Source organism: Scatophagus argus, chromosome 12 (genome assembly GCF_020382885.2).
Source record: "Scatophagus argus isolate fScaArg1 chromosome 12, fScaArg1.pri, whole genome shotgun sequence".
Lineage (NCBI taxonomy): Eukaryota > Metazoa > Chordata > Actinopteri > Scatophagidae > Scatophagus > Scatophagus argus.
In genome coordinates this window covers 8365991-8647116 of record NC_058504.1, presented here as the reverse complement: position 1 = coordinate 8647116, position 281126 = coordinate 8365991, and the positions used below count along the sequence as shown (strand labels likewise).

Genomic DNA, 281126 nt, shown 5'->3' with positions numbered 1-281126 from the left:
GGAGTGTGTCTGCGTAGCACAAGCCTCTGCTACAGTATGCGCTGTCGCGGGAAGGTGTCGGAAGAGGCTCTGCATGTAGGCAGTGGGTGTGAAGCCTTTCATCTTGAGACAAACGCTTTTCCAGTTCAGTGGGCTTTCTCTCTCTCTCTGGCATCTGTGTGTGTACATGTGTGTTTGAAAAAGAAAAGAGACATACACAGAGAGTGAGACAGAGGAAGCATGTGTGAGTGCACTTGCAGGTATTATTGAACACAGAACCGAATCTGACTGATATACAGTAGGGTGTGGAAGTGTGTATGAGTCTTGATTGTATTTGCGGATGTATTTGCATATTAGCAAGAACTTGTGCAACAGGCAATCCACCTCAACAACCTAATGCTACTTACAATACTCATTCAGTACACTAAAAGAGCTACTGTAGCTTTCTCTATGTAATATTAGCATCCTTTAGCAGCACACCTCAATTACCCATCCTTGAAAAGCACTCTGGCTCAAGAGTGGGCTCCAGCTTTAGACATGTGGTATCCATAATTCATCCCAAGGCTGATCACTCTTCCTCTCCGTGTAAGTCTTCAGACTGGTATATAAACAGTGCTTATTCTCAAAACATTCTTGTGTCTGTCATGGACTCTTAGAGGATATCAAAGCCTCATTTCTCTCAGCCAAGGAAACACCCTGCCAGTCTTCACCTCGGGACGCGCAGGATAAAAACAATAGCAGCTGGCTCAGACATGCAGATTCACCTAGCTACATACGCACACACACACGCACACACACAAGGTGAGCTCTGGGTTGAACAGGTGAGCCAGATGTGTGTTTGTGTGTGTGAGTGTGGCACGAGGCCCGCATCAGAGCCATTATCTGGCAGAGAAATCGTCTGCTTGGGAAGGGGGGCGATTTTATGAGAGCTGTCAGCAGTGCTATTATTCCGTATTAAACTTTGATGTATTGTTGGAGCTGGCTGCTCTGTGGCACAATCATGCTTACACACTGTACTGTAGCTCACCTTGCTCAGATGCTCAGCCAAGTGTTACGGGTCAAAGTACAGCCAAAAAGAGGAGGGCTTCAGTACATGCAGCTACTCATTAGGCACCTAGAGGCATAAAACCCTCCCATTATTGTGTTAACAACATCTCTAGATCTAAACCAACCGTAACCAGGAAGCTTTAAATCATAATCCAGGGTTTTCTGATGTAAAGAAGGTGTTTGTGCCTGTGGACATGATTATGGCAGTCATGGAGAGAACAAAAGCTGCTAAACTTTTCCAGATGTCCAGGCATAACAAACTAACAGTGAGCAAACATTTGTGTCAAAGGGGGAGTAGTGGAAAGGTTATTATGGGATTATAGAGAATCGCAATGCCTTTCCTTTTTTTTCTCTCATTTTTGATGCACAGGAGCTTGTGAGCCCCACCTGGGCTTATGTCACACTTATACTACAAGTCGCAAATGCGCACACGCTCGCATGCACACACACACACAAACACATACAAGGGATCAAATAAAGTCCATTTCACAAAGAACCTGAATTTCCTCTTCACGCAGAATTAAAAGGAGATGGAGCCAACAGCCTGCAGCATCAGTATAGCTTATCTGCTGCAGACAACACACACACACACACACACACACATGTCTGTGAGCTAAATAGTAGCATTAAAATCCAGACAGTGCATGTCCACATACCAAAATTTTTTAAATTTTAAATTTTAAATTTCAACACAATTTCTGCCTGGGTCATATCAAATGGCCTCTTACTTAAAGGTAACGCTGGTGACTGCTTGATTTTTTCTGAGCTCTGTTTTTGACACGATGGATTATGTTATCCTGTTGGATTGCTTTGAAAGTGGGTTGACAATAGGGATAATGTCTCTCATGGTTTTAATCCTATTTATCAAACAGGACTGTTTCAGTAGCCGTCATTAATGCCTCCTCTTCAGTGGCCCCTCTGACCCGTGATGTTCCCCAAGGCTCCATTCTTGGCCCTTTGTTGTTCAGTATATGTCATGAACAAACACAAAATCAATTTAAGTCCCATTATTAAAACACCTTGTTTCTGACAGGCAGTTGGATGTTCTTTCCCCAGCTGGTTGAAAATAAATCAGAACTAATTCTTGTTGGTTTCTCGGCATCCATCCCTATTTTATGGAAACATCTTTGATGGTTGCCTTTTCTCTTGAAAAACAAGTTACAAATGTAATTGTAGCATCTCAAGGATCAAGTCATTTCTCCCTCTACTGACACGCAGGACATCCATGTGTTTATTTCCTCTCGGTCACATTATTGCATTTCATTGTGGGTTGAACCAAAAAGCACATTCAAGCCTTGAGCTAGTGCAAAATTCAGCTGCTCTGCTTTGAAATACTAGTGGTTATTTTTTCTATTAAAAATCTTTTGATCAAAATATGATACAAAATTAACTGCTTTAGAAAATTTTACCCGCATTCCCCAAACCTACAAGGCTCATAACATTCAGTGTGAATGACACCCACAATAGCTCTGGAGTGGACGGGAGTTGAGGAAGAGATTTAGTGGAAAATCATAACTCATTTGGTAGGGATATCAGGGTAACCTTTGGGCTAATACTCCCTGGGAGCTCAGCTGTTGAAGACTTTGGCATATGTGACTGCTGGTCTGCTGTAATGTAATTCAGAACTCTTTGAATGAATAAATCTACTCACTTAGATCCTCCCTTGAGAGCAAACGCAGTGAAGGGGAAAAAGCAAAAGGGGAGTAAAAGTCAGGCCAAGGGACAGAAAAATAAAAGGGCGGACAGGGAGAGGGGCTATCAGGGAGCTGAGAGGTTGAGTAAGCTTCCCGTGGTGAAGGAAGTCACTGCTGCATCTGAAAACTGAAAGCTGGAGATCTAGTCCATCTTAACAAATTTCATATGGAATAATGACACTTCTTGCCTGTGAAAAAGAACTCTGTGCGGCTAAATGTGGTAAGCTAGTTATGAATAAAAGTTTGACTCCCCTCTGACTCTATATATCCTGCTTAGGTCTGTTGCAGTTCAGATCCCCCTTTGAGTTTTGAGGGCACAACTTGGAGGTAGGGGATATGGAGGGGGGGAGGGGTAGGGGGCATGTTAACCAGACCTCATGTGATTACCAGACTCAATCCTCATGCCTGGGGCACTCCTTACAACTTAATTAGAGCCAGATATTTTTTAAAAAACCACTGTGTTTTCCACCAGTGTCCAATATTAAAGTGATTTATGACTCTCTTTTTGAACATTAAGTGTTACATTTATAGTGGTAGTCCAGGCAGATCAGATTCCTGATCAAGATATGACTGGACATTTTTATTAACGGGCTGCCAGACCACAGAATAAATATTGCGGTCTTTAGGAATGCAGGTGCTTTAATTACTTTCATGCTCAATTTGTAGAAACCCAGAATGGAAAAATATGACTTCTGTATATTGCTTTAGAGATGTCATTTGTTTTAGAAATTCATTCTTCAGCAGCTAAAACAGTGAATTACTTTGGAGAATCAAATAAATATGGTTTAGGGTATTGACGCCATTAACATCAAACCTCTGTGGGCACCATCAAGGATCAGTGGGATTTCATATAATGTATGGCCAAAAGCACCGCGCAGCTGGCTGTTGTTAGGCTGTTCTAAGTCAGACAAAGGATTTCATTGCTGTGAAGATGGCAGTGTGGATTGGGGATATAGATGTTATAGAGGGACTTTGGGAGAGATTTGGGGTTCATTTAGTGATGCCCCCACTGGGATCTGCCTAAACTCTAAGCTTTAGGCAAAAGGATGTGCATGTCACTTTGTTCTCAGAGAATGAACAGATGTTGTGGTGCACCTCATGTGGTTTCAAACTGTCACGCACCTTATGATCTTTCTCTAAATGAAATGCTTGAAAGTGGTAATTGTAAGATCTCTTCCATCTTCCACAGACGTGGGGCCCTTCTGTGACAACACAGAAATCATTCATTTATGAAATCATGCATTATTCATTGTTATGGCTCTGTCTTTGATCACAAATGTTATTTTCCCTGTGAGACTATTTCTCACATTCAGGTCTTAAATGTTTGTCAATGAAATGATCTACCACTGACTAAAAGCATGGAAAGCATGGATCTCTCTATAGACCGTTTCCCAGATCAGGACATGGGCCCCTCGCTGTGTCCCTCTGTCTCACAAACTGTTCAGGAGAGGCCGTCCTGCTGTCAGGTCCACTGAACATGAACAGATGTTTGTAAAAGTAGAAGGGAAAACAACTTAAGGATTTGATAAACACGAATCCACGTCAGGCAAACAATTCTTCCTAACGACTGAAGAAAACCTCATAACTGCAGAGGGCCAATAAACACTAAACTTTAGCTCACCGAAACGTAAAAGCTGTCAGCAAAAATCCTCATGAATTTTATTTCTTCACGAAATATGTGGGACAGAATTTGCAGAATTTGTTTCTGCGCACAATATGCTCCAAATGTCAAAAGTATGACTGGAAATTTAAAACAAATCACAATTTTATTTTTAATAAAACCTGAACCTTAGCTGAAATCAATTCTTACATCATCATCATCTTCATCATTATTATTAGTGTTATGCAATGTCATTACAAACTTAAAAAACTAAACTAACTAAAAATTAGTTAATGAGGTTTGTGGAGTTGATGTCTTTTCTGCATAACCACGGTACACAGCTACACATTTTCTACATTTTTGCTGTATCTCAAATAGACACTGCAGGTGTTGCCACCCTTGTCTTGAAGCAGCGGCGCCATTGTTTTGTAATTTTTTGTGTGGTTGAGATGTAACACATTCTGACGCAATGTTGCTGCTATTTTCCTTTAATAGTACTGTATGCGCGATGGAGAGAAGTGATGGTCCCCTCAGGCTTTAAAAGCTGCAGTGAAACCTGCGCAGTGACGTTCTCTCCCCCCTTTTCTGTCTCTCCCTTTCTCCCACATCTCAAATGGGAGAAGAGATGCAGGTTCACAATATGTGGGGGGGGGAATGACACAGGAGAGGGAGGGGCTGTGTTTCACATCTGATTAGCGTGCCCATGGAAACTGATGGTTGGAGGATCTCTTTGCCCTTGACGTGCAATCTCTGGAGATTAGGGCAACGGTTGGTAGCCTTACCTACTTACTGTACCCGCCATGCGCAAAGATTTTGCCTGCTGCTGTTAAAAGAAACAGCAACACCAGCATCTCTCTTGGCTCTGCTCTCGGCCATTTTGACACTCCTCAAGGAAAGTTATGAAAAGAAATCTCTGCTTCATGGGTGTAGGAGGCATTGACACTGAGGTGGGATAATCTGTCAGGAGTTTGGGAGTCCATCATAGGTGGATTTTTAATTTCTTGTTTCATGGTGCCTTTTAACAGGTGGTTCCATGCTTTTATATGGCTACACTAGTGTGAGGAAAAATCAGATTTACATCCTGTGATTTCACAATCAGTGGGTGAAGTGGAGAGCACAACTGTAGTTAAACCATACGCATCTTCCAGCATACTACATTCTTCTTCCAGTAATTGGAAAGTGGGGTTGATGTTTTTTGTATTTAGTTAATGTAATCAGCTCACTCAACTATCATGTGGCACTGCAGTAACAGTTAGAATTTTCTCGTCATTAATCCCCTTAATCCCTTTTTTCGTGCTTACTTCACCTGTTCCTCCTTTTCCTCCCTTCCTTTCTCTCCTTCTCTTTGGCTCTCATTTGCCATCTGGGTCACACACACACACAAGGTATTGTGAATTTGTTGCTTGTACTAACATTTAGCCAAAGGTGCCTCTTTTCTACACGCAATATGCTCGGAATGCCAAAAGTATGACGGGAAATTTAAAACAAATCACAATTTTATTTTTAATAAAACCTGCTTCTTGTGTGTGTGACAGGCAGCCAGGTAACCTTAACTCAGTTACTCGGCATCCAGGCAACAGTCACTAGCCAGCTTCAGCAGTGTGCTATTGTGTGTGTCTGTGCTAATCTGCCTTAGCTCAAGGTAGGAGTGAAACGATGGTATTGAATTTCTTTATTCGGGTTTGATAATGAAACACGGACAGTGCTGCGAAAAGCCCGCCGAGTGAAGAGACCGATGCGTTTTTGATATGGTAAAAATGGGGATGTCTGACCTAATAATCTTCAAAAGTACATGGGATGTGTCCTTACTCTTCTTGGAGTTATTTTATGTTTGCGTCTCTCACCGCTCATGTTCAGAGGGCTCCAACCTGCAGTAACCCTGTAGCCACAAATTCACCCGTTCAGCCGGAGTGAGATTGTGAATAAACCAACAGGCAGTCAAGTGGTGAAGGGAGTCAGTGACTTCATTAGCCGTCTCAATGCTGCTGCTGGCCCTTTGAACTCACAGCGCTCTGATCATAGCAGAGTATGCAGTCTCACACCTCATCATTTCATACACTCTCTAATTCAGGAACATATATAGCACCACTCCTCACGGGCGGTTTACTGACTCAAAGGGACATCTGCGGCAAGCCAGAAACTAACAGGCTGCGCAGTTTGTTTTTAATTTGTCCCGAACCTTCAGTGAGAGCGGGGGTTGCTTTCAGAGCAGGGCGGACAAGGGGTTAAGTTTAAAAGCTGCTGTAATGGGAGCAACTTTTCATGCACTTTGGTTTCCTCACTGGAGTTTGTATAGACAAAGCCAGCCTTCAACTCAGCCACAAGCCTAGCATTATCGCAGTGCAACAATGCTGCATATCAAACAGTTCCCGACAGAAATAAAAGAAAGTGCTCACGACCAAAACAACCCCCCACCCCACCACACACACACACACACACACACACACACACACACACCACCACCACCACCCCACAGAGGAAGAACACTCAGAAGCCAAGTGCAGTGGCCCACAGTGGAGGTTAAAAACATAGCAGACGCAGGGCTGATCATGGATTCAGTCTGTGTGCAGTGAAATTTGTAAATTGAGAACCTGTTCAGTTTCAGCTGACAATGTCATTCTTTTTGCTCTAAACTGAGCGCCTTTCACGGTGGCTGCCATGGTAACATGGTCTGAAAGTCGGCAAGCAATTGGTACCAGTTTCTGCCAAGGCCCAGACTTACTGGTAGGCATGCGATAAGCAGTCCGACACTAAATGTTCGATTGTGAAAACTGAACAACAAGGGACTGCCTCCTTGGTTAGGCTCTATTCCATATGTGCAAGATGAATGTGTGGGGAGCCTATGCTAGGTTAAAAAATTGTTTGGCTTGTATCTGACACAATTAACACATCTCATCCTTGGCTAAATAATCCTTATCCCCTAAAGTGCTTATACAGCGGGAAGCATCTCTACCCATGGCATGTCTCTGTCTGGCTGTGCAGGTTAGTATGTCTGTGATAATGGCATGCTATACAGGGATTCATTAGCTAAAGCTACTTTTAGTGAATGAAGGAGGGAGGCACACGATGGAGACAGCAGGCCTGCTCCTCCAATGTCATGGTAATATCCATGGCTACACACACCAGGGTATTTAGTCTTCTTGTCTCACAAATATTGTTCTGTTACACACACACACGCACACACACAATGTGCTACAACTATTATCTATATAGACACAAGTAGTACTGTTATTTTTATATTAATGTGCATGTTTAGCACACACTGTAATGGTAGTCTTTGCTTTTGCTTTGTTTTACGGTAGAAAACCAATCTACCATTACATTGCAATATACATTATTTAGGAATGCTTTAGCATTAACAGAGTTCATGGTATGTGAATATGTCATCTAATTGTGAAAAGAGGGCAAGCTTTAACTAGGTCTTAGTACAATCATAGTGCAGTGCAGTGCATTGTGCAGCACTGAAGGTGTGTCCAACACCTTTGGCTAGTGAAGCAGTGCAAAATCTGGTCACAAAGTGAGGCATAAGTCGTTTTAAGTGTAACATGAATTAAACATATCAGAGTGTCATCTCCCTTTCCCTTTAAAAACCAGGTGCGCCTGCACCTGGCAAATTAGTTAGCTGGTGGACCCTCTACCGCCTCCCAGTCCTTTATCCCATCATCAGCTCCAATTAACTGCATTTGAGCAAATGCACCAATATTTAACTGAGGAGGAGGAGAGCTGCTGTGCTCCCCCGCGTATGTCAGAGTGATATGAATGGGTGTGCTTGGACATAAAATTAACATGCTGATTAACGGTGGATGGGATGCAGGTGGGTGAAATAAAACGTAAGAAATACACGGTGCGCATTTTGTGCTTCAGCTAAACTTCTTGAATATTTAAATGTCTTAAGGTAATAAATATTACGCATTCTTCTAAACATCCAAAAGGTCACACACACAGTTTTGACCTGTTTGACCTATTTCAGTCTGAATCAAAGATGTGAACTGACCAACATTGTTGACCAACATTAGCACACTGCCAACAAATCTAAGAAGCACAGTCACCTATGAAAGAAACATCTTTGATCATTTATGATGTTTCTGATGCCAAAAAAGTACAATCACACTGAGGGGACACAGGGTTAACCCATCTCCTCTCATTTCAGTACTGACCAGTTTCCATTCTCCCACACAATTTTACACATCAAGATACATCAGTACAAACTGCAGTGGACAAGATTTATGGCACAGAGGTGCCAGATAAATGATGTGGGGACAGTAAAGAAACAGAGGAGAGATGAAATGGGTTTGTGATGCTGAGCCAACGGAGAAAATGGATCAGTGAGATTGCACGCAATTGATTCATGATCAGCGTGACTGTGAGTGATGAGCAAGACAAGTAAACAAACAAATAAGATTCAAGAGGACAGCAAATCAATTTGCACTGACACAGAGGAAAATTAAACACAGCGAGAAATTCATTTTGGGTGACATGCTTGACGCGCATGTTTACATTTGAGCAGCAACAGTTTTTAAACCTTGAACACAAACCTGTGCTTACTTGTTGGTATAGTTAGACTCACAGCTGATATAGTTTAATCTCTTATGTATTAGTGGCAGAGGAACCATTATGCTGTGGCTGCATTTACAAGCACAGACATTTGTTATGTGGTCATTTTGGCAGGCAATACACACAAATCAGCTTTACAACTATTAGTAAGTAGCTCTGGCCCATTTGCCATGCTGTCTGTGTTCATGCATTGACACACAACGCTGTGATATACAGTTTGCTCTTGCCAGCCACGAGGGCAGCTGATGAACTTGGCACTAAACCAGAGGACAGCCATTTCTCTTTTCTGACAGGATGGACAAGTGCTTGAAGATATATATCACTCTGGGCTCCACTCATGGACTGCTGCAGACTCAACAGGGATAAGCTGTCAGTATTCCACTTTCTGCTGGCCCTTAAGACAGACAACCAGCCATTTAAGAAAGAAAACATAACAGACACCACCTTAGGAAGTGTTGGTGAAACTAGGGCAGCAAATTGGGGAGCAGCCAACCAACTATTCATCATTAGTCTGAAGACTTGCCAGTTTGTGACACTATCAACTATTCTCTGCTTGACCACTTCTGGCTGTCCTGCTCTTGTCCTTTTCATGGAGAAGAGCAGGGGTGGCATCAATTTCAGTGGCAGTAATAACCAGGCATTCCTGAAATTCCCTCTTTATTAAACTTTAATTAGGGAATTACCAAGTGGGGGAAGAAGTGTTGAGATTTGGTGGAACGAGGGCAATACCAGGACTCCAAGGTCATCAGTAGTCGAGATAAGATGCTTAGTGTTGTGAGACACATGTTACTCTGCTATTTTACCAGCTGAACCCAAACATGGGAATCTCTCATGAGAAAAGATCAAATGGGATACTAAAAAGACTGGATCCAATTCCAGAGCAATAAGATAGCGGTGATGTCTTTGTTTATGGAGATGAAATATGCATTATCCAATGATAAACCTGCCATGGAAACAATCAGAAGGTCTTATCTAGATGCAACAGATGCTGCCACAGTGAATCTATATGAGTTCCACTACAGATGGTTTGCTGTAAGTCCTATCTGTTGCAGAAAGATGCTTCCCTACAGGCTGCAAGAGTTAATCTATACTGCCAGTGTTATCACCAGGACCCAGCTTATTTTTAGCAGCTTTCATTACACTTTTCTTTCCTGTAGCCAGATTGGATGAGTTGAGATTTGTCAGGAGAATCACAAGATGTTCTTCCTTTAAACCCCAGTGCCGAGCACCGGCTGACAGCTTTCTATGGCAGGAGACATCTAAATTGTCTCATTATGGACCTGGGTTATGACAGCCTGGGCCACCCGGAAAGAAACAGCAGATGGGTTGTGTGAGTCGAGGTACAATTACTTTACCATCTTGGATTACAGTGTGTGTATGTGTATGTGTATGTGTGTGTGTTTGTGTGTGTGTGCATAGTGACTGAGTGCATGCATGTGTTTGCAGCGCCTGTTAAACTAGCTATTCACTGAAACATCAGCTGCAGCTTGTCGTTGTGCAGTACACTTACACTCAGGTATCACTGTGAGACACCGAAGTGCTTGTCAAATGGCCGAGTGAGAATTCACTGTCAGTGAAACCCCTTCCACACACACCTTTCCAATATAGGAATTGAACGGGAGATCACAGCAGTTTCACAAGATTGGCTTTACGTTGGATATGAAGTGAGAAAATAGGCAATATCGTAACTTCTCCCCCATCTCTTTTTTGATTTTTCACCCAATTACCTTGTCACTTTCTCATGTGTACAATTGAGTGCAACTTTAAAAATGTCTTCAAGAAGATTTTTCTCCATTTAAACAATCATTGTATGTCGCTCCTCTTTATGATATGGGGCTTTTTACCCCATCAACTTTAGATATTGTCAGACGAACAAACTGCTTTGTTTCAAGCACACTTATGCTGTAAATAGCAAAGACTGCAGCCTTGTGCTACTCTGCGCTTTGCATCTAAAATGGTTTTTCATGAGCAAGAGGAAACTGGCCCACCACAGAATCTACTCAAACACCAGAGTGTATTAACCTTCACCCCCTGACAGAAACAAGCTGAATGCCCTCAGAATGTGTCAATGTCCCTCATTCACTGCGTATGTGAAAAAATAACAAAAGGATAAAGTGCAGATTAGTGCTCTTAGGGGCAAAGATGGGCATTAAATGTGGAAATATGCAACACAGACTTCCCTGCTGCAAATGAATTAGCCCACTGTTCACGCACAAATATAGTTATGTGCTTGTGGAAGAAGATTAGCGTGGAAATGGAACTTGAAACGTCTGGCATTTCAGGGATATACATCAAAAACATTCACCATCCTGGTGCAGTTCCCTATTATTTAAACCTGAAGGGCAGAAACCTTTCTATTTTCTCTCTTTTTTTATGGAAAATTGTTCTTTTAAAATGTCTTCAATATGCCACAGCTGAAGGTCAACCATTAAGAAAGGCTGCGGAGAGACTTTGGCTTCCTGCTAATGGCGTTTTGAACTCTGCTCTTGAAGAAAGAGTTTTTAATGTTTCAATCTGAACGACATCTTTGGGGGCACAGCTGTGATTTGTTCATATAACAGCCTGTGGGATCACCACTCTGCTACAACTAAATACACAAACTGATGAAAAGAATCTTAAGGAACCAGGTAGCCTGCCATCATCTTGGTTTTTGTAAGCAGCTCAGCCGCTGTCCTCAGTATACTTGCTGCTTTTCCAAACCTCTACAGTCAACTTATCTAAAGCTGTGTCCTCACACAAGCCCCTATAAACTGAAGGAAGGTCATTCTCTTGGGAATTCTAAAAATGGTACCAGTGTCTTTGAGGAGAGGAGACAGGAATGTCATGGCTCCAAGTGAGTGATATCAGTCAACTGCATGATGGGAAATATCCAACTGGGATAAGGAGTTAGATAGGCTCTAAAGAAGTCTTAGAAAAGTGAAAGGGATCATAAAACATAATATTAATTTTAAAAAAAAAACCTTGAAAGGTGCCCTGTTACAGGAGCTACTCAACTCATGAAATCAGTTGCCTACAGCCTACATTATAAACCAGAGAAGAAGAAGAAGAAGAAGGAGCAGTGTTATTTAGCTGGTGGTGGGTTGGGGGTGCATTATGCTATTGTGGTGCATTATGTGAAATGCTGGATCCAGTGTTTGTAGAGTTTGACCCAAACTATGAACTAAAAATCTGATGTCAATTTTGTTTTTTTAAATCTGTATTTTCCCAGTTCTTCAAACCTTATTGAAGGAAACTATTAAGTCCCCTTTAATCACATCTGAACAGCTGAATTGAACTAACATACCACATGCATTTACTGGTTCATTAAAATGCATCAATAATACATATAATGACTTGTCACCGAACTATTTAACCACTTTGATATAGTGAAATAAAAAGTTCTGCTCTGCTCTTACTCAAATTTTATAGGACTAAATAACTGACTGTAGTGTAAAAGATCACCCACATCAAATATCCCATTACATGTAAAGATATTACTTGGGAACATTCCTAAAAACTCTCTGAGAGGAGATCTGTCAGTTTGCAATCGGTTGAAAGGTCACAGATACTCTTGAGGTGGACCAAACCATTTGGAAAAGAGGGGTTTAAAGGGATCAGGCCACACTTATTGAGAGGAGACTGAGAACATCTGGGATCACTCTTGAACACAAATGTACTTACACACACCCAAAACATTCACACACATCCTCTGCAAGACACACACACTACTATTAAGCTCATCTCTAATCTTGGATGAAACACTGCAACAGGAAGGGCCTCCACAAGTTCTGGTGCTGTGCAAAGTTTGTAATCTTGAGGGAGAGTGACAGAGACATGAAACATGGGGCTTTGGGTCTCTCACTTCAGTCAGGGTTGTATGTATATCTACTGTGCTTTGGTTCCACCAGACTGACTGAACTATAATGGTGGGTGGGCTTTTACAGGCCCACACACACACACACACACACACACACATTTATGTATACATGTCTCGTGTTTCTTCATCTATTACCACTGTGATCCCCCTTTGGATCTTGCTACACATTTTCCATAGGCACTGATGGACTTAGCTGATGATCAAAATGTGATACTCTGAGTGAGAAGAGGCTGTGATGTACCGTTCACTGGAGAGGCCATTTTCTGGGGATCTAATTGGTCTCACCTGTATGTGTGTCTGCCAGGTCCCATGGCCTCCACGGAGCATGGCAGAGAGCTGGAAGAGGCAGCGAGAAAAGTGGTCCAGCAAAACCCTGCAAGGGGCGGTCAGACCCACAGACCAGCCGGCTGGAAGAGGAGACGCCCACGGCCACGTCTTTCCCACAAGGGACCCATGCCGTTCTAGAGCAAGGTGAGTTTCTGGCAGTCAGGGGTGAAAAGACATCAGAGATCATCAGACCTTTAATAAACAGTCAGTGTTACACAGTGAAAGGCTTCTAGCCTCCATGATTCCTTGTGAAAAAGTATGTGTCTGTCTCTGCTGCGTTTGCCAATCAGACCAACTTTCTGTCCAACTTTCTGTCAAGTTAGAGTTTTGTGATTCTCAGGAGAATATGAACAAAAGCACTTTCCAACATATTAAATCATAACTGCTGACGAGTGAGGAAACACAATTCCATAGTGGAATTTCTAAGAGGAATAGTCCTGAGATACTTTGTTGGCAGAATCAGTTAGGACGTTTTCATTGACGAATGGGAAACTCAAACTCTCACAAGAACACTTAAAAATGTCCACTACAGCCAGACTCAACTTTAACACAAGACAGTTGTTAGCACTGAAAAAAGTGCATGTTTTAATAGAGTATTCAATCTTAGCTGACCAACTTACATGTTTTTGTGTAAAGGTTGTTTTTAAAGTTACGTCATTTATTTCCTCATATGGTGGACAGTTATATTTAGAAACCCAACCTTTGAGTCAGTTCAGCTAGCATACATCTTTTCTCTCCATCTCATAAAGTCAGTTTAAACCATTTTCCAAAGACAACACATTGTAGAGTTAGGTTTCCTAGTGGCACCAATCTTCTCGTGAAGGAATGTTTTACTTGATGTCAAGTAAAACAAGGCTTCGTATAAAAGCTCTTTCATCAAAACCAGAGATAATATTTTACTTATCACCTTTTCACAGTTTGGTTTTCTACTCTGAACCAAAACAAACTCTCTGCATTTCAATAAAAACAGATAAACCTTCAATGAGACAGTAAATCATACTACAACTATTTAAACATGATGATCACATCTACAGTTTATACAGATTAAATTCTCTTTGCGCTTGCTAATGTTAGCAATGGAAGACAACAGCAGTACAATAATGACCCAGGAAGAGCCATTCACATGTCTCTTCCAGATGCTTAGGAGACAGGGAAACTCAACTAGACACAATCTAACCGCAGGAGGTGCTGACCATACAGCACTGACCTGCAGAGGGCCTCCATAAATTAAAGCCATAGTGAGAGGAGCCTGAGAGTGTCAAGGCATGGTTAATCAGTTTTAAGGAGAAGGGATCAAAGCTATAGACGTTTGGAAGCTCTTTCCTCTAAAGCAGCCTGAAAGGATTTACAATCTATCACAAATTATTGATCATTTTTGTTTTTGTATCTTTTGAAAGGGTTAGACTTGAACCCACCCCTGCTTTTAATACGGGACTCTAGAGGCTCAACACAAAGGTGAAAACAATGAGTGGAAAACCAAGCCAGGGCCATCTGTACTTGGGGGGCAACACGGGCCCTGCAACTTTCCTTGGTCTGCCAATAAAATGTGAGAATCCTCTCTGTGAGTTGAGTGGTCAGAGTTTGTGCTCAGAACTGGAATGCTGTCTACACAATACGGGGAACTTCAGGAAGTTGTGAGGCTCTAAAAAAGTGAATGGTTCAGTGAGTCACAGTGCTGTCACTGCAAACACCGTTTAAACCACAACATGCTTAAGATTTCCTTTTTTTGTTCACTTCCTGCTCCATCTCCTCTCATTCTTGCTTAGTTCACAGTTAATCTCATTCAAGGGTTTACATATCATGCCACCTTACCCTAACCTGACCACAGTGTCAATCAGGCTGCCCATTAGCATGATGCTGATGCTACCAACCTTCATGGAGTAAATGATCCAAGGATTTAACAGTCTGAAAGTCTTTTGTCCTCAGCATGTAAGCTGACTGGAGGAGATCTGTTTTCACAAGACCTGATGTCTAACCCCAATCCACTTTTCAGCCTTCAAGCAGGCCTGAAAGGCTCTGTTATTCCTCATGTGTCCTGCTTTCTTCTTCAGTTTGAGCTGATGATGGGAAAAACACCTCTGGAAACAGCTGGAGATGCATTTTGTTTGATCAAAGCCAGAGTTCAATAGAGACATCCAGCTGAGGACCCTTAAGAGTACTAGATAGACAGAACGTATTTGGATATGTCATAACTGGCCAAAACTTAATGCACTGGTAGAGTGGAGATTAAGAATAAAGACTGACTTGATAGTGTCCACCAAATCTATGCTATTTAGCGACGTCTCCCCATTTCAGTGTCAAAAGCAGCTCATCTTTTATTCCCTGAGACACCTGCGGCAGAGTTTGACTTTTCATCATTACACATTCCAGATGTGAACAACTCTGAGAAGAAAGAAAGGTCATCTTCTATGAGCATCTGAGTAGACTCAAATCCAGACGTGCTATTACAACTCTTGGATCTAAGCCATACCAGTGACAGTCTAAAAGACTACAGGATATTACAGATTTAAAGCCGTAGGCAATTTATGAAAACCCCTTGAGACTCTGAGTGTGAGTAAGCCCAGTGAATGAGTCTTCCAAAGGGTTTTTCATCAAAGCAATGTAGAACTGGTCTGCAACTCCTCCCATACACTCACTTTGTGATTTAGTACGGCTTCAAGATACGCTGACATCATCCCATGACCCCACACAAAGGATGACAACAAACAACAATACAACTCAATGGAGATGTACAGTACTCATTACATGACTGCAGAAATATGTCTTCATGAAACAAACACAGGCTCTTATCATTGAATGAACCTTGTTGTCATGCAACAAAGCGTACTGTACTACTCATCTGAAATCTTGGGAAATCAACACAAAACAGTAGAAGATAAAAGCTGAGGGAAGATAAAAGATTTCCTCTTTGTTAAGAAGTACAGCAGTGCCCTGAGCATAGTATAATGTTGGACTTGTGTTCCACTCTGAGATACGAAATAGTTTTTCTTAGTCTTTGATGCACTTTTCTATCAAAGACCATGAAATCTGATTAGAACATGTCCGCTATAACCTTTTCTTCATTGTTTTCCAGTTGTTCTACAACAACTATAGGTTATCACACAGAAAAAGCTCTAGCAGACAGTCCCTGGGTGGCATCCTTATTGGAGAGAAAACTGAAATGTCTGCAGGACTCATGAAATGATTCTTGGGGGGCAAAACACACGTTGATGGCTCTTTTTCTGTTATTTTCCTGTTTTGCAGGCACTGCTTTGTGCGCCCTCCCCCAGGTTCTGATTTCAATGCTCTTCCTTTGCCTTGGGGGGCCTTGCAACGAAGGGCCTATGCTTGCCCAGCCTGAAGAGTGATGTCCATAGCACCTGCTGGTTCTTCAAGCAACTCTGTCCACAAAAAAATCAGGACAAGCAGCTCACCCTCAGCTCTAAGAGGAATTGGGAGGGGGGGGAGGCAGGGAAGGGGGGTGGGGGGTTATGGAGCCCAAGCTATCAGACTCTGTTTCTCTGTCTCTCTCTTTCTCTTTCTCTCACTCCCTCACTACTTACCTATCTCTGTCTTTTCCCAAGTGTTTTTTTGTTTTGTTTTGTTTTTCACTTTTCCTATCATTTGCTTAATAGAGCCCAAACATAGCGATCTCCCTGAGTGTCTCACACACTTTGCATGACATGTGGTGGAGAGGGAGCCCGGTCAAAACAATCTGAGTCTTAAAGCATCTGTCACTTTTCCACAGTGTGGTATTCCCATCTCTCAGATCCAAGGTCACTGTAGCCGCTGATTTCATTGCTGTGTAGCTAACTAACGGCTTCGCTAGCAGAAAAGGATGCTGATTTTGCAGAAGGACAGTGTCGGTTTTAATAGTTGACAACAGCAAATATTAAGATACTCGCGATGCTCTGGATGTCTGCTGCAAAAAAAGAATTAAAGGCTTCATGTTTAAAACGAAAGAGCAAGAGCGTCACATTTGAATGACATTTCAACTATCGCTTGATTATCAATTTTAATGGTGCTTTGTACCTCCTAATGACAGTACGTCTACATGCAAAGTAAAGCTGGACTGAAAAGAGAGCATAATATTGTCAAAACAATCTATTGACATGACAGAATAATTCCTTCATTTAGGAGATTCTTTAATCCAAAGCTATTTTGGTGTTTCTGAACTCATTAACACCTTGGGGGGGAGGGGGGTTTACTGACTTGCTCAAGGTTACTGTAACATGTCCCACCTTGGATGAGTCCTTTGACCCCAAATCCCAATCCCAATCCTGTCCCCAATCCCCAGCCTTTTCACCCCACTGCTGCCCTGCGCAGCTGCTCTACACGACTGTTAACTGGCAGGGGCAGTCTGCTCCACCGACAGGCTGCCTTGCCTTTTAATGAAGTGCCAAATAATAACCTTCTCCACAATGCTGCCAGGAATGAAGGAATGAAAGGTTAGGGAGAAACACATTACCTCTTGTTTGAAGTCTTGATACACTGACACATTATGCATTTTAAACTTCTGCAAACAGAAATCACACGTGAGACAATGTAAGGGAGGAGGACAGTTAAATTAGACCAAAAAAAAAAAAAGAAAACTGAAAGAGATAGGTAAAGTTTCAAAGTAAATATCAGCACAGTATAATATGTCACCATGATCAGCCTACCACTAGTGCTCTGGCTGTGTTAATATTAAGCATAAGGCTGGTTTGACCCTTCAGCCGATATCTTTCACTAAAGAAATGCTATGCCTTTCCATCATACTGGAATATATTACTGTTTCTGTTTATTTCTGTGTTTAAGTAGTTTTATTTCTTTTTTCTCAGGGTGCTGTGATAGAGGCTTGTACTAGAGCAGTCTATTTTGTGCATTTATTTAACAAAACACAAACATTCAGTACATTTTAAGCTTATATGAGCATATTTTCGTATACTGTATCTTTACTCTCCCTATATGTATTCACCCATATAGTCATGTATCCAGATTCAGTTCCTTCTCGTCACCATCCTTTCCCTCCATTATGTTTGGTACAGTTGCCTTTCTAGTCTGCCCTTCCACAGCACAGGTGGTCGTGGCTTTGATCATTATGCTCATTAAATCCTGGAGTTAATCTTTCTCAGATGGATCTCCCCAAGGCTGACCGGGGCCACTTAGTCTGAGCTCATTGTTAAATTGGCTTTGACTGAAACCACACCCTTCCCCCCTTTCCAGTCCTCAAACCCCTGCTGATTCAGTATGTAACCATGTAACATATTAGGACTGTAACCTATAGAGCAGCCACCTTGTTGTGTATTAGGTGTGTGGAGGACCTTCCTAGTTGTTTTGGGTTGTTTTTTTTCTTTTTTTTCTTTTTTTGGGGGTGATTTTAGGTAAACATCTTATTTCAATCCACTGCGATTCAATCAGCACTACTATTTCAAGTCAGTTATGCCCACATAAGAAACTGGCAGGTTAACCTAGATTCCAACACCTTTTCCCTCTCGCCATGTCTCATGCAAATATCATAATGAAATATAGAGGCTTCTTAGTCCCAGCATGAGAAGCTTCTATTAAGAGAGCATCTAAAATCACAGTGGTAATCCACCCAACCAAGATCACCTTGATTAAAAATGTATTAAATCCTAGGGCACTGTGAAGAGTAATAATTTCAGTTCCACCATTATTTTTTCATACCCTCTCAGACAGAGATGTAGATTAATGCTCCTTGGGAGTGAGACAGCTTTGCTCAGGATGTCTCATGCATTACTTGGGGAAGAAAGTAGGAAGATTTGAGCTGGGGATGGAAGTTCAGAGCCACAGGAGTTGGGATACTGGAAGTAGACTGGGTCATGACAAAGGGTTCAAATCAATATTTCCCCATCTCAGAAGTTATTGTTACGGAGCCGAGCAACGTCTGTATCCGCACTGTTCTTCATGAATGTATCCTCACCATCTGCACCAGCCATGCTGCCCTTCCAGAGACCAGAGCAAACCAATGTTTATGTTACTTTTTAATCTTGGTCTGGTTATCAGTTGAATCCAAAAATCAAAAGCCAAATATCCCACTGATCCAAAGCCTCCACTGTCAACAAGTCCCAACAAATAGACGTGGCTTTGCTCCAAGACTTCTCTGCATGGGTTCGCAAGGCTGCACTTTTGCAATTTCATTATGCTGCTGGAAAAATACACCCTGAAAACAAGAGTCTCTTGGTATGGAATGGTTTTCCAGTGTATTGTGACAATTTTTTTTGTCTGATTCTTGTCTAGCTGGTTGTCCAAAGCTTACTTTTTGAATACAGTGTGAAAAGCTGTATCTTTTGTGGATGTAACAAAATAGAAAAGTAGTCTGCAGCACAATATGTCGTGGACACGTGAAAGCTTTCAGGCGTTCTTTTCTTGTAGATGATAGCCCACAGTCCTCCCCTGCACATCAGGTTAATGGGCCTTGTGGTGTGGAAGGACAAGCACGTCCAGGCTCAAACTGAAATCGTAAACCAATACATTATGCTCGGGGAGCAAAACCATTTTCCTTAATGGTCTTTTCCAGCAAGGCTTACACAAGAGAAACGATTCCTATTCTCTCAATGTTTCCTCTCCAGTTCTTCTTCTCTGTGACCATCACAAGGCCTGAGTAATGTTCCTATGCACTTGTTAGCATGTTTTTTCCTGGTAGAAAACTGTTTGTTCTGAAAACTTTCCCCTTTTGTGTTTAGTTCTTTTTGTCCAATTGCATTTTGCTGGGAGTGTGCAAGGAGTGGGGATGAGCAGAGAGACAGATTTGTGTTACTGGTGGAGGGGAGAATCAGCTAGAAGTAGGTTTAAAAATATGAGCAAGGGCACCAAAACGACAAAACAAACGACACAACACCCCCCTCCCCGTCACCAAACACACACACAAAAGATGACAGAAAAACACATGGTTTTTATGTTGTTGTATTTTTTTATCCTAATGTCATTCTATACTCAGTTCTCTACCAGATAAAATTCCTTTCAAATTACACTGAAACAAACATTTCATTTGTTGTGGAAATGGAAAAAAGAGTTGGCACGCAACACATTCCATGATTTTGCCTTGTGAGTCTCTAAGCCCATCAAACTGTATCATGTTGGCCTTCAGAGTGGGTGTCTGCAAGATCAAGTGGCTGATATTCAATCCAATGCATTCACACATTTCCACTGGCTGGGCAATCCAAAGGATAACTAGATTTTATCTCCCATGGGAAATGACTAAGATCTGTCATTATCTTAGAGCCTCAAAATGAGACTTCCTACACCCAGAATAGCACAGGCCCCTCCCATCTTGATTGCGACACATTCTCCATCTATGTAACCACTGTGTCCAAGAACAGCTACATTCGGAACAATCTGAGGAGAGATGCAGTCTGTAGGTTTACACGCCATTGCAACAGTGTTACTAGGTCTCAAGCAGATACCATATAAAAGACAATGTATTACTCCTGAAAACTTATATTCTGTTTATGGTGTGTGCTCATATTACTCACCAGGCCAAATGTACAGTCCCTGTCTCTGTTTTGATGTTGAACTGGGCAAAAATAAATGACATAAATAAATAAAACAAGTGTATCAGAAATGGTTGAAATACTGTGTACATATTTGAACTTTTGGTTTCTAATTTATAAAAGATAAGCTTTAGCTCTTGGAGTACTTATTTTATTTTTCCTTTCATGCGTAGCTTTGTGTTTTTATTTTCTATTTCTGTAAAGTGTGTAAATATATCTTTATGATAATAAGTAATATTAAAAATCTTATTTTAAGAAAATACTGTGTCATGTCTTTTTTACTTTTTTTTTTTGTTGGTAAAAAGTTTTGAGATGTTTCACTAAAAAACAAAGGAAATCAACCTGCTTGTGGTGATTCAGCAAAAGTCAGGATGAAGAAGACTTCATCCTGGGTGGAACATGAAGTTCATTAACAAAATTCCACGGCCATCTATTTGATAGTTTAAATATTTCAGTTTAAACCCAAGTGGTGGACCACCATTAAATTCTCCTTTGAGCCAGCACAGTTGTTTGTGTGTTTTACCTTTGTGTAGCAGAACCTGGCCTGAAAAGCTACAAAAGATGGACAAAAACTGCAATATGTTTAGCTGTCTGCTATGGCCATTAACCTTTACCTTCAGTTGGATCTTGCGTAGAAATTCATTCGCTGCAGTATGCACATGCCTTTGGAAATGTAAATCAACCCCTCATCCATTAAGAAACATTTCACCAGTGACAGGTTGCCTTTCCAGAGCTTATAGTGCATACTAAGCATGCTGCACATTAATGCATCACAGCTGCTGAGCATGCATAGAGACTTTGGATATGTCTAGTTGCACTGAGATTCAGTGTGCAGACATACCATATTTACATACTATGGAGGCTCCTCCAACACTTATGGCTGGGAAATCAGAAAAAAATTTACAAACGTAGCGTGTTATCATTTACATTTCCGATTTTTTGAGATGCTTCTTGTTGGAATAAACTATATGGAATACGACTACATTTCTGTGTTTATCTTCACAGCTACTGTACATATGATGTACGGAAACATTTATGGAAGTCACACTAGAAATTATACTACTGACAACACCACACATGCTACTCTCTCCCTGTAATGTTTATCTAAACAGAGACCCTCCATGTGTTGAAATGTACTGAGCCTTGCATGGGAGCCACTCTTCCTTCCAAACCCCCACTGGGACCACTCAGGGAAGTGTCTGGTTAACGCACGGAGCTGACATGTCATGATAGACAAGAGCTGAACCCCTGAGCCCTAGCAGCCCCCAAAGGACGCCCAAGGTTATATCATCAAGCCTGGGTCAGCTGTATAATTGGGATTGGGGTCACTGGGAGGATATGGAGCATGACAATGAGGCTATAGAGTTACAGTTTGTGGCCGGGCAACAAGGGCTGCCGGTGGGGCATTACTGCGAAGCCAGACGTCCCTTTAAAGAGTTCAAGGTCCATCTGCAAGAGCGGCTCCAGTCCTGCTCACTGTCACTGCTGGAATGTGTGTCGCTGCCTGCCAGCCACCAGTACACTACTGGGAGAGCAGGGGTGAGTGAAGGAGACGCTGGATATGGTGGGTTTATTGTGAGAAAAAAAGTTTAAGATGATGACTGAGGTAATGTGGGTAATGAGTGTCAGACACAAACTTACTGACAACATCCATCAGCTGCAGTGTATGTATATACGTGTATATACCACATGAACAGACCATAGGAGTAACATCTGGATTACTCTTGGCACAGAGTCCCAGAATCAACTTCTGCCACATCATAAAAACCTTAACTGCAGTTGGCTCTCCCACAATACCACCAACAAAGTCCACAGAACCGCTGACAAATCCACAATGATGGATATTACCCAGCTCACCGCTGTCGCTCAACCACCTGGACTCCATGGGCTCAGATTATACAGAATGTGCACACTGTGATTGCTAATGAAGCACACATGTAACAAGCAGGTGTTGCAATAGTTATGATTACACTTTTATTATTTTTATCAACATTATTCTATAGTAGTTATGTTGCAACAAGTAGGTGATTCAAGGGGTGTGTGTATGCTGTCTGGGATTATAATAATGTTCTTTCCAAACATTTTATACAGTCAGTATTTTGCTTGGGGCTGCATTTCACATTTTATTTTATGGTGTTATACATCACTTAATCTTATTTTTTTTAATAGTTTTATAGTTGGTAACAACGTGGTCTGTGGATTCAGAAAATCTTAAAGAGTAAAGAGTGTTTTTTCCAAAAACCCCAAATATTCAATTTACAATCTAACTGGTGAGTTGTGTGGACACTTTCACTTCAGTTCATTAATTATCAGAATATCTGCAGATTTATTTTCTGCCAACAGATTAATTAACTGAAAAAATAGCCTCTTAATTTTATGAGGCCAACAGAATGTCAAAACCAGACCAATTGACTGTGGCTTACAAAAAGTGATAACATCACTGTGATGGTTAAAAGTACTTCTTCATTCATATTTCATTTTTTTTCAGTATATGTCTCTATTGAGCATTTATTTTATTTATTAGAAACGAAGCAACACTGACACGAGGGATATGATAATGAGAGAAATGAGCAACAACACGTAACAAACATCTTCAGTCGGACACAAAGTTGGGATGTTGCAACCAGAGCAGAGTGATAATTAGCGGCAACATACCATACAAAATGGTAGCGCAAACAGAGCCTGGAGCCAGGTAAGAGGCGGGAACAGCAGTCTGTAATGCACCTCAGCTGTGTTAACACCAGCAGCTCTGCGGCAGCGATGGATCACTTGACTGGTCATAAAAACAAAACCAACACAAACACTGGGCGAGGGGCTGGTAGAGAAATGCAAAACCTGAGATGGAGCTGACATGTGGAAAAAAAAAAGTAGATGCATGAGAAAGAGAAAAAAGCAACAGGAAAACATAGCAATTGTGTCTAGTGAGTTTGCACCTCCCTGTGACCTCAGCTCCTCTGTCACTGAGCCAAGACTTCCTTGAGGATTATTCTATACACTGTGAAGCTTAGCCACATTAGCTTTAGTTCAGGGGCCAGGAACAAAGTGAGTGCACCAGCCCGTAGGATAATATAATCAGGGTCATAACTTTCCCATCATTTGAGAGTTACACATTAATGAAGGATGGACTTTGAATATGAACTGTTAACTTCCTTAAGCCCTTCCTCAAGTACCCTCTTTTGCAGCCAAGTGGACACTTCCTTTCCTTTAACATGGAGAAATGTTGGCATCCGTTTCCCTGCCATCTTTTTTAATTATGATTACACGAGCATGAAGGTGTGTTGTCTGTGTGAAGGCATAGCTAAGTGAAATCTTAACAGTCATGTGGTGGTAAGCAGGGAACCTTCTGGGAATTTATGTGACATTGTAAAGCTTTGCATTGTGTTGTGTTGTCATGTTACAAAGAGCTAAAAGTTTTATTGAGTAGTTACCCTACAGGAATGTTTTCTATTGTTTGGATGTTTGTAACACAAAAGCATCCCAATGCCTTCCTTTAAGTATTTTTAACAACACAGGATGTTAACAGCTTCAAACAAAAATCTAAAGTATCCAGTGCCCTTGACGTTTTCTTTGATATCCCTATCTGTAACCTCACTACAGACATTTATACATACATAGTGTGCTCAGAGCCAGGAAGTGAGTACGTAGACCATACAAATGTCACCCAAAACGACATGTTCATCAACTGTGCACGGCGCAGATTATCTGATAACACATCCTGAAGAGATCCTTGATGAGATCCATTCAAGGTCACGTCACTAAATCCCACCTCTCTTGTCCCCCCAACCAAAAGCACTTAAAGAAACAATTTGCTGCTGATCTGGGGAACTGTGCGGTGTTATTATCTTGTTAAAGCCAGTTAAGAGGCCGTGTCTCTGAGGGCTGAGCCGACTCTGTCAGGAAGGCGTCACTTTGCTCTGAGGGCCGCCATGCGACCACAAAGGTGTTAACGGTCCAAACCTCTTTGCCACATGGACACTCAATGAGACAAACACACGCATGAACAAGGGCTGCAGCATCACTGCCCTCAAGGTACTGGATTTTCCTGCTCTGTCACGAGGCCCAAAGGAGTGTAGCTGGCTGAGAGATACTTTTTTCTAAGCCTGCTGACAAGATTTAGAAAAAAATATTCAGGTACCAATATCTATGTAAATAACACTATTATTAAATCAAGGTATATATAATTATTTAGAGGCCAAAATTTGACTTTGCAGTTGTAAAGACATGACAGGCAGTGAATGATGTCCATAAAGCATCTCCTGCACCAGTTTTGCCTAAGTTCAAATGTAGCTTATTTTAAACATATGGGAGTTATGATGTAACTTAATAATAAAGCACCATACAAATTACTTTTATTACATCGATCAGTTGTTTTGATTACAGTATACTTATGGCTCAGTGTAGTTCAATCAAAAGAACAAAGTGGTGAGTTCAATATCAAAATGAGTCAACTTAAGTCAAGTTTATTTGTATAACCTAAAATCTCAAATCATAATGCTTCGGTTAGCTTTACAGTCTGTATAACGTAAGTAAGTATTTCCAACATGGCAGTTAGTGTTAGTGTTTATGTTCAGCTGGTGCAACATGTCTCAGGTCTTCTCCCATAACAAATCTCAAGTTAATCAAGATAAAGGTCTTTTGAACAGTTCCGGAAGCTTCATACTTAACGGGTAAGTGATATTGACTAAATGAATGATGTTTAGCAGCAGAATAGGAGTGACGTTAATTCACTCTCATTTGCCTGGAATTGTTGAAAACAACTTGAACAACAATGATTCAGAAAACAGCGGTCATGTTTTTACCGGATTTCTGTTCCACTTGAAATAGCAAAGAGAAAAACATAACTGATTACAGCGGGAGCTGGTACTGAACAATTCAAAGGGAAGACAGTGATGTCGTGACACACACTGACCCATAATTGCCAACAGCAGAGTGCTGAGGGGCAGTGATTGGCTGGCTCAGCCCTGTGGCCTTAGAGGATGAGAGCCATCATGCAATTGCACAGGATCAGCAAATCACTGTCAGATGCCCACTGGCTAAACCACTCCACAACAAAGCTATTTTCCCATCAGAATCAGAGTTTATGGAAAACAATAAAAGCAAACTGGTTATTAAAAAAAGGAGAAAGAGTTCTGAAAGTGTCAAAGTTAAAAAAACTTTTGAGAATGAGATTTCATTTTTGTTTATCTTTGCAGAATACCACATTCTTCACTGATGACAGTCTTGTATTGAAAAGTAGCTTAAAGCATGAAAAGTAATTTGACTAAAGAAATGTTGGCTCATGAGTTTTATTCATTCAGCAACGCACAAAATGGCTGCTTTTGTACATGTCTAATAAATACATTAGTGTGGTTATAGAGACATCAGTCAGGGAGGAAGAATTTGGGCAATGTCCAGGCATTTCAAATCTGCCAACACAGATTAGGTGAACTCTATTTAAACCATAATAGCAGATTTCCTTAAATCACTGCCAAAACTCCACAGTTTAACAAGCTTTTGAAAATGTTGTAGAGAAACTGTTCCTATTAGCCCGTCAGGCAGTTTCTGATGTCTTAATGCAGGTCAGCTCTCAGACCTGCAGCTGCACAGAGAAAGACAGACCAGGAGAAGGCAGGAGGGGCAGGGGAGTTGTGGAATAAACCCAGAATCAGCAGCTCTCCCTCTGCCTCCTTTCTTATCTGCTCACACAGCCAGTTGAGAAGCATACAGACACAGCACTCTCAGACGCAGCCAAGCTTTCCTGGCATCTCTCCCCCCCACTACAGAGAGATGAGTTTGTCCGCCCATCTACACCTCTGTGTGAAGCCCAAAACACATCAAGGAGCAGCAGCAGCAGCAGCAGCAGCAGCAGTAACAGCAGCCATGAGCACATTTAATCGGCCAGCTGTATGAGTGGTCAGAGCTACTAATTACTTCAGAAAGCAGTGGTTTTTCAACAGTTGCTCAAGCAATATAAGAGCACACATCAGAACTGTGAGTGCAAGCATGAGCCATATGCAAATATCAGAGAACTGTCCTTGCCCTTACATACCAGAGCAAATCTTCACTTTGCCATTTCTCCTTCAGGATGTTAATTGATTAAAAATTCAACATATGGTAATACAAAGCTTGTGAGTGATATTCTGCTTGCAGGCAATAACTGCAGCCAAGTACCCACAGTAAATCAACTTGATGTCTGATCACCTAATTATCTCCACTGAATTGTTTAGCAAACACTGAAGACTTTTCTCTCCATTCTGTGCAAATCTCTGTGGGAATTGTATGTGTATGTGTGTACTTGGGTATTTTATATCTGTGCCTGTATAGGTGACACCTCCGACTAACATTGCGTGTAAGACTAGTGAAAACACACATCAGCATAAAACACACTGACCGTGGCTGCCACAGGAGACCCAGTGGAGATGAGTCAGGAGGGCTGCAGGGTGGAAAGAATCATCAAGGGCCAGCAGGTTAATGCTGAAGAGAGCACACAATGCTTTTATAGGTGATGCATTTATAATTTTTGATGGTAGTTGAGTGTACTTCTGGTGGGTTCTGGCTGCTTAATGAAGGTATTGTCAATTGGTTTTTATACTGTATCAGAGTATGATGGAAATTTTTCCCCACAAAAAAAGAACAGTTTAAATTCAATTCTTCTGACAACGGACATCTACAAGCAGAGATACCGTGGTTTCACAGTGAGACTTCACCTTGAGTGAGTCTTGTGATTCTGGTTGGACAAAAAAGGATTTTACTTGATAACAAAAGGGTCTTTCTCTATAGAAATCCTTTTTGTAATGGTGTCAGACACTTAGAGTCACAGTCTCAGCCTGTGAGTGGTGAAAAGAGCAGTTTCAGGGGATGTAATTTTGATGATCAGAGTTGCACCAAAGGATTACAATGCAGAGGTGTATGTCTAAATAGATAGCTTACAATTAAAGGAACTGTGCTGTAAAGTTATAAATCACTGCAGCCAAGCAATGGCAATTAATTACTATAACTGGGAAGGTTTACTTCAAATAAAAGAGGACACTAACTTGCTAACGCTAATGGCACCTTCCATTAGTGGTACATGTGTCAACATATCAGAAATATGAACATAGATTTTTTTTATACACACAAAAGACAAACGACTCACATTTTAAGCCCAAATCTGGATGGTATATTCAAATTCCCTGATTTGCAGTATTTATTCTGCAGGATGCTTAAGTATTCATCACTGCATTTGAGGAAATAATTTACAGAGAACATTTTTACACCGTAAATCATATCGAACAAAGGAAGGATAAAACGTGAAATAAAACTGTTCAACTTAGCAAACCTAATTTGTAAGTTGTAACGGTGTTTATAAGAGGTTATGTGAGTGGCTGTATAGAAAGATCTCAGCAAAGCAAATCTGTGATTGAACAGATCCATGGTCAGTTTTTTGTTTGTGTTGTTGATGTAGTATATGATGTCACTCTGCTTTCAAATTGGTTTCATGAGACTTCACTATTGGAAAAACTGAAACTGTGAAATGTTAAATTAATCATACATTGAAGGATATATTATTCTACCAATACAATACCCAGATATGGTCATCAAACATAACATCCAGACCAACTGATGTGTATGTGCCTGCTTTAAACAAATTTGGATAAGAACATGTCAGTTCTGCATATAGATCCTCTTGCCTACTAAGTAATATTGAAAATTACCAACCAAACCACAGATGGACTTAAACTTTATATTCACAGTTGACAATGACATGGTTTTATCTAATTTAGGCTTGCTCTCCAATAAATGATTGGCTGTAAAGAGCAGTGACCTCCAGCCAGTACATGTTTCTCCCTTTCCTGGAGAATAACTGTCTGCAACAGGTAAACATTACAGACCTCACAGAGCAACCCTCAGCCAACCAATCACATGTCAGAAAAACATACACAAGGGAAGGCACATTGATACCCAGAGTACACATGGGCTGATAAGGATGACACTGGATTAGTGATGACTTGACATGAGTCAGATCTCAAAAGGTCAGACGTGTGGGTGTCAACTTCAGTGCTCTCCTTGCATATGACATCCCCACCTCGTCATATCATAATGATGTAATGTAACAGTAATTGTACAATATGATTTGAATTTAAACACAGAAGATTTATATTCAGTGAGTAGTGGGGATGTGGTGAAAAGGAGTTTACAAAATTTTGTCCAGTGAAGGTCTGGACTGGCCTTGTAGCTCATCACAGTTGGCCCACAAGAGGCTGTTCCTTCAACAGATACTCCACTCATGTAAACATGACCTGTGTTAGATTAACAACAGCCTGAAAAAATTTAAACGTAATCTCATTCCGGGGGGAACCACTATATAAAACCAGAGCATGCACTTTGAAAATCCCCAACTATGTGTGTGCCAAACAGACAGCTTAGTAAGATGGAGAGAGAAATTCAGTGGCACATTCTTAACTTAAAGATAAATCATTGTCTGTGTGGATCAGCGGGCTGGAAGTGAACACCATGTGTTCCTGTCATCACGGGTTCAAACCCCGCTCATGACCTCTGCTAGACATCATCTGTTTCCTTCCAGAATTTCCTGTCATGTTCCACTGAGTATCTATTGAAGCAGAGGTTTCCTGAGTGCATAATGCTGATGTTAAAGGCTCTCAGATTATTCCTTCTGCTGTTGGCATACCTTAAAAAGAACAGGTCTGCCATCATTCATTTTTGTTCTTCAGGTAAAACCACAAGTACAGCAATTCATTACAGAAAAATGCTTAAGATTTTGTTATTGTCCAAAAAAATAAAAAATGACATTCATTCAGCTGTGAAGAAGTTGAATGATTTCATATTGGCGTATGCATGACAATGCATTTCCCTCACTGTCAGTCGCCTGAAGAAATTGGACTCTCCTCCAGGAAATAATCCCTCGGTGACATGTCATCTTACAAACGTCTGTCACATTTATTCCTTCTCATGTAGGGAATTATCATTCTACGACAGAGCAGTAAATATAAGGCAACACTGCCAAAGGATGGTAAATTATTATGTCACTGTAACACACAGTAGTCATGTGGACTAGTGTGTGAGTACTGTAGTTTGGTTTAAGAAACAAAAAGGCTTTGCTTATGGTGTTTTACTGTTAAAATAGAAAGAAGGAAAAGAAATTAAATAAATTGCCTGTGAATAATTTCTGCAGGCCTACAGATATGTGACTTCACACAAACATTTATTAAGAAGTTTTCTTCGTTATCCTGACAGAATAAGACTGCAGCTATGCTTGCAGCTTTGTGGAGTTGTATGCACAGCAGTGCTTTTAGCTAAATGTTAGCAATATCATGCTAACAATGACAGTCCTATTATGCGGGTTTAGCGGGTCCAAAGGTAAGTGTGTTCACCGCCTTACTTGGGTGTGTTATCATATTAACATTTGCTAATCAGCTTGAAACTCAAAGTGAAGCTGTAGCTGATGAAAACTGGTCATAGGATGTTGTCATTGGTTTTGCAGGTGTTCAGTTCATAAACCAGAAGTTAAGAAGAGACAGAATTTTGGACCTGATGAAAGGCCCAGATAAAACTGAGGGAAACATGAGGGTCTAAGTTAAATTTTGTTACAGTCAATAGTTATTTTCAATTTGGATGAAAGAAGTAGACACAACTAACAACAAACAGACATTGTCATCTATACATGCTAAAGCCAAAGCTAAAATGGATAAAAACATTTATATATTAATTAGTAACATATAAATGCAAATTCTTTAAGATGTTGTTGTGGTGCTCAGCAGGCCACAGGTCTGCTAGGACAGAGATCTGAACCCAGACCAAAATTCCAAGGACAGTCTCTCTTAGCTGTGGTTAATAGTTCTGTCAAACTATTTTAGATACACTTTTAAAACTGCAGTGAAAACTGCTCCAAACCGCACAGGACTCATCACATTGTTTGTCTGCTGTGTCTGATTTAGTGGAAGAAACTTTGTGGTCAGAGCTTTCTAGAAACTCACACTACAGTGAACTCAGCCACTGGCAGCTTTCCACAGACCTTTCACCGTATGCCAGCAACACAATTCAAAAGGCAACAAAAAGGACACCCGAACAAACCTCTGGCTCTCTGAAACAGTCAGCATCTTGTGAACAACAGTGCAGCTCTGTGCCTGGATATCTGACATTATCATTGCATAGTATCCCATTAGGTATGCTTCATTTACTGTCCAGACAAAATATGAAAGCACAAGCCAACCACAAATGAGGCTTAAAGTTTGAGATCTCTGCTCCTGGCTGTGGTTTTAACCAACCAGCGCTTGCTTTTCGGCCTAGTAATGGTCACTTAAAACTTTTCTGAATGTTTCGTATGCCAGCTGAACTTCAGAATTACATTTGGGGTTAGAAAAATACTTAAGGTATTTTTGAGACTGTTGTGTCTTTAATGATTTGACTCACTGGCATGAAAATATCTATTAACAGTTCAATTTTACTTTTACGTCAATTCTCCCCAGCATAAAAACTAACTACTTTAATTGTGTTTGAAAGGTCATTGCTCTTGACAAGAATTTACAGCACATTTCATATGAACAATGTTACCTTCAACAGTAATATTGTGCAACAAACGACGAACTTGTGCACTAGCGATATACTTTCTGAACAAGACCCTCAATTGCACCACTTGCATAGTTAATGGTGTTTGGCCATAAATCATATTGTCAAAAATTATTTTGAAACCATTTATGAAATGAGGCCACTGCCTGCATTTACCTCACTGAGAAAACTGTTCCTCTTACAATGAATGTTTATGGACTCTGTCAGCATCAACCCAACTGCTCTTCTGCACAATGCAAGTCATGAGGTGGGAATGTAAAACATGTTAAAGAGTGCGGATGGCTCTTGGATACCATGTATCAACAGATGCCTGAAATGTGTTTTGACACAACTGCCAGGTGAGGGAATGACAGAATTCTGAATGTTATGTGAAGCTGTAAATGAAAAATGTCTGTAAGGTCTTAATATACAGGAGACTGGAAGAAAACATGACAACAAATAGATGATGCATTTGATTTTAAGATACCCATTTCTAGTAAGTCACCCTTAATAAAGGATTTGTAAGTAGTAAGTAATTATTTCATTATTTCATTATATATAACCCTAACCCTATATAGGCTTTTTAGTGAAAAAGTTATAAAACACCCCTGAGCCTGTTGAACCATTGGCTGCTCATTCAGTAACAATGAGTTTGTTTCCCACTCCTCAACAACCCAACAGTAAAAGTTAGTTATGTGCCGTTATACACATCAATAAACCATCAATAAAGTAATTCTGTATGATCTAAGCAAATCAAACATCATATAACCAACCATATGCACAAACTGGGTCTCGTCAAATATATAATAAATAGCAGTCTTGTATATTCCCTCAAGATCTTTCTCTTTTATGGGGAGACAGATGTTTATGCAGTTACCATGGCAAGGGGTGTCCTTTAGTGAGGGAGCAGTTGAGGTGTTGCACGATCCACAGCACCCTTTCAGAGAGTCATTAGACAGCCTCAGCGGTGTCAGCCACATAAATACCATCCGCTCGATAGAGTAGGCATGTTCATTCGGGAACGCGGACACATACTGCAAAATAAAGACAGAATTTATTTTCTATAAATTACCATTTCACCCCAAAAATGAGGGAGTTATTGATAGCTTCTGCACATGATGAAAAGAAAATATTCCCACACATTAGAACTCCATCCCACTGAACTTCATTATTTTAAGTTCTGTTTATTATTGCTTACATGTCAAGGTTTCCTCCCCTCAAAGTATTGCATATCCTAAGACATACACCAAAATGTATTTTCTCATAGAAATAAGCCCAAACAGATAAACACGGACTGAAAGAAGGAAACTGGTTTGAATTTCCTTTCTTTCCAAAGTTAGCAGTGCCTGGAATACATCCATTAAAATTCACAAGGACGTTGTGTGGCCATATTTAAGGAGGCCGTGGATCTAATTATCAATTAACTGGGTTATTACTCTCTCCTAACTCAGTCATGAGCACATGTGTGCTGCTATGTATGCAGGATACTTTGCTTACTGCTAATAAAAGATTTTTTTTTTTAATTCTACCTTTCACAAGTAATTTCCTATAAAAGTGGCAATGTATCCAGGTTTATTGTTCATTTCATGGCACAACAACACATTTTAAGATCCTCACATGGGAATAATTAAAAACATATACATGTACTCTATAACGTTAGTATCATGCTCAGGGCTATTGTCAAAAGTACAAGAAAATATTCACCTTTGACATGTTGTGCATAGAGCTGGCCAAAACACTCAGGGATTTTACAGCTCTGAAATCTTTGAGGTGCAGATCTAGTGTTCTGTTTGGCCCCTTCTCTAAACATTTATCTTCATCTTCAGGATGCCTGCTGGCTCTGGCCATGCCGCCAGCTTCTCACTGCTTGTTTGATGATTAAATACATTTTTGGCCATGTTGTAAACTTCCTGTGCGGTTGCACCGTCAGGTCTGTGTTCCACACTGCTTCTCCCCAAAGGCCTTGCATGAACACCATTATTATCCCTGCAAATTAGCCCAGTTAACCTACCCCTGCTCAAGCTCACTCTTTGTTAACCCCTCATTTTTCACCGTGTCTGGACCAGGGACCAAAGGATTGTAAAGCTGGTTCCCTCTCCCCACCGTCCCCATCTACCCCTGTCCCAGCAGATCCTAACCCCTGTGAATATTAAACAGCACAGACTGCAGGAATGCCTCAGCTAAATTGGCAGCAGATGTTGTTGAAGGGATTTGGTTGTGAGGTGTTTTGTCTGCAAACCAAGCTGTAAAACATCGCAGGCCTGACATGTCTTCTGGTGAGTCTCTGCGGGGAAATGGCACAGGGGCAATATAGCCTTGTAGTAGCTCTATTGAGGCTCATCGGTAGTTGAACACTCAACCATCCATTTAATGGATACTTATGAAGAACGGTTTCAGGAGACAAGCTGAACAAAGAGCCTACTTCAGAGTTGAAATACAACAAAGTTTAGGAGTATTTGAGCTATTCCAACAATTGTAAACCATGTAGGAGAAAACTCCAAGATTTAATCTTAAACTTACTCTCAGTTTTATCCATATGTCCTTTACTTGACACTGAAAGCTTTTTTTGTCAAACAAGACACAGATTCCAGTTCAAGATGTGGAAATCATGTCAACGTTTAAGCAGATTGCATTTTAATGTATGTTAAAATATAATTTTAAAAACCTACATGTGACCCAAGAATGGAAAATGTTGCTTACCTGCCGGTCATGTCAGTTTGAGAGGAAGCAGGCCTTAGATGTCTGGGTGTCTGGGAAAAAGATGAATGACTGGTGTGCAAAGAAAATGATTTCATAGTTTGTTCCAAATTTTAAACCAGCCATTGCTCCAGGCTATGATTGTCGACATAAACTGTGACACATGTGATTTCTTACTCCCAGACCAAATTATGAAAGTTTGGACTACCGGTGCTCTGGCCCCAGTGCCTCAGAGGCACAGGAAGAGCAGTTGGTTAAGGGCTGAAATAAGTCAATGAATGGCAACAGAAATAAGTTCTTACACTGATTTGCATTTTAATTTTCACATTTTCAAGGTAAGTAACTCTTATTAGACCTGCAGTGTGGAAATTCTCAAATGCAATACATAACTTTATTATTGATTTTAATCAATATTTTTTATAAATAATGGATCAAGTGACATTTCACGCAGTGATAGGCTAAACCTACAGATCGCTGTTAACCGACTGTGCACTTCCCCTCAGCTCTGTAGCACATTTTACACACTTTCATTGTTTTGTTTTTATGATGAGAAGCAGAAAAAAACACTTGGTGCTACCTGTGCAGCATCAAATGGCAGACAGACAAAGTGGGTACCTTGCTAACAATTAGCTTCTAAAGAGCCAAATATTTTCCTCAGCAGTTGACGGACATCAGTGCAGTGCTAAATGACAAATGCATACTGACCGACTCCAAATGAATGATAACGTTACATGGACTTGCATTTATATCTCTTTTTCTGGTTTTCCTACCACTCAAAGGCATGCCACGTTTACCCAGTCACATACTGAAGGCAAAGGCTGCCTTGCAAGGTGCCAACCTGCTCATCAGGAGCAGGATACAGGGCTTTCTATTCAAAGCACCCCATGATATTTCTGTGCCCAGCCATTCACACATACACTCACACACCCATGGAACATCACACGTACACTCACACACCCATGGAACAGCCATCGGGAGCAATTTGGGGGTTAGTATCTTGCCCAAGGACACTTTGACTTGCAGCCTGGAGCAGAAGATTAGAAATTTTGTCTTTGTGATCTGTAAATTCTATGAGGTGTGTTCTGTTCACGTGACATCTATTGCACATCCGTCCACTCAGGGAGAGGGAGTCTTCCTCTGCCATCCTGAGGTTTCTTCTATTTCTTTTTCTGTAAAAAGGTTGTTTTAAACTTTTTAATTACTAAAATCGAGGATCTAAAGACAGATGGTGTATAAATTGTACAGATTGTAAAGTTCAGTGAGGCATTGTGACTTGGGGTTCCACAAATAAAACTGAACTGGACTTGACCTCTACCTCCTCAACCAGAGCCACCCCTAATTGATACTCAGCATGTCAATGGGCAACTGTTTGCTAGCGTGTTCACCAAGAAAACAATAAAAGTTGCTTTTAGACAGTGAGAGGTTGCTGCCACCACTGTCGCTGCAGTGTTTTGAATCATCGGCAGTAGTTGTCATGACAGCGGCTACACCACTTACATCCAATTCTACTAAATGTCCATACGCACCACAAGCTATCTCACTATGTCACTAAATAGACTGCCAGGTAGCTTAAATAGAACTTAATAGTTAATGATTTCACTACCATAAACATTTACTGTCTCAAACTGGTTAATCAGGCTTTGAAGCCGATGTTGCTCCAAGGCCATCTCTCTTCATCCATAGCCTACACTGCTAGTGAAAAGGCATGTAGTTCAGACAACTCATAACAGTAAAATTAGTTCCTAAATGTCTTCTCTGTTTTCCCATTGAGCGACGGCAGCCAAGCTGAAAAGGTTGAACTGTCATCAACAGACAGTAGTGGAACATAGCAATGCTGTTCACAAGAGCAGTAGCTGCCACCATCTCCTTACCATCATGTTAACATTGAAAATAACGGAAACAACAGCAGCAGCTGCTTGCTGACTGAAAACACAGCGTTGTCAGTGTTGCGTCTACAGACAACAATGAATTTAATGAAATTTTAATCATAAATAAGTTGCCTTTTTTGGTCAGCTTTTCCTTATTATGTTACATGATGACCCTTCTGGTGGTCTACACATGTATGTACTGTATGAGTCCTTCACTCTCTCATACTCTATTAGAAAGATCACTGAATAAAATATAGTTGAATAAAATCCATTATAATGTATACATGCACTTACTGTATATCAAAGAAGGCCATCGATCAAAATGGAAATTCCAGAAAAATAATCACTTTAAGTGCTACACAAGGTGGGAGGATACCTTGCAGCAACTATGTGATATGATTTTTTTTTTCTTACTGATAAGAAACCATTACAACCAAGACACAAGTTCCTGTATGTCAGATAAGTGCAGGGAGCAGCCCATTTGCTGACAAGGTGAAGCTTAACATGAGAACTAAATTCAAGGGTGGCCAAGATCCATGCAGGCCATCTGCCAAGAATCCAATACAGCAAATGGTCAGATCAGTGTAAGCCCTAAGCTGACAATAAAGTCACTATGCTTAAAAAGATGCTAACATCCTTTAATGGGTATGAAAGCCACTGCAGAATACAAATCCTGGCTGTTTTCTCTCGTTTTCCCTGTGGCCCAGACTTTTATCCGCTTCCATCCAGCACGCCTTGTGAAGTTGATTAATTGAACAGTTTCGGACAAAAGGGAAACTTTTATCAACTCTGGCCATGACTAACCCAGTGTGCAGAGTTTGGGGGAAATTAAAAAAAGCTGTTTGGCTTTTCTCCTCATCACATGACAAGGCACTGATGTGTTTGCCAAGAAATAAGGTATCAGAATTTCACACAGCAGGCAGATCAAGATGAAGAGTCTGGTGTTGGGGGTGTTTGCCACCTGCTTTGGGACAGGCATGAGGGGGAGTGTGGGGTAAATGTGAGGTCATTGCTGTCAGCAGTCTCTCAGTTATAGAGGCCATGTGGGGCTGTGGATATTGGGAGGGCAGAAACTACAGCAATGACATGATGAGGGACCCGGGGGTTATACTGTCACACTACCACCATCTTCATTCAGCATCGCATGGCCTATAAACTCTGTGTGAAGAGCTGTGTGTGTGTGCGATGAACTTGTGCGTAAATATTGCTTTAAGGAGTTTTCCCTCAGGATTCTGACACTGTACCATGTGATGCTCCCACAGTTGAAGCCTGTCCACGACCCCTATAAAAAGAAAGGGATGCCCACTTCCTGCTACCCTCAGGCGTGCCAGTCCTGCCTCAAGGGAGAGAGGCCCCATAATTTATTATTTGTTCCATTCTCGTTAAGGGAATACTTTCTCAATAGCTCTTTCTCCTTTGTATATTTTTACTGTTCTTATTTTCTTCCTTGATTCAACCAGGTCCCCTCTTATTTATTTGCTTTCTAAACATCAGCTTGGTTCATTACGTCCAAACTGCCATGAAGAGAATGTAAAAAATTACTTTTGTCTTCACTGAGGACAGTGTTTATTTGTCTGGGTGAACCTGAAGGGAAAAGAGTATTCTGGCAATACCTATGTGTAGGTGACAGCTGAGCTGAGTCATTCAAGCTGACCTCAATTGCCATTACCTCAGGCCTTAATCAGATTCCTCTGCTGCAGATTGGAGATATGTGGACTGACACAGCATGCTCAAATGTCATAATTTATCAGCCTGGCCCTGCCACTCTTAATGTAAAGACATTCCTGCACCATGTGAAGTTAATGGGATGTTATGTCCACCGCATATGTTTTGTGAAATGGTTCCTTTCAGCACGAGCAAACCATCATGAAACATTCAATCTCACAGCAAACGTTACCCAGAGGAAAAACACTCTCATTTATTCCCAGCTGTGACCTCTTTGTTTGTTGGTATTGGTCAGTTTTTGCTGCTTTCTCAACCCCCATCACCAGCAACCATCAAGGCAAAAAGAAAAAGCTAGGGATGAAAAGGCCAAGCCACCGGCTGATCACTGATCCATGACTCAGCTTTGAAAATCTGCGCCTTCAAATCAAATTGTCCAGCCTCAAGGAGCAGGGGTGCCACAGTCTTGCCCCGGGCCACTCAGTGTCACCAAGCAGCTTTGAGGGGTTAACACGAATTCTTCTCAGTTGTCAAGGACGTGTGATTGGGGCAAAGGAAAACAGCAGAGTACAGAGGTCACTCTGTCAAGAGACTTTGAAATACTTAATTAGGTTATGAAGGAAGCTGCAGTTGCAGTTATTACCAAATTTCCAAATTCACACACAAGCCATTAAAGTCTTTGCTTTTTTCATGTTGCTTACTTGGTTTGCTCTTGATTGCTTTGTGGATTTGCTCAATAAGATGAAACCCCGTTTCATTATGTATTTAGCTTGTGTAATAGATAATTGAACTAACTTGCTGACTAACTTTGTTAGCATTATGAGCACTAATTTTCCTTTAGATGTTGCTTGGTTTCTAGTGTTTTTTTGGCAAAATGGCTCCATGTCAGTCATTCCATCACTTTGGCCCAGACAGAAATATCTCAACGACCATCACATTGATTTGGCACAGACATTCGTGGTAACCAGAGGAAAAATCCTGACTACTTTGGTGATTTCCTGACTTTTCCTTTTCTGCCATCATAAGGCTGTCTCAACAATTATAGCTAATGTTAGCATGCTAACACACTGAACTAAAATGGTGAACGTCAGCATGTTTGCATTGCAGCTTACTGTACTTCTAGTGTGTTATTCTTGTATATTTATTCCATTTGATAACAATTCTGCAGAGTAAGAGGGTGTTAATCATATTTTATTTTATTGTTTGGGGCTTGTTACAATATACATAATACAATAGAAATATTTTTTCTCTTCCTGCACCTCTTCCCAAATATTATTATGATTTTTGAGTGGAGATATTTGATTGCTTGGTCATGAGACATGGCTGTGGTTCTGTCACTTTTCCTGCACAGAAGCACATCCAGTTTTCTGAAAGTCTAGACTTTAATTATTCTGGTCCAGCCTATGCATTCATGCATTTCCTTTGATTTCCATACAGCCAACCACTTTTCCCCAAGAGGCACTTCAGAGAGGCAAAGACAGAGCAGTCCCAAGAGATCAGGAACCCTGGATGGTTCGTTGGTGTCTTATTTAAGAGATATAAAATGGAGCACAGGAAGAAAGCAACATCCTCCAGCTCTCTTCTGAGGTCTTGATTGAGCTCTGTAGTTCTAAGAAAACAGACACAATGGCTTCCTTCTGAGTCAGCCATGTTTCACGTCGAGACAATTAAACAAGTCACCATGGCCACCCAGCCCCGGCCCTTTCTCCAGACACTGAACTCAATTATTACAGAGGCTAACTCTTCATCACCGCAAGTTCACAGAGTGTGGCTAATCTTATCTGATCCGTTATTAGCTGCATTTTTCATCTTTATGGCAGAGCTAACAAGCCTTTGAGATCATTAATAGCTGGGAATGTTCAAATCTCATGTTAAGCATGAAGATGAATGAAAGAAGGATCACAGAACATAAATCACTCTGCTCTCTGCGTAGTTTTATAGTGCGGAAAAAGTCTTAAGCCCACGGATTTCAAGCTTTTCTCATGAAACACAGATTTTCACAAAAGAAATCACACAGTATGAGGTGATCTCTCAAGCAACTAGTTTTATTCAATTTAAATCTAAAGCACATTCTTCCGCTTGGGAAGAAGCAGGAGTCGAAAATGATTTATCACAGACAGCTTGAAAGTAGAGTAGGAAATAAGGAAAAGATTACAGAGGAATGTATTACCAAATGTTTGTTACTTAAACAACAGCAAATTGGGACGTTGCTTTTAAAAGAAGAAATAATGAACCCCACAGACTGTTCTGGTGGAAAGACCCAGCTGCTCGTTTTGTAAGAGCTGCTGAAAACTTCATGAGCCATTTGAAAAGCAAACAGTGTCGTCAGTGTCATATGCAAAACCAACGTGAATGCGCAACTGTAAAAGCACAGGGGAGGGGAGATGCTTCTGGTGACCAAAGGGAGAGCTGTCAATATGTCTGCTAACAGTGAGGGGGTCAGGGGTTAAGAGCTGGTAATCAGACAAAGTTTCAGTGATGGACGAGGTGCTATGACTCCAAGGAACCGCGCGGTTTGTGTGTGTGTGTATGTGTGTGTATGTGTGTGTGTGTGTGTGTGTGTGTGTGTGTGTGTGTGTACGCATGTCTGGGTTTCTATGTGTTTATGCAGAACCTGTTCAACAAAAAGACGACAAAACATTTATGAATCAAACCAGTGTGCTGGTAAAGATAAAACCCACTTAAGGAAATATCCCTGCCAGACACTGAATGGATATACACTCACCGCGCAGCCCCCATCCTCCCACCAGTTTTAGACAGCTCCATCTTTCTTGGAGTCCTGGGGTCACCTGCATGCGACCTGTTATCATTGGCCTGGTTTAGGCCTCCAGACGGCAATAATCTGTCATGATAAGTTTACATCTGCTTAAATGGTTACGTTGGTGTCTTAGGTTTCATCCTACAGCAGATTGTGGGGGGTGAGGGGTGTTTTTCATGTTTCTCTTTTGTCTATTTTCTAATTCATGTTTGAAGGAGCATCCGGCCACACTCTGACTCTCCAGCCTCAACTCACAGGTTGTACAGCCTCTCCTCCTCTGCCTTCACCAGACTCCTGAACCAGAGAAATACATAAAGCCACAAAGTGTAAGAAATCAAGGTGAAGTACTCAGAGGTATCATTGCTGGTCAGATGTAGCTGCAGACAGAACATTGCATTTTATTAAGGTTCAGACTTCATTCTTGATCTTGGAAACAGTACATGACCAAAGAATTTCATCTTAAGGTCCAACACTGCAACTAATTGTTATTTTCATTCTAGTTTTGCTTGGGGTGACACTGTTTTCTCAAGTTTCCAGGCTCAAGAATGAACACTGCTGTTCATCCAAAACATTAGTTAGTTCACATTATCATACATATGTTCATCATGACATATTAGTACATTTTGGATTTGGTGTTTTTTTGTTTGTTTGTTTTTCGGTTAATACAACAGTGACTTCTCATGAATGTCCCTCTATTTTATCTGCACCTCTTCCATAACATGAGGAACTCCTCAAGGAAATATCTGTGTTTAGTGCTGGCCAGGTGGTGTAAAATGGGTTTTGTAAAGCTATATCACTAAAAACAGCTGTACGCTGCATCTGGAAACGGTAGTGTTGACAGCGGTGAGAAGAATCAAAACAAACCAACAAAGCTACAGACAATCGAAAAATGAGCAGAATAAAGCTGAGGAGATCTGAGGGGAGTACAGAGATCAACAGCAAAATGTACACCAGGATCTTGTCCTTAGTTATCCTTAGCTGAGCTACTTCTTGTTGTGTCGTGTGAGTAGACCATAGTGTACAGCAGAATGAATTACAGTGTAATATGCTTCACATTAGCAGTGAGCAGAAGCAGTGATACTCTGCCTAAACTGCTCTGAGATGCTTTCACAGGCGATAAGCCACCTGGTAATGGCAGCCTGGGGTCATCGGGGTCTGTTATGCAGACAGTTTGCCACGACACGGAGAGAATAAACAACCACCATTTTCATTTCTTATTCATGGTTTTAATCACGGATGACAAAACATTCAGTAGATAAAAAAAAGAGGGGAAAAAAATGCTGGCATCGGCTGTGTGCCTTTCCTGTGCCTTAAATGTCTTTGGGACAGTCTGCTGGGTAACGAGAGGGGATTAAAACTGTGGCAAATTTGGAAATGGCTGTATGGGGAGGGCTGACATTAACAGGCTGGCGTGAAGAAGAGCTGGCAGCGGCCCAGCACGCAGCACAGACAGTGTGAGGTCCTCTTTGCCCATTCTAATGAGGTATTGTGAATGCCTGAGCTCAGGTCTGCAGCAGGGCCCCCTGGGAGTCAGGTGCAGTCAGATCAGCAATGGAAGGACCAGGAGGAAGTCCGTGGCAGCAGGATGAGGTGGGCTGAAGTGCGTCACTCTACATACCAGGATGGCAGATGGTTAAACAACCTCAGTGGAAGGAGGGAATGACATGAAACATCTTCAAGGTCACATGCAGGAAGCTGCATCATATTCAGTAGCTGTTTCCTGCTCACCCAGTTGGCCTGTGATGTCAGCCCTTTGTTTGCAGGAATATCTTGTTATGGAAAACGCGGATGTCCAGGTGACACTCTATGAGACGCTCGGACAATATTAGACTTCACGTGATGTTGCGGAAATACTTCTTATATTATTCAAAGTGATGCTTACGCAGAAACTTGTTGATTTTGAGGAAAAATGGTGACAACGGGCACGTCGTCTGCACACATCCACATGCCTTTTCTCATGTGCTTTGTGATTTTCTGATACAGTATGTAGATAATGTCAGAAGTAAACAGTGCATCAAGTTAATTTAAAATCCAATGAAATCATCCCTGGATCATTAGTTGCTTTGTCCTGAACGGTTCGTTCTCCTTGACAAGTTTAAATAATGTGTGGCACTTTAGCGAGCACCACAGGGGATGTCGGTTTCCATTTGACCCCCCCCCACTACCGCAGAGATGGGAATCCACGAGACATGTCAGGGAGGCTGCAGATTTTAATTGCAATCAGAAACTTCAGCAGTTGACTTTATAACTTGAACACCTTTAACAGGAAAAGACAAACTAATCAGTGAAACCACCTGGTGCTATGTTTTTGTTGGAACGAGCAGACATGGCTGTCCATACTTGCGCTGTAGTGCTGGTTAGAACACAAAGACCCGAGGTCTCCTTTTCTTCTCTGGTCTAATAGTGCCGTGCTGTATGTGACACATAGTGTATTTTAAAATTTAAGGATCTCATTCAAAAATAACAACCTGCAGCTCTATTTAAGAGCGGAGTGAAGGTTGTGAAGCAATGGATGGCTGCTGTGAGTGCTGCATTTATGGCAGCTCATCATTACAAAATGGGTCAGCACTTGTATATAATGGTCTGTTATAGCATATTAGATCTGAGGGTTAAACTGTAATTATGGCTATAAAGTCAGTCCCAGAAGGAAAGTTCATTATATCTTCCCAGTCCTTAAAACACATTATATGAAAGACATTGTGGGATACAGAGCTTCTTCAGATTTGTCTGTGATTCCTGGGTTATGTACTAATTCAATCTAAATTTTAAGTTTATTTGAAAATTGTCATCTTTGCTGCATTACTTGTTTCAGTTGTAACTGTTAATGTTCATATTTTCTTTTCACATTATTTGTGAGTATTAATAAATCCCTGACTAATTAGCAACAACATAACTGGAAGCTAAGTGGTGTATATAAATAATTGAATTCCTATTTGTTGTTGCCCATTTGTTAGTCAGGCTACAGAAAAAAAAATACACCACTTGATCATATTCATTACACTAAAGCGTCCTGACCTGTAGGCAGCTATTTCCATGTCTCTGGCCATCTTCTCACTGAGCAGCCCCTTGTAGTCTTCACACTGCTCCTTCATCTGCTCTTTAAAGTTGGCCTCCTGGTGTCGCATTTCATCTATAGTACACTGAAAAAGATATATACATACACAAGGTGGTGGGATATAGGTAGTGAGCTTTACAGCCTATGACTACAATAGTCAGCTCAACCCCCCCTCAGACCTCCAACTCAGCGATCTCGTCCATGTGTGCAGCCTTCTTCATCTCAACGTCGTCCTCCAGCTCCTTGTTCCACTTCTCGAGCTCAGCGAGCTCCTTTTGTAGCTGTGAAATCTACAGAAATACAGATGACATACAGCAGTGGTTATTCATTCAATGTAAACTCAAACATTTCTACTTAACTGCCTTGTCAGTAATAATGCAGTGATGAAAGACTATATGGACATATAAGGACTATATAAGGACATGACTGTACAGGGTACAGTCATTTCCGGTTCAAGCAGTAACCTTGGAGTTGGTAGTCCTTAAGGTTATTGGTTCTTGAAAAACTATCATCTGACATGCAATAGCAAATGCTGGCAAGATAACATGCCAACATGGACAGTTATGTAAATGTAAACATTATACCTGCTAAACATCAACATATTACTTATGTCCCCCTTTGTTCACCAGTTCAGTGTTCTGTCAACGCAAACAAACCCTGTCCGCAACCCGAGGGAACATTAAATCCTGAGAACATACAAATGACTCCATTCTTATGAGCATGTTTGCATGCTGATGTTTAGCTCAAAGCTCCACAGCCTCACAGAGACACTAACACAGCGCTAGACATTTAGCCTTGTTTGGTAACAGCTCTGTAAATTTGCTGAAAACAGGGATGATGAGGGCAGAATATGTGGGCCGTAAAACCGAAACAGTAAGCTAATAAGGGATGATTCTTCTCTGTAGGTTGGTCTCCACAGCCCCTTTCACATTACACACAGCCACAGCTCTAACTAACCAAGTATGTCAATCAGCTTGCCCTGCGCAGATAAACTAACCCCCCACCCCATGTCTGAGTGTGTGGTGTCCTGCCGTGAGTAATTACGGCAATCACATAAGTTCAACAATTAGCTGTCACAGCCAGATGGGGATCCACGCCGCCGTGCTCGTCTTTCAGTGAGATCATGTGAGTGGAGGAAGACCCTGGTTACAACTCACAGGCCGATGATGACTCCCCAGCCTGGTCAAGTTAACACTCCTCTGTTCTCCCTGGCATGAAAAGTGAAGCCTGGCTGGCCTGCGTATGCAAGTAGTGGCGTACAACCCCATCAGCGCCTGCTCTATTATATACATGTCTGTGTCAGGGCTGATTTCACTGCAATCTGTTTGTTTGGCCACGTTGTGTCTCGGTGAGAAACCAGACCCGAGGCATCCATCACAGGTGAGAGAGGAAACAGAGCACATCAAGCCAGGCTGTCCATCCGTCAGGCTGAATTGAGCAGAACTTAGGGGTGTGTGTTGCATATTAGAGAAAGGTAGATGATGTTGGGAGACTTCTGGTGTGTGGTTACAGACGCTCACTGTTTATTTAAAGAGCTGGAGATAGAGCTACAGCCACGGTAATGAGAACCAAACCACCATGCTTGTTACAGATGTGGTTAGACATCAGCTGTGGTCTGACCACTGACGGATGCGAAAGAGACTGAACTAAGAGGAGGTAGTTTTTGTTTCCTGTTTACCTGTGTCATAATTTGCTGGTTTGTCTCTTTATTGATGCTTCACTCTGCTGTCTATTTCATTCAAAATCCCCTTTGCTTTTTCTGGCATTTATCTGCCGGCTGCTGTGATGTGAAACTTCTGATGAAGGTTTACTTTATTTACAGCGGAAGTCTCCAGTCAGTGTGTGTTTGTGTGTGTGAAGTTTTAAGACGTTTATGACACTGGAGGCACTCTGAAAGACTGTACTTAATAACTAAGGACAGGGAGGGCAATAAATCCTGTCTGAGCTGAAGCCGAGCCCTTCACAACTCCTGCTGAAAGTGTCCGCAGAGTAAACACTCTGGTCAGCAGGATCACCCACACTGTTGCTTTGCTGTCACTCAGCTGCTCTCTACTCCCATCGCCTGCTGTGGGAAACCATTCATTTTCACCATTATGGCTGATTTAAGAGCTGATGGCTGATGCACAGCCACTTGCAGGTTGTAAGACTCCTCTTTTTCTTTGTAAGTAAAGAGGTGGGAAATGTATTATGGGAAGATCTGAATCAGTAGGTAGTAAAGGAAGGATTTAAATGGCGTGTAACTGTTATAATTAAAGGGTGAGTTCTCCCCCTCAAAATAATTATTTTCTTACTTACCAGTACAGAAAAGTCACCAGGCAGACAGTTTTGGTTTAATGTGTGAGATTTACAGCTGAAGAGGTAGTAGGAGAGTAGTGCTCATAGCATTGAAAGATTACATATTAATAATTCAACATTTCTTTCAAAGAACAAGGTCCCCATTACTCTGGATAACCCTCAGAACACACAGTGACTGAGACAATTTCTGAAAGCAATGGTGCAACATTTTGGGAAATGTGCTTATTCACTGTCTTGCCAAGAGCCTGATAAGAAGATCAATACCACTCTCAAGTCCGTACAGAAAACACAAAGCTAACAGCAGCAGATGGCCAACTTTGCTTAGCATAAAGACAAACAGCTAACCTGGTAACCTCACAGTGACGACTAAACGTCAAAAAGTGACTGCACCCAACCAAGAAACAATCCAGCACATAATCCCTGGTAAACCACAAGCTGATATTTTTAGTTTTAGCTTTAACCAGCTGCTCATAAAGTTGTCAAACTATTCCTTTAAAGTCGAGACCTTAAAGGTCACAGTGCTGATCATACCTATTTAACAATATGCCAAAAAAAATTCCACTTTTTTGTATTCTTATATACATATATAAAAACTATATAAAAACTCAGACAGCTCCAGAATATTCAACAAGGTTATCGATTGTGTATTCTGCATGTGTGTGTGTGTGTGTGTGTGTGTGTGTGTGTGTGGTGGAAAACTAGCTTCTCCTTTAGAGATTAATGAAGTTCACCCTGTTCCATCCTGTCCTTTCCTGTCCTATCCCAAGTACACAGACCATACAATACAGTCTTTCTCCCCAACAGATACTGCTATTGCGTCGGTGTACACTGCAACCCTCTTTTTAATATTCAGATCAAAGTCCTTCCAGTGTCCCAATGTCCCACTCGCTTTTCCGATTTCACTCGTAAACACGCCTCAAAACGCAAGGTACATACTCTCGAAATGCTGTTTTATCTGGACTCTAAGGCAGAAACATGTTCTCAATATTTTGTGTAATTTGGGTGAACTGACTGCTAAAAAACTCATGAAGAAAAAATAAAAAAAGAGTCCACTCACAAGCATCTTCATCTCATTGACATCCTTTATCTTCGGCAAGTCTTTGACTGTTGACCCTAGAGCTCCTCCCACTTCCAGTTGTTTATCATCAGCGCTGCGAACCACCACAGAAGAGGCTGCACCACACTCGTACTGCAAAGACAGAAGATGAAAAAATGAGTGCAGTTCTGGAAGTTTGCCGATATAAAAATAATCTGACTTAAGTTTGAATCTGAAAAGTCCATGGAGGATAGTGCTTTCTTTTGGGCAGTTAAGTGCACTTTGACAGAGGAACAAAGAAAAATCAGAGCCTCTCACATCGCCTGATGGTTAAACCTCTTTGTGTACACCACATTCATGATTAGATGGAACAAATGCAGCCGAAACAAGCAACATGAGGGTCCACAGGTGTGTGGGAGTCAGCCAGCAATCACCATTACTGTTCAAACCCAATAGCAATCATTTCAGCATTGAGACAATTGCGTCTCATAATCGAGGCCAGGCACAGACAGGACGGTGTCCAGCTGGCAACAAAGGAGAACGAATGAGAGGCAGACAGTTAGTGAATAAAGCCGGATTTTTGGGGAATAAGAAACACACCTACGCATCCAAACAGACACATAAATATACCAGATACCCTTCATCCTTGCTTCCAAATAAAGGACATTCTCCCTCTCTCTCACTTACTTACACACACACACACACACACACAGACACACACAGACACACACAGACCAGTGTCCACTCCAGTACTGCTGCTGAAGGGCCTGGGAAGGCGGCCAGCAGTCTGATTACAGCCCTGACCTCTGAACTGGGCAGACATCCTCACCCCAGAGGGGGTCAGACCCACCAGGACTACAGTTTGACCCCAAAGCAGCACCTCTTTGCCTGGACTACACACACACACACACACACACACACACACACACATGCACGCAGGCATGCAGGCACACACACATACAGGTAGACAAAGGCATTCTGTTCAGGTCCAGAGCTGTACCTCTGATTCTCAAGTTCTTCCCTGGTGTTGTGTTAAGAGGGAAAGAAAACAAGTGGAAGTATCGTCGTGTGATTTGTGAAAGTTGAGATTTACATCTGGACCTGACCGGGTTGTTTCAGAGGGACAGAGAAGGTGACGTGGTGGAAACAGGGGGGTTCAAGTGGTCAGCAGTTGGATGATGATGGTTATGGCTGGGTTTTTGAACATCCATGTTTGAATTAGCACTAAGGCTCTTTGCTTAAATAAAACTACCAATAAAATTACAGATTCTTTAAGAACAAAATGCCCTTAAAATATCAAATATAGAAGTATTAGACTCTTACTACTAATGCATCAATATGTAAGCAGCATTTTAGTTGTAGCTGGTTGAAGTGGAGCTAATGTTGCTGTTTTTTTAAGTGGTGGCTAACCAAGGGGTCGGGTTCCTTCCAAAGAGTCACAAGATAAATCTGAGGAGTTGTGATGTGATTAATGGGAGAGGGAAATAGAAAGAAAAAAACAAAAAAAAAACATTCTGCTACAAAAGTTTAGATTCTTTTCTATAAGCTTTGCTTTTTGTGCAGCACTGGATATTTTGAACAGTTATGCAACAATGTGAAAGGTTAAGATAGTTTCTGGCTTTGATGCAACTAACAACTCACGAAGCACATTTTCAACCACCAGTTTTTCAGTTTGCAAGCAAAAATACCTTAGTGGAAATGCTGAAATGGAAAATTTGTTATATCAATAAAAACAAATTGGGACAAAGTGAAACAGACTCAACAAATACAAGACATATGTGGCATAAACGTCCACCGAAGAGATGAAAAATTGTGGTAGACAGAAACATCAGATTAGTGATGTTATTTTATTTTATATTTGCGGGGCGATGAGGAGACTGGAATCTGAAATGAATACATGAATGTCAAACTTTCATTTTGTTTGTCAAGTCAATGAGGTTTGACTGCAGCTCTTTTAATGACGTGATCTCCTTGCACTCTCTTCTTCTGTGGTGATTCAATAGCATCTGACTGGAATATCAGCAATAACTGCTGTTTGTCTTGATATGCTTGTCTCCTAATCCAGTAGTTTTGTCTGGGACCACAGCAAAGACATGATTCATTTATTCTCACTATAATTCCATGCCGGTTTGCTGAAAAATTGGTTGAAATTTGCTCTACATTTGGATGAAAACCTGACTATACATCTGACATCTGAAAGGTGATGGGTGGGGGTGGGGGTGGGGGGGGCATAAGAACCAAGGTTGCTAACTGGTTTAATCTTTAAAAATGTATTGTATAATCCTTTCATTATTATCAAGTAAAGTACAGTACTTGAGTAAATGCGCTTAGTACTTAGTGTGTATGAGATTTGTCTGAGTCCATTCATGTGCATGTATGTGCAGCTCTAAAGAGGATTGTGATGTACACAGGCAAGCTACTGTAAAGCATTTGGCACAGAAAGGCTTTCACTTCATGACATGTTTACATGTTTTATGCTACACTGTGTTGTACCTGGAGGCTCTCAGCCAGCTGGCAGTAGTACTCCTTTACATCCAAGGCCGGAGTGATGTCAGGGCTGCCAAATTTAATAGCTGCCACCGCTCCTGTAGTCCCTTCGGCTGGCTCCAGCAGACTCTCCAGTGCCTGCTCATACAAGCCACATGCACAGGTGAAGTATATTTAGGTATGTTACTCAGAGGTGAAATGTAACACATCCAACACGTCTCCTTTGAGGAAACTGCACCATGCCTGAACATTTTTATTTTATTGCTGTTTTATACTTCTATTCCAGTACATTTCAGAGGGAAATACTGTACTTTTCACCTCACTATGTTTATTTGACAGCCAGAGACAATTAGTAATTTGGATTTTACAGACAACACGTGATCAGTACATAAACTGATGCCCTATTATTGATCAAGTTACAAAACACTATTTAAAGGAGTTAAAATGAGCTCCACCTCAACCAGCTACAACATTAAAATAATGATTATAACAAATCAATAATACATGATAACTTAGGAGGAGGAGCCATTATTCATATTAAGTACTTCTACGTTTGATACTTTTAACTACATTTTGCTGTTAATATTTTATAATACTTTGAATATAGGACTTTTATTGAGTATTTGTGCAGAGTGATATGGCCAACAAGGTGGGGCTAATTTTATTTTTATTTAATTTTTTATATATATATATATACACTGCAAATACAAACACACATGCATTTGCATTCGCACATATGTCAGTGACCTCAACATGTGTGTCTTCAGATTCCAATATGTAGCCTCTTTAGTAAAAACCCTGCATCCATTACAGGGAAAATGAACTGTTACAGAGTCACAGTGGCAGTTTAACATTTTTCTCCTTTTCTCTACACCCAAAAAACAACTTGGCTGCCAATCTGTCAGGGGGATATGGGGTATCTGGAAGTGCTGATCATAACAACAGTTAATAAAACGCAGGGAACTTCTGTTTTCATTTGGTATTCAGCCGCATTTCCCGGACTGTGAGTTATCGAGCGTGTCCCAGAGGGAGTGTGTTAAATGCCGGGCAGCCCGGCTTTGCAGAGAAAAACACAGTGTGATGGAGCTGGTTTTGCTTCATCTGTCTCCGTCTCTGCCTGCAGCCTCTAGATCTGATACTGGGGCCTGTCTGTCAGCTCCTGGTAAGTTGGAGAATATTGTAGAAGGTGGAGAGAGCAGGGTGTGTGTGGGTGCAATATAGGCAATGATGTCTTTTGGAAACATGCCTAATTTAAAACATTTTGGAAATAGGCTTTGTTATTTTGTCAGGAGTTATATAATACAACTGATGCCACTCTCATATCTACTTGTTAACTGTGAATGTGTTCACACCAGAAATGGGGAGAATTTTTACCTTGTGTCATTCGCATAAATTTGACTGCTTTGATGTATCCGCTTGAAACAGCCATCATACAGCCCGCGTAGATGTTAGCTGTATGCTAGCTAGCAACAGACACACAGATCACGTCCATGGTACGTCTGTGTGTAACGTTCAGCCTCTGACTGATCTCAGAACTCATCAGAAACTCCAGTTTTTATTTCCCTCAAGTCTTGTGGCCTTTTCTTCTTGTCTCTATGAGTTCATGAAGCAGATTCACAGTGTCTGTTTTTTGGTCAAGTTGAAACATTTTAATTCGCACAAATGGATCTTCACATTAGCGTTCATCTTTCCATGGATGCTGCTTCGTGTTCTATCTGAACATAAAGCGAGGCAAGCCAGCAGATGGCTATCTCAGCTTAGCACACTGAAAACTGGGAAACAGCTAGCCTGGCTTTCTCCAAAGATAACAAAATTCACCTACCAGCACTTCTACACTTCTGTGATTAACGTGTCATATCTCATTTGTTTAATCTAAGCAAAAATCAAAGTATAAAAACAACAAACTGTGGTTCCCCGATGGGTTATGTGCTGGGCTGTTTCTTGTTCAGGAGTAGTGACTTCTCTGAGTCTGCCAAAAAACAGTCTAACAAATGGCTTCCTGTAAAACTCCACAGTGTAATTTTTACAGTTTAGTTTTTACACATATTGAACAAACAAGATCTAAAGTAATTAGTTTGATATGGAGGTGGTAGAAACATTTTTTTACCTGCAGACCAATTCAGGCTAGCTGTTTGTGTCTTTGGACTGAGTTTCTGTCTGCAGCGTCATATTTAACAGACAGACATGAGAATGGTGCTGGTCCCCTATCAGAGCAAAGCAAATAAGTGTACTTCCCAAAATACTGAACTATTCCTTTAAAGAGTCTGGGATAAGGTCTCAAATGAGCACAGAATATTAAAGGAGGGCCTACATTTCGCAGAATTCACTACATTACATATTTGGAGGTGTTTTAATCCTCTCTACATGTTTCTGTTGACAGGCTCTTCAGCAAGGTGACTGGGGTCATCACAGCTGTGTTTTTCACTACAGGTCTGGGCATTTCTCCAACACTCCTGTCTGACCCAAGTGCTACATTTGGAGTCATTTTCAGGGCTATAAACTCTTCCTGTCTGATCACACTACAGTTATATATCCTCTTCCCCCGCCCCTCACCGTTTTGTGCTGGGCCTCCATGTTGGCCAGCTGCTCCTCATAGATAGCCACTTGTTCCCTCAACGCCAAACACCATGCTGTCACAGCATCCACTTCCTGCAAAGGAAACCAAGTTAACAAGAGAATAAGGCTGAAAGTAAAGAAGTTCAATTCAATATCTGAAGGTGTCTGAGGGGAACATTGCAGTCTGGGAATTAAATCACACTGCTGGCTGAAGGAAAACCATTTCGTTTCCTTTGTTTCTACCCTGGACAACCATCAGCACCAGCACATCCACCTGTTTCATTGAACCGCACACACCGCACTGCAGATGAAGAGGGTGGTGCTGAGCAGTTGTGTCAGAAAGAGGCTAACTAGACAGAAAAGCCCTGTCCGCTAATCCATTTGCCGGCAGGGGTTCTCAGCTCATCTACTCTTTTTAAAGAACTAGATTAATTGCTGTTGGGTGCAATTACTATGGGTGCCTGCATTTACATTTGGACACATGCAGAGAGGGTTTGGTAGTTAAGTTGTCAAGCCTCGACTGGTAGTGAAGTTGTGAAGCTCACTTCTGCACACTGGGAGGGTGTGCAGAAGTGAGCAAAAGTAGTCTGGTCCTGCTGTGTTCAAATATCAGCCAGCATCTGGAGAGAAGCTTGTTGTAAATTAAATTCTGCACTGATTTTAAAGCAGTAATAATTAATTTTGGGGTTTTTTGACCACTTAAGGGCAGCAGGGCAAGCTGTAAAAGATGGACAAATCAACAACTTGGAAAGTTAGTCTGGCAAACACAATGGAATAGCTATCGACATTTAGTGTCAAGGAGAGTAGCATTAGCATGTATTTGGAGTTTTGTTGTTGTCCTCCTGACAAATATAAGTAGAGTGGTTTTCTTTTAGCCTTGATTTGGTTTCAACCAACTCCTAATAAAACATCTTTCACATTGTGCAAGGTCATCTGAATAACATTTGTTACGGCACAAGTTGTAAACACAACATTGACATATCATCATCTTTTAAGATTATATGGTTAACTTGTTAGCTATTCACACATTGAGCAGATGAGAATTAATAAGGAATAATAACTAGTTAGCTAGTAAGCAGTGTGGGTTTTATAGCTTAGTTTTCACTGAAAATAGCAACTGACGAGAGTGAGACTAAGCCAACATAATGAAGCTGTCAGATGGAAAACAAAAACAGCCGGCAAACCCTTTCACATGACAGCCATCCATTTTCAAAATAAAAATAATGAATGGTGCAGCTTTAAAGCTCCTGAAAACAGGGTTTCATATCTTCAGTATTTTTTTAAAGCCTTAAATATTTATGACCAACAACGCAAGCACCCAAATGAAAGAAAACAAAAAGATGGTTCAATGTGAGACCAAACTTTAATTATCCCCACAACTACTAGCATATATGAAACAGATTCACCACTTACTCTCTTCATTTATCCATTACTTTCTATTTGTATTGTAATTCAGATGAATATGAACTCATTTCACAGCCCCAGTGATGTAAAACATTAGTGCAACAAAAGATCCCATACAAAAATAACTCAGAGAGTAAAGAGAGGAAATTTACAGGCCTTGAAACTGAAGCAGAATTGACAGGAGCGCAGAAACACAATAGCCAGTGGTGTACTTTAAAACAAACCAAACTGGTCTTTTTGCATCACTGTCAGTCCATTATGTTGAAAGAACTGCAGCGAGTTGTGGGTTGAGCTGTGTAGTATTCACTCCTCTCCTCCGCATCTCTGCTCTTCCTCTATCTCCCTGACGATTTCCCACCAAATCTTGTCGCCCTGCAGCTGCTTCTAATTCAGAACCAGACAAACTGAGCCAACAGGAACATTACAGCACCGTATTACAGCCTGCAATACATCTGTAAGGGAGAAAATAAAGCCTCCTGTGCATCTGGCCAGGCGTGGAGAAGATGAGACTCTGGCATGTGGGATTTGGGGAGGGGGTACAGGAAAAGTTGGTGGCTCAAGTTTTGCAGTGGGCCACCAGCCCAAATTGTGTGACTGCTGGTGATCAACACCCACTGGGTAGGGCTACAGAGGAGCAGCTGTGGCAAGTTTCAGCTGATTCACGAGGAGACTGAGGGGCAAGGGGGTGAGGAGACGCGTGGCAACACTGCCATCTAGTGCTGAAGGTACATTATCACAATAAAGGTCTGAAGATTCTAAACTTCTGTACTTATAAAAATTCTAATTCATATTACAACTTCATAATGTTAAGCAGCTTTGAATTTCTGTAGCCAGGTTATTTTAAAATTTCCTTTTAAAACTGACAACAGAGCTGTCATTCACAGAGACTCTACATGGATTTTATTTTCACTTTAAGCAAACCCAAACATATGTAACCCAAGTTTATCTTACTGGGTTGTGATTTATATTCAGTATAGCATAATCAAGCTGATGTAAATTAGTTTTATTTGCAGTGAAACTCAGCACTGGTTTCCACTAAAAGTGAGCTGCTATTGTATTTACAACCATTACCTCAGCGACATCTTGTTGCTCCTCCTGGAGGGTGATCCTCTGCTGTGCAGCCTTCTCATACTCTTTCATGAGACGTTCAAGCTCTTTCTGCAGTTCCTCTGTGTCACAGAGAATCTCATTCTGCAGGGAGATGCAGGGAAGACAGAGATGGATTTTGACAAGGTTATAGATACGGGCTGGCTGTCGTAGCACAAAGTGAAGTAAAATTGATGAGATGGGATGAGGAGTGCAATGGACCGTCTGTGAGAAAACCCAATTTAGGAATGTCGCACAAAGAGAAGCATGCAGCAGACACACCCTGCTGCAGCAGCACCCTACCTTCTCCCTCCGCAGTCTTTCCACAACTGCATCCAGACTACAGTCAGGCTCAGCCACAGAAGAGGTGACACGAGAGGAGGCTCGTCGACTGTTCAGTTTCTCCTCTAGTTCAACAATCTGACATTCAAGAGACTCGTTTTCCTCCTCAAAACAACGGGCCTGAAGGGCACAGAGTCAGATGAAATGCGTATAAAGTCAGAACAAGTACATACTGAGCATAAATACATTCACGTCTTCATTTACCACGAACAAAGGCATGACGCAGCAGAGGGAACACAAAGTGCTGATGTGTAACCGTGAGCAGTAACACTGTTTGTCCTCACCACTTCAATGAGCCTGATCAAGCGGTCATTGAGGGCAGCGATGATGGTGCGGTCCTGGACAAACTGGTTCAGACCATCCTGGTTGATGGTCTTGGTAGCTGCAAAGTCTAACTTGTCACAGTCACACTCGTTGATGGCCGCACCCCTAAGAGGAGGACACAAAGTACCAAAGACTGGACCGAAGAGGTAGACATACAGTTCACAATTAGAAAAGAAACAGAGTTCAACTCCTGCATAGTATCATTCTTTAACTGGTTCAGTTAATTTTAGCCCATCATGGTTAAGGTTCATAGCACAAATGCATTTGTCATCACCATTTGGGATAAAGCCCAAAGAATCAACATCCATATCCATGAACCTGCAGACACGTGTGTTTGTTTCCAATAAGGAAAAAAGTCTTATAATCTACATATATCAAGTAGACTGACACTTAGCTTATCAATACAATTTTAATATCTTAAAACCGGTAAGCGTACCCCAGAGACCCACACTGACCTGATGGAGGACCCGTACTGCCCTGCACACTGCACATTCAACCCGCCACTTCTCCAGTCATCCTCCTCAAACAGCTTGCGGTAAGAGGAAACCCGGAGCATGGCCATGGCATTGGATGGTTCCAAACTAGATTACAACCCAACAGGAAAATGGCAAGGAGAATCCAAGGTGGGGGGTTTTATATTCACAGAGAACGAGAATGTAGCACTGACGTGAAGGATCTCTCACCGGTCACTGAGTAGACTAAGTATAGCGAGAGCATCAACCAGTAATGATTTCACATGTATCTGAAGAGTGAGCCCCAAAAAACAAGTGTACAATTGCTGTTTATCTAAATGATACGCCATCAACAAGACCAAGGGAAAGCAAACAACTTTATACATAGTTTTAATTCTGTTGAATAAATTAAAAGCACCAAAATCTGAAAAGTCGAAAACAGGTGCGTTTCTTCTTGTACCTTTGAATGTACCCTAATTTCATTAACAGATTACAATAATAGCACAACTTCAGCCTGGCAGGAATTTCATTTCAAGTGCCATGATTGTCATTGTTGCCACATTACATCACGTGCTAACACTGCCGCCACACATGAAATCTTCTGAATTTTCTGGCAACACCACATTACAAGAGATACTGAGCAAAAGAAATTACTGCCATAAAAGTGAATATTTTTTTTTTAACTGAGAAAGCTAATCCTGACATCTCTTGGATCAAACTGTTAAAGAGGAAACACTGTTCATTTTACGCAGCACAGAAGTTCCTCATTTCGATAACCATGACATGTTTTGCAACAGCGACTGCAGAGAAAAATCCGCTGTGGCACAAAAGAAAAAGGTCCACCATTTAAAGACAGGCCATATCCTGCCGAGTAATGAGCCATAAAATCTTGCTAAACATGCACTCAGAAAATGCTGCATCATTTGAAACAAGAGTACGATTCAACTGCATTTACGGCTGCGGCTTGGCATCACCTCAAAGGCCTAAAATAAATAATGAACCTTAAGATGTGGCAGAAGTGAGGAAGAAGACATGACATGACACAAACACAGACATGAACAGTACCACCTTCATGACAAACTGCAGACATCATCACAGATTTGCAACACCATACTGACAGTCAAAACAATCACTATTTACAAGATTTAAGATAATAAGATACACGGAAGGAGACTCTTCACTCAATTCTGGCGGACAAGGAAGTTAGTGTGTTAACAGACTTATTTTGCAACGTAAGAGGAACTGGCAAAACGAGATGTAAGGCTCACGGCTTAAAAAAAAAAGAGAAAGAAAGAAAAAAAAACCACAGCAAACATTCATGTTTTCAATAATAGGATGATAAAAACAAGTGATTAATATTTCCAGTGAAATACTTTACAACCAATAAAGAACTGAAAACAAACTGTAGGGAGTAGGGTTCAATTGTAGTACAATATATAAATAACAATAAAGTACAAGGTGTATGTGTGCTCAAAAATATCTCAATACTGTCCCCTCAGTTAAAAGGCTGCAAAATGGATGATTGTCATGATTTATCTTAAGCTTAAACATTCCGTATACATAGATTTATACACTTATCTTATTTCAATCTACTTAATGCTTTGAACAATACTAGTATTCAGTCTACATTTCCTTTTCATTAGTGTAACTGAGTCTTTTGCTTAGCATCTATAGTTACATAGTGTTTTCCAATTCATACCGTTTAACATTCATGGGTTATTTTGGCATGAGCTCCTATGTTAAGAACAGTCAGCTGAGGATTAGGACAACTCTAGTCTCGAGGCCCAGGGCCTTGACGCCATCTGAAAGTGCATAGGCATCAGTTCAAATCTCTCCCAAGTGCTTCCAAATGGCCTTCCTTTAGCATGATAGTTTGTGAACAGTAGGGTGCAAAACAGCTGCACTGGTCTCCAATAGATGATAGAATACCAAAAGGATCATGTCACACAGTGTCCTACAGGTCCAGGACCATTGCCAACAGTAAACCAGGTCGGGAATCAATTCCAAAATCGTGTAACGTCATGAGGGACAATCATCTTCAGTTACTCCTCGTCTCCTGCCATGAGGAAACCCAGAATGAAGTCGATAGCTTTTTGCCGGTCCTGCGGTGTCTGCCTGCCCACCAGTTTGGGAGGCGGTCGAATAAGGAGGCTAGCAAAGAGTGTTGCTGAAATACAAGAACAGGACAAAGAGGTAAAGAAAAGAAAGTGGCAAACTAACATAAGACTTGCTTGTTTTATTTTGCTTGATAGAAAAATGCCTGAGTGAAATATTTTGTGTTAAAGTTTATGTGAAATAATATTAATAATACAAAGACTGTGCAGAGGTATGCTATTCTGTCTACAGTGCATCATTGATATTGTGAAATCGTTTTGTGGGCATGCATGGAAGATGTCAGAAATTTCTAAATAACCGATGCTGAGAACAAATCAAGTGGTTGAATACAAAGGTCTTAAATACAAGCTGACTGAGTCCAATACACTAGTTGCATCCTTAATGATAATGTATCGCAAACATTAAGCATGTTTTCATTTCATACCTATGAGGCTGGCTGTTAGGTTGTTGTTGTGTGAGTGCTTTAGAAGTTCCTTCAGAAAGGCCATCAAGTAGCGAAAAACATTGCGGTGAGCCCGGGGCAACTGGGAGATCAACTGTCAATTGTCAGAAGAAGATAAAGATTTGTCAGAAACATTACTGTATGTAGTAAGCACGACAAATATTTAAGAATTTCCCTGACATATCAGAAAACAGTGGCTAGCTGGTATATACAGAGTGAACAGATAACTACATGGTACTGTAAGTGTGGTCACTGTACCTGTTTGCAGAGACGGCTGTCATGCGCACACTCTAGGCAGTGCTGATAAAGCTCATAACACACCACTGGCTCTGGCAAGGCCTCCAAGAAGATCAACAGAACCTCAGCTACAGAATGGTTACAACCAGCTACATGGCCAGTTAGGGAAGAACAAGCAAACACAAAGCCCAGTGTGGACCTGGTGAGTGTATTATTGATGTGGATATATCTTAGTCAACAGGAGTGATCACGGTAGATGCAGAATGTTCATTTTCAGACCTTGTGTCTGGCCGTATAATTATAATGATGATACTTATAGATCCCTGTAATCGAGACACAACAGCATCCACATGTTAACTGAGTTAGTATTTGTCTTAAGGCTGCTTATGTGTCTGAGGCATTGGCTTCATCAACAAGGATACAGAGGGAATCTGGGATGCTGGTGTCCAGACACTCGATGATGTTCTGCAGCTCATCCTGTAGACCTGGTGTCTGGAACAAGTCCTCCTGGGAGACATTCAGAGACAAATATGGAACATTTGGTTACCACAAGTACCTCTGAGTCCAATTAGCTTCACTACAGTTAGTTTGTCAGATACCGTGTCATGAGCAAATAAGTGTGCTGCCCACACTGACTTGCAAGACACCAAAAGAAACACCACTGCAGTGATGATTCAATTGCCAGACATGAACGTAACTTCTTACAGCACATTCGAAACAAAGAATTTGGCTACTGTCCCATACCAAGTCATTCTTCCAGAAGTATTTCCTTGTACATGAGGAGCAATTAGCACTGACAAATCATGAATAAAAGTAAATATATGTTTCAGCACATTATTCCAGGAGTGTTCAAGCAAAATGTACAACTTAGCAGCAATGTCAAATAAAATCAATAATTTGATATCAAAATAAGATATTAACTGGGATTTTGGGTTATTATATTATCTTGTTATTGTTTAAGTTCATTGCTTTGGTCTTTAAGACTGGATGACATCAAAGCGAGACAGTAATTTGAGACAGTGCTTGTTTGGTTACCATATGTACATCACATGACACATGCAATTATTATTATTATTATTATTATTATTTTAAATGTATTTGTCTAATAATACTCTTTTCAAGCACTAATAACATCCTACAATATTACCTGACAAGAACACTCATCAAGTTCACCAAACAGTTACAAATGCCAATGTAACTTTACATGAGGAAAAAAAAAGTGAACTGCATCCTGAATTTTCCCTTTTTGCTCAGTCTTATCACTTCTCAGTGACAAACATCCTTTGTTGTAGGCTTCTCACCTGATCACAGGATTTAGTGAAGAGGTGGTTGACAAGAATCCACACTTCCTTGGGGATCTTAAGAGGTTTGTCTTCAGTACTTGCACCATCCATCATCAGGAAGTTAACCTTTGACTTTTCCTGACAGGAGACAACACAGTATGTTGTATAGTGACACACTGTAGCAGACGTCGAAATTATTTCCTCAAATAATATACCAATATTTGCCTGTTTATTCATTACAGAAAAAAACTGCCTATTTTTTCTGACATTATTCTCATACTATGTTATTCATAGAGTACAAGAACGACTGCACGAGACACATCTGATCAATTAGTGATGCAGCAGGAGTAGACACTTTCTGTTTCTGCAAATGGAAACTTGAGACTCAAAAGAGACATCCAAAAATAACCACAGCTGCTGAGGCTGCAAATAAATGCAGGGGAAAAACTGGGGGGGGGGGGGGGGGGGGCTTTAACGGGGGGACAATGCTGCTGACGTTTACCTGCAGAACTAATGTGATATTCTGTTAAATATTTCAAAGAGACCTGGCATTTGGCTTCATGTGAGTGTCTGAGCTTAGCTAACAAACCCTAATACTTCTTCTCATTAGCTTTACTCATGTATGAAAAAGCTGTGCAATGAGGGTGACCTACTGTGAAATGAGATTTAGTGTGTTGGTGTGTGTCTAAGTTTCAGTGGACTAGTATGCCCTGTTCTCAGTGGGCCAGGAGAGATTTAATGGGTGACTGAACCAACCTCACAGATTACAACTAAGTTGGCAGAGTCTAGTGACACGAATCATTCTGACAAGAGTGGAACCAGTTTCCCTTTATGACATGAAAGCTGAGGAAGACCAATAAAGTGTAATAAAGAAGATACATGAAGTAACTAAGGTGTTATTGGCCCTGATTTGGCTGATAGCGTATCAGTATCACTGTTAATATTTTACCTTTTCCATGTAGCTGTCCTCTCCCTGAGCAAGAAGTCAGCCCACAACCACAGTGAGGAGTTGGAAAGGAATGATCAAGGCAAGAAGAGGCGATGAGCGGAAACAGAAGAAGAAAGAAGAAAGTAGAGAGAAGTGGTATGTATAACACACAGAATCAGACAAGTAGATAGATGATGGATTGTTCTTGCATAAATCACTGATCAAGTACAAAAGCCCAGTAGGAAAATTGAATAGTTTAAAAAAGAATTAAAGGACAACTGAATGAAAGCAGCACTACATTCCAAAGCCAAATCAGATAAAGTCAAAAACAGCATTAAGGAAACAGACGGTGGTGAATGTGTTAATACCAGAGGAGTCTATTTATATAAAGCACTAATATGGTCCTGACCTGAGTCAGTTTTCCCTGTTTTTAGGAGCTCCCTTCTTGTATTTTTGCCACTTCCTCATTCCCTTGGCCCCTCTCGGCCAGAAATATACAGGTTGAGACATTTTCAGCTCTGCAAATATAGGTTCTCTGTGTGACTGAGTTTACCCTGAGGGAGTGAACAAGTCCTCACGCGTTGGTTTCAGGTAGCGAATAGCTACAGAGTGAGGAAAAGGCATGACAATTTGAACTAAACTCCTCTGTCTAGAGGAAGGTTTATGTTTCACAGTCAGAATGTCAGCTAATCTGAGGAAAATATGTCTGTTCACTCATCCTATCACTTTGAACTGGTCTAAATTTCCATTTCATGACTGCTGGGCTAGCTTCCCTCACCAGGTCAATGAGTTTGGTGATGGGGATCTCTCTGATCGGCTTCTTCATGCGACACAGAGTCTCCAGCGAGGTGCCAAAGCAGCTGGACAGGTAGTTGCCAGAGATGGTAATGAAGTAGTCCTTGCCACGGTCCAGATGGAGCACCAGAATGTCCTCTATGGAGTCCTCTCGAGAGTTCAGCAGCGTGACAGAGTCTTTACTGACATACACCTCCAGATAGATCTCCAGGGTCTCATCTGTTCCAGAAGATAATGAAGGAGTTAACAGGGAAACTTTCTGAGGAACTCCGATGAGAGTATTGTGCACATCTATTGCGTCATCTGCACTGACGATTTAATGCAAACTAAAGGGAAATTAAAAACTAAAGGAAATATACAGTCACTCACTATCTGTTATTTATTGTTTGTGAAACACATCCACTTTTCCCTGCAAGCTATCTTGTTTTTATTCAGCTGTTTACACAGAGAAAAGCATTAGATAAAAAAGGCAAGTAGTTCTGGTGTAAATTACAGGTCAAACGATAGTGGATATTCAAAGGCCAATATAATAACAATAGAAGGCAGAAAGAAAAAGCTAATAGGTGATTCACTGGCCTGGAAAACCAAATACTTGAAGTGAATATCCAACTTAATAAATAAATGTGCAACTGATCAAGCAAAATGTAAAAATTTAGGTGAGAGTGATTTTTATTTTTTGAGCTATTTTATCTCATCACAGTAATTGCAACAAAAGAAAATTGTCCTGAAGAAATTTAACTACATTTATAATCTTATTTTTACATGTCATCACTGATAATCAAAATACCACATGTCCAAAGATTCAAAATTCAAGATAACAAGCCAAGGATGGTAAGAATAACAACTAAGATAACATAAAGATAAAAGGACTTACTCGGCTCTAAGAATCCATCACTTGGTTCAGCACGGAGCCAAGGTTTGCAATACTGCGAGTCATTGAGTTTGGGGATGAAGGCAAAGTGACAGGGGACTTGCCCGTCATTTGTTATTAGGAATCGCTCCTTCTGAAGCTGCCGGAATTTCACATTCTCAAATGTAAACTGCAGGGCAGAGAAAAAAAGGTAAAATTATTCACAGATTCCCTGTTTCTTCATCTTACAAACTAAAGGAGAAATACAAACAGGCTGCTCTCTCTTAAAGATTATAAGTACTTTGTGCATATGTACGCAAGGCCTTTGATTTTACCTCTCTTCTGCTCAGAGAGAGAGACGGCAGGAAATCATTCTCCATTCTGTCCATAGCCCGAACAATGTCTTCAAACACCTTTTTGTGGCGCTCCTCATTCACTACCTTAACCTTTTAAACACGAAACACGAACACAGTTACAAAGGTCCTATTTATTGATTCTTATCAATAAAAATTCGTTACATCAAAGTACAGCTCATACAGCTATCATATAGCTTCATACCCCAACACTGAAGAGGGAGCTGACAGGTTTATGGTCACTAGTTTGCAACTCCATGTGACTCCGGTATTTGAGCTGCTTGACACTGTTGCCTCTCCACAGGATTCTGTCACACCAAGCCGGGACACGGCACTTCCCACTGCAGGAAACAGTCGCAAATTTCAGAGGCAAAGTTAAGGATCAGACATCAGACCCACATACAAAACTGCTGACTCCATATTAGTTTAATGATAAGGCTGGAAAAGGTTTCCTTGCTGAATAATCAGAATTCAAATAAAAAAAATTCGAACTGAGGATGAAATGACATGCACAATGAAACCTCCTCCTAAATGCTGGAGTTTGTTTGTGTATTCAATCATTAAAAAAAAAAAAAATCTAAAAAAACAGGTTATGTTTTTACCTTGAGTCCCATCGATCTGTTTTGGGGTCGTACTTATATGTGGGAATGAAGTTGATCTCTCCCTCCATGAAGTCTGTGAAGGCTCTCTTTGTCTGCCTCTGAATGCTCAGCTACAAAATGAAAAGTCAACATATGAACATATGATTTGGTCAAATAGTCAGAACAGATTCCTTTACATTTCATTATTATCACACTTTGCTAAATAGGAAGTGATGACAGATTAAAAACAATCTGCATAATAACAGCTTCCCTCATATATAAAAAAAAATTAACTGCTTCAGTTACACAACACTATCATACATTAACAGAAGAGTTAAAAAATAACAAACAAGAGCAGTCTACACATACACAGCATACTTTACTAACGGCTACTTAGTAAATGCCAGTTACAGCTTAAAAGCATCACTTAAAATTCTTTTATTTTGCCTAAAAAAAATTACACAGCAAATGATTCAGGTAATAATATTTTTGAAACTGTTAAAGAGGGAAAATGTAGGTTATTATAGAAAGATAAGCAGTTACGGGCCAATGCTTCTGTTCCTAAAGATAAAAAGTAAGCAAAAGTGGTGGCAAGTTTTCTCCCAGCTGTTGGTCAATAGTCCACAACATTTATCCTCTGACTGTAAATCAGTGTGTGCATTCTGAGGCAGTTGGTCTGCTTTAAGTGTGAACAATTTAGAGACAACATTGAGCCGGGTAACACTCGCTTACCTGATCAACCTCCTGAAGCTTTTTAAGCTTGTGCTCAGCAATGAGCTGTTTGACCTCAGCAGCATCGTACATGAACAGACGATAATTTAAATCTCCAAGCCAGAATACCACACTGAAACACGAAAAGAGAAAATTTCTTAAAAACACAAAAAATTGCCATAGCTTTGTGGCACAGGACTACTCCAGTATTGAAGAATGCTGGAAATACGGAAAATTTTTCACATGTAAAATCAACAAATGACAATAAAAACACAAAAATCAGTTACAGCTAGCAGTGAACAAAACCTCAAGCTGATGATATCATGAAATCAGACTCTGCATATTAATTCAGAGCTATGTCCACATTCCAGAAAGACTGAGGAACTCACTCATGCTTGACGATACTGAGAGGGGGGTAGTCCAGTAAGTGGAAGGTCATGCGGGCGCATATGTCTTTGTAGTCCTGGTTACGACGCTCAAAGTCTTCCACATGTGCTGCCAGATGAGAGTTGACGATGCAGAAGCTAGTGTTGTGGAAAACAAACCTCACTGCTACACCTCCTTTGTTCCCCTGCAAAAATAAAAAGATGAGTATTAACAGAACAGGCTTCCAGTATGAAATTCAGTCCCTCATATTCATTTAGGTACATACAGTAAACGTAGGATTAAGGTCCAGGTTTAAGGTTTAATATTAAATAAATCAAACAGAAGTCAAATTCATTACACTTTAAATACAGTAAAAAGGATAAAAACACAAAAAACAAGAAATGATTTGTGCAGCTCTAGATCCTGTTGCTGATTCAACAACTTTTAAAGTATTTCTTCACATGAAGCTACACAGCACTTTTTTTTTTTAATGAAATTCTCATGAGTTGCTACCCTTAAATTAACAGAGAAACATTTATCCTCTGACTGTAAATCAATGTGTGCATTCTGAGGCAGCTGGTCTGGTTAAGTGTGAACAAACCATTTTTCCCATGATTCCTGTCCCCACATGCTCTGCAGCTACTTCTTTTATGTGATTCTTGTGTGCCTCTTTGACAAAGACTACAAGCATCATCCCAACTAGACGTATGATCCGAACCTGTTAAAAAAACAAACAAACAAAAAAACCCAGCAAGTTAGTATCTTTACCAATGCATTAACATGACAGGACCCAATTGTCCTAGACAGTATCCATTCCCGGCAAATGGCTGCATTTGTACACCAGCAAACTACCATACAAGGCACTGATCTAACCAATAGGACCAATTTGGTTTGAGGGTCTGGCCCAAGGACACCTCAACATGTGGACAGGAGCTGGGAATCAAACCACCAGCACTGTGATCAGTGGATGATCCGCTCTACTATCTTAGACACAGTCGCCAAATCCATCTTTCAGAAAGTCTATCTCTACTCACCCTCTCATACTTGGATTTTTTGTGCAAGCTCCTCTCCACAGCTTCCACCCACAGCTGCTCCTTGGACGAATCCATGTAGAAGAAAGCTTCAGTGCTCAGGTCCAGTTCTTGAAAACTAGAGTCATAAACCAAGGTATCATATTGGATGTTACAGAAGCAAGAGCAAAGGATGATGGTCAGAGCAGTACTGTATGATAAATTCTAACTGACCCCAGAGCATAAATATCAGGGGGGTCTTCGTCACAGCGCAGCCATGGCTCAAGGCTGCAGTCTGGAGACTGGCCGTTCACGTTCCATGTTCCTGTGAAAAACCTAAAGAAACAAAACATGTGTGGTTAACATATGCAGGAGCAGCATTTTTCAGATGTTGCGTTTCTATATCAAGACAATAAAACCAACAATAAAGAGAATAAAGAAGCTCCACTCACTTGAAGTATCTGATGTCCACATACTCATTCTCCTTCTTCCCCAGGCGATGTTTGATGAGATATTCTCTTTGTCCTGCCTGGCTGGAGAACATAGCCTGCCTCATGCTGTTGGTGGTGGGGCTCTCACACCAAGATGATGGCCTGTCACTGCGGTCAAACCCTGACCTAAAACTACTGGCATGGGGAAAAGCAAGCATTATTTAAACAACAACAATCATTTAGACAGATTCCTCTTTAGGATAGTGAGTCTTCAGCCATGAAATACCATTTTCCAATGTTTCCAGTAAACCTGAAATTGTGTCATGCACGTTAAACTTACTCTGGTTTGGGGCTAGTGTTGAAAGAGTTGTCTTTGGCCTGCAGGGAGACAGTTCTGTCTTTAGCGACTGGTAAAGGAGGCATACGATTGGATGGAGTGTAGGAGCCTTTGCGAGGAGGTAGTGGAGGAACAGGAGGAGGATCTCTAGAAGCCACAATGCGATTCTGATGGTTCTTCTTTTCTTCCACTTTGAGAGTGTGGTTGAAGTTATCCTCAAAACCAAAGTCTGAGGCAAGTGTTTGAACTGGGTCTTCAGAAACAGCAAAGCAAAGAATTCAATCAAACAGCAATAGAAATTAATTTGGAAGGCTTCAGATGATAAGGGAAATATTTTAGCTACTATGTAAACATCAACTGTTGGACTTTTCTAAACATCAACATAACATAACCATATATTACCTGTATCAGATTGATCTGTTGCCATAATATTGTTGAGGTTGGGAGGCTGTGCAGCAATAGACCTGGGTGGGATGGCTCCCGGGCCCACAGAGTTAGCAGTCTTGTTTTTTCCTTGTGGTGGGAAGGGCACTGGACCTCTCAAGGCTTTTGGTGCAAGGGGCTCCATCGCTTTGGGTTTTGTCAGGTTGGACTGAACTAAATAAAATAAAATAAATAATAGTAATAAAAAAAATAAAATACTGAACAGCACTTTAAGGGAACACAACATGATTTATAAATCAACACAACCTTACATAAGCAGAAGGGAGCATCTTTCTGCGGATTATCTTAAACTGTGTCAACAAATAAACAATAAAGGTGCTACAGCTGAAAAATAAAATGAAAGATAAAAGCTACAGCTTTTAGATAAACACATCCTGTTTCAACTGACCTCTCTGAAAGTAAATATGAACACAGATTAAAAAAAAAAATTGCCAACACCCAGTGGAGCAACGTTGTCGTAACAGGAAGTTGAGGACAACAAGTGGATCGTTGATAACGAAACTGGAGAGGGAATAGTTCCCCTCTAGTACTACTGGCGACTACATGATGTTACTATTCTAACAGTGAAACTGGATAAACAGGTCATGATTACGGGAATAATTACAACTCATTGGACTACCACGGTAAACAGAACATGACTTTGTTTGCCACAGTTCACATCAAGCTCATTTCAAAAATGTAATTAGGCAATAAAATAACCTAAATCACAAGAACATCTGTAGAGTACTACAGTGTAATACACGTCAGTACGTCTTCATATTAATATCTCTGCACAGTTCACATTGTTTTGTGAACCTATAAAATAAAAAAAACTCAGCAGGTGTCAGTCTGATCTCCTTTGTAAAGTCACATGTCTGGATTAGGTCACTGAGGTCCCACAGAGTTACCCTTTAACACAATCATCTCACTGTTCTCAGTCAAAAGGTTGCCCAGGGTACAGCAACAGAATGCAATGAAGGGTAAACTGAGTCGAGTTTCCCATAAGTAGTGCCCAAACATCAAGTCTTTGACTACAATCAAGATTTGACCATAAATGTGATCACCACAGGTGAATGCGCAGACTGTAGTGTGATTAAATTTTATTTCTGGCAAAGTGACATGATCAGTATGAGCAAAGTGTGAAATAAACTGATAACACACCACGCTCATCAAACGGTTGCATCTACGAATACATACATAAAAAGCAATACATACATTAAAGCAACATCCCTGCCAACTGGATAATATTCCTGTTTCTCAACTGAATCAAAATGCTCTCAAAAAAGTCCCACTGCCTTATAGGAGTTCTGTCATTACACCCTGATCCACTTGCTCCCTCTGAAATCTTGGTGATCAAAAAAAAAAGTTTATCTGAAGAGTATTATGTACATGTCTAAAACATATATATATATAAGGAAGAAAGCATAATGATGTAAGCTTTAGTCCGTTTTGTCTGCACTCGCACATGTGGGCTGGCGTCTTTAATGGAGAATCTGATTACAAAATTTGCAGACAAATTAGTCTTTCCACTGGTGTGTTGGTGGCAAGAATGCACAAGAAATGAACAAGCAGCGTAATCCACCCTCAGTAAATAAATCTTAAATGAGTGATTAAATAATTAATCATCCATCTGCTTTAGACGGCTGACAGACAATGGAGTCTTACCTTGCTGCTGAGCACTCTTCACCTGTGTGAGGAAAGTCTGAGTCCTTTCGTCATCGCGGAGTTCCAACAGCAGCTCAGGGGCTTTTTCCCCCTTGATTCGTATCCGAACAGAGGCTTGAGAGGGAAAACACACACATTTACACACATGTCAGGAAATGCAAGCTGTCTAGAAAACAAAGAAAAGTGATTTAATAATGACGCAATTAAGCTTTCTTTCAGACAGCCCTGGCAACTCATGAGCAGGGCCTGCTGCTAAATAAAGGTCAGTGACATCTGGCTAAAGGCATGCTTTAAAAATGTGGTATGGCTGGATAGGAGTTGTGCTGCAGTTCCACGTTCTAGCTCTTCTTTGTTCCCACAATACATTTTTTCTTACCAGCTTGCCTGAAGGTCCACAACAACATATTTCCTGCATTTTTGAAAATAAACCCGAAAATGAATTAGGATTTCTAGAGATAAAAAGGACTTACAGTCTACTGAGAAGTCGATAAGAAGAGCCTCTTCAGCCTCTGAAAACAAAGAGGAAATGGAGTTTAAATGGTGCAGTTCAAAGGTCTGTTGTAAGAGTAAACAGGGGGTGTTATAAATCATTTCAACAGGCCCTAATTGTGTTGATATTTTAGATTCTGTTTTCTATTTGGAAAGGAAATCCCTCCCTGGACTTTCACTTTTACACTGCTGTAATGCGACCCTGAGTAAACTGTAACATTGGTTAAAGAGTATGAGGTTCTTTAACCAACATTATGTTGTACAAATGTTGTATCAATTGGACAGGAATGGCAAACTCTTTACAGAAGAATACAAACATATTAAGAATAGTTTGCAGCCTTTGGTGACTTAAAATATCCCAAATATTCAATTAAATTTGGCATATCCTCAACAGTTAATACTGTGAATTTGACAGACAACAAAAATGGTCACATACCTCGCACTACTTCAAAATTACCATTGATGGGTATAGACACCTGATCCACTAGATGAGACACAACAGCCTCAGGGGTGGCCAAAACACTTAATCTGTATGAGAACAGCACAGAGTATTAACACCTTAGTTAACACCAGCTCTGTAATATTTTAATAGGATCAATAAAATTATTAAAAAAAACACAAAGCACGGACAGATGAGCTGCAGCTTTTTCTTTTTTTTTCAGAAGTCATCAGCCACTCTTGCAAAATTAAGATTGTGTTTTATGAATGGTGTTCGGTATGAAACCCATCAGAATATTTTAATATTTGAGATGCAGTATGGGTAAACATGCTGTTAGGGTTAGATTAGCATTATTAAGTGATGATAAAATGCATATTTAAGGTTTACAAAAATCTGACAAGCACATGCATGTTTGCACACAAGACACAATAACACAAAACTGATTAGTAAACATCCTCTGTCAGTCAGGTTCTGCTGACAAAAGTCAACTGTAGCAACCAGGAGCACATTCAGAGGAGCTACACTTTCAGTCATTAAATAGTCATATAAGCGGCTTCAAATCTATGATGCAGGTCAGTGTAGGTGCGGTCAAATTTCACTCTCTAACAATGGCTGAATAACAGCCAAGGCCAAAGCGGCGTGCTGGGCACTGCCCACAATTCCCCTCCACTTCACAGTAAGTCTGATTACTGTTGAAGAGAGGAAAATGATTCAACAGTAATGTACTAACACTGCTGGACTAAATGTGTCAGAACTGACTTCCACTGAATCAGCAACAGCCCCTCTGGGACTTTATGACAATCAACAACATCCCCTCCTCAAAAGAGTGGAGAAAATGACAGAAACTTCTTACAATACAGCAGTCCTGAATTAAATACAAATATTGTGGTGAACCTCATGAGGTCTGGTTTATTTGAGACTGTCATACACCTTGGTACAACTTGAATTTTTGAGGTTGTAGTTTTATATAATCTTTCCTCTTTGAATATCTGTAAGCTGCCTTGACTTGAAAATGTCAACAGCTCTTGCTTTCATGACTGTTCACTATTATTCCCTGTCAGTAGCGAAGGTTAGAGTGTGTAGGTTTTAAACAGTCAGCTGAGGATGGAGCTTGTGTGCCCATGTGAGTCTCATGACAGTCTGGGAATAAATGGAGGAATTCTCCATAATGCGAAGTAAGCTAGCTGCTGGTGGGTGTAATTGCTTTCTGCCTCACACCAGTGCACATCACAACCTACTACAAACAACACCAATTTATCTCCCATAACATCCCTTTTCCCAAAACAAATGCCGAATCTGCCAAGTAGTCGGTTAAAATCCTGCTAACGAACGCTGAACCAAATGCTACAGTTCCATGGGCAGCACTGTCCTGCAGCTGACTTTCTGACCTCCAAGCAGCGGGTCAGTGATTTGTCACTGATCCATGCAGCATTTTACTTAATTCTGATGTGTGCATGACCTCTGATTCTGAACATTTTTTGTGATTACAAAATGCAAAATTTGTTAAACCCAAAGCACACTTGTCCTGTTCAATTTATCAACACAAACCGCCAACAACAATATTAACTCTTACATAATATCATCCACTATAAAACTCTATTCATTAGATATTACCAGACAACCGAATCAAGAAGACAATAACAAAACTGTACAAATCACCTAGTTAAACATTCAGTACTCAACCACAGTACACACCTTTATTATACAAAAGGTTGTATTTTGGACCATTTTGATATTAGTTCATTTACATGTTAACAGCCATGTTTGCTTACAGAGAAACACAACTATTTGGCGCATGTCAATCAAAGACAGCAGAAAATATAAAATGTTCCCACTTACAGGGAAGAGCAGGCTGGACACTTCATATATACCAGAATTAGCATCTACCTTCAAAAATAGGCAAAGCAGTCAAAAACATTAACCTCATCAGAATTAAGAAGCAGATGCTGCAGATGAACATCTAAGGGGCCTCTTCAAAACCTTAAACATGTCCTGTGGGATCATCATCTCCCTAAATTTACCCAGTGCCTGACCAAAAATACATACATTTTCAGTCACCAGATTTTCTGATACTTACATAAACTCTCCACTGCGCTCAATTAGTGAAAGTAGTCTGGGCTCCTTCTGGCCAGCCCTCAGCTCCTGACCTCTTACAGTGTGAGCAACACAATCAAGGAATTATTTTTGATTGACGATGAGAAGGGCGCATGGATATCACAAGCACTGTTATTGTAATTAGCCGCAGAGTAGATTTTAACTTTCATTTTAGTTGTCTAAGTTAGTATGCGTGCGGTTACACTGAAAGTACTCATGAGTTTTAATTTGTGTTAGAAGTAACCATGCTTACAGCAAAGTAGGAGGTAAATGAATGTGGTAAATGACAAGTACAAGGCACTTGAAAATAAGGAGAGAAAGCGGTTCAGTGGCAGCCAAAGTAACTTAAATAAAAATATGGCTAACGTTATTCTGTTCAAGGACTAGTGGGTTTAATTGGCTAACTGACGATAGATGAGATTGGTCATATTGGTGTGGTTAGTAGTAAACTGATTGAAAAGTGATCTACCTATTACAGAACTAGGTAAATAAACTCATACGTGTTAACCAGCTAGCTCCTAAAATACATTTGACGTTAACCCGCGTGTTTCTTGTTTTCAAATAATTTAGTCAAGTTAGCCAACTTGCTACCGCTGAATGGCGTTACTTGAGAAAATGATTGAGTAAAGCTAACGTTAGCCAACGAGCTAAACCGAAATGAAAACACATAAACATGGTTAACTTAATTCAAAAAGGATATTGCCAAGCACTCCTCGTCGGCTATCCCCAAAGAGGACATTCTTACCGATAATGAACAAGCAGCTATATAACATTTGCTAGTGACTTTGTGTTGTTTCAGTCCAGATGCGGACAGCCGTCAGAGAAAGTTAAATCCCCACCCGGTGCTCGGCGGCGGCGGCGACGGCCTTCCGGGGTGACAGCTTGTCACAGGCTTGTTGCTAATGCTAACGGATTCTGAGCTTGTTAGCCAGACCTTGTTGTTGTTGTTGTTGTTGTTATAGCTGGATGGGGTCACAAATGTTCAACAAAGCCGAGAAAACAAAATAGCCTGGTTAGTGTGCGCCATTGGGTCAAAAAAAAAAATCACAGAAATATTCGGCTTCCCTTCTGTTCCGGGATCTGACTGGTCAGTCTACATGGCTGGCAGTTTGTGGCACAGTAAGCTAGTTTGGCTCCTGCAGAGAGTTTGCTATGTAGATTCCCACCTCCTTCTGTCGTTCTTCGTGGATTCGGCTTCCTGATTTTTAACGGCGGTTGGCGTCTAGTATGAGTGTGATAACGCCACCTTCTGTCGCGGAGTGTAGCCCACAGATTGAACACGAAGCCCAACACTGCGTATCTTTTGTTTTTGGCAGGCTGGGGGTTTTTTTGCTGCATTTAAATGTGCAGTATAACATGTATTTTTCACAATGTTGAGGTATTGGACACCGATGGATTTTTAACTACATCTTATCTGTTTATGTACATATAAAATGTTAGTGTCTTCTTCATGGCAGAATTCACCAGCAGTGAACCATTTTGGTTGTGATCCTTTAAAATGAGACAATGTCCAATTGTGAGAACTCATTAAAGGTTTGTGCCTTGTACCCTGGACTTCATTCCCTGTGGTTCACAGTTCACTGGGCATTAGTTATTTAACTTTTCAAGCATTTTATTGTTATTGCGAAGCATCAAACAAAAGAAACACTGTAATCAGATTATCTTTATTATTCAGAATGACTCGCTTTGTAATATACAGTACCTGTTTCAACATTTTTAAATGCCACCCTAAGAACCATCACAAGTGTAGGCAGAAAATTAGCTAAATTAACTGCTGCTGAATCATTGGTCTCACTGTCATTTTAGAAAACTCTATCATATTTGAGTTTAAAAGAACAAATTGTGTGATGTTAATCTTAATGATGATTGTAATTAAGCTAGTGCATTAAGATTTCATGTATTTTACTTTTTAATTAAGTCAAATGTCCCTGAATGAACATAAATATGGAGGCCCAGTTAGTTAAATTGTTGTACAAGTAAAATGAATATGTCATTACACTCCACAACTTAAATTTCACAACAGACGGATGCTTTAGTGACAGTTTCACTCATTTGTGCAACTTCTCTCAAATGTTATAGGTTTTGATCTTATGAATAGCATAAGGGCTTGAATCTCGATGTGGCCAAATGTCACCATTGGGCAGATCTCTCGTCTGTTCCACCTCACGACTGACCATCTCTACTGTCAAACTGGAAGGACTGAAGATGTCTGTTGTGCGGCATGATTGCGTGAGGCGACAGAAGGATGACGTGTCTGAGATGTCATTGTCAAAGAGGTCTTCCATGAGCTCCTTGCGCTGTCTGCGAGATGCTTTCAGGTCGTCATTCAGCTCAGAAAACAGATCTTTCACATCCCTCACTAGAGTGGAGCGCAGACCAAACAAGCAGAGCAGGAAAACCAGACCAGCACAGATGCCGGAGACAAAGTATAGAGCCATTCGTTCTGGGAGACCTGGAGGAGATAAACTAAATTCAAAATGTGTTGTCACAAGACTCAACAAATTGTAAAACAAAATTGCTCATCCTGTTGAACATCCTGTCCTCCTGTACAAAAGACTACACTACAACAAATTGTTTTTTCTTTACATTACTGTTGACAATTTACCAGAAAATGCAGTTTTCCATTGTCATTTTGATATGTCACTATATATAGCTATGAAAATTGCAGAGGTGTTAAACTCAATAAAAAAAAAGCTATTGATCACATTAAATTGTCTTTCTTTTTCAGATTATGTTTTTGCCCAGGAAAGTGAATGTGACACATTGTACGTGTGATAACAGAAACAGTCAAGATCTACGAATCGACTCTGGATGAGTAATACTATTTTAAACAAATATAAATTTCACAATAATTTTGTCCTTAAAGTTTGTCTTAATGTTAAGTGGGCCTACAAATACCTCAAAAGAAAGCAATCCACACTTTCAATTATTATTTCACTGCATGATAATGTAACCTTAAGAAAAAAACTGAAGAGGATTAAATGTTAACTGATCCATTGCTTTCATGCATGTGCATGTCGATTTTAATATACTGAACTGAACCTAAATTACTGGAATTAAAAACACACACATCAAGTTAAAAGATATATGGCATGCTTTGGAAAATGGTTAGCACTAATGCAAAATATTTATATACATTGTGTAATACTGCACAGAAGATTAAGAAGAGCAGTGGTTATAATTTAATATATTTGCACAAAAGTGACAAATGAAACACAAACACAGGCTTTGACAGCCAGCTACTCATAATCAGCTACGTTGTACTGCAAACTGTGATGTGATTGTGCACTAAAATGTGCTAAAACACCCAAATGACCCTTTAAATATCATCAACAAGAATGATAGGAAATGTACATGCAACCCCAGCCTGAGGTTTACAGGCATCAGTGCACATACCCAATATTTGTTCAATGATCTCCAGAGAGTTGGTTAAGAGCATGTTTTGAGGCCTGTAGGTGGGGCCAGTGTACCATCCACCTGCAGGTGAGAGGGGTCTGGGCTCAGACGCCAGTCAAAGTCTGCTACATGCAACAACATCTGTGGATTTTCGGTCTTATTCTCACCATGTGTGTAGTCTGAGATCATGAAAGGATCTGTTGACCCTCGACCCACATCTTCCAGAAGATACCGGGGCACTGAAGTAAAAACAAGAGTGTTTTTACATGATGCATCAAACCATAACAATCACACAAACACAGGCGCCTGGTTCGTTACGTACCACAAGTGAAGGACACTCGCAGGTGTTTCCTGGTGCCGGGGAAGCAAGGGTCCCCAAAGGTTTGAGTGTCGGCCATGACTGAGCAGTTGGATCTGCCATGACATCTGCGTGACACCTTCCTCAATGCCGAGGGTGACAAACACTCTGGAATAAATTAGGTTTGGTAAAATTAATAACTGTTATCAGTTTAATATTCTACCATTATGCTCTGGGCTCAAATCTCATCTCTGATTATTAACATTATTATCGTCATTAATTATCCAGTGAATGGATAATTAACGCATGTCAGTTGTTTTATACTGATGGACAAATATGGCACAACAGTTATTCTCCACTGTGTCAGACCCATGTCAGTATGTGATCCAGGTTCCTGGGGACAGTAAGGACTGCCATGCAGCAGGTGTCCAAACGTGGCAGAGTAGATGGTGAGGACAGTCTCATTTTTACACATCAGCCTCAGACGCTCATTTTCACACACCAACCTTGTGCGGTGATGCTCTGAAAAACAGATAACACACACATCATTGCAGAACGGAATATTTTGATGAACATCTAGTTAGCAAACTTAAAGGAACATATTGCAATTTTTCTTTTTAGTTTTTCACTCATTACTATGAACAAGATTACTATGAACATTTCAAGCCACTAGTTTCCAGTGGTGGAAATTAACTGTGTGCATTTATTTAAGCATTGTATTTAATTACAATTTTGAGGTACATGTAGGTCCTCTAAACATGAACATCTCTGTTTTATGCTTCACTGCCTTGTACGTTCCACTGCACTACATTTATTTGGCAGCTTTAGTTACTATTACTAGTTACTTTGCAGATTATTAATACAAAATATACATCAATTAATAAATTCATAATGTATCACTATAAGTTATTCTAAAAGTTATCATTATTATTACGTTATTCTGAAATGGAAGGTTCTACATCACAGTAAACATCATGTACTTTTACTATAAATTTTTGCTTTGGACAAACATCTGTTTCTGCTTAAGAGTGTGTGAAGGGTGTGGCAGCCTTAATCTGCATAGTTCAAAGACAATATATGTACTTGACTATGTCCTACGAGACCATATTCTTTGCTCAATAAAATTTAATCCAAGCTCATTTAAACATATAAAATTTCAAGAAAAAAAAAAAATCAAATGAAAGTCAAATTTGTCTAAATAATGCTTCTTGAATATTTATTGTGTAATATACTGTTTGCTCATTTGTGTACTTGTTTCTTTGTTCGCTTGTTGTTTTCTTCTTTAATATTTTGCATTTGCTGACTTTGACTTTTGATGTTCACTTAACTGATTGATGTAGTTACATGTGTTACTATAGCATGTCATACCATTATCATACCATACCGGTACCCTGCAAAGAAAATGCAATTTTAGGTTTCAAGTTATTACAAGTTAATTTTTCATACTGAAATGATCAGAACTGAGTGGCTGGGATGTCAAAAAAATGCATTTAACAAAACCATGGCAATTAAGATTCCCAAAAGGACACTAAATCAACCTAATATGTGAATGAATGAGGCGTCTCACCAAACAACCACAACTCAAGGTCCATTTATTGGCTTTCAACCATATTGTATCCTTCTCAGTTTTCATTAAGATACATTCGTGGACATGTTTAAGTTGAGTCCAAGAAGAGCTCTCGATGAAATCATTAGTCAATGAGCTAACATGTCAAGAGATACAGCAGGGCTTAAGAGCAACTGAGCAAACTCCAGCTGCTAATACGTGATATGGCTGAAAGCAAGTAAGGTGACCTTGAACTGGAATTGTTTTGTCAAACTACTATTTCCAAAGCCAAGAATGAACTTTCATGCTTTACTATGGACGCAGAAAATGGTAGGCAGTAATATAAAGTACATTGCTTGCAGTGATTGACTTAAACATGACTGAAAATTTTGGGACACTCAAGTTGGGACACATAAGTAAAAGGCAATCAACTGTTTGAAATGCTGGCACCACAACTACTACCCTTCTCTTTCTATGATTATAATAAGTCCTTAACTGCATACCTGGTCTGCACTTGTAGGAGACCAGAAGGTACTTGGTGGTGAGGGGACAGGGGTCCCGTCCAAACACTGGACTGAACACAGGGATGTGACAGGACTGGCGATCCTGACACTCTGACAGCACTTTCTGCAAGGGCGAGAAAACACATTCTGACTTCTGTAATCTGCCCCGTGAGTCATGAGCACATTTTGAGGAAGGCAGAGGGCTTTCAGAAAGCATGGCTTTATGTACCTCCACAGCAACTGGGGAAGAGCATTCTGTGTCCTCCTCCACAGTTATATTCGAGTTTGCAGAGGGGCATAAATGCTGGTTAGGAATACGTCGTCCATAGAAAGCTGATAGGACGGTCACAGACGTCCTGGAGGGACACTCAATGATGAGTGAGTCTCCTTCACACGCATGAGCCGTGTGGTTCTTCAGGATTGTGAGAAGATATACTGAAAAACAACACAGTGCACAGTGCTATTTTCACTTTATTCAATAGTGTGACCTATCAAATGCTTTTTATAGACCATGCAGATCGGCCCTGGTAGTCACCTGGGTGGGGACTCAGTCACTGGGTGTGGCTTTCTGAGGCAATATGTGGATGGTGACCGCACAGGCAAATATACAAGACAACAGAATACAGACACTGAAGTCTCCCCTCCCATGTGTGTTTCCTGTACTTGGCTCCCTTTGTTTTGTATGTGTGTGTGGGTGTGTGCTTGACTTAGACTACTTTTGGGGACTCAACTATTTAAGTGGAGAAGGCTAGTGCAACTGGGGACAGAATTGGTGTATGTGTGTCTGTGTGTGTGTGTGTGTGTGCACCACAGAGGCAATGTGCAGCTTCAGGGAGCAAATGCGAGGAAGTACCAGGCACTTGCTCACAATGAGTTATTCTTAGGCCCCACAGAGTCTGCAGCCACACAAAAATGGAAATATCTTCTGAGGTCAGAGTGGTACACTGCAATGTGTACCTTTCTATCAATCCGCTGCAAAAAGCTTTGCCTGAAAATTGCTATCATAACATAATCCATCATATTTCATCAAAACAACTCGACTGCAGTTGATTTAATGCTTTGGGAGCATCTGGTCCTATTCTGTGAAGATCTAAGTTCATGGCCCTGATTCTGATCTAGCTGCACCAGCTGTTTGGAAAGCAGGATGTGCAGAAAAAATTAGGACATGCTGAAGTAGCATCCTTTGCAAATCGATCATAGCTGAACTATGACAAGTAAGCTTTTTGACTGTCTCCTGAAAAAGCAATTATTAACACCAAATACGAAGCACTTACCAGAAAAATCAGGAGCTGAATGTGTAGTGTGGATCATCAGAGCCAAAAGAAGAGGTAAGAAGAAGCAAAAGAAATCCATTGCAATGTCATTGTGCATCTCCTGCACAACACACTGCAGGGTTTTGTTGTAATCAGCTGTTGTGCTATTGACAGCCAGGGAGACAGTGGATAGTAGGTCAATGATGCTATTGTTTTTACAAGAAACAGCCCCCTCCTTAGCAATAAAAAAGAAAAAAAATGACAGTTGACTCCTTTAAAAGGAGCTGACAAGTTTCAGTGGTATTTTGACTGGGCTTGGGATGATGTGATGTTTGTGGATGCAGACATTTAATTTGAATTCTTCTTATCCAATGCTCATCTAGAAAACAGGTGAGCATTAGGTGAGTTACTAATACAAATGAAACAAACAAACTCTCTCACATTTTGTTTAAGGATTAAGCTCACAACATAACAAAACAATAAATAAGAGAGCCACATGCTGCAAAAACCTCAGATGTTACTCATTTTGATTAACTGTTGCACCTTGGGCCTTGAGTATAAAAACAATGCTGTTTGCCTTATTTCTAATTATTAGAGTTGGGGAGCAACACCGCTTTCTTGTCCATGTGTTAATTGCAGAGTTTAGTGTAGCTAGGAGGCAATTAGCATAGCTTAGCAAAAGAGTCAAAACAAGGGGAACCAAGTCTGGTTCAATAAAAATCTTAAAAATATCCCTACCAGCACCTTTGAGGGTCACTAATTAACATAAGCCCCATTAATACACAGAGGGATTTAAAAAAGACACATCACATAAGCACGTCTGGAAGTGTCTGCTGAGGAAAAGGGCCTGTTTATAATTTTAGGGGACATTTTGTGTTTAAGCTGTTTTTTGACAAACAACAGTTTAGTCAGCCACACAGCAGCCCTTCTGTGCAGAGTCACCGGCTATACAATGGCAACATATCTGGCAGCTTCTTTGTAGAGAAGTCACTGCACTCAGACACTGTTCACTAAGATATACTTGCAGACAATAACATGCAGCCTTACAGAACATTTCAACTCGTTTCCCCCTGCCGCTAGTCTTTGCACTTTGCAGATTGGCTAAACAACCTCCCAGCTTCAATTTCATACTTGAGTCCCTGCAGCCAATATCACGTCTAAGTGTGTAACAGACCCACCTTGGGGTAGAACACGTTCTCAATCCACAGACGAGTTAGTCAATATTAAGTCAATATTTAATATGCAACATTCACTCATGCTTTTAAAACAAAACTTGCAGAGAAAAACTTTGCAAAGCTACTTGGTTATAATTACGTATTTATATATTTATAAAGTCATGGTTTGGGTTTCACATTGGACACACAAAAAGCAGTCTTATGGCCAAAGTCCTGCGTTTGACTCACTCTTTATACTGCATTAGTCCTTTGGAAACGCGTGTACTTTTCACACCCCAGCAAGACAAAACATGACACTGACGTGATATTCTTGAGTGGATCATGTATTACACACTGTGATCTATGAGTGTCTTCTCTTAATTTCCAAAATGTTGAACTCTTTTTTGGCCTATCACCAAAATCATTGCATGTTCCAGTAAGACGATCAAAAAAAAAAAAAATAAGCAGGTTTAAACCTGTAGAGGTTCACTAGCATGTTGATATCTTAACATCTTGGCCTTGTGTGTGTGTGCGTGTGTGCACATGTGTATGTGTGTGTCAACAGCAAGGCTCCTGTTTATGGAGATAAGGCACTTTTTTCCAGGAGGTCACTGCCAGCTGCTCTGTAGAGATATGTGTGTGTGTCTCTTTCCTATCTTTTTGTCTGTGGAAGAGGAAATGAGTTATGTGTTTCCACTACTGCCAGTTTTTTACAGGAATACTTAAGAAATCCCTCCTCTCCGCACAGTCAGAATCATTTGGTTTCATTTTACCGTAAAAGCTGTGATTTTAACAGTTATTTCCCATTTACACATCCTTTCTTTCACAACGCTGTTTGACGGTTGTTGTCATACCAACCAAACACTAACCCAAAATACATCTGAAGTGATTCACCAGTGCCGAGGACATAATCAGTGATTGTTGCCTCTTGTGATAGTGAATCAAAATGAATGTCTAAATGGCACTCCACTCATTTATCACACAAGCGCCAATAGACACTCCCTCCATAAAAGCGAGTGAACCTAATAAGGCAGGCTGATAATTTAAAAGGAGAAGTCCACATTTTAATCATGTGTGTAAGTAAAAATCACCCTCCCACCTTATACTCCAGTAAAATTCCATTCCCCTCCCACATGTTGTGTCAATAAAGCGACTAATTATTCCTTAAACCTGTCTCGGAGGAGAGGTTGCACAGCTATGTGGAAAGGGAGATTATGTTTCAGACAGTTGGAAGATCTCAGGTCAGCTGAGCTCCTTAACTTTGTAGGCATTTAAACGATAAGAGGAGGATACTATTTTTTCTAACAACTTTCACTGCCTGACATTTGCTGTGATGGTTGATTGTCATTCATCAAATTTCCAGGATGTGTGAATTTCAAACTGATGGGTTTGTTTTAGTTGGCACAAAGCCTTGCGAAACAAAGTGCATGGTTCAGAGCTCTGTATCTTTTCCTTTTAAATTCCTAGTGATACATTGCATAATCCTGCTCATGTTGCTAGTCTTCAAGAAGTCTACACCACTGCAAGGGGATTTTATCGTAAATTTCCCTTCCTCTATTTACAGTAACTAGTACCACATTATGAGAAACATGAACACTGAGCTGAGCCCTCACTCTTCAGTCCCAGAGGATGACTATGTAACTACGTAACTATGTTACTTATTATAATTAGTGATTACCAGCTACATAAATATTGTATTCAGCCAGCAAAAATAATACCAAATACAGTTAGCTGTAAAGATTTTTAACACCTTCTCTACACCTCAACTCATGTAAAATCAGACAACAAGTCAGAAATAAGAAGTACATAAGTGTCTTTCGTTTTTATGCCCAAAACACTCATGGGTTTCCCCATGATGTATGATTCAAAATACCCCAAAATGATATCACTTTCGTTTGAAAGAATGGTGACAAAATCCAACTTGACTTCTCCCATGGGTACAACTGAGTAGAAAATATTATAAAATTAGCGACTTATGCACCATTCTCAGGGGTGGTAGGAATATTAGGATCTTCGAGTAGCAACACCACATGTAAACAATTATGAAAGGCCAGAAGTCCTGCATTTAAACATTTACTTAACTAATCAAAAACTTTGTGAACATTATCTGTGAAATGTCCAAAGGATAACAGACAAAGAATTAGCCATTTCAATACTATAACATTATTTATTCTGTTGGAATTGTTATTGCTGATTCACCATGGTTGAAAACATAAAAAAACAGATAAATATATATTTGTATTAAGTAGCATAGGCAACAATGGTAAAGATTCATTTTTTTAAATTATATTATCAGTCTCACATACAGAGGTGTGCGTCATTTGTATAAATGAAGGAAGTGAGTGTGTGGGAGGGGTGGGACAGTGTGTGTGTGTGTGTGTGTGTGTGTGTGTGTGTGTGTGTGTGTGTGTGTGTGTGGTGGTGCGAGGGGGGTATCAGTGCTTTGAGCTGAATGCTAACATCAGTCTATCAATAATCTCATAACAATGCTAACACAATGACAAGCAAATATAATGTTCACCAGTACCAGCATGCTAACATAGTATTACATGTTATTACATGCATGTGAGACTAATAATGTTGATTATGAATTAAACACACTGCAACACAAAAGGGATGGATGGACGGATTTTCTTCTGTCAAAAAGCCATGAAGTTAATAATTTTTACATTCTGGCTTCAACACTGTAGCAAATATATAACCATTAATTACTGTCAAATTGTAAACACACAACACAACTTAAACTACATGTTAGGGTATTTCTTAAAAACATGTTGTACATCATTCAGTCAATCAGATATGAAACTAGAAGCTGCCCAAAAATTAAATTAGGTATCTACTTCCCAGTGTTGTCCAAGACAAAGTGGGTGCTTTATGTTAAGTGCAGCCTTCCTGTGGAGAGTGCTCCTAATCGATTATTCCTTTCATGCCTAACAGTTTAGGAATGTGAGTGGTCCCAGTGAATTGTTTGAATTTGTGTGAGTCACATAGTGTTATCAGTTCCTCTCTAATATGCAAAAGTTCCTATTTTAAGCTCTCTCCTCATAGAGATTAGCTCTGGGTATATAAGACTGTGTACACCCGCCCTTCTCTCTGGATCCTCCCTCTCCCCTGGCTTGTAAAGAGCGATATAGTCTCCGAGGAGGAGCCTTCAGACAAAACACAACTAGCTGTGAGGTGTTACACTTTCCCCTGACATCCAGAACTCCAAAGACACTTGAAACCAGAGCAGGACTTGTCCCAGGATACTATTGTAAGCTTTCTCTCTCCAGCTCTGTGGATTTCGGGGGGTGCAAAGAACCACTGACTAAAAGAGCAGCTTTATCTGGACAAAGTACTTGGAATTTTAAAAAAATTTGGGGGGGAAACATGGCACTTCTGCAGAACTCTAACAAGGAGCCAAGCATCGAGTTATTCATCAAGGTGAGTCATTTCTTTTGAATTTTACAAATTATTATATAGAAGAAGCAGACTGCAGCATCTGAGGAAATGTCAATACTAATTCACTGTCCAAAGAATGTGTGTAGACACTAAGTCCATTAGAGAATTCTCCTGATTTGCTTGTTTCATATATTCTCTTTTAGAGGAAAGATATTCGCAAACTCACACAAGGATTTGCTGATCGCTAATCAGTATTGTAAAACTGCAGAGATGTGGGCTACAGTATGTAGCAGCATCAATCAGAGGAAAACTCTCATTTTGATGATTGCCTCCTACAGATATGCTACAGATGCCGAAGTGTTTGTATTCCTGCTGACAGTCACAGCACATTTTTATCAGTGAACACTAGCCATAGACGGACAAGGCACCTTATCATCGCACACCCAGAAGGAGCAAGGAGCGTGCATGATGGCTGGCCCCAAGCCTGAACCAGGCACACCCACTTTACTTATGCACACATTAAGATACTCTCATCGGTATCAAGAATTCACTTTTATATTTTTTGTCTCACCTCACGATGTTGCCTAGAATCAAAACATTAAAACACATCAGGATATTTTTTATTCTCCTGCTGTTACACCCACTGTAAATACAAATGTTTTTTTGCCAGTGACATTGTGCAGAGACAGAGTGTCTTCTGACATGTAAAACAAGGTCAGATGAAGCTGAAAACAGCACAAGATGGTGCAGTAGACATTCAGTCACTTAAAGGAATGGTTTGACCCTTAAAGATGGTTAGCTTAGCTTAGTGTAAAGACTGGAAACAAAGTGAAACAGCTCACAAAATAACTGTAAGCACCTCTAAACCTCAATAATTAACACATATATAATTAACATATATCCTGTTTGTTTAATGTGTGCAAAAATTGAAGGGTAACAACAAGTTGTGGGGTTTTTTTGTGCACGATTATTTCCCGATAAAGCATGGACAAGATTCCATAAAATCACTTGTTCCTGTCAATGCGCAGGACACCCTTATAAAATACCAAATTCTTTTTTGATACTCTTTGATACTCTAATGGATCACTTTGTGAGCTATGGAGACAGAGCTGCTCAGGCTAGCTTGTTTTGACATTATGCTAAGCTAACATCAGCTGCTGACTATAACTCCATATTTACCTTACTTAAAAGTGTGCAGCTAACTCAAAGCAAGAAGACAAATAGCGAGTATTTCCCAAAATCTCAAACCATTCCGTTAACAACAATATATAGGCCAAAAGGTAGAGCTCAGAAATGCATAGTTTCTGCTTTAAACAGACAGATATAATATCATGCTGTGAGCTAACTGAATGTTAGTGTCTGTTGTTTTACACTAAAACACCATGTCTGTTTTTCCTCTCCATGGAGTAGAATACCTCTGACTATCCAAGACACGCCTTTCACTTCTAAAATCACATGTTTATCAGCAGAGGGGAAGAGAAAAGATGTTGTGAAGGCTTCACTGGCTACAAAACAGGGCATTTGTGGTTTGTGTTGTGAAAATTTATTTTATTTTTTTTGCTTTTTTTTTTTTTGCTTCTCTGTTTTTCAGGCTGGACATGATGGGGAAAATGTGGGGAACTGCCCCTTCTGTCAAAGACTCTTCATGGTTTTGTGGCTAAAAGGAGTCAAGTTTACAGTGACCACTGTTGACATGAGGAAGTAAGCACCCCTCCTCCGGCAGAAACACTTCCTGAGCATCTGGTCATGGGGACTTTCACACAGAACGCTGTTAAGAAGCAAAACTAGAGAGAAAATGAGAAGTTTCTTTCAGTAATGCAGGCCATTTTTCACTTAATAATAGGTGTGTTGCTCACGATGTCTAACAGGAGTTAAAGGGAGGAGCCCGTAAAGCCAACTGTACAAAGAGCTCTGTGTCGCTTTCAAACAAACACCTCCTTTAATTGAGGCTTTATTGTGTGAATTTCTCAGGGTCATTACCGTAGAGCAAATAAGATCAGGAAACTTTGAAAGGATGCTGATAATTGAATGATTCAGAACACACACACAACGGACCTTTTAAACAGGCGACCACTCCCAGCGCTGTGTGTTTTCATGACTAAACCAACAGCCAGTGTTGAAATCATTAATCCACAGTACCACATTTGATTCTGACAAGCCTCGATAACAACACTTGTTCTCAGTTTTGACATGCTTGGAAACAGTCTGATTAAATTAAGTGAATGAAATAACCAAGTCAGATGTCTCCCGCTTCCTCCCGCCCTCCTTCCTCTCCATCTTTCTACGTCCCCTCCAGGAAGCCAGCTGAACTCAAAGACCTGGCCCCTGGGACTAACCCTCCTTTCCTCCTTTACAACGGCACCCTCAAAACGGACTTCATCAAAATTGAAGAGTTTCTTGAACAAACACTGGCCCCTCCCAGGTATTGTTGCGCATGATCGTTAACCAGATATTAATGAAAAGTGATTGGATGATGGCTTGTTCTCTTCAAGTAAGTTTACTCCCAGACTTCCCTCTTCTTCTCTCCCCTGCAGGTATCCTCATCTGAGCCCACTAAACAAAGAGTCCTTTGACGTGGGCGCTGACATTTTTGCAAAGTTCTCTGCTTTCATTAAGAACAGTCCGAACAACGCCTGTAAGTTGTGGTTGTTGTGTGGATGTGAGATAAAATGGTTTGCAAGTAGACGAACATAAGTTCAGAGTATTTCCATTTTATGTTATTTTACACCTCCACTGCACAACATTTCAGTGCTAAATGTTGGATTTTTTATTTTGTTTTATTGCTTTTTGCTTTTTGCTATTGCTTCGCTATAGTTACAATTGAGATTAAGATTATATCTATGAGCTATCTGATCAGCCTCTAAAGTATGATGATTTATTTTGACGAACTACAATCAAAGCACATACATACTAATACATCAGTAATAATAATCCCACGATGTAACCTTATAGGAGAAATACTTTAAATGGGATTGTTCTGTGTAATGAATATTTTTGATAATGTGTACATACTTTAAGTTTCTCTATGAAATGGAGTAAAAAAAAAGTAAGTACAGTAGTACAAACTGGACTGGACCAGACCTCTTAAATACAATTTTACTTAAGTAAATATACTTAATATAACATATTTTCATTTTACCTTGCAATTCAGCCAGAGTTACCGTACATGAAACCCACTGGCACAAAACAACAATTATGTCTGTGTTTGTGACTCTCCAGTCCATGAGAAAAACCTGCTGCGGGAGTTCAAGCGTCTGGATGACTACCTGAACTCGCCCCTCCCCGAGGAGATCGACCACAACTCCAGAGAAACCATCACCGTCTCCAAGAGAAAGTTCCTGGACGGTGATCGCCTCACCTTAGCTGACTGCAACCTGCTGCCTAAACTGCACGTCATCAGGGTGAGACATTGGGTTGTCATTTTAGGGTTGTTTTGTTCTCTCAGCCTGTAGGGTAAATCTTAGGTGTCTGTTGACAGTGGCGGAAATGAACAAAGTACATGTACTCAGGTAGCCTACTGTATTTTATTACCTTAGTGTTTCTTCTGTGTTTTCATATTTTACACAAACAAACTTATCATGATCAAATGATGAGCTGACCTATGGTTCAGACATTTTTGGTTTGTGACTCCTTAGAAGAAAGGTTGGTGGGGTCCTCTTGTCAGATTTTAGACGTCTGTAAGTTGTTATTAGTTTTGCAACATGAGACATTTCTCTGCTTACACTCTCACATGGTTTCAGTGAACTATTTGAGGCCTAAAGAGGAAATAGCCCCAATATTTCACAAAAACAGAGAAAAATTATAAAAATAAAATAAAAAATATAAATTTGTGAAAGGAACAACTAATTATGTAACAAGAGGTTTAATGTACAAATCATAAGGGTCCGTCTTGTTCAGAATGACTTCTTTCAATATTTTATCTACTTTTAGCTGATAAAACATTCTTTTACTTAAGCCCATGCAGTACTTTCACTTGCATGGATACAGTTTAGAGTATTTCAATGTCAAATGTAGTACATAACAGTATGCATTTTACTTAACTTCATATTAGAGTATTAATTAAAGTATTCATTTCAATCCAATTTTGATCTTTCTTTCCAATTATTTCAGGTTGCTGCCAAGAAGTACTGCGACTTTGACATCCCAGCCCAGTTCACAGGCGTGTGGAGATACATGGAAAACGCCTATGAGAGAGAAGAGTTCAAACAGACGTGTCCAGCTGACATCGAAATTGAGAAGGCTTACTTTAGTGTGGCCAACAACAGAAAATAAAGTCCTATGTTCGCGCAGTGTAATCATGCATGTAAAGATGGTGCTCCATCCAACACAATACAGTGTGGCCTTGAATCAGACACTATTCCGCCTTAAAAACCTTCCCCACTTTTGATATGACAAAGTTAACATTTTTAATTGGTTGTTAAGTATTGACCATTTATCAAAAGTCAGTCACTGACAAATGTTGTGTTTATACCACACTGAAAAGGCCAACTGTGCAATTTGACAGCTTATGTTTTTGTTTATAGTGTAAATATAGATATTTTTTCCATACTTTTTAAGATCAAAACACCCTGAAATGTATATGATTGTGTTAGTGTGAGCAGAATATTTCACAAACAGTTCACTTGTATGTAATACATGAAACAACACATGGAATGCATGTACTCCTGTATCTTTTCCTGTAAGTTTGATATGATTACAATGACTCACACTAATAAAAAAGAGAAAAATGAAATTAATTTGTCATAATTTTTATTTTTGTCTGGTTTGTGTGTGTGTGTACACATATTCCTATAGTTGTGGGGACAAAAAAAAACTGTTGTGAAGACCCGCTGTACTTATCGAGACAAAATGAAAGTCCCCACAATGCAAATCATGAAATATCAGTGTGAAGACTTGCTTTAAGGTCAGGTTAAGGTTAGGGTTAGGATTAGACAAGTAATGTTTATTGTTATAGTTAGGTGGTGGTTAAGCCTCCAGGAAATGAATGTAAGTCTGTGTAATGTCCCCAAAAGTGATAGAAAACAAGATTCTGTGTGTGTGTGTGTGTGTGTGTGTGTGTGTGTGTGCGCGTGTGTGCACACTATAATATTATAATATTCCCGTGTTGGAAATGATGAAGAAACAATCATCGTCCATCAGGTCTAATGCCTTAAATATTTTAAAAATCATCAACTTAAAATATCACAAGAAACAGCAGATCACATAAATGGCATTTTCTGATATTCAAGTTTATTGTCAGTCACAGAAAAAAAAAATACAGCTTCAAAAATATATTTTCTGTTGATTCACTTCAGTTGATGAATATGCTGTTAGGTGGGGAAACAAAAGCGATGATGGAGAGTGACAGCGTTTTCCAACATCTGGGCTCTAGTTGGTGACGCAGTATTTCCAGAAACATGCTGTCAGGACATCAGAGAGAAAAATCAGGATTTGTTCAATGCCATATTATTCAGTCCAAACACTTTTGACACACTGCCTGAAATTCTTCAGTATATATTACGCTTGGCAAAACTGACTTGCATATCTACTGCCTGTTAGAGTGTACGTGTGCTTGGTTGTTGCATCTCAACCTGTTTAAGTGTGAGAAATCTGTCCTACTTTAAACAGCACAAGCCTTGATTAAACATCCTTTTGATTAGATCATTAATAATGTCAGTTCGCATATCATGCCAGGTATTGTTGTGTGATGTCAGCTCAGGACGAAATGTTTGAGCTTGTTTCATATGCTCAGGATAAAGAGCAGGTGTGGCACGTTGATGACATAAAAACAAAAGAGTCACACACTCACCTCTTTTGTTTGTTTTTGGCAAGTTCTGCTCTGATCTAAGAAAACCCTGAGAGCGAAGCTTGTCCGCTGCTGCCAGCTTCAGAACAGCTTCTCTGAGGTCCTCCACCTAAAAATGAGGAAAGAAAACATCATAAAAGCAGATGCAGGTGAAATTTTACGGTACAGTACAGGATGTTGCAGTCAGAGATTTAGCTGCACAAGTTAGAAAGATCCTGTAACTCCCATTCTGTACTGGCTTCCAGGCCGTTAGAAGGTATTAGTTCTAAAGCATTTCATGATCAGGTTTTGAGCTTTTGTTCCCATCTTTACCTCCAGTCAACACCAGATCCTGCAACAATGCTACTAATTCCCTGAGACTTAAAACTAATGGATGTGCATTTGTTGACAGAGCCTGGAAGAGCTTTCCTGCTGAAACTCGTCCTCACATCTCAGTGACTTCCCTTAAATCTCTGCTGTAAATAATTTCTACATTGATTGGTCTTTGTATGTCATTTTGCTTGTAGCTTCTTTCAGCTGGATGTCATTTCTGTTATGTTATTACTTGCTTTTTCTGTTTGCCCCCCCCACAAACTTTATAACCTTTAGATCCTTTAGATAGTGTACACAGGCATAGATGATCAGCCTTACCATGTTTGAAAATTTATCTTGTGCTGAATCTTTAGCCTCTAAAGAAAAACAAAACAAAGCATAGAAATAGAAAAAATCATTAGGTTGACCATATGTGACTGTAAATATCTGCATGATGTTTGTATTGTTTTTACCTTTATTCCAGGAGTCTCTTCCTCCATTGTGCTCCATGAGTAGAGGATACAGATTGTTCACCTCTCTCTGCTCCCCCTCAGCAGTGTTGGGACCCTCTTCTACCTCTGACACTAATTTCTGAATGAAATCTGAGATAAAAAAATAAACTTCCTCTCATTGTTCTGTCATTATGACGTTAACACCCCTACGGTGAGTTCAGCAGAATACCTTTTAAAATGCATTTGTTGAACCATATGTTGAAAGATAGATTTTAGTCAATATAACTCAGTTCAGCCTGAAGGAAATTTAAGAATAATATGAATAGAGTTTGTAATTGAAACATAATTTCACCAACGAGGAAATGCCAATTTATGTCTCAAGGTGTTAAATTTATCTAGTGAATCCAACGCTCAGTAAGACTGAAGAAAACAAATAAAACAAGAGTCTTACCTGCACGTGGCTCGAGGTTGGCATCAGGGTACAGAGGTAGAGCATGTGTCCGTCTTGCAGAACAAATCACAGCTACGAGGTAAAACACAGCTACAGAAAGCATGGTGGGTTTATCTTTAGATGGCCAGATCAAGACTATACCTCTGCTCGGCAAAGAACTCCACTTATATATCCTCAACGGCCATCCATCACGATCTGATCAATACATTATCATCACACCCAGTCTCCTTCATAATGGTTTTGACACGATGGCTCAGGCGTCATAGTCACAATTTAGTGGAGCCTGTCAATTCAGCAGGAGCCTATCTGTGCTTGTACAGAGAGGCCTAACAAATGTTTACCCTCCACAAGCAATCAGCAGCTGTCGACCAGAGCCCCGATGGTTTATGTCTGACACCATTTCTGTGTGATGGGCTGCTCAAACGTATCATAGCTCATGTCTGAGATCACAGGTACACAGCTGGTGGAACTACGTCACTGCAGGTTTCTACGTCATTTTGTGTTGAATGACTTACATTTCTGTTGCTATTAAATGTGTCTAAGTGTGTGTGTGTGTGTGTGACCTATTTCTCTAAGGGGGCAAATAGGTCACATTGTGGGAAATATGTTGCCAATCATTAGTTAAAGGTACAAATGCTTTGACTTTGTTGTTGTTCCCTGCATTTTGTTGTTTGTGGCAAACTATAATCCTGCATGGGCAATAAAGTGGGAATTTTAATTTTTTTTTTTTTTTCATTTCTACATGCACACGTTAATAAATCATACAGATGCCTATTTATATTTTCTGCAGGCTTCACTGTACACTGCCACCTTTTCAATAATTTGCACTTATACAGAAGTACTGGCGCAGTGTGAAATTTAAACAGTTAGTGTCAAATCACGAATTTATTTGTTAACTATAATGTGGCATGGCATATCTCGTCATGCTGCATGACAAGATTCTTCCTTCTCCTGTAATGACAATTGTATGCTAATATACTTTTGGTTTCAGTTCTGTTCAGTTCTCCCATGTTGGATATTTCTGTATTTTAATAATACTCTCATGCTGTACATTATTGATAAGGATTGAGGGTGAGAGCATGAGGGGGTATTTTTGTGTGTGGGGAAAAATAAGCTTTAGAAAAAATATAAGAAATATAAAGGGTAAAAATTCTAGCTAAGTGGCTCTGTTAGGCTGGACTTTCAGGCACAGTCATGACTGTGTCGAGTGTGACACACCTTAGTTTAGCGTGTTTGCATGCTGACAATTGCTGAACAGCACTAAACAGGAACTACACTTGAGGCTCGACTGTCATTAGTTTTGCAGATACGTAACCAGAATGTTGGATAAATTCAGATTTTCTCCTGATGATGGTGCAATTTATCCATGAATGATCTGCACCTAGAGACAAGCTGCTGACATGAAAATGCATTGTGGCAAGTGTATGAAAGGTGACAACTGAATATAATGCTTGCAAATATGCAGTGTGCAGGGTATTGCAAAGGACTGAGTGAAGAGAAGGGTCCGTAAAGGCCAAGAACATCTCAGAAACAGGTCCTTTCAGGTGACAAGTCCAAAAATTCCTCTGTACCTGTTTAAGAGCCAGTCGGAGCTCAAAACATAGCCCCTTTTCTCCCAACATCATTGAGACAATATTTCAATGATAGCATGCAGATAACCATATTGAGAGTCCTTAAAATTACATAATGTGTTTCAAGAAATAATTGTTTATTTCGTAAAGGCCTAAAATGTAAAAGGAAACTCAGGAATAAAGTCAAAACAAGTTAAGAGTTTTGACTGCCTGAGGGGGCTTTGGGCCGCAGGGCATTTTGTCAAACTGAAAGGTCACTAATGCTCCTCAGACGAGCGTACGTGATATCAAGTGATTTATGAGGTTGTCTCCACATCTCTGAAATTGCTCTTGAAAACAAGAACATTTGATGCGTTTGGCTGCTGAACAGTCGGTGTGAAGAGAGAAAAGCATAATGGAGTTTAGTTTTAAGACCAGGCAGTGACCTCAGCTGACATATCATTCATTTGTCATTCAAATGTGTCTTTAATTGAACAGCTCGAAGAGGTCTAAAACATGACAAGAAACCTCAACTAGATGTTGTTTTTTAATAAGAAATAGAAGAAAAAGGTTGGGTACCACTGGTTTAATCTTCGATTGTTTATTTTCTTAACTTATATTTTTTAAGGAAAATCTCAAACTAAAATTTAACTAGAAGCTATTTCTGTCAGATATAAACAAATAGACAAATATAAGTGCTTCAGGGGTGCCTTAGTGACCTGATGGTTACAATACTGCCCTCAGAAATGTGGCAGAGTAGACGTATTAAGTAACATTAAATGGATAAATAAAGTAGAAGTACCACAAAATTGGACAGTACTACTAAAATTATACTTGAGTTCAGTAAGTATACTTCCATTACATACTGTACGACTATGGGAAATTATATACAGTGGCACTAATTTAGCAACACACCAAAATCTACCAGTTGTGTCTCCTGTCATGTCTACCAGTAAAGTACCGCATAAAATCAAAGAGAGGAGAGGAGAGACAGAAGCCTGTCCTCTCCAAACCTACAGTGGTTTTATGACCATTTTTGACAATAGCCAGCAATGTGGTCAGTCAGGTTTAGTTAGACCAATTGAAGGCGAGACAGACTGCATTTATTACTTTGTTACTTTCTAGATTGAAAATACAGGTAAATAGTCCCCTCACTTCTGAAGTCAAATCTTTGTTTTAGGTGTGCTTTATCAGAACTCATATCCAGTTTGTTAGGTGTGGGCCATACATCAGCAAAAGCTCTTAAATAACTGGATGTTCAAGCAGGACAAGGAATCTGATGTGTCACCAATATTTTCTTTTTTAATTAACACTTTATGAAGGAACATATACAGCACAGGTTTGAGCTATTAGCCACAGCCCTAATGTAAACAACTGCTTCAGTGAATTTATGGAATTTAAGTTTTTCCTAAAGTTTTAATCAATTATGAAAACAGGATGATTAGTTCTCCATAGATTGGCTAACCAACTTACTATTCAACTGATTGTTACAGCTCTAGTTACTGTCTTTCCCACAATTGCAACAGATTCCCACTTTTAACAAATGTACATAATACACAACTATATGTAATGTGTGTGTATATAAACCAACCACAATCAGACAATGTCTCTATCATAAATAAACACAGTCTTTACCCAACGAAGAATTAAAAATTATGGCTAACGTTTGGAACCAACATGAAATTTCAATATTAAACAAATAAAGACAGAAATTATGAGGCAATATTAATATATAGTTAGTAAATTAAATAAATTAAATTTTAGATGTAAAATGAAAACGTCTCTGAGAAGGAAAATGCCACGATAAACTAACTGAAAAAAAAGTTTTTACCCAACGGTAAAAATTAATATAAATAGGAACTTAATTAAATCAATACAGACGCCAATGAAACGTGTAAATATGAAAAAAAGAAGACTACATTGTGTAATAATATTTTCAAAAGAATTTCACAATTCATCAGATGAGACAACTACGTATTTTAAGTGATTTATTCACGTGATTGAGCCTCAATTTGACAACATAAAACATAAACGAGGGCAGCTGTTAAAATTATTCGGACGAGACCCGAGCCGAATCACGTGACCCCGGAAAGCGGAAGTCGTTGTTGTTTGGTATTTAACGTCTAACACTAGAGTGAAGTATGCACACAACCTGCACGGTTGTTAATTAACTGTCCTGGCCGACGTCCCACTGAACAGGAAAAGTGGGCGCTGATAGACAAGGATAAACAGGAGCACCACCTGGCACGGCAGAATTAACCCAGCTAGGTACAGAAATGTTCTTTGTTATATTTATGTTTGCTATCAAGACCCTCGAGTGAAATGTGTACTAAGTGTAACATTACGAAGATAGGAAGCTAACAGCTAGCTGACCGTTGGACGTTACAAATGACTACGCCTAATCTCCCTGGCATAATGTGGGACTTAAGCTAACGTTAGTGTTATCTGTTCAGCATGGTTCATTTAACTAAGTAAGTAAGCGAATTGTCGACGTTAAAAACTGGTCAACAGTTCAACAGACGGATGTTTCAACGAAAACGCTAGACCTGTTTTTAATGTAGCTATCTAACTTTAACAACTGCTTTCTGTGGCTTGCATTTCTCTAGAAATAGTCCTCGGTTATAAGAGTGGATTTTCATTAATTTAGACACAAGAGATGAAAGACTACAGTATATTTGGATATCTTTGGCCTGTTAATCATCAACATATTTGTTTTTGTCCAAAGCCCAAATATACTGAACTTAGTCAAATATGACAAAGGTAAACCAGCAAATGCTTGCTTATGTTTGGCATTTTTGCTTGAAAAATGACCATGAATGACAGTGAATTTAAGTCATAATGGCTAAGGACTAATTAAACAGTCCTTATCTGGGATCCTCTACAAGCACCAGGTAACGCTAAGCAAATAATCTTTTGAGCTCTAAAGCTCTAGTATAATGCAGAGGAGCACGTCTTCACCGCTACATTCACGCATCTTCTCTCTTGTCCAGTGTCTGCTGCCAAAATGTTGTCTGAAGGAGGCTCTTTCATGAAGGGCATGGTCATGGGAGGCCTCTTCTGCTTGGTGCTGTCGCTCCTGGGTAGTTTCAGCCCCAGCTTGGAGTCCAGGACAGAGGACCACCACCATCATCATCATGTCAGGGCTCCGAGGAAAGATGAGCTGACAAGGCTCTCAGGCGGGCAGATGCAGCTGTTGAGCAATCAAGTCCGGGTATCTTGCATTATCATGGTTCAACCCAAGATCCTTGTTTACTGGGCTACTGCTGTCGACACCTGGAGCAAACATTGTGATAAGGCTGTGTTTTACACCTCTGAGTCCTCTAAGGCGCTCGAGGCAGTAGACCTGAATGAAAAAGATGACTGGGCGAGGTTACGTAAAGCTCTGAAGCATGCTTATGAGAATGCTGGAGACCTGCGTTGGTTCTTTGTGGCACAACCCACCACATTTGCCATCATCGAGAACCTCAAATACCTGGTGCTCACAAAGGACCCCAGTGAGCCCTTCTACTTGGGTAACACTTTGAAGTCAGGGGAGCTTGACTATGTGGCATATGATAGTGGCATTGTTCTAAGTTACGAAGCACTGAAAAGGCTAGTAAGTGTGTTCCAGGATGAAGACAAATGTCCAGAAAGAGGACGTTCCCTGTGGAAGCTGAGTGAGGACAAGCAGCTGGCCGTGTGTCTCAAGTATACCGGTGTTTTTGCAGAGAATGGAGAAGATGTACACGGAAAGGGTCTGTTCAACAGCAAGAGTGTTGACAGCCTGATAACGGACAGCATGAAGGACAACCCCACTAATGTGGTGGAAGGCTGCTGCTCCGACATGGCAGTCACATTCAGTGGGATGTCTCCAAATCAAATGCAAGTCATGATGTTTGGAGTTTACAGACTTCGTCCTTACGGCCACGATTTTCACGACTCATTAGCATTTTACCCTCCTGAAGGTTCAGATAATGATTAGAGACTCAGTCCTTCAAGCTGGATGTGACATTTTAAATTTTTTGCTTCTATGATGGCAAACTTAGCTGTTGGGGAATGGTTTTTTTAGGTTGTTTGTAAAACTGGATTGTGGGTGGGAATAACACTTTTATGTAATTTGTACCTTTTGCACTTGGCACAATCAGCACCCCCCTTTCTTTGTGGTGTAGGTAAACAGTCAATGAGTGTGCCTTTCTATTGAAAGACAAGCTGGGAAATCAAGAGTCAAGATTATCTGGTTACTGTGATATTAAGTATCCTAAAATCTGCATTTGTTAGGTGATACTATTTTCTGAAAATGACAAGTTTCTGACATTATGATTGATCATCTTAACTTTACTATGAACAACTTTTTTTTTACCTCTAAGAATACATCACCCAGCTGATTGAAAGAATAATCATTTGAGTCAGAAATACTGTGGCCCAGACGAGCTCTAAATGAAGTGCCACATTATGCTCACTTATCTCCACATATGAAGGATCGATCCTCAAAGCTAAAATGAAAAATAATATACCTCAGTGTTGACTCATGGCTTTAGTGTATTTCTTGTCATTTACTGAAAAGAATTTAAAAAAAAAGGAAAAAAAAAACATTTTCATTTTAAAAAACATGGGTGTCAGACTGACCAGATGATTCCTTTTAAAAGAAGTGAATTTTGGATAATAAAAGTAAATAAAATTAATTTCTGATTAAACTTAATGTGGTTTTGTGGTGTTGACTGACCTAATGAGAATTGAGGATTAAAGTGTGTGTGTGAAAAGCAAACAGAACAGCGCTGGTAGCTTCTGTGGGTGTTAACGGTGTGTACCTTGTCAAGCATACTGTGAATTATTTTTACAAAAGGGAAATACTTGTATAGTGAAAGGATTGCTTTATTAAGCTGTTCACTTTTTATATAAAACTGTAAATGTATCGCAGACAAACTGGTAAAACTAGTAGCTAGCAGCATTGGTGACTACTGTTAGTGCATCTTAACACATAATGTATGTTAATGTTATGCTGCTCTCAGATAAGAAAATAAAATCTTGCAGTTCTGATCGATTCCCTTGTACTGTTGAAATACGTAGTCAGATTAGAACAAAGGTTATCACCAGCAGCGAACATGAAGGACCTGACAGATCACACTCATCCATATAAAAAGGGTGGACAAACTATTATAACTGTTTTATTTTTTACTTTTTTTTCTTTTATAAAGAATATGTCGGTAATTCCTGCTATGCTTGAGCCACTGTACCGAAATTTCGTTTGTGATGAAAATCCAAATGACAAATAAAGAAAGTCTAAGTCTAAGTCTAGAAACACCTTGTATAGGTGTAACGCAACACACTTCAACAGCACCAGAGATGACCATTTGAAATCGACGCCCCTTTAAATGTTTTCAACAAAAACTGAACATTGGAGCCTTCTTGAACGAAAGATCTTAGTTTTTGCAGGGCTGTGGTAGTAGCACTGTAGTGTAGTGACAACAAGCATAATGTCAAGGTTTTCTCCTCCACAAGGAGGGGCCGAATAACAGGTCTAACTGACTCACAAGCACAAAGCCAAGTTTTACTCACCGGAATGGCTCCTCTTTCAATTCTAAATTTGTCATCCTGCCACACCTCCAGTCATTATTTAAATAAGCTCACATCCTGTATTGATGTCCACATCATTACTCCAACTGTACACATGACAGGAAAAGTCTACCTGAAGTAACCAGTAAAATTGTTTTTCATGTCCACCGTTGGATTCAATTTTAATATTGCAGACAATGCAACAATGTGGGCATCTTTAATTGGATCAAATGCAAATACAAACTGAGATTAAGGTTTGAAGCAAGATCTTTCTTTATTTGTGCATTACGGCGATTGATTCAAAGCCTCCAGCAGGTTACACAGCAGAGTCCGTGAGTGTAAACGATTGACTGGCAGCTCATGTTTCACTGTTAAGAGCTCCGTGCTGTCCAGTGGGTGGTGGCGGGACGGGTGTTGCAGGTATTGTTATTTATACGTCTTCATGTGCCACAGTCCGTCATTCAGATAGTGAACGTTCTCAATGCCAATTCCCTTGTTGACTTTTTCTCTGTTTACAAAAGACAGATTATGGTCAGTCACCACGAGACCAGTAACAAAACAAACATTTTTGCTTTCGTCAAATATAAAAAAACTTAAAACAAAACTTACATGCTTTCTGCAGACATCTTCATAACACCAACACTAAGTGCATGTTGTTTCCCCTCTGCCATTATGGCCTGCATCCACTTGTTAAAGACAAACTCATAAGGGATTTAAATATGAGGAAGGAATGCAACATTTTCATTGTGGAGTCAATAAATATTAAGAGCAAAGGACAGTTTCGCAAATATATTCTACAGTGTGAAAATCAAACAGCTTCCACATGCAGCATCTTTTATGAAAGGATACAACTACTGTGTCGACATCAGCTGGGTAGAGTTTAGCTCCTGGTGAAGTCAGCCCGGGGCACATGATGTTGGCTCCACTTAAAACAAATTTAATGGCCCCTTTGTCTACTTGCTGATGTGGAAGAATGAAAGGATCTACGAAAAGAAAGCAAATCCCTTGGTCAGTATGACAAAATTCAAACACGAGCATCACCCAGTTGACATTACACGGCCTCACATTTATGCAACAGCCTGAGCGTTGGGTAGAATGGTCCTTCTCTCTGTCTGAAGAAGAGCAGCTCTCCGTTCACTGTCAAGATTTCAATGTGTTCATGGCTGGGAGAAGAACACAGTAACAGGAATTTACGTTGTGAAAGACAATCCGCTATACTGAGAAGCAGCTGTATGTGAGAACCTTGATCAGAAAAATGATAAGTCATACCATCTCACTATTTTGACAGGGTCCTTTTTTGGCATTATGTGATTTAGCCATGACTCGATTTCGGGAAACTGATCCACCAGCTGATTTTTGATGCCTTTGATCACTGATGTTTTCAGCTGGATACAGTTGGACACATTTTCCTTCTCATCAAATCTGAAAGAGGAAACAGAAAATGTTGTTTGTTTGTTTTTTTTTTCTAAAGTACTTGAAAACATTCTTTTCGCAATAAAGTTAAAGTATTTTTTGATATTTTATTTATATATATTTTTTTTTATTATTTTATATTTTTAATTGTACCAAGTGCATTATTCAATAGAGTGCAGGCCTAAGTATGTCTCAAACATACATGACATATTCCATAAGTCATGTATGCAATTTAGCACACTGATTCCACATTGTGGTAAATATGGACAGTGAACAATTTTGGCTTAGCTCTCGTGGATTTTTTTAAGACAATATCAACCGATACATACAGGGTGCAGATATACTGTGAAAATAATTCTGTTTCAGTCCCAAAAATTACATGCAAATATCTACCAAGGCATTCAAATGTATAATAATATAACATAATAAATATAATTGTCAAATTCATCTCCAAGCACCATGAAAAGGGAAACAGTTTCGACAAAATTGTAGACAAGAAAGAGGAACAAGAAAATATTTCAGGATCGCAATTCTTCATTTCAGTAAGATTGTATTTTTGACTGGAAACTGGAAATATGCTTAGCTAGTGTGACATATCTTAAGATGACACGACTTGTTTTGTGAATTAAGGCGACTGTGGTCAGAAACATGAATGAATTTTCTTTAGATCACAAAGCACCGAAAAGTTTCATTGTATTTAAAATCGTACGCAGGCCTACATATAACAACAGAGAATCCCACAATATGTCATAACTGATGTCTGCTGTTCTCTTGAGCCTGCAACAAGCTCGGAAGTCGCGGTTGCTACTCAGTTCACGTTAGCCACCTAGCTGTGGTTGATGTTAGCTAACGTGACAACATAGAAATAACCAGCAACGTACTTTTTAAACATCCTCGTTGGTCGCTGTTATCGCGTTCTTCCGTTGGGACAAAGTTTATCTGGGTCGGTGCGCTAGATCAGGTAAGGTAAATACAAGTAAATAACAAAATACAATTCATCTATCAAGTAGTGCTATAGCAAGTCCACGCCTGCTTCGCAGTGGAGGGCCAGTGGTGTAGGGATAGCGTCATTTTACGACACTTGTTTACGTTACACGGCAGGTCAGGTCGTGTTCGATTATGATAGCGGCTTCCTTCCTCTGATCCTCTCCTGTCATCTAGCTAACTTTTCGACACAGTCTGGTACGGCCGCTGTTCATCTTACATAAACAGTTAAATAAATGAAGGAAATTTAGGCAGCAGAAAACAGTTAAGAGTAACCAAAAGCAGTAACAGTGATTATGAAAGATATGGATCTAGTGGCTATGGAATAAGTCGAATATAAAATACGGAGCAGTATCAGAAAAAAACAGAACATTGCATAGATTGTATAAAAAAAAAAGTAACGTTATGAAGCCTTTTATTGAAAGGAGCAGACAAAATATTTGATGACACAATGCTTTTGAATCTTTCCTCAGTCAATCTGTTCCCATATTGTTGTGACACCAAAACACCAAGTTCCTGGCGTTGACGTGGCGCCATCTTGTGGCCATAACAGGTACAACATTGTAGTTGATATAAAAAAAAACACGCTTGTGCAAAAAGTACTTTTGTACAAAGTACTTCCGGTGGGGTCACCGACTAGCTTTTATGAGCGAAAATTTTGTTGTTAACCAGCGTCTGTTTTACTACCATGTGAGCCTATTTTTGTGGTAGCTAGATTTCTCCTGTAAATAATTCTCTTTAACAGTCGCTTTACTTGACTACTCAGTAAACGACTGTACAACGCGGTCGGACAAGCGAGGCAAAAAGAGGAAGCAATAGCCAACCATTTTTCTTCTGCCAGCAATAACAAGAAAGAGACAAGGCTGGGATTGAAGTGGAGCTGTAGTTAGCAATTTATTGTGTGTTTTATACTGAATAAGGGACTTAAGTAAAACCTTCCAGTGTTAAAGATAGAAAACAGCTCTCGGACACTTAACGTTAGCCCATCGACCCGGCAAGCCTGGAAGTTTCGGATCAGAAGACTGGCTGTTGAGAATTAGTATTCCCGTTTTTTCATGTTTCCAACAGGTTTATCTTCCCCTAATCCCCCACCACCGCCAACCCAGGAGGCTAGAGCAGCGGCTACTGATGTCAAAAACGACAGCGGTAACATCACATCTCCGAAGAAGAGGAAAATAAACGGCTCAGAGAGGGAAGACACTACTGACACGATCTCTTCTTCGCCTCCCAAGACCCTGAATTCCTCCTCCTCATCTTCTTCTTCCTCGTCCTCCTGCTCTCCCACTCCGCTGCACATTCAGAAGAAGTTGAGGTTTGAGGATTCAGTGGATTTCATTGGACTGGATGTGAAAATGGCAGAGGAGGCTGCTGCTGCTGCTGCTTCGTGCTCTAATAACAAAAGCAAAGCCGTGTTCCTGTCCGGTGGCGTGGGACACCATGCAAACGGACTGACGAAATCCGCAGGCTCCGGCACCTTTTCCAACAGTAAACCTGGTGCTGCCAAGAAACTAGTCATCAAGAATTTCAAAGGTAGCAGATACTCGGGTGGATGGTGCGATTCAAGCTCCAACACATGCATTCACAGCAATACACAAGTTCCCAGGCTCTGTTATATTGTTCTCACTGGAAAATACGTTGTAAAATTGTTTTATGAGATGAGATGAGAGTAGGATTCGCTTGGAAAAGTATTTTCTTGGTCTTACAGGCTGCAAAAGGATAAAAAAAATTGCAAACCTATCTACATTTGTGAGCCATGGATATTTCTACCTGTTTAGCTATCTCACTGATACTATTGAGATATGTGTCAAATATTATAGATCCTGTTGGAAATGTCTAAATTATATATCTCTGTGATTGATCACCATGGTAACAACGATGCATCAGTATAGGGATGATTGTTAGTTAACTTAGGAATAAATGTTGAGAAATTAACCGTTGTTTAAACAGAGGCACATATTACTCATTTGATGTTGTTAAAACAGTCAACTAACAGTCTAAAAATCCTACGAGGAGCGGTTAATGACACGAAAGAAAAACTGAGGCATGGTAATAAATTAATAGCATTTATCGCAGTTTTGTGAAGTTGTGTTTTGAGGATTTCATCTAGCGATAGTCATTCCTCAAAATATAATTAAAATCTAACAAAATTAGTCCTTAAAGATGACTGACGCTTTAAGTGTTACGCGTAAAAGTGAAGCTCACTTTTAACATCACTTTAATTATTTTACGTGTAATTTTGCAATAGTGGATAAAATCTGGATAATTTTGTGATGGAGATTTCTGCCATTTTTAACCTTGTTTTAATCAGATTGTTTAATTGAGAGCAACATGTCCTCATCAGTGGAGATAGAAGTAATAAAAACACACCAGACAGTAAAACTTGAAAGCATCATTCTGTTTAAAAGGTACCTGCATACAACTGAAATATCTAAGGTTAAATTGCATTGTTAACCGCAGTTAGTAAATTTTAAGAGAAGGGATGTGAGGTAGTTCAGAAGCTAGATACATGAATGTCATTACATGATTAGTCATTCTTCACAGGAATTAACATATTTTTATGTTGAAGTGGCCAAAATTTTTCTTGTTATACTTTAACTAGAGACAGACACAGTTGTTTTAACATAGCACTGTTGACACTGGATGATGGTCCGGTGAAGTCCACTGTTTCCCATTTATGACCTGCTAAAGTTTACAGCGTGACCAGAACAGTTTGTGTTTGGTTCTGCACACAGATAAGCCCAAATTGCCTGAGAACTACATACAGGAGACATGGCAGAAGCTGAAGGAGGCGGTCGAGGCCATACAGAACAGCACTTCAATCAAATACAATCTCGAGGAGCTCTACCAGGTAACCTTTCAGGCCTGCGCACCTCTCAGAGGAAGCTATAGAAGCAGTCCTTTTTGACGCTTTGCTTTCATCCCCTCAGGCTGTGGAGAACCTGTGCTCCCATAAGATATCTGCCAAGCTTTACAAACAGCTGAGGGCTGTGTGTGAAGACCACATCAAGGCACAGATTGATCAATTCAGAGAATATCCTTAAGAAGTTTTTTTTATTATTATTATTTTCTTATTTTCTTTCTGTCATTCCTGCCTGTCAATAGTATTGTGTAGCCTTGTGTTGATCATGCAGTCTTGAGTCTCTTGAATTAAACTCTACTTTTGCCTTAACATCGTTCATACGGATGCCCTGGACAGTGTGCTCTTCCTAAAGAAAATTGACAAGTGCTGGCAGGATCACTGCAGACAAATGGTACGTTTTATAAATGTAATGAGGCTTGTTGTCCTGTTCCTTTAACATCTGTTAACCGCACTTTTCATGCAATTTGTTAATAATCAAGCCGTCATGTTCCACTGATTTAATGTTTTATTTACATAACTTTGGGAGGCTTGGGAGAGACATAGTGAAAATGAAACTTTAATTAGCAGAGGCCGAGTCATTCTGACTTCCAGGCCGATGGTCGGACATCTGTGAGCATCCGTGGCCCTCGATTTTCGCGGTGTGTCCCGCACCTTTGACACTAGTCGGCGACTGTCTGCAGCTTTTCAGCCAGTTGAGCATGTTGAATTGGCTGCAGAAAAGACCCGTTGGTGAGAGAAATCATTCTGATTGGCCGTTCAGCTAGACAAGTCATTGCGGTGGGAGGGGGACTTTCTCATTTTTCATCCATCCTTCTGATACGCAAACATTTTTCCACCTTGAATGAAGCGGTGGCGTGAAAGGCAAAAACTGCTCTTGTACATTTTGTACGTCTGTGAGGATTCTCAATCATCTTGGTGGTGCTGTATCTAAATGCCATCCGAAAGGTAACTGGACTCGCTGGAGCTACTCGAAGACGTTTCATCTCTAATCCAAGATGCTCCTTCACTTCTGAAATGAAGAACTTCAAGCAAGTCCAGTTTTTTAGATAAACATTTTGTGTATTTGCAGTCTGACTCCCAGTCTGTCGGTTTCCCCACCACCTGCTGGTGTTTCCTTTCACACAGACGGAGAGCATACACGCTAGTTGCAGTGTGTTCAAGTGCAACTCGACCCCTACATGGGTGACATGAGGCGACGCGAGAGTCGGCTTTGTCGTCACTAGTCCTGCAATGTCAGTTTGATGTGTGTGGGGCTTTACTTCCTTGTATGTTTCCAATAAGTTTGCTCCCACGCTTCCAGCAATGCAACTGAGTAGGTTGTGTCATTAGTCTCCCTCTGCCTGGTAAATAGCCAGTTTTGGAAATATCACCATCTTATGCATATGCAAGAGCTTCCAATCTGTAAACACCACAAAAAACATCAAAACTCTAAACAAATGGTATTTTCAACCCAAAGGTCACAGCCGGTGTGAAAGATGTAATTGTAGCTTGAGCTGTCAGCCTGTCGCTTGGGACCAGCACAGATGATGGCCACATTTGTGAAGGTTTATACAAGCATGCTTTTCTCATTCCTGACCCCCAATTTGTAACACAGGCCTTGTTAGAAGAATTGATGTTTCAAACCCAATACAAAATCAGGGTTGTCCTCTCACCATCACAAACCTCTTTCAGACCTCAAAGGATATTATTATTATTAAAAAATGGTGAAAACATGTCATTAATGCTTTTTTATTTCTAACTGTGAATATTTGTCATTGTTTCACAGATCATGATTAGGAGTATATTTTTGTTTCTGGACCGCACCTATGTTTTACAAAATTCAATGCTGCCATCAATCTGGTGAGTGGTCAGTGTTGTCAACTGTGCACCAATAGTGTGAGGCTGATTTCTGTGTGGGTGGTGAACCATGCTGCTCTGGTCCACAGGGACATGGGTCTAGAGCTGTTCAGGTTCTACATCATCAGTGATCTGAAAGTCCAGAGCAAAACCATCGACGGGATTCTGCTGCTGATCGAGAGGGAGCGAAACGGCGAGGCGATAGACCGCAGTCTACTGAGGAGCCTGCTGAGCATGCTCTCTGACCTGCAGGTAACTGACCGTTTCATTATTATTATAATAATAATCCACACGAGCGTCAGCAGGTGAAAATCTGAATTTAAAAGCCAGTTCATCTGTATTTCAAGCAAAGTGTGGCTTTGTTGTCTGAGATTATCACTTACACAGGGGTGCCATGAGTTGTCAGTGTCCTCAATGAGGCTTATGTTCTCTCGTTCCCTGACAGATTTACCAAGACTCCTTTGAGCAACGCTTTTTGGAGGAAACTAATCGACTATACGCTGCAGAGGGACAGAGGCTCATGCAGGAGAGAGAGGTGATTTATGTGACCCTCATACACTGGATCCATTTTGTTTGTTGTTGCTGTATTTCACTGAATACGAACTCTGATCACACTGTGCATGTCCAGGTCCTGTGCTGGAATTCTATTGAGTAAATCTTCATGCATCCAAAACATGAATTGAAACATCAGGTCTTGATTTTAGCCCCCCCTCACGATGAAAACAGTGATTTGTGTTAATGTTCTAACCTAAACAGCGATTAACTGCACAACAGTTCAAACAGGAAGTACAGCATAGAAGGCAAAAGCAAAAGCACTAAAATATCCTCCTCCATCGGTAGTTTTAGGTGACCAAGAGGCAGCTCATTAAAGAGTTTGATGTTTTCCTACAGGGTGTCAAAGCATTTGTGCGCAGTGCTTGCAAACGTCATTATAAAATGTATGTGTAATTGTTAAGATACTGTGGCTTAAGGGATTTCTAAAAAGCCAACTTTGCATTTAGAAGTTCAAGTCTACAGGAATAGACTTTACCTTTCACACAGTCAAGATTTAGCTGTAAAAATAAAGGTCTCATTAAATATTGACACTAATATTTGATAGCTACAGCACGTGAACTCATCCACCCGACATTAGTTTCGTCTTCATCTTGACAGCTGAGGTCGGGAGCATTGTGTTTTTTGGGTGTCCATCTCAAAACTGTGTTCATTAGTTCGATCTTCTGTGCTGCTGCGTTGAAGATGTGTGTGAAGCATCCACGTTTTAGAATTTACAGCTTCTTTGTGTTCTGTCAGAATCAGTTTTATTGACCCGGCATGTGAACACACACAGTAAATTTTTTGTTTGTTTCTCTCAAGGAGCTTAGACACTAATAAACAGCAGTAGTCAACCCCAAACTCACTGATTTTGTAATAAGACATTTTTGAAAAATGTTCCTGTTAAGGGGAAATATTCTGGGTGTCGAACACTGTTGAGATCTACTGTGTCTTGTATCTAAAGTGTTTAATAAGTAGAGATCACAATATGGAACCAAATTTAATATCACTGATTGTCTCCCCCATTTTTTTTAATAGGTGCCAGAGTATCTCCATCATGTCAACAAACGCCTGGAGGAGGAGGCTGACAGGGTCATCACATATCTAGACCAGAGCACACAGTGAGTGTCAGACTCGGGAACTCAGTTTGCCGTTTAACACTCACAAAGATTGTTTTGTCAATTTGGGCTTCTTTTTTTTTCCCCCTGCTCAGGAAACCACTCATCGCTACTGTGGAGAAGCAGTTGCTGGGTGAACATCTCACAGCTACCCTGCAGAAAGGTACACAGCAGTTAATAATTTATAGAAATGTAGACATGAGACGTTTTAGCATTTCATATCCAACTGTCCTTCCTGTCTGACCTGTTACTTTCTGTTGTTGGAAACTTTCAGGGTTGACTCACCTGCTGGACGAGAACAGAATTCAGGATCTATCTCTTCTCTATCAGCTCTTCAGTCGAGTGCGAGGTGGAGTTCAGGTGCTCCTGCAACACTGGATAGAGTACATAAAGGTATGGCAGAGTGAACAGTGGCAAAAGCCTGAAGGCAATCTGTGTTAAAGTTAATTAGCATATTCTGATGGTAACTGTTTTCCTTTGCCCTGAAAATCAACGTCTAGGCTTTTGGAAGCACAATCGTAATCAATCCAGAAAAAGACAAAACGATGGTGCAAGAGTTGCTGGACTTCAAAGACAAGGTGGATCACATCATTGACATCTGCTTCATGAAGAACGAGAAATTTGTCAACGCCATGAAGGAAGCTTTCGAAACATTCATCAACAAACGGCCAAACAAACCGGCAGAGCTCATAGGTCAGTGCCTCATAACGGTTTAAGTGACTACATGAGCAAGTAATCGTAATCACAAATTATCATGTACTAAAAATATACTTTTATTTCCAGCAAAACACGTGGATTCAAAGCTAAGGGCAGGAAACAAAGAGGCAACAGATGAAGAACTGGAGAAGATGCTGGATAAGATCATGATTATCTTCAGATTCATCTATGGTATTATCCCTAGTACACTTTTATTCAGTTTAAGATTTTTTTTTTTTTGCCCTGCACTCTTGGTGGAATAATGTATTGTCGTTGCAGGAAAAGATGTTTTTGAGGCCTTTTACAAGAAGGATCTGGCCAAGAGGTTGCTGGTTGGCAAAAGCGCCTCAGTGGATGCTGAAAAATCAATGCTGTCAAAGCTGAAACATGGTCAGTTAAATCCATCCATGTCACTTGTTGACACACAAAAACATGTGAAATAAATGACAGAAAGGGACTCTTGACTGTGAACGCACACTGACTCGTTATCTTCTTGGTGTTTTCCTCAGAATGTGGAGCAGCATTCACCAGCAAGCTGGAGGGGATGTTCAAGGATATGGAGCTTTCGAAAGACATCATGGTGCAGTTCAAACAGGTGAGAACTACGATAATGGCTTCAGCTGCAAGAATATCCACGAGTTGTGTCTTATGACAGGAAGATTATGTAGAACAAGCTGTTTTTAGATGGACATTGGCACAGCACCCTCTTGCATTTCAGTTATGACATGTTTTGGGATCCAGATACAGAGGGCTCAGGCTCCAAAGCAAAAGTCTGTGGAGCTGGTGCAACCATTACCACAATGCAGTAGAACATCATCTGGCAATGGACTGCTCTCCTCATTCAGATATTCGCAATCAGGCCTTCTATTAATGATAACCTTAATTATCAAATAATCTGCCAATTATTTTCTTAATGAATATTTTTAGTTCTTGAGTCCATGTACATTTGAGAAAATAGTGCAAAATGTCATAAAGCCGCAGATTCTAGTGTCTAAAATTGTCTGATCAGCTGTCAAAAAAGGAAAGGGATGGAAATAAAAAGAAGAGCATCAAATTTTCAAATTGGAGAAGCAGGAAAAAGGTTAATATCAACTGACTAGCAAACCTCTTAGTAACAACCTCATAGTGACAAAAGACGTAATGAATGTCACTGTGAAATTTGCATAGTCGTAAAATCCCTCATGGTTTTCGAGCTGTGCAGTGTTTTAAAATCTAATTAGCCTTAAAACCTTTTATTTTCCAGTCTGGGCTTTGTGGATCATATTGCAGAATATAACAGAATGCCTTCAGTAATGCAGATCCCTGATGACCTAAAGGGATTAATTAAATTTTTGCAGGAGATGGCAAGTGGATATCACATGTGTCTGGTTTGTGTTTTTGCAGTATATGCAGTGCCAAAATATTCCTGGCAACATTGAGCTGACAGTGAACATTCTCACTATGGGTTACTGGCCAACCTACGTCCCGATGGAAGTGCACCTTCCTCCTGAGGTTAGTGCAGAGCAAATATTTTAATTTTTGGAACATCCTGTTGTTTTACAACCTTCCATGCAATAAATATGCAATGAGTGCAATCTGTTGCCTTTGTCCAGATGGTGCGACTGCAAGAGATCTTTAAGACCTTCTACCTGGGAAAACACAGCGGCAGGAAGCTGCAGTGGCAGTCAACACTCGGTCATTGTGTCTTAAAAGCTGAATTTAAAGAGGTATGACTGTAGCTAATTTCTCCGAATGCTCCAGTGTGTTTTGCTCACTCAGTGAATTAAGCTTGATTATAATTGTTCTCTTTGATTTTTCTTACCAAAGGGCAAGAAGGAGCTGCAGGTGTCACTTTTTCAAACACTTGTGCTACTGATGTTTAACGAAGGCGAGGAGTTCACCCTGGAGGAGATCAAACTGGCAACAGGAATAGGTCTGTATGATCACATCAAAGTTTGGTTGGCAGCACTTTGATGAAGAAATAAGGGTTGTCAAGTGCTCATTATGCAGCACCTCTGTTCTAAAATACTGTCCACGTGTCTGTTGGCTTACAGAGGACAGTGAACTGCGTCGGACCCTTCAGTCACTCGCTTGTGGAAAAGCACGTGTCCTCACCAAAATCCCAAAAAGCAAAGATGTGGAGGATGGAGACAAGTTTTCTTGCAATGACGACTTCAAACACAAGCTCTTCAGGATCAAAATAAACCAGATCCAGATGAAAGAAACGGTATACAGATTATCTTGTAGTAGTTTTCTCACTTCAAAGCCTTCAAGGTATTGCTGAGTCATTTTAACTAATTATTTTCTTCCAGGTGGAGGAGCAAGCCAGTACCACAGAAAGGGTCTTTCAGGATCGTCAGTATCAGATTGACGCTGCCATTGTGCGGATCATGAAGATGAGGAAGACTCTGAGCCATAATCTCTTGATGTCTGAGGTGTACAACCAGCTCAAGTTCCCTGTCAAGGTGAACAACACTCAAACATACCACAGAATTGCTTTATTTATGAAAAATATTTCATTGACCTAAATGTAAAACATGACTATTTAAAAATTCTATGAACCGGTTTCAACCTGAAAATCTGTTTTTATCATCCATCCATTTTCTGTAAATGACTTATTCTGTGAACTTTTATATGATGTAAATATTTTAGGATTACAGCCCAACAGCTACTGGATTTTTGAAACTCAAAAATAGTGATTTAATCTGCTGATATTCTTTTATTCTTCTTTACATAAACACATAATAGAGGCAAAGCAAATTTCTTTCTTTCTTTTTTAAATATATTTTAAGAATTGTGACCACATGTACTACTACTGCTATACTACTTGATGTACGACATTGGGATTTTGTACAGTTAAAATGTTTTCATTGTCTCAGGTGGACAAATTTTGAACTGGCCACACTATTTCTCACACTATTTCTAAGTGTGTTTAGACATATTTTGAACTGCTGTTTCTTGTTACTTTTTGTTTTAAAATACATCAGTATCTGCAGTAAGCAAATATCGCACAATATATTTAACCTTTTCTGTCATTTTAATCTAATAACTAGTTGTTTAATAACAAAACACAGTCTAGAGTGTCACTTCAGTGAAATACACCTGAAATAGTGATGAGGTACTGATTTTTTTTTGTGATGATCCTTTTGTAGAAGGATGCTCCCTACTAACAAGTCCCCACCCCCATTAGCTGATAGATCTGTCAGAGAATTAATTACAAATTAATTAAAACAATCAAATCAAATTAAAACAAGGATCAGATCTAAGCTGGCTTGTAAAAGAATGACATTTGTAAAGCAAGTTACTCTGGGGAAGTGTCATGGCTTACATGAGTCAGCTTTTCACTTTGATTACCTCACACTTCAAAGTACAAAAATAACTGGAAGTTCTGGCATGTGCCTCATGTGTTGACCTCTTCCTCCTCTCTGTGCCCTGCCCTTTCAGCCTGCTGACTTGAAGAAGAGGATAGAGTCTCTTATTGACAGGGACTATATGGAACGTGACAAGGAGAACTCCAACCAGTACAACTATGTGGCTTAAAGAAAGAAAATGTGACAAAGAAAAAAGAGATGCAGATGGTCCAGTCAGGCTGAGGTGATCGGTCTCTAAATCTTTTGCTCCAATGGATGTTAACCATTATCATCTTCAACCCAGCGACCGACAAGTGAATGGATACTGCTCCACAGGATTTTTGTCAGGGGTCTTGTGATCCTGTGGACTGCATGCCCATTGAAAAGAGAATATTGTCCATATTTCTCAGTGCCTCTGAGAGAGTTGGGCATGAGAGACAAAGAAGACACACAGATGTTGTTCCATTTGCTCTTTTTTTTTTTTTTAATGGAGAGGAAAAATATTTATTTTCAAACTTAGATTTTTTTTGTCCAGTTTGCATCAATATGCTCTTTGTTATCAAGTCACTTTTTTTTGTTTTTGTTCACTCAGTATCCCAAGCAAATGCTGACAACACCTAACAATGCTCTAAATGTACAACACGTTGGAGAGAATAAGGATCCAAAAAAAAAAAAAATATTAAACTGATGCTTGTTTCTTCAGTCAGTGTCAAATGTTGGACTATTGGACTAGAAGAAATTGATGATTTGGGAAATATCTGTGTATGATCCTGAAGCAAGGTTTAACCATTTTAGGCCATGTAGCCACGAACACACAGCATTCAAGCAGAGTTTGTGCCAAAAAAAAAAAAAACTGAGCACTTCTTTCGTTATAGGCTGTATTCAAGCTGCTAAAACAGTTCAGTCCTATAAGCATATGCATTTAAGTTTCTTGTTTGTTCTGTCTTTGTATGTTTTTGTACATACTTCACAAAAGTGACATTTTAAAAGATTCTCATCTGACAGTCAATTCATTCTTAGGTTTTTGTTAACCGTTAGAAAGTATTCCTAAAGCACAACAACAGCAGAGTCCGTTTCATCATCTTCCCCCACATACATATATTATATCTTTTTTTTCTATGTCTCCCTATGGGGCTTGCAGGCTTTGCTGAAGGGTGGGATGACTGGGAGTGGATTGCCTCAACATGAGGAAAATCGACGAGACTTGCCCTTGTTTGTATGAGTCTGTTAGATTCATTGTTAGAGATTAAAATAGCTGTTTCAATCGGGCTTTCTTTGATTAATCATTGATTCCCAAACATTTCACTGTCTTGTATAGAAGTAGCTTATTAGTCAATATATGTGGTCTGAAGCCAGTTAACTTCAATATTCTCGTGGGCTTTGAAAATGCATACAATATAATGATTAACTCTGTAAACTGGGGATAAAGATTTAAAGTTAGAGTGTAGTCCTCACTTCTTCTGGTTTGGCACATTGGTCCCTGTCATATGACTTACATTTCCTGGTACAGTCGGCGGAGGTGCAGATACATCCTAAACACTGCTGAGTGAGCGTCACTGTCGGGTTTTCTTTCGTCCTCTCTCCGGTGGCTGGCACTCCAGACTGTTCAGCGATCATGTACCTTTATCCTGCATTTGTTCTATTCCTCACTTTAGGAATCGGTATGTATTGTTGCATTAATCAGTCTTTATCAATTAGTTGCAAAATGATCCCCAAAAAAAGGCTGTCGGTTTCTGCGAAGTGACGTGATTAAACTTGTGTGACAATCCGGGCCTGGTGCTTCTGGACTCAGGCTAAATGCTGCTCTGAAAAGACGTGTTGAGAATATCGCTTACTTTTAAGTGGCATTTAATTTATAGGCATAGATGTGCTTTAAGGTTTAATTTACTGCATAGGCATTGAAACAAAACCATAATAGGTTGTTCATTTAGTGAGAGGTGTAGTCGTGATGTTTTGCTAATTAAGCTAGCTTTATTGCTAATTGTTACCTACGTCAAAAACATCGGACTGGATCGCCGCTAAGTCGCCGTGTTTAGCTAAAGAAATTATATTTTCCAACACAACTGCTATTTATTTTTTAATGCCAACGTATAACAACCAACTATGTCCTGAACATAACGGTTAAACTTTAACGTTATACTGCCAGTCGGTAATGTGTTGGCCAGCTAACGTTAGCTTACTTAGCCATTATGCTACTTGTTGGAAAACACTTGTTTTGAAGCTAAAATTTGACTTGATATTGAAACTTAAAGATTATCTGGGTCACGTCGTGTTAAACGATGTTAGGCACACGCACATCATTATTACGACAGTAAAATTGTTACTGCAGAAAACGTATATACACAATGCTAACTTGTTAGCATTAACGACGTTTTTCAGTTTACAGTAAATCAGCACGTGACGGTACACTTTTTACGAATTACAGTAAAGCTAATGTTATGTGGTTGAGCTAACTAGTCCGGCCACAGCGGTACATACAAAGATGAATAGAGGATAGCACTAAAGTAACGGACATTAAAAGGCAAACGGCTATCGCTATTTCAGAGGAGAGATAAGTGAGGAGCCACCTGTCTTGTAATCGATAATAGCGCTGTGATTAAGTGAGCGTTAAATAGTTTTAAAACAAACGTTATAGTTTGCTCGTCCCCAATGCCGATCGGAATCTCATGTTCTGCTTGTTTGTTTTGTTTAAAAAAAAAATCAAATATTTTCATAGCAAGCAAACGTGATTTTTAGTTCGTGTCAGCTGCTTTTTAAGTGCGTTACTTGGGGACTGTGGTTGATGACTATTCATACCGTGAAACAATATAGTAAACCTGGATAAACATTGACCTCTCTTCAGTTAAACTATACACAGAGCCACAGGAAAAGGCACGGGGTTTTGCTGCAGGTTTGACTGAAAATGTTTTGTGAAGCCTGTCCTGTTATTTTCTGTACCATAAGTTTTTTTTTAACATAGTTTTGTTGTTAGAAGAAGAATCAGCTTTATTGACAGTATATATATTTTTACATACACACACTGAATTCGTCTTCTGCATTTGACCCGTCCTTAGTTGAACACACACATGCAACACCCGGCAAATTACATGCAGTGAAACACACACAGGAGCAGTGGGCAGCATCAAGCGCCCGGGGGAGCATATTGGGGGTTAAGTGCCTTGCACATCAGCTGGCTAACGGAGGGGTGGGGACGTTTTTCGCATTAATCACTCCACCACACCCAAATTTTTCCTGGTGGGGAAATCGAAACGGTGACCCTCCGATCACACGCCGCTTCTCCAACCTCTAGGCCACGACTGTTGACAGGTCAACTTGTGATTCTTGCGTACAGAAGAAATTTTGTGAGAGTAATTCTCCTTTTTCTTTTCAGCATTCCAGCAGTCACATGGCACTGAGGTTAATATCAAAGGCCAAGATGACAAGTTATGCCTCTATGCCAATCTGATGGTCAACTTCTCTGTGTCATATGAAGTAACCGGTGATAAGGTGCGTGTCTGGTCTCATCCACACTTACCACAAGATGTTCTACCATGACTAATTGTGTTTGGTATATTTTGTACATGAGTTTACATGGAATCCTTATGAAATTACTCTTCCAATAATGTAGACCGGCTCCACTGTTATCAGGCTGCCTCAACTGCATGATAATCAAACTCTTGTGGCAGCAAAAGTCATGGAAAGGGAAATGAGGGAAGTCACTACAAAGCAAATGGATTTGTGCTATTCAGCATTTCCATTAGTTAGTTTTCCTGGTGCATATCCTGTCGTTGTCGTGTCTCATATTTTTACAAGTTAGTGTGCAGGGTTACTGTGCTATAGAAAGTGGCTCACAGAAACATATCTATTTGTATGAACTATTTTCATATTTATTTTTTATTCTTTCTAAATGTTAGGGATCTTTCTGTTATACCCAGGTCTATTATAACTTAAGCTTGTGTCATGTTTACCAAGGAAATGTAGGTGATGAGAAACTGCTAGCTAGTTTGACATATGCTTACAATCAACAGTGTGTTGAATTTAGTTGAGAATTTAACATCCAGTTTTTATAACCATGTTAAATAAGGGTACACTATGCTCTCTCATAGAATACAACAGTTGAATTTCAGCTGCCCCATGATGTCACAACAAGTGGAAGTGAGTGTTTTGCCACAAGCTCAGTATTGAAGCTTAATTTTGGAGAAGGACACTCCTGGAGCATTAACTTCACTGTCAGTGAAAAAACTTACCAGGCGGACACCATAACCTTTTCCTACAACCTCAGTGACTCAACCCTCTTCCCTGATTCTGTATCAAACGGTAACTTCTACACTGCAAACAAAAAGTACACATATGGATGAAAGGATTTGTAGTGGTGCTGATGTGTTTTTGAATTTCTTTTAGACACCGAAACTGTTACCGTAAAGCCACACATTACCGATGTAGACATGGACACCTGCTACTCATGCAAGAGTAATGACATGATCAAAGCTGATGTGGTCAATCAGACACTGTGGAACGTGCTCATACAGGCTTTTGTCAATAACGGCAGCAAGAGTGAAAATAGTAAGTGCAGATACAGCATCACATCTCATTCTGCCTCTTGTATTGTATGTTTACATTGATTGTCTACTCTGTTTTTTTCCCTATACAGTTACCTCATGTGCTGCTGATGTACCAGCAACTACCTCTCCTCCAACCACTCCTTCCACTGCAGCTCCTGTCACAAACACTACTTCCACTGCTCCTCCTCCCACCACCACTCCTGCCCCCACCCTCCCCCCACCCACCACTGGGAAGTACACTCTCAAGCCTGATGAAAACAGCACTGTCTGTCTGTTAGCCAACTTTGGCTTGCGGATTGGACTCAGCCAAGCAAACGTATGTTCATGAGTGGAATTATAATGTTGTGATCTTGTTTATCACTTCCAGATGATATACAGATGATCTCCCAGAGTTGTTGCTTATTTGATTCCCTTCTCCTTCTGGCATAGAAATATCAGGAGATGAATTTTGACCCCAATGGGACTACAGTTTCTGGATCATGTGGTGTCAACAGCAGTGAGCTGGTGTTGGTGTCTAACACAATGACCATCATGTTCACTTTCACCAGTGTAAGTCCTCAATAATATGTTGTTACATTCATTTGATAAACTTTGACATTTTCTCAGTGTTAAAAGGGCCCTTAGACTGCTGTAGTTAATAACATTCTGGACATGATCAAATGCAGTTTGTCAGTAAAAATCACATAAGACACAATGGTCTCATGTTTAGGCATGGCCTCTCTTTTTTTCCTTCTTCCTTTCTATAATAATTTTGGGCTTTTCTCTTGCACTTTAATGAGTTTGTGGTATTCAAATGTTACACTTGACTCAAGTCAGTGTGAGACACTAAGGTGCAGTTTAACGTTTATTTATTATTGTGACAATATTGTAGTATGACTACTTCTATGATATAATGTAATTTGATAAATAAATCATAAAGTCATTTTTTTCTTTCTTTGTTTCTGAACTTGTACTTTTCATCTAACAGGACACAAAAAAATTCCGCCTACATGCTCTGAATGTCACCGGAAAGACAGGCTCTGGTAATTAGAAGAATCACGTCTATGCACATAGACCAGACACCACACTGAGAAGCAGGCTAATGTGGAGGCCTTTTTTTTAAATATGTCTGTTTATTTGAAGGTGTGATGTTTTCTGAGACAAACGCCAACCTGAGTCTGTGGGAGGCGGCTCTCCACAGCTCCTACATGTGTAACAAGGAGCAGAACCACACCATCACCAGCCTGCTCACCCTCTACACCTTCAACCTTCAAGTACAGCCCTTTGAAGTCAAGAAGGGTGATTTCAGTACAGGTAGGTTAATCTTTAATGTCTCTTAACGTAGATTCTGCTGCCGATTGTCAAAGTAATTTGCAAACCACTTGATATAAATCCTTGCACTGCGTATTGTAATGCACAGTTTTATTGTGATCAGTATCACTGACATGATTTTGTTGAGTAAAAAAAATAAAACTGCTGCTACTCAGCCTTAGCAATAGCTATTGCTGTTATACTTCATCTGCAACCACAGCAAAGCATTTGATTATACACACTTGGAAGTGGTGGTTCTCGACCTTTTTTGGCTTGTGCAGCCATAACACCAGCAGTTTTGAAGGATTTGTAGAAGCCTGAAGAGGTGAAAATATCCAGTGTCTCACAAGAAAAAAGGACATCATTTTGTGGACCCCTCACTTTCACTTTTGGAGACACTGCTTTAAATCCTTAAAGGAGACAATAGCATTTCAAATCAAGTCCACTCTAGGCTCCTTCTTGAAAAGGAAGTCTGGTTAATGTTAAATACTATCTGGCATGCCAAAGATGTTCAGTCAAATGTTATTTGACTACTGTAACATGGAGAAAGTATCATAAAGTCATTTTGAGTATTTTAAGTATTTTGGCATGGTTAGACAGTGCTGTCCTGCTGCCTCAGTCTTGTCTGTTAATAAGAAAGTAATTGTTGCACCTGTTGACTGACTCTCTTTTTATCTGCAGCCCATGAATGTTCATTGGATGACATCAGCATCTTAATCCCAGTCATTGTTGGCGCTGCTCTGGCTGGCTTGATTGTCATTGTAGTTATTGCTTATGTGATTGGTCGAAGAAAGACTTATGTTGGATATCAGACCCTTTAAATCTAGTTTACAATCGATCCTGAAATAGCACAGGGTTCCCAAGCGTGGTCCTTGGGTTTCTTCTTTAATTGGCAAATACATTTAAAATTCGAGAGTCAAAATCTAAACTGATGTCTCAGCTGGGAAAACATAAGATGCAGTTTTATTACACGACTGCTGTGAAAAAAATAATTTGCTATCTGTTGGTATTTAGGTAATGATCATTCTGAGACATGAATCGCACAAAGAGCATTTTTGAACGATGCTACAACAAGAAGAGTAAAATCCTTGAAAAGTTGTTGTGTTTTTCTCAAGGACCAAACTTGTCTACCCCCCCAGTGTTTGTGCTTTTCATTGTTGTTGTTATTTGCTGGATTTTTTTTTTCTTTCCTTCTTTTGTTAATGAGCAAGTGCAAGATCCACCCTACCTTTTTTAATTAGTAAATGAAATAATTGAAGTAATTATAATCACAACAAAAGCCCCTGCACATTGATTTGTCACACACATTAGAACGAGATGTGTGACGGTTTAAGTTTGTTGTTGAAGGATCCTCCACTTGCTTTATAGACGTTCTCTTTTTATTTTCTTTTGTCATTGTTTAATTTTTGTGCACTTCTTAGTTTTTACATCCTTTATGGTTTGACTTTGCATCCCAATAATTATACACATCGAGACATAAGAATGCTAATGTCCTTCACAAATCAAATGAAGATGGTCAACCAGCTTTCTTTCTCTGATCCCAGAAATTCATTAACAAGGATGAAGGTCTATTCCATTTGAAAAATGTTAGAAGAAATGCTTTAGTCCATGTTTGCCCCTGTAGAGCAGGAGAAACATTGGAACGTTTGTGCTGATTATGTGACTCCGCTCATATTAAGAATGTCACATCAAAGGCTGCGTTCACACTGCAGGCAAAAGTGGACCAAATTGTTGTTTGTTTGTTTGTTTTGGTTGGTTTTTCATGATAGTGTGATCAGCACAAATCACATGGAATCACATCTTTGCTATTCTGGTTAGGGCTAATTTCATATGCAGTCCTGAATCAGATATATATCTGATTCCTGTGTGAATGGTCAGATCAAAATTCACTTCTCCCTCCCACTGAGCATGCTCACATCACTGTTCATCTTTAGTCATCAACCGTCCACTATGGGGGACAAAGACAAATATGGAGTACTACTGGGAGAAAGGAGATTGCAGAGTTAATAGATATGTGGCAAGATGCTTCAATCAAAGCCGTCTTTGCTTGAAAAGCTGACAGATTGTCAACACAGCCGGTTCGAGAAATTAATGCCTGCACCACTACTTTATTAATGACGGATTACGGTGCCAGTGACATGTTCTGCTGTTCAGCAGCATGCCTGTTGTAAATGTGAGGTCATGGTACAGATCTGTTTACATACAAAGATGATGGTGAACAGTCAAGTCAGAAAGATCAGATTTGAGAAATATCAGAATTGGGTCACTTTGAACTGCAATGTGAACATGGTCACAGCACTTATTGGTTAAACATTAATTGACCTTTTTCATGGAAGACATTTCGACATAAGTCAAGTTGTAAAAGTTCCAGGAGGAAGTAATGATACTAATGATGACACTTCAGTGTAAAGGCCCTGGAGCCGCCAGCTACATTGGATGGAGCCAACATTAGTGTTATTAATTTCACCTGTGCTTTTCCTGCTGCACCATGTCAAATGTCTTTTATATTTGCACATGCTCCAGTCAGAAATCAAATCTGAAAGAAGAGTCAACTGTTTTTTCCCCATGTAGTACATTATGGCATTAGATTTAGAAAAGGGAGAAATTTGTTGTGTAGATATTCGCATTTAGCACAAACAGTTTTTAAACTAGTATATGTACATATAAATGCACTAAGGCACTCTTTACATGTTTGCATTATGTTGAGACTGTCGTCACACGATCTCTCCTGTGTATCAGCCTGGGCTTGGCCTCAGTTCTGAGAGCTGCAGCTGCATCAGGGGACATTAAAGCTCCCAGAAACTCTTTCATATTCTCCATAATATTGAATATTCACGACTGACCAAGCAACAATCAAAGATAAGGTTTGTGAAAAATGTACCAGGGTATTATTCATTAAGACTTTAAGACATTTAGTGAAATAGGCTTATTCACTTTCCTGCTGAGAGTTAAATAAGAAGATTGACACTCTCTTATCTGTCTGTTAAATATAAGGCAGCAAAGAAACTGTTAAAACGAAGAGTGAAAATGGGGAAGAGCTATCCTGATTGTCCAAAGCAAACAAGTCTGCTTAGTTGTTTTGCCAAGATTTCAGACTTTATGAGAAACTTGAGTTAACGTCTCCTGGCTGCTGCCTTCATCTTCACCACGCAGTGATTACCATCTTCTCATCTAACTCTCGGCATGAAAGCAGCGCGTTTCCCAATAGGTCAAACTATATTTTTAAAAGTTCAAAGAGTTTATCACAAACAAGTCATTGGACCTTTTGGGTGCGGTTCCTCTCATTTTCATTCAAAAACTGCTAAAACCACCAAAGTACGGGATATAATCTCATGCAATGACAAAATTTGCAGGAAAAGTGTTTTCATAGAGGACCCCGTTGCTCATAGTAAGAAGTTGAAAGTAAATTTTCACAAGCTTGTAAGTCAGGGAATTAGCGCAGGTTGCAGGGATGGAGGCAAGGCCCAGAATATGTATTTCTATGATAGAAAGCCAATGTGACACATGGTAGTAGCTGTGTATTGTTAGCTTTACTCCAGCTCTTCAGGAATGGAGCGATGTAGGCAGTAAATTACATTGAATATGAGAATGAGTAGAAATATTTACATTTTCAGTTGTTAACAGTTGTTTGTCACACTTGCTTTCCCAGGATGTTGTACATGTGTATGAATAGTAACTAGAAATCAAGTATTGGCTTTGATTTTGGTTGTGATTTTTGCATGTCATGTGTAACTCAGCTTTGTACCAACTCAGTTGCCTTAATTATAAAGATGGTTTTGCAGCACTTGTATAAATGTTTATGTTTTCCCAAGATCCATCATGATGACCATTGTGCCTTGCTAAATTTTAACTGGTTTTGTTTGTTTGTTTGTTTGTTATTTGCTTTCAGTAACTCACTAATACTTGTTAAGATACCTTATTTGGGTAACTTGGGAAGAGGCGCCTCATTATGTAATTTCCCCTCACTAGTTGAGAACATGGCACACACAGTTTCAAAGGTTTGCAAAGGGAATTAGTGCTGCAAGACCATCTTGTTTAAGATCAGTTCATGTGTTTTATGTGGATATAAATGACTTCTGATCTCCATTCTCTCATGCTCTTAGCTGTGATAAACTGGATTGTCAAACTGAAGTGGAGCTTTTTAGTATTTTAGGATTTATGGAAATAAAAATGTGTTGCTGGCCTGGACACTTTGAGTAAATGTTTATTCCTTTGTGAAAATGTTGCTGTCATAATTTATATGCTTAAGCTACTTCTTTCTTCTTAGGCATTCATGCATTAACCATGAGTCTTTTTTTTTTATTTTAATTCTTCTGCTCAGCCTATAAGGCATTCACTTCTCTGCTCTTTTCACTCTCATCTAGCTGAGGAATGCCAGGCTGATGCAGAGAGCTACCTTGTTCCCATAGCTGTCGGAGTTGCCCTGGTTGTTCTCATTCTTATCGTTCTGCTGGCCTATTTCATCGGGAGAAAGAGAAACGCGGCCACCGGCTACGAGTCTTTCTAGTTAACATTCCCTCATTTTGAGCTTTGTGCTATACAGAGTACAGTTGGCACATTGCTTTTTGCCTTTTTGCCTTGCTGCCTTTGACTAATTCTGGAAATCATGTGTTGTGTTGGTGTTTCCATGTAGTATTTAGTGCTGCTGGCTACCTGATTGTATTCGTAAAGGAATAGTTTGACATTCTGGAAAACATGCTCATTTGAGAGTTTGATGACATGATTAATACCACGTGTGTAAATAAGAGAGCTCTCAAGATGTTGTTGGGCAGAGTTAACTTTCTGAGAGAGCCGGGCTAGATGTTTCTCTCCCGTTTCCAGGCTTTATGCTGAGCTAAGCTATCCAGCTGTAGGTTCTCATCTGACTCTCATTTGACTTAGCATCTTCCATGTTTCCCAGTTTGTTGAGCTCCTCCTTTAAGAATTTTCTGTGCTTATTCTGCCAGAAATTAATGTTCATCTGGAATAATAAGTAATGACCACTTTGTGTCTTTGGAATATTTACTGACCCTTTCCTCTAATCTACACTACACTGACGGAGATGATCCCATTCCACTTCTTTCAAAGTTTTGATCTCCTTACTCGCTTATCTGCTTCTTTCTCTAAGCCTTTGTGAACTAAGAATATCCTAAATCGGTGTTTCCTTCCAGCTAAAACACTAACCAGCTGTCTGTATCCTCTCTTTCTCTCTTTCTGTGTGCCTGTCAGCTGAGGAATGCTTCCTGGACTCTGATTTGAGCTTTTTGGTCCCCATTGCGGTGGGCGTGGCGCTCAGCTTCCTAATCATCCTTGTGCTTATCTCTTACCTGATTGGTCGGAGGAAGAGTCGCACTGGCTACCAGTCTGTATAATCCAACCCGGCTGCTTCTGCGTCTCGCACCCTTTCAGCCCTGACAGTTCTTAAAAACCCCTTCCTGAGCACTTCGCTGCCCGTCAGTGCATCGATAGCATCCCAAGCTCCTGCTTTTTTCTGCCTCCCTAAAAATAACCTCGACCTTACTTTTCGCACACAGTTTAAAATTTATCCCAGCCGTCACCCAAATTGTTTCCCTGGTTTTGCTTTGAGGCCAATGACTGAATCAAATACCGAAACATTTATGGTGAATATTGCTTCGTTTGATTATAGATTGCATGTTTTGAAAATTAAATTCACGGCTGTGAGTAGCCGTCCATCTCCGTCTCAGAGAGCACTCCTTCCTCCCATTCCGGAGAGGCTTTTCCCTCTCGGTTTCTGTGCTGTACAGTAGTATATGTATAAATTACTCTCTTGTATAGAATGAATGACATTGATTTTTGATGACGTGAATGTATGAGCAAGCTAATAGATGTTCATATCCCAGACACCACGCAGCATAAATTGACCGTTAAATGAAACTCCTGTTGTTGCACATGTAGTCACTTAATTGTAGCTTGATGGAAGGGAACTTATCTCGACACTTTACCAGCTTTGGGAGTTGAGTTATTTATTTGATTTTTTTGTCTGTCACTAATGTTAAAAGAATTAAAATTATTGTTATTTTCTTTCAATGTACACGTCTTCACGTTTGAGTATTGGGTGAATTCATTATAATGTTCTGTTATAATCCTGTGTTATTTCACAAGTCAGACAAATGGACGTTCTGGTGAATGGATATTGAGTTTCTGACGTGTGACTTGGTTGAATGTACATTAATTTTTTTGTGATTTAACGACTGGAAAATTGGTCTGAGTGAGCTCCCAACATTATACCTTCTGTGTGATAATACAGTAACATCAACAACATAAGCAGTTCAAGTATGAAGCTCATGATTAGTATTTCTTGAGTCACACCATTTCATTTATGCGACAGTTTCGTGCCTTTCTGTTGTGCACCTCTGAGTCGCTTGCTTGAAGCTTGTCTCCATCTGATGAAGAATGTGATATGATGAGCTTGATTAACACAAGAGGGGAACAGATTAAATAAAGTTTTGTTCTTGTTTTGTATCGCTGTCATTCTTTGAACTGTTTGAATTGTTAAGCAGGAGTTAGTCGAAAGTGAATTCAAAGGTCAATGGTTGTAAACTAAACATTTGCATTTTTTTCTAACCCGTAATTGTACACAGAAGCATGACTTCAGCTTTTACTGGCATTTAGACAGATATGCAGGTTGATGAAGGCAAAACCCATTACTGTGACTAGAGGTGAACAGTTAACCTGTGTTTTGCAGACCTTAGCTTTACATCCTCGCTGTTTGGAGTCCTACGTACTCCAATGTTGTGTTTGTGAAAATAATACAAACAAACAAATCAGTTGTTTTACTTGCAATTTCTTCTGACCTAATTAAAACCCCACCCACGAGAACCCTTCCCTTTGCCACAAAATGGGCCTGTACTTTTGATGGAGTTGCCAAATTCAGACGTGACCATAAAGCTTTGTTAATGGCTACGGTCTGTCCGTCGTCAGTTCACCAGACAGAAGTATCTCAACAGCTGTTGAATAGATGCCATGTAATGCGCCCAGAGGATGAACCATAAAGACTTTTGAGACCCCTGACTTCTCCTCTGACACTGCCACGAGGTTCAGACTTGTGGTGTTGTGTGAAATATCTCAACTATTGTATGGATTGCCATAAAATCTGGAACAGATGTATGTGTGCTCCTGAAGATGAATTCTTATAACTTTGTCTCTTTAATTTGGATCTAGCACCATCATTGTCATCATTAATACTTTTTATGTCTTAAAAGCAGCAAAACTAATTACATTTCCATCCCATGCAACAACATCAATCAAGGATTATCTTACTATCAGCTTTAGTTTGTGTTAACAGCTAATCAGCATGCTAACAAGCTAAAATGTGTTAGCTGAGGGAGCCACTAGCATGGGGGTAGTGGTAACAGTTATGTGGGCTAAGCCTGAACAAAATATAGACATACATTCCCTTTATTCATCAAGAAGAGCTCTTCTGGGTGAAAAAAAAGAAGAGAATCAGTTGAAAAATAAGTTGAACGCTAATGATTTTTATACTATTATTAATAAATACTTCCTTCTTCCTTCTGAAAATTACAGCTAGGATTTAAAGATTTAAAAATGCTTCTTTTTTTGAAAAAAATAAAATAAATAAAAAATAAATAAAAATAAATACAACATTGATATCAAGTTTAGTAGCACAGTTCAGGAAAAATAAAATGACACAGATCTTTCACAGACTATTTCACAGTACCGTATGTCTCTTTATTGATCAGTCTTGTGTAGTATTTCATCAAAAGCAAATGTTTTTACAAAAGAAGGCAAGAAGTGGCTTGTGATGCTTTTATCATAAATGTATAATACTGCTCTAGTCAACAAAAATATTGTAATAGTGTATTTGCAGTCATTTATTATCTTTTTTTACTGTGTAAGTACAGCACAAGTCCTGCTCTCAGTGTTTGCATGATAGTTCTTTGAATTCTTACAATATACAATGTTGAAAAATATAATGCAAAACAAATTAGTACACTTTATCACACAAAAATGTGCACACAAAAACATAATCTAACCTGATAAAACAATATTTCTAAGTGCCTATTAATGTTTTAAGTCATAATTGGATTTGCATAGCCAGAAATGCTAACTATTGGGCAGAATGTAATTTAGTCTGATTAATCTTGCTAATCATTACAGAATATCAAGAATTACAGTGTAACTCACTCTATGCACTTGTCCTGTGCTCAGCACTTTGTTGTGGGTGCAGGTGCCAGTAGCACGCTCAAGGTACAAAGATACAACAGAAACACAAGAGTAAATATCTACTTCATGAGGAATTTGTTTCACAGCGGAAGACATGGATATTTAAGTGAAAGATGAGGAGAGGGAATTTACATATTTCATGGGAAATAATATTTCAACATCATATTTTTTTTTCTGTACGTTATCCTGCCTCGTTGTCACGGGAGCTTCCTGCTGGCAGCCATTTCTTTGCCTTACCCTCCGATGTCCAAAGAGAAGGTCACACTTCCCAGGTAGCGGTCAGTGGGTGAATCATTAATGATGCCCTTCCCATTCAGTTTGCATTGTACTTGGATGTGAGTGTCGTACTGCACTCCTGCAAAACGCACAGCCACCACCGGCGAAGAGTAGTTTACCTGAGGTCAAGATACGACAGGTGTTATTTCGAACTTAAATAATATTGTCTGTATGCCACAGCAATTATTTTCAAGGATGAAACTCACTCACATGTCTGAGCTTCCCATAGTATGGATAGTACTTCAGGTCAAAAATGCTTTTTGGAAAAAACTGGATTTCTCCCAATGCTTCTGGAGGTCCTTTCTGAAGAGGGGCAAGAAATTATGCTTTTTTTGACGCATATTTGATACAATTATTATATTCTTTTAATGACACATTACAACTGAGATACGGTTACAAGTGTGACAGTGTTGATGGTTACTGTACCTTAACTCCACAAGTTACGTTTATTGGTTTGCCCTGGCCAGGTAAGTAACCAAGAATCTATTAAAACGAAAGAAAAATAATAAAAAAACTGTCATCATGCAAACAAAAAAAGTTAAAAAACACTTCAATCCTATTTTGGTTCTATATATTTTGCCATGTCTTCCAAATGAACTCCAATGGATGTTTGCCCGCAAAGACCTTGTGGATGAAAACGTTCAATCAGAACAAATTTTGGCAGATTGACAATTTCCATGTGCCTCTAATTTTAATTTAATTCAGTTTTCTAATCTCTAATTTTCCTTTCTGTGTTTGGATGCACACACAACTGTCTTTGCTTCAAACTGAAACTGATCTCCAGATGGATAATGTCTTCATTTATCAATAATAAAAATTACATGCAGAAGTTTGCTCCTACTGAGAACTGACCAAACTTTCCACAATGTGATTACACGTGAGTCAATATTCTGAATGCTAATCTGGATCAAAAAAGCGGTGCACTTTGTGAAACGGTCACAAGATGTCGCTCAACGAGAAACAGTTCACTTTTATAATCCTTCTTTTATTTTTTGTGCTGCTATACATAATTGCACTTTCACGGTTTTCACAGGTTATGGTGACTGACACTCATCTTACCCGATTCATTCGAAGGAAGACACATGGCTTTCCCTGAGAATAGCCATAGTTGGGGTCCTGCAGGCCCGAGCAGTCCCCCAACCAGGACCTCTTAAACTGACATGCTTTCCGCTCTGCGCTCTCCTCCAAGTCATCCTGCATGAAGTATCTGTCCTGTGTGCAGCGAATATTCTTCCTCTCCTGAGCTCCATCGTTATATGCTGAAAATGGAGAGCAGAGAGAAAAAGGCAGAGACGGAGGGAAGCAGAACGAGAGAGGAGGGCATAAATAAACCCTTGCCACAGCAATGCCCTGCCAGACTCAGGCCTCTGATTAAGGAAGTCTGACAAAAGCAGTGTGTGAAAAAAAAATGCATTGAATTGCTGCACTCTGTCCACAAAGAGGCTTCCTTTCCCAGCATGCCCTGCAAAAACCAAATGAATAAAGGGGACAAAGGTAGCGAAGATGAGGATTAAGGCATTGCACGCCTGCTTCACTTTAAACAAACTCAATAACCTCATCAGACCCCCCACCACCACCACCACCACCCCACAACTTTAACATTATCCCCAACAATCACTAATGACTCACATTTTAGATATTCATCCATAGACCTCGCATACTTCTTCCAGGATTTGCGATCAGTGACATTAAAGGCGATCTCGTGGCCTTCTAGGTGTGGGGCCATCGTCATACCTGCCAGTGGAGACGCAGAGACAGTCAACTGTGCGGAGACTCGCGTAGAAGCAACAGACAGAAGGACAGTGGAGCAAAAAGACAAGAGGAAAGTCAGTGAAGGGTGCAGTGGACTGGTTTCAGTTCGGGCTTATATTTACCTGGTGGCATCACTCTGTCGTTGAAGGTTGGATGATAGGGGCTAATAGACCACATTAGGCAAAACAAACAGCCGCCAAACATGGCTGCGAGAAACACATAAAGTGCAGCATAGAAGAGAAGGATGAGGCCTAAAAGAGGTGTGAAAAAAGGAGTTATTAGGGTGAAAATTTTTGATGCAGTATTTGCAAAAAATAAATAAATAAATAAAATAAAGTATCTGGCAGAAAGCTCTCAGTAAATCATTCCTCTGATCTGAGCGGAAAAAAACAATGAGCCGTAAAGAATTTCCAGTTTTACTTTGTTTGGTCTGTCTGGACTCCAGCTACTGTCCTTGATCAGTACAGTCACTAATTTGTTTACTCAGATGAAAGCACTGTCCCTCCTTCATGTCTGAGTAAGCAAAATAATGCAAATAAATGGTAAAAAAAACCCAAAAAAAACAAAGCCACTGGATTGAGATAATGTGCAACCTTACAATAAAGAAAGCCGAAGAACTCTCATTGTGCTACAATTTTCAATTAACAGTCCATTAGCAACTAATCAAGCCAAACATGTCCTAAATTAAATGGCTTTTGCTGTGCGGGCAATTTCACAGGGGACTAGCTGCAGCCAGCCTTGCGTCCCCAGAGCCACAAAGGCCTTTCTGTTTGAGCTCAGTGAGAATTCTCCCAGCTGTCCTTTCACTCAGGAACACAGTGAACCTCCGGTTGCCATCGTAGTGAAGGTCTTTTGCAGCAATAGAGGCCCAGCCAGCTCCAAGGAGCCCCAATCACCCCACTCTGGTATTGTGTCCTGTCTTACACACTTGTCTCACAGGACACACAGCACAGACTTCAACTCAGGGCCTTTCTTCATCAGACACACGGGCCCCACTCCTCCACAAGTGTGCACACACTGGTTATGTAGCTGAAATCGGCTCTTAGTCCTGCCTGGTATCCAGCGTTTCAGATTATGCAAGTACCACACACACACACACACACGCAGACACACACACACCTTCCTTGGATATTCTCTCTACACTCAGTTGCAAGTTTGCCATTGTGTACAGTGGAGCTGAGGGAGGGGGCTCAACAGCGTCACATAGCAACTTCCCTGGAATACCAAGAGGCTGCTCCATCATCCTTGACTCAACAAACTCATCTAGTCTGCAGCTTCTGCCAGAAAAGTTCGCCTGCACCAAAGCTCAATTTGGCAGTGGGCTCTATGGATAAAAAAAGACAACAGCATCTCTACGTGTTTAGCTGCAACTGAGGGGCCATAAGCATGTTAAGTTCAGCGATGAGGTCGCCAAAGCTTTGGGAAAGAGGCTGTGGAGAGCATGGTAAGATGTAGAGGAATGTGATTCCTGGCCAATGCGAGGCCCGGAACAGTGCACTCCCGCTGGGAACACGTCCCCAGGCAGTCTGTTTTTGTCGGGACACTCTGAATTGTCCATGCACCTATGTAAACATTGAGCATAAGGACACACACAGACTTGCAGCACATTTCTCACCCTCTAAACAATCCCTGAGTGCATCTTTTAAAGACATTCAAACACCATATCTGCTCTTCTGTTTGCTTAAGATGATTCAACAGTAACACATTCAACACTAGGTTTGTAATTATTGGACACAAGCACTGAAAAAATAAAGCACTTTTGCATTAATCCAAATGTTTCTCCCCACAACTCAACAACACAGAACCTGTCTTTCTTCATCAACTCACTCCAGCTCTTTCCAGAGCGACCCATGAATTCGTTGGTCTCTGCATTCCACAGGTATGTCTTCAAGTCGTCTATTTTCTGGTGGAGCGTCCTCTTGGGTAACGGCCTGCGCTTCCATCTCTCAAAGTTCAGGTCTTCCTGCTCTAGAGGCTGGTGCTCGGCCAACTCCTCCTGCTCTTCCTCCAGCTCTTGGCCATGTTTGAGTATCACTTTGTGAGGCTGGTGGAAAGATGGAGAAGAGAAAATGCCCTCACCACACATATTCTCAACTGCTAAATTCTGCAGTCGAACTATTTTCTTTTGAAGTCACTGCAGGAAAAAAATGGCATGCCTTCTGCTCTGAGTATGACTGATGGTATAAACTGCCAGAGAGTGCTCTGCATATTAATGAACATCGCACTGCTGGTCCTGTCCCCTGTTTCTGCAAATTATAAACCCGCTGGTGACCTTTCTGGCACTCGTTGGGAGAGCTGACCTCCCCTGAGTGGACCCTCCTGCTTGGAGCAGCAGCTGCAGACAGCAGAGCTGGAGGGTCACTCTGACAGCCACATGTTACTCACTGACTCTCAGTCGTCCACAGGACAGGACACACAGATCCCAAAGGAATCACACAAGTCACTTCTTTCTTCTCTCACACGGAGCATTTGGCCCATGAAAGAAGCTGCTTTGAAATGTTAAAACTGCTGTAACGAGTGTGGAGTTTCCTACCTATGGAACCACTTGGTTACTGAATTAATGATATCTGAGCTGTTCATTACAATAAACTTAAGCCATAGTGGAAAAGATGTCTTAATATCTGCTTCAGTGGATACAGTGTTTAGAAAGTGACATGTTTTCTATTTATTTTCAGCACTTACAACACTCGGGTGATTTTTAAGGGGCTTCTCTTCAGCTCCTCCCACTGTGGAAACGGGCTCCATATTCTTCAGAAAGAAAAAGGGTACTTGTTATACCAATCACATCTACGGTGCCACTGACTTGAAGCGACGCATCTTTACATATGCAAACTTGCCAAGTCCAGAGACATTCTCAAAACTTTTTGCAGCCAAGCAATCTGAACGACTTGCTCAAGAATCATACACAAGAAATTATTATCGTAGCTGTACCAAATATAACATTAATTAAAGTTCTGACCTACCTGAAGATTTCTTGTCAACGAAAAACGTGGATTAATACGTCGAAAATCTTCTTGACTCCCAGGGAGAGAAAAGAAAAAAAAAATAATAATGTGTGTCAAAAAGTGTTTGGCGATTTCATTAGAAAGTTTTAGGCATTCAAACGGGATCTGGCGTGGAGAACCTCCTTCAACTAGGGGCGCATCATAGTGAATGAACGCTGGACAGAGAAAAACTGGGGGTGGGATGCAAAGTGCTTTTTTTTTGTCCCCGAGAGGTTTTGGCAGCAGCCTGGACCCCAGAACTGCATTCTGTACACGCACACCATCATCCATTGTCTGCTAAGCTGGGCTAAGACTGAAGCAAAGCCTGAATACAATATTTATAGCTTATCCCGACACAAGGCACTGCTGTCAGTCACTGCCAGGCTGCGTACTGTACGTGCACACACACCCGGATAACTTACTTTTACTCCCCCTAAACGTTTATCATTGTTGATCGATTTAACACGGCACAAAAGCATCATAAATATAATAATATCTGTCATCGGGTATTGTCCCTGCACATGCATGCATACTAATCGAGTTCACAACGCCAGCAACCTCCGCAACAGACTCTCGCAGGAACAACCTGCTCAACAGAAGCTTCCCTCTGGGGAAGTTCAAGTAGTCCTCATCCATGAGTGTATCTGCACTCCGGTCACGCAACTCCCTGTTACCCCATGTAGAAGTGGGAGAGGGGGGGGGGGGCTTTAAGGGAGTTTCCCCCAACCCCCTCCTTCTTTCTTTTTCTTTTACATGAAAAGAGAAATTTGCGTCATGGAAAAAATGTGTTCTTTGAGGTTTGCGCGGCAAAAAAAACGAGCACGTGTTCATGTGATGATGGATGTGTTTGGGTTTTTTAAAATTGAATTCCCGTGATTCTTCTCAGCACATGGGGAAATTTGCAGGAAAAAAAAAACACTCTACATGGAAAACATTCAGTTCATGCATCTGTCCGTGCAGAGTAATGACACGTTCATTGTCGGTGTGCCTGGCATTTAAAAGTAGCCTGACTGCATCTTCATCTGCAGCTACAGGCTGTATGTGCGATGCATTGTGCACTGCAAGAGGTTAGGTGTGAATTTGTGTAGGGAAAACTCCATCTTTACTATGCTGGGATACTTAACGTAATTCAGTAGTTCTAGAGCCTTCCACAAGAGCACCATAGGCGTGTCTACAATATGTCAGCTATAAACACCACAGTGCCTGGCATCAAATCCGCCAGTTAAGTGCAGCTATCTCACATCAAAAGCACTAAGCTGCTTTTGAACAAACAAACTACATTTGCAAATTCCCTAAGAGGTCATTATTCAGCCACGTGTCCACGCAAAAGGTTCCTGTTGCACGGGTGGTGTTTATGCAGCAGAAGCAACGCGACATAAAAACAAAGCTGGGTTGTGTTTTCATTGAGTCATTCATTGAGTTCTGTCAGAGAAACTGTAACCCTCAGAGAGTCTGCAAAATACTTCAAACGAAATGTATATTTTATTTATTCAGTTAACAATATTTTGTATCTTTAAATTAATTAAATAGGCCTAAATAAAAGAAATCCAACATAAAAACAGCATTCTCTTTAGAGTTAATTTCCCTGCATGAAGGTAAAATAATGCTTCACCAACCAAGGCGAAACAGAAAAGAGTTATTGATAAACATTATGATGTCAGTGGAGTCCTTGAGGGAGCTCCAGGGGGCAACTATTTTCTTATGTCTGAAAAATAATTTAGGAAGCAGTGGATCATTATTTTATCTCTTTGAATCCTGTGGTTGTTTTGCATTTTCAGTTCCACATCTGACTTGGATTTTTACCCTTTTAATGCTGCTGCTGCTGCTGGAGGAAATGAAGCAGAGGAGTCGACCTTCACAGTTTCCCTAACGTATGATGTAAGCCGACAAACAAGATGAATGAGCTCCTTTTTATTTCACAGAAGGAATTATTTCGCACAAAGGAAAACTCGTCCCTGGGACTTCAAACGCTGCCTACACGCAGGCAGCGCGACTCTGACTAGTCCTTAAACGCAACATCGAGCCTCGGACAGATGGTGGCGCTCGAAGCGCGGCCTGATAGCTGGCCCTGAGCATACACACACACACACACACACACACACACACTCAGAGCCTTTGCTTAAAAGCAGCAATGCCACTGTGTAGAAATACCCCGTTGTAAGTAATGCATTTAAATTTTCACTTTTAGTACAAAGTATGAGCATCAAAATATACTTAACGTATCAAAGGAAAAAGCAGTAATGGAAAATGGCATGTTTTAGAGTAATGTTTATGATCTTACTGGATTATAAATATTGATCCATTAATGTGCGCGTCACTTTTATCGTAATCTATAATATTACATAATCGTTGTTTTGTGGATTACACTTTGTATCCTACCAAATCTATAAAGTAAGTAAAGTTGTCAACAAACAGTGAAATAAGAGCACAAATCGTACAAGTACAATATTTGAATCTGAATTAAATGGCATAAAGTGGAAATACTCCTTGAAAGTAAAAGTACCTTGAAACTGTATTGAAGAACAGTACTTGAGTAAATGTACTTAGTGTCCTCCAATGCCCACACATCTGCGTCAGAAGTACAAAAAGCAGTATTAAACACACAGAAAATACTACAAAAACTTGCTGTCAAGCTTTATATGCATTATAATCTATTTAATCCCCATTATCACAAGCATTTGCTTAATTTGGTGAAATACTGAAAGTCTTTGTCTGAAATCCTGAGCCCAGTTACCCAGCAAAACGTAAAAGACAAAAGGAGAACAAGCCTGTATTAAGTTTTCTGACGATTCATCATTTGACCTGAAACTTGTGCACAATTACAGGCAGCTTTGTGAGTGTAAAATCTGCACAGTTTAGCAGCCTGCCGTCACACAGTTTGTAAGACTACATGCTTCTTCCAGTAGATGTGTGACATGCGCAGTGACAGCCAGCAGCAGCAGCAGCAGCAACTCGACTCACTGCCCGACACCGACACGCCGTGAGGACGGACACCGACACACGCGTGAGCATCGGCCGCGATGTAAATGAGACCGAGCCGGGCTGAGCCGGGACGCAGGACCGTAGTCGGAGAATGCAGCAGCAGGCGAACACACCGTCTGCGTTAGCTCGCCGCTGCACTCAGCTAGCTGTCTCATGTTTAACGAATAACACCGGGTCGTGATTGTTGTTTTGGTTTTTTGTTTGTCCGCTTGTTTGAACTTGCGACAGGATCGTCCGCAGCAGATTACGTTTTCCATCCTCCAAACCAAACCAGGATGCCTCCCGCTCAGAGCCTTCAATCCGGCAGCGGACTGACCCTCTCGGAGACGAGCGTGGGTAGGTGTGCGCAAGGTCAACGGTGTGTCTGTCCGCAGCGCGCTTCTCTTTGATCAGTCAAGTCATACGCTTTCAGCGCCGTGCTGTTAAAATACGTATTGCACCTCTTCGTACACACCAACAACGACGTATTAATCGTCACCTTGTTTGTCATAAACAGTACCGGCCATGTTTTTTTCCCCCTCACACAAAGGCAGACAAAAACACTCGTTGCACGTCTTTTTTTTCTGGTTTAGGCCGCAGCGCGTCACTGCAGGTGCGGCGACGTCCAGTAGCCAGAGCAGCCTGGATGGTTGGCTTTGGTGGGTAACTGGCCGACACAGACGTGTTAAGGATGCTCGGCTCCTACCATGGAAATCAAACGATTAAAATGGTCCGTTTGTGCAACGAAAAGTCAGGATTTTATACATTATAGTGCAGTCAAAAACAGGTCAATAGAAAGACTTTTTATATCCTTGTAAGGCAGCTAAGAAGGAGAAATGGTGAGTTGTTAGAGCACCTAATAAAGTTAAACAGAAGTAATCTACTTGTGCACTAATTGTATTCCCTGTAAGTCAAATAACAGTGCCGTTACTTGAATGTGTACATGTAGTTCCTGGGTCTCAGAAGTACTGCAGTTTTGACAAGGAATTCACATAATAAGAGAATAATAATCAAGAATTACATGGCAAAACAGATTTCACCTATGCTGAGGTTAAAGCTGCAGGAATGTGAGAAGATGGGAAAAGTGAGACATTCGTCATCAGCTTCCCTGATGCAGAACAGCCACACACTTTGTTCCATTTAGTGCATGAGACCAGCACACTAAAACAGTCAGCAATGTAAAATTAAATCCAATACACCGTCCTCGTGATTGTCGCTGTAACATGACTCCCAGCTCTGCATAATTGTCCATATATTTCGACATCCTTAATCTCAGTGGCCGTGCCCCTCATTATGCTTGGCGACAGGGTTTGACTGAAGCCTTACACATTTCCTGCTCAGTGTTGTGAGACGTTCGCCGATGTGCTCCTTGATGTGCAGGTCGGGAGCGTCAGCGTTCAGTAGCACTGACGTCCATCTGTGGCCTGCCAGCTCTTTAGTTTCCACATTGTGATAAAAGGGAACACGGAGGTGACGCAGATGACCTCTCTGTCCAGCTTTGTGATGATAAATTGAGCAGGACGAGGTAAAAATAAATGGAGTGTGTCACAGCCAGAGGCAACCGGGCCTTCTTCTGTCTTAGTGTGGGTCGATAATCCAACATCTGCTGAAGCTACTGTCGTTCCTCTCCCTCCCTGTCCTCAGTCTGTAAGTTGTCCAAAACGTGTTGAACATTAGAGACGGCGGCTCCTCTCTTCGAAGAGGCATCTGTTTTAAACCTGACAGGTTAGAAGACGTACGTTCCCTGACGCCGTACAGTTTGTGAAAGCAAAACCTTTCACACTTTGCTCACTTTCTTTCTTGTTCATGGTTGTGTTTTTAATTCGTTCATTTTTATGGTTGTTTGACGTCCAGATTGCAAACGTCTCATGCGGTGAGGTGATTCGTTTTCAGTTATGTTAAGCTTTATGTTAGTGTTGCTGTCTATCCTAAACTAAACTCATTTGATTGTAGAACAGGATGAAAACGTTGCTTTACAAATCTACAACAGGCCCATAATGTCACCCTGGCCAGACTCATACAGGAGATGACAAACAGCATGCACACTTGCAGCTTATGGACAGCAAAGTGTGTGTTAATTTGTTCATCCTGTTTACGCCTTCATTAGAGCTGAGTGGATATGAGTGGAGACAGCAGGAGGACAGCATACGGCAAAGATCCTGGGACTTGTTGCGATTATTCAGCATCTCAAAAGGCCACCCGGATGCCCCTTAGTTAAACTTTTTGACACAGATCACCTGAAAAAGCCTCTTTAATGTTAATGTATTGACAGTTTAGTACTGGTAAATATAATTCTTATAGGCACTCTTACATGTGTTTTCCCAATTCAACCACAGCATGAAACAAAGAATATATCAAGTTAAAATTATGTTTTAATTTGTTCTCTGTTGGTGCTCAAACCAGGGTTTTCTTCCTTCCATCATGAGCAACACAAGAGGTTTTGTTTGAAGGGCTAACTAGTTTAATGGCTTCTCCAAACGCTGCCGTGCTTTTAGGAATGAGCTCCATTAGGGAACTTACTTTCCCTCTGTGTCTGTAAACCGTGACACTGACTTGACAGTGTTAAATATGAGACTGTATCTCGTGTAAGTCAAAGCCGTAGTTCATCCTCTCCACAGTTTTGTCGATAGGGTGGAGAGTGTTTTATAGGATGCCTTTTTTAAAGTTGAATTCTTTGCATATTTCCCGTAAAGGTGAACATACCATATAAATTAGGACCCTTTGGCAGCATCTTCAAAACAGCACGTCAGTGTGACAGGGCCAGAGAAACTCCAGTCGTGTCCCCGTTACTACTTTCCATTACATTGCGGCTCGTGTTGGGTTGCAGTCGCAGCCTCGTCTTCTGATTTCACATCATTTTACTGACGACTCGAGCTGTAATGTTCCCTCATTTGTTGTCTCGTAGGCTCCTTTAAGAGGAGAAAGAGGAAATCCATCATCGTGACGGCGATGCTGCTCATTGTGTCTGTGCTCATCCTTATCTTTGGCCTGGCAGCGACCACCAGGACGCAGAACATCACGGTGGGCGGCTACTACCCAGGAGTCATTGTGAGTGCACAGTCACACCTGCGTGCACCTGCAGTGGGAGCAACAGGGTGAAGCTGCTCACTCTTCATAAAGAGTGAGGCGTGAGTGAAGTCAGAGTGTCTGAAGTGGGCCCTTCCTGCTCCTGAATTCTGATGAAAATAATTACTGAAGGTCTCTGAGGGGTGAATTTTCCCCACATTCATTATTCAGCATGGCTGTCATTAGAGGCTGAGTGAGGTAAAGTGTCTCAGCCCATAAATGTGTTTTCTTCACAGTACTCAGCTTTCAGCATTTGTCCTCTTACATAAAAGACTGACAGAAAAGCAGCCACTGTATGCCAGTTGCATTTCCAGCTTAAACCTCTTTTTCATCAGACTTATGATTTGAACCTCGAAATGTGTTGAGATTTCCAAAGAGGAAATGAACTTTGATTTACAATGCAAGACTGAGGGGAAACTTTTATCTCACAAATCCTCAGATTAGAGTAAATGAATCTATGGTTTATTTTGCTTATCTGTAAAAGTAAACAGTTGATATCTTTGTAAACAAGCTGAAATGCTTCTCCGGAGCCTTACTTTTAACACTAACAACTTGGTTTGTCCCATTTTATGAAATCAAAGCTTTATAGTCAAAGTAGATGAATGCCCTAACAGCTAAATGCCCTAACAGCTATTTTCTCTCTTCTCAGCTGGGCTTTGGCTCTTTTCTGGGAATTATCGGCGCTCATTTGATAGAGAACAAGAGGCAGATGGTAAGAGGATTTATATTACCTCTGTGCATTGAGATCACTTTCAGTGCTTGATGTCTCCTCATCACTGCAGTCACAGGGCACTGTCATTAACATGCGCATCAGTCCCAATTACCTTACGACAGCTTGATTATGTCGTTAATGTGACAATAGACACAGCAGACCTAACCCAGACTGTGAGTCCCACTTGGTCTGAGGAGCTTTTCTGTAGCGGAGCAAGTATCCTGGGCTTCAAGGGAGATTCAGCCAGAAATAGAAATAGGGTGTAAGTGGAGGAGGACCAATGTCCACACTGGAATGTGGGGAAGGAAACTGCAGATGAGAGGAGCCTGTGGGACGTGCCGGGCAGGAACTGTCAGGGCTGGATTGAAGAATGAGTTTGTACTGTGACACCTTTCCCATAATGCAGCAGAGGTCGGATGCCTGGAGTCCCAGAAGTCAGAATTTGTGTGCCACGACTAACTGGGCAATGACATGTTACACCACACTTCCTTCTGTTTTGTTGTTTGCTATGAAATGTTATACATGTCATACATGTCATACATGTTGATATTATTTATGGTTTGGGCTATTGGAAGCACATAACTTTTTTGTTATTACACTTTCAGTGGAGATGAATTAATTAGCTGATGTACAGCAGACTAATTGGCAGCTATTTTGACAATCGATTGTTTCATTTCTAATGACTTGAAGAATGATTCGCTGTCACACTGCACTATCGCACTGCCTCCCTCCCATGAGCCGGGCTGGCTGCAGACAGGGTGGGGTGATACGTAATTGAAAACATGCTGCCTTTCATTGAGGAGTGAAGGAGGAGAGTTGGGTGAATGGAGAAATGGCTGGCGGTGTTCGTAAAGAGCTCGGCACCGTGCCAGCCACGAACACCACTGGAGCTAAGTGACGGCCACAGCGCTGTCTCTGTTGTCCTTTACCCGGCTCACAACCCCCTCCACCCTCTCTCCATTCAGAGGTATTCATACTCAGAGGGGAGCACATGTGTAAGGTGATACACATCCTGCAAAAGTGGTGACAGGAGACGATTAAAAATCAAAATAGAGTGTTTAGGTTGAGGACATTGACAATCGTCATAGTGTGATGAAGAGTGATGAAGCTGAAGCTCCTCTGTTTTCACAGTTAGTGGCATCTATTGTCTTCATCAGTTTCGGAGTGGTGGCTGCCTTCTGCTGCGCTATTGTCGATGGAGTTTTTGCTGCGAGGCACATCGTAAGTAACACTGAAGCGTCTGCTTATTTAACCCAACCAATAAATTATGAATACAGATAACACTTTTGTTATGACAAGTTTATTCATCAATGCTGTCCTCATTAAAGCTTAATATAATCTGTCTGCATTAGACATTAAAACGTAAGCCCTTCTGCAAGGACATTGCTCACATATGGCAGGCTGCAGCAGCCACTGCGCCCTCCTCTGTGAGGTAAATATAGGCTGTGGTTCAGGGAGATCATCATCGTCCATTATGCAAAGTAAATAAAACAATAAATAACCACTAATGCACTCTTAAAACAATTACAGTAAAATAAGTTATGGCTGGGTGAAAAGGGAGACGAGCACCCTGAGCAGGTTCGTGTGGTGTCAGTAAGATGGAAACTTTTGTACACTAAACTAAAAACTCAAAGAGCCACACTGTTGGATGAAAGACAGTCAGGAGGAGCAGTATGATGCAGTTTCAGACTGAAGAGATGAATAACTGTCATGATTTTTATAGTGAACAGTTTGTCGTTTCTTCTGATATTGATGAGTTGCATCTACTGCGCTTACATCCAATCGAATGCATCCTATTCTAAAGTAAATTTCAGTGCAAAAGCATATTTGTTAATAACAGAGTTAAGTTTGCACTTTATTTTCTTTATGGAATAGGATTATTAAATGAAGATTATTATTCATTGTAACTTTAATGACTCTTGGTTGCTACCTCTGCAGTTTGTTAGATAACTCATGTTTCTAGAAGAGAGCAAAAAAATCCTTAGAGGTGTTTTACTGTACAATATCAAGTTTGAATTGAAGTATTAAAATTTGACACGGGGCCTCCTTTGAAAACAGGGCCTCAAGATTATGTAAAAAAGCTGCCTTCGAGCCCTTATGCTGTCTTTCAGGATTTTGTTTGACAAGTTCTTTTCCTCTTTTTCCTTGTTTCCTCTGATGTCATTTAGCGAGTGATGAATTGTGCAGTGAAATATCTAAACATGGTGTTTTCTTGTTGTAGGACCTCAGGCCTCTGTATGCCGGTCGTTGTGAGTATCACTCCAGTGAGACTGCATCTGACCGTGATGTAAGAAGCACATATTTCTCTTTATTTTCACCGAAATGCTCAGTGTTGCCATTTGTGGTTTAGCCATGACGTTGTATATTTTACACATAGATAAGAGACAGAAGTCGATGTAAAGTGTGTATTATAAAGTGTTTTTTGTCCTTTAGGTGCCCTGTCAGACATCATCACGCACATCCTGTAACTTGCGTGTGAAGAGCAACACCTGTTACTGCTGCGACCTCTACAACTGTGGGAAGTGAGTTGAGTGGTCGAGCACCCGACAGACCTCTAAATCAGCGGCTAGTCTGCTTTGCTGCGTTGCTTTGATTGTTTTGATTGTTTGATGTGTACCGTTGTGCCATTTTTTTGTGGGAGATTTTTTTGCACTGCAACTGCGTTGATTGTATTAGAACAAGAATGTTTGATTTCTTTTAACCTTTGTTTCAGAGAACATCCTCTTATGGGACTTCAGAATAAAGATGTTTTGAAAAAGTTTAGGAAATCATCCATGATTTGGAAGTAGGTTCCTTTTTGTTTTCTAGAAGCATATCGGCCATTGATGATCAATTCATGACATTTTTTTCCTCTTTTGTGAAGTGATAATTGAGTATTTGTGTCGAGTCTTTATGATTTTACCCACCGCAGAAGTGTGTTCTTAGGGTTTCCTCTCTACGTCCTTTTTGTATGTCTTTGCATGTCTCTCATTGAGTCTGGAGTACAAATGCACAGAGCCTGTTGGTGAGCATTAGGAAAAAAGAAAAACTTCATCAGTAACTTCTGTGGCTTGACTGTAGGCTGTTTCCCTCTCTGTCCCACCCACTGGGCTAGCCGTGTAGAGGTGATCGGAGGCTACCATGAGTACACCGATGTGAAGAGCTGCCAGGACGTGGTGCACCTTTATCACCTGTTATGGTCCGCTACCATCCTCAACATTGTGGCCCTTTTTCTGGGCATCATCACTGCTGCAGTGCTGGGAGGCTTCAAAGACATGGTAGGTCAATCAAGATATTTACCAACAAAGAAGAGAACTGTCTAATGTGCAGGAATACGCGTGACGATCCCTAATTGTGGCTTTATTGACGCGAGCTGATGCGATTTAGCGTTTGTTTGAATTGATCAAAACTGATCGATTTTCTTCACGTCCTTGTCAGACTCCCGCCGCTGCCTCAGAGAGCACATCTGAACCAGAGGCAATCACAGCTCCAGTCCCCTCAGAGCCTGCTCCACCCAACGCTTCCCTCAACTCGTACTACAACACTGCCCCCTACCTGCCGCCTTACAATGCCTACGACCTGCAGGTGCACACAGCCACTTCCAAGCTGCAGCAGTGCATGATGTGCATGGAGTGAGAATTTGGTCGGAACAATGACTGATTGATTATTGGCAGGTGTTTTGTCAGCGACCGAACAATCCAGTTCACATAAAGGGTTCTGTTAAGGAAATGTATGTGAAATTGAGCAGGCAGTATTATGACATGAAAGCAAATATTTTTAAATTGTGCGCTCTATTTTCTTCTGTTTTGTATTACTATGCATTCATGTGCTTTGTGTTTTTATCTTGTGTTTTGTGTTGCACTGATGCACAACCAGTTTCCCTTTGGGGACGTGATTCACTGAATATTCAGGACCATTTAGACTCATGTGTCACATGTCACTCTAATGAATGTTTTGGCTTTCCTGCAGGGCTCCTACATGTTCCCTGATTCGTCGGGCCTGTCCGATGACTCCCAGTCTGGAGCCAGCCACCTGTGGCCCACAATGATCCCCCCACGCTACTCTCCTCCTCACAACCATCCTGATGAGAAGCCCCCGCCGTACAGCCCGTGACATGGCTTCAAGCACAGAAGGCACCTGAGACGTTTGCGAGTGTTGTCAGATGCCAATCGAGTGGTTTGACTGCACAATTCCTCTGGACTCACAATCACTGAGAACTGTGCTGAGGGAAGGATGCTGAGGAGGAGGAGGAGGAGGACGAGCACAGAGCATGAAAACTTTGAGTTCAGCCCAACACAAGGGCGCGAGTATTTGTCTGCCTGGGCACCACTCACAGTCATGCCTGCACTGTGTGTGCGTGTGTGTTTGCGTACATATACACATTAAGAGAAGAGAGACAACCAAGGAGTCAAAGCCAGGAGTGTTTACACGTGCATCTGCCTTAAAGCGAACAGACTTCCAGTATACTGCAGCACTCACTCACCTGGACTTATTCTGTACAAGGTCGAAAGTTCTCTGCAAGCTCATGCTTTATGTTCACCTCCCTTTAGTCCGCATTATAAATGCTTCCTGCCTCAAGTGGTTCGTGTAATAATGATCACGGCACGTTTACGAGCCTCGTAGGAGATTGATGCAGTTAGATGAAAGCGTCTGTGTCTTTCCCGAATTTGAATCAGATAGAAAACTAAATTTGTTTGTTGTGAGCCCAAGCAGTTGTTTTCGTAGTGGTTAATAGTGTCACTGTAAAGGTAAAGTTAGCAGTAAAGGAGGTGTTACATGCTCATAATGTATGTACAGCAGTATGATATACAGATGCTCCTTTAGCAGTTAAGCCTAAGATATACAAACAGATAATGGTATCTATTTATCGGCTCTTCGGTTTATGTTCAAAAATATCTTGATCAGTGTGTGGTGAATCTTACAGCGCAGTCTTTAGGCAGAAATAAGCCATACTGCAGTAGTTGATAGGTCAGGATGGTTATCAGTCACACTACAAACCCTATTTAATGTATTTTCACTAGAAGCTGCAACGCAGGTAAGCATTTATCACCTCTGTTTGTAAGCAGTTGTAAAGTCACTTCTCGTAGTTGAAATGTGTTGTCTTTTCAGGAACTAACGTTGGTAAGGCTGAGTGTGAGCAGTCAGTGCTGGATTCACTGATGTGACATGGGAGATACTGAAAAGTGTCCACTGAGGGGGGGAAGCGTGACACCGCTGTCAGCTTTAATCACTGCTTTTTATAATTTCATCAACACATTCGCAGGGACTGACTCGTCAGTTCCTTTTTGTCTTGCCATTAAAAATATGTTTTGTGTAATTGAAATACTTTGTGTTTCTTTTTAGCCAAGCTGGTAAAGCTATATGGATGGCAGTGCCAGTCAGTTGTGGTCCAGACAACTAAATATAAATGAAATATCTCAACAGCCATTGGGTGATTTTACATTACAGTTTGGGCTGGTTTTTTTTCCTCTAGCGCCCCCTTGAGGTTCACATTGTTGGTTCCTGACAGAATATCTGATCTTCTGAAGCTGTAAAGACAGGATTTTGTATCAGTTGTTTGGACTTACTTTACTCATATTCTGCATTCTCAAAGACAAAATGATTGCAAAGGTTATAGTTGTGTTCATTTTTAGATGCTAGAGAAGGTGCACAAGTTAAATTTGTAAAAGAATAATTTATTTACCATCCGGGAACCTTAATTGCCAAATGACAGAAAAGGAACATTTTGTACAAGGTTGTACAATGGCAGCAGTATTTCATAACTATTTCATTTTGTCTACTGCTATAGACCTAAAAAAATCCATCTGAAATAGTAAGAAAAAAAATATACACTGTACATCACACACCAAGTTAATCTAAAGCCAGCATGATTTTACTGAATTACACTAAAAAGACTCTCATATTTATGCTACTTCTTTTTTACTCATACTTACCAATCACTACATTTTGAGACAATGGTAAAAAGTGAAAAAGTAAAAATATTACAAAAAGATCAAAAGCCAAGTGCTAATGTGTACAGACTGAAATAATCCTCAGTTTATGTCACTCTTATTGTCCCATTAGTACGCAAAACCTCTGGCCTCCGCTATGTAGCTGGCAGATTTTGGTATTACGATAACATGTTATATAATGGCAAATTACAGGTGTATCAAAATAAAACAAGTGCTTAATGAACACAAAATAAATCATGCCTGGATTTCCAGTCACTGACGAATAACCACTGTACATCTTCCCTGCCACCCACATGTGGGACAGGCAGCAATCGGACAATGTAAAAATATATTTCACAACATAATTAACATTCTCTTATACAGAATTAGGTTTAAAATGGTCTCTCTCTAAAATGAATACCAGGAATGATCAGTTCAGTCTGCTAAAATCTCCATCTGATCCTCCAAAACAGACTTGAGATTCACGATTGATGCGGCTGCTGTCAATTGATTTAAAATTCATGTAATCTTGTTATATCTCAATATGCGACACCATAATGGTTACACACACAAAAAAAAATCAGCTGAGAGTTCATATATTTTAAATAGGTAGCCCCATTTCCATTTTAATAAATGGAGCTCAACAGGCTGCTTAATGTCATCGACAGATTTAGGCAACATGGGTTAAAAAACAAAAACCAGAGTTGAAACAGAGAAAACCATTCAAATGTCGCATTTCATTCCTTGTACAGAAATCTTCAGGGCAATACAAAATTTGAAACTGAAGACCAAAAGAAATCAACATTAGTCTGAGTCTGCACAGCTGTAATTCGCCTCATACAGTGAAATCCTACACTGGGTCCACAGCAAACCAGCATGTGACCACATCACTTGTAACACCAGGTGAACATACCACAAACCTGCAGTATCAGCTGCGTGCTCAAGACCAGACTGGACAGGTAGTGCTAACCACTCGAGTAAAAGATGGGTGTTTGTGACGGGTATGACTATTTGTTATCTTCCGACATTTGTACTTTTTTTTTTTTTAAACAGAAAACACACATTTTATATTGTAACATATAGATGTTTCTTTACTAGAAATGACATGCAATATAGCCAACAGCAAGTAGGCTGTTATGATCTTTACTAGGAATGCATGATAATTACTGGCTCAAGCCAAAGGTGTTGTCACTGGTGTGGACGTTTCTTACAGTTTCAGAGGAACACAGCATGACTGTAAATTGCAATAAATGTTTGAGAAGGGTTCTGAGAGGAGGGAAAAATGTTAACAAAAACATTATACAGCAGTGGAATATTAAATTCTTTGCTCTTTACATCTTAGCCATTCTTAAGTTAGGCTCAAGGTGGTAGTCAGCTGATTTTGTTGGTAATGGTTGCTCATGTCACACTCTGTTGGTTTGACTATTGATTTATATGTTGATACACTCATCCACCCAATATTTCCAGGGCAGTTTTTGCTTCTGGTATGAAATTTACTTTAATTATTTTCTTAACAATTTTACTGCGTTTGAACAACTTCTATGTTTTTATCATGAACTGCAATTATACAAAAAGATCAAGGCTATTACACAAGCAGAGTAACATGAATCAATGTATGGTCACCTTGCAATTCTGTCCTGCAATATTCCCTCCGTCTCCATTTAACTTCAGCTGAATCTGGTACGACTGACAAATTCAAGCTTTTGTTTCCTGTTGGTGTAATCTAGAGCTGGATCTGGCATACTCACAAATTCGAGTTCACCGTTGATCAATTTCACCTGCGCGACTCTGACATTATTCTCGCATGCATCATCACCACGTTCAGCACATAACACCAAAAATTTTGAAAAAACTGAAGGGAAGAATATTGTTGACATGGAACCAAAGAGCAAAAAAAAGGGTTGAGGCACCTAAAAGGCACAGGTAAAGAAGCAGTCAGTGTTGCTCAGTAGGTCTCTGGTATAACAAAGTCAAACTCTGTGGCTCCCTGTGGAGGAGTGTTTATGGTTGACCCCGGTCGGACATCAGCATCAGGAGGCATGTGGGCATTGGGCTCAACAAATATGTCATCCCAGTTCAGCATCCTGGTTTGGGTGGAAGAGCGGACGTCTTCTCCAGTGGTGGTTATATGATGCACGCTTCCATCCTCGGATATGACAGGGACCCCCGGCCCGTCAGTAGTCCATGAGTATGGTTTCATCTGCACCGTTTTACACGGCAGTAGTCGGTATAAGTTGTTGTCTGTGTCGTCCTTCTCTTTCCTCCCGCTGGGATCCTGGTTGTGGACTTGCTTGCAGTGGGTTGACAATACTTGGTAGTTCATAAACATTTCATTGCACACCAAGCACTGGTACCTCCTCTCTCCTGTGTGGTGGATTTCATGTTTTGTTCTGTACTCAGCCAAAGCAAAGACCTTGTTACAGTACCGACATGGGTACTTCTTTTCCCACGAGTGGGTGTTGAAGTGACGGCGCAGGCTTGTCAGACACACATAGGGACGTTTACAGACGATGCACACATAGAAAGTCTTCCCATCCATGATCAGCTCATAGTGATCCTCGAGCTCTGTTTTGGTCCTCTTCTTGTTGGGGCTTGTTTTATCCATGGGTTTTAAAGGCGTTGCCATTAATGACCTCTTCCCTTTATTGGCTTTAGAGCCTCCTTCACCTGGATCTTCCTTCACTGGGACAATATCATAAGTATTTTCTCCAATATTGGCATACACTTTACAGCCTGATGAAATTGAATCAATCTCTGTGGCTGCATTGAACGGTACTGTCTTCTTCGCTGCTATAGTCGTCTTGGGAATGTTTGTTTTATTTGCTTGGCCTTCAGACACATCCGAAAGCATTATTTTGAAATCCCCTTGCTGAGATGAAGTCGAAACTTGTTTCTTGTGGACTCCCATTATATCACTGTTTTCAGAGGGCTGAGAGGCACTCAAGGGATCAGGGGTGAAACTGCTTGACCTGGCTGGAGTTGTGGTAGCACTTCCTGAGGAAACTCTTGCAGGGGAAGATGAGTTATTTGAGCTGCTGTCTGGACTGCGCAGAGGGCTGGTGTTGGGCAAACTAGGATTTGGACAACTGATGCTGGGGGGCTTTGCAGTATGTGTTCCTACAGGGGTTTGGTCTTTTTCTGCATGTTTTGCAACTGCTTGATTTGATTCTTCACTTTGCTTTGATGCTACATTTTCTGATTCAGATGAATCTAAATCAATGACCTCACCAGAGCTGGATTTCTGATTGGGACGGCACTGAGCATCTGTTTGTGAGACAAACAAAACATCACTGTCCGAATCCTCCTCATTGCCTGCAGGTCTGCTTGGCTGATTGAATTCCTCCGCAGATATTGAGAATGACTCTGTGATGATCGGCATCATCTCTGTGGATGTGTCATTTTTGTTTTCTGTCTCCTTAGACAAACCAGGCAGACCCTTAACTTGTGACAGCGGTGACCCCAAGTTGGCAATGAATTTGACTCCCAGTATCTGCCCAGCATTTATGAGCTCCTCGAGCATGTCGGAGCGGACCCGATAAATCCTGGAGGTATAAATATAATTGAGAATCTCTTCAAAGATTTCTGCTCTGATGAAGTTTAACTCAATCACCTGTCCTGCAACACTGAAGAGCTGGTGGAAATATGTACTTGATGCAGACAGGATTGTTTTGTGAGCTCTGAATTTCCTTTCTTGTATGATAATGGTAACATCACAAAATAATCCATGGCTTCGCTGCTCATTCATTGACTTCAGCACAGCTGCTGAATACTGTGTGTCAGTCGCAGATATCAGCTTTAGACTTGGCATGTCTGTAAAGAGTAAAATCACATAAGAAAAATTAATTACACTTCTGAATACGCAAGAAAACTCGTTAATTACATGACCTGACTGGATATGCAGAACACTATTAGGCACCTTAACAACCCAAACACTTCAAAGTTTCCACATCCTGCTTTTCCAATTCAAGTAACACTGGTGGTTATATAGACTTCAGTTACTGTCCAGTAGTACTGTACTGCCTAATACTGCAGTAGTCCAAGATGAGGGTTATAATGTCTTTTTTTGTGGAAATTGTTTAAAAGAGTGATTTCATTCATTTAGGCTGTAGTTTGATGTGAATTATCAGCATTTCATACAAAGAGTGGAAACGTGAACATCAGTGTACAACCACTGAGTTTCTTCTGGTCTATTCTATGGAAAAGAGTTGCCTTTCATTGTGTTTCCTGTCTGCCACATCTCTTTCCGAGTGGCTGGATCATCCGCATCGGAATTTCATTTGCCACTGGAGCTGTAAGTCAATTCACAGAATATGTGCTCGTCCTCCTGCTCTGTTGTTGATGAGCTTTGTATTGTATTTGAAGTTTTTTGTTTTACTTTTTTTTTTGCTCGTTATTTTGGACTTGAGGGCCCTGATGCTTTAGTTGCTCACATTTCTGCAATGTTCTGCTTGCACAGCAAGGCTTGTTGGCTTGTTAAGTCAGGAAACAGAGGGGTGATGACAGCTCAGATCCATGTAATATTGCAGTGAACTAGCAGGCACAATAGCAGGGTTTCACCCAAGTGGGATACAGCAACCATTTATACACCTGTGTGCTTTCTGTTACGAAGGTAAAATGTCTGCTTTGCAACAAACCCATTTTAGTTGGTTTATTTGTTAACCACTCTTCTGTTGATCCATGTTATCCATTGTTACACTTAAGGGTCCAGCAGCTTTTTCTCGTTTTATTGTTTTTTGGAAAGGTTTTGTGGTAAATTTGCTATGTTATTCCTTGGGTTCCCCTAGACATTAAATGCAAATAAATTTTAACAATGTTTTGCAAATCAGGCAACAAAAACAATTACGTTACCTTAGCTGACGTTAAACGTTAGTTTGTCAGAGTTGTAATAACTAGATCAAATTTTAGTCTAGCATGACACTGCACAAGTGCAGAACTACGTTTAAATTTTAACGGCGACATTAACAACATTTGCTACTTTCACAGATCTACAATGTGCTTATATTCGGATGCTGGTAGCTAGCTAACAAAGGTATCGCTGCTCCTTTCTTCCGCTTAACGAAAAGTGGACAGAGAGGCCTACTATTTAAGTGCTTGTTAGCATGCTAGCATCAGTTACAACACCACAATAGTTGACATGCCATTATGAGCTCTTGCTACATTTAAATGTCTAAATATTAAGTTCACTCTGTTTACCTGCGACCCTGGTGCTTTCTGCCAAGTCTCAGCAGGACCGCTACCACCGACTGTAGCAACTTAGCTGCCTGTGGACAATGGCTAACAACAGCTTCCCCTGCCAACCGCACTCGGCGCTAACTACAGCCTCATTGATTGAGTAGCCACAAGGAGTCGCCGTCGTGTGGGATTAAAATCTATTGGTCTGAAACATCATAACATTATAAGATATATACATATAACATTTACAATTCGTGTTGAACCATAAAACAATTATGAAATAGTGCTATTTCCTTTGCAAATTGTTTACTTTTCCACACCGGGTTTGCGGTCAAGATAACTACCGGTTCATCCCTGTCACCTTCAAAATAAAAGTGTAGCGACTGCTGCTATTTCAGCGAACATGATACTACTTGTAATAAATTAAAGTACCTGGTTACTCAGTACTCAGGTTAATTGTGGATTCTCTTCTCAAAGCTGCTGCTGGATTCCCTTTGAGGCGACTGTGTCTGAATTCAGCGTGAAGCTGATCGGACACGACTTCCCTCTCCTCTCCACCGTACAAATCATATTGCCCGGCGTGTTTAGCAGTGTAATACCGCTTCGTAATCACATAATTCGGTAAATTCATTTATACATTTAGTCCCAGTTGTTTTCCTATTTAGTACCTTTTTTATTTTTATTTTATTGTTTCATGCTTTTTTCAGTGTAGAGAAGAAGCTTCAGACTTACATATGTTTATTACATGTGTCACATGCTTCTTTGCACCACTAATTCTGGGTACTCACTCTTTACAGAATACAGATTTCATAGCATTTTGTTCCATCCAAGTCTTTGTGCTTTTGTCTGCAGTTTGTACAATATTAACTAATGAAAGAAATGCTGAAACAGATTTGAAACTGAAACTTTACCACCTATCAAAGTGTTGTATTTATCCTGAAATATGTGTCCAGTTACCATCCCTCTCTTTTTGCTTATAGTCACAGTTTGTCCATAGAAAGCATATCAAGTTGTTCAGCATTATTGAAGTCTGCGGCGAAAAACATAGTTTGAATCCCCACATTTGGCTTTGCCTGTTATTTGTCTTTTAATTTTAAGTTTATGTAGACAGCACCATATCTCAGATGTTTGATGTGGTGTTAAGCCCTGCTACGTATTTTATAGTTCACATTTATTGCAGAATTGTTAGCCACTCAAATGAATAAAGATGTCTTCAAAAACTAAATGTGGTCAAGGCCAATGAAGCAGCCCAGCCCAGCCGAGGGTCCAAGTGCATTAAGTGCAAGTACATTCTTTAGTATACTGAATAGCAAACAAGCTCAAAGGTATTGGCTTTCTTAGTTCAATATCAAAACCTAACCCTCAACTATATACTTAGTTTTTTTCCTGGGCTTAGTAATTTCATATTCCCTTTTCTTGTTTTGCTCTTGAACATGTGCATCTGTTTGCATTGGCAATTATTGATTCACTGAAGTCTGAAATACTGAGCCAGCCACACTGATAATAACATTACAAAAAATTTTTAGACAGTAAACAGTGAAAAATGTATTTAAATAAAAAAAACAATCGGAAAATGTTAAAAAAAAATACCCTAGGTCTACTTTCACATACATTATATAAAGGTATATATTATTTTATATACATATATTATTATTATATAGACATGTATTATGTGCATAGTCCACCTGACACAGTGAATGGAATTGGTGACGTTATGCGAATAAGTAAGTGGTATTTTCCGAAATGTATTAAATAAAATAAAATAAAATAGTCAGCAATTACCATTAACAGTAAATATAGATTCTGACTATTTAACTAAAAAAAATCTTTCAGCATCTGATCGTTTGGTTATTTATTTGTTTATTTATTTACAAACAAGCATTTCTTAATACAAGTGCAGGCGGAACTAACTGTTACATGGGCAGGAAGACCGGTGTGTGTTTGGGAACGGACGTGGTAGGACTTCCTGTTTGGACGGTTTGATGTGGTTGTAACTGCGTATTACTGAAAAAAATGGCTAACCTGAGTGCGAACGCAAGTTAATCTTTAATATCCGAAATACCAACTTCTTATCTTTATCGTATCTTGTAGTTTTTGTGTGAGTGTAAAGCGGTCAGTAGGTATGCCACTGTCGGATCGCTCAAGCTCTGACGGCAGCGAGGAGCCTCGGAGTCCTCGGGCCCGGAGACCCAGGACTCGTTCCCGCAGCCGAAGTCGCAACCGCAACGGTAGCCGCGAACGGAGCCTGTCTCCGTATAGCTTTGGGCCCAAACTTCCGAAGCCGCGGAACAGGGAGAGGGAACGCGAGGAGCGGGAGCGCCGATTCAGAGAGGCGAGAAACCTTAGACGCATTCGTATAGGAAGCCCCCACCGGAGCCGATCCAGATCCCGATCCAGATCCAGGTCCCGGTCCCGATCCAGATCCAGAGAACGTCACAACAACACCAACAACAGTCACAGTCACAACCACAACCATAACCATAACCACTGGTCCGAGCAGCGGGAGGCTTCTGGAAAACACGGGAACTTCAAAGATGAGTACTATTACGAGCAGCAGAGGGATGATGCTCAAAGACAGAGACAAGAAGCTTTTATTGCCAGGTAACGAATGAAAGAACGAGAATGACAGATAACGATTATTATAACGATTAACGATTATCTACATTACTGTATGTGTTTCAGCATTATAATAGCCACTCACTTGATGAGGCTGCTGCATGATTTGCATGTCTTTCTATCACAGGCGTCTGCAGGAGAGGGAGAGGATCGGTGAATTAGGTTGTCCGGAAGTTTGGGGATATTCGCCAAGAGTGAAAGAGCCAGAGTAAGCCAAAAATCTCTCATACACAGAAACAAATTTATTGTATGCCGTTGTTTCTGAGAAGCACCACAGGTTTTTTTTTTTTCCTCCAGTACTGCACTTACAAAGGATGATTGACATCTCACCACTTTGTTTGTATGGCTGCAGAAAGCATGAATGTCTTTCTTTTGTGTCCGACCAGCTCTGATGAATTCACACCAGTGGAAGAAGATGAGAAGAACAGCAGTTCAGAATCGAGCTCAGAAGGTACAGCCCACCGTGTTCGAACATGAATAAATTACATTGGTATTGTAGGCTGTTTGAATTTACAAGGCATCCTGTCTGTCATTTACAGAAGAGAAAAAGAAGAAGAAGAAAAAGAAGAAGAAATCCAAGAAGAGAAAGAACAAAAAGCACTCAGAGGACAGCGAACCAGAATCTGATTCAGACGGTAGGAGACTCACAGATACATTCATTTAAGAAAGCTCAACGTGTCAACTCAGGGTTTTTTCAGCTCAACCCATCATTTGTTTATCTTTCAGAAGAAGAAATAAAGAAGAAGAAGAAGAAAAGGAAGAGCAAAAAGTAAGTGCTAATTTGCACTATCAATGTAAATTCACCTCTTACTTGTACAATACCTGTATATACCTGCACATAAACTTTATTTTATATTCTGGAAATACTCTTATTTATATTTTTATTATTGCTCCTTGGCCTTTAGACTTCTAATCTTGGTTGGAGCAACTGTATCAACCCAATGTCCCCCAGGAATCAATAAAGTATTTCTGATTCTGATTCGGCTGAAAAAAAAATCACACAGAAAAGGTCATGTTGATCAACCAAACATGGGGCGTTTCCCAACAGGTCTAAGAAGTCCAAGAAGAAGAAGGCAAAGAAGAGCCGTAAGGAGTCCAGCAGCTCCAGCAGTGAAGAGTCTGAGGAGGAAGAGGAGGAGGAGGATCCCAGTGGGGTGATGTGGGTGGAGAAAACCTGCATGGATGAACACACGGTCGGCCCTGAAGCTCCTCTGACTCACATGTCCCAGGAGGACAAACCTTTGGAGTGAGTTGTTTGATGCTAGCAACTTCACTGTTAGCACGATAACGTGGATCTCAAAGCGCTGCTGTACAGCCTCAAGAACTGGCTAGCAAAGCTCATAAATTCGGTTGTTTCAGCTTCTTAAACGTGAATATTATAGAAAACAAGACTTTTACTTTGGCTTATGGGAACTTCTTATGTCCATTTTTCAGGATTTCTGACATGTCACAGGGCAAACAAAGCAATCTGCAGGATAATAATAGTAATAATAATAATGAACATGATCTTTTGTTTTACTGAACTCTTCTACATTTTTGACTGGGAAGTAAATGTTACTTGCTTGTTTAATAAGTGCATCTTTTGTCCTCTTCTAGTTTTGGTCATGCACTGCTGCCAGGTGAAGGTGCTGCGATGGCGGAGTATGTCAAAGCAGGCAAACGTATCCCCAGAAGAGGTGAAATCGGTCTGACCAGTGATGAGATTGCAAACTTCGAAAAGTCTGGCTACGTGATGAGTGGCAGCAGGTAGCGTTTTGTTTACCACTCTGATACAATTTGCACTGCAGTCATTCAGTAATGTACAGTACTGTCTGACCAATCTGTCAGATGATCTGATCTTGGTTTAAAGTTAAAGTCAGGATAGCAGCACAATGAGATGCCCTTTACATCATTGGTGCGATACTGACGAATTTAAAATGTGACCCTGCAGACATCGTCGTATGGAGGCTGTGCGTCTGAGAAAGGAAAACCAGATCTACAGTGCCGATGAGAAGAGAGCTCTGGCATCCTTCAACCAGGAGGAAAGGAGGAAGAGAGAGAGCAAGATTCTCTCTAGCTTCAGGGAGATGGTGTACAGGAAGACCAAAGGCAAGGAGGAGAAGTGAATGCGTCGTTTCTACAGTTTTCTGTTTTACCCTTTACTGTTTTGTTTTGTGATTTGAGATTGATGAGGATATTAAGGTTTCTGGAAATATACAGTGTGCAAAGAGGATTTCAATAGAAGTGTGTAAATGAGTGCAAAATGCTCAGATGTATCATAGTCTCCATGCCGTTTACTCACAGGAACCAGTCTTTCCTTTAATTGTTCGTTGCTAATTTTCTCCTGTACATTTTTACTAGTAATTCTGGTCAGAACGGTAAATAAATTTTCATTATAAACACAGCTTGTGGTGATCACATTTCTTTTCACTATTCCTATTTTAAGAATCATTTTGAGACCTCCCGTGTGTGTGAGTGATAAGTTACAAAGCTTCGTATAAGAATTCTCCTAAATAATTAACAAATGATCAAAATAGTTGATTAACTTTCTCTCAATAAGCTAACCGATTTACTGTTTCAGGTTTTGACTTGGCTGTGAAGAGGCCTTTAAAGCAGAGGATAGATGATTTAAGATGAATCACAAATATATAATAATCATTATTCAAGGCAATCTCAAGTCTCACTACAGATCTCACCTCAAGTAAGGAAAAGCAACAAACATCTAAATGGAGACTCCACAACATAAATTCATGTATAGTTTGTTTCTTTTTTTTTGTTTTTTAAATCAGAAAATCAATCTCTCATCTGCTGCTTTTGAAATTCAGAATATAAGCCAAGAAGCATCCAAAGACATCCAGCATGGAACATTTTATTTGAGAACAAGGACAACTGCCTTAAAGACTGAAAAAAAACCCCAAACTAACACTGAATGTTAAATATAATCTTGTGATGTACAACAACGAACTTTCTTCTGATGTGGGTCCTCATATTCCTTGTCATCAGTGAATGTTCTCAAGTCCCTGTTGGGGAGAAAGAAGAGACAATCGTAACTCCAGCCTAGTCTGATTAATTTTACACGTTTGCCTGGCACTAGTTTGTGTATGTTGTGATGTGCAAATCCTGTTGGAATTATCACATGTCAATGTCATTAACAAGACATCTGAATTACCTTTCATAATGTAATGTAAGTATGTTTTTACATCCAGTGTGTGCGCATGCGTGTTGCCATGTTTCACATATCTTGTAAGTCGTTTCTGAAAATATGCACACGACCACATCTGTTTTGTTAACGAACACGATTTGTAAATTAAAAGCACAGACAATACCAATGTTAGCCGGTAGACCCCAACATGGCGGGAGAATATAAAAAATGTATTTTAAAAATACAAGGAAATTATGTTTCCTTAAAACATGTGCACAAGTAAAGCATATATGGTTTCTTGCAGGAGATTTTGTTACTGTACTATACACTCACCTTAGACTCATAACTCTTTCCTGTTCCTGACACTCGCCTGTCTCTGTCCACAAGATACCACTGCCACGGAACCCGAGCGATTCTCTTTTCCTGCACGGAAAACGAGAAGCTTTAATCAAGTAGTTTACAGTTCAAACATATTAACACGCATCATGTTTCAAGATTTAGCTGCCTTATGCTCGTTAGCATAGTCAGAGCTACATTAGCAATAAGCATCTTTCTCACCTTTCCTCCGTTGGTGAACTTGTGGATCTGTGCGGTAGCGACGCCCGGAATAATCAGACACACGGTCATGATGGCGAAGCCGGGCAAAATTTCATACCACATGATAACAGACTTTATCTGTCAGGCGACAAAGAGCAACTTTGATGACAACCAAGTTGCCCTAAGATTAACCTCGACAGTTTATTTTGCTAACAAGCTAGCAAAATGTCTACCGTCCTATGACCTATGTTCCGTAAGCGGAAAAAGAAAAATACCTTCCGCCAGAGTTTTTCAAAGGAAAAGCGACTGCTCTAGTGCTCATAGACCTCTAAATTACTATACCGTCAAACGTATGTAGACATTCTGATGAATAATTTCCGTTGCAATATTTTTGTAATTTTAAATATTTTGTAATTTGCTCCCTCAGTTAAAAATACACATGACACACACAGTGACACATGCTAAATTAACTGCTTAAAAATACTAACTTAAAGGTGCAAGCTTTTATTTTTGAAAGGCATCAGAAAAAGGAAGTTTTATTTTTTATTTTTAGTATTTTTTATTAAATTATTTCATTTTCTTTAACGAAACAAACAAAGACAAAGAAAGTAGAATTTCACTCGAATTGCCAACCTGAAAAAAGATAATACTTAAACTACATCTAATCATAATTTCAAATTCGCGGTGCCCGATTGTTTCCACCTACAGCGCCCCCTCCTGTGACAACGCTCAACTGCAGGCCCAACCGTCAGAGAGGAAGTTAAGGTAAGCGCTAGTTCGTTTGCTACTAGCCGGCTAACTTGCTAGAAAAAAAAGTAAACAAGTCTGTGGGATGAGTTGGAGTTTTACCACGGGATGAAATAGCTTTTCAAGTATGAAGGAAGATAAAGAAAACACTCGTCCGAAGGAGAAAAAGGTGGAAATAAAGTGTGAAGATGCAGAAAAGGCGGAAAAGCCCAAGGAAAAGAAAGAGGCCATGACAAAGGTAAAACTTGCTAGCTACGTTAGCTACGGTTGCTATAAGTTGTCAAGTAATAGTTTCATGAAACGACGGCATGTTTTTACCAGCAGTGTTTTGTTAAATATAACATGCACATCCAACGTTGTAATTCGTATATTAAGATGTAAACCAGGGAAGCTGTCACATTATTAGTCCCAACAATTAGCAATATTATGCAGTTGTTTTTAAACTCTCCCAGCTATGAGGTCTTAAACTCTCAATAACGTTGTCGATAAATTTCTTTTAGATTGTGATCAGACGATTACCACCAAGTCTGACCAAGGAGGAGCTGGAGGAGCAATTGCAACCTCTCCCAGAGGTGGACTACCTGGAGTTTTTCTCCAACGACACCAGGTGAATTGATATAAAGACATTTTATCATATAAAAATGCTACCAGTGACTGTCGTTTAATCGTTTAACCTAATATGAATATCCTGTCCATTCAGCCTTTACCCTCACCTCTTCGCAAGGGCTTATTTAAATTTTAAAAATCAAGAGGATATAGTTCTCTTCAGAGATCGATTTGATGGATATGTATTCATCGACAACAGAGGTATGAAGAAGAAACATTTACAGCCAAATAGACCAACTTTTTTTTTTTCTCCGAGTTAAAGAGATGAAAAGAGATTTGTTTTTAAACAGGACAGGAATATCCAGCTGTTGTGGAGTTTGCACCTTTTCAGAAGACTGCAAAGAAAAGAAGTAAGAAAAAGGATGCAAAATCTGGAACAATTGTTGAAGGTATGTCCTTGTTTAAGTTATGCCGCACAGTAAACTACCAGTGTAATCTGTGTGTTTCCATTTGCTTCTAAAAATAGTCACCGTAAATGAAATAGCCTGCATTAATACTAGTGGTTGTCCTTGTAAGTATTGTATTGTATTGTAACTAGTGTAGTTTTAAAATACTTGGCACTATGTAAAGCTTCAGTGAAGCAGCAATATGTCTGCATATTTTCTTTCAGATCCTGAATACAAGAAATTCCTTGAAAATTACAATGGAGATGAAGAAAAGTTGGCATCAACACCTGAGACTCTGCTGGAAGAGCTTGAGGCAAAATCAAAAGAGCTTGTAGGTAGGTGAAGTTTACCTTGTATTTACAATCACCTGAAACAACATTGTCTATATTTTCAAACAGACACATGGATATAGTTCAGTTAAATTCAAACATTTTTTTTTTCCTCGCTTCAAGCTAAAAAAACAACCCCTCTGCTGGACTTCCTGAAGAATAAACAGGTAAATAAGTACTGTGGCACAACAGTGAGGTGTTCTAGCTTTGGATGCTAAGTTGCATGGTGAAGGCTGGTCTCACATCTCGTTTAAATGCTGTTTAGAGAATCAGGGAGGAAAAGAAAGAAGAGAGAAGAAGGAGGGAGCTGGAACGCAAACGTCTGCGTGATGAGGAGCGTCGTAAGTGGAGGGAGGAGGAGAGAAGGAAGCGCAAAGAGGCAGAGAAGTTAAAGAGGCTTGAGAAACCTCTGGACAAAGAAAAGGACCATGTTAAAGAAGAACCAAAAATTAAGGTGCGTGCTGCAGTAGGCTGAACCAGTTTTCAAAAGTGTGCATTTACCAACTTCTCTTTAATGTCTTTACTTTCAACTGTATAGCTCCTGAAGAAACCAGACCGAAGTGAAGATGCTGATTTTGAGAAGCCCAAGGAAAAAGCCAAGAAACCAGAGAAGCCAAATAAAGAGGACAGATCCATGGGGAGTGCTGATCATAAGAGGCGTCAGAACATTGAAAATAAGGAGGATCGAGGAAGGAAGTTAGTAACTTTAGTCTTATTGTTTTGTTTTGTTTTTTGAAAATGCATTGCTGGTGTTGTACTTAGACAGGTTTTGTGCTTTACACATAGAATGGACGATCAAGGCCGGAAGGAGTTCAGGGAGCGTGAGGCAGATCGAGAGCGCGACCGAGAGCGGGAGAAGGAGCGGCGGCAGAAAGAGAAGGAGCGCATCAAGCGACAGGACGAAGATCGACGGAGGAGAAGAGAACGGCATGATGGAGAGAACTCGTGCAGGAAGCATCAGGAGGAAGAGGTTAGAAAAGAAAAAGAGCGTGCCTTGGAAAAGAAAAAGAATGAAAACACTGGAGACTCCTCTCAGTCTGAGAGGCCTGAGAAGCCTGCCAAAGACAACAAGAAGGAAGAGAGTGGTAAAAAAGAGCGGCTGCGAAACAAGGTAATCAACCCAGCCTATTGAATCGTCAAGTCATTTCTTGCTAGCATTTTTCAGTGTTTCTAAGTGAAGTTGTTTCTTTGCATCAGGACCGGCCTGCTATTCAGCTGTACCAGCCGGGGGCCAGAAGCCGCAATCGAGTTGTGGGAGGAGGAGGGGCTGAATCCAACTCTGCCAACAGGAAGCCGGATACCGAGACAGAGAAAGTGGCTGACAAAGTAGATGATTGAGCATATTTCTACTTACACCATTTTAAGTTTGGTGAACAGAGAGGAGACAGGCCTGTGAGGCTCAGATCAGTGATGTGGCACCTCAGGGTGACGATCATTGCAGTTCAAGCAGGGCTGCATCCAGGTCTCCCAGTCTCAGAGGCAGAGACATGATTGTGGAGCCTCTTAGTGCCTGAATGTGACCCTCTTAAGTTTTATTTGTTAGGAAAGGTACGAGTAACCTTTGGAAAGAGTTTGACTGTAGGGCACATTAGAGGAAGCTTAAGTTTTCTTGGACCATATGAACTCAAAGTGACCTTATTTCAACATTGTTTGTTCCTGTGATATAAAGTGTTGTTCACACTGCAAACACTGGCTTTAAACATGTTCATCCATATCATGGTGTAAAGGTATAAATTGACTTACCCGTAACTCAATACGTCAACTTTGCCAAGCTCATCGATATTGTTTCCACACTGTCTTGAGTAAGATTTCTGTTGTAGCATTTCCATTTTCAGTTTGAAGTGTGCACTTGAAATTTGCATATTATGCTGCCTGGGGGAGGCAGACAGTCCAAATGTATGTGCAGAGCTTGCATTCAAACTTTTCATAGTCTGTAAGTCCATAGTAGTTGTAGCCTTACAGGCACAGCACGTGCTCAAGGTCATAGTCTGTACTTAACTGGTGAGACCATGTGCTATGTTTTTACACTCATGCAGTGACTGCGGAGAAATAGCCATTTCTGACCAGACTGTTGTGTGACAGTTATGTCTGCATGCAGAGTTTCAATCAGATTAATCAACCTGTGGCCTTCCCCCTTTTCTAATCTGAAATTCTCCATAAATGTTTATGTGTGGTGTACTAAAGCGAATGCAGCATGAGAACACATCACTGCTGGTGATTCTGACACACAGTAGCCACACTGACTGGAAATAAATGAGGTTTCTGCTTAAATGTCTCTTTTTTTCATCTTTGGCAAAGCAAAAATCCCTGATGGTTTCAGTAATAAATGTTGATGTTAATAGCTTTTTTTGAAGTTAGGGGGTTTTCATAACACTTTAGTAATGAAGTCTTGTCCACCTCTTCCTAGATGTCTGTGCTGGTTTGATCAGATCTATTGATTGACAAGTTATGGCTGAGTTTGTTAATTATGAATATGTATCATTTGAGCACAAGTCCTCTACTAGACATGCCCACAGAATTGCCTTATAATACACACCTTTCTTTAGTTGTTATTGCACTTGAGCCCTGCGTATTCCCCAACAAATTTGCAATTAATATAATTATCTAAACTAACCGATTTGTAGTAAACAATGAGCTCTTGGGGTGCTTTTTATATCTCGGTGTGTGAAATGATATAGCTGCTGGAATATTGTTGAGTTGTCTCTTTATCTTAGCAGATTTTCAGATGTTTTTGTGTAATTTTTATCTGCAATTAACTAGTAACTAAAGCTGTTAGATAAATGTGGTGGAGTAAACAGAGGAACATTTCTGTGTGAAATATGCAGACGTAAACTATAAAGTAGCAACAAATAAAAATACTCACATAAAGTACACATACCTAAGAATTGTATTTAAGTCCTTAACATTATGTTGCATGTAATTTTCCTCACGAATGAAGGATCCCAAAGGCTGTGGAAACACAAGCTCAAAATCGTGCGATGGATGTAAAATAAAAAGCTCCACGTGGTGTCGCTGTGCCAGTGGACGTTTATTGGATAAAAGTGTAACGTCACTTCCTTCTCTCTCTTCGACCGCCGCCATAGTCGGGAAAGGACTGTGGACAAAATGGTAAATACAAAATCTTAAAACATCCTTGTCTACAGGCCCCGTAAATCTATTCCAACACATTAAGTAAATAATAAATATGTTAGTGGTACCTCATGAATCGCCATGTTGTTTAAAAGGACAGGATGTGTGGATATTAAAGCTTCTCAATGATGCTAACCTGTTCCTACTCTGTGGTGCTACGCATGTTAACTTCCTTGACAGAGTTAGCCGCTAGCTTGTTCACATTTACTTAGTGAAAGCCTAAGGAGAAATTGGTTTGAGCACACGGACTGGCAGCATTAGACTGAAACGTTTGCTGACATGGTGTAAATGATGCGTTTTGTTGTTCCCAGTCGTCCCACAAGACTTTCAGGATCAAGCGCTTCCTAGCCAAGAAGCAGAAACAGAACAGGCCAATTCCTCAGTGGATCAGAATGAAGACTGGCAACAAGATCAGGTGAGCTTGCTGCATGTTTTCTGTAATGTGCATCATTAGAAAATGAGGCTGCCGTGTAGTGAAAGCATACTGCGTATACATTTGGACCCATATTACTGAGTTAAAAGTCAATATCGAGTAGCAGTAATGCAGTCCTGTTTGCACGCGTTTGCTTGTGTCTGAAGTACACCTAGCTTACACTAATGCGCTCATCTCAGTCGACCAACTAAATTTAATGTTCATTTATAAGTAGATGGTCACAGCCATTACATTGAGAGGACATGGCTCAGAACAGATAACAAATTTATATCTCAATCTAAACATAATTTTGTGCACCACACAAGTCTGGGCTCTGTGTCATGTTTTATATTTATAAATCCAGTCACTTCAGCTCCCAAGTGCGTCGTATATGTAATACCACAACTCTGCAATAAATCATAGTTTCATGAAGGTAATAATGTTCTGTTTCTGTTGAGACAGAGGAATTGATTTATCTTTGTGGTCATTTCTAGATGTTCAGTTTGTTTCATTTAATTGTACTTTGCCATACTGAATTTGTATAACAGAGTAGACCAAGTATTGGAAACACAATAGTATAATGTCATATAATTCAATGGCGACTCAAACTACAGCCCTCCATTATAATTATAAAGGAGAAAGCTAGCTATTAAAATTCACAAAGGTGGAAATAATTGCATGCTTGTTAGGTAGGCTGTATATACAGGGAACTGCTGGTGTATTTGGCTTGCACTTAAAGTTCCTTGATAAATGGCAGTAGTGAAAGCAGAAATGGCCTGAATAATTTAGAGGATGGCTAATATGTATGTTTGAGAGAGCCTGGTGTTTGCTGTAATAGTTTAAAAATTGCGCTTCAGTACTGCATTTCATTGCTGAGCTGTCTCTCAGTTGTCTACCTTATCGCTAAGTGCAGAGATGCAGAACAGACTGACTAATGCAGGGAAAAGGCAAAACATGTAAAGCAGGTCTGCAATTGCAGCACTTCATTACAGTAAAGTGCTGTCATTAAGCCTGCTGAGAGCATCTTTATGCTATAGAGCTTGTACTCCTCATCACTGTGCTGGTGATGAGGACGCTCTGTAGCTGAACATCACGCTGTTCGTCCAAATGGCTGATCTTTCATCTGATGGGCTTCAGAGGGGGATTCAAAAGTAGATTTTGCATCATTTAAAATGACTGTAAAAGAACGTAATTATTGAAGTGGCCTCTGAAATCAGAGCAGCACCAACAGTAGTTACATTGTTTTAACCAAACCCTTGAACCTGCCCTTCATTGAATTGTTAGTTATTTAAATGAGGACTGGTATCAGTAGTGTTTAGGCAAGGGATGGATGTTTTAAGTAACTTATGTGATTATGCAAAAATCTAACATGAGAATCCAAATCCAAAGTGAATACAAGCAGGTGGTGGTTAGAATAATAACACATCTTAAACACCACTGTCAGTAGTAATGGCTACCCTGCCAGCACAGTGCTTTCCTCATCCATCTTCTTCAGTCTTATAGTTGTCGTTTGCCACAGTGTGAGTTTGTACTTGGACTCAACGAACCCCATCAGCTTATGGAGCTTTGTCTTTCCACAAAGCTTACCAGAAGCACGTTTCCAGTCCCAGTTTTTATATTGAGCTGACTAATTATCTCTGCCCCTTCTGACATCGCAGCAGCAAGTGCTAATACTGCTAGCTAAGAGGCTGCTATTGTTCCATGAAAGAATAAAAGCAAAACTGCTAAAACTTGTTCTTTTAAAAATTGATTTTCAATCTCGCGTAGTAAGAAGTGCATTCATCAATAGCACCCTGACTTTTTTTTAAAATATATATATATTTGTTTGATCGCTATCAGTGATTTCCACTGAATTGAGATTTGAGTAGATTATGGGGATGATGGTGACAAGATGAAGGGTCAGACCACAGCTTGCAAACTGCAGCTCATGATGCAGAGCAACTTTATCGCTTCAAATGTTAAGACAAGCTTGGCTACTCAACTGTCTTTTCAGTTCAGCGGGCACAATGTCAGAATAATTTCATTCCTCTTTTGCTTAAGTGAAAAGTAACCCTTCCTTCTTAATACTGCATGTATTACTTTGTGTCCCATAAATAAATGTTAGTAAATAAGAGATAAGCTGCTTGTGCGCAACACCACTTCAGTTTATAAAATTAAAGCTGTTACTTTTTCCTTTCCGCTCAGTGTTGGGTTTTGTCATCCTGAAAAATCTAATTGTTCACTCCTGACGTGCTCGTTTCTTATTTCAGGTACAACTCCAAGAGGAGACACTGGAGGAGGACCAAGCTCGGCCTGTAAACACGAGGGTCCATGGATCCCAGCGTCCCTCCTTCACAACATCTGCCAGGATTTCCATCTGCTGGGCCTGACTGCGTGGAGGGAGCCGTGTTATCCGGAGCAGTTGATATTTTGTACAGATACTCTGGTTACTCTGGTTTTGTTTGACAATAAAAGATCTGTGATCAAACTTGACATGACGACGTACGGCTTTCTTTTTCCTGCCCAGTGGTAATATCCATTTAGGCCGAGTGTTTTTCAGACGACAACCACACATCTGACAGGAATGTGTGATGCTGACTCAGCTCTGCAGAAAGAGGAGCACTGTGAAGGGGGTTTCAGTCTCTTGACCACATTGACAACACTGAATTACTGTTTCATGGAAGATTGTGCTTACTTTCTAGTTTGACTAGAAATTCAGCTTCAGTGCTGCTTATGAATAAGCCTAATCCCAAAGTAGCAAGACAAATATTAAAGTGCTAAAACTGGGAAGGGGGGGCTGCCTGCCACGTCATGTTTTGCTAACATCTGAGTTGTTGACACAAGCAGGAGTGTTTCAGCAGCAAGAAATGTTGAGGAAAAGCTCATGTTTGATAAATGTTTTTATTAAAGGTAAGTTCAGTCAAAGCTGTTCAAGAGTTTACTTAAGTGTCTGTATTTAACTGTCTAAGATGATCTTCTTGTGAGGCAGTGTTGATGCTGAGCAGTGCAATAGATCCCAAACTTTCTGGTTTGAGACTTGTTTATAATACAGTAATGTCCACTCTTTACAAGTTATGGATTCTCATTCTCAGTTTTCATTTTTTAAAATGATGGTTTGAAAAGGTAAAAATACCATATTGACAAAAGTATTGGGACCCCTGACCATTGTACCAATGGGGCCTTTAGTGACATTGCATTCTAAGTACACAGACAGCTTTGCAGCTATAACAGCTTCCACTCTTCTGGAAAGGCTTTACACAAGATTTTGGAGTGTGTGGGCCGGTCGAGTTTTTCCACAGCAAACTCATCCAGCCATGTCTTTATGGACTTTGTTTTGTGCACTGGGACACAGTCATGCTGGAATAGAAAAAGGCCTTCCCCAAACTGTTGCCACAAAGTTGGAAGAATAACATTGTCCGAAATGTCTTGGTATGCTGAAGCATTAAGATTTCCCTTCACTAGAGGCAAGGGGCCGAGCCCAACCCCTGAAAAACCCATGAAGAGGTCTGTCTGTATACTTTTGTCTATGTAATGTATCAGCTATGTAGAAAGGATGGTAGACATTTTTTTGTGTCGTCCCTTTAACCATCACTGTTAATCTTTTCCGTTATTTCTGCTGTTATTAAAGCCTTAAACCTCAATGTTCTTGAGTAGAAATGTAAGTACTTAAGTGCAGTCGGAATTTCAGTCTGTTTTCAAGAACTTACTAAAAATTGTCTTGAAAGAGCAAGGTGGGTTATTGCCCTAAAATTAAAGAAAAGTAAATAAATAAAAGAAAAAAATATATAAAATATATTCTCAATGTACTGGAAGAACCGTAGGCCTATAAGGTATAAAATTACATAGCATAAATGAGTTTTTCGGTTGTGTGATAACCACTCAGATTTTGTTTCCCAGAAATAAAAAGGAAGGTAACAGCTTCCTGAAAGACCCAAACCTCCTGCCTCCACTCCCCACAGTCCGGTGGAAGGAGTTCACTTCATCTGTCTCTCCATTTCCATCCACCTCATCAGACGTGCTCACATTCATTGCTCCAGTGCTGTTGTTGTTGGCGTTTTTGTTGGCGGTGTGCGCACATGCGCATCTGTACTCATCATCCCAAGTCCCCAGCAGCTCCTTCATCTCCAGCGGGGCGTCTTCCTTCAGATACTGCCAGGGTCTTTTCCCATTGTAGTCCATCGCATCGATGTTGGCACCGAAAGCCCCGACCAGCAGTTTTATGACCATGTACTGCCGGTGCATGCTGGCGAGATGCAGCGGGGTGAGCCCGCCGCTGCCCCGCACGTTCACATTCACCGGAATCCCCGCACTCTCTGCGTACCGCAAAAGTTGGAGCAGAGTCTCGTCCCGTCCTCTCTTGGCCAACCAGTGTAGGACCGAGTACCCGCTGATGAAATCCTTCCTGGTTAACAGATGGGGATCCGCGGAAATGAACTCCAGTATGGTTTCATAGTTTCCCTCCACTGCGGACAGCATCCACGCGTGCTCCATCGGATACAAAGCCCAGCCTGCGTCCTGCTCGGAGGACACGCTGTAAGTCTGTGTGGACAGTACGCTGCTAAAGCCGCTATGTGATGGGTTGCTCAAAAGCAACTCTTTCAGGTATTTTTTGCGCATAGCGGGTGTGAGCGACCCCCTCTCCGGAGCCCCTTGCTGAAGTCCTCCCGGTTCAGAGCTGTCAGTGACTTCGAGCTGCCTCTGCAGCCTCGACCTACGCTGGAAAGCACTGGGCATGACCTGCATGCCATAACTCGAGAGTCGCTCCACAACGGTCCTCTGTGTGGAAGTCCTCCTGCCGTGGGTGCCGGTGTTGGTGACAGCTGGTTCAGATCCAGCATCAGCCGATCTGCTCTCATACATACTTGCCAGGCTCCCTGCGCGCCGACTTCAAGGCTACTTCCCTTTATTTAGCCAACAGCCCGGAGATATCAGTGTCAAATTCTGATCTGGGAACGGTTTCCTTCCACTCCGCTGGACTCGCTGCCTGTCTCACGGGAGGGGAAGATTTATTTTATTTTTAGGGTTAGATAAAAGGGTTTAAGATTTTCTTAAGTGTAAACATGCCATTTTTAAGCGTTCTAAGTGCAAACACACCAAGTTCCTCATTTTAAAAGCAGGATAAGAAACGCCCAATTTATTCTCTGATCCCACAATACTTCAAATAAAAATGTTTTAGTCAGTCGTCTGTATCCGCCTTCCGCCAATGTTACTCACCTGCTCTGCGTCCAAAGTGCACGCCGACTCACGTATGAAGCGCGCACCGAATCTCCTGCTGTTGTGCCGACTATTAACCAGCTCAGCCCCAACTTTAGGCGCAAAGCGGTAGGATTGGGATTATTTGAAGAATTTTGTCCAAATTGCTGCTGCTACAGATTCAAGTCGCCAGTCTCGCTTTCCTCTGCAAGAGGAAATGAGACAAAGTTCATTCTAATCTCAAAACCAATGGCAAGAATCCTTCACGTGACCACTGATGAACATAAAACAGGAAGTAATACTTCCCTGATACTTAAACAGCCTGTCACCAGAGGTGGAAGAAGATACCAGTGCAAATATATATCAAAAATTACTGCATTCAAAGTACAAAAGTATTGACATCAAAGTACCGTACACTTTGAGTACCAGACAAACACATGCACCATCTGCAGAATGAACGCATACAATTCCAAACAGGCACCAAGTTACAAACCAGTAGAGTAAATAAAAGATAGCGGTGAAAGATAAAACAACTTTATTTCAGTAAAATGTAGTCATCGGTAAAACATGCATCAATACTCAATCAGTAACAGATTCTGGAGGGAGTTCAATGGTCAGCTCATCCAGTGTTTGAAGAAAGGCGTCATAGCCTGAGCAGTAATCTGCAAAGGGGAAATGCAGTAGAGTTAATGACAGAGTAGGTTAATGATACCTGTAGTTAATACTTTTGTTGAACCTGTGGCCCACACTTAGTGGCTGCAGCTGGCACACAATTGGCACTTCTTATGGAGCTCTGCATGTTTTTCAAATCTAGTTTCATTTTTGCAAGTCTGGCTGTCATTCATGTCAGATACAAGACTCGCAGGATTTCTGTGGTTATGAATGTAACACTGAAAAGTCTTGTTGCACAACTCTACATGTCTTATAATCACACCAAGCAGGAAAATTACTGCAATTTGAATGAAGTAACACTATGAATGTGCTTCATTAGGGTTAGGCAATATCATAAAACATGTCACAATGAAGTTGGCAGATTTCACTATATTTTTAATATCTGGTGGTATTTGATGTCACAAAAAAATGCTGCAAAAATCAGTGAGGATTATTTTACAGCAGGACTGAAATTTAAATTTTATTATTTCCTTAAATGTGATACTGATTTGTCAAGTATCTGACAACAGAATTCCATCTGCTTCCTTCATCCATACAATTCTTCCAGAAATACACAAACATCCCAACAGGGAATTGCATACTGGAGATTTTATCCATACCAAGTCACCTCAGTGCTTGGTTGTACTGAAGACAGAATGGTACAGAATTAAAAAACATTTTTTTTAAATGCCAAACAATAAGTGAATTCTGCCCGAATAAAACCTCAATACCTGAATATTTTGGCATCTTTACAGGTGACAGGTTTGGGAGTGGATCAAACTTATCCAGGTCATCCTCACACTGAAGTGGAGCTTGTGAAAAACAGGCCAGACCAGGCAGAGCAAAGCCACTGAGAGGAATCAAGTCTTCAGGTACACTGTACTTCTCAAACTCTGGAAAACAAAACCCATGTTTTTCACTAGAATTGCCACCCTGCATTTCTATGGCTCCACATGCCAGTTAAGTTTTACATCCATGTCAAATCCAGACACGTGGGATATATGTAGTCACTAAGAGAGCTTCGTCACATAGTTGATGCCCCCCCACCCCCCCACACACAATGAAATTTTGTCACAGCTCACCCTTCTCACCCTGGACATGGACTCTCTGAGAAACTCCCTTCAGGCAGGAGGTTACGGTCCATTCAGACCAAAACCTCACGCCACGAGAACAGCTTCTTCCCCTCTGCTGTTGGTCTGCTGAACACCAGCTGATTACACACTGCTCTGCACTTTAGCTACTTCAGTGCAGGCACTGATCTATGCTCATGTCATGATGATGCCATTTGCACCGTTTACCTCACCTACTTGCACTACTTTCACTCTGTACTACCTCACTTTTGTACTACCTCCAGAACCACATTTATTTTACTTATTTTATTTTACCTTATTCTATCTTGTTTTATTTTATTTTATTGTTATACGTTACTCGTTCTTATGTTTTATGTATGCACCAATCACCAAGACAAATTTCTAGTAATGTGAAACCTCTTCACTTACAATGGCAAAGACAATTCTGACATGCATTATTGTGTTATGAATAAAAATGTTGTGAAGTTGGTAATCTTTGACCACCAAAATCTAAAATCAGTTCATCCTTGAGTCAAGTGGATAATTGTGCTAAATTTGAAGAAATTCCCTCAGCGGGTTCCCAAGGTATCACATTCACAAGAACAGGATGGAAATGCAGACATTTCGAAAACACAATGCCTTCGGTCACAGAAGCACTAAAATATTTGCACATGCAAATTCAAACAAAGATAAGCCTCCATGTACTGAGTCCTGAGGGGATAAACCACTAATGGACTCAAGGAAGCTAACATAATGTGATGCTACATTTTTGATTAAGCCACATGTTATCTCCAAATCCCATACCTGAAAGGTGAGCATACATCTGATGTAATAGTTACCTAGTGGGTCATAAGGGATGAACTTCTCAATTTCTGGATATTGCTCCGGTTTGGTCTGAGGAGCATGTTTGACTTTAGTTTCCTGTGGGGAACAAAATATTACACCAGCATATGTTTAGTGTGAGAAAATGGTCAAAGAGCTCACATTACATTTAGTTTGCAACTCTAATGGCCTATTCCAACCTGGGGCTTTAGGCGCTGCTTCTCTTGTGGATTGACAGCAGGGGTTGAGATTTTTTTGTTGACAGTACCAAAAGCTTTACGACCAGATGGCAGAGGAGTGTTAAAGGTTTTGGCAGTCATAGGAGATTTCAAGAGTTTCTCTGGTGTAGAAAAGAAAAGGTTAATGCATATTTCCCTAAAAAGCTCAGTATAAATGAAAACATCTAAGCACAATTCAGACTTTTCCATACCTGGAGCAGACTGAAGCCGTTGTCGCATCTTCAGAGTAGGTGGATGGAGACATGCATTTTCTCGTTCTGCAAAGATTATGTTGGCCATTGTATCTGAAAAGACAATCTGATATTAGTTACTGTAACATGTTGCAATCCACTGCCGTGGAAGAGACCTTTCTGTACTAGACATTTTATCACAAAAAGAGCACATGTCAACAGACCTAATGGGTAAAAATGATTATAATGTTTAGTTCAGTTCAGTTATCCTGGCAAAAGGATTTTACAGGATGTGGGCAAAATTATGCATGCAAAGTGGACGAGATTAAACATGAAAGTTAATGTCTTAAAATCAGAACAATCTGTACAGGTGCAGGTAAAAAAAATTTATTTTGGGCAGGCAGATTTCCAACACACTTGAACCCTGAATAGGTAACAACTGTGATTCATTTAAACCAAAAATGTGAGATATTCTCTGGTTTCTCTGCATTTGATAGTGAATTGAATAACTTGGGGTTTGTATTGTTGGATGAAACATACAACTTTAAGATATCACTTCAGGATCTGGGATATGATTGGGCATTTTTTCTAACATTTATACGAAGTCGTTCATCGGTAAGATTGATCAACAGCTAAATGAGCCAATTACATGACAACTGAGTAAATCCAAGTCATATGAAGACGGTAAGAGGTAGGTGGAGTTCTGGGAAAAGACTAAGGGAACTACGAGTTATGTTATTTAGTCGAATCGTATTGGCGTGTTACTAAGAGCACAGATCGATGTGTTGTTATTGGGAACGTTTCAAAAATCATGGGAACAAAACGGCAGAATTATTATATCCAGTTCTCCAGTTTTCTCTCAAACGATTTTCCAGTAGATCAGGTCATGAGGATTAAAAACAAGGTTTGCTTCTGCCAGACAGTAGCCGTAGCATCTCACACTAAACACGCAGGCTAACAGCAAAGCTCACTGCAACTAACAGCCAAACTGACATGGAATGCATCACTTAGTATTTGTGGCTATTAATTAATGACACCGGTTCTCTCTTATCCCGTGAAGAGCAGAAACCTCCCCGTTTTGGTTTTAACCTCAGCAGTGCTGCCTTTTTGTCAGCTCTGTCTTTAACCTAGCAGACTGAAAGAGCGACAGTTAGCTAGCATCACACTGCTAGCGTCACCTTAGCCAAGTTGCGTTATATTGAACTAAAGTAAAATAGAAATCCCATATAACTGACTGACTTGACGTTGGCTTTACGTCACGTAATTAGCTTGAGTTATTGAACGCCAGCTTTTGATGCACTGAAAGTAAGGATACAAATTCAAAACACTGCCGAATGTAAGTAATCCCAGTCATGTCACGTTAGCTTAAAATTTGTTGGTATTTGCCATTACTGCTAAGAAACACAACAGGAACTGTAATGTGCCTGTGTTAGGGTCAGTGTTACCTCAGTTGTGCTAAACGTCGCTGGTAGCTTCCTCTCTCTCACACAAGTTGTTATGATACGAACAGCAGAAAGAAATCTCTTCTACCAAACCGCGGCTCCTTTTTAAATTCGCTGCCTTCGTCCGATTGGTCGCTTTATCACCGGTGACTTGAATGGGCGTTTCCCCAAATTACATTGTCATTAAATTCACTGTTGGTTACGTCAATAATGTACACTATGGAGCGAATACTTAGTCAAATAAATTATGATACTTATTGAAATACCTTTCTACTCAGAGCTGTAACCAGTAGTTACAATATTCAGCCTCATTTCGGTGCAAAACACTTCATGTGTGTATGTATTACAATTTCTTATGTTTTTAAATTATGTGAAGACATCGACGCTTTTTTTTCTTACACGTTTGTAACGTTCATTGACAGCGGACTTATATTCGTATTAGGCGAAACCATTAAGGCACACTGTGGGTGAGCTCACTGTGTAATATCTATTTTTAATCCTTTTGTTTTTTTAAACAAAAATGGAAAAACACAAGCCGGAGTGTATGGGACGTTTATAGTTGTTCTGACTAAACAATGCTCAATGCGAGTACGGTTATGAGAGTATCGTACCAAAAATAGTCTGTTGAACAGTGGTACGTTCCTACTAGGCCATCTTTCGGTTGCAGCACCTTTTGCTAAACAGAGAGAGCAGTAGAGGTCTCGTCCTACACCTAACAGCTTCCACCATGGCGTCAACCGAGATAGCGAGGCAAGCGGTGAGTAGCCGATTTTACTCAGGATGTATTGACAGTCTCAGCACAGACCTCTTGAAATGTGTTTGCTAGCCACAGAAGCGTAAAAAATATGTTTTTAGGGTTACGTAAGAGTATGTGATTTGGAATAGATCTATTGTCGATCCGTTTTCCGTGCTTAACTTACATTTCATCCAAATTTCAGTGCAGCATCACTAAAGGAAACAAAAGGACTTATAGTCAGTCATTAGAATCTGATTCTGCATTTCTAAATCTGTTAGAATTGCCTGTTTTAAAGTAAGGCCTTGGGCTGCTCAGTTGTAGCTTTCTGATAAAATATTTTCATTCCAGTTTCATTTTCGTAGGCTACCGCCTGCAAATAAAGCCACCTAAAAACGACACAATGCTCAGAAATATTCTATATAGTGTGCGGTAGTCTGTATTAGCTCACAGTAAAACGATAATAGAGCCATCGGTAGGCCATTCATTTTGTACGCCCCCATTTCAGCACAGCTACGGTGTTCATTTCCGTTATTTTGTTTCATGCAAGTCCCGTTAACTTTCAATCGGGCGTTGTCTGATGTTCATAGAAAATATGGACAAATCCGATTCTAGCTGTTTATAGACATTTGGGACTGAAAAGCTGGTGTAAAGTTTGCCTGGTTTTGTTTGGGACTGAAAAGGAAGCCACTACACCCAGAGAGAGTGCTCAGAATAGCAAGGCTTTTGCAGTTTGATATCCCTTTGCGGCTCAATGAATGAAAACTCGCTGTGTGTAACTTGGCTGTGATTGCCTTTAAAAAAGCAGGAATGGTTTCAGGAATGTTGCACTTGCAGCTGAAGAGGAAAGGCTGTTTGTCCAGTCACATTACCCCCAGTATTACAAATACTCCCACAGCTGTTTAAACCCAATTTGAGCTATCCAAATAATCCACAACTGTCCAGCGCCATCAGCTTGTCCAGTTATTTTAAATTGATCCCCTAAACGGAATGTTTTCCACTCAAAGTCTACGCCACATTGGAAAACAACACTGTGTTAAGCCACATAATGGCTGGTTAGCTGAGGTTTAGAGTCCTTGCTTTGCCATATAATCTAAATTCTTTGCTTTCCTTCACCTCATAATGTTGACGTTGGTTGCAGAAAGGAAGTTGAATTCACAGAGATGGAGATGCCCGGCAGCAGCCACACGCCCCCACACATGTAGCAACAGTGCTTTTACACTGACGTTTTGTTGTCACTCCAGTTCAGAGATGGGATGTGTACAATGGTAGAGTGGATGGAAGTGCAATCAGCCAAAAATAGCAAGTTTAAGGGTTCAAGTCAAAGTGACACTGCAGAAACACACAGTATATAATACTATATATACTATATTCAGCTAACTTTTTGGCTCTTATTTTGTCTTGCTTGTAATGTCGCATATTTATTATCAAAGCTGGTTGTCGATTTTACAGCTAACTGCAGATGAACAACTGTAACTTTCCATATATGTACATTGTGGTTCAACTGTGAAACTGTCTCGTCTGTAGGAAGAAAGTCACGTATCAGGAAACAGGAAGTGAGCTACGCTGCACCTGAATGTCTCAAAAATGAACATCAACAAATACTGCAGAAAGTGTTTTAATTTCAGTGTTTCTTGGCAATGTAATGTTATTTTCTCACAGGACAGCATTTACTGAGATGTAGATATTAATTCTAGCGAGCTAGGAAGAATCATTTTCATGTTTATCAAGCATAACATGGTCAATGATTTATAGGTATGCAACAGATTTTTTCTTTTTTTAAAATCTCCATTTCTTTTGGTTTTAGGGTGAAGGCGCTCGCTCTGTTCCTCTGGCAGGCCATGTTGGCTTTGACAGCATGCCGGACCAGCTGGTCAACAAGTCCGTCAACCACGGATTCTGCTTTAACATCCTGTGTGTTGGTGAGTGTGTCATGTGTGAAGATTCCTTTCCTCCATCTCCATAGGCTTAAAGATGATTTATGTACTTTGTGGAAAGTCAGGCTTTTCCACAAGATGTGAAGCATGTTGCTCCATATTTGACCCGCTTAGATTCCTTTGGGTCAGCCATCATGGGTTACCATAATGAGAACTATGTTCTGGAGTGACTGCTAAAAACTCACTCAGTACATGCCTTTTGCGTGATTTGACAATGAAGGTCAGCGTGGATTGAAGCTGTTTTTAGGGAAGCTTTGATTCAACCTTACGGTCATTTTTAATGCTGTATAGTGGAACAGTTTCATTATATTGTGTTGTTTTTTCTGATATTTTTTCTATTCCATTTGAATCAAAGAATCTTTCTAGAACATTAGTTGCTGAGTTTTTGGCTGTAGTGTGTGACTGCCTGCTCATCTTGTTTCAGGGACACATAAAATCCACAGGCAGCATTGGAAATGTGTAACCAGGTGGTTACACATTGGAAATGTGTAATCAGGCGGTCGGCAGTGTTTTCTTCCTGTGCCTTTTTTGGTTTCTACATTGCATTTTCCTAATTTTACTTTACATTGTGCAAATTTCTGATGGTGATGGTATATCATTTTGCTCCAGTTTTTGGTATTTCACTACCTGTTGGACAACAGTAGTGAATGTTGACAATTTTTATTTTTACAAGACTGTATGCTAACTGTTTTTGTAATATGTTGTTATGTAGAGGTCCAGTTACATTATAGTCTGTGTTTATGTTTTTATTAGATTTGGATCTTGCCTAGTGGGCATTTTAATGACATGGATTAGACTCCTCTCCCAGCTGAAAACTTACCTGCTATTTTGTGGATAGTCTGTACGTCTTTAAATTGGTGTAGGAATGAAACGTAGATATGACCAACAATAAGGTCTTTCTCACAATTTAGACAAAATTGATTTCATCATTGCTTCGTATTGGTGCTATTACTGTTTCAGAAACACTGTAGTACAAACATAAGTCCCATCTATGCACAATATGGAAGAAAAGGGGTGATGCAGGAGACTAACAACAGCTTTTCTTGCAAACTGTGAATGCTGTTCTGTGACTCACAAGTACAGCATCTCGCAGTAACACAAGCATTACTGGAGGCAAAGGCATGTGATCTTTGTTCTGTTATAATTTAGTTGTGGTGTAAACTTCCAAAGCTGGAATACAAAATATGAGGATGAATGTTCCATTGGGTAAACAATGATTGACACTTATGCACAGGGTTTTTATTATCTTGTTATTATTTTAGGAGATCCGCCTGCAGGCCTCTCTAGTTTGGTCCTCAGTTTCTTCAGCCAGATTCCAAATTGCCTTCAGCATGAGAAACGTTTCCGTAGTGACTTAAACAGAGCTCACAAACAGGCAGTAGGACCCTCGATGCGTCAGTCACTTCGGCGTCTGAGGGAAAGATGGGAAAGATAGCAAGATATCCTACAAAATTTGACTAGTATGCTTAGATTGTAGGTCAGGCTGTGGTGAATAAAAATAGAATTTCTTACAGAGGGAGCTCTGTGTCTGAGTCATATGACAGCTTCTAACTGTAAATGGATGTCGGAATACATCAGTAAATAAGCATTTACTGCTTCTGTTTTTGTGACTGTAAGCATTTGAAAATGACAAATTTAAGCTGCTCTCACTTTATTAGATACTTTTTTAGATTTCAATAGGTGATCAATAACTGAAGCAAACAAATCAAAAAATATACTTGAATATCTGCTGGTTTTAAAGTAAGTGGAGCTGAAGTGTACAGTTTAGTGCGAGTGAAACCACTTCATTGATATAAACGATTTAATCAGAAAACAGCAGCTGACTGAGCACGAGATCATAGTTTGTAGCAAGCCAGTAACATGATGCATTTCTTCTGTGCTGTCAGGTGAGACGGGCCTGGGGAAGTCCACCCTGATGGACACGTTGTTCAACACCAAGTTCGAGGGTGAACCCACCCAGCACAACCAGCCAGGAGTCACTCTCAAGTCCAACACCTATGAACTGCAGGAGAGTAACGTGCGCCTCAAACTCACTGTCGTCAACACCGTGGGCTTCGGGGACCAGATCAACAAGGAAGACAGGTAAAGCGTTCTGGAAAGTCTGATTTCAACAAGTTGGTTTCTTTTATACAGTGTGCAGTTTTTTCCTTGAACAGGCTCTGTCTTTGTGAGCAATAGCAGAAATCCACACTTGGTTGTAAACATAACATTTAGGACATGCAGTGGGCCTGTGGAAGTGCTGAGTCTTTTTTCAGTACTCAGGTCTTATTAAGTCCTGATTCTGCAAGAGTACGCTTAGGATGCGAAATCAAGTCTTGTTCTGAAATAGTTTCATAGTTGATAACTGAAATCAGAGGTAGATGCTTTCTTTTCTGGCACAGCACTGAGGCTTTTTTTGATTTAAGATTGAATGATCGAGTGATGATTTTGGTGGGAATGGTATTTTCTGCTTTTCCTTTCATTGAAAATATAAATGTAAAGTTTATATAGATTCAAATATGATGATGATGTGATTTATGCTGAGGTCTGGACCGAACAAGCATGTTCTCTTATCATCTGAAGAATACGATGATATGATTTATAGAGCAGGAACGTCTCTGTCTCATCTCAATACTTAATTTTTTTGTGTTATGACACGTTTTGTCTTCATCCAAAAATTGCAGCTTCTGCGATTTGGACATTGCAGTTTCAGTAATACTTTGTCAATACGTCAGCCCTACAGTAGACCACTGCAGTGAAGTATTGTCTAAACATAAGATGTTATTCCAGAACTCACCATCCACAGTGTGATCGCTAACTGTGCTGGACAGCCATTGTGAATTCTAAACCAAAAATATTTGACAGTATTTAAACACATCATCAAGAATATCGTTGCTGCAGAAATTATCTTGTGATATTATTTTAAGGCCCTTAAGCTGCAGTTATTTCAAGGTTTTACAGTCTCTTTAGTATCAGATATCCAGTCATAAAGGAAGTGACATGCGATTACTGCATTTTACACAAACATACTCATAGTCATGTGAACGGCCACTGGCAGAATGTCCTACTTTATGTACAAAGGCTGTGTGTCTCTCTGCTTGTGTCTGTGCTGGGAAGCGTGGTTTCCTTAATAAGTGTACTGACAGAAAACTAACAACAACTTTGAATTTCTATTCATCATTCCTGTCATTTATTAACGAGAGCATGAGTCATTTGGTAGTAAGATGGATCCAGTCCTTGAAGGTGGATCCTCCAGAAGAACCAAAAGCAAGACTGAGCACAGTGGATCCTCAACAAGTACTTGTCTGTTTCCTCCAAATTCAGATCTGGCCAAAGGAAGTCTACATTTCTTGGCTACATGAGGAGAAACCTTTAAAGGGCACAGCGTATCTATGGCTGATCAGTGTAACTACAGTTTTGATATGCTGTAACAGTTTAGTACCAAAACAGGACACAGTCTAATAAAACAGTAAATTGAAAAAGAAACACTCAAATTTCTTCCGTGTTCCTCCCTTTTCTGACAGCTACAAGTCTATTGTGGAGTTCATTGACGCGCAGTTTGAAGCATATCTACAGGAGGAGCTGAAAATCAAGCGCACGCTACACAGCTACCACGACACCCGCATCCACGCGTGCCTGTACTTTATCGCTCCCACGGGACACTCGCTCAAATCTCTGGACTTGGTGACCATGAAGAAACTCGATAGTAAGGTGAGCATCACTCCACTTTTTTTTTTTTATCGGGTCTTGAAGTTCCCGCCAGTTTCCAGCAGCAGTTTGTTCTTGTTGATTTGTTGAACTGGGGGGGACTCACTTTCAATTTTTTGGTATTTTACATCAGTTCCACATCAATCCTAACAAGTAATAGGGTTTAGTAGTCAGCTTTGTTATATAAAAGCGTCTTACAGTTTATTTGCATAGTGGCCATGGCGTCTGTATTTCTGTTTTTAGCATTCAGTCATGGGAGGAGGGTTGCACTGCAGCTGAATAAGGTTAAAGAGTAAATGTTAGAAAATGCTTATGAACGTGGATAAACTCACTGTGTTACATTATAGCTACACTGTAGGTACATCCTTTGACGCTGTGTTGCTGTTTGCAGCTTTTGATCTATCTTCTCTACACATGGGTCATAAACCTTTTCCAGGCCATCTGCCTGCCTGCACATTGTCTCTGGTCTAGTTACTGCCTCGGTGTAGGTCAGCCGTGAAATGCAGTCGGCTCGGTGACCACCGCCTCGTTTTTGTGAGGTCCTTTTCACAGTAGCTTATTTGCATGGACCTCCTGGCTTTTGTACAAAGACTTGGCTGAGTGTTTGCCAGAGCAGCTGAGCCCTCCGGCAAGCGCTAACAACAGCATCATCCAGAGCAGAGCCTCCGCTGTTTACACTTTCACCAGGGTGTGGGTGTGCAGACAGTACACTGCTAAAGTGTTTTTGAGCAAGATGTTTAATTCTCTGAAGACTCAGGAGGGGCGTAAAACATTTTTGTTCACATGACCCTGACCATGTCCTGCTGTTAGTTAAAAGAGCTTTCAGCTGGAGAGCAAATACTCAGTGATTGTGTAAGCAACAAGAGACTTTGAATATAGTTGTGTTGGCGTGAAAGTCCAACTTTTCATCAGCTGGATGTAAATACAGTAGAGTACAACCCCCACCTGTTTCCCTCTTCCCCCTTTCTCTGTGTTTTTTTCTGTTTGAATAATGGATAGCATGAACGTTATTGAAATCAGTTGAGGCTGACTACCAACACCAGGTCTGGAGGGCTTTTAAGTGCTTTGGAACAGGAGATTGAAAGCTGCTGCTGCCTTCATTTCATTTACTATTTATATCAGTGTGCTTAAGAATGTGTAATTGCCTGATTTGCAAAGGTCCTGGACCTAATTAGGGCTACAGTGATGTGTTGAAATGATGAAGCGAGGACAGATTATTCAGGACAATTTCATTTTATTTAACTGCATTTTGCGATTGCGGCTACAATCCTGAGCAACCGTTGACTGTAAGTGATATAAAAGAAATACCTATGGGTGTATTTTATACTGGTACTAATCCTGAATGGTGTTCAGTTAGAGCTACTACTTCTAAATATGAGAATAATGTGATTTATAACGTGTTTAACCTTTTGGCCCTTTTTTTAAAAATATAAAAATACATCAAGTATCTTCCAAATTTAGTCTACATGAACAGTGTTGATGAAAAGTTGCCATTCTCAGGCAGAAGCTACTCTATATTTAGCTGCACATCGAAAAGCTTTGTCTCCCCGTTGTCATTGTGTCAGCCTACATTAAATCACTCCTTGTTTCTCAACTGCAGGTCAATATTATCCCAATCATTGCCAAGTCGGACGCCATCTCCAAGAGTGAGTTGGCCAAGTTCAAAATCAAGATCACCAGTGAGTTGGTCAGCAACGGAGTGCAGATCTACCAGTTCCCTACTGATGATGAATCTGTGGCAGAGATCAACTCCACCATGAATGTAAGGCTCACAGCTGACTTTCTGTCTACATGAGATGCTTTTACACAAGATTTAAATGAATCCTCATTTAAATCTTAAGGAAATTGTGGTTTCAACCCTTGAAAGTGTTGACTGAAATTCTGTTATACGCTACCGACATGAACAACATGTGATGTCGAACAAGGACAGTCATCATCTGTGTCTGCTCAGGCTGCCAGGAAGCCGACGTCGTGCAGGGAGGAGTGTGTTCAGAGCAGCACAATCAGCCAGCTCACACTGCAGGAAGCCTGCAGTGTGGGAAAGGGCCTGCGTTGACTGACTGAAGAGCCAAGACTTATTTACTGTTTATGAGGTCTCATCTGTGGAAATGCCTTAACTCTCCCTTACTGATTGTGTTAGACTGTTGCCCTTTGGCTGTTGTACAGTCTGACCATGACTATTCTGATAAGGTCACACATCCTCTTGTCAGAGCTCTTTTTCAGTGTCTGTGAAAATTAACTCTAAATGGTCAAATCACTTAAATAATTTTTTTTTTCTCAGTTTTCTTAGCGACCTTAACACTTAGGAATACATCATCCTTTGAAAGCTGGCTGGATCAAGGTTTTGTTCTGATGACTTGTCTTTTTTGATATTGTTACTAATAAAATGTTAGCAGAGCTGCAATGCGCATATATATACTGTATATATATATATATATATTGGAATTACATGATGTTTTTGGCAATATACCAATGTTGCTTTTCTCTCTGCTCCACAGAGCCATTTGCCATTTGCCGTGGTGGGGAGTACAGAGGAAGTGAAGATTGGGAACAAGATGGTGAAGGCCCGGCAGTACCCCTGGGGGACTGTGCAGGGTAAGCCTGGGTTACATCCTGCACAGGAAATGAGGGTGTGCTCCCTGTGCTCATCAGAGCTGCTGCAGTTACTCCCTCCCCTCATATTCCTGCTGGGCTCCAACAGCTACTGCAAACCAGCTGATAACCAGTTACATAACCTCATTTAGCAGCAGGACCCTCTCTGCTGTTACATTTTATGTTAGAGTGGCAGCAGCTCTTAGTTCTTACAGAATTAGAAATTTTATGTTGCTGATGATGTTAATTTGCTAGTGACTTACTTGATCAATCCATAGTGTGCATAATGTGGGTGACGTACTGCGAATAGATAGTAGCAGTCACAGTACTTCATTTAGGTCATATAAGTTCAGGTTATGCTAATCTGCTCTAATAATAATAATGATAATGTTGATACTTTTCCAACCCCATACTGTGCAGTTTCAAACTGTATGTTGTTATTATATTTTCACCTCCAATGATCTGTGTGGAACCCCCCAGGGTAAATAGGGCTGTAATTTCTACTCTATTTACCGAACATGGATGTGAACATCCCCAAACCTTCCTTAGGCTCACTGTTTAATTTGAATTTCAGCGTACTGGATTACAGCCAAAATGCTAAAAAAATGTGTCAGTGCCCTAATGCTTACAGACTGTACTTTCTGTATTTCTGCTGGAAGATTTATTGAAATTGGGTCTGTTTACCGCACCAGCATGTATGCTCACATGATATCACATGGTCTGTGTGAGTGTGATGCTTAGCTCAGTTCACTATGGAAATCAATAAACAAGCCACAGAACATGAACACTCCTCTGTTTTGAACTGTTGGTAGGACTGAGTCTGTGAAATACTCTCAGGCCGTACCACATTTATTTATTTAAATGATGTTAATATTACCTGCTTCTTTCAGCCTCTGTACGCTTATTGCAAATGACATAATCCATATTGGTGCCATCTGATGTGTTGAGGAAAGCGTTCATGTGTCACTATGGTGTGTGTGTGTCTCTCCCTCTCTCTTTCAGTGGAAAATGAGAATCACTGTGACTTCGTCAAACTGCGAGAAATGTTGATCAGAGTGAACATGGAGGACCTGCGAGAGCAGACTCACACACGTCATTATGAGCTCTACCGCCGCTGCAAACTGGAGGAGATGGGCTTTAAGGACACAGACCCTGACAGCAAGCCCTTCAGGTAGTGGACTTGCGACTGTTCTCATCCAGCTGAGGTTTTCTCTTCTGGCTTTCCACCCACACCTGCTTGTTTCTAATCTGCTGACTTAACTCTTTTAGCATTTTTCTGTTGTACTTTTTCATGGGAAACTTTTATTCTTTTGCTAGATTACCAGTTTGTGACTGCATCTGGTGTTTTAGTATGGTACATATTCCAGTATCATGTTTCTGCTATTAATTTTTATCCCTTTTCTTCTTTTTCTTGCCAGTCTTCAGGAAACGTATGAAGCTAAGAGGAACGAGTTCATGGGTGAGCTGCAGAAGAAAGAAGAAGAAATGAGGCAAATGTTCGTCCAGAGAGTCAAAGAGAAGGAGGCTGAGCTCAAAGAAGCTGAGAAAGAGGTTTCACTATTACACTTGGATCCTGCTGCCATCCTGAAATATTATGGTTCATCACTAAACTGTTTCTGATCTTGTCTGAAATTATAAAGCATTGTTTCTTTTTTTTGCCACCGCATAGCTGCATGAGAAGTTTGACCGTCTGAAGAAACTCCACCAGGATGAGAAAAAGAAACTGGAGGAGAAGAAGAAGTCCCTGGACGACGAGCTCAACATGTTCAAACAGAAAAAGACTGCTGCAGAACTCTTGCAGAACCAAGCCCAGCAGGCAGGGGGCTCCACCACACTCAAGAGGGACAAAGAGAGGAAAAAGTAAGTATTGTTCTCTTCCTCCTGTGCCTTCCTTACTCCTGTGTTGATATCTTAGGTGCAGGAGATCACGTCCATTTGCATAAGGATTGGAAAATTCTTGTCAACCTGTGAGGAACAAGGCCACATATTATTACACTTGCAATTCAGGATGTTGATCATTTACCAAATCAGCTCCTGAACTCTGTTCATAGATTTTCCTTCAGGATTTATGTTGCACATCAATACATCAATACATATATGTTACACATCGGTGGTATTCATCGATACATGAATACCATTGCCAAGAAGTGAAAGGATGTGTTTGGAAAAGCTCTTGGGGTCCTTGTGCTGTTCTTTTGACTAAAATATCCAGCAGCATCCCGACAAAAAAGCAAACTCCTTCAGCATTCATTCTGCTTTGTGCAGATTTGCTGCAGACAGAACTTAATTCTAGTTTCGTTAATATCATCAAGCACGTAGCAGTCACTCTGTCACAGCTCATTAATAATCCCCCTGATGGTTCTATATTTGAATGCATACAATAGTTAAGGGCCGTGACTAAGCCGAACTATCTCACACTCTCACTTTGCTTTTTATTTCTGAGAGGCAGTTGAATGCTTCAGTTCAATCTGCATATAATAACAGAGAATATGTTGAGAGCTGAGAAGAATTCTTTATTTATCGCCAGTGTGGAAAAATGCAAAGGGGAGAGACTTGTGAACATGACTAGCTGTCCTCATTTAAATTGTTGAAAAGTAGCCAAGTGTCATTATGGTTTGATGAGTGAACTCCAGTCCAGAGTTATCATACTACATGGCTTAAGCAAAACTAATCATGAAATGAAATACAGATTTGAGTAAAAAAGAATTCATTCCAACTGTTAACAAAGCATTTTCATAAACTTGAAAATCTGTTCTATAGTCACACTTAGCTGGTTTTAATGAATCTACAGCATGAAATATATCATTTTCCTTTTCTTGATATGTCTGACATTAATTCTGTTCCATCCAACAGCTTATATCGATAGTTTCACTCAGTCATGAGTGAATGTTCTTCTCAACATGGCAGTATTTGATAGTATAATAGTTGTTATGTGCTATTAACATTAATTATTGTCCGTCCCTTCGTGTTGGTAATGAACTCCTGGTTTTGTGTTGAAGCTGAAGTGACGCCGTGCCTGTTAGAAAAGGAAGAAGACACTTGCACTGAGAAGGTTCCTTTTGCTTTATTTTCTTCCCTCTTAATGTCTTTTCTTCACAGCCTCTCATTCCCTGTATGAACTGTGCCTGGAAATTTTCTCTTCTAAAAGAGGACAGCTGTGCCTCTTAAGCTTTGTCTGCAGGTCACTGATTTAAAATCCTTCACTTCAAGTGTTAGCAAGGATGATAATTCTGTTCATATGTATTTAACCTCCAGGATTAAGTCGGTGTTCCCATCAGTTCCCAGAACACACAGTTGTTGAATACTGCTTATTGTGTAGATCTGACCCGTGAGTGCATGTGTCACCTATGTTGCATCCATGTTTTCCAGTTAACTCCTCCCACACTTGCTGCATGCTGCATGGGGCACCTTTGCTGGTAAGACTCCGTCTTGAGTTACACCACCAACAAAATAAAAATAGATGAATAAAAAGCAGTTATCAGGTAACAAACTGTTTAATTTAGTATAGGTACATGAATTAATGTAAAGTTAGGAATAAATCATCGCCCAAAACAGTGAGAGATCTGCACAGTGGATTTGAGGTCTTAAAACTTTATTGGACTAGAAAAAGGCAACATTTCTAAAACACAGCATAGTTTAGAATGGCTGAATGGTTTAGAAACTTTTGTTAGAAACTTTTTTCTTTTACTGAATCTGACATCCTGCCCTTGATCTAAATATAGAACCGGCTGTGCCTCAGCTGTCTTTTTTGCATCTTCCCATTGGAATGTTTAACGTAATCAGATGAATCTTTTAAAAGCTGTTAAAACTATTATCTAAACTAACATCTATTTATTTTTTATTTGAATGTGATACAAGAATTCACATTTCCAGTGTTGCGGGCCTACAGTATATCATTGGTGAAATCTGCATCGATCATATCCTTGAGCTGGCAGTGTTTACTGTCCTTGTGCCAGCTACAAAATCAGTTGATTAGATCCCCACTCACCCATTTGATGTACTGCCCCATCTGCCTCCCTTAATCCACAACAGTGTCTTTTATTGTGGGCCTCCCCACATGGCCTTGCAACAGCACAAAGAGCCATTCAGGGCTTCAGGTTGTGCCAGAGCAGCAAACAGCCTCAGGGCCCGTCTCTGTTAAGAGAGATGACATGTTTTGTTGATCTCACAGCCATATGACGACCCCCTCTGTTATTCCCCCCTCTTGAGTGAGGGGAAAGCCAAATCCACAGAGGGAGAGAAAGAGAATGAAACATTGATGTTGAGATGTTGAGACTCAGCTGCTGTGGAGGGTAGAAGTGAATGAAGACATCTGTCTGGCAATCTGTAAACTCCTCAAGCAGCTCAGGACTGTTAAAATAGATGAAAACAAGGTGCTGTTTGATTACCAAGATAATGTGCAACAATGATGACAGTAAGAAACAGTGTTTAAAGCTCAGGGGTGGGACAAAACCTCTAAAAACAATTGTAACTTTTATCGGTCTGATTCTAAGAAGTAGATGACTGTACTTGCACGCTAACCTCTGTAAACTCAAAGCATTTGAGTTTCCTCACGAGAGAGAGAGAGAGAGAGCGCATGATCTCCTCTAAATGCCGTCTTGTGGCTAATGTTGATGCAATGTCACCGATGTGAAACTGTGTGTGTCGTGATGATGTTTTAACTCAAAAGAAAGCAATAACAGCCCTTCTCTCTCATTCCAGCTTAGGATTCCTGTAGAAAAAGTGCTCCCTTGTGGCCATCCTGCTGTGAATGAGTTTCCGCCCCATCATCCTTTACAGTACCCCTTCCCCACCCTCACCCTCTCCCCATAATTCAACACCCCACCCCACACCCCCACCCCCCGCCGCTCTCTGGAAGACGCTGGGCATTGCTATCAGTTTGACATCACTTCTTTTGCTGAATGATGCTTGTCTATTATGTGGTTTGGAGAAGCAATTATTCAGCTTGTCTTTTTATAGAAATTTACAAAGAAACGCATTTCATATTTGTTTCATATTCAGTGATTCTCTTTGCATGGTGGAGTGAGCTTTTTTAATATTAACATACATGACTACTGTTGTGATGGGCAGAAATGTATTAAGGCGAAAGTGAAACATGCATCAGACATGGACCAGACCATCAGACTGGCCAAAGATCTGAACTAGGTTATGGAGAAGAAAGAACTGATACAGAGGAGGATTGAGGCGAGGATGTTTACAAATTATAAAACTGATCTTCAGATTAACAACACTGCAATATTTTTTCCCAACAGTCTTTGAAATAACTTATCCTAGAGATTGTAAATGACAGTTACTAGCAGTAAGTAATCATGGGCTTGGGTTGAGCTAGTTCAGTTTATTCGGTTAAAATTATAAATCTTCTAATCTAAAGATTTCATTCCTGGTTGATTGCAATTTTAAAACAAATCCCTTGTAAGGAAAAATAAGATGCTAAACTATAGTGTGTTTTTCAGCAGTTACTTTGAAGTGCAAGTCATGGTGACAAATAGATTTTGTTTCCTGTGATTGCTTCACAATTAAAGGCACCCTGTGATCTGCCAGTTGAGTGTTTTTAATGTGAAGCAGCAGCAGTATGAATATATAAATATGTTGAATTACTACTTCCAAAAGATGTTGACCAAAAATGGGATTTGATTTCATTCAGAAGGAATAGAACTTCAAAACATGGACTAATTAACACCTCAGCCATATATATTTTAAATAAAATGTGTTTGGTATTTATGTCCTTTTGTCGATGCTGTTTCACTTGAGCCTCTTGCATGAGTAGTTGTGAGCCTAATCTCTTTACCACTTCTCCCATACCTCATTCATTGTCATGTGTTATGTGCATACCTGTCTTAGCTTTCACATTTGCACTTTTTTTTATACACAAATGTGATGTTTTTAAGTATATAATAATGTTGTCAGTGCAATTGTAACTTTCTTTTTTATTTTACTTATTACGAAGGCACATTTGAAAGTCAATCATCATGATGTCCATTGTCCTGCAGGGTCCAGTGTTGTTTGTATCAGTGTTACGCATAATAGAATTATTATCTCAAAAAAAAATAAAGGCCAATTTTTCACCAAATGTTACAACTGTGGCCGTAATCATTGTGTATCATAAATATTGCTATAAATTGGGATTTGATGAAAGTTTAATAACCTGAAATGAGCGAAGTCGGTGTGCTCTACAAGACACTGAATGAATATGGACAACCATAAGTGTTGCATTGATGAGATTCGCTTGACTTACATTCGTATCAGAGTTTTCTCACAGCTTCGGTTAACATGTCCAAGTCAAAAGTTCCTGTTGCTCCTTGGTTCAGTCTATTAAAAATCTTCAGATATGTGTTTAATATTGTGGATGACCGGGCACCTGTTGACGTCAGTTATCCTTTGTTATTGTTTTGCCACTTTGAGGTTCAAGGTTGCGTTGATTGTCTCATGAAAGAGAAAATTGTCTTGTATTGAAGACGCTGATGCATAATACACATGATGATTCCAGGGTCAAAATGCATCAAGAGAAGAGCCATTCAGTCCTCAGCTCACTGGTCTGTGTGGTTTCACTTTCCTTTGCAGTAATCCCTGGCTCTGCACTGAGTAGGTCCTCAGCCCTCAAGCATTGCTAAGGGAGCAGCCTTTGTGGTTACTGAGTACCTCAAATGTGACCAGAGGCTTTGTGGACCCCCATCCTTCAGGGTTTCTTAATCATTACCTGCTCTGCTATAAGACTGATCAGTGTGTATCGGTGTTTCTCTGCAGCTAACCCTTGCTTTATTGCCTCTGCTTATGTTTATATGTGTATTTTTTGTTTTGTTTTGTTTTTTCACTGTGACTAACACCTTTCCCACTTGAATTGTGGTGATATTCACAATCACAAGAAAATCATGTGGAATTATAACACTTCACTGTACTTAAAATTCATCACTGGGCACAAAATAATCTTATGATTTTTATGCTTGATGTATTGTTTGAATAACTGATCGCAGGGATTTTGCCACCTGTTGAACCTGAATCTGTTTCCTGTAGATGCACTTCTAAATCTCAAGCTTGACTCATGTTGTTGTGTTTCTGCTTTGCCATGTCTCTAACTGCCGGCTTTCTTTCTCTTTGTCTCTTTAGCTTCTTTTAATCTGTCTTGACCACCTGATGAAGGGATTGCCGCTTCAGCAAGATCTAAGCACCCTTTACCTCTTCCTATTTTTCTGGCTGTATGAACCTTTTTTATTCTCCCCATCCCATCTCATCTGTTGAATATGGCCTTATGTGGACTCCATTGGTATTTCCGACCGCCTAATGAAGCTCTAAACCCAGGCATGTTGGGACCCGGGCACAATTTAAATCTACTATTATGTCTTAACGTATATAAAGAAACTCTTGTCATTAATAGAAGTCATCGGTTGGGGTTCACACTTTCAGGGGAGTCATAGGTGAAATCATTATTTGATTTAAATTTACTTGAATCAGAATAGGAAAGACCTGCACTATGCACTCATCTCTTCACTAGGATTCGTGAAACAAAGCGAAGATGAATAAAATGCTACTGAAACATCAAGGCTTGCTGATTAAAAACACACTCTTCATGGACAGAAGCACTTAATGCACTATGTGTAATGTGTTATGAGTACACAGTATTACTACTCATGTGTGTAATGAGTAGTCATGTCTAGGCCAGTTTGAAACGAATATCTACTGCTTCCAGTTCCTCTGAGCATCAACATGAAACGACAAAATGGAATTAGTCATAATCACGCAAAAGCCAAAGCAATATTTTATACATAGCACTTCATTTGATGGTGCCCATGTTTACCTCTCACTGTTCAATACCATGGAGGTCACATGTAATGGCCTTTTATTATTACACATTGTGCTTCACTGTTCGCCAGTCTCTTCTATATTTTGCATGCATCTTTTTATTTCATTACTGCTGTGATCTTTGGCCTTTTGACCTGCTTGTTTTTTTGTTTTTTGTTTTTTTATCTCCCAGTAACTCTGTTTTGCAGTCAGTTTCAACCTCATTGCATTTTTTCTTCAAATGATGCATATTATTAATGTATATTTGCTCTGTCCTATGATTTCAGCTCCCTTTTTTGCCAAATATTAGTACAAAGTGGAGTTGAACTGAATCCCAGATAAGAGTATAAAAGGATACTCGTGCATTTATATAATTTATAAGGATATATTTTGTGTATTGAAGTGGAGACTTGTTGTTTATTACCTACGATCTTTGAACGTGGCTCTGAGTGTAAAGTAACAATTTGGTGTCAGAAAATGCCATACATCTTTCTAGTACCAGTCATCACCTCTTGTCGTCAAAAATTCTCCCACACTACAAATTATTCAGTATCTTGCTTTGAATATCTTACTTTAGTTTGATTCCATTGATGTACATTTTCAATAAAAAATAAGACCCAAACTTATTCAGCTTTTGTCTTTTATTCACAGTGTGGAAGATCATGGTTAGTGTTAAGAATTTTGAATATTGCAGTTTATGTGGGCTGTGAAACTTTGAGCTGATGTGGCCTGTAATCAGCACTTATAATGAGTACCAAGACTGTGTGATACCTGAATGTCCAGTCAGTTCAGCAGGCCCTACATTGTGAATAAGAATTTACTTAATGTGCTAGTAACTTAATTTAACCAGGAAGTTAGAGATGCATTGTTTCCAGAATGGCAGCACACAATAGTTCATGCATGGTTGCATAAAAAACACATGCAATTAACTCACAGAATTTACTGTAGATCAATTGAATAAATGAGGAAGATTTACTTAAAAAGTTACATTCAACCCTGTCGGAACTTTTCAGAGTGAAATTTTGTACTTCATACTCCTGACTTTGACGGCTATAAAATAAGGCTACAAGTTGCTTTTCAAATTGTTCATGTGGTCTCAATCACACTGGCTGATGAGGCCTCTAGTAAGGCTGAAAGTACGTGGAGACACACCGAAAATTACATGATTTCTCCTAACTGTAGGCCTGTGTCCTAGTAAGTCACAAGTGCAGGAGTTTGAAGAATTTACATAAAATATACATTCTCACTGTATACAATATTATGTATTAGAATTGATTAAATGATTGATTAAACTGCCCAAAAGGCTAAAGTCAGCCACGTACAACATTTAAATGCTGCTCAAATGTTGTATATGTAGTATGTGTGCTTTTACTCAAGTAATGTACACAGAAGTTATTACAGACTATTTTTCAGATTATATAGTAAGATATGGACTATGCCTCTGTTGCTTGTTACACGATTCTCCTATGTTTACAGTACTGTCTAGTACCTTGCATATGATACAGTTCAAACACAAGCAAAAAACGAAAACAAAACAAAGATAAATAAAAAAAAATAAGAAAAAAATGTTTCTATATGGCGCAAAGCATTCTGGGCCAGTGGGGTGTCAGACGCCATGATTTTGTTTAGCTGGACCAGAAAATGGATGCTTGCTGCTAGTTAGTTGAATGGTATCTGTACCTCTCAGGAGACTGCATTTTCAACTACAGGTCTCTGAATTTTTACTTAAAGGATACAAGCCTACATGTCAGTTACGTCCAAGTCCATGCTGAGTCTGATAGTAAACTATATGACCAGGCTGGCGCTGTTGAAGTGGACCTCAGTTAGCTAGCCGGCTAATGCTAGCAGCCACCACCGGGTGGCCAACGTTAGCTTGCTAGGGGCTAGAACGATAATAATAGCCGGCTGATCATAAAAACAAATATACCGTGTCTTGCTCAGCTGAATGGCAGACATACAAATCGGACCAAAGGCTACACCCTAAGGTGAGACTATGACACAGCCAACTAGTCGGACATTTTAATGTTGGTAGATGAAATGTTTAGCGTCTGAAAACATGGTTGCGTGTGAGGTGAGAGATGGATCCTGTTGGCCTACTGCGTCACTCTGTCTGTCATCACACTCCCGTGTGGTGATACGAAATGCATCTTATTGTCTCTTCTTTAACATCATATCCATTAAAGGTTCAGTAATGTAATACAATGTTTGTTCTAGGCACATAGTTTGTATTTCAGGCGCTGCATGTATCTTTTTGAGTGATTTGCGTCTCAGCGGACAGCACTTTTAACTCGTCGTGTTCAGAAGCTGTGTTTGTGTATTTCATCCATTCAAGTGATGTCTAACTTTGAGTCACTTTGGCCTCAGTAACAGGTATGGCCTGGATTTGATTTGGACAGTGCTGGTGATGGCAGAAGGGACTTGCACTGGCGAAATGCCCTCCTTTGACCCAAGTCCTAGTTCTCAAGCAAAAAAGAGACATACTTCTTCTGATGGCAGTGAGTCTTGAAATTGGTTGTATTTAAAACTTTCTTTACTGTATGGTTACATTGCATTTTCATGTATAAATATGCCACAAAATACTCTAGAGGCTATTTTTATAACTACATGCAGACACATGGAAAGTTCACTGAATGTGTGAAAGGTTGATCCACCAGTTTTGGGGAATGCAAACATTGGCGGACTCATGAACAGAAGCAGTAAACATGAGTCAAGAAGTGCATTTTGGGGTCTTGGGGTTGCAGCAAAATTGCAACTCTTTTCAATGTTGAAAAATGAGGCTGTTGATATGCCATATTTTTGTTGTCAACAAATCCCTTCAACAGACCAAAATCTTGGGTGCTTGTCTGTCTTTCCATACTTAGCCTCTCCTGCTCCTGGGCCAGGCGAAGTTATTCCTACTGGAGAAACTTATTTATGTATTCATTTTGAAAGTTGGGCAGTTTCCTTTAACAATTAGGCACTATTTCATTTGGGGAAACAAAAGACAAAAAAGCTGAAACAGAATCAACTGCTGGAGAACCCGACATCGTGCTGCGGTGGCGTTCAGACCGGTTGGTCATCAGTATCGATAATAATCTTCTTACGTATTTTAAGTGGCCACAAGAATTCCACACAGCTTCACAATTTTATCCATATAGCAGCAATACAATAAGAGGTAATTGTTTCAGTATTAAAGTGCTCTCACACCAGGAACTAGAAGAGATAGAACCTCCAGTTACCCAGAAATAAGAGATGATTTCACCACAAAGCATCATTTATCCAAAACTCTTCCGCCAAACAAATGAGGAAACTAGACTAGTTTTAAAGAAGCAGGAAAATAGTGCCATTAGGTGCAAATGTCAGACATTTACAAAATAAAAATAATGTTACTTTTTGACTGTAGTGTGTGTGTTCTCTCAATTGAGGGAATTATGACACTCCCACATGTCCGCCTGAGACAGCAAGCTGGTGGGATTGACTGCTACTGATAAAGTGCCCGTGTTGTTCATCATAATGAAGAAAATGGTCACAAAGAACAACTTGTTAGTTGGATCAGTGGATTGTTTGCTTTTTCATGGGATTTGTTGACAATAACTAAATTCCAGACATGTCGGTGAAGGTTCTCCGTCATCCAGGTTTTGGTCTGTGTAGTAAATTCTTAGGGCATCTGGACTTGTTAGGTTTCTTGAAGACATTTTGCTTCTCATCCAAGAAGCTTCTTCAGTTCTAAATTTTGGTGAGGAGTGCAGAATATTTAATCTCTGTGGGAATGCCTAAACAAAAGGGAGCTGTAAGCCTATAGGCTCATGCCTGAAGTGGGTCGTTACCTCAACACCTCTCCCAGGTGGATGTAACGACCCACTTCAGGGATTTACCAAAATTTAGAACTCAAGAAGCTTCCTGGATGAGAGGTGAAACGTCTTCAAGAAACCTAAGTCCAGATGCCCTAAGAATTTACTACACATAAATTCCACACATCACCATCAATCACCAACACTTGTAACATGTTTCTCTACCTCTGTAAATTGACCTGCCTGCTTCAGAAACTTGACCATCAAGTCCTGCCACAATATCCTAGAAATGAATGAAATCACACTTTCAAACCAGTTTCACAGAATGTTTATCACAATCACCTTGTTGTGCCTGTCTGAGATGAGAATTGATCCATCTGCAAGTGTCTTAAGTCAAATCAGACAATCTCTCTGGTTCTGTGTGTTATATTATTTCAGGAGACGAGCCCATGAGGAAAATGCCTGTGTCAAAATTTGGTTCCAGACCTCGATTTGAGCCTGTACACTTTGTCAGTGGTGGGAGCAGTGGAGGAAGTGGCACTGATGAGAAGGAGAATGATAAGGAGCGCAGGAGGAGTGAATTGTACAGTGTGAGACAGCGGGACTCTGAACACCCTGTCCACAGCAGCATCAGCAGAGCACAGGGCTCCTCCTCCTTGAGGCCTGCTTTTGACAGAGTGCCATCGTACAGCTCTGACTCTTGGGGTTCCCATAGAGATAGAGACAGAGACAGAGAAATTTTTTCAGGTAGTACAAGTGGGCTGGGATATGGAGGCCGAGGGTGCACTTCAAACTTCATGGTTAAAACACAGCAGGACTACATGAACAAGTATGAAGCACACAGCTCTCGGAATTCAGATTCCTATTCCCAGCCTCACAGATATAATGGCTATGTGGGAGGGACCAGAACAGGAGGCAGGGATTCGGGACGCCAGGGTTTGGGGTACAGTCATCAGGATCGGCCGTCATCAAGCCGGCCATTTTGCAGAGTGTACAACAGCCCAGGCAGGAGCAGCCCCACCACTTCTCAGTCTTCATCACAGCCTCTCCCTGTTTCTCAGTCAACACTTGATGAGAAACAAAGGTTGATTGCCAATGTAGCGTCTGCATTGGCTGTTGCTTTTAGAGATCCGATGTTTGTGACTGGAAGTGATTCACCAAACTATAATTTCATGTTGAGCCGTAGCATTCAGGCCTGCAAGACTAACCCCGAATATATTTATGTCAACTTGAAGGATATTCCTCAGGCTGACCTACCTAAAAACAGGAAAGTACCAACAGATGGTTATGCCTGTGAACTGAGATGTCAGGGTGTGTATCTTGCTACTGGATACTCTGGGAGTAAAAATGGGGCAAGGGACCGTGCCTCTGAGCAGGCTGTAAAACTCTTCTTGAAAGCAGTTGAGGTTCGTGTGGTGCAGCGCAAATACAAACACTCAGTAGTCAATGACATAGTTGTGTGCCAGATGCACAGCCCAACCCCAGCCTTTTTACCTGCACTTCGCAACCCAGAGGATAAACCAACGCCCAGCTCTAAGGGCCAATACGAGCCAGATAAAAGGAAGCATTGGACAGAGTTCGTTGTTATGGACAATGCTCACGACGCCATCTGCATACTCAACAATTCTGCAGCATTTAATCGCATGAAAATAGACTACAAGTTCGACTTGCTCCCCAACAGCAGTGCCTGGTTGTGCAGTGTTTTCCTGCAGGATGAACTGGTGGCGCAGGCAACAGGCACTAAAAAGAACGCAAAACATGCAGCAGCTGAAGAGGCTGTGAGGAAACTTCGCATGAACCAGGCACAACAACAGCAACAACAACAGCTGCAGCAGCAGCAACAACAACAGTCACAATATGCCAGAGGAAGTAATCAGTCAGACTGTGGTGGACGCTTTGGACAACAGGAAGGCAAAAAGAAGCATCTGAGCGAGTTGGTTATCTTGGAAAATTCTGACAATGCAATCTGTATCATTAATGACACAGCTCAGTTTAACAAAGTGACCGCTGATTACAAGTTCACAGTCCTGCCTGATCATCGCTGGAGGTGTGAAGTTTACTTGGAAGGACAATATGTGGCTGCCGGAATTGGCCCCAAGAAAATAGTGAAACACATTGCAGCAAAGGAGGCCTTGGCTACCTTGAGACAGACGCAGGCTGTGGTCAAATCCAATCTAAGAAAGGAGGGTCACAACGACGCCATATCCCGATCCCAGATCTTGGCTCGCTCCGGTGAAGAAGCCACAAAGCAGGAGATTAAGGAAGATAACATCGGAAACCAGCTGCTCCGCAAGATGGGCTGGAAAGGAGGTGGTCTGGGGCGAGATGGGGAAGGTATCGCAGAACCAATCAGAGTGAAGGAGCAGTTCTCCAGAGAAGGGCTGGGTATGGACACGGATAAAACTGGAAATCAGCTCAGCAAACGTGATATCGAGGACATTATTCGTAACTATGCCAGTTCAGACCGCCAGGATGATCTTCGCTTCTCCACTGACCTCACCAATGATGAACGCAAGCAGATCCACCAGATATCTCAGAAATACGGCCTACGAAGCAAGTCATACGGTCAGGGACGGCAACGTTTCCTTGTTGTGAGTCGCAGAGTACACAAAGACCAGCTCATTGGTCAGCTTTTACAAGAAGGACAGGTGGGACGATATGAGCTTGTGAAACCTCAGGCTTCTCACTAATTTGCATGCAGAGGAAAATTGAAAAAAAAAAAAAATAAGAAAAAAGACAGAATTGTCATCAGCTTGGACTTAACAAATCACACTCAAGTGTAACTGCTGTGTTTATACTTGTGTGGGCCAAATGTACAATGTTAATAAATGAGAATCCTTCAGATATCACCTGTGGTTTCTGCATTCCTTTGCCATGAAAATGTATTTAGCTTTAGCAGGGGCTTTAGGATGAGTAATTTGTCTTTTTTGTCACCTGCCATTCCACATCCTATATTTGTTTCACTTGCACACAAGCTTGTTTTCAGTGCTGTATGGTATCAGGTCCTGATGATGCTACAGTTATTTCAGGATTTTCTTTTTTTTTTTTTAAAAAAAAAAGGCTTGTATGAGGTGTTTGTCAAGGTAATTCACTTTTTGTTTAGTGTCTATTTCAGGAAACTTGCAGAAAATGCAGGTTTTCACTGCTTGTGAACATTATAGTCAGTTGACTGAAAAGGATTAGATGCATTGACATGAAACTGTAGCTGTATACTTGTCTCACTGTAGTGATACATTTCTATTCAGCAATACATGCAGTGTTGTTTGCTTTTAACACCTTGAAATTATTTCCATGTACAAGCAACATCCATGATCAGAAAATCGAAGCTGTGATCTTTGTTAAATGTCTGATGTGTTGGTTTATGTGAGTGCAGTTAACTTGTCTGCTTGTTCTCACAGCTGTAATAACTGAATAAATTAAAACTGATAAACCTCATCAGGCTGAATTTGATTAAGAATGACATTTTTGTACAAATCAAGAAAGACGTCTGATTATACTTATTTTATTTACAAGAAAATGTACAGTTTGTTACATGGGTTACAAGTGCAAAGTTTTATAATCTGAAAAGAGACACCATCCTGTTTTAAACAGTATAATCAGCCTATGATAGCTGATTTGTAAGATTGTAAAATAGCATAGAAATGTTGTCACACAGCCTTTGAAAATCAGCATTATGAAACAAACTGAAGTTCCCCAAAAGGGAACTAAATGTCTTGTTCCTGTGTTGAAGAGGGATGATGTGGATACATTTGCCATTATGTTGAATATTTTTAAAATCAAAAGGCATGGTTTTAGAGGTACATTTGAGAAAAAAAAATAATCTAAAGGCATCTGTTGAGTTCACAACTTACTGGAGAGATGGATGTCCATGCCAGGTCAGTTCTTCTAACCCTCTGATAAGCTTTCAAAAGGCCGAAAAAACATAACCAAAAGGAGAGAGGCCACTGAACCAGAAGGAGAAACACCCATGAACAGCTTTGTTTTTGTAGATATGAACTGTCTGTACGTACACAGCAAACCACACAGCAAGCACTTCTAATTAGCGGCCACTGTATCATCCAGCCAGTTTACTTCTTGTATAAATAAACAGGTAGAAAAGTGACAACTGAGAGACTGATTATTGCCTTTTTAGAAAAAAGAAAGAAAAAAAACGTTGGGGCATGTAGCAAGTAACCCAGATATAACAAGGTACATTAACTTTAACAAACAGACGCAATTGCCCAACAACAGCATTCAGCAGGAGTGAATGCCACAACACAACAGCATACAAACTTAGCAACAGTTATGGGACAAATATACTGCGAAGAATTTTAAGATGTGTCATTTTAATTTCTGTGAGATCGGTTTTCTTGATCTGTGGTTTCTTGATTCAGGGCTGGACACTGTTCATAGATGAACTATAACATGGGTCAACAGTCACGCCAACTCTGTTCAACAATGGCAGAAACCCTCTTCTCGTACTCCCGCTTGTTTTCCTGGTACAGCTGGGCTGCTTGGCTGTTGGCTGGACTGTTTGGGTTTGGCTCATCCAGTAAAGACTGCATACACAACAATGTCAGTGTGTTAGGTTTGTCATAAAATCTCAAGCTTGACACTTGCTTGAGAATTTTTGTTAGATTACCTGTATTGAAGTTAAGATTGAAGAAACATCATAGGTTGGACTCCAACGATTCTGAAGTATATCTAAGCATATGCTGCCATCGGCATACACTGCAAAAGAGCATACAGAATACAAAGATATTTTTAGATGGATGATACATAAAACAAGTCAATTCTTTAGGAATAAATAAAGGATAAATACAGCACTATCAAAAGCTACAACTGAAATGACACTGAAAATGTTGCAATTACCCACTCTGGCAGTGAAGTACATACCATTTGGATGAAACATTTTGGAGACAAATCGCACTGTTGGAGGTTTATTTGGATATTCCTCTGTGAATTCAATGGTAAGTTTGAAGGTTCCTGAGAGTAAGAAGTGACAGCATAGTGTTAAGGGAAATGCATTTACTGCAGACAGTGCATTACAGTAGTCTCTCAGACTTTGCTGATGTTGGTATGACACTCAAAAATCAAACTAAACTAAATAATTTTTGTAACTCAGCTGCCAACTTAGTGATCAGCAACCAATTCCTGTTGTGAAATGCTGCCCATAAAATAAAAGCTCCTAAGAACTGAATTTATAACAATTATTTTCATGATCCACTGATGCTGAGGAAGACAGTGGAGTGCTCAACTCTGAAGTTAAACATCTGTAATCCAGTGCAGTAATTTCTAGATTAAAACCACTAAATTTGCTCCATAGTCAAACAAGTAAAACTTAATCTGACCTCGTCAATAGTAGTAGTTTGGAAACAAAGTAAAGCTTTAGAAACAACTTACCATCTTCAAAAGGTGTTCCCTCTGGGCTGAAAAAAGGTAACACATAGGTTATATATCATATCAACTTAGAATTATCATCTGAAACCCTCACAAAACCTGCTAATGTGACCTACAGCTTTATCACATATTCTGTTCATAAACAAGTAGTGAATACTTTTTCAACTTAACTTACCCAAAAATGACAGCATTCCATACCATGATATTGTTTTCTGATGGGGCCCCACTAACTCCAGCTGGAGGATCCTCTTGCAGCCTAACAGATTCAGGAAAATCACAAGTGTAATAAAGCTGAGCACAACACAACCAAGTCTAAATCATTATGACCAGGCATACTGTATTATGCAGCCCATGTATAAGTTGTATCCGTGCTTACAGATACCTTAATGACAACACTTCACCATGATTTACAGGTGGGTGATACATTGTTATAATACTAATTATTTATCTGGATCTGTTTTTGGCATATTAAGCAGTCAGTCAAACTGTAACAATATGGTAAAGCAGTAAACTACTCTGAGCTGCCATTACAGAAATATTCTACCCAGATTAAAATTAACAATGCCCTTTCCTGCTTGATTAATACAACTACATCCTAAGGAATGATTATTAGAGTTTATGTGATCAAAAATATACTGAGATGAATGATTTGGACAATGGACCAATCAGGATTTGGTCTTGGACTCTGTGACCATCAGTACTGGTTTGTTGGAGGCAACTATAGATCAGGGATAAGAAACCATGTGTCATGTCGACTGAGCTGATTGTCTTCAAGGTTTTAGAGACTGCATGGCAGATGGCTGTTTATCCTCAAGCTTAGATAGTGATCTATCAAGGCCCGGGGATAGGAGCTCTCTTGATCACTGTGTATTTGGACAGTGCAGATGCACCCAAACGTTTCATCTGGCTGTCAGTGACTTGAACTGTATCCCCAATAACCAGTTTCAAATACAGCCAACAGAAATCACATACAAACAGCACCATTATCGCTGAACTATTTCGGATTCAACAGTTACATGTGATAAATAAATCGTATGTAACATCGCTTACGATCATGTTACCTGACTGTTACATGTACGAAAGCGAAGAGAAACATTAACTTTCTACTCCTGGCTGTTTTGTTAACGCTGGTGTCAGCGCTACCTGACGGTAACAATTATGTTTACCTGTGAATAGCTTAATAGCTAATAGATTAATACTGTCCAGAATTAATGGAAGCTACATTCACTGAAGACAAAATAGACGATAATAAGCCGCCACTGTTTATATACTGACTAGTATTATTAATTAATAGTGTAGTTTAGAATGCCGTTTTTGGCTAATGCTAATAAGCTATTCGGATGTTGCTAATGCTAGCTACAGCCAACGTTGTTCCTATGTTGTTTTTTTCGCTTACCGTTTAAAATCTCTCATTAAACGTCGTCTTGCTGGAGTTGACATACTGTTTACACGGAAACCTAGATCCTTAGCACACACCAAAACAGCTCAATCGACAGAAATGTATTTTTTTAATCGGTGTATTATTTTATCTCCTAGCTGGCTAGACAACGATTGCTAGTTTGTCAAATAGTTGGCTAGCTCCGCTTTGGGCGCTACCACTTACGCTTTAAACAGGACATTAACGTCGACTAGTTGTAAATTGGTCAGCTGTATAGCCACTCAATCACTCACTAACAGTATAACTTAATATGAAGCTCTCGATTATCCGTCTTTGTTTTGTGGACCAGTTTCAGCTCGTTGTAAATATAGGTGGAGTATTTTTATATTGCTGAGAAGACCCCATCTATGCACTTGTATCATTCCAGTTAAATTACGTCATATGTTTGGCAGCCATATTTAGTTTGTTCGGAATACGGTTAAGACTCATAGTTTTTAAGGTTTTATCCTTTCCTTGTTGCACCCACTAATTACTTTTTAAAATAAATTTATCGACAAAGTCAATCCATATTTAATAAGTTTGACTTAGGTTTAAATAATTTGTGTATAACTACTGACTGTAACTAATAAAAGGTATTTATGGCTAACATATCGTAATAATGAAAGACCACCAGATAGTCAAGTTACTTAATCTAACAGGTCGCTCTCAATGTTAATGTTGGAAAGCTCATAAACAAATAACTCATGATCAAGGTATATCCATGTAAGAAGGAGTCCTTCCAGCAAATCCCCACACACTTCCCATATGGTCTAGCGGTTAGGATTCCTGGTTTTCACCCAGGCGGCCCGGGTTCGACTCCCGGTATGGGAACAACATCTTTTTTTGGGCTACATTGCATATGCATGCGTGTTAGACCAAGGACGACGGTTGCAACCAAATATACAACTTTCTATCTATTTCGAAAGCAATAAATATTGACAAATGGTGAATGAATTACATCTGACTAGGTAATTTACTACAGATTTCTTAACCTAACGTACAGTCATCATTTCCAGAGAACATTTTAGACCCCGCCCGTTGAGGAGTTATCCTCAGCTGCACTTATGTCAAGGGCTTGGACATTCCCGGAAGATGCCCATTTCCACTTACATATCCCTGTCCTCTGTCTACCGTAGTACAGAAGAGTAAACTCGACTCAAAGGAAATTCAAAAGTTCGCTTATACAACCGACATTATTTTTTCGACCGCAATTTCACTGGACTAAATCGTACTGAGAGCTGTTGACAAAATTGTAAGGCCACACCTGTGATCGCGTAACGATTTACTGCACATTAACCGAAAAGCTCATTAATTGTCGTTTAGTAGCTACCTTGCAACATCCATAGCTATTTTGGGTTGGAAGATTACCTGCGCAAATAATACTGGTTTGGATTAACAATATAACATTTATTGATCACCGTTTACTTTTTAGGATATGGCGCGGACACTTAACAACTTTTTTCTTCACGTTTTGTAGTCCATCCTCGTTCCTCGATGTCTATTGTAAACGCCTGTCCTCCTGACTCCTTTAGTCTGGTTTACTACAGCCAGGCTGCAGCCAAACTGTGGTGCTGGGCCAATCATTTCCCAGGAAAATGTGACTGCTAGGAATTCCCCACGCATCAGCCCCTGTTGGAGAAAACTGCAACCTTGTGTCAGGAAGCACACGAAAGCAGCAGGAGGGTAAACTGACCGGTGACTGTACGGGGATGTGCCGTTTCTCTCCCAACTCGCACAAGGGATAATAATGTTTTTCTAACGTCGCCGTGTTTCATGAGGACACCCGCTGACTGACTGCATTAAGCCGGAGAATATGCTGTGCTGATGACAACTTCCACCACAGTAAGTCCGCTGAGTATCTTTCCAGAGCGTGTTTTATAGTTATTGCTCGCAGTGTAAATATCCGTGTATAATATGAGTCCTGTGCTTATTTGTTTTCCCTTTTTTTTAAGAAATAACAAGACTTTTTAGTCTATTGCAGGGTCTTAGTATGAGAGGCCCTTCGTTATGCTGTAAGGCTGCCCTGAGAAAGTTTATCAGACAACAGCTAAAAAAAGCCCGACTGAACTCATGGGATACATGCAGCTCTGCTTTTGCCTATAGATTTCTGTGTCTCCCCTTTGTGTCACTCAGCCGGCATGTGACTGCACTTGTGGTGGTGGTGGTGGTGGTGTGTGTGTGTGTGTGTGTGTGTGTGTGTGTGTGTGTATGTGAGTGAAAATCTTGACAGTTTTGTGCTTCAGAGATGCCCCCTGGCAATGCCACAACTACATCAGTCCATTTGTGTTTGTAGCAATCTGTTGTGTTTTACTCATACTAATAGTTAAAACACTTATTTTAACATAAGATAAGATAATCCTTTATTAGCCCCATGACTGGGAATTTGCAATATTTTGTCCATCATTGCAACCACCACTGACTCCGAGGGTCTGTGGAGTTTGTCATGAAAAGTTTAATATGAATACATCTTCCTCCGCAGACTATAGTTAATTAGTTAATTGATATCACAGGTGAAACAATCAGTCAAATAAGCTACTGGTTGTTCGACAGACAGCTAATGCCAACAGTTTGGATAACTGAGTAAAAATTTAGTAATTCTTCAGGCAAGAATGTCACTAAATACCATAGGAGTTTCTAAAATGTAGAGATTTGTTATTTAAAGAAAAAAAATCTTATCTTTTGTTTTTGACTGTTGACTGTTGCTAAGCATTTTAGATATGTTAACTTGGGCTGTGGGAAAATGCAATGGGCATTTTTTTGACTATTTACTGAAATTTTACACAGCATGTTGCAGGCCTGTTTGGCATAAAACAAAAGGATGAAAACTATGGAGCACTACGTAAGCTGACTCCACAGCGTCAGTCATTTTACATTACTCAGTTTCTACAAATATGACTGCAATGCCTGAAAAGCTTTTTTTTTTTTTTTTTTTTTTGAATAGTTGATCAACTCTATTCTGTGGCAAGTCTAAATGTTTGCCAGATGTTTACATTTTTTGGGCTAAGATGCTTGTATCATGGGCCAGGCAAACACAATCTCACTGGTCGACTGCGGCTGCTCTCTTCAGAGGAGGCGGCTGTGACGCAGAGGCAAGGGGAGAATTATGAGCCTTTAGCTCGTCGGTCACACTAGAGACGGGACCAGCTGGACCACCCCCCCTTCACCCACCATGTCTCCCCCTCCCCTACACTGGGAACACAGGCTTGAGGATAATTGGAAACTTCAATTTGCTGAAAGCAATTATCCCGAACAAGACTTTCCAAATATACTCCAGCGTGGAGTCATCTTGTTTGTTTCAAGCATGTGCCCTTGTTTTAGAAACATCCTGCCATGCTTCTTCCCACACATTCAGCCTCTCTTTTGCCTCTTTCCTCTCTGCTTCTATACCTTTAATGCTGCGTGGGTTGTGAGTGATATGGTCAGTTGGGTGTGTTTGTGCACACTGCAGATAGAAGACTGTGTGGTTGAAGCTAAAGCAGTTCCCGGTAGCTTTCTTATTCTGTGAGAGTGATGTCAGTGTCAGCAGTCTGACCAGCTGAGAAGTGCAAAGATGACCAGTGACAAAAATGGCGTGCTATCCTGTGTTGATCTCCCTTTAGTGAGCAGCAGCTCCTCAGACATCAGACACTTCTTCTTGCCCAAGATGTGTCTGTCAGCCTTAATGGGCCGCTGGATATTGATTTGGCTACACAAAAAGAAGATCTGAGCTTTTATCCTCTTTGGAAAGCAGCACTCCAGTTTCACAAAAGCTTTCAGAGTGGCCTTGCAAGAGATGGAAATCCAGCAGCTTCTTCCTTTTCCAAGTTGGTATATGTGGTAATCTGTGAAAATAAGTTTACCTCCCTGTTAAGATATTTGTGTCCAAGAGGAGGAGATATCTGTGTCCTACCATGATCCTGTTTTACCTAGGGTGTTTACACACATACCTACAAATAATGTTCACTTACATACTAACTCCTGTTGGCTTTAAAAGAGTGTGGTGACCTTCGAACACCACGTTTATGTTAATAACCCTTTCTCAGGTGTAAATTAATTTGGTGCTTAAGAAATAACCACAAGATGGCAATGTTCATATGCTTTGACTAAACAAACAATCATATGACACGGCTGAAACCTCAAATGACTTGCAGAAATGCAGGAACCTGCTCATGAAAAGAGAAATAAAACTGTTTGAGTTCCCTTTTTTTACCAAGAGAAAAATACCCCACACTGGCCTGTTTTCTGTTGAAGGGAACTGCTGTATGTAAAGTTCCTTAATTGTACACTGCTGTTTAACCACCACAGGCTTTTGATACCTGAATATCACCTTGTGACACATGCGTGATTGCTAGGCGGCAGCAGTAGCAGTGAGCTGCCCCCACTGGACATGACGTCAGAGAGAAATTAGAGCTGAGGGAAATTCCACCTGTAACCTCATTGTGCTCTCTTGCTGCCTCTCTCACAAGCGTGTGACTTGGACGAGTCATCGTACGTTAGTTTCTCCTTGAATCTGTTCATCGTCATGATGTAATACAGGATTGCAGTCAAGCTATTTTTAGCGTGTAGAAGAGAACAAGCGAACTTTGTGTTCATAGTTGTAGTCATAAACGTTAGTTTTGTGAAATATTCAGAAGGTGGACAACAAACTGAAGGTGTACAAAAAAGGTATAAAAATTTATGCAAACAAAAAACTGCTATCCTGATTCATCATTGTAATGCCGCCTTCAGTGGCGCAGAGAGGTTTTTATGCACTAATCATGAAAGTGCAAATTGACGCAAGGCTGTGTAATGATAATCAAGTGAGGATACTAAAAGTAACATTTGAGTAAAAACATAACGGGACCAGTTCAGAAATTTGGAAAACATGTCTGTTTGCTTTCTTGCCGAGAGTTACAGGAGAGTATTTATACTGTCATGCACTCTCTAAAGCTCAGCTGCGAGCTGCTCGTACTTTCCACATCTTCGTGTTACTGGAGTCAGTGGTGGAAAACTGGATGTAACTCAACATCTGTGAGTATAGGCGTAGCCTTCTACCTGCATGTTATCGTTTTTAAGCTAAAACACTTACCACAGTAATGAAGGTATTGCAAAATGTGTGCCATGGCTGAATGTGATGCTGGAGATGCTGACGAAACCAGAATACCACCCATCCCTGCTTTTGTCTCCGGGGAGAACTACTATAGGATGAATCAGAGGATATATTGTTAACTCTAGCTGCATGTTGACATCATGAGATTAGTTAACCACATTACTTAGGTAATTTTATGGTGCCACAGAGTTTCATGTAAGCACACCGTGTAGTAGGCTGTATTATTGATGTATGTGTAATTACATTAAGGACTGATGGGTTGCCTTGTAATGTTGCTGTGGTTTGACCGCGTAAAGTAGTTCCTTGCAAAAATAGAAATGAGCTTTGCCTGCAACTTTGGGTCATAATGATATTTCACTCTGTCATTTTTCATGTCTCTTACAGCTAATGAGGTAGTAGTGAGTGGTTCACAGAGACCATCATGAATCAGCTCAGCCAGTGGTGCGTGGATTTAAACAGCGAGCTTCGCCCCAAGAAGCCAGATCATCCTTCCTCGTTCAACGATTACCGAACTCTATCAGCAAATGTGACTGATGCAAGTGATGACGGAATTTGTAGGGAGCTCTGGCAGCTCGTCACATCTGCACTTGTCTGTCTTTGTTTTTTCTTTTGGGGTGGTTTCAGAGAGACAAACTGTCCACAGGCTTGTTGAATAATTTAACTGCATGCAGCCAATGGGTACTATAACCGAGGCCACGAGTGACAGAGCAGTATGCTCTTAGCCGCTTGTGGCAACTGCTGTTTGTGGGCGCACGTTGGAGCATGTATGCTATTAGCTGGTGTGACACAGATGGTCAAGACCTCGTTGATTGTTTGGGATAAGACGTCTGTGTGAGAAACAACACCATTATGTAGTAATTTGACATGCCTGCAGGTAGCAGTTACAGCCCCATAAAGGTGTGATGTGGATGATCTGGGTTGTTGGCCTGCTCTCTGTTTTTGATAATTAATGAGTTGCAGTTTGTGTGTGAATTCAGCAGCAGTAGACCCAATCCTAACATAGTTAGCTCCTGCCCATCTGTTCAACAGCTAAAGTAAGTTTCTTTTATAAGATAAAAGATTTATACCACCTGTTTGGTTTATTGACCAGCCCCCTCAGAAGATAAGTTGAATACTGTGGGAACACCACCTAACACCCAGTGTTTACAAGGGGTCTCAAACTACTGGCTAAGGCACATTTGGTACATGAAACAATTTAATGTGCACCCCACCCCACCCCTCACATGTTTAACATAAAGCTGCTATAATCAATATTTTAAGTCACTCGTAATGATAATACACAGAATTATCAGCTAACTGCGCAGTTCCCCTCAGCTCTCTTGAGTGCTTTAGCATCTTTCAGATCAAAGATAGATTTATTGCAAAATCAGACCATAAAAACTGGCAAGTTGTTAACACTCAAACTGCAGAGATTTTTCAAGAGCAGTGGACATTTTTTTTTCTTTTTGTGGAGTTATGACTACCCTCTTATTTGCAGGGAGAAGCCTGTAATTCTCAAGTAATACAGTGTCAAGCTGCATTACGCTACTGCAGTGTTTCTCAAACGTTTTCATGTCAGGAACCCTTAAGCTGACTCAAATTAGACCATGGACTCCCATTTGATCAAGTGTATGAAACCCATGACCAAAATAGTCACACATACTGTCACTGTGTTTCTTATGGATGGAATTATAGTGAAGATCAGTTATTCCCCTTTTGCTAAAGGAGGGTCCTTGAGAACCACTGCTATGCTAAACACGCAGAGCAGTATGATAGGTATTATATAATAACAGCACACCTGACAGACACACCTAAGTATGTCAGTTGTTGTCATTTTTCCACTGAGTATATAAGCGGTGCCCCAAGCAGCATTCATTTATTCAAGTCAACTGAATAACACATTGAATGTTAAAAAGTGCTGTGGTCTGTGCATCAAACTCTGCTCAGAGGTGCTGATGCATCGCTCATATATTTGGATGAGCTGTTGTACACTAAATTCATTGTCTTTAACCACATATCTATACTGCACTTTGTTAGGTCTGTATGTGTATCGTCATAATCAGTCACCACAGTGAATCATCTTCCTGACTCGGCTCAGGACGGTCACTGAATGATAACGGGTTTTTTTTGTAGCGCTGTGAGCTGCCAGCTTATTGAACAAGCCAGACTGATGCAAAAAGAAAGCCTGACCCCAACCAGCTGGCGTGCTTTTCAAACAAAGAAACTGATATTTACACTTTGGGTGCCTTCAATCTTTGTCTACAAACCAGACCCGACAGCCATCTCAGCGGGGTTAATTATGCTGCCCTCTTGTTTACCTCATTCTGCATCTCTCGTGGAGTGCACTTCTGTCCTGTTGGCTGGCCTCAGCCGAAACCTTTCCTGTCCTGTAGTTGAGCGGCTAGAGCAGCCATCAGATGACCTCCAAGCTACCCAAATAATTCTGCATTTCTTCCATATCTCACCCTCTCAAGGATTGTGCCAAAAAGGTTTGTTAACTTTTATGAGGCTACAGTCCTCTAAAATAACTGAATGATGTGATTTTTCTGACTGCAGTTCTTAGTGGACTGGTTTGCCTGGTACAGGATTGTTTGGCCTAGATAAAGTGTGTCATCTAAATCAAATTCAAACGGGAGAAAAATATAAAACTCTCTGTTCCTATTTGAGGGCTTCATTGGCTAAACTTTGACCCACAGATTAAGCCTTCAGACATTTATTGTCCTATAAATGTCTGTAGTGACCTGAATAGCTAAATGAACATGTTACGTTAAGATGTTTTCTTGTATATAGATTACCATATCATATTAGATTGTGACAGTATCATAATGCTAATCTGGCAGTTTAAAGTGATTAACATTTTGATGAATAAGCAAGAAGATTAACATCATGCAAGCATTGATTATTGATTGGGTTAAAGATAATTCACTTACACAGGAATTAACCACAGTAGCTTTTTGGTGCAAGGCATTGCAGTTGACTGATGACAGAAAATGGGGGCTTTGAGGCCTGTGCGTGTCTTGTTTGGCTCCTTTCATTCGAAACCAGCACAAAATAGTAACCAGTGACTCTATTTCCATTTTTATGCTGCAAAGGAAAGGTGTGTCTTTTCACTGGGTCTAGATGGTCAGGTGTCTCTGCACTGATCACACATCAGAGCATATTTTTAATACACCACCGTAACAATAAAGCAATACCACAATGCTCTGCACTGTGAGACAGTTGGTGTTGTGTTTTCACACTGTGAGCTGAATATAACTGTGTCCCAGAGACATGTCACGAAATACCCTTAATGTAAATGTCTTCACTTTTTGACAACCAAAAAAAGACTGCAAAGCCATTTGAAGGAAGGTTGTGATATCTGGATGAACTTAACATAATGTGTTTCAGACCTTAAACAAGACACACATATCAGTTTTTTTCCCCAAACATTTTCCACGGTTATTTAATCTGACATTTGCTCAATCAAATAATTTTTTCAGAGACAAAGACAAATGCTCCGCACAAGTTGCCAGAGCTCGAACTGATGAAAAATGCTAAAAAATCCTGATATTCGTTCATCCAAGGACTACTATGTTTACTTGGCAGATGACTAAAATTACTAGCCATTTACTGATAGCTGCTGATCAACTAATTTGTTAGAACACTAATCCTACTACTTACTGCATGTTTCAGTATCAGACGTCATAGATGAGGCTGATGCAGATTTGTTCAACATGTATTTATCATCCATGCTATACATTAAAATAATTTAGCACAAATTAGCATTGACAGATATTTTGGTTTGGTTGCAAACTCACTTATACACATATTTAATAGTTTTGAACTATTAAATATCATAATTCTTTCAAGGAATCTTTTTTGATTCACAGTCACAGTGTTGACCTGATTAATTAAGCTAAAACATAGTTCATATGCGGGAAGAGCTTCTCCTTCTGTCTTCGTCAGAGAGAACTAAACGGGCATTTAGTTAATTCACATTACTGTGGTTCCTCTAACCGAGAACTACAAGAAGAACGGCACATAGAGGAATAAATGTGCTCCTTGGTATTCACTGAAGGTTAGTCACAAAGTGTTTTACCCACTCATCCATTTGTTTGCTCCTTTTAAGAAACTTCCTGTCAGGGAACTAATCTTTGTACACTGCTAATTACCTTTATTAATGGTCGCTGGAATGCAACTCAATTTAATTACGTTTTTCTTTTCAAATTTGTAAAGAATATGCTGAAGTCAAAGCGTGGCACTACAGCTCTCAGATGTCTCTTCGAGGTTATCTTCGAGGCTCCTAAGAAGGACAAACGTAATACCAAGAAAAAAAAAAAGTACTCTGTTGAGAGTGGACTCAATGTGGCACATGTTTGCCTGTTGCTCCTAGCATGAATTACATCTCATTCATTACATCCCTAACATTGACAGAAATGTTCAAAATGTATGCAAGTTCTCCTTTTGGCCTCTGATGCTCTTTGGTACTGGTACAGAGATTCAGATGTGCGTTTTTGTATGTTTACATAGTTTGTAGTGCATTAGCCTTGAGAGTTTGTATCACAAGCAGTGAACAGTTTCCAGCAAGGCCTCAGGGGCTTGTGGACAGGATTTTCGAAAGGGTTGATAAATGAAGCTTGTTTGGTGTAACTTTCCCTCACAGCGAGGCTATCAATTTGCTCTGAAGCAAACAACTGCTTTCTGCTCTGAGCTGAACTGTACTGAATAGAGGCCAGGAAGAATTAATGATGATGAGAGCCCTCGATGGAGACGGAGTGGGTGATTTGGGGGTCCGTGACAAACAGACTCTGCTGCAGTTACAATTGAATTTAATGGGTTCATTTTTAAAATATCGATCACCAAGTCTTATGTTAGTTTATGTTTATGTTCTTTCCCAGCACTTCCAATTTAAGCCAGGCTTTAAATATTTGCCTTGAGCCTTTGTTAAATATAACAGCATGGGGTTTTCAGTGGAAAATATGCCTAAATGTGCACAGAGAAGGGTGTGAAGAAACAGAGCGTTCTACCATCACCACAGACCACTGCTTCCTGTTTGCTTGAGTGTCATTTTTGATAAAGATTCTTATCAAGTCTTGACTATATCTACGTACGCTGAACTTAACAGGAACTGCGTCATTAGAAATGACCTGCGCCGCCGACTGCAGCTCATCCGTGGGAAGCCAATTATAAAAACACCTAAAATACAGAGTTTTCGACATTAATGGGTAGTTGTTTGAGTTAAACAGATGAAGCAAATGATTGTTCGCAACAGGAGCTTTCCAGTGATCATGAAAGAGGAGGAGGGAGAGGAAGATTTTTTTGGCCTCTGTTGTAACGCACTTGCTCATACCTAAGCACGGTCGACTTTACAGTTTAATTTCTTTTGTACCTCCCACTGGTAGAAGGTGTTTTATGCTCCTTTCTGCTTGGTATAACAACTCCCCAACAAGTCAGCACATTAACTGGCTCACTGACATGCCTCATAGACTCACAGTTCATTGTAAATGGTTTAATGGGACATAAAAAGTTGTGAACTTTACTTCTGGGCTGCCATACAGATTTTAATCAGCACGTCTGGCCTATATTGTGTGGTCAAAGTCTGAAGTAAGTGCATACCTGTCCAACTGTTTACCTACACCTCCAGCACTCCTCCGCCTCTGCAGGAGAAACCCGTCTATCGTCTTTCATACCGTTTGAGGTGTGGCCCTCTGGTTGGACCTCTCTTTTCTCCCCTCCCCCGCTACAGCCCTGTCCAATCCCTGCCACATGAAGAACTCACCTGAAAGGATTTGCATTCAGGGCCGATACTCGTTGCTGATTGGCCAGGTGAAAGCACTCTGCCTCAGGGCTCCCCTACCAATGGCGACAGTGTTGTGTGACTCATAGGGAGAGGACAAGTTGCTCCACTACACTTCTCCTTTTTCTGCTTCAAACAGCAGCCATTGCGTTGTCTTTTTTTTCCCCTCCTCCTCTCCAGTTTTGTTTTGTCGCTGTGAGACCAGAGGTGTGGGGTTGGCCAGGGGTCCACACCTTCAGACAGCTTTGTCCCCCCTCTGAATGCACTTTGGATTACTCCCCATTTCCACTTTTGTTGTCCATTTCTCTCTTGATTTTCACTGGTTACTGACATCGAGTTCGGTTGATATTATGGACGTTGTCACCCGAATCCAGTGTCTTTGAGGTTAGTGATGAATCGCTGTCCTACTCTTATTTTGAAGGTTCTTGTCAGTAGAAACAAAAGGCTTGAAAGGGCTTTCTGAGTTTAAATCACGTTTAAATCAATATTACCGTCTTCTGTACATTTAGGATTTTTTTTGTAATCGTACAGGCAGCTAGTTTGGTTGGCGTAATTTGTCCTCAGGCTTCATTGTAGCACTCTCATTAGCACACTTGACTTTTCTTAAGGGGTTTTCTTAAGGGACAAGTCATACACGTTGAATTGTTGTTTAGGCTACTTGCTTTTTTTTCTCCATCTAATGTCTTCTAAGCTTACTTCTGTATCTAAATTCAAAACAACAATACGGTTTTTGCAGTACAATCATTACGCACAGTTTTGTGTATTGAGTTTTTTTGTTGGGTTGCACATATCAAAGCTTTTTCCTCCAGCTTCGTTGACAACTTTGTGTGAGATCAGGTTATAGGTTTGAGTTTCTGGTTTTGTCATTTTCAGAACTTATGATCTTGCTGATATGTCTGATAGTTGCTTTTCTTTTATGAATTATTGCCTTATATGGTGTGCTGAAGCAAGGGCGGGAACAGTGTTTTGCAAGCCCCTGGACCAAACCCACATGTATTTTTCATGGTGTAGTAATCAGTAATTGCATATTATGCTGATTTTTGATCCAACTGTAACACAGTTGTTATTTTAAATGTTAAGTGCTCCATTAGCTGACAAAAACTGTCCGATTTTTTGCTGTTGTTGCTCTCTACAGATGTGTGCATGGAGTAAGTCATGCACTGCTTCATGCATCAAAATCTTCTCTTCATCAGAACAGAATATTGGTCACTTGTAATGTACAGGCCCACAAGGTCTTGATTTGAATTCAAAGGAATATTTGAACCCACGGTATTCTGCTTCCTCTTTTTTGGACATACTAGTTGACCTTCCCTTAAGTCTTCTTTTCCATCAACCACTTAAATTATTCTGCTTAACGTTGAGAATCTGTTGCTAAATTTGCCCAGTGCAGCAGAGATAAAAACTCACTTCCTGTTTCAGCAGCAAAAAACTCTGCACTCTTGTGTGCTGCACAAAACATCGTGCACAGACTGCATCACTGAATAAACATCCAGATTACCCATCCACCTTTTACTGAAGCTGTCTTAAAATGCTGCTGCAGTATACAAGGTGCTGTAGTTGTCCTCCACCTGCGCAGATCCAACATTTTCATCCAGTTTTGGTCAGACTTTTTATTTAGTTGTATGCAAAATACTTAAGCTTCAGATTGTTTCATCGGTTTGGCATTCAGGATTGATTTTGTTGATGTAATGTCTGACGTAACTTGCAGTTGGGGCCCAAGACAGGCATCTGGGAACAGATCACTGCAGAGATACCAAATAAATATCTCAATAGGCTCAGTTACTGAATTGTTATTAGGTTTAGATCAATTGGCCTTGCACTGGAAGTGGCCTGTATTTATATTTAACACTTGCTGTAGCGTCAGCACATGACCCATTTAGTGAATAGCTCTGTTGTGTCAAGCAGGCACGAGTTTGCATTTGAACTTTCTCATCATATTCCGTGCCCACCCTGATTTGTATTGTAAATGAGGCCCTCGTGGCTCAGAGGATGAACTCTGTAGGTGGTGTTTAGTGAAGATTTGTGTGTGTGTGTGTGTGTGTGTGTGTCTGTGTGTGTTTTTGTCTCATTCAGAGAACATTGAGGTTGATAAGGAAAAAGAAGGGGTCTGGACAGTAGTGTCAGGGTGGCTCTTCTTTCAAGACAAAGTCAACAAGTCTTAGCCTGTAATTAGATCATTAAGCTTGGGCGAAATGACAGAGGCACTGTAAGAGAAGAACATGATGAGGGCATGAGGAGGAGGAGTTGGGGGTGGGGTTTATTACCACAGTCCCAGCTTGCCAAGATATGTAAAAATGGAGGATTTATTCAGTTTCATGTTACATGGGTTAAATAGAACAAAGACAAAAAAAAACTTGTATGATCAGGTACAAACTGTTTTTCACACGAAAGGATCACAATTATTTTCCTTATATACATGTCATCTGCATCTGTATTGGCTAAATATTACTGATTAAAAGGCACCTTGTGCACACACACACACACACACACACACACACATATATGAAAGCTGATAAAATAGTTAAACCAAAAGGAGAAATATTGTAATAAAATATTTTGAATTATCAAACAAGTCAATTCATTGGTTCGATGTCAGCTGACCATCACTTCTGTCACTACCTCTGAATCACTGTCTCATTTATTGAAGGACATTTTGAAGGAAATCAGTGGACTGTAGTAGAAAAGTGAGAGTGAAAACTAGTAGATACACATGTCCTATGTACCCACTATCATTATCTTTTAATAAATCTGCATGGAAAATGTTAATATGAGAAAGTACACTCTGAGCCCTTGTCTGGATTTGATGGCTTGTTTGGCTGTTTTATATTACTCAGGGATTTGCCTCATGTTTCCATGTCAATTTCTTCTTTTCTTCTTTGCCATTTTAATTTCCATAACTCTCTCTCTTTCTGGAGTGGATGGGAGCCTAAAGGTTGAATAGGAAGGCTTGTGACGGGAAGTTTGAACTCTTGCGGCCAGCTGGGGAAAAACTGGGTGGGGAGAGTTAATGTGTAACACTCTGCTTTGCCCTAACAGCCACTGTCAAGGTGCCACTGAGCAAGGCACATGGCTTATGTGACGGTACCCCAGACAAAGCTCAGCAGGCCAGAGCAGTTTGTGTATGTGCGTTAACTTCTTGCAGGTACACTCAGGAAATCCTCCCTTGATGAACAAAGTTAAATCTATTGAGCAACTGTCTCCCCATGTTGCAACTGTCTCACACTCGGTGCATGCTGGGACTGGCAGCCTGTTGTTCTGAAATACATATAGAAGAGCTGTGAGCATCACATCTGAACACACAGCCCAGAGTCTTTCCCTGTCCAGACAAAGTTCTTTTCAGCCCTGAAACATGTATCTTGATTTTTATCAGGGATTCAGTGATGATGTTTTTTTTCTCCCTGGACTTATTTTGTGAAATCTGGAAAGGATGTGATGTTATGCTGGTCTTTTTGGCAATCATAAAACCCTTTATGTTCCAAAACATTCAAGGGTGGGCTTTGTTCTTTCAGAGTTATTTAGTTTTGCTTTAATGCCACATAACGAAGTCTCACATGTCACATCTTTTCCTAAAGAGTCATTTGCAAATGTTCACCTTTAAACCCATCAGAAACTGTTTAAGAGCTAAGCTTCCACTCTCTAGTTGTCTCCCAGTTTGGGGTCACAGAACTCACCTAGCAGGAATGGGTGAAAGACAAGACCGTCATATTCTCAGAAACACAGTGAAAGAAAAGAGTGTTTGTGTGTGTGAGAGAGAGAGAGAGAGAGAGAGAAAGACAGAGAGAGATGATATGTGGAATATCAGGTCACACCTTTTGATAACGTTTCTGGTTATGCAACGTACCATGCCGGTCAGGGCACAGCTTCTTAGTCAGTAAAAGCAAGATTCTCCTCACAACATGGCTGCAAATACGACCCCAATTCCAAAAGAACTGAGACACTGTGTAATATTTAAATTCAAAAGAGAATGAAATAATTTGCAATTAGACTTTTCTTTACTGCAAAAAGACATTTTTTACTGAGAGTGATTTTACGAAGTGTTCTTGAGCTCATGTAGTCATATCATTTGTACAGTCACATGTTTCACAAGCCTCATCCTTGCTCATGAATGACTGAGCATGACTTTCAATTCCATGATGCTATGACCTGTTATCCACCAAGTTTTTTTTTTTTTTGAGCTATAAATCTTTTGTCCACCCTGTCTCCACTTAAGTTGCTGGCATAAAATTTGTATTGAGCACATATTTAACAAATCATTTTAGCTGATGACATAAAGTATGCTGTTTTTGTAATGCTTTCCGTTGAATGTATGTCATAAAGCATTAGCAAATTATCACATTGTGTTTTACAAAATGTCTCAACTTCTCTGGAATTAGAGTTGCAGGTCCACTTACTGCAGAATCAAACCATAACACAGTGTGTCCTGCTGTATACACAAATTCAATTACTATACTTATGCACTGCATAATCTTAACTTACTTCGCTATTTCCAGTTTATGCCACTTTATGCCTCTATTCCACCACAATTTATGGAGAATGTTGTACTTTAAATTGCATTTCATTTTCATTTCATTTCCCCCCATGCTGACATCTATGATATTAAAATGCTACTGATGTGTTGACACGTCAGTAGCAATAATAAGCTAATGATATAATGTGTAATACATCGATGCTAAAAAGTGACACTCTGCTGCTTAATGGGAATTTAAGCAATTTTTTGAATGTAGGACTTAGATTTGTACTTAGATTTGTAATGAAATATTTTTACATTGTGGTTGTGATCCTTGCATGATCGCACTGGGTTTGTAAAAGCAAAGTGGATGCAAAATGCTTCCCAAAGGCCAACAAAAACGGAAGATAAATTGTGAATTATGAACTAATTGACGGTAAACTATTTCAGCTTTTATTGTTGAGATTATATTTTTGCGAATGACTTGCCTTTTAGTAGTATGTGATTCTTTTAACTAAGTTTGGTGAACTATTTTACCATGACAATTAGGATAATGTATGTATCTTTATAAAATTTTGTGTGTCATAGAGGTTATGTTGGTGGACACAAGTTTGAGATGTTAATTTGTAAACACAGGAATAAGATGTAGCTTACTGACAGCTAAAAATTGCCGGCTCTGTATTGTTTGCACAATGACATGTGGCAACATTTGCATTTGAAAGTTTCTCCTTTTAATTGTATTGGTTCCACCCTACATGAGGTAATGTGGATCAAAAGAATAGGCTTCCAACTGTGAAGTTCATGTGAGCATAATACTGACATCTTCGGCGAATGAGTTTTAGTTGGTTTCTGTTGCCACTTCCCTCTCACTCCCTCATGCTAATTTAAACATCATGTTGGCTTTAATTCAGTCTCTCTTGGTACAAAGAGGCATTCTGACCCAGGCACAGAGGGAAATTGATTTCCCACATGGTTTTCAGAGACTTTGGTCTCAGACACCCAGTGGCACTGGTGTCTGTGCCTGGAAGCCTCAGCAGCAGGCTGTCATATGGAAAACTGGCCATGCCCATAATGACTCCAGCACTCAAATGATCTGCTGAACTTCTGTCTGAGTGAAAAGGTCTTAGTTATGGAGCTCAGAGTTACAGTTTAATTTACTTTGTCTTGAAAATGTGCCTCCTTTTCCTAGTACATTGCTTTCATACTATTCAGTTGTCATTTTTAATGTGACTGGTTCACGTATTTAATTTAAACTGAGGCTCAAAGAGTCACATTTACAAGGACTTTTTGTGAAAATTTGGGGTGACATGCGACTGCTGTATTGGACAGAATGAAAAAGAAGTGGCAGAACCACAGGTTTGACAGATGGACACCACAAAGCACTCCGCACCCTGCCCCCATTCACATTAAAACAACACTTAACTTGATGCAGTCGTTGCACATTATGGGAAATGCTCGCTTTCTTGATGGGGGTTGGATCAGAAGATTTATACCGCTCTCATATCTGTCTGTTAAATATGAGGCCATAGCCAATTAGCTTGCTTTAGCATAAAGGCTTGACACAGGGGTAAACATGTAGCTTGGCACTGTCCAAAGGTTAGAGAATCCACCTACCACTTCCTCCAAGTTCACCAAGTAACACATTATATCTTGTTTGTTTAATTAATCAAAAACTGAAAGCTGTAAAAACAAAATGTTGCAGTTTTACAGGGGGTTATTTCCTGTACAATTTCTTCGGCACAACTTAAACAAACAAGATATGACATGTTAATTAGTGAGAGTTAGGTTTGCTAGTGGTCAGACATTTTATCTCTGTCCATAGTCAGGCTAGCTGTTAGCCTATTTCCACACTATCTGTTAAGCTAGGCTAACTGTTTCCTTTAATTTCTACCGTCCAGGCAGGAGAGTGACCAACACTGTCAAGAATGTTTCTCGTCAGTGTAGTTACGTTCACATCACATCACCGTTTTGTTAAAAATATCTGGCAGTGTGTTTCTGAGACTATTGTCAACCTCATAACTGTAGGCTATAATTTTGCAATAGTACCGGTGGTGTGAAGAAGAACATAATCTTCCATTTTCTCTGTGAGTCACAATGTCCTTGCTTGTACAAGAATTTTTTACTTCATCTTTTATTCATCCAGTAAGAGCAGTTCACTACACAGGCAGAAGCAGTCTGAAAATCCATTTGGTCGTCTGTTTATGCTTGGTCATCAACATGTGTCCTTGCAGACACACTGGGCCTTTGCTGAGCTGAATGAGGCCCACCGTCTCTCTCTTTCTTGTACCACAGAGCCTGCTGCTTTACAAGCCCTCTCTCTCTGCTTGTTCCTAAGCAACAGCCACTCCTTGTTTACCTTTGCGTTTTTAGCATTGTGATTCTCGTCAGAGGAACATATCCCCAGACCCTTGGGAGACTGATTGTCAAGCCTCTTTTTTTCTTCAAAGTAGCACTGAAGCAAGCATATACATAAGCCTGTCGTTAATGTACATGTCATTCTGAAAAACTAATAGATTTAGAGACATTTTTATTAAACTAATATGATCTTCTACTTCCCACATATAATTCTTACCAATCCTCAGTGTGGTTAAACACTAACATGTAAATATTTTGTTATATAACTAGATTAAGCATGGCCGTACTTTTAGTCAGGTAGTTAATTGTCCTCATCTCTGCACCCATGCTGCACCTTCCTCATCACCTGACTATATCATAAACAAGTGTATTTCATAAAGCCTTCTCAAATATTGACCGTGCTGGCAGACTGTCCTTCTGTTTCCTGCACACGTTCCAAACACATCTCCAAATAGGTGAAATGAACCTTTGATTGTTGTTTGCAGCACCTGAAACATATGATCTAAATGATAGTTTTTGGTGTTAGCACAGAAGTCTAAACTTTTACATTATTACTAGTGCACAGCAGTTGAGGAAAACATGTTAGGATGACAAGATCAAGAGACGCAAGAGAGGAGCAGATAATGTTGTAATACCTAAAGCATGCAATCCAAACATTCATCATGTCTTTATGAGTTGTAGTTTAGGATTGTTACTTGAGTCACATGGCATAACAATTTTTGTCCCCATTTGAAGTGTGCATCTGACATCATGAAATGTAGTGACTCAGCACTTCTGTTCACAGACCCAGGAATGGGGCACACACACTTACTGGCTCCAAGATTAGATAGAAACATTGGCCGGTGATACCTAATTCCACACTGATCCAGTATCCAATTGTGTGAAATCAGATAAGCTCTCTTGAAGGGGGCTAAGCTGTCTGAGTGTGAGCGGTCCTATCAGTGAGGCTTTATGGAGGGATCAGTTGAGAAGAGCTGATTTAGTTGTTATTAGCTGTTAAACCGAAGCTTGAGCTGCAGGAATCTTTGCTGCAGCTTTGCTAAAGCGGCAAATTCGTTTGTGTTAGTGTTTTAACCTTACTGTACGTTATGCATAAAAATGCAGTACACTGTGACAGTTTGAGAAAACACAACAATGTTTGGATGGATTTAAAGGAATAGTTTGACATTTTTAGAAATCTACTTCTTTGCTGTCTTGCCAAGGCTTAGATGACTGATGTATGAAATGTGAAGCTACGTACGACTGGTTAGCATTGCTTAGCAGTGTTCTCTCTATAATTGTACATGATTGCGGGGAGCACCTCCAGATTTTTTTGTCTTTGGACAGAGCTAGGCTAGCTGTTGACACCTTTTAACAGGCTTTATGCTGAGCTTTATGAAAAGCTGAACCACAAAGTTTCTGACAAGTCAGAGAAAATTGAGATTACTTCATCTCTGTTCGATTTTGTTCCCTCTCGAGGCGCGCTGTCTGTTGCATGCCTGACTATGGGTGGACACATCAGCCTGCTTGTGTCCAGACCTGTTTGGTATGCAGACTCCTCTGCAACAGCCGGGTCCCCTGTTCCCAGCCTTGACTCATACTTGAAGTCCTGAGATTTCAGTGCTCCCTCAGAACACATACCTAATGGTTTGTTGCAAGGCTGGTGTCGAAAGTATTTTGACTAAGTTCATACAGTACCTAAGCTCAAAATTTGATTTCTCTCTTTGAGCAAATTAGCTGTTATGGACAATTACGTAATCTGATGGCTGCTATCAGTGGTAGAATTGGCACGCTGCGTTCCTGTTTAAGCAGGAATCGGGAATGTCATCCTTCACCTTGCTTTAATTCAAGCTTGGTTTGTATTTTCCTGGGAATGATAACCTCTCTTGCTTCTGCCAGTATATCTGTGCTGTGACATGTTGGTAGTGGTATGTATGTATGTAAACACATCAGAGATTGGTGTGTAAATAGGCTATTTCAGAAGCAACCACAGCATGTAGCACCTTCTCAGAGAGGTGATTCTATACACTGGATCACTACACACGCTATCATAGGCCTGTCTGAGGATTGCTTTCTGTATTAAAAGAGAGAATTTAGCTTTTACAGTCTAGGCATGCATCAAATTTCTCATTCAGACCAGCCAAAACAGCTGCAGAGTCGGAATGAAGCATTTCAAATATGTCTGCAAGAAAGGAATCAGCAGGCCAGCATGAGGCAACTGCCACACACGTACAGACTTGCATGTTTTTTGTCCTTGTCTTTTTTTTATTTAACTCTTGATTGATTTTGGAATTTATTGTGCTCAAATCTTGTTGTCTCTCTTGTTGTAGTTTCAGATCTGATTTCACTTCCCCGGAGCTTAACAAAGTAAAACGTTTTTCTTTCATCTTGAATCAGATACATTGGATGCAAGGTCACGGCAGGCTATGAACAGTAAAACGGTACAAACAGCCATCCTACCTCCCAGACACCGTTAACCTGTCCTGGCTACAGCACAGAAGTGTCCATTCAAAAGCAGGTCCTAATGTGATCAAATATAGAAGTGAAATCTCCAAGAAATACTCAAAACAATGGCTATACAATGATACAAGTACTATTTTCCACGTATATTATGCACACCAGCTCTGACTGTGGCCTACATAAACCGAATTTGAAAATTTCTAATTTTACACATTTAGTTTTGAGATTTTTAGAGCTTTTCACCAGTCAACTGGAATATCTGGTGACTGACAGAGCCCAGACATTTTAATAAAATCTTAGAACCTCGTGGACATTAGAGAAGCACACAGCACATCGAACCAAAATGTTTAAGGCTGCAGATGTCTTTTCTAAAACTTTGCTGCAATTTCCTGTGGTGTTTTCACAACTTCATTGGTTCTTCCCATCTGTGACATGTGGCCTGTTGCCACATAATAGAAATAGACCACTGGGGGTAGTTTTTTGAGAAATGGGCTGCATTTGTAAAAATACACTTCTTTGTGGCCTAAATCTAGTTTTGTATTTATCTGGTAAGACAGCGGCGATATATTCAAGATGCACCTTAAGACTCCTGTGCAGTTCTGATTTGAGTCATTTGTTCATATTAACTAGAAAGAGAAGTTAATTAAGCTGATAGATTTTCAGTGAGTTGCTTGTATATTCTTTGTGGCAATTACTTACTGTTGTGTAAAATGTGTGTGGGGTGCTTCAGTTGCACACAAGGCACATTTGTGTACTGATAATCTCAGCTTCTGTTCTGACCTATATATGAAAACTGCGGGACAGGAACTGTCTAGTTTGTTCTGAGAATTTCTGTAAAACCAACTCATGGGGCCAAGTAAGCAATGTGTGTGTGTGCGTGTGTGTGTGTGTGCAGAGTGGTGGAGGGTTAGTAATTCTGTCTGTGTTTGCACGCCTTGTGTCAGCAGAGTGGGGGAGAGATGTCTGCAAATGGCAGGTGTGGCTTTGAGAGCACTATTGTTATCCTTTAATTCACCATCACTGTCATTAAACAACTTGAGTGTAGCAGGCTTGACAAAGTCACAATGTGAGAAATACATTCTCACTCTGCTATTTGAATATAATGTGTGCAAAAAAAAAAAAAAAACATTAATTCAGACATTTTCACTCTCGTGTTCTAAACACGTTTTCGGCTGAGTTTACCAGCTAAAACATTATGCAGTGAGCTTTGACATTATCTAAAAACAGGTCTATTGAAAGTTTTTGTTTTTTACTCCACCCATGGAGGTATTTCTAGTAACTAAATCATTAATATCGGAAATGCTACCTGTGTTATATGTACGAGAGTAATAACATGTTGAAAATTAGCATGTTGTTTGAAAAGGAAGGAGGGGGAGTTGAGAACTTTCCACTCTTACACAGAGGAAGAAATTTTCTTCTGAGTGTGGTTTAACAGACAGGAAGCTGCAGAAACCCACTGCTCAGTGATGCTGTTCCTGTGAAAGCAAGACTCACAGGTCAGTTGTGGGTGTTTTTCTACTAGGTTTTAAAATATGTCACTGATATTACTCTTATATTTCTAAACAAGAAAGTTTAGTATGCTGCATTATGATAAAGGCCATGATAGAAGAGTATATGTAGGATGGGGGAAAGCGCATATCATCTGAGAAACAAACAAGCCTCTTACATATTTGAATGAAGCTTTACCAAAAAAAAAAAAAGAAGTGGAATCTGATCTCTGGAGATGTTTCTTAACTTTTGTCACAGGGGAAATTGAGACTTTCATCCCTGTTCTCCAGACCATATTATCCAACTAAAGCAAAGTTTAATCTTGCCAAAAAAAAAAAAAAAAGTATCAATAGTCTGTTAGTTGGCACAAACAATTGTTGTCACAGGGAGGCATGGATCCTTCTCCTAGAGCCTTGAGCCCGAGTGGAAAAGTACAAGGTTCATAGGAGATGAGATTAAATTCCATTCTCCTTCTAAAAGGCTGTGCTTGAGGTGACGTTTTCTTCTCAGTCTTTGTTTGGCTGTGCCATGGCAGATCCAAATGTCTCCTACTTTGAGACAGATGCAGCACACAGTGCTGACTTGGACACAGTGCCCAGTGTGGTGTCTGTGTTCCTGAAGCCTTGTGTTCTGCAGCTGCATGCTATTAGCCAGTGTCTCTGCCTGCCTGCCTCTGTGCCTGTTTCTGCCATTTTATCACCACATGCGTGGTGTGGTGTGGTGTGAACATTGCAGTGAAGCACTCCATTATTCAGTTCAATAAAGCGGAGTTGGAGTTTGAAACATGGTGAGACATGCTGTGTTATGCAAGACTGGGTGGTGAGTAAAACGTAGAATGCACATAAAATACTGTACACAAAACAGCTCTTATTGTACTGATATAGTGCTGTGGCCGTGGTGAAAACCACCTCTGTGTGTTTTTTTGTCTGGTGTTGATGCAATTCTCTAATTACTGTCTTCTCATTAAAACAGTTTTCCAGCCCTAGTCCTTCTCTGCTGCTACAACTCAATTGGGAACTTGCCAAAATGATTTTGTTTGTCTTGGCACCAAAAGTACTATTGTTATATACTGGTGCGTAGTTTAATGGCAACTGTACTAAAGCATGCCCAAAAGGGAACTGCTGTCCAGAAATGATGACCAGAAACACGATGCCAATGTGGGCTATCACAGGGCTCCAGGAATGAGCTTGAGCTTCATATCACTGAGTCATTTCCTTTACAGGAACCCAGAGGATCCTGCAAAAACAGCATGTCTTTGCTGACAACCACTCAGTAATACAGCAGTGGTAGGCCCGCGCATTTTCTGCCATCAAGCACTTTAGTGTTTCTCTGCAAAGCTGGGCTGGGAAAACTCAACCTTTGTAGGAGTCATTTAAGATGTCTTTATGTTAGTGTTGACATATGTCTCTCTGCATTTGTAAGTCAAAATCACTGCCTCTGTCAGATTTGAAACCCTGGCATCTTAAATGAGTCCTACGGAGTTTGCCGACTTCACACAAGCCTCTTGATTTATCTGTTGTTCGTTTCAGTTTTTACCATCCATGTCTGCACTGTCTATACCTGTGTCGGGAAATACATTTCAGATACCGGGAATACCATCTGTTCTCTGACACCAGCACCACCCATCTTTAAGTCCTGGGACTACCTTATCGTAAACCACCTCATACTCTGCTAGACTGTCATGTCACCTGAAGAGATTGGCATATTTGTAACCTGAGCTGAAAATGGCTGATAAGTAAAGTTTGCCCTGGTCTTTTTCTTGCATCTCACAATGTTTGCACTCACCACATGCAGGGTGAGTCATTACATAGTCATTCTATTGGCTTAAATTACCTCCTTTCATGGTCAACAATGAGCTCAGCTGAAGAGACTAAAGCGGGGGAAGTAGGGCCTTCTGGGAATGCTCCATTTGTTCATGAATTCTGACTCTAATTGGTTGTTATTGCGACTGGCAGTCACCATGCTGTAGGGGTGGAGTAGGCCATTGTTGGATTCATAGTCCTCTTCAGCCTGCTGCACACCAGACTCCCACATGTAACACACAGTTGTAATCAGCAGAGGCATAAGCGATTGATGGACAGAATCACTGCATCATGGTCAGGGGCAAGGGCCATGATGGAGCCACACTATCAGCTGTCAGTGCTGGTGATCATCATTAGGGCTGCAACTGACGATTATTTTCAATATGAACAATTAGTGATTTGACTGATAATCAAATACCTCTGAAACATGAACATTTTTATGGTCATCTTCTAAGCACTTTTGCTTTGGCGTGTTGGTTGGACAAAAAGAAGCTGTTGGAACATGTCAGCTTGGAACATTTTTCGCCATTTTGTGACATTTGTTAGCCAATTACTTGAAAAAAATGTTGTAAACAAGAGTGAAAATAATTGTTAGTTGCTGTATTGAAGTCTACAAAATGTCAAACAAATCACAATTTTGCACACCCCAAGGATTTGACTGCCAGCTGCATGTTTTTATTAAAACTTGATGTATTTAGTTTCTTAAATGAGACAGAATATAAACTTTAAATCCTTGAATTGCACAAGCTGTCAAGTAGAAACCACAGAGAATTATCACCAACTCTGCAGTTCCCCTCTCATTTATGGAGCATCTTAGCATCTTTCACTTCATTGTTTTGGTTTTCAGGGCTCACAGCTCGGCTGTTTTTGGTTATATTCTCATACGGCTGCCATAACGGCTTCATAAGGTGATAATGCATCAGCTTCATAAGACGATAATACATCAGTGTCGCTTCCTCTTCTGCTCCAGTAGAGAGTGGGGGAGTATGACATGCAACTCATGCAGCTGTTTGGTTGGATTCAAAGCCAGGACACCACAGTTGCACATTTTGTGCTGTAGACCTCTGGGCCACCATGGTGCCCCGCCTCGTAACCACACTAAAACGCTGTCAAAAGAAGGCCCCACCCAGAGCGAGTCACAGGCAGTCTGTTTGCTCTGTGGGCCATTATGTATTGACTAACATCCCAGTAAAATCCCTCCCTTCGCCGTTCTCCTCCTCTTCTCCACTTCATGACGTAGTAAGCGCAGTTACAACCCTGCCTCTGTGCTGGGACAAGGCAGCTGTTGTCATGTGTGCAGGGATAATGTGCATGCTGTGTCTGACTAATGGCTGGCTCTCCCTGTCTGCTGTTAGCACTATTCCAAATGGACCATTCAGATCAATGATGCACTGACAGGAGGGATATAGAAAATACACACACTCAACCACTGACACAGTCGAATACATTGCAGTATGGATGTAGCAGACAGCACACATACACATAAAGTCAATTAGATGCATGAATACAAACAGCGGGAAAGGAGAAGAAAAGTTTAACTGATTACTTCTCACTTGATTCCAGCTGATCTCCCGCAGTCTGTTTCCTGTCATCTGATTATGATGATGCTGATGTTTTATTCACATTCATGGGAGTCCTGACCACACGCTCATAAGCTGAAATGTACACACTGACAGCTCCATAAATATAACAGATTTGTGATAACTATGAAGAGGAATCGAGCCGCCTCATGTTTTTTAGCTTTATGCATCTCCTCTGATCTGGGCAGAGACAGCAAGGCTGGGCAGAGCAACTTCAGAGTGATCCCATATGATACGGATCACTGCGCTTCTGCCTCATCCCACATGGTGTGTCTTGGTCTGGCTTCACAGAGGGCAGATGAGTGCATCCGCTGTAAATGTGTGGGTGTGTGTGGTCCATGTGAAATTACAAGTGGAGGGTTAATTTAGCAAGCAGACACATGCTTGTCAAATTTTTTTCTTTTGCGTCTCATTTGGAAGCTGCGTAAAATATATCCCTTCTTTCCTGCTTGAGTCAGGTAATGGTTTGTGTCACTCAGCAAGAGGGACTGGCAAAAGTGAAACACTAACCCATTTCCCCATCGTTTCTTTTGTCTCCCAAAACATTGTTTTCCAGACTGCAGGAAGTTGTTACTATTCTGTCTGGATGCTTAACAGCGAGATAAATAAAATGAGTAAATTTGTTTGGTCCATGTGACCCACAAGTTCCAGAGGTTCAGTCTGCCTTGGTCACCTCCTCTCCTGTTAACCCCCACCTCATCCACCCACCCCCGACTCCTTCAAAATACAACTGGGCCTGGTATGCAGCTTCGTCAACCACACAGGCATTTCAAAGCAAATGCACTCCACCCTGCAGCAGTGGAAAACGCAGGGATGGTGTGTGTGTGTGTGTTTGATGGTGGTGGTGGGGGACTAAACATTGCCATCTCTTCCTTCTTTGCTGCTGCCAGCTTTTTGGTTTCTGGGAAAGAGAAGGGTGGGGGTTTGTGCCCCTGGGGTGTCCGTTTATTCTTCAACCCAACATGAGCCCCTCCCGCCCTTCAGAGCTGAAACATGCCTTTGGGTATCAGGTTGTTGGGACACACCTCAACCTACACACACACACACGACACACATTAACAAGCACATGGCCACCAGTTTGCCCCCCCACCTATGATCATAGTAACTCTCCAGGGGTGAGCACAGAGGGGGTTCCAGAGCATCGCCAAGTGATCACTCGCCTGTGTGTGTGTGTGTGTGTGTGTGTCTTTTTCTGTGTAGAGGGTGGGTTTGTTCAGACCCTCTCTGCCCCAGCCATCATGTGATCATAATATCAGCCCCCCCAAGCCTTGTGATCTATGGTGTTGTGCTGTGTCTTCCTTTCATAGGTGGAGTCAGCTATGAAATGAGAGGCCTTAGCGATCAAATCACAATGAGCTGGGGAAAGTTTTAATTAGTTAGTAGATAGAAAGAAAATAACTGGGTAACTGTTGTGATAATTGAGATAAAAATTATTTTTTAAGAAACTGTAGCATTTGATGGTTCCAGATTCTCAAATGAGAGAAAATGAGACTTTTCTTAGTTTTGCATTAGAGTAAATTCAGTATTTTTAGATTCTTTATCAGACAAAATAAGCTGTTGATGTTGCTGTGCTGTTTTTTGATGTATCTATACATACATATGTATCTATACATATTTTTAACTTGTAAGCCTCAGAGAGTGCAGTAAGGCTGAATGATGATTAAAATGGACTTCAAAATGTTTTGATATCATATCTCTGATGTCTGGATTAAGATTATTTTTTATTTGTTTGGTGAGCACAGGAGACTTTTTCAGTCTGCCTACAGACTCACTGGGGCACAGGGTAGCCTGTAGGCAGACTGATAACGTTAGATGGAATAGTAGTTTACCTGCTATGTACTCTTTTCTGTTTGCTTCTATGTTGCTTTCCGCTGCTTATTCATATTGCAGATCTGTCCAATTACATGCAGTATTAGTATCAGCGTAAGAACATCTTTACCGATGAGTCCTCCTCTTGTATGCTGTACACAGGTGCCACCCCTCACCTAACCCAAATGGATTATGTGTCTGACATCTCTTATTTTGTGCTCCATGTTTGAAAGGTCAGCTCCAAACCTGATTCTCTGAACCCTCCCTGTAGTTCCTATAAGAAAACAGTTTATATGAGGGTTTCTCAGGAGGGCAGACAGGAATTAGCCGGACCTGATTTCTCACCTGAAAATTGTCGATTTTTTTTGAACATGCTTATACATACATCCTGTCTGAAACTGTACAGGGCTGGTACATGAATAGTGAGCTCTGGGTTCACTCTGTCTTTACATCCCCTTACGCAAGGTCACTTTCTCTGTACTATCTCCGCTCCTCCCTGCCTCTCTTGTCTCTCAGTGAAATTAAACTGATCTGATATGTCTCTTACTTTAGCCCCTGTCTCCTTCTCTCTCTTCCAGGTGTAGATGCTCCTGGCACAGCGGGATCAAGCCTCCGTGTCAGAGAGGGACGTGGCTGCTCCCACCTGAGCCACCGCACTCCTCTGAAACTCGGCTTGTGGTCTCTCTCTTGGAGCTTTTACCACCACCCAGACTAGAGAACAGGAGTACGAGAGGGAAGCCATTTTGTGAGGTGAAGCTGAGCCCGTGCAGCTAGGAGTAGCCAGGATATTTTAGGCTGCTCCCTGCCCTTTGAACTTTACTGCCATGACGACTGCAGTGCAGCCCAGTGAACTGGTGTTTGAATTTGCCAGCAACGGGATGGATGAAATCAATCAGGTAAGTATCACACAGGAGTAATCTCATTTTAAACTTTTTTAATCCAGTTGTTTGTTGATTTGCATGACTGGGCTTGTAGACCACATGTTTTAGCTGATCAAAAGACCTTTGGACCAGTGTTTGATGATCCATCTTTTTCAAGTAGATGTGCCATGTGTGATCTTGTTGATAAAAGACTTTTCATAGCAGGGCAAACAAAACTTGCATAATCATCATGGTCACTGGGGTAGGATTAACTGTTGGTCAGGGTCTGTGATCTTTGAAAACATGTTAGGGAACGAGTCAGGCAGAGCGGATGATGGAGCAGAGAGGAGGTCTGGGAGGAGGAGTACTGGCCGCGGGGAGCACAGAAACGGAAAGATTGAGAGGCCTGGGTGCGTGGGAGGGAGAGGGTTGGGCTTGGCAGTGAATGTGTTTATGGCACAGAGGTTACTGTGTGTGCATGCTATGTGAACCTGTGCCTATGTGTCTTTTTCATTGCCTGGTCAGGTGTGCAGTTATCTCATCCCCACACCCGTCTCTGAATCCTGTGGAGCAGGCTTGATTGTAAGTGTGTTGTGTGTGTGTGTGTTTACCGGTACCTGTATGTGCGTATCTAGAGTGACAAGTAGTCACTGGATCCCTGAATAGCACCAGTTCAGGCCTAACCTGACAGACCAGTTACAAGGCAGCTTGAAAGGGTAATTCCTGTGAAAGGTCTTGCATTGTTGCAGTACAAATGTTTTGCTCTCACTGCATCCACTTAGCCTGTTATACAAGCACTATGTCCCTATTTACCAAATACCCCCCAAAAGGAACACATACTACTGCAGTAGCTATGATTAGTCATGCTATATTGTTTTTAAGTCATTAAGTAGCTCCCCAAACTGTATTATGTAATGAATCCAGGATGGTACTTACTTTTGCCATTTTCAACACCAGGTAGCAATTAAAAGTAAAAAAAAAAGTTTATTAATTTTCTACATTTTAAGGCAGATAAACACGCGTGGTAGCCCCTCTTATGCTATGGGACTGCTGCACTCTTAAATATCGTGATTATGAGGATATTGAAAGTGTACAGACAGTTGGATTCCATTGTGGCTGGGCAGGTAAAGCAGAAGAGAGCGGGGTGTGTGGGGAACAGTTTGCACAGATGCTGTTGCAGAATGGGGAACTCAGAAATGCAAATCAGGCTGATTCTTATCTCTCTTGTTTCCCTACTAGAAACACTGTTCAAGTCAACAAAGAGGAAGAAGCAGTTAAAACCCTTATGATGTTTAATGTTGTTTGGTTAACTGGTGTTACATGTTGGCTCCTGAGAGTTCTGCCTCCTCACAAATTGACACAACACCCTCCCTCTTTCATGGTCTTGCACATTGCAACGTGCTTTTCAAATTGTTCGATCACGACTTGTTTTACATTGCAACGCTGGACTAGTTTCAAAGTGTTGGCACCAAAACAGAATACAGCAACAGCTTCACAATGTCTCATGCTCTGTCAGCAAACTGTGTGACTCGCACTTTCTGCATATGACGGGAGGGAAGGTGGGAGGTGCTGCTACTGCTGTTTCAGGAGCTCAGCACAGTCAAAACGCCTTTGTCTGCACACATGCTTTCCTCTCACTCAAGGACAGCAAACAGCATTTAAGTCCAGACAAGGAGATGTGGTAGCCTCACTGTCTAGCTATTCGATAATATGTCTCCAAAGACTTTGATTAATGGGAAACATTCACTGTATGTGAGACACTGATAGTCTCTGTAGTCAAAGCAAAACTCAGGGTTTTTACTAGTAACAGAAGGCCTTGAGGTTTTGTTGCTGAGATGACATAAGCTATTTGTTGTTGATCTTCAAAGTTATAATGGACATCTTGTGGAATCTTTCTGTAGACTCACAGCCCCCAGCATTATATACAGTGTGTGCAATTACAAATCAGCAATTCAGGAGGCCTAACCATTTAATACCATGTCCAAATAATGAGCCAGTCTGTTAGTCTCCTGGTTAAAGTGTAGCCGAAATGGGAGTGTATCCATGGACTCCATTGCCCCCCCCCAACAGCTCAAAGCCCAGACACCTGGTATGCCCCAGAGGTCCAAGCCAACAATGAACACTGTCCAAGGAGACAGATAAGCCTTTATTCACGTTCCTCACATCTCACCTTTTCTCTGTCCTGTTCCATCTTTAATCAGGTCATAACTGTAAGAGTGTAGTTTTAATTGATACGCTTTGTTTATAAAAAAACACCCCATAACACACGCATGCATATGCACACAGCCAAAAGGTCACCGCTTATTATTTTCTTTCTTATCAACTGCTTTCTTCTGTTAAATGTTGTTAATGTGAGCACTTTGCGATATATCCCAGTCACACCTACTCTAGTCAACAGGGCAAATGTTCTTGCTCATGTGGGCAGCATTATTTACTTAATGTTCCTTTGTATACACACAAGAATGTATCATGAATAGATTTCACACACCACAGCGTTTATATCAACTAATTTGCAATGCCCATCCTAAGCTCAAAAATAAATACAACTCAACAATAAATACTTTAATAAACACCACATAAAGAACACAAAACACTGTTTGTTGTGTTGAATGTTGTTTCCTTATGACTTATTCCTGTTTAATTCATACATTTTGTGCATTTTATTTTATGTTTATCTGGGTGTTGTTAAGCATTCTAATACTGGCTTTGATAAATGATCCCAGTCAGTATCCAGTTTGAGTTCTGCAGGTAACCACATGTTGATTCCCTGAACAGAAAAAAGCTGTTTGTCCAAAGAGGGTTTACGTAAGGCCACCTTACAATTCCTGTTGGATGCTACTTGAGGATCCTGATTATGCAGGCATTTCTAAATCAGTTTAAGATTAACAGATTTAAGACATTTAAATATGAGCTTGTCCAGTTATGCATATGTTCATTTGCACTAATATTTAAATCCAATGTAATGAACTTCTCGTATCCCTGGTGGGCCAAAACTGTTTAGACGAATATTTATTCAAAACATCTTGTCTCTGTTTCAGTGTGGTTTGGACATGTAATAAAATTAGGAAGCTATTTCTCAAACAACCAAAGTGGTTGCATTAGCTGGTTGCCACAGCCAGGTAAAAAGAAATGATTTCAGTACATTTAGTATTTGAAGTGTAGTCTGCTGCCATCTGCTGGTGGTCAGTTGACCCTGAGTTTGGCCTAGAAGTGTTTTGAACTGACATTTAAAATAATAGCCACTACTGTGGCATTAAAATGTTCCATTTTATTTGTTGATTTCTGACTAATACCTGCCTGTGTCTCTCATGTTTTATGTTTTTCCATACACTGAATTAAACAAAATGTCATCTGTCACTTAACACTACTAGAATCAGAAAAACATCAAACTAAGAGTTTTTGAGGACTATAAGTCTGACTTGTTAAGAGGACTGAATTAGTCCCCGTGTCCCTTCCATTGACACGAGCCAAGCGTGCATTGAGTCCTCTTGACACAGTCTGTTTTTGAGAAGCTCTCAGTTCTACTGGGCTCCTCAGCTGGTCCTCAATGGTTTGGCCCAAACTCCAGTAATTCCCTGTCCCCCCTGCTACTTCCCGCATCAGGCCTGAAATGAGCCGGCTGGTTTAGAATTCCCAAAGCAGGTTCAGGGCATGATGAAGGGGGTGCTTGCCTGCAATCCATGAATGATCCATTAACATTCATTTGGGCTTATATAATTTCTGCGCATAAAATTAACTTCTTAGGAGAAGTAGGCCAAATCAAACAGCTGGTTCCTGTCTTCTACAGCAGGTCCCTGTGGACTGCTGCAACACCATAGAAATGAGCTCTCCTCCATGCTATGTGCCTCCACCATTGCTGAAAATGAGAATGAATCTACAATATTTTACAAGGCCATAAAAATAACAGACCAAATCTGATTATAATATTAATATGATGTTATCTGGGGTATGCATTTATACATTTATTTATTGATGATGTGTAGTGGAGGATTTTTATTGAGCATGCACATACATATGTGCAAAGACCATCAGTCCCCAGCAATAGCTCTTGTGTTACAGCATCTCATACCATTCTCCGTATGTGTGTTTGTCGTCTCTTTGTTCAGCTGGATGACCCATCGGTATTCCCAGCGGTGATTGTGGAACAGGTGCCTACAACAGATCTTCTGCAGGTCTATTCAGGTCTGGAGTCCGATGAGGTAGCCAATGGCATCATGGTGGACACCACACTCCATGTTGTGGAGGAGCCTTCCATCTTGGTCGGAGGGGTCGACCTTTCAGGTAAAGATATTTTGAAGATATCATTTAAAGAGAACCCTGCTCAATTGGGTACAGGTACATTATACATAATACTGTATTCTAGTGTCCAGATCACAACAGTTAACACAACTGAGCAAAATCATAATCTATATATCCGGTCCCTCGATCAGATTCAATTTAATAGTTGTTATTAGGACAGTGTTCAATTGGTACACCTCCAATTAATTCAAATTAGTTATTCATTAGCATAACCTAAAGAGTCTTTAGTAAGTACACAGTAGGTCACATGCATATGCAAAAATGTGAAGTTTGTCTAAATGCAAGCATACAATTCTGAGAATAAATGGATGAAGAATGAATAATTTGTTTTCAAATGGAGTTTTTGAAAAACTGTTTCCTTCACAATGGATATGTAAAATAAAGCAAAACCTTCTTCTATGTAAAATATTTTTTAGCATTTACCTGCTCTGTCTTTTTCCTCACGATGTACAAAGTAGCTACCCACAAGAATTTCAAACTGATGGATTTGTTGTCATGTGGTGCACAGAAACAACAGTGTCAGGCGCAGAGGACAGCATGGAGACGAACGAAGCTGCAGCTGCTCTTCTGAACATGGAGTCTCCAAACAACATTCTGGATGAAAAGCGTATGAGTAAGCTATTTTGCATATCCTACAGTTTCAAAAATGGTGACAAACATTTCAATTTTGATGTAAATTCTGAGCATGAGACACATTTTTTTTATGGTCGAGTCATATTTTTTGCCTTTTCTCTATATCTCTTGTTTATGTATAGTTCACCCTTACGGCACTCTGCTGGAGTCAGACTTGACGTATGCTCCTCTGCGGCCTGATCAAATGGATAACGGTGCCCTTGACATGTCCTTAGACGAGGACACTTCATCCATGGATGAGATACCCCAGAAGTGTCCCTTAAAACCGCAGAAAAAAAACAAAGGTAGTACTGACGGCCTCCTCCTCCTCCTTGCTAAACCGCAGGAATTATCTCTTGTGCTATAATTCCAGTGTTGGAGGTAATTTGATGATTTCACTGCAACCTCTAACCTTATAACACACTACCCCTCAATTTGAATCACAGTGCGGAAACCGCGGGCAGTGCGTCCCTGCTCTCCCATCACCACCCCTAACCTGCCACTCAGGAAGAAGAGCAAAGAGGGCAAAGGTAAGCCTCACTAACTAGTCCACTTCTCTGTAATGAGCCAATAAAAATCAAGGTCTCTCCTCCCGTTGTGTAAGCTCTGTTTCCTGCTGTGGAGTGTGCAAACAGTAGTCCACAACCCCTGCAGTCCACCGGGGTTGAATCTGGACGAGTTAATGGATGAGGGAATCCCAGAGTGCTGTGTTTCACTGTAAAACAGAAGTGATTGCAGGCTGGAGGGCACATTGATGTTGTACCAATAGAAGCAGATGAGTGCTGCTCAATGTGAACCCTCATTTTGCCATACAATGTGACACAACAAGGAGGGACTGGGGACTTCAGGTTCAGCTGCACACATATACATCACCCTGTCATGGTGTCAGGGATTCAAGTGACTACTGGGAGTGTTGCTGTTTTTAACCACTTCTGGCCAATGCATCTGACAAATTAGAGTAATCCGCTCTCAGGCTTGGTATAATTAATTTCTTTCTACGGCACACGCACACACAGTGACTTATCAGTACTTGTAAGAAAAGAGTGGTTTCTCCTGTAACTCCATAGCCGTTGTGTAACATTTATAAATAAAACACTAAATAACTAAATTAATTATAGATGTCTGTAAAGCATCCACCATAAATGCATTACGTGCTTAAATGTTAACAGCATGACTTAATTTCTTTCCCTAAATTTGCAGGCAACACAATCTACTTGTGGGAATTCCTTCTGGCTTTACTGCAAGATAAAAACACCTGTCCCAAGTACATCAAGTGGACGCAACGGGAGAAAGGCATCTTTAAGCTGGTGGACTCCAAGGCTGTTTCAAAGCTGTGGGGCAAACACAAGAACAAGCCTGACATGAACTATGAGACCATGGGCAGAGCTCTCAGGTAAGAGGAACATAAAAATGAGCACAAAGCTTCCGAGGCTACACTCTCATGCACATTAGCTCCCATTCAGGTCTGAACCCTGCAGACTGATTATACAGATATGTTCATAATAACACACTGGGAGGATAGTTTTAAACTTTATGAGGCTGTTAAATTTGAGTGAAGATAATCTCTATAATGTGACAAACTGCTCTACTTTCTCCTCTAGGTACTACTATCAGAGAGGAATCCTGGCTAAAGTGGAGGGGCAGCGGCTTGTCTATCAGTTTAAGGAGATGCCAGCTGATCTGGTGGTGATTGAGGATGAAGACACGGGCTCTGATGCTAATGGCAGCTATGGAAATCAGAGATCTAACAACGGGCGATCTATGGTCCGTGGAGGGTCCAAAGGGCACGGGAGGGCTCATGGTCAACACCAGGTCTCAGGGAAACAGATGAAGAAAGAGCTTACAGATGAATATCTGTACCATGAAGGCAATGGTGGGCAGACTGAGCAGCTTCAGTCTGTTAATATGTTGCAGGCCAGCCAAGGATCGATTGTCCAAGATCCAGCACAAGCTATGAGGTAGGAGATTGTCAAGAGGAATGTGCACATTATCCGGGAAGTATTTATATCGTAGCAGATAAGTAGCACAAAATTGCAGCTCGGAAAGAACAAGTATAGGTTTTAGCTAATTTAGAAGCAGTGTCCCTATGTACTGTACGTAATTTTTCCAACCAGAAAAGACTGGCAGGTTTACTTGTAAAATAATAATAATAATAAAATATCCAAACTGTACAGTTGTAACTGTAGCAGACTGACATTTGGGGAAATATGCCTGTTCTCCTCCTTGCCAAGAGTTAGATGAGAAAATTGATGCCACTTTCATAGCTCTACACTAAATATGAAGCTAGTAGCAAGCAACCAGTTACTGTAGCTTAGCATTAAGATGAGACTCAAGCGGAGACAGCTAGCCGGGCTTCTCTGGTTGACTGGCAACTTTGCAGAGATGAAAAGATGCTAAATTACATCATGTTGTTTTTACATTATAATGTAATGCTCTAAGTGAGCTTCAGTGGCGCTGGTGGATGACTTACCTTTGGACAGACCAAGGTTAGCTGTTTCCATTTGCTTCACTAAGTTAACCAGCTGCGGGCTGTATATTTGGTATATAGAGAAAAAACATCATCTCAGTGCTTATACACAAACACAATTGCACAGAAATGCACTCAACCTTTAAATTCAAGTAGTATGACTGACTGACCTTTGTTGATCTTAGATTAATGTCTGCAACTTGTAAGGGAGTTAACTTTAGATAAACATGTTAGACCTTTGATTTTGAGGAGTGGACATAGTAACAGCAAAACCTGTACCATATAATCCAATCGAATCCAGCAGGCCTCCAGTGCATACAGTTAAAGCTTATTATGTCCTTTTTTATGTCAGAGGTGTTGACCTAACTCTTTGCTTTTGTTTTGGTTTATACTGTACAGGCTTTTGTGTCCACTGCCTGTATGATCATCTGGTTATTTTCCAAGACATTAAATTTAATCTGCGGTTAGGAATGAGGGAGGAAAAATGACTTATGCAGTACAGCTGACAATGCTCTTTGTTATAATAATAAAGGCATTAGTGCTGCTGTTTAGGATCGCAGCTGTGTACTGGGTAGCTTTCTCAATAGGGTTCCATTAAAAATAATCATTGTCTATATTTGCAAAGATACAAACTGAATATTGAATTACAGTAACTCTGTCAGAGAAGATGAAGAAACACAAATACATATTCAGTTCATTTTGTCTTCTCAGGACCATCACCACTCCTGCATCAGTTCCTATGGTCCTCACATCTCCTGGCTCTCTTCAGTCTGTTCCCCTCACCGGTGTTCTGGCCAATGGAGACTCCAGTCACTGCTCCCCACCTCGGGTTATTCTTCACACCATGCCCTCCACCACAGCAGGTGGTAAAGATGTGCTCACCATCCAGGCAGCCTCTCTAACAGCTGGAACCAGCAGCCTGCAGGACAGCCTCCCTCAGCAGCTCCTTGTCGCCAGTCTTGGCTCCTCCACTGTCTCCACCTCATCCTCTGGCACTTCAACTGCAGCAGTCATTAGTTCCACGGCTTCCAACCTCAGTGGTCTCCCTCGCCTGCTTACCATCAACACAACCTGTGGGCAGACCATGGTGGCACAGCAGCCTGGCACTGTGATTGCCACTGTGCTCAAATCCAGCGACCTCTCTGGGCTGCAAGTCAAAGAGGAACTGCTGGACTCCAGCTACTTCCAGTCGATGGTGAACGGTGATCCATCACTGGTGGCAAATACGTTTGAGAAAGAAGAGATTGAGGTAGGGGAGGCAGAGCTGCAGTATAGGACTGTGATCATTGATACCAGTCAAAGCCAGGGCCAGGAGGCTGTGAGTGAAACTATAATTAATGGACATTCCTCCCAGAGCAGCAGCCCTGGTGAAGGCCTGACCCCTGTAGAGGAGCTGGAAGTGCGTGGGGAGATGTCCCTGCAGCCTGAGCAGGGAATCAAAGGCCTGCAGGAGCTGCCTCTGTCTGTCCAATTGCCTGCAAACTTTATCCAGATAAAGGCAGAGCCTGCAGAGGCTTAGGGCTGCAGGACTCCTTCACACAAGCTGAACCAAAAACAACAGCTGAATCCATCTTGACCACAGACTTTTCTTTTCCTTCCACAGTGATCTGATTAGAGATCAGAGCGAGGGATCTTGCAGCGAGTTGCCCTTGAAGGTTGGTCAGTTCATCCCCGGGATTTATTGTTTACCCACGTATTTTGTGACCCTGTGCCTCATTTTAAAAATCAAAGTATTTAGTTTCTTAAGTAGTCATTTTTTAAATATGTGATTAATTTTCACAGACATTAACCCCAACACACAGAGATACAAATATACATTAAAACTTTTGCACGCACACACACACACAAATACACGAAAACAAGCTCCCAATCAAGGAGAACAGCCATTGGATAAACCAGGGGTCCCTGTCTACCAAATGTGCCAGTTAGAATTTATTTCTTACCATGTATTTCATTGGACTGTGTTTAAAGAGGAGAATGCAACCAACCAAAACTGGGGACTGAATGCCAAAGGGTGCAATGAGATCAGACTTCTGAGAATGTGCCGAGAGTGTGTGTGTCTGTTTGAAACCACATTTAAGGTTCCGTTCCCACGGATTAGGGATGGATGCTGTGTCATGGTGTCCAGGTGAAAAACACATCTCAGAGTTTAATTGAAGAGTGCCTTACAGAAACAGCTCAAGACTCTTCGTTTGAAACATCTGAAAAAAAAAAGATGAAAATGGACTAAATGACTTTTCAGACTTTTAGCCTTCTAAGAACTTCTTACTCATTTATTTTCATATAAACAAAACAGTTATGCATTCACTCTCTACTACTCCTGGCCTTATAACACTGTGTTACTATGGAAATGGGCATTTTCTGTCCGCCAAGGACAGTCCAACATCAAAACTGTTTGTATAGAGCCACAGACCGAAGGCAGAGCAAGATAGGGAGGCACAAATGGAGAGAAAGAATACACAGGATTAAACAGATTTTATCAGCCTCTGCTTCAGAGACTCCAAGGTTTAAATCCTGTGTATATGAAATGGAATCATATATATATGAATATATATATATATATATATAAATATAGATACATATAATATACAATTGAGGTTCAATTTTAAGGCCATAACGAATTTATTTATTTTGTGAATTTCTAAATTCTGTATAAAAAGGCACATTTGTCTTCTATTTACATGTGTAAACATGAGGGAAAATACAAAGAATATGAACGTTAATACCAGGAAACTTATTTGGTAGCTTTTTTAAGACCAACATTTTTAATTTGTATAGCATTCCATATAGTCAGTTTTGGTATTTTCTCGCATTTTGGACTCGAATGCTCAGTATCATTATTCCACTGTTATTATTCTCTAATTGTAGATATGCCCTGTTGTGTGTCTGATTTAAACATGTACTGAATGTGCTTTGGTTCCTTCTTTTCAGCAGACGTACCTCTTTGTCTTTGCCTCTTCACTTTTATGCTTACGCTGCAGAAAGACTCAAATGTATCAGTCAGTATGTCTTTGAAATCATATCTCAGTTTCCTTTAGTTATTTAGTACAACCTGCACTGGTCTTTCATTCATTCATTCATTTATTCTTTCTTTGCATAATCTCTCCCCTCATCTCCTCTCACCTTGTCTACTCTCCATTCTTTCTTGTGCTTGTCTTATTTTGCCTCGTCTCCTTCATCCTCTCCTTTCAGCTCCCTTCCTCCCCTCTCCCTCTCCCTCTCCTCTTCTTCTCCTGCTCTCGGGTCAGTCGAGTCTGTGCCTTCTTCATTTGCTGTCCCACTTTGTTAAGGACCTCTCAGGCCAGCCATGTGATTGGCCCCTCAGTCCTGCTCGGGATGAAGCCATATTGATCCTGAGTGGTATCACAGCTAAATTAGTTGTATTTTTCCACACGGACTGTGGCTACAGAGTGAGGACATTCAGACATACTGACCCTCATCCTCAGTGGCACCTAAGGACAGGAATTAAACGCTGCTTTACAACCCCACATCAGCCAAAGGGCTCCGGGTCTGCAAAGACACACTGAATGTATGCTTACTGTTTAAGTACTTGCTTATGCAATTTTTCGACAATCAATATTTACACTGGGTTATATTTGCATCAAAATTGTTCTGTTTTTAAGTGGGGATCTGCTGTTTTTTTTGTTTTTTTTTGTTTTTGCTTTGTATATATTCCCGTATCTGCTCTGTATTTTCCAACAGGCACTGTGAGATGTCGAGGTATGTCCACCGCTTAAGTTTTGTTGCTTCTGTTGTCTTGGGTTGTCATTTGCCCCCTATGCTGAATATAGAATAGATTTATAAGAAAAAGTCATTGTACTAATTAAAAACAAAATCTTCTTTACTGAATATCCTCTTTATTTTATTTTATTTATTTATTTTTGTCAGACAGAGTGGTTTTGAAATCTTGTGAGACACAGACCAAATGTCATACAATTTGTAAAATAGCAAAATTAGACTTGGAAACAAATAGCTCACAAGGGGTTACCAGATCAATTAATTTCTACTCTCAAGATAATGAAAATGAAATATTTCTGCCTTCAGAAGTTGTATCGTTGGGCTGTTGCAGCTTCAGGGGACATTTGACCACATGGCATTTGAAGAGAAAGAAAAAGCTGCTGTAGGACACTGGATTGGAGCCATTAGCAGGCCGGCGACTGATTGGACCATACTTAAGAGCATTGCCTCTCCAGTTGCTGTGGGTGGATGAATACATTAGCATGTGACATGCCCAGAGCTGAAGACAGTCCAGTCTCTCACCACAGCTTGCAGATTGAGCAGTGTGTGTGTGTGTGTGTGTGTGTCTGTCTGTGCACGCGTGCGTATTCCTGTTGTTGTGGGGACAGCAATAAATGCAAGCCCCCACAACGTAAAACATGAAATGTTAAGGTGAAGACTTGCTTTAAGGTTAGGTTGAGGTTGGGGTTAGGATTAAGCAAGTCATGTTTATTGGTATGGTTAGGTGGTGCTTAAGCCTCCAGGAAAGGAATGTAAGTCTATTTAATGTCCCCAAAAGTGACTGAAACACAACTGTGTGTGTGTGTGTGTGCGTGTGTGTTTGTGTATGTGTTTAGGTTGTGGCTGGTAAGTTGATGATTCTGTTACAGCATCGGTTATGTTGATGTGTATGCGTGTTTGAAGAGTTAAGTGTGTGGTAGGGGCGAGGAATTCATTGCCTGGGACCGACTGTGTGTGTGTGTGTGTGTATATGTGTGTTCAAGGCTGGGGAGGGGAGGGAGGGTGGGTGGTGGTGTTGAGGAAGCTGTCTGGCAGCAGGACTTGCCTACTGTGCCTAGCTTTGTCTACACCCACATGCACAGCTGTGTACCACACAATCCAATCTCGCCATAGGGTTAACACACACACACACACACACACACACACACACACACAAACAGGAAAACAAGGCCATAGGTTCTGCCACAGCCTCAGTCAGCCCCGCAACTTTCTTCACACCAGAAGACATCTTCCTGAGTGTTTTGGAGATGGGAAAATAGTTTGAAATTATTGCACAAGCTCCACATTCAGCAACAAACACACCCCCACCCCCCATTACCTCTAAACAGACACTTGCTTTTCTGTCCAGTGGTTCATCGATTGCCTGCCATATGGTAAGCGAAGGTTGTTATGGATTACTAAAATAATGAAAGGCTACTAGCAGCTGTTACGTCTGTGCTATTCCTTCGGTTCGTGAGTCAGACACCCTGAAGATGGAGCGAGAGTCGGGTCCTGGGAGAGGAGGACTATTTCTGTGTCGCCTGCAACCACTGACACAGTGCGAGTGTTTACTGCTGTGCCATGCTGCCTCTCACAGTGGGAGCAGTTGAAGGATGATGGCTGACATTATTGTGCCTCCAGCCTGTAGCAGGAACAGTACAGGGAGAGCTTATTTAACCATCAGGTCACCAGACTGACTGCAACATCACAGAGAAAAGGACTTGATGATTGCAGTCTCTTGGCCGTTGCAGCTATATGCAGTCTGTTAACTTGACAACCTGCAGTCAAAGTTCAAAATAAAATAGACTACATGAAATTTAGCGGGTTTTCTCATACAGGCAAGAGTAAATGTATTTAAGACCAGAAGGTGTGGCATTATTTTAAAATAAAGAAAAAAGAAAAAGAATGTGAAAAAACAACAATGCCTGGTTTGATGTTGCAGCAGTACACCTCTCTAAACACTAGATGGCACTAGTAATACATGTGTCCTTAGCAGAGCCCTGGCCACAGACTGCACTGGAAAGAAGTGTTTCTTCAGGTTACTAATCTAAATACAGACAGTCCACATACATTGGTTTTTACTCTCCTTCGCCCCAGAATAGCAACTCACAGATCTAAATGAACGAATGATTTTTTTGAAATGAAAATAAGCAGCTGGGAGTGAAGGTTCCCTGCATTTTTGATAAGTAACAAAGGGAATTAATTCACATGTGAGCCTCGATGATAGTGACCAATCCTCAGGCCTTTCTAGGCAAAATGCTTTGAACTGCTCTAACCTGCTAGACCCTCGGTTTGTCTTTATCCGGCAGAGTAGTCGATCTTGTTTCCTCTCCTCATCAAAACAGTGATAAACAAGTGCTGGAGGGGGGGGTGTTCCCAGACAGTGTATGAAATGGACGCAAACAATTGTGCAAGGCTTCATTTGAGATGATATATGCTTTTAGTCTGGTCTTCAAGAGTGGAGTTTGCTGTCACAGCTTTGCCTCATCAATTGCAGACAGTACTAAAACACAAAATACATGGTACAATAGGAAATTAACTGTTATTTGTACAAATGAATGGGGTATCAACGAGCCCTAGAATAATAATCTAAGATCAGTTAATTTTGAGCTGATTTCAGAGGAAAAACATCCTTTAGCAAGCTAAACTTGTTTTTCTCTCCTCTCTGCATTAATTTGATCATTAAATATCCCGTTGACTGAGCTACATTAATTGACTTAACAACAGAGTATTTACATTGTGAAATGCTGCATATTTAAAAAGGAAACCATAAACACTAAAAGAAAATAGCTTCAAAAGCTGCAGATTTCTGCAGTGGATTTGATTTTAATGGTTTCTCAAGATGTTTTCATTGACCTCTGGGGATTTTTTTATTGCATACCAAGACATGGATGTGTTCATTTTTTTTGGCAGGATGCAACAACTGGACAGTGATTCATTTTCTGCTCTTATATGAGAGTGAGTGCAGTATCACCACCATCCAGTGTCTTTTTCGGTCTCCTCCGTGATTATTTTTAATTGTGAGACGTTTGTACTTTAAAGTTTGACTTTCATGGTTAATATTGGACTTTTGTCCCAACAGGCATGAGGAGCTTTCAGAGAGCCAGCTGTAATATCTGTATCAGCCTCTCCAGTTGGGGTGAGCCATCCCATTCAGAACGACTCTCAGGGCTTCCATGGCAATTTACTCTCACGACTACACAAGAGTCCTCAGAGTCCTCAGAGACCTCACTAGATAGACAACTAACAGCATCTTACAAATTTCCCAGCAGCAACACCAGCATGCTGAATACATCAGTTTTAATAAACATTCAACTATTTGATGTGATAAGCAGGAAATAGTGAGAATTGAATTATATAAACAGTGTTTTTATGAACTTTTCAGAAATGCCTGGAGGTTTTGCAGTACACTTGTCAGTTTATTTGAAGTATGTTTGCAATTATTGCATTTGTTAACTCATGCCACTATTTTTTACTTGACATGTTGCTTTGGGCTATTGACATTATTGATTTAAAAATAACAATATGGTTGCAGTCTGAACTCCATTTATGAGCATATCCATAAAACATTTACATGCACTGATATGTTTCGCTTCCTTTTTCACAAAATCTGTTTTGCTGCCAAATATTATTGATATCACTGACATTATCACCACACTGAGCCAACATGAGTCAACATCAAGATTTACTAAGCAGGCAATGCACTACATTATTATGCATCATATACTGAAAAGAGTCTCAGGTTATAAAATAAAAACAATAAAAGCATACATGTCTATTTTTTCTTGTCAAGAGGCTTTAATCTGACACCACAAGTTTGTGCTAATGAGCAGTGGGACTAATGGTGAAGAGAGACAGAAGCCTGTCTATGCTATGAATTGCATGAGTCACACTCAGAACCACACTGCATTAGCTTTCACACAAATGCCCCAGAGTGTAAATTTCTTTCAAGGAAATCGTTGTTTCATATGGTAGGACAACTGAAATTATTCATACAATAAAATTTTAATTGGAAAAAAATAAGCAAAAAGATACAGTAGAAACATACAGAGGGCCTCAAAGCAAACTGTGACAACAAGAGTGCTCCACTTTTGTCTCTCTGTTTAACTTTCGAATATCTCACATAGCTCGAATACTCCTGGGCATTTATGTACCTTGTTATTCCGATGACAGAACATCAATTACAAATGTCTATCTCGCTTGCTTATCCTTTAGTTGCAGATGACTTATTTCAGCTCAACAGACTGAGATGTGGTGTTACAGATTAAAATCGCCTCAGCAAAGAAGAAACTGTTTGAACAGCAGCACTATTTAAAGCTTTCCATGGCTGGCAACAACAGGGAAAACAATGGAGGATAACACAACAGTAACTACATCACAAAAGACAGCTGAGATCTGTGCATCTTTAATTATACCCCCTTAGTTTAACATAACACCACAAACAGATAGAAGTGGTGTGATGCAACAAGCCAGTCAACAACAAGCCATGTGTGTGTGTGTGTGTGTGTGTGTGTGTAACATAAATGACTAAATTACTATCTAATGTTACACTGTCTGTACATTTCATTACATACACAGTGTTAGTATGGCAAATTTTTTTTAACTCATGAAGCAAAAAATAAATGCACGACCAAGTGAAGATAAACAGGGCTGAAGTACTTTTAGAGCAGATTAGTTTCTGGTGACATCTTCCAAACTAAATTACATCCATTCAACAGGATCAAATAGCAAGGATATTAAATGGGTAGATAAGCAAAGAAAATTAGGCTGCTGTAAACGACCAATGCAATTTGCGAAAGAATCAAAATGCTTCAAATGCCATTTAGACTGTATAGATCGACTAAACCTCAATGGGCCAACTTTCTGATAGGTTAATAATTGTCTGCAGTGAACTGCTTTGGTCTCACAAGAATTCTGTTTCGTAATGAAACTTTGCACTTACAACCACAAACAATTTCAATCCCATGCTGCGCATGCCCTCCTCAGATCCTTCCCAGCATTCGAGCAATCCACCAGTTGCATGGCATGACAATCTGACAGATGACTCGACCTCCTTGGTAGTAGTATGGCCACGGGTTGAAGCCACCCAGGGGCTCGTAGTAGCGACGGCAGTAGCGGTAACCACGCCGACAGTGCTGGCAGCAATAGCCGTGGTCATCCAGTCGGTTATCCAGCTCGATTCCAACATCTCTCTGCAGAGGACACAGGTGTCAGCAGGGTTACAATCACACACATGACAAATGCCAGTCCTCGCGAAGGCAAGGACAGGAGAGAAAGAAAAAGGGGAGGAGGATGGCGTGAATTGATGAGCCTGTTTTGCTCGGAAGTTAGCAGAATTTATGTAAAAACCAAACAAGAGTGGAAAGATGACATTTGATGTCTGTGAAAATGCAAAGTTGTGCCACGCTTGATGACTGTGACAAAGAGATCAAGATAGCGATGGGAAAGAGAGTGAGCTTGATTTACGCTCCAGGAACATAAAACATGATATAATACCCTTGACCTTTCTATTATACCAGAGGCAGCATGACTGCATGCTGCCCAATCTTCCATCTCTGAATCCAGCATTCACAGCCCCTCTACCGGTGCTATCGTTAATCAAAGGGACTCTAACATTGGTAGTTACCAGCATAATTACACTCTTCTTTCATCTCTGCCCTCTTAACTCCCTTGACCGAAGCCCACACTCTGCACCAAAATGGCAGCCCCTCCTCCAATAGAGCATTCAAATTAGAGCTTCCTACGTCTTGGCGCCCTCCCTCTGACCTTGACTTTAAGTGCATGGCACATTCCTAAAGCAATTAGCAGAGTAATGATCGCCTAACAAGGATTCTTTCATTTGCTCTTGCTGGCTGCCTCTGAATTTATAGAGGGGCTAAATGAAACCCAAACGAAAGGTAAATTGGGTAGAATTAATGGCCCTTGGATTTTTCCATTGTGCTGGTTGGTTCATGCCCTCGTACACTCGTGGGGGCTGAGTGCCATGCCTTTGATCAAGAGCAACTCCAAATGGGGTTCGGAGAAGTGCCACTTAACTCACCGTGCAAGTGGAGGTAGCAACTGCCCTCAGTATGCATTTGACCACATTTCAATCTCCCAGAGACAATCTGACGCTGTCTTGTCAAACTGCTCAGATCCAGAAGTCGATGACTTCACATTCAGGATAAACTGGCACAATTCTTACAATGCGCTTACAGTGACTCAGCTACATGCAATAGTGCAGAACAAAACACATCCACTGCTGGGAACAGAAAATGCGTGGAAATTGTTTAAGAGGACAGGACCCCCAGGAATGCACAACTGAGTCCTTCTCGTCCCCCGCTACATTTAAGCATGGGAATTAGGGGATTTCTTGCATCCATAAGTCAGTCATCACAGTGATTTTACACACTGTATTTGTTTAATTTTCTGCAGCAGCTGGCACACTGCAATCATACATCAGTAAATTTCACTTTAAGGATGACTCATAGAAAATATGATAAATTGAGTAAAATTACACACTCTTGAGACATACTTAAAACACATAGCAAAGCTTCGACAGATGATATCTAGTATAGCTGGCTTTGATTTATTACTATGACAAGCAAAGGTAGGCTTTTAATGATTTATTGTTTCAGTCAAGTTTCAGATCATCAGCTTCCAGGAAACAATCAGTTATGGAAACAACACAAAAGCTATCAATGGACCAATGATAATCTTATCTGTTCCTCACAGCCGAAACTGGAATGTTACAAAATCTGGAGCTCCGACTTGGAAAATGAAGAAAATATTTTATTCAAATGATGCTGTGTTTATCAAAACAAACAGCCAATAGGCGGCATTGTACCTTAAAGACAATTAATCAGAGCTATCCTTTTAAAACGGAGGGTACATATTAATCACTTTGGCTTTGAGTTGCCGTCTCTAGTGGGATGCTACGGTGATAAGAATGGTTCACCTTGGGAAATCTGAGGCAGTCACTCAAAAACAAGCAGCATTAATGAAGAGTAAAAGCCATTACCCCCTTGCTGCATCTGATTTCATCACACACTCAGGCTCACGTATACACATGCAGACACACACTCGCACACAGAAACACCTCCGTGCATAATATGAGGCAGTGGATATGAATGAGTCTGCAGAGTAGAAAACAGCGTCAGTCATTCAATAAGATGTAATGAATCAAAGCACGACTCCTCTAATCTGCACACTTGTTGGTGTTATTTCACACACGCTGATCACTGCTTTTCATGAGCTTGAAGCACATGCCTGGGTGTGTTATTAAATCTTATAGTAGAGCTCATCACATTCATTGTGGGATCAAAACAGCAAAGATAACATTTCTGTTTCATACCCTGCTTTGTATTCAAAGAGTTTTGCATGTAAGGTACAGGACAGTGCAACATATGAGACTGCTTTGCTACTTGTCCTGATCTCAGATTCTCATCTCGCTGTGCTCTACAGTCAGGTGGAATGACAATGAAATTGGACGTAATTGAATAAAACGATAGTCGTGTATTTCAGTGAATTCTGCCGCTTTACCAAAGTGATAAGGAGCTTTAGCTTCAGTGTAGAGATTTCTCTAGAGGCACAAAAAAGCCTGCATTCATGGATTTGAATTCCTTCAGCTCTCCGCACCTCTGTTATGCCTGAACAACCATCCTGACCCTGAATGTGACTCCCAGAGGTTTGTAAGGCTGGTTCAAGTTAACATGCAATGCAAACACTACTGCAGATGAAAACGCACGCCAAACATATTTACACGTGTATGTGTGTGAAGTCAATTCATATAAGAAGTCAGTTCTTGATATATGGGTCAAGGACAGTGGTACTGTTCCTTCAGCCCTGTCAGGTGGTAGTTATTCAGTTTGAAATTTCCAGGGTCACCTGTGATACACACTGCACTCTGACATGGCAGCAGAGGCGAAGGTCAGTTTCATATATCTGTCAGCCTCCGTCACAAGGACTCAAACAATTATTCTGCTCTACAGATGTGGGACGACGTGGCACTGAAAGTCAGACTTAACGCAAATTAAGCGAATGTGTCTGACTCGGCGTGCGTACGTGTATGTGTGTGTGTGTGTGTGTGTGTGTGTGAGAGAGAGAATGATAGATGAAAAGGCTGTAGGTTTAAACGGAAATAGTGTGAGTCGCAGAATGTGTGTGTGCTGTTTGCTGGTTTGCTGACTGTGTGCACATTTGCATGAGTTCTGAATGGAAAAAAAAAAGGTTTGGCTAACACATGTGGCATCCCACTGGAAAGAGCGAGAGAGTTCAGACTCCCAATTACAGACTACTGCCTGCCCTCCGCTTGGCCACAAAGGCCTTTGTTATCACTGGACCCACAAACAGAGCCTGGATGTGCTGCTGGAATGGATTGCAGTGGTATGCATAACTCAGCTGATAGAGGCAGAACGTTTCAAAAGGACAGCCGAGTTTTTCATCCCCTGGAATGTTTTAATTGCATAGCACTGCATCTCCTGCCACAGACGATGAGGAAGAAGACAGAGAAGCTGAGCGGAAATTGAGGAGTTGAGCAGGGGGGTGTTTCTGCAACGGGCCTGATAAATGTCAACATTACAGGACGTCTCATTTCTCGGCGTGTCTCCTCACCGTTTCTCACAGCTCTGAGGAGGAGATGGAGCCTGACTCATTATCCTTGGATTTAGCTTTAGTGGCTATTCACCTGTATATGCTGGTGTGTGTGTGTGTGTGCGCGTGTGTGTCCGATATCTTTGCACTTGCGTATGTTCCCGGGATGTTTAGTGCGCAGCTGTTATTTCATTTCTGTTAGTATGAGTGCATAAGTCCTGCTCTGTATGATTTTCCCTTAAAGTCAGGGATAATTAACCATACAGTGTTAAGTGGTTTACATGCAGTACACCAAAATATACCCCTTCTTCTTAACATGCTTTGATAATTAATAAATGAATAAATTTATATGTGCTGCAATGAGTGACCTTGAAAGTGCTGTTTTTTACAGTGCTCTCCACTGCGTCAGAAAAAGGGAAGTGGAAAAAAGAGGAACCATTGGGTGCTCTAAGGCACAAGTTGCTGCCTTTGAAAGCTTGGATATTCCTCTCAATTAATGGAGAGACATTAAGGGAGTCTTCAATGAACTGGCCTTACTTAAACAGATATATAGAGCAATTGCTATGCCCTCTGGTGCACAAAGTCAGTTTTAACATCAATTAGTGAGCGATTTATATGCAGAAAGAGTCGAGGCAGAGCTGGAACTGATTGAAATCGCTTTACTGTATCTTGTGGTGTGGTCCCTGGTTGACATGGTACAGAGGGGCGCACTTACATAGTCATTTACGGGAACGTGGTCCAGGACGTCGCGGGCGAAACGTTGACCTGTGACCTCCGCATCGGGGGCGTCCACGTTTTCCACCTCAGCCTCTGAACCCACAGGGAGAACAAGCAAAGAGAGGAGATGTTTACGCACTTGCAACAGATTTTTTATTGTTTGAGGCTCTCAGATTAAATTTTTGGCTTGTACACCCTATTTTCCCAGTGGCTTGATGTTAATTACAAACATTTAGGAGAAATACACTGGAATTCATTCCAAGCTGTTTAATGTTTCTGTCAAATTGTGTAGCTGCTGTTGTTATATTAACACAGTAATTTTCCACAGATCCTCAAATGAAGCTTCTCATCCTTTTGAGAAAAATCCCTAAAATGCAAAATCTCCACAAGACCGCCAGAAGTGATGGAATGTAACTATCCACTACTCCATATCCAGTGCATTTCAGAGGACTGTCTTCATCTGTACTGTAGTGGGTTTATATTAGCTGTAGTATATGCGATACCTCGATACAGTAACTGACATATGGTGAAATAAGTGAGAAGCTCAACATGTGAAATATCTTATTGTCCAGCAACACTCACATAACTACATAATCTATACTTTGTGCAGCACAAAACATAATGTGATCCCAGTCTAAAGTAGTTAAAATCAGCATCCCAACATTTAAATTCTACTTATATGTTTATGCACGGGTGATAAGAATAATCCAATAATCCACTCATCCATTATCTCGTCATTATCTATCAAGACTTATTCTATGCAGGGTGCAGGTCTATGTAAGTATATATTAAAACATTCTGAAAGAGGTTGTCCTGCATGATGAATATTTTTTTTACTTTTGATACATTTGAGCACATTTAACTAATAACAACCTTGTACTTTTACTGGAATAAATCTTTTATTGCGGAACTACTTTTATGCTACCTTCATAAAGGAGATGAGTGGTTCTTTCACACACTGACCATTAGCCTCTCATTGTTCCAAACACACAGAGAGTATCCAGGGGTGGGCGCTAATATGGCTGGGAACTATTGTGGCCTCCGCAGACCTTCATATGGCCTGTGGGAATGTCCTCCAGTGAGAGTGTTAATAGTCTGCATTTAGAGGCAGAGGTGCCCCCTGCTCTCACCGCTCAGAAGGGAGGGATGGATCCAGTGAATGGGCAGCTCCTGGCAAATCTCCCAGATCTTGGAGTCAGAGAGGAAGGCCGAGTTAACGATGGGCTCCTCAGCAGGAACCCACACTTGGGAGTCATCCACCTTCATATCCATGGACTCGGTATCATGCACCTGCTTGAAACACACACACACACACATATATATGTATGTATAAGTATATAAGATAAGGCCCCCACACATGCATTGTACTGCATTTGTACCCTTCTCCCCTGAGCTACGCAACAACTCCAGCCTCATCGTTTTATCTATCACCTTTCTCTCCTCTGAGAGGGCAGCAACTTCCTGACTCTTGACTCCCACTGCCCTGACTCCCTCCTCCTTCTCTCTCTCTCTCTCTTACTCTCTTCTCAAGCCTCCGGCATGCTCTTTCTATTATACATCATTGAAATTCACAGACAGTGATGATTTGACTTTTAAATGACTTTAGAAGTGGTCTTCATTACTCTGAGTGTGGCTGCAATATCGTTTAATGTGACAGACACAATAAAGCCTTGCATCCCCCCACCCCCACTTCCCTCCCTCCCTCCCCCCTCCACCTCGATGCCGCGCTTGGCACACAGCACTATCAGTGAGCTTAATTTGTTGGTACTGTAGTTCATGAGCTGTAAAGTAAACTATTATTGCTTAATGATAGGGACTACATGTCAGTGTTGTCTAATAGAGACATATTAAAGGGATTTGGTAATGCTCTCCCCTAACAGTAGATATATTTATTTTCTTCATGTATATGTAAATACACACACAAACAAACCCCTCTTCCCATTCCCGTGTTAATTAGCAACCCAGAACAGAAAAACAGTTCACTTGACAAATGTTTTTACAAGGTGATTTTCTCCCAGTCTAAAGCTTAATTGCACATTAGTTAAGCTTGACGTAGAATCCTGGGGCTATAGTAGGAGCAAGAATCATTTATACTGGGTCGTGCTCCCTCCCTCATGTTCACTCCTGTCACTCTCACTTGAATTAGAATTTCACTTTCCATGCTGCTTCTTGTTTGTCACAGTTGTGACCTGCAGAGAAGGAACTGCAGAGAAAGACTTAAGCACATTCTGTCACAACAAGGCTTGCGTTTGGGCGCAAGAGGTGTTTTACCCAAGCTTCTGACACACTTTCCCCCACTTTTGAGAGCCGGTCAGTTGACTAACGATGACTTGGAGGACTGGTGTAGCGGGGTTGTGGTGGTCTGGGCAGGGAGTGGGTTGTTGAGGGGTGTTCACACCGTTCTTGTGACTGCAGAAATTAAAATCAAACTGGAGGAACACAAACAGCACTCTCTAATTGGACCTCTTAACCACTGAAGCCAAGTGAGTCTTCTCTGGAAAGTAAATGGAGGTCACGACAGGGGGCTCACAACATGACTTTGACTTCACAGTTGAGAAACGACTCCAATAACTTGTAGGAGAGGGCCTGGGGGGGAAGTGGTAAAGGTCAGCATTTTAGCATGGGGCAGGGATTTCTAAATGCCAGTTGACAAGCACAAAGACAACATGATTACAATCCTCCAGTTTACACACTCACTTTTGAAAGAGTTTTCCATTTTGCTATTGACAAATGATATATTACCAGAACACAAGCAACTTTTATCAAGTATTGAACCTTGGGAATGATGGTAATTTGTTTTGTGCGGCCTGCTCCTGGTGTATGTATTTTTTCCGCCTACTGTGCACAACTTAATTATACACCGGTTGTGCTGTAGTTAATGAATTTACCCTCTCCTGCCACTATGTCCCAAGGGGGGAAACACTGTCTACATGACACACTGCTTAAAGTGATACTGTGTTTGCCAGAGATCAACAAAGATTTTCTTATGGCACCCAAGAGCCTTCACATACTGCACATAACACAGGCAGGGGGTTGTTATTATTCAGTGTACCAGGCAATGGATTTTAGTTGACATCTACATTCAAGCAGCTTATCAGAGTGATGCCACTAGCCTGAGGACACCAAAGGTGCGGTCACACCAGCGTTTAAAACAGTGAAATTTCAGCAAAAATCAATTCTCCTCAAGTGGATTTGTGAGTGTGTGCAAAGTAAATCTGTAGAAATTTTTGAGGTTAAGTTCAACTTTGGTGAACTTTGACATGCAAATATGCACCACTGACAAATAGCAAACTGTCTTTGCGGTGCTGACCTTTGAGGGAACAGACTGCCAGAGAATCCAAAATAGAGGAAGCTTGTAGTTGCTGAAGTTCAAAATGCTCCGCAAAAGAAGGACGGTTAACTGTTGAACTTACTGTCCCCTGTTAGTGAGCTTGCTAAGGGACACTTAGTGCAGAAAGCTGGCTATCTTGGATAGAAACAGAGAGAAGCTCAGTTAAGGTTTTCGTGGTGATCAGCACTAGCATGTTCCTTTCTGGCTAACATTTTGACAGCTATAATTCACCAAACTCACAAGTTTCAAACTAGCCCTGACTTGTAGTCACTACTTTTTGGCGACCCATGGCTGGATTTTGCTTTGCCACTTCCTGTCTGACCAGGCCTTATGCATCATTTCCCACCCTGTTATTAATTAAGTTCATATCTTCAGATATCTGCAGACAAATATGACACAAAACAAACCGTAGTGTGGAATCACACGCTCTGCTGTGGTGTTGTTCTTCAGAACGCTGATTTTCTGTGCGCAGTTGTTGTCTGAGTGGGAGGTTTAGGGTTGCTGGGTGAGCTTTGGTCATCCATATTAAGTGGCTGTTTAATGGACCAAGAAGCATCTGTTGACAATATTAAGGAGTGTGAGGGAGGCAGGAGATGGTTTCTGTGTCAGACTGGGGGAACAGGAATGAAGCTCAGGGATTACTCCTTAGACATTTCATAGAGGAGGCAAATTGAAAAGGGAGGAAAAAATCCTGGCAAACAATTCATGTTTGTCACCTGCTCTCCCTCGCAGGGACTACATTTCCTTATCAGCAGCTTGCAGTTTTTCCGCAATTTTTGCCATTGTTTTTCACCTCAGCTCTGAAGCCTGCAGTGGCTGCTCTGGGCCCTGTTTTCCGAAAGCCTGCGGCTGGTTAAGCTAGGAGCAATTAGTTCTTGGCTTTAACTCCTGTGAGTTTCATGTATTTCACCACATGAGGACGAACTCGTGCTGATCTTCTCCAGGGTCCTATGCAGGTGGATTCTCACAGAAGATGGGTCAGGGGGCCACAGTCTAATGTGAGGAACCACCACCCCCCATGTCCAGGAACAAATCATAGAAACAAAACAAAACAGAGAAGATCAACTCTGCTGTTTTATCTGTCAACAGAAAATGGCTCTTTTCACAACACTATTCCTGGGAGTTCATTCATCTTCCACGCTGCAGGAACAAAGTGGCAATATAAACCTAAAATTCTAGCGCACACCAGAAATGTCTAGATTTCATTTATTAGTTCAGTCATATATCATTACAAATTTGTGAGCCATACTTCTGGCTGATGTATGGCTCATGGTCCTGTGTGGCCTGTGTTCTGGATACCAGAACTGCACCACCTATGGACCACAACTTATCGCTGTGTATGGGCTAGGTGTAAGTTGGCTGGGTGGCCCAGTGGTATGGTGGTTAGCAGTATCACCTCACAGCAAGGGGGTTCTGGGTTCAAGTTTGGGGTCTGGGCCCTTCTGTGGGGAGTTTACATGTTTTCCCTGTGCCTGCATGGGTTTTCTCCAGGTACTTTCTCCCACAATCCGTGCACATTATGAACTCCACGTGCTAAGAAATTATGTTTATATATTACTTTGTCACAGCTATTATGTTTGCCACCTGAATTGTTTTTTGTTTGTCGCCATAAGAGAAACATCTTTCAACTTCAAAATACATCTGTTTATCATTTTGGTTCCAAAATTGGCTTCTAGCCACAAAAACATTAATACCGAAGTGAATTTGTTGCCTCAGTCTAATCACCCTTGGGACTTTGAATGCAAATGCTGCAATTTGAACACCTACCATCCAACTTAACCACCTTAGCATGTGAAACAAAAACTTGAACAAATGTTGCTTGTGGATATAATCCTGGCAGTACAGTAGTAGTATAGTAGTATATAAAGAACTGCCTGTTTGGCTGCCTTACTATGTGTCGCTTATCATGACAATTGATTTAAGGCTCCGTGGTGGATGCATTTCAGTGGCATCTCATAAAGCAAGATTGTAAAAATGTATGATTATTCCCAGTGATTGATGAGAACAACTTAATGTAAACCACTGCTACAACACACCTGGTATAAGCCCAAGACACTTCCCCACTTCCCTGGCCTTAAATGACTCACTCTGGAGCTGTGAATTAAGCCAATTAGGCTTCACAGTGCACAAAAAAAGACAGAAATGGCATGGGCATATGGTGCTGCCTGGGCAATTAGCATCTGTAAACGTGGATCAGACATTATGAAGATGAGAGGGAAAAAAACAAAACAAAACAGCATTTGGTTTTTGGGCGTAACAGCTTGTGTTCTTAAAGTTAAAACTGACTGGGACCGCTTGGACTGACAATTGGCTTAGTCTGTTTTTAAAAATGAAGCTGTGAGTGGAGAGCGTCGGATATTTGCCAGCTACTGTACTTCTTTCCAGCTACAATGTGAAATGTAAATGAGAGCACGGAAGCAGAAGAGACATTTGAGAGAAGGATTTTCTCTTTGAACACACAGCCCACTCAGTGAATTGCACTGTGACACTGAAAAATTGGGAATTTTGATTGATTGAATGTCTTCCATTCCTTTTGCTGAAGTTCACATAGAACTATAAGAGAAAAAAAAATGAACCACTCTAAACTTAGAGAGGCAGCCTTGTGAATTTTACAAAGAAATCATTTCTAAAAAAAAAATACCATTTTAATGGCTTACCTCTAACTCAGACCTCTCTTGCACCCTTCCCCCTTTAGGCTATTTGGATAGAGCCTTTGGAGGATATGATTAAAAATTAATATTGGCTCAAGATTGACAGCAAACACTATTTGATGTGAGCCACAAAGAGGCTATGGGTTTGTGGGCAGCTTTCTGACGGTTTCACAGACACCACAAACCCCAGTTAATTCTTCAGTGAGAGGGGTGGGGGAGATAGAATAAGATGGACAGGGTGAGGATTTGTGTGGTGCTCACACAACTCTGGTTATCTCCCTACAATATGCATGACAGCCTCTGTAGGACTACAGAGAGTCTGAGGTACAGACGGCTGACGAAGGAGACGTACCAGTAACTCTGTGTCCTCAGCCTCCACCTCTGCCACTGTGGGTAGTTTCCTGGTTTGGGTCCTGATGTAGCACCTCTGATGTTCGGCAAACCGGATCCCAGTGATGCCCTTTGAAAAATGAAAAAGAAATGAAGGGACACTCAGAAATTCATATGTATGTATCATTTATTAGCTTTCTGTGATGTGGATATCCCATAAGCACTGGGGCGATCGTTTTAAAACGCTCAGCTTTTTGCTGATAATCAAAGCTCTTAAAAAAGTCAAAGAAGTTAAGCCTAATGAGTGAGAAGAGGTGTGTTTGATCTTTTTTTTTTCATTTGGTATAGTATAAAATTGATGATTGCTTGGCTCCTGGAACACAGCTCTTGCTTTCAAACTGAACTGAAGTAAAAAGGTGGGGGTGTTCCACCATGGCTGTATTATATTTTATAGCAGGATATATCGCACAGGAGAGCCAAGTGACATTGCTGAGAATAAAGTGTTTTCTACAGAGAGTGCCCCCATTGAATTAGGCAGTCATAGGTCCCTGTCACTCTCTTAATCTGCGCAGTCAAGTGTGGAGTCACTCTCTTCAGCTCCACTGATGATCCTCCACCATGTGGACTGTAGCTCTATTCAGTCTGACACATAAAGCCTCAATAGGCAAGAAAGATCTGTTAATTCCCTCGCTGCCATTCTCTGTTAATCTAAGATATTCAGCCGGAATAAGTCTGAAAGACTTTCAGTAGATCAGATTGTATCCAATTTATTTTCTGCAGAGTAGAGCTGCTCATTCAGCAGGCTGTATTAGAACAGACGTCAGGATCTACATGTGCCACGGCTGCTTTAAAATTGTATCAACTGAAAATTGTATGAGTGGTACCATGAAAATGGACTTGATTCAATCTAAATTTAATTACAGTAACATGGTGATTGCTATGACATCTCCTTTGAATAGGTTAACTTGACCATGTGGGTGCTGTTTCTACATTTTCTGTGGAGCCGTCACTCTGGAAACCAGATACAGCAGCAGCACAAGACATGATACAAAGTGATGCCTGTCATAATCTACCCCGTGTAATTTCATCTGTGCGGAAAAAAGATGGGGCTGTAATAGTCTCAAGCACAAAAGCATAATATTTATGCCAGGCTTTATTGTAACGAGTTTCTGTTTAATTTAGGTCTACTGAATTGGTGAGCTGCAGCAGAAGACGAGAGGGCAACGCTGTGATGAGATACAGTGATTACTGGGGTTGGTCAATCAGAAAATGAAGAAAGGCACATTAACACAAGGATGAGGAATGGAAAAGAGATGTCATTTTAACAAACAATGATAAAATATTCACTCTGCATTATCCATGCGCAAGATGCTCATCTGCGTCTGTTCATGAGAATAGAGAACAAACATCTGCATGCATCATTCATGTTCTGCAAATAAACAACTGAAGTAACATCAGCAGGTATTAGCATGGTTGATAATAATATCAACATCATCAACATTTTATGTATTTAAACAACATTTCTTACTCATGAAATAGCTAACTTACAATTATATAATAATACATATGATATACAATAATATATAGTGTGATATAGTTATGTTTAGTCAGTTTGCACATCATTAATGACCATTTCCACATTATCATGGTAGATCATCAAAATCTAAGCAGGATGTAAATGCCATAGGCTAACCACAGGCTAACCTCAGCATCATCAGAAGTTTTCCTGCAGCCAACAACAATAACAAAAAAGCTCCAAAGAATTTTTGGACAGATGAATGCTAGAGGGGATTTTTGTTGCTTCTGTATTATTTGCACTGAGAAACTGATGCAGCACAGTGTAGGTACAGCTGAAGTTAGAAAGGTTAACTTTTTATTTTAAATCCCACCTGACCACCAGATCCTTGTGGCTTAAGGCTATCTGAAAGAGAGAGACTAGTAAAAATAGTATAACACCTACAGAACATTATTTCAAGGATACAAGGATACATGGATACATGGAGTTTGTATTATCATTACAAGCATGTATGTGTAGTACACAGAGCAATGAAACAAGCCCCTCCAAGATGCTACACGGTGCTACATGAATGAGTACCCATATTGAGTATAAAAATAAAAAAGCAAAGAAGCCACCCATTTAACATACTGTGCACAATTGTGCTTAAACTGCATAGCGAAATTAGAACCTACTTGGAGGAATACATGAATGCTTTCAGCGCTATTTAGAACGAGAGGTAGTGCTGCACTTAAGCCTCCTGTGGCTTAAATGAGTGCTAAAATCACCTTTTTCTACCTGTTTTTTAAAAAAAATAAATAAAAAAATAAAAACATATGAGATTAACATAATTTTCAGCTGTTCTTATCTCATAAACACAGGAAAGAAATCAGATCAGATCAGAGAGAAAATGAAACACATTTCATTCTCACTTGTCTCTCAGGGCTAAAATAAACTTTCAGCAAAGCATTTTCTTGTCGAAGCATGACTAAACCTCATTTGGTGTACAGTTAAAATGTGTACATCAATTTGTGCTGCAACATCAAAACAATTTTATTGAACTAAAATTTCAGAACAAGTTTAAGGCCAGTCTTCCTAAATGTGCTTTTGTTCACATGTCAAGGATATTTATGATGAGTTTATTTTAATGTAACAATGACCAGGGTCGATCTCTCTCTCCGGATGTTCTTCCTCCAATGTTTTGCTTTCTCTCTTGATAAAATGAATGTGGTATTGGCTTGAAACAATAGTGAATGGATTTCACCTATGGTCCCGGTGACACAATCCCCTCATTTTCCATTCCTCACGCAGTCCCCAGCCTTGAGGGAGACTGTTTCATAGGTAGCTTTCTTCCGTGTAATAACAAGCAACATCCCATTTTTTTGTATTAGAAAATTCTATTCGAACATAAGTGCACACAACCTACCACTACCTGTTCTACATTTTGTATACTTTTCCCTTCACAGTCACAATAAAGTTTGAATTACTCGGCTCACTCGCTTGTTTCTTAGTCTTCCATGGTGGAGCACTGAATCAAACAAATTTCCTCAGGGGATGTGCTTCACTAATAGGAAGTGGAATAAGCAACAGGCATGTGTGTTTATGCCTGTGCGTGTGTGTGGGGGGCGCACACACACCCACACACAAGCCAAAACACACACACTCATGGGAAATGGTGAGAGAGAGAGAGAGAGAGAGAGAGAGAGGAAGAAATAGAGAGATTGATTGCGCAGGTTAAAGTTTTCCGGGGCTGTGCAGGGTTTCCATCATATAACCATTTTAGATTCACAGAGACCATTGTAACAAAAATAATAACAATTCAATGCAGGTGTTTTAGTTTGGGAAGAGGTGTATCCTGTAACGTTCAGCCTTACAACCCAACATTTCACAGTAAATAAAGCTGGAGAATAAGAGCATTCATTACCCAGTGAAGCAGCACTCTCCCTTTTCCGAGGTGCAGCATGTGCAACCTCCTGCACACTCAAGCAGGATTTAGGAATGAAAGGAAAGTTAATGAGTTCTGCTGGGGACAAAAATGTGGTTGAAATAGGTGTGAGAAACAAAACCATGCAGATGGATGGGCTCCTTAATGGTGTCTGCCTTTTTAAGTTACTGTAAAGAATTAGCAGAAAAAAAGGAGCCTTTTAGTGAAAAAACAATCTTTCTTTCTGAGCAGCTGTATGTGCATTAAAGACATGCCATCTCGTGAAATGCAGCTAGTGATTATGTGTGCCTTTTTGATCTCAGTACCTCTCAGAGTCTAATTTCCATTGTTTTGTCTCCCAGTTGCATCAAAGGTTTGTCACATGTTTTCTTTGAGAGTGACAAAAGAGGGAAATAAAATGTTGCTGCAGAAGAAAATCTGATTTTTACAAAGGATAAATGTTGTCTGCCACCTATTTGAAAAGGGCAGGAGTGAACATCGTAGTCCTTCCTACGCTGAAGAGGAAATACAATTACAGCGTTGAGCCTGTTCAACCTCTTACTCACATTTTTGAAGTCGTGCAACTCAAGAACCTCCTCGCTTCCATTTCCCATTCTGAAGATCTCAATGCGCTGACCTGGGTCAATCTCCATCACACTGTCTGTCTCTACACCATCCAACACAGCCTTGTACTGATGATCATATACCTGCAATGACACAAACCACAATAGAACATATCATTGCAACTCTGTTTATTTTTGCTGGTCACTTCCCAAATTTCGTAGATTTTTCAGGGAGTCTGAAAATAGGTCTGGTGTTGACACGTACTTCTCAGGTTTGCAATAAAATCACAACAGCTGTAGTTTTGTGGAATGCGGATGTTTATTTCCTGCTTCAGAAAGATACAGAAATTGGCTGAAATTACAAGTGACGTTAGGTTGCCACATCTATACAGGTTGTTATAAAACAATCATAATTTACATAAGTAACAACTCTGAACACAACATATAATTCCATTCATCTTGACAAACGTACAGTCAATTTGTGCTAACAAGCTGAATGAAGGCGATGACACGCACGAGATGTCACTCGCTTTCTGAATGAAAATAAAAATAATAAATCAAACAGAAAACATTATTGAATTACATATACATACTTACTACAATCTGCAAATTTATATTAAAACTGAATTCCTTGTTGTTGTTTTTTTTGGGCCACTTGGGGGCAGCACAACAAGTTGCAAACATGATGGGTGTTTTTCATGGCATTAAGTGTCTGATTTGCTTCTCCTCCTTGTGTCTTAGTTCTTCCCAGCAAGGATGTGAAAAAGAGAGATGCAAGGAAGGGATGCGAGTGAGGGAAGTGAGGCCACACTTGTGCTAAGTGTCTCTAGAAGAGTCTTCTCTCCTCGTTCCTCGAGGTTAACGAACTGGGACATCCTACATGATGGTAGAGGGAAAATGATTTCTGGGTCACATGAGGAGAGAGGACGTTAGCAAAAGTTAGCAAAATGAAAACCATCCACTCACATGCTATTACTTTATCAAGTTTTCATGGAGAACATGTGAGCAAACAGTTGCTTATTTGCACACCCAGAGGCAAAATTACATTCATTTAGATTTGTGTTTGTAACCACCTGACAAATTTAATTCAATATTCATTATCTATGTTCACCAGCTGTTTGTTTCCTTTGTCTGTCAGCTGTTTGGTGCTGGGCTGGTAGCATACATTAGTTTTTCTACATTTAGATCGGATGATGAGATCAGTAAAACTGAACCAAAGACAACTGACAGTTTTACAGTCATTAGCTTTAAACAAAACATTGAGCTGAAAGTTGCTAAAATGCTTTGTAGAGCTGAGTGTAACTGCAGAGCTGTCTTTACATTTCATATAAAAATAGTGATAACAGCAGCTGTGCTTGGGTATAAAAAGCTGAATATTTTTTTTAACTCCCCATATCAGCCACTTACACAGTTACATCACAACAACAACTGTATTCACAGGTTACCTTGAAAATAACATCTAAAATGACGGCTGTATAAATTGATATATTATAAACAAAGTGGTACTAAATTAAACTTTTGGATAACAATCACTTGTGCAATTAAAATATGTGTGTTGACAAGCTGCAAAGACAAATGAGTTGATCATTATTATACTGATAGAAGGTGCCTGAGGAAAAAATAATCTCCTGTACAGTTAAAGCCTTCACTTCACTGTTACCTTAAAGCAGTGTTGTTTATCACAACTGCTTGCTTATGTACTGTTCTTGGACATGCATGGATAGCTCTTAAAATTCCCTGTCTGAAAAATGATTCATGCCCACCAGCTGAAAAGATGCTATTAATATTTATGTGAGGGTTGTGTTATGATGAGAAATATATTGCTGAGTTCATCTTCATCTGTCTCAGTGGCAAATCAGAGCTTCGCCAATGAGACGCATGATTAATGAATACACTCAGATGGCAGTCCGTCAGGATTTATATCCCAGAATCAGAAACATCTGAATGTCCTCTAAGGCTCTAACACAAAATTAGCTTTCACTTTACACTGCTCACATTTACAACATGTGTTGTATCTGCTTGCTTGGATGCAGTATCCAGGACATTTAAATACACTTACATCCCATATAGCAACGACTTTCCTTTTTGGGGATAAGAGAACAGAGCAATAATGATCAAATGGGATATAATTCTTAATAGAAGATCACTGTTAGAATGGCACTAGCCTATAAATCTCCATTAACGCGGGTCACAGTAGCCTTGGCTCCGAAGAGAAGTAGAACTCGAAATTGTCAAGAGAAGCCAAATTAAGATGGGCTTGAAATTTAAGTGTCAATTGGGCAGTTATGGATAAAATTGGGGCTATTAAACAGTCTAAAAGTCTGTGTGGTGAATTAAAGTTCTATTTGAGCATTTCTTTTATATTAACATAAAGGTGGAATGGGGGAATAGATTCTTGAGGCTTATTGATTTATACTAAAACAGTGAATTACATTTTCAGCAGGCTATCACTTGTGATGAAAATCCAGCAGTGAGAATCTCCCCACCGTACCATGTTGAAATAGATAATAATGTATTACAACAGTTTGACTTCAGCTGGTTCAATATCCAAAGCTGCTGCTGTGCACCATAATTGGCATTCTGAAAATAGAAATGAATAGCCTCTGTATGGCCTCTTTTGATACTTATAGATGCTTCAGTACACTGGGAAACTTGCGGTGTGATTTATGCTGCAATAAGAGGAAGATTTTAGAACACAACACGATATTTTTGCCTCCGTGCAACGCCGATAATAATTAGAATTTGTTTTTGTGCTTATTCCCATTATTTTCATCACACATTTCTGTTTGTGAATATGCAGGGGCAGGGGAGTCGGGGGTAAAGTGGACTTGTTTCTTATAATTTATTTCTTGCAGCTTTTCTGAACAGCAATTCACAGAAACTGTATGTAGTTCACATATGACACTGACTGAGCAAATAAAAGGCCAGCACATACGAAAAGCTTCAGTTTATGTTACACATTCAGTCTGTTCAAAAGCAAACATGTGGTCACAAAGACTTCTAATACATTTGAAATTGAATTGAATTGTGATATTAAAGCTGCAAGAGGCAAAATGTATTTAAAATACACCAAACCTTAACTTGGAGTCCACTTGCCAGATCAATAAAAGACACTTGTGTTAGCAAATTGACTATGTGTAGCAAATGGTTAAGTACAGTGGAAAAGGTTCTGCTCTTTGAGGGAGAAGTTGATGGTTTCAGTCAGCTAATACTCCGCGCCACAGCCATTGCGATGCTTTATTTTCCCAAGCTTTCAACCGCATGCAATGGTCCTCTTAAAGGGGTACTCCACCACAGTATTTTCTGTGTTTTTAAAATGTAAACTCGCACTCAGCTGTCAGAGAAAAGTGTTTTCCCATCCCTCAGCCCTCGCACACAGAAGATTGCTGTTAGTATAAACACAGAGAGTGGCTTAAGTGTTAGCTTCAAAGATTTGAGCTTGGAGGTGGAAGATAATTTTCTTATTATTAAACATTAATTTCAGGATTTGTCGGTGGCTGTTTGTAAAAAGACAGCAGCGAGCGAGCTGCAGAGTGAATGGAGAAAGGGAGAGCCGTCAGCTCGAAGAAAGCAGTGAATCAGAGAAATAAAATATTTTGTGATTGTTTCACAGTGGTTGTGTTCTAAAGTATAAAAAAACAATCCTGTGGGAAGGTGCAGCACTGCCGGATTTTGTGTGAATTCAGCTGAAGCACACATTTTATCCTGTCTGCCGTTTGTGGCTGGCCCTGTGTCTAGACACACAGATATGGGGCCATCAAAAATATGAATTTTAAACTTGAAATATTGATTTATTTGGCCTCCTGGGGGCTGCACAACATGTTATAAACACAACTTTATATCACCCTATGACAAGTTTTTGTGCAGTTTTTGTGCCAAATGTGTTTGCTAACTGTCTGCTGTTTGCTTCTGGAAAGGTTGCAACCTTTACCCCTGAATCTACAGCTCATTAGTTGTTTTATAAAAAGTATCCCTAAGTACAACATAGTCTTGTCTTAGCACGTCTTCTAATAATATTTCTGGAATATGACATTGTCAAAAGAGTATTTGTTCAACATGCAGCTACAGCAAAAAGATTCTACCCTGAAATTTCACGTCCACATCCTGTTGTGTTATCTAATCTCTCCCTGCATGTCTTTACCTTCCTCACTCTACCAGGTCTCCAACCTGTAGTTCGTCACCCATTCTTTGCCAGTTCATTGTTTTAGCTACTGCGGTCGTCTCAGATTCTGATTCCCCTTAATTTCCTCGTCATTTTTAGTCTTTGTTGTTTCTGTATTTTTCACACTGACACACATCATTTTTCCATGTGCCCCATGATCACTGCATTCCCAACGGCCTTCCTGTCAGCCTGCCGTTCCCACTCGCTCTCACCCTCACTTTGCTGAAGGCCAGCTGTGCTCCAGCCCCTTTCATTATCTCTCTTCCCCTCCTGCAAATCCCCAGACATCATTCCCCCTATCTCCATCTTCTAACATTGCAAAACCCCTGCAATAAATCTTATTGTTTTTAACCAAACTTCCTGTGTCTGCGTTCTGCATTCGGATCCCATTCAGTGATTGTAAAAATAGGTTACATAGCAACCTGGCACCTTGCTGAAATGCACATTGATTTTCAACGAAATGTTACTGCAAGCAAACCATGTTGAAAAGCTGTCTTCTACTATGTCCAATATCCCTCCTGACAGCTGGTCTGTTCTCACATCACAAGACGACTCAGACTGCCGAACAGTGCGAGATAAAAAATTTAGATCTCACAGATAAGAAACCATACAAGCTCAGGAGTGTGAGGTGATCTGCGTGGAAGCCTTCACAGACAATGCCTTGTTTATTTCCCCTTTTCAAGGTTTCTGTCTGAAGTGGTTCTTAACAATCTCCATGTAGCAACGAGTGAATGAGAAGCGGCAGGCACAGCCAGACCTGCAGGTTGTTTGTGCGAATGGGTTCTAGTGTGGTACCCGAAAGGCATTAAGCAAAGGTCACTGAGATGTTGTTACAGGTGAGTGGGCTGCAGTTGGTAGTTTGTGTGTTTGTGTGTATGTGTGTTGGGGGGGGTGGGGGTGGGGGTGGGGGTGGGGAGCAAGCATGTGTATATGTGCATCTATAGACAAAGCGGCCATGGGAATAAGAGAGACGAGTTGATGACAATATGTCCTCTTAGTCGCCCTTGAGGGTTAGTAGATAGAGGCTCCAGTCAGGCAGAACTGGATGCCTGTCACTCACAATGGGGTGGTGATGTCGGTGGAGGCAGGGGGTGGGAGGTGTTGGGGAGAAAGGTGGCGCGGGGGCTGCACAGTGCACTGGCCTCCTGGGAGCCATAGGCAGCCCTATGATAGATTGAGGTGGGCAGCAGCTTAGACAGTCAAACTGGTGAACATTGTGTCCTTTTGGTTTTAGTCCTTTTAAACTGCTTGCTGGCTTTAAAACACATAGAGGCTCAGGGACTCAAATTGTGTTTGACAAAACTCAGAAATCAACCGTATATCTTGGCATATTTATATGGCACAGTTTTATTTCAAATATATCAGCAAGCATGTAAATGCTCATTCTGAAACAAAGAAGTAGGTTGTTTGTCAGTGCCCTCTTTTAGCCCAATATACATGTAATATACACAGTAATATATATCACATATTACAATATAATATTAACCCACAACAAATTATATATGATAAAACATTTTAAGTGTTAGATTTAACATGCAACATATAGAACTCTTGGATAAGGTTGGGAAAAGATCATGGTTGGTTAAAAGTAAGAAAAGTGACTTAAAACACCAACTTAATGTAACGGAACCACCGTCTTTACCTGATGCCAAAGTGATTTTATTTCTGAAACCTAACCACCCATGTGTGTCAGGATACAAGCCTGTGGCTTCAACTGCTGCCTCAACATAATTAAGCCAGCAATTACATTTCTTGGCAAAACAAATTAGTAGTACATAAACATAATTTCTAAGAGACAGGGTTTCGCCAAACCATTTCAAAATCTACTCATGTGAACCTTTTCTGGAGTCTCAGTGTTTAAATCCTACATTGGTTGTAGGCCAATGGGACTGAATGCACAGAGGACATTTATACTTATGAACACAGGTGGCCATAACAACAGCAACGAGTGATCTGAGACGTTAAGTGTCACAGTAAGCAGTGAGAGGCAGTAACAATGGCAGGATCTCCTCTCAGTGGAATGCAGCAGTCATTAATACACATGTGAGTCTCCTGCTAAGACATGTCAAAATATCTGCTGGGCAACCAGTCCATTGGCCCTTTTTAGGACAGTTTGAAAATTCAGAAATTCAAAATTCAGATGTGAAAAATTAAATTAATGTCTGAAGTCCATTTAGCTGTTTCAGTTTTAGGGTGCTGGTGTTGAGCATGGTGGGTCACTGCTTAAATAGAGCTGAGCTATTGTTAATGTTATTAGTAACACCTAAAACACAAATCAAAAAGTCTGTTGTGAAACAGATCCATCTGTAGTGGGTTTTGACGCTAAAAATTACAACTATATTATAACTTTTCTGACTAACTGATTTTTTATTTTAAAAAAATTGGATTAAAATTTTGTGTTTTTGTGTATCTCCATTGACCATAATTCAGTTCAAATGCTATGTGAATAAACCTTAATGAGCATCAGTGTGTGTATCAAAAGACCCGTCTGTCTGTTTTGCTTGTCATATTTCCTGGGCTCCATACTTTGCTACTGGTATCTGAATCACAGACTTTGCCATCAACTGGCATAACGGTTTGCCTGCTCTAGAGCTGCTTTAAATAGACAGTGAAAGTAACACTTGCCCGTATTTGATCGGAAGAAGCTGACATTTCTTAAAGTGTTTTTTAAGGAGATTCCTGCGTTGCACTGACAGCGAAACTGCCTATAGTCACGCTGTCTGGGTGAGTCACACAGAGTTTGATGTCTCTAGAGGCTCTTCGTTGTAATGTGCCAACAGTTGCATTGTTTGTGTAATGCCAAAGTAGTGAAAACTTCAGACATTTAAGGTTTCTTTTATTGTCATTTAGTCAGCTTTTGTACCTTATGTGTGAAGCATTATTATTGTACCATATTTGGCAGTGAAATCCAGCTCAAGCACAAGTGTCAAGTCAATGAATAACAGAACCAAACATGAGAAAAAAAAAAGGTATTAGGTATGCATTAAGGTTTGTCTCATGTGTATAAAAGGAATCATCTGACCTAAACTCAAAACAGCTGGGCATGGAAAAGCAGAGCCAGTCGGTCACCTCAGCTTCCTTGCCAGTGATGCAGAAGAAGCTTTACTTCTCTCTCTGTTTTCCTGGCTTGCTGTCTGCAGGCAGCCTGCACCAGACTTATTTTTCAAAGCTCAAGTCTCTTCACATGGGCAGTCACATATCTAATGCTTACTAATGTCTTCCAGGTACTCTGATTGCACTGTGGTTGGCCGTGTTGTTTTTATTAGAGTTTCTCATTTTCTCAGGAGTAAAAACGGAACCTCTCTGTCAGACACACTTGAAATTGCCATTGCAGAGGTGTAACCTTTACAAATAAAAATGAACACCGTTACTGCCAGAATAATTAATCCTCTCCTAGAATAATGACAATTAAAGACACACACACACACACATGCGCACACACGCACAGGTTTCAACATAAACACAAGAAAATTACAGGTAATGAAAACAAAGCTGGGAGGAGAATTCTTGGAAGCATAATACATTAAGCTCAGAGCAGAATAGGAGCAGGTTCCTATGGAGATATTACCTAAAACGAAAATCCACAGGGGAAATAATTACAGCCAGTATAGCTTCCTTTACCTGGAACAGTGGAGCAGAGAGACTTCACACGTGAGCATGCTTGTGTATTCTCTGTCAGACACTATGGTGGTATGCATTTTGGTTGTTGTGTTTTCTTTTCTAAGGCGATTTTAACACCTTGCAAATCATTTTGTTTGCTTTATTTTTATTCTAATATACTTTAGATATGTTATGTGAGACAAAACAGGGAGAGGGAGAAACACTAAGTCAGAGAGAGAGAGAGAGAGATTGAGAGAGAGAGAGAGATCTGATTATGTATTGTCTTGAGACCGTGGGGATTATGCTTGTGGACACTGATTACCAAGCCTGTCAACTCCCAAGGTCTGGAGAATTTGGATAAATGAAGTATGCTCTCTGGCAGCCAAACACATGCAGGCTGCTGTTTGGTGATGCCTGCTGAATACAGGCAGCTGGTTTTGGACAAGCGCCAGCTCGGAAAATTCAATTTAGAAAATACTGCTCAGTCACTAATGTGTCATCAACTTAGTTGGTACAGGATAAAATGAGCCTATTGGCAGGGCATGACATCAATCTCACTGTAGACAACCTGACATCGAGCAGAACACAACACGGTGCCACATGTTGCATACAGTGGAAATACAGTATGAGGCTGGAAATCCTTCATTTTATGGTGACACTGCATCTTTTTTTTTTAATTCCATGCTAGTGAGTACATTTACATAAATGTATACTGAAAATGAATGTGTATGTACATATAATTTAATTTCACTGGTTACACAAACAATTCTGGGTAAATCTAAAAAACCAACAACGTAAAAACCAAAAGCAAATTCCCTGCATGGAAACAAGGCAGTCAAAAACAACACAACATAGCGGGAAGATTGTTTACACAGCTTACCACCATGCTAATGCCAGGCGAGATAATTGTTCATTATTGTTTAAAATAATATAACTCAAATACAGTTCACCCCTTCAATATTCAAATGAAAAAATAAAGTAAAACAACAACAATAATAATAATTAATTCATATGCAGGATAAAGTAATTGTTTTGTTTTGTCATGTAAAAATCTTGACATCATAATCACTTTATAAAAAACATAATTGGAATGAAGACACTGAACATATGTTTACGGTATTTCACTTGTTTGAATTATCCCCTCGTAATAAACAATATCTGCTCATGGTTAAGCATTTTTACGGTTATGCTTTGGTGCTCAAAGCACAGGGTCTTTTCCGTCAACTTAAGGTTAAGTTAAGAGAACCATTGCAGTCTTGGTGTGGTAACCAAAGTGTTTGTACTGTCTTAACCTAAACAAACACAGGATTCAGGTGGCTAAAATGTCTGATATATATTGTATATGGATAAAGGGTTCCTCCAAACATAAAAAATTTAGACGGGGTTGAAAATGCATAACAGTAAACTAGCACTTATTTAGAAAGTTGCAATAGATTGTTTACTAATATATGTGATGATGGTTACATAACCATCAAAATGAGCCAAAGCTGTCACACCTTGTGTTTAAGTTGTGTTCTGTCTTTTGATTTTTGATCCACGTGTCATGTTTCATGTGTGTCTTGTCATGTGTTTCCATGTATTATGTTCCAGGTTTTTGTCATGCCCTGTTTTATTTTGAAAGCGTCACTTCCCCTGTGTGTCTGTTTCATGTAACTTTGCTTTAGTTTATCATGATTGCTTTCTCCTCCCTTAATGCGTTTCACCTGTCTCTTGTTAGCTTGTCTATTTAGTCGTCATCTTCCCCGTCACTCTTTGTCTGGTTGTTGTTTTGTCTCCATGTCAGGAATATCTTGTCTTGTCTTGCCACGCCAAGTTTTTTGTCGCAGCTTTTTGTGCTTTTGTTGATCCCTGTGCCAGTTTTTGTGTTCTTTTGTTAAAAATTAAAGAATATTATTTTGGATCTCGGCCTGCCTACACTTTTTGACTCTGCATTGGGGTTCAGCTCTCTGTGTCAGTGACGCCGTACCTTTGTGACAAAAGCAATGCGTGTGTACACATGCACACATGTCATAGGTGTGCAAAAGTACTTAAAGAAAAAGCACTACTCCTCTGATTAGCAACACATTAACCTCAGAGAGCTAGAATAATCTAATTTTGTTAGCACTAAACTGATCACGGAAAAAAAAATATCAATACCCCAAATTACAAACAAAAGATACAAAACATATTTTGTCATGTAAGGTCACAGAGAGGCCTTTGCTGGAAATTGTTCACTTCTTAAAACCAGAACGATTGTTTATTTAATGTACTTCTCCATCCATTTTTACCTTTAGTCACAGAAATATGTTTAACATTCAAATCAACAGCCACACTGTCTTGGAGGCAAATTCAGAGGAATCTTCCAAGATATAAAGCCAAAGCATATTGTCTCAACTTTTGTCTGGAAGCTGTATGCATGTGCCCAGTCAGTGTGTAATGAAAGGATGCGAAATCAGACTGCGACTCTAAATATAAACATTTGTAAGGCACTGAAACATTTCTGCAGTCTGCATTGTAATTAGCTCCAGTCTTTTCTGTGGTTTTGTTATATATGGAGGTAAATAGCTGCATGCAAGCAATTATGAAACATTGCACAAGATTGCCCTTTTTAATCTTCAGGATATTCACTTAAAAGGATGGTTTAAGTGAAGTCTTGAGTATTTACTACTCACCACACACGCATAGAAAATGATGTCAAATTATTTTGATCTTGCTGGAATTTGTGATGTTGCATAGCTTGAACTCTGGCATTTATTGTGGTATCTTAATATGTATTTGGAAGCCATACAAAAAACACAATCTGAGTATATGGTGTAAGTAGCATTAAATGGAAAGCTGAAACTAGGTTGGCGTGGGGTTAAAGTGCTTTTGGGAATTCACCCAAGCAATTACTTTGAGCATCAATTTGATGTTAAAATGTTTTACAGCTGCCAATGCCAAAGGCCAGTTAAGGAAAACGTTAAGGTCATTAGCCTTTCAACAAAAAAGCTAGAACGTGTCAAAACGGAAACGCTTAATGGAACCATCTTCTAAAAGGAGATTAACACTGTTAAAACAAACAGCTACTGGCATGTACCTTCCCTCTGAGCTGCCAGTTTTGTTGCTTGATAGTGTATTTTCCTCATTTTAATGGACCACTCATATACACACAGACAGTGTGATGCCACTCAGATATTTCCAGCAGAGGGGTTTAATCACAGAAATGTGTATAGCCACTTAGAACAGTAGTGATGAAGGTTAGATTTTGGATTCAGTCTTACAGGAGCAAAAGCTTCTTTTTAGTCTCATCATTTTGCTCTGATTGTCAACAGTCACACAACTACACATTAGAAGAAAAGGTAAGATAATGACTTGCTCTCAGAATAGTACATAATACAGAAAACAATGCAGCCACAGGTCAAAAGATGTGCATTTACCAAATAGTAAATTATGATGTTTTATCACAAAAAGCAATGTGCATTTAACATCATAAATTCATGAGACTTAACAGTGTAAGAGTATCTGAGGTTGGATTTTTCCTTTAATGTGCAGCACACCTGAAAACCATATTACTCTGAGTCTACTGACAACCCCCTTGAAAGAAATATGCGTAGATATAGTGGCAGTGAAGATGTTTGAGCTTCACAAGGTAATGGGTTTAAGTCCTCTGCCCCACATTGGTATCAGATGGGTGTCAGATGGCACAGATGATGATACTCTGCATGAACTCTTCCTTTAAGTCATTTACAGTCACTGAGTACAGCAGGTCAAGTAAGCTGTCAATGGTCTAAAGTGTTTTAAGAAATAGCATGACATTTTGGTAAATATACTTATTTGCTTAGTATTGGATGAGAAGATCAAGATCACTCATTGCATGCTAAATATGAAAGTTGAGATGATTAGCGTAGCTTAACGTTCTCACACTTAAAACTCAAGGCAGTGGGAAACAACTAGCCTATCTCTATTTAGACTTACTGAGACTCAGTTGTGTGGCAGCCCACATAAGTCAAGTTGCAGTTTACATCCATGTATGTCCAGACTCATATACTGTATGTAGTGACTGATAGACAGCTTCATCACAATTACAAAGACAATCAGTTGTGAGGAATGAGCTTGTGGTGGACTTCGGTGGTTCAAACACGGGTGATGCTGCAAAGAAGCTACAAAACCGCTAAAACCGCTAAAACGCTTCACACACATCTTCAACCCACATGCACAAAAGGTATACATATATACAATCAGCAGAGTTTCAAGCTGGACTTATTAGTGCCAATATTAGTGTCAACATTTCATTGTCCGACCAAAGGTAAAATATAGTCACAAGCTGCCCTTCTGTTCCTGAATTATGGTGGTAAATAAAGGACAAAAAATGGTTTATGGATAACATTACGATATCACAATGAAACTGACCTGTGACCTTTCAGGCATAAATATTCACCACTTCGTAATTTTGTGCTATTGAGATTTTTTCAACTATTATTCTTGAATTATGGCTAAAATCTTGTTTTTATGAGGTCACATTGACCTTTGGCCACAAAAAATGATCAGTACATCCCTGAATCTAAGCGGACAGCCATGCCAAATTTCAAGATATTTTCTGTTCATGAGCTTGAGATGGATGGAGAGACAAGTAGGAAACACCTCTAAAGCTCTGCAATTAAAAAATTATATGACAGAAATCTTAAATCGGGTGAATATATCACTTCACTTATCTTTAAAAGTGCTATATGTATATATACATATATGGCACCCTTGCGAAATTGTGTTAGAACCATTGGAGAACTGCTAAAAAACCCTAGTTTTTTGTGTGCTCTAGCTCAATATATAACACGCAAACTAAAAAGTGTCAGACTTTGGCAAGTTGGAAGTCAAAAAGCACATTTCCAAACTCACTGGTTGACTGTTCTCTGTTGGTTAAATGTGAACCCAAGTAGAGGTTAAAAATGGTCTCTGTAGTGCACTTCAGGCTAAAAAAGTGGAGGAAAGAGGAAATAACTTTTTAAAAAACAAAAACCAGCCACCAAATAAAAAGGTTCTTTCAGGAGCACCTTTTTGTCAGGAATAATGGAGCGTGGAGAAATATGAGGGCTTGTGGAAAAAATGGAGCATATTTAGTGTGGAATTTTGGCAGAACTCACAAACTATCATGCTCCTGCTGTTTTATTTTCATTGCTGAAATCAGTTCTTTGTGGAGCCTCTAAATGTTGAACGTAGCCTACCTTTCTCCTCTGTCAACCTACTCATACCTGAAAGGGGTGTAATGACCCACTTTCTCCCCTTGTCCCCCAGCGACTCTGTCGCTTACCACATTTGACCACCTTGCTGTGGTTGACTACAGTCTGCAGCTGCTGTTAATTTACAGGAGCACTGTGCACCCCTTTCCCAGCTCTCAAGCATATATGACTAATCACACCAGTCATTTTGAACAACTTGAGCTCTCTCTGGCAATAAATCACCTTGATACCTATGCTACTGTGCCCATAATAGAGTTACGCTCAGGAGGGAGGAGGGCAGGGGGAACTTTGGGAGCTATTCAGTACTTTTGGTCAACACACTATTGTGAAACAAACTCAGGGACTGGGACATATTGTTGTTCGATGTGTTGTTTGTTTCTATGATCTCAATAAAATCAAAGTGAGAACAACAAAGCGTTGTGTATTCTTTGTACAACAGCTTGGGGAATATGATGTTTCCCTGGATTGTTTTCCTTACAAAATACATATTTTTCTTTGATTTTTTAAATGTTTTTTTTTACAGTTACAACTTTTATAAAACTCATAGCAGTCAATCTTAGCAAAATAAATATGCTATAAAGGTTTTTCAAGACACAAAATTTTGTGATCAAGCAAATGTGACACCAACCCTCCCAAGGCTGAAAATTTAATTTTAGCCAAATCCCAGATTACGTAGAAAGAAGAAAAGGGCTTCCAGCATGGTGATTTTTTTTTATTATTATTATTTTTATCTGGACCTGTCAACTGTAAGAGAGGACAGTGGGACCTCATAAGGCCTTTAAAGATGGTATTAAACATGTGACAGGCCCCACCCACATTTTCAAGCTAACACATGATAGATATGTCTTCCACAACATCAACAAGCAGTAAAAAGTTGTAAAAAATGAAATTAAGTGAAGTGACACAAAGCCAGGATTATGACTGTGTTGTGCCATCCCTCTTTTCTCCCAGTCGCTACACAGTTAACAAGCATTGTGATTGGTCACAATGCTTGTTAACTTCCTGATAGAAAAGTGTCTCATGTAGCTTACAATTTCATTTCTTTTTTATTATGTTATTTCACCTTATCATCTAAAATGCATGTTTGATGCTTTCATATAATAACAACACTTTCACACGGTTAGGTTGGACACCTAACTTACCTGTTGGACAACAGACTAATGAAAATGACAGCTTGGGTTTACCCAAAAACCAGCAGTAGCAGTTAATCCAATGGGTGGTGAGATGTCTCTGGTGGGTACATCTGGTTTACCACTGACTGATGCTGTTAGTCCACACTTTCTATTTGTGACTTTCCTTGCCTCTGCCAAGTTGAAGAACAAACTGCTCCTTGTCAGAAATGCTGAACGAATGACTCCTGTTGCTTATTGTTAAGGTGAACACATTATTTGAATATGACCAACCTCTCATAATAAAAGGGCCATTGCGGCTTGTGAAATATTCATCAGACGTATCCCCTGGAGACTCTGATGCATATCTCAGAATCAAAAACATACTTCAGCAGACAAAAGATTGCAAGCAGTGATGCAAGCTTCTGAAGTATGAGGCAGATAGTCACAAGGAGTGTGACCTCTATAGCGTGGATATGTCTCCTTGTCGCTCTGCTGGTTTTCAGCCATTCCACCTTCTAATAAATCAACAAGAGCACACTCTGGGCTCCAGCAGCTAAGTGGCATTTAAGAAACAGCTTGTGAGAGCTGTAAGGCTGCAATTTGGATCATTTAGGTGCCAAGCAATAATTTGGCCAGATGAATGGCATTAACAGCAGTCAGAAAGTTTCAAAAAGCTAAAGCCACAAATGAAAAAAACAGTTCAAGGAGCATTTTATTAAAAGCCAAAGAAGGCTGAATTTTCCTCAGGTTCACTTAATATTGGAGATGTGACACAGTTAAATTCACTGATGACAATTACTTGTTATTTATCAGTAGTGCTGGATTTATCTGTGGGCCAGCTTATGTATAAACAAGGTATGCATAAAAAGCAATAAAAGCCAAGATACTGTTTCTGCTACAAATACCAATAACAGCTTCAGCAGACATTCAAGGTCTAGTCTGGATGATTAAAGTTGGAATTGGTACAACAACAGCGTGACCACCTCTCTTCCTCCTTATCACAACACAGCTGATATTCCCAAAACAGCAAATGCCCTATACTGCTTCTTCATCTGCGCCTTAAGTCAGCTGCCTGTAACTGTTGGCAGGACTGTGCTGGTCCAAAAAATCAACCTTGGACTTTTGTCCACACCAACCCATATATTGGTAGCCCATTTTTAATGGACTATAACTGAATAATATAACAATACCCACAGTGTTATTTTATCAATAGCATTAACAGAAACCAAATGTGCAATTGCAATCAGCAACAACTAAGTACACACACACACACACACACATACATAATTGTACATAGTTGTATCTGTGTTGCCAGTAGAATACATGTCTGATTGCTCCAATTCCTAACAGAGCTGTTGGACGTTATAAAGGCTCATAATTGTTTACACCATGCTACTGCCTTGAAGACACATTAAAAGAAGGAGTGACAGTCCAATGCAGAGACACTGGGCTATCACACTGGGACTATGGGTACTGATGAGAAGTTCTTGGTCTGTTATCATGGCTCCTGTGTGGGCAGCATGTCAGTGGTGGTCTACTCTTCTTTCTAATAACACTGAAAAATACTTTGAAGACCACTAGGAAAACACCACACATTGTGCTCTCAGTGGTTTTTTGGGTCAGTGATTCTACAGCTTAACACTGTTTAATGACATGTATAACACTGGAGCATCATTATTTGACTCATTTTTTATCAAACCTACATGGTCCATCACAGTCAGCCACTACTTGTGAAATACATGCAAATGAAGCACTTAGAAATAACAAATTGCAGTAATGCTTTTCATAAAAAAATGTTATTTTCTATTTTGTGGATGAGGTAAATAAGCATGTTTTGTCTCAGAGTAATGTGCAGTAAAAGGTTGCTTTGACTTGAGTACACACATTAAACACTTCCATTGTTACTTCCATGTAAATCCTGTCTGTGGCCATTTTAGGTCAAACAAAGCCACAAACAAAGACACCCACAGACGTGCAGTGTAGATTCAATTGTGACATCAGGAAAATGTCAAAACAATATTTCTTCTTATTCAGCAGTGGGTACATTTCCAAATGTATTTTTCTCATACCCAAAGACATCTTTAGATGTCCCAGAGCTAAAATCAGTGTTTAAGTCCAACGTTTCCACAGCCTGTGCAGCGAACTTAATTGATGTTCCAGGGAAGAAGAAGAGTGCAGCAGAACAGCCCAGTCTGTGTGAATTTTGGATTTGAATGTTGGTTTTGTCCCAGGCAAACATTTTATCATTCTGTGCAGAAAGCTGACATCTGTGAGATCATGAGAATACTTATAAAAATTCAACCTGCTGGATGTCAGAGGATTTACGAAGAGGACACCTTGTGAAAAAATTACAGAGTGATGAAATTACAAATGGAGTTAGACCTCACCTGAAAGAACCTGAATTTCTTCTATCACAGGAAAAAAGCTTTTAAAGTCTATTATGATATGAGTCCACTATGACATAAAATGTTGAGTTTATTTGGACCCAAAACCAGTTGGAAGCAAATGAATGAATATGTGATGTGTGAATATATGTGTCGAATAACTGTTAAGATTATATGATTATCATGGTCCTACTTAAATATCACAGCCTCACACCTATCAGTAACATTTACATTGCTTTTCTCTGCACATAAGAAAAAATTTAATGAAATGCTCATTGCAGGTTTATAATTTACCTGAAATGGCAATTATCACCCTCAGCTAAGCAACTTATATTATAAACTTGTGAAACTTAACATATGATCATTACAGCAGCAAAATTTTGCAATTTGATTGTCTAATTAAAATGACTCTACTTTTTCATCTCAAGTGATTAATGTAATTCTGCCTTTAGAAGTGTGAACTGGTAAAGTTCCAAAGCTTACCTTATGATCAAACTCCAGTTCTAAAAGACAGTAAAAATCTGTTTCTCAGCAGGAATGAATTTTGATTTTAATATGTAGTGTGTGACAGCAATGTTGTTAATTAAACCCCGCAACATTTCACCCAGGCTATTATTTGTTCCTGCCAGACAGCTAATGAGCCCCACATTATCTCAGCGAGAGACAAAAGCCCAGAGGACACACTGTACTTTAAAGAGTCTGAGACCCTTGCTATAACTGGTTTGAAGAAAACAGTGTTTCCAAAATGACAGGTCTGCTCTCACACTGGAGCGAAGAACAGAGAAATCAAAACTACCATTATCCTCTGCCTACATTTAACATGAATTGGACTTGGACTGTATTTCATCCACTCATGTTATAGCAGCTCATGCAGGTCAATGTCCTGCTGTCACCTTGGATACCAGGAAAAACATCTTGACAAGCTTTATCACCATCAGCTGACAAAGTGAACTGCGTTTTCTAGGCAAATGAGACACAGCAGCTGAGCAGCAGCTGTCATCCATCACAGTCATTGTGGTGAGTGCTGGATAACTGCACATCCACTACGAAGAGGCAAAGAAGTCGCAAATACTTCAGAGCATTCAGATGTTTCAAATTATAATGCGTTTTAGATATTAAGTGACTCGGAAAGTAGACCATCAGAATCATGACAGCATACTTAATGTCAAACACAGAGACAGACAGTATGTGCATTTAAGGGGTCTGACCTGCTAATTAGCATGATACATCAGTATTACAGGCTCTGTAACAGCTAGTTCTCAAACTGTTTCTGTCATGTCAACACTGTGTCATGTTCACGTTGCTATTTGTTTCTTTATTATTCCCTATGAATCAGATTCACTGAAACTGTTTTTATTATAATGCAGAGTAGCAAATAATAGCGTTTAATTAATTACACCTTTGTCTGACTGATTTGCTGTGACAAAGGTCTATTCAACAGTACTCTCTCCTAAACTTAAACCATTTAATCTTCCTGAATGTTCAATTAGTTATTTAAAGGGTCCCTCTGGAGTTTTTGACCAGAAGTAGTGCTATAATTTTTTAACAAGTGGTTAATTAGTTGTGTGTGCATGACATGCCTTTTCATTTTTTATTTATCTTGTGAAATGTCACATATAAAACTGAAGTAATGCCAGGTTTACATCACAATATTAGCTGTATTAGCTATGTGAATATCTCATCATTAATGAGATTCATTGCAGCTCTAAAAATTAAGCTCTCTGGAATACTTTGCTCATTTCCTGTGTAAACACTTTTACTAGTTCAAAAAAAAAAAACAAAAACAAAAAACAAGCCTGGCAGCACTGGATGCTTGTCATTGAAATGAGCAAATATTCCACCTTGTAGAGTTGTGCGCAGTTCTCATTTTCTCACATTTAAAAAAAAGGCTAACCAGCTTAGGTTAATTAACACGAAGTGTTAAAGCGTGTACCAGACAGAGACCCTCAGTAATGATTTAGATGCAGCAGCTCTCATTACATATTGAGCAAGGTGACTAATGGGGTAAACTTGCAAAAAGTCAATGCTCCCTTTTAATTGCTGACGGATACATGGTGCAGCACACTAACATAGCCAGTTTTCAGAAGAGAGATTTACCAAAATTACCATCAGAGTTTTAATCTGCAGCCTCAAACATGTTGAAAAATGGCAGATGAACAGAGTGTTTCCAGTTTGCTGTTCACTTCTCTGCTCCAGCACTGTGGCAGTGAATGCACATCCAGGCTGTGAGCGGTGCAGAGTTAGTGGGAGAGTGAAAGTGGATGTGAAAGCTCAATCACATTCTAAATTGTACAACAGAGCAGAGGAGTCTACTTGGCAGTCACACTGATGAGACAGAGAGGAGAGAAAAACACAGTCTGAAAAAAAAAAGGCAAGCATTTGTGTCTGTTTACCCACCACATTGTACATACAACACCCTGCACATGAGCTTCTGGTGGGTTGGCAAAATGAAGTACTGCCAATTAAGATGGTGATTTTTCCAACACCCATATTATTCTATCTTCTAAAAAGAGAACCACAGACACACTAAAATTCTGTATAGCACAATAAATAACTCCCGGTGGGCTTTGCAGTGCTGTCACGCTCTCTGTAGCACTCACTGTCCCAGAAGAAGGCAATGTGCCACAACCGCCATGAATCCTTCCTACCTCAGGCACTCCACTGGCAACAATTTAAAACAACTCTCTTTTGTTTTTCCTGGTCTGGATCCCCTCCCTCCTCCTGACTGTTCCCTGAGTAGAAGGCATAATGCATCATCTTAGGAGGGAGCCCATAGCAGACCAATTTAACAGCCAGGGAGAGACAGCAGTGGACACTGGCCTGCTAATGAATGAATGAGCCTGATGTGTAAAATCAGAAAAGATTACAGACTGAGGGGCAGGCCTCCCAAAAGGTCTTGGCAAACCAGCTGTTTAGATAAGCCCTGTTATCTCCCCAGAATAATAATTCTTCCACATGGGACTAAACAAAACAAAGAGAGTGTGAGGAGAGGTTAAAACTGTCTTGTTTGATTTCTGGAGACAAACTGAGAAAATAAAAAACATCTGGACAACAGGAAGTCAGGATCGTATCATGATCATATCTTGTACTTGTTATTCTCCCTCCCCTGTTACATGTTGACATCTGGACACCGAGGGGACTGCTAGGTATACACAGCCTACGAGCAATAAATAAACAAAGGGGGGCCCGGCCTTGAGAAGCCATGCACCTGTGACCATTGGAAAAGCAGCAGGCGCAGCAGGGTTCATTAAAGAAGCTGGTCCTGACAGTGAAGCATTTAAGAGGCCATCAGGAGCGACAACTCAGCAGCTACCTTGGGACCGGAGAGGGAAAGGCATCAAGGTGAGCAATGCAATTTCAGATTGAATAATGGAGCACTTTCCTCAGGTCTGACATTCATGTATTTCTCAGGCAGTTTTGCCATACAGCCCAACAGCACCTGCGAACCATTCAATGTTTCCCATGAAAAACTGGTTTACAATGTCTACAGGTCCACAATTAGTCTGCGCCTGGCTGCTGATATGCAGATAATCTCACTCAAAGTGGTTCATGAATTAAAAATAGCACCAAATACATCAAATGGAATGATATAAAAATGTAGATTTTGGATGCTGTGCACTGCAAACATGACACACAGCAGATACCAGCATCCAGATTTTATTTTTTTTTTCGTTTTTCTGAAGCGATTTTTAAAAATAATTTTGTCAAGGCAAATTATTCTCATTTTTCTGTTGGATTCAGCAGCCAGATTCCATTTTCACGGAGCTGCTGATGTAAACTGGTAATAACAGAGGATTAATTTACAAGGAGGCAAAATCCCCCAGTGAGACTTGTGGCCCAGAACAATAATGAGCACATAGTAAACAGAAATTTGCCTTAAGCCAAAAGAGAATGCAGAGGCACCTAATCTACACACTGAAACACACAATGCACACTGATGCATATACAATCACATGTGTGCATGCACAACCACGCCCTTACACGCACACAAACAAACACACAGGGAGATAAAATGATGGCAACGTATCTTCCCCAGGCCTCTGTAACAACATGTGTTTTAAGGTAATTAAAAGAAGATCCCAAGCGGTTATCATGTCATATTGAAATACAATGTGTAGAGCAAATTACCATTCTGTGGTTATTTATACAAAGATCGGTGCATGAGGTCACATTGCTTTGGTAAACTGTGAGGACAGACAAGAAATGTTCATGGCTGCAGCTGTGCTGTGATTTTGACTTCTAATTAGGATACTAAGGTCAAAGCGCTCGCTATGTAATGTGTTTGATATATTATACTGTATGGAATATGTGTGTGTGTGTGTGTTTGAGTAATAGTCATAATGCAAGTACATAAGTTAACCTATTGACTCAGCAGAAACAAATGTAGGCAGTAGTCAGTTTGCAGGTCACATTTTGAGTAACTGGATCTAAGGCAGGGTCACGGCTTACGTTGTTCAAAGCTGTGGTTGTTCACATTTGACAGTTCTGACCCTTGGCTTGAAAAGTCCAGCTGAGGGCAACGCGTCTGTCCCGTGAATTAACCCTGGAGTTAAAATCACCGCAATGCTCAGCACCACCATCTCAGTGACATCAGACTGCTTGCTTTTGTGTTCCTGCACCTCAGCTATGAAAAGGATGTGACACTAACAGCGAGTTTGCACCTCTCGTGCTGTCAGTTGTTGAATCTGCTTTAATCAGGTAGAGAAAATCAGATTTCAAACTGTGAACCACATAAAGAACTTTGCCTACAAACTTGTATACTTGTGAACCTGTTCCTGCTGTCACACCGCGGTGAGGTATCGTCTTGTCTTGGTTTCATGTCTCGTCACTTCCTGTTTTATTTTGAAAAGTAACTCTTCTCTCGTTTCAGGTCACTTGCCCTTCCTCATGTCTCCAGTCTGATTGTCTTTCCAATCACCCGATTGTTTCCACCTGTTTCCCATTATCCTCATGTGTTCAAATAGTCTGCGGTTCCCTTGTCTTGTGCCAGTGTGTTTTGTCTGTCAACGATCACTCCAGCTCTTGTTCAAGCCACAGCCATAGACTTTGTGTGTACTTTGTGCCACGTTCATTTCTTCACGTTCACTTTCTTTTTTGTTGTAAATTTCATAGTTGGGTTTCATTGGATCTTCATTGGATTTAGCCATCGATTAGTGACAGGTTTTGTTCTTAGGTTTTTTCTTCCTCCGATGGAGTGATTTTAAGTTCTATATTTGTTTGTTTTCATAGATAGTTTTCCTCTGCTTGTAGAGTGATTTTTTTGTTCATAGTAGTTTATTCCTTCCTGTGTTATTTTTTCCTCCTGTTGGAGTGATTTTCTGTTGTAGTTACTTCAGTATTAGACATTGAAATCTTTCATAGCTCTTTTGTTTTTCTCTCTACTGAGATCTGCAGATTTCATAGTCTAGTCATAGTTATAGCCTAGTTAATTTCATAGCCTCTTGTTTTTGTTGCTCTGTGTGAGGTTATTTAGGCCTGAGCTTGGTTAATAAATTCAGTCCTCTAACACCATCTCTGCGTCCGAGTCCTGCGTGAGCCCGAACCTGACACCTGCACACTTTCAAAACACTTTCTTTTCCAATCATTTCCACACTGATATGGTTTGTGCTCACTTTATAGTGTGATCATTAACATGCTTGCACTTCTTTGGATCGCTGGGTGTTTAGAAATCAAGAAAATTGCTTTTATCAAATGGTAATTGAGTGAGCATAAACATAAATTTTGCTTTAAGATGTTTTATTAGGGGAAGCGTTTGAAACCGCTGACTAAAAGTCATTCTGTCACTGTGTTACTTCTGGATGCAATTAGAGTGAAAATAAATGATTGATAAGCCCCCTCAAAGACCCCAGGGGGAGCACCACTTTGAAATCCACTGCTGTGGTTTTCAAAGTGGTGCTCCACCCTGTATTTTGTCTTAAACCTGCATTAATTGATATTTTTGCACAACGAGCTGTATAAACAGCGAATATCATCTTATAAAGTAGTCATGGCCAAATTGTTAGCAGATAGTTGCCCACGTACAGGTAGAAGAAATGATATTGATGAGGACAGTAAGACTGAACCAAAACTGTAAAGTTGTGACAAAACCACAACTACAAGTAACACATCTTATATTACACATAGTGGTTTGATGCATTGTGGATTAAAAATTATTGACTAGTCTCATGTACATGTGGACTCTCTTATTATTATTGGTTTGAACATGTTTTTGGCCACCTCTGAGCCGGGGAAATACTTCAACTCAGAGGACCATTTGTATCTGTCTTTATGTCTTTGCTCTATCAAAGCTGATACAGCATATTCCATATGTTTGAGGATCCTGACAAGCGCACTGTACTTTAGTTTAATTTGAATTTGAGTTATCACCAGAATGCTCATCTTTGTGCTCAAATACGCAACAACTGTGGCGCAGTTGTTTTCAAAAATAAATGATACGCTATCCCGTTTGGCTGCAGAAACGGTGCTCCACTGCCCAGAGTCTATACATGCAGATGCCAGACGTTGTTTGGGATTAGCTGGTGAGTCAAGACGTGTCCTGCTGCATTGCACTCAACACACATTCAACAAGCAAGGTCTTGGCTGTCACACTGACACAGGAGAGCTAATCCATCCATCAGCATAGAAAATGTATGAATGGATGGAAACACCTAGATTCGCTGTTGGTACATCATTTTATCTATTTATTTATTTATTTATTTTTTAACATCCGTATGTGTCGGAGAGAGCTTATTCCCCATCTGACAGACAGGTGATTCTCCTTTGAAGTGGCTCCATCTCACTTGCTGATGTGGAGGCCAGAGAATGAGCCCCCCCCCCCCTCAAGACCCCATTAAAGCAAAACCCAGAGTCTGCGGGTTTGATATTCATCTCCCGGGCAACCTCTGCCATCAACACATTTTGTGCCACGTGAGAATGATCACAGCTTATTAAAGTGGAAATAATGACTGCTCTACCTCCGGCTTGAAATATTTAACAAGGACAAAGGAGATGGCTCAAAGGTGATTCATATCTATGTTGAAAGGAGAGCACGTGGACAATACCATCTACACAGGAAGTGAAGATGAACCTTTGTTAACCCGAGCTTACAAGAGACTGCCTGCAATTGAAGTTTGTATCTAAATGGAAGCAGAGATAGAAGATAGAAGCTTTCTGAATGTTCATTAGCCACAGTAAAGATGTTGATAAAACAACATTCTGCATGAATACATTTGCCTCAGTTCATCTCATGGCATATACAGTACACCAAAAGCAGGGTTATGCATTGCGAATTGAAATATATCTACTTATTTTAACAACTTTTTTTTTTTTTTTTAAATTCTAATAATTTTCTCTCATTTTCAACTTTGCTCCCAACATATAGAGCTTTCAATTTCTGGATGTGAAATTATTGATGTATTTTTTCCTCTAGCTCAGGTAAATTAGCTTTTTGGTCCCCTTGGGAAAATCAGGGGAAAGAAGCAGAGTGAAAATGTTCTCCATCAAGTGTGACTGAATTGGATTTTACAAGATGAATTGCCAGGACAAGAGTTTATCCCAATTACATTGCAAAGAGATTTCAGCCCTGCTGCAGCCTCTCTGGTCAACAGCAATTAGGGTGAGCTTTGAGTTATCAGGATCCGTCTTTGTGAGAAAATGTTTACAATGTGAGTGGAAAGTAGATAAATACAACAGGTCAACATTAGCAACAGTGAAAAGCGGTGGTTTGTGGTTCGGTCCAAGAATTCATGAAATTACATATCTGACAGCCAAAACATGAACAGAGCAAAACACAGCTGTCTTTTCCATAGCCCACACATCGTTTAATCTAGCAGAATACAGTACAGGCTGCAGACACTGCCTCTGGCTCTTTGTGTGGCTGTCCATTTTCCTTATTCGAGTGTTTGTTTTTTTTCTTTGATGTAACCTGTTTTGATTGATTTGTGGATGTGGAGAGTCGGTGTGTCTTTCATCTGTCTCTCATCAAGACAGCACTTAACCACAGACACTGGCAATAAGGCTGATGAGCGGCAAACAGTGAGCTGATATTTGGGCTTACCTTCCCCTGACTGGGGCTCCACAGGTATCTCAGGCTGAAAATGCAGAGAGCCAAAACAAGGAAGACCAGAGCCAGCACCAGAGCCACTCGCTGATAGGCGTGGTACTTGCTCTTTTTCTCTTTTTCCATCTCAACCTGCAAAGAATATAAGTTCAGTATCTTCAGCTTTTCAGCTTTTTTTTGCCAAGAGTTAGAAGAGAAGATTGATACCACTCACATATCTGTTAACATGTCTGCTACCTTAGCATAAGCACTGGAAACAATTATCCTGTCTGTCCAAAGGTAACCAATCTGTCTACACCACTTAAGCTCTCTAATTAACGTGTTGTATCTCCTTTATTTAACGCGCTGTTTCCGTAAAAGCCCTCTGTAATTATACTTGAACAAAGGAAAAGAAGCCGCTGATTCTGGTACTATTTTTCCCCATTCTCTTCTTCCGTTTCAACATTTTCCTGAAATCGTATCTTCAAGCTTATGTACTGACCATATAGCTTTATGTTAGGGTCACATGTTTTGTCATTTTTGCATGGCAGACATCTCAAGATACTACAATACCCATGAGCCTCAGCTGCTGTTGCTAGGGGAGAAGAAAGCCCATAAGAAGTGTAAATAAGAGCCCTAGTGAATTCATCCTAAACTGATCCAGTCTTGAAATGTGAATTGATTTAAGCTCCAGGTTTTTTGAGTTTTTCTAACAGCATGATCTTTAGCCTTCACCCACCATTAGCGATGCACGTAACAGGATTTAAGCTGCGCGATTGGATGCTTCTTTCCGAAATTCACTCCACGGGTGTCAAAGTTAACTTTTTGCCCCAGAGTTTTTATGTAGGTCTACATAGGCTTGTACTTTTGATTTTTTTTTTTTTTAAATCAAAGAAGCTGCCATTTTCTAATCGATCTGTTCTTCCAAAGTACTAAAGATTCAACAAGCAGAGTTTCATGTCCATCCAAGCCAAAGTGCTTCAACTATGAGTCATGTATAATTTTCTATGGGAAAAATCGAGCTTTTACATCCTGAACAAAGGTTATCCTATTTAATGTAGATATATGAGAGTGGTATCGATCTTCTCATCCAAATCTGAGGAAGAAGACACTGATGTGCATTTCTCAAAATGCACAGCTATTGCATTTATTCATCATTATCATTCCTGATTTTTTATTTTCTTCCTTTCATTTTTCATTTTTATCAGGCATCTAAGGCAGAGATGCCATTTGAGTTGGTCACTCTGCAAAATACATCCACTGATGAAATCTACTGCTGACAGTACAGTGAGGAACAGACTGCTACAAGTGCCAAAGAAAGGTTACATTCGTTAAACTTTTCCTCAAATGAAAACTCTGCCCACGGTAGTCAATTCCCAAGGCTTAAGGCCACAAATTAGTAAAGACAGGCTTTTGTTCCACTACAGCCCCAGCAGGCAGGAAACACTTCTCATTCACACTGGACCACTTCTGAAGGTCTCAGAGGACAACAGAAAAGCAGATAAAGAAAAAAGGAACCAACTTCAATTAGCAAAATTGGTGTTGCTTATCTTAGTGTCTTTTAAAATGGTGATAAAGCAGGTTCTGCTTTCTATTGTGGCTTAGGCTGTTGCAGCACTTAATCTGCAGCAGATTGGATGGCTCTTTAACATGCTGACCTCTTTAATAATTTGTAGTTAGTTTTGCACTTGTGTTCTTTTAAAATGATTATCCAAAATAGTCATAAATAAGATATTTGATATAAACTTTTTATTGTCATTTTTAAAATACAATGTGTAGGTACCAAGATGTACAGAAAGAAATATGATTTAGCAATAATGGCGTACAGTTAGACACTGTGGTTGCTTAATAGATTGACTCTGATTTCTGGTAAATATATCAGCAGCACAACTTTGGGGACACATTATTCGGGTCTCGTTGAAGCCTAATCAATGAATTCTACAATGCTACTCTTCCTTATATAACACATTAGTAATACTATCCACAAAAAAGAAGGGTACATCAAAGTACTGTGCATTCCTAAGGCATGATGCAAAACAGAGAGACAGAAATTCCTTACATTGTGAATTTCTCTGAGTGATGGGGAAAAAAAAAAAAAAAACAGTGGCTGAAATCCTCTGCTCTCCAGTGGGAGGTTGCATAAGCAATGGAAACTTAACTAGAGGACAAATCTCTCTCAGCCTGTGCTTTGAATACTGAATACTAGAAGGAAGAGGTGGGATTGAGAGACAGACAGACAGGCAGACAGGCAGGCAGACAGACAGACAGACTTAAAGGCAGGGATGGAGTCAGAGTGAGCAGCCTGAGCACCTGCCAACTAGTGTTTAAAGGTTTAGGAGTTCAGAATCTGTCAAACAATTCCTCTTCAGCATAGTGAGGAGGAGTGCCCGGAGCCCCCTGGTGTTATCATGCAAAGAAGGAACCGCTTCTTCTAGAAAACAACAGGAAAAAAAAAAGAAAGAAAAAAAGAAGAAAGAAAATAACAGAAGTAGCCTACACAAGGCAGCAGAGCACCTCATATAAGCATTTAAATTCCTGTAAGCTAAAATTCTAAACTCTATTCTGTAATAAGAAGCCACAGGTGATTTTTCAAATTCTAATCATTCTCCACACATACCTCACAGTGTATTATCAGTGATGTACAGTATGTGTGGTTGTTATTTTTTTGTCGGACAGTAAAAGAGTTTACTTTTTCATATACATGTAAAAAGATAACGCTGTGCTGTGAAGGCACGTAGCCCACTTGCTCTACTGTGCACAAGTTCTGCAACAAGTGAAGTATGAGAGGAGGAAGAAGGAAAAAGGACTTCAGAGCCAAAAATCTTTCTTCCCGCTCTTCCTCAGTTATAAAGTTTCAAAAAGAAAAAAGATGTATTGGTGTGCATTTGAATGCTGCTTGCACGCGAGAAGTAAAGATATTCTAGATACAAAGCAAATACAGTGGTTCAGGTGAGACTGAATATAAGAGCAGAAATAAAGAAAGAAAGCTGAAGTGAAAAGCCAAAAGGAATTAGATGGAAAAATTACTATTCTGAGAAAACCCAGATCACTCAACAACAGATCAAGCGGCTTCACCTTTTGATTTCAAATAAGGTATATTTCTGACATATTTTGACTTGAGCTTACACTTGAATATCACAGGCTTTCCTTTTTGAAACACCACTGCTGCCCTCTGCACTTTAAAGGGAAAAGTTTAAGGTGCTTACTGTTAAAAAAAAAAGGCTAAATGCTCAAATTAATTTTAAATTGCCTTTTGCAAATTAATATAAGTGCAATAAATTAAACAAAATTGAACTCACATCTTTCCACAGGATCTGTTGACTGCTGGACTGACTGCTAGCCATAATGGAAACCCACAGGAGGAATGTTTCTGATCGTCTTAGCAGGGTAAAACACTAACGCACTGCAAGGCAAAGAGCCCTAGTTTCATTCCATCGCTGTAATTTGGGAGCGTGCTGAAGGGGAGGGAAGTTTCAGATGGAGTGGAATTACTGAAACAGTTGTGATACCTATTAAAAGCAAGACAGATGTCTCTCCTCCCTGCCTGCTTCCATTTCAAAGGTGGAGAGCCACAAAAGGGTTTACCCTGAGAATTTGCAAAAGAGTAAAAGAGGAATGAAGCAAATCTATTTATCTATATAGATAGATAGATAGATAGATAGATATAGTAGAAATAGTGCACATGTGGAACCCTGGAAGCTGCAAATAGCTTTTTTCTGTTTTAGTCATTCTGAAATCAGGTTTGTTTACAGACTCTCTACACTCAGCTACAAACAGCAGAGTATAATAGACAACTCTGCACTCTGTAT

The 281126-nt window shown here is 40.4% G+C and overlaps 24 protein-coding genes, 1 long non-coding RNA gene and 2 other non-coding genes across 55 annotated transcripts in view; 15 read left to right on the top strand and 12 right to left on the bottom strand.

The window, feature by feature from the left end:
• Positions 1-16504, top strand: part of apln (apelin) — an 18327-nt gene extending 1823 nt beyond the window's left edge. The window contains exons 1-3 of one of the 2 annotated variants that reach the window (XM_046406426.1): positions 7730-10204; positions 13035-13201; positions 16301-16504. In XM_046406426.1, the coding sequence (XP_046262382.1) occupies positions 10162-10204; positions 13035-13195 (204 nt within the window). In that variant the 5' untranslated portion in view covers positions 7730-10161 and the 3' untranslated portion in view covers positions 13196-13201; positions 16301-16504. Of the gene's footprint in view, positions 1-7729; positions 10205-13034; positions 13202-16300 lie in introns of those variants that run through there. The other variant, XM_046406425.1, reaches the window with a different exon arrangement.
• A 22143-nt stretch (positions 16505-38647) lies between these two features.
• vimr2 (vimentin-related 2) lies at positions 38648-55306 on the bottom strand. 4 transcript variants are annotated; one of them, XM_046405674.1, is made up of 10 exons: positions 55079-55306; positions 54584-54728; positions 54261-54419; positions 53943-54062; positions 51465-51560; positions 48918-49049; positions 46446-46577; positions 43273-43383; positions 43054-43178; positions 38648-40332 (listed from the first exon to the last, which is right to left on the bottom strand). In XM_046405674.1, the coding sequence occupies exons 1-10, from the start codon at positions 55183-55185 to the stop codon at positions 40290-40292; spliced, it is 1170 nt and encodes a 389-aa protein (XP_046261630.1). In that variant the 5' UTR covers positions 55186-55306; the 3' UTR covers positions 38648-40289. The 4 variants fall into 4 exon arrangements, with proteins under 4 accessions (XP_046261630.1, XP_046261631.1, XP_046261629.1 ...); XM_046405675.1 differs by lacking the exon at positions 38648-40332 and adding an exon at positions 40514-42295; XM_046405673.1 differs by lacking the exon at positions 38648-40332 and adding an exon at positions 40518-41648.
• A 143-nt stretch (positions 55307-55449) lies between these two features.
• ocrl (OCRL inositol polyphosphate-5-phosphatase) lies at positions 55450-71800 on the bottom strand. 4 transcript variants are annotated; one of them, XM_046405665.1, is made up of 24 exons: positions 71325-71800; positions 70608-70687; positions 68528-68619; positions 68073-68111; positions 67603-67716; positions 65917-66111; positions 65518-65767; positions 65199-65372; positions 64981-65082; positions 64771-64885; positions 64338-64454; positions 63760-63941; positions 63392-63503; positions 62681-62790; positions 62284-62419; positions 62061-62171; positions 61750-61915; positions 60859-61094; positions 60102-60125; positions 59171-59290; positions 58292-58376; positions 57891-58018; positions 57615-57726; positions 55450-57242 (listed from the first exon to the last, which is right to left on the bottom strand). In XM_046405665.1, exons 1-24 carry the CDS (start codon positions 71361-71363, stop codon positions 57118-57120), a joined length of 2964 nt encoding a protein of 987 aa, XP_046261621.1. In that variant the 5' UTR covers positions 71364-71800; the 3' UTR covers positions 55450-57117. The 4 variants fall into 4 exon arrangements, with proteins under 4 accessions (XP_046261621.1, XP_046261622.1, XP_046261623.1 ...); XM_046405666.1 differs by having other exon boundaries at positions 65199-65369; XM_046405667.1 differs by lacking the exon at positions 60102-60125.
• si:ch73-335m24.2 (protein eva-1 homolog C) lies at positions 71572-77818 on the bottom strand. 3 transcript variants are annotated; one of them, XM_046405672.1, is made up of 8 exons: positions 77642-77817; positions 76597-76802; positions 76368-76491; positions 74688-74840; positions 74343-74486; positions 74188-74259; positions 74021-74101; positions 71572-73076 (listed from the first exon to the last, which is right to left on the bottom strand). In XM_046405672.1, the coding sequence occupies exons 1-8, from the start codon at positions 77736-77738 to the stop codon at positions 72691-72693; spliced, it is 1263 nt and encodes a 420-aa protein (XP_046261628.1). In that variant the 5' UTR covers positions 77739-77817; the 3' UTR covers positions 71572-72690. The 3 variants fall into 3 exon arrangements, with proteins under 3 accessions (XP_046261628.1, XP_046261625.1, XP_046261627.1); XM_046405669.1 differs by having other exon boundaries at positions 76368-76802; positions 77642-77818; XM_046405671.1 differs by lacking the exon at positions 74021-74101 and having other exon boundaries at positions 76368-76802.
• Positions 77819-81149: 3331 nt separating this feature from the next.
• LOC124068554 lies at positions 81150-95704 on the top strand. The gene is made up of 2 exons (XR_006844932.1): positions 81150-81192; positions 95410-95704. It is a non-coding gene; the product is annotated as an uncharacterized LOC124068554 (long non-coding RNA).
• On the top strand, positions 81866-86891 carry clic2 (chloride intracellular channel 2). Its single transcript, XM_046406903.1, has 6 exons — positions 81866-82197; positions 83747-83856; positions 84452-84577; positions 84690-84790; positions 85375-85556; positions 86266-86891. Exons 1-6 carry the CDS (start codon positions 82144-82146, stop codon positions 86425-86427), a joined length of 735 nt encoding a protein of 244 aa, XP_046262859.1. The 5' UTR covers positions 81866-82143; the 3' UTR covers positions 86428-86891.
• On the bottom strand, positions 87374-89584 carry urp1 (urotensin-related peptide 1). Its single transcript, XM_046406905.1, has 5 exons — positions 89135-89584; positions 88705-88833; positions 88571-88587; positions 87944-88049; positions 87374-87554 (listed from the first exon to the last, which is right to left on the bottom strand). Exons 1-5 carry the CDS (start codon positions 89235-89237, stop codon positions 87523-87525), a joined length of 387 nt encoding a protein of 128 aa, XP_046262861.1. The 5' UTR covers positions 89238-89584; the 3' UTR covers positions 87374-87522.
• c1galt1c1 (C1GALT1-specific chaperone 1) lies at positions 92761-95357 on the top strand. The gene is made up of 2 exons (XM_046406902.1): positions 92761-92952; positions 93675-95357. Exon 2 carries the CDS (start codon positions 93689-93691, stop codon positions 94643-94645), a length of 957 nt encoding a protein of 318 aa, XP_046262858.1. The 5' UTR covers positions 92761-92952; positions 93675-93688; the 3' UTR covers positions 94646-95357.
• A 761-nt stretch (positions 95705-96465) lies between the features above and the next one.
• On the bottom strand, positions 96466-98703 carry mcts1 (MCTS1 re-initiation and release factor). Its single transcript, XM_046406904.1, has 6 exons — positions 98511-98703; positions 97486-97638; positions 97282-97379; positions 97066-97199; positions 96826-96893; positions 96466-96724 (listed from the first exon to the last, which is right to left on the bottom strand). Exons 1-6 carry the CDS (start codon positions 98519-98521, stop codon positions 96643-96645), a joined length of 546 nt encoding a protein of 181 aa, XP_046262860.1. The 5' UTR covers positions 98522-98703; the 3' UTR covers positions 96466-96642.
• Positions 98704-99209: 506 nt separating this feature from the next.
• cul4b (cullin 4B) lies at positions 99210-109685 on the top strand. The gene is made up of 20 exons (XM_046406896.1): positions 99210-100143; positions 101346-101461; positions 101541-101644; positions 101795-101864; positions 103239-103312; positions 103399-103561; positions 103755-103844; positions 104879-104961; positions 105054-105121; positions 105233-105351; positions 105459-105651; positions 105742-105846; positions 105934-106044; positions 106164-106249; positions 107038-107145; positions 107247-107360; positions 107461-107566; positions 107688-107860; positions 107946-108098; positions 109078-109685. Exons 1-20 carry the CDS (start codon positions 99669-99671, stop codon positions 109171-109173), a joined length of 2607 nt encoding a protein of 868 aa, XP_046262852.1. The 5' UTR covers positions 99210-99668; the 3' UTR covers positions 109174-109685.
• Positions 109686-110416: 731 nt separating this feature from the next.
• On the top strand, positions 110417-121276 carry lamp2 (lysosomal-associated membrane protein 2). Of its 4 annotated transcripts, none has more exons than XM_046406897.1 (9): positions 110417-110644; positions 112354-112469; positions 113069-113279; positions 113364-113525; positions 113614-113840; positions 113954-114073; positions 114492-114546; positions 114647-114817; positions 120023-121276. In XM_046406897.1, the coding sequence occupies exons 1-9, from the start codon at positions 110599-110601 to the stop codon at positions 120163-120165; spliced, it is 1251 nt and encodes a 416-aa protein (XP_046262853.1). In that variant the 5' UTR covers positions 110417-110598; the 3' UTR covers positions 120166-121276. The 4 variants fall into 4 exon arrangements, with proteins under 4 accessions (XP_046262853.1, XP_046262854.1, XP_046262855.1 ...); XM_046406898.1 differs by having other exon boundaries at positions 119179-120164; XM_046406899.1 differs by lacking the exon at positions 120023-121276 and adding an exon at positions 115496-119002.
• A 1203-nt stretch (positions 121277-122479) lies between these two features.
• On the bottom strand, positions 122480-131642 carry atp1b4 (ATPase Na+/K+ transporting subunit beta 4). Of its 3 annotated transcripts, XM_046406177.1 has the most exons (11): positions 131471-131642; positions 130514-130578; positions 127990-127999; positions 127709-127774; positions 126854-127070; positions 125149-125277; positions 124904-125008; positions 124334-124533; positions 123701-123757; positions 123485-123577; positions 122480-123393 (listed from the first exon to the last, which is right to left on the bottom strand). In XM_046406177.1, the coding sequence occupies exons 1-11, from the start codon at positions 131480-131482 to the stop codon at positions 123232-123234; spliced, it is 1116 nt and encodes a 371-aa protein (XP_046262133.1). In that variant the 5' UTR covers positions 131483-131642; the 3' UTR covers positions 122480-123231. The 3 variants fall into 3 exon arrangements, with proteins under 3 accessions (XP_046262133.1, XP_046262134.1, XP_046262132.1); XM_046406178.1 differs by lacking the exon at positions 131471-131642 and having other exon boundaries at positions 127990-128039; positions 130514-130571; XM_046406176.1 differs by lacking the exons at positions 130514-130578; positions 131471-131642 and having other exon boundaries at positions 122602-123393; positions 127990-128697.
• Positions 130867-140046, top strand: tmem255a (transmembrane protein 255A). 4 transcript variants are annotated; one of them, XM_046406181.1, is made up of 10 exons: positions 130867-131328; positions 133877-133992; positions 134687-134749; positions 135881-135970; positions 136971-137036; positions 137183-137271; positions 137463-137534; positions 137838-138006; positions 138167-138313; positions 138698-140046. In XM_046406181.1, exons 1-10 carry the CDS (start codon positions 131268-131270, stop codon positions 138839-138841), a joined length of 1017 nt encoding a protein of 338 aa, XP_046262137.1. In that variant the 5' UTR covers positions 130867-131267; the 3' UTR covers positions 138842-140046. The 4 variants fall into 4 exon arrangements, with proteins under 4 accessions (XP_046262137.1, XP_046262135.1, XP_046262138.1 ...); XM_046406179.1 differs by having other exon boundaries at positions 130873-131328; positions 133877-134019; XM_046406180.1 differs by having other exon boundaries at positions 130877-131328; positions 133877-134019; positions 137844-138006.
• A 341-nt stretch (positions 140047-140387) lies between these two features.
• zbtb33 (zinc finger and BTB domain containing 33) lies at positions 140388-146174 on the bottom strand. The gene is made up of 2 exons (XM_046406174.1): positions 145852-146174; positions 140388-144468 (listed from the first exon to the last, which is right to left on the bottom strand). The coding sequence occupies exon 2, from the start codon at positions 144464-144466 to the stop codon at positions 142604-142606; it is 1863 nt and encodes a 620-aa protein (XP_046262130.1). The 5' UTR covers positions 144467-144468; positions 145852-146174; the 3' UTR covers positions 140388-142603.
• A 1580-nt stretch (positions 146175-147754) lies between these two features.
• LOC124068688 (NFKB activating protein) lies at positions 147755-150829 on the top strand. The gene is made up of 8 exons (XM_046407102.1): positions 147755-148431; positions 148574-148654; positions 148833-148897; positions 148986-149081; positions 149173-149215; positions 149495-149692; positions 150043-150192; positions 150377-150829. Exons 1-8 carry the CDS (start codon positions 147953-147955, stop codon positions 150549-150551), a joined length of 1287 nt encoding a protein of 428 aa, XP_046263058.1. The 5' UTR covers positions 147755-147952; the 3' UTR covers positions 150552-150829.
• Positions 150830-151278: 449 nt separating this feature from the next.
• Positions 151279-152371, bottom strand: ndufa1 (NADH:ubiquinone oxidoreductase subunit A1). The gene is made up of 3 exons (XM_046407106.1): positions 152126-152371; positions 151901-151990; positions 151279-151445 (listed from the first exon to the last, which is right to left on the bottom strand). The coding sequence occupies exons 1-3, from the start codon at positions 152225-152227 to the stop codon at positions 151425-151427; spliced, it is 213 nt and encodes a 70-aa protein (XP_046263062.1). The 5' UTR covers positions 152228-152371; the 3' UTR covers positions 151279-151424.
• Positions 152372-152830: 459 nt separating this feature from the next.
• Positions 152831-156443, top strand: upf3b (UPF3B regulator of nonsense mediated mRNA decay). The gene is made up of 10 exons (XM_046407096.1): positions 152831-153089; positions 153352-153458; positions 153552-153658; positions 153748-153846; positions 154068-154178; positions 154296-154339; positions 154438-154626; positions 154711-154868; positions 154959-155283; positions 155370-156443. The coding sequence occupies exons 1-10, from the start codon at positions 152979-152981 to the stop codon at positions 155508-155510; spliced, it is 1392 nt and encodes a 463-aa protein (XP_046263052.1). The 5' UTR covers positions 152831-152978; the 3' UTR covers positions 155511-156443.
• Positions 156444-157133: 690 nt separating this feature from the next.
• Positions 157134-160185, top strand: rpl39 (ribosomal protein L39). The gene is made up of 3 exons (XM_046407108.1): positions 157134-157280; positions 157613-157716; positions 159963-160185. Exons 1-3 carry the CDS (start codon positions 157278-157280, stop codon positions 160009-160011), a joined length of 156 nt encoding a protein of 51 aa, XP_046263064.1. The 5' UTR covers positions 157134-157277; the 3' UTR covers positions 160012-160185.
• LOC124068756 lies at positions 158672-158806 on the top strand. The gene has a single exon (XR_006844971.1). It is a non-coding gene; the product is annotated as a small nucleolar RNA SNORA69 (small nucleolar RNA).
• Positions 160186-160330: 145 nt separating the features above from the next.
• sowahd (sosondowah ankyrin repeat domain family d) lies at positions 160331-163286 on the bottom strand. Its single transcript, XM_046407103.1, has 2 exons — positions 162907-163286; positions 160331-162676 (listed from the first exon to the last, which is right to left on the bottom strand). Exon 2 carries the CDS (start codon positions 162550-162552, stop codon positions 161572-161574), a length of 981 nt encoding a protein of 326 aa, XP_046263059.1. The 5' UTR covers positions 162553-162676; positions 162907-163286; the 3' UTR covers positions 160331-161571.
• Positions 163287-163403: 117 nt separating this feature from the next.
• pttg1 (PTTG1 regulator of sister chromatid separation, securin) lies at positions 163404-167440 on the bottom strand. 2 transcript variants are annotated; one of them, XM_046407104.1, is made up of 6 exons: positions 167283-167440; positions 165859-165951; positions 165629-165768; positions 165446-165527; positions 164268-164429; positions 163404-163547 (listed from the first exon to the last, which is right to left on the bottom strand). In XM_046407104.1, the coding sequence occupies exons 2-6, from the start codon at positions 165944-165946 to the stop codon at positions 163465-163467; spliced, it is 555 nt and encodes a 184-aa protein (XP_046263060.1). In that variant the 5' UTR covers positions 165947-165951; positions 167283-167440; the 3' UTR covers positions 163404-163464. The 2 variants fall into 2 exon arrangements, with proteins under 2 accessions (XP_046263060.1, XP_046263061.1); XM_046407105.1 differs by lacking the exon at positions 163404-163547 and adding an exon at positions 163912-164181.
• A 445-nt stretch (positions 167441-167885) lies between these two features.
• sept6 (septin 6) lies at positions 167886-184630 on the top strand. Of its 4 annotated transcripts, none has more exons than XM_046407100.1 (11): positions 167886-168036; positions 169820-169934; positions 171836-172031; positions 173453-173639; positions 175237-175398; positions 176135-176231; positions 177231-177399; positions 177647-177779; positions 177898-178088; positions 179598-179644; positions 180930-182298. In XM_046407100.1, the coding sequence occupies exons 1-10, from the start codon at positions 168007-168009 to the stop codon at positions 179599-179601; spliced, it is 1284 nt and encodes a 427-aa protein (XP_046263056.1). In that variant the 5' UTR covers positions 167886-168006; the 3' UTR covers positions 179602-179644; positions 180930-182298. The 4 variants fall into 4 exon arrangements, with proteins under 4 accessions (XP_046263056.1, XP_046263057.1, XP_046263055.1 ...); XM_046407101.1 differs by lacking the exon at positions 179598-179644 and adding an exon at positions 179228-179280; XM_046407099.1 differs by lacking the exons at positions 179598-179644; positions 180930-182298 and adding an exon at positions 183333-184630.
• Positions 184631-185576: 946 nt separating this feature from the next.
• nkrf (NFKB repressing factor) lies at positions 185577-190623 on the top strand. 4 transcript variants are annotated; one of them, XM_046406698.1, is made up of 3 exons: positions 185577-185713; positions 186369-186499; positions 188213-190623. In XM_046406698.1, the coding sequence occupies exons 2-3, from the start codon at positions 186409-186411 to the stop codon at positions 190462-190464; spliced, it is 2343 nt and encodes a 780-aa protein (XP_046262654.1). In that variant the 5' UTR covers positions 185577-185713; positions 186369-186408; the 3' UTR covers positions 190465-190623. The 4 variants fall into 4 exon arrangements, with proteins under 4 accessions (XP_046262654.1, XP_046262653.1, XP_046262651.1 ...); XM_046406697.1 differs by having other exon boundaries at positions 185587-185989; positions 186375-186499; XM_046406695.1 differs by having other exon boundaries at positions 185587-185989.
• Positions 190624-191260: 637 nt separating this feature from the next.
• LOC124068442 (ubiquitin-conjugating enzyme E2 A) lies at positions 191261-194869 on the bottom strand. The gene is made up of 6 exons (XM_046406706.1): positions 194550-194869; positions 193329-193409; positions 193157-193182; positions 192650-192739; positions 192396-192484; positions 191261-192312 (listed from the first exon to the last, which is right to left on the bottom strand). The coding sequence occupies exons 1-6, from the start codon at positions 194591-194593 to the stop codon at positions 192184-192186; spliced, it is 459 nt and encodes a 152-aa protein (XP_046262662.1). The 5' UTR covers positions 194594-194869; the 3' UTR covers positions 191261-192183.
• Positions 194870-195329: 460 nt separating this feature from the next.
• Positions 195330-195401, top strand: trnae-uuc. The gene has a single exon. It is a non-coding gene; the product is annotated as a tRNA-Glu (tRNA).
• A 249-nt stretch (positions 195402-195650) lies between these two features.
• Positions 195651-233400, top strand: elf1 (E74-like ETS transcription factor 1). Of its 4 annotated transcripts, none has more exons than XM_046406701.1 (10): positions 195651-196412; positions 221892-222209; positions 222699-222755; positions 226280-226454; positions 226981-227085; positions 227228-227389; positions 227531-227614; positions 228285-228477; positions 228686-229042; positions 230263-233400. In XM_046406701.1, the coding sequence occupies exons 2-10, from the start codon at positions 222138-222140 to the stop codon at positions 231068-231070; spliced, it is 2013 nt and encodes a 670-aa protein (XP_046262657.1). In that variant the 5' UTR covers positions 195651-196412; positions 221892-222137; the 3' UTR covers positions 231071-233400. The 4 variants fall into 4 exon arrangements, with proteins under 4 accessions (XP_046262657.1, XP_046262658.1, XP_046262656.1 ...); XM_046406702.1 differs by lacking the exon at positions 195651-196412 and adding an exon at positions 205459-205777 and having other exon boundaries at positions 226981-227079; XM_046406700.1 differs by lacking the exon at positions 195651-196412 and adding an exon at positions 205463-205777.
• Positions 233401-236936: 3536 nt separating this feature from the next.
• Positions 236937-280807, bottom strand: tnmd (tenomodulin). 2 transcript variants are annotated; one of them, XM_046406704.1, is made up of 7 exons: positions 280617-280807; positions 277336-277470; positions 252854-252994; positions 248891-248998; positions 243687-243849; positions 242555-242649; positions 236937-238460 (listed from the first exon to the last, which is right to left on the bottom strand). In XM_046406704.1, exons 1-7 carry the CDS (start codon positions 280659-280661, stop codon positions 238251-238253), a joined length of 897 nt encoding a protein of 298 aa, XP_046262660.1. In that variant the 5' UTR covers positions 280662-280807; the 3' UTR covers positions 236937-238250. The 2 variants fall into 2 exon arrangements, with proteins under 2 accessions (XP_046262660.1, XP_046262661.1); XM_046406705.1 differs by having other exon boundaries at positions 243687-243846; positions 280617-280806.
• Positions 280808-281126: the final 319 nt, after the last annotated feature.

What these genes read in the sequence shown, in the direction of transcription:
- LOC124068688 (XM_046407102.1), top strand. Translation starts at nt 147,953, where the DNA reads ATGCCACTGTCGGATCGCTCAAGCTCTGACGGCAGCGAGGAGCCTCGG. An exon ending in AAGAAAAGGAAGAGCAAAAA is followed by an intron (nt 149,216 to 149,494) that starts GTAAGTGCTAAT and finishes GTTTCCCAACAG; the next exon opens with GTCTAAGAAGTCCAAGAAGA. An exon ending in TACGTGATGAGTGGCAGCAG is followed by an intron (nt 150,193 to 150,376) that starts GTAGCGTTTTGT and finishes GTGACCCTGCAG; the next exon opens with ACATCGTCGTATGGAGGCTG.
- sowahd (XM_046407103.1), bottom strand. Translation starts at nt 162,552, where the DNA reads ATGTATGAGAGCAGATCGGCTGATGCTGGATCTGAACCAGCTGTCACC.
- urp1 (XM_046406905.1), bottom strand. Translation starts at nt 89,237, where the DNA reads ATGCTTTCTGTAGCTGTGTTTTACCTCGTAGCTGTGATTTGTTCTGCA. An exon ending in CAACCTCGAGCCACGTGCAG is followed by an intron (nt 88,834 to 89,134) that starts GTAAGACTCTTG and finishes TTTTTATCTCAG; the next exon opens with ATTTCATTCAGAAATTAGTG. An exon ending in GCCAAAAACAAACAAAAGAG is followed by an intron (nt 87,555 to 87,943) that starts GTGAGTGTGTGA and finishes ATGTCCTGACAG; the next exon opens with CATGTTTCTGGAAATACTGC.
- tmem255a (XM_046406179.1), top strand. Translation starts at nt 131,268, where the DNA reads ATGCCTCCCGCTCAGAGCCTTCAATCCGGCAGCGGACTGACCCTCTCG. An exon ending in GACCTCTACAACTGTGGGAA is followed by an intron (nt 137,272 to 137,462) that starts GTGAGTTGAGTG and finishes CCTTTGTTTCAG; the next exon opens with AGAACATCCTCTTATGGGAC. An exon ending in TGGGAGGCTTCAAAGACATG is followed by an intron (nt 138,007 to 138,166) that starts GTAGGTCAATCA and finishes CGTCCTTGTCAG; the next exon opens with ACTCCCGCCGCTGCCTCAGA.
- sept6 (XM_046407097.1), top strand. Translation starts at nt 168,007, where the DNA reads ATGGCGTCAACCGAGATAGCGAGGCAAGCG. An exon ending in TGAAGAAACTCGATAGTAAG is followed by an intron (nt 173,640 to 175,236) that starts GTGAGCATCACT and finishes TCTCAACTGCAG; the next exon opens with GTCAATATTATCCCAATCAT. An exon ending in AGGGACAAAGAGAGGAAAAA is followed by an intron (nt 178,089 to 182,789) that starts GTAAGTATTGTT and finishes TTTCCTTTGCAG; the next exon opens with TAATCCCTGGCTCTGCACTG.
- si:ch73-335m24.2 (XM_046405669.1), bottom strand. Translation starts at nt 77,738, where the DNA reads ATGCACAATGACATTGCAATGGATTTCTTTTGCTTCTTCTTACCTCTT. An exon ending in TGGATCACATACTGACATGG is followed by an intron (nt 74,487 to 74,687) that starts GTCTGACACAGT and finishes AATTTATTCCAG; the next exon opens with AGTGTTTGTCACCCTCGGCA. An exon ending in GATCATTGAACAAATATTGG is followed by an intron (nt 73,077 to 74,020) that starts GTATGTGCACTG and finishes TATCTCCTCCAG; the next exon opens with GTCTCCCAGAACGAATGGCT.
- pttg1 (XM_046407104.1), bottom strand. Translation starts at nt 165,946, where the DNA reads ATGGCCAACATAATCTTTGCAGAACGAGAAAATGCATGTCTCCATCCA. An exon ending in AGCAGCGCCTAAAGCCCCAG is followed by an intron (nt 165,528 to 165,628) that starts GTTGGAATAGGC and finishes TGTTCCCCACAG; the next exon opens with GAAACTAAAGTCAAACATGC. An exon ending in CATCCCTTATGACCCACTAG is followed by an intron (nt 164,430 to 165,445) that starts GTAACTATTACA and finishes TTTGTTTTCCAG; the next exon opens with AGTTTGAGAAGTACAGTGTA.
- lamp2 (XM_046406897.1), top strand. Translation starts at nt 110,599, where the DNA reads ATGTACCTTTATCCTGCATTTGTTCTATTCCTCACTTTAGGAATCG. An exon ending in CGGCAGCAAGAGTGAAAATA is followed by an intron (nt 113,526 to 113,613) that starts GTAAGTGCAGAT and finishes TTCCCTATACAG; the next exon opens with TTACCTCATGTGCTGCTGAT. An exon ending in TTGGACTCAGCCAAGCAAAC is followed by an intron (nt 113,841 to 113,953) that starts GTATGTTCATGA and finishes CTTCTGGCATAG; the next exon opens with AAATATCAGGAGATGAATTT.
- rpl39 (XM_046407108.1), top strand. An exon ending in AAGACTGGCAACAAGATCAG is followed by an intron (nt 157,717 to 159,962) that starts GTGAGCTTGCTG and finishes TTCTTATTTCAG; the next exon opens with GTACAACTCCAAGAGGAGAC.
- ndufa1 (XM_046407106.1), bottom strand. Translation starts at nt 152,227, where the DNA reads ATGTGGTATGAAATTTTGCCCGGCTTCGCCATCATGACCGTGTGTCTG. An exon ending in AGTTCACCAACGGAGGAAAG is followed by an intron (nt 151,991 to 152,125) that starts GTGAGAAAGATG and finishes TTTTCCGTGCAG; the next exon opens with GAAAAGAGAATCGCTCGGGT. An exon ending in GAAAGAGTTATGAGTCTAAG is followed by an intron (nt 151,446 to 151,900) that starts GTGAGTGTATAG and finishes TCTCCCCAACAG; the next exon opens with GGACTTGAGAACATTCACTG.
- upf3b (XM_046407096.1), top strand. Translation starts at nt 152,979, where the DNA reads ATGAAGGAAGATAAAGAAAACACTCGTCCGAAGGAGAAAAAGGTGGAA. An exon ending in TTTTTCTCCAACGACACCAG is followed by an intron (nt 153,459 to 153,551) that starts GTGAATTGATAT and finishes CTGTCCATTCAG; the next exon opens with CCTTTACCCTCACCTCTTCG. An exon ending in AAGAGCGGCTGCGAAACAAG is followed by an intron (nt 155,284 to 155,369) that starts GTAATCAACCCA and finishes TCTTTGCATCAG; the next exon opens with GACCGGCCTGCTATTCAGCT.
- nkrf (XM_046406698.1), top strand. Translation starts at nt 186,409, where the DNA reads ATGGCAGAAGGGACTTGCACTGGCGAAATGCCCTCCTTTGACCCAAGT. An exon ending in ACATACTTCTTCTGATGGCA is followed by an intron (nt 186,500 to 188,212) that starts GTGAGTCTTGAA and finishes ATATTATTTCAG; the next exon opens with GAGACGAGCCCATGAGGAAA.
- tnmd (XM_046406704.1), bottom strand. Translation starts at nt 280,661, where the DNA reads ATGGCTAGCAGTCAGTCCAGCAGTCAACAGATCCTGTGGAAAGAT. An exon ending in CCATCCCTCCCTTCTGAGCG is followed by an intron (nt 242,650 to 243,686) that starts GTGAGAGCAGGG and finishes CTGTGGGTTCAG; the next exon opens with AGGCTGAGGTGGAAAACGTG. An exon ending in ACGTTCCCGTAAATGACTAT is followed by an intron (nt 238,461 to 242,554) that starts GTAAGTGCGCCC and finishes TGTCCTCTGCAG; the next exon opens with AGAGATGTTGGAATCGAGCT.
- atp1b4 (XM_046406176.1), bottom strand. Translation starts at nt 128,301, where the DNA reads ATGGATGATGGTGTGCGTGTACAGAATGCAGTTCTGGGGTCCAGGCTG. An exon ending in TTAAAAATCACCCGAGTGTT is followed by an intron (nt 127,071 to 127,708) that starts GTAAGTGCTGAA and finishes TCTTTCCACCAG; the next exon opens with CCTCACAAAGTGATACTCAA. An exon ending in ACGTAACTTGTGGAGTTAAG is followed by an intron (nt 123,578 to 123,700) that starts GTACAGTAACCA and finishes GCCCCTCTTCAG; the next exon opens with AAAGGACCTCCAGAAGCATT.
- mcts1 (XM_046406904.1), bottom strand. An exon ending in GCTCAGGCTGTTGCATAAAT is followed by an intron (nt 97,200 to 97,281) that starts GTGAGGCCGTGT and finishes TTCTTTTCGTAG; the next exon opens with ATCCTTTCATTCTTCCACAT. An exon ending in CTGATGTCGACACAGTAGTT is followed by an intron (nt 96,894 to 97,065) that starts GTATCCTTTCAT and finishes AAGTGGATGCAG; the next exon opens with GCCATAATGGCAGAGGGGAA.
- clic2 (XM_046406903.1), top strand. Translation starts at nt 82,144, where the DNA reads ATGGCACTTCTGCAGAACTCTAACAAGGAGCCAAGCATCGAGTTATTC. An exon ending in GCATCGAGTTATTCATCAAG is followed by an intron (nt 82,198 to 83,746) that starts GTGAGTCATTTC and finishes TCTGTTTTTCAG; the next exon opens with GCTGGACATGATGGGGAAAA. An exon ending in CAAACACTGGCCCCTCCCAG is followed by an intron (nt 84,578 to 84,689) that starts GTATTGTTGCGC and finishes TCTCCCCTGCAG; the next exon opens with GTATCCTCATCTGAGCCCAC.
- vimr2 (XM_046405673.1), bottom strand. Translation starts at nt 55,185, where the DNA reads ATGGCCATGCTCCGGGTTTCCTCTTACCGCAAGCTGTTTGAGGAGGAT. An exon ending in CAGTACGGGTCCTCCATCAG is followed by an intron (nt 54,729 to 55,078) that starts GTCAGTGTGGGT and finishes TCCTCCTCTTAG; the next exon opens with GGGTGCGGCCATCAACGAGT. An exon ending in AGCAACAAGATGTCGCTGAG is followed by an intron (nt 51,561 to 53,942) that starts GTAATGGTTGTA and finishes TTTCCTTTGCAG; the next exon opens with GAAGTGGATGCTGTGACAGC.
- c1galt1c1 (XM_046406902.1), top strand. Translation starts at nt 93,689, where the DNA reads ATGTTGTCTGAAGGAGGCTCTTTCATGAAGGGCATGGTCATGGGAGGC.
- elf1 (XM_046406701.1), top strand. Translation starts at nt 222,138, where the DNA reads ATGACGACTGCAGTGCAGCCCAGTGAACTGGTGTTTGAATTTGCCAGC. An exon ending in ACCATGGGCAGAGCTCTCAG is followed by an intron (nt 228,478 to 228,685) that starts GTAAGAGGAACA and finishes TTTCTCCTCTAG; the next exon opens with GTACTACTATCAGAGAGGAA. An exon ending in GATCCAGCACAAGCTATGAG is followed by an intron (nt 229,043 to 230,262) that starts GTAGGAGATTGT and finishes TTGTCTTCTCAG; the next exon opens with GACCATCACCACTCCTGCAT.
- LOC124068442 (XM_046406706.1), bottom strand. Translation starts at nt 194,593, where the DNA reads ATGTCAACTCCAGCAAGACGACGTTTAATGAGAGATTTTAAACG. An exon ending in TGGAATGCTGTCATTTTTGG is followed by an intron (nt 193,183 to 193,328) that starts GTAAGTTAAGTT and finishes ACCTTTTTTCAG; the next exon opens with CCCAGAGGGAACACCTTTTG. An exon ending in CAAAATGTTTCATCCAAATG is followed by an intron (nt 192,485 to 192,649) that starts GTATGTACTTCA and finishes GCTCTTTTGCAG; the next exon opens with TGTATGCCGATGGCAGCATA.
- ocrl (XM_046405665.1), bottom strand. Translation starts at nt 71,363, where the DNA reads ATGTCCTCTTTGGGGATAGCCGACGAGGAGTGCTTGGCA. An exon ending in GAGCGCAGTGGAGAGTTTAT is followed by an intron (nt 68,620 to 70,607) that starts GTAAGTATCAGA and finishes GTTCTCATACAG; the next exon opens with ATTAAGTGTTTTGGCCACCC. An exon ending in TAATTTTGAAGTAGTGCGAG is followed by an intron (nt 68,112 to 68,527) that starts GTATGTGACCAT and finishes CTTTGTTTTCAG; the next exon opens with AGGCTGAAGAGGCTCTTCTT.
- zbtb33 (XM_046406174.1), bottom strand. Translation starts at nt 144,466, where the DNA reads ATGCCAAGTCTAAAGCTGATATCTGCGACTGACACACAGTATTCAGCA.
- cul4b (XM_046406896.1), top strand. Translation starts at nt 99,669, where the DNA reads ATGTTTCCAACAGGTTTATCTTCCCCTAATCCCCCACCACCGCCAACC. An exon ending in TATCTAGACCAGAGCACACA is followed by an intron (nt 104,962 to 105,053) that starts GTGAGTGTCAGA and finishes CCCCCTGCTCAG; the next exon opens with GAAACCACTCATCGCTACTG. An exon ending in AGATCCAGATGAAAGAAACG is followed by an intron (nt 107,861 to 107,945) that starts GTATACAGATTA and finishes ATTTTCTTCCAG; the next exon opens with GTGGAGGAGCAAGCCAGTAC.